The sequence below is a fragment of the Podarcis filfolensis genome (genome assembly GCF_964270895.1).
Source record: "Podarcis filfolensis genome assembly, chromosome: 7".
Classification (NCBI taxonomy): domain Eukaryota; kingdom Metazoa; phylum Chordata; class Lepidosauria; order Squamata; family Lacertidae; genus Podarcis; species Podarcis filfolensis.
This window is the reverse complement of record NC_139603.1, coordinates 55,337,618-55,625,975: the sequence shown is the minus strand read 5'-3', so window position 1 is coordinate 55,625,975 and position 288,358 is coordinate 55,337,618. Positions and strand designations below refer to the sequence as shown.

The 288,358-nt window shown below is 41.9% G+C and overlaps 2 protein-coding genes and 3 long non-coding RNA genes across 8 annotated transcripts; 2 read left to right on the top strand and 3 right to left on the bottom strand.

Moving 5' to 3' along the window:
- The first annotated feature begins 80,143 nt into the window (after positions 1–80,143).
- On the top strand, positions 80,144–96,792 carry LOC310766687. Its single transcript, XR_014550359.1, has 3 exons — positions 80,144–80,165; positions 86,225–86,294; positions 94,772–96,792. It is a non-coding gene; the product is annotated as an uncharacterized lncRNA (long non-coding RNA).
- Positions 96,454–238,257, bottom strand: CHD7 (chromodomain helicase DNA binding protein 7). Of its 3 annotated transcripts, none has more exons than XM_083622814.1 (39): positions 237,899–238,257; positions 235,511–235,613; positions 202,910–204,749; positions 172,955–173,385; positions 159,580–159,718; positions 153,202–153,339; positions 151,045–151,110; positions 144,516–144,571; positions 141,385–141,499; positions 136,925–137,008; positions 135,585–135,722; positions 135,368–135,489; positions 134,690–134,933; positions 133,638–133,814; positions 132,813–132,956; positions 130,317–130,572; positions 124,440–124,650; positions 123,363–123,558; positions 122,996–123,163; positions 122,349–122,528; positions 120,683–120,793; positions 120,386–120,591; positions 119,683–119,882; positions 118,510–118,669; positions 114,046–114,135; positions 113,499–113,602; positions 112,045–112,174; positions 111,676–111,748; positions 111,398–111,449; positions 110,399–110,627; positions 110,038–110,246; positions 108,535–109,209; positions 107,471–107,631; positions 104,519–104,750; positions 103,736–104,175; positions 100,622–100,843; positions 100,077–100,217; positions 99,560–99,664; positions 96,454–98,332 (listed from the first exon to the last, which is right to left on the bottom strand). In XM_083622814.1, the coding sequence occupies exons 3-39, from the start codon at positions 204,572–204,574 to the stop codon at positions 97,364–97,366; spliced, it is 9,039 nt and encodes a 3,012-aa protein (XP_083478940.1). In that variant the 5' UTR covers positions 204,575–204,749; positions 235,511–235,613; positions 237,899–238,257; the 3' UTR covers positions 96,454–97,363. The 3 variants fall into 3 exon arrangements, with proteins under 3 accessions (XP_083478940.1, XP_083478942.1, XP_083478941.1); XM_083622816.1 differs by having other exon boundaries at positions 107,471–107,628; XM_083622815.1 differs by having other exon boundaries at positions 103,736–104,179; positions 104,523–104,750; positions 237,746–238,217.
- A 94-nt stretch (positions 238,258–238,351) lies between these two features.
- On the top strand, positions 238,352–241,440 carry LOC310766694. The gene is made up of 2 exons (XR_014550366.1): positions 238,352–241,129; positions 241,358–241,440. It is a non-coding gene; the product is annotated as an uncharacterized lncRNA (long non-coding RNA).
- A 1,319-nt stretch (positions 241,441–242,759) lies between these two features.
- Positions 242,760–247,331, bottom strand: LOC310766660. Of its 2 annotated transcripts, none has more exons than XR_014550315.1 (2): positions 246,654–247,331; positions 242,760–245,413 (listed from the first exon to the last, which is right to left on the bottom strand). It is a non-coding gene; the product is annotated as an uncharacterized lncRNA (long non-coding RNA). The 2 variants fall into 2 exon arrangements; XR_014550316.1 differs by lacking the exon at positions 246,654–247,331 and adding an exon at positions 245,857–246,082.
- Positions 247,332–254,339: 7,008 nt separating this feature from the next.
- RAB2A (RAB2A, member RAS oncogene family) lies at positions 254,340–286,940 on the bottom strand. The gene is made up of 8 exons (XM_083623139.1): positions 286,272–286,940; positions 276,433–276,504; positions 275,119–275,186; positions 270,495–270,577; positions 270,113–270,205; positions 267,292–267,403; positions 258,792–258,860; positions 254,340–255,477 (listed from the first exon to the last, which is right to left on the bottom strand). The coding sequence occupies exons 1-8, from the start codon at positions 286,315–286,317 to the stop codon at positions 255,382–255,384; spliced, it is 639 nt and encodes a 212-aa protein (XP_083479265.1). The 5' UTR covers positions 286,318–286,940; the 3' UTR covers positions 254,340–255,381.
- Positions 286,941–288,358: the final 1,418 nt, after the last annotated feature.

Below are 288,358 nucleotides of genomic sequence, written 5' to 3'. Positions count from 1 at the left end.
CCATTCAGTGTGATGGGGAATCTAGAGATGGCTATAACTTTCCCTACCTTTTGGTCAAAGTGAATGAAATTTGCAAGTGAGATATCTGCTCAGAATGGATTAAGTCTGCCAAATTGCAAACAATTAAGTCTAGGGACTTGGGGGGGGGGGTTAAAGGGATTCACTTTCCTTCATAATCTCTTATGGAGGAGCAGGGGTTTCTCTCTTTCTTATCTTGAAATAATTAAGAGGTGGCTGTCTAGAACCCTGCCTTAAAAGTTCTGAAGCAGCAGCAGTTGATGGGTCAGTGTTGCTCACCTGCCTTTCAGACCATGAGCATCACTGCTGGTTTCTGAGAGGACAGCAGAGGCATGAGGAGCAAGGCATGGAGCAGGGACATTGCAAGAATATCAGACTGGCTCCACTGCTACACCTGTGATGCACCTTGCTGCTCCTGCTCTCGGGAATTGGCAGAGAAACTTGTGGTTTGGAAGGCAGATGAGCAACGCCACCCTGCTTATATCACCCCACTGACCACTACTGTTTTTGAAAACTTCCATTTTTAAAATAGTTGTTAAAGCAGCTGAAAGTAGGGGATTTTTATCCTCCACTGTTCTACTTTAAGAGAAACATAATCCAGAGCTCTTCTTGAAAAGCCCGTGAAAGTGTGTGTGTGTGTGTGTGTGTGTGTGATACAGCATAGAAAAGTACAGAAACAGAGCAAAAGAGCGACATGAGGTTTTGCAGGGGCCCCGATCTTACTTGGTTTGTGTGTCATTGACATCACACTTTAACTCAGGAGGAGCGAGACCCTCAAATCACCCCAGTTCACCTCATTATTTAGCCCTCACACAGAGCCAGTGCACACCACTTTGTTTAGCTGCTACAGCTCATAGCTGTTGAAAGACAGACCTATCCTGCACGAATTTGCCTTCCTAACGGTCCTTTTAAAATGCCATCTAAAGTAGTAGTCACATCTTCCCGTAATGAATTCCTTAAGTTAATAATGAATTCCATAAGTTTGCTCACTCCACTTGCCTCTCTGCATACACTCCCCTCCCTCGCGGTGATCTGCCAGCACAAAGCAAGCTGCATCAGCAGAAGGCAGGAAGAAACAGGTTGCTATGAGGAGCTTGAGGATGTGGCACAATCTACTGGCTGCATTCTTGCCTCCCCTTTCTGCAGAAGCACCCTGAGCTGTGCTACTCCGGTGCATTGGTGCTTCCCCAGAGGGCTGCTGTAGCAGAGTGGATGGCAGCTGCTGCTGTCTCAGCAATGGAGCTGGGTCTGAGAGCTGGACCAAGAGAATGAGCTGTCCATTTGCCGTTGCGCAGCAGAGCACAGAGCAGGGCAGAGAAGCATTTATTTACTCAGCATAAATAAATGGATATGGATTACACGGGCAATTCGACAACAATCCCATTGTTCTGAGCCACAAAAGGTCGATTGTTTTAAATGCTGCATTTGTTTTAGCTATCAAAAGACAGACAATTACTTCTGAGATTTAATTCTCCCCCCCCCCCTTCACCCTAGAAACACATGAATGGTAACATAAATGGCATTGTCATGGAGAGACCTTTTCAAACTTGCAGCCTCTGCCTCTGAAATAAATGGCCTTTCACCAACTCACGGGAAAGATTGGCACCTGGTAATGAAAGTATTGCTTCCTGGATATGTTGGGTAAACATCATTTTGATTAAATCATTTGGGGTTTAATAAAGAAGAATTGAGGCTGCCGCTACACAACAAAATTGGCTGGCTCCATGTCAGCAGCAGGGTAGATCTTCCGTTTGTGAATTTTCGCCAACACCATCTCAGTGTTTTCCGAGTTCTAGGATAATTTTTAAAATCTACCTCAGGAAAGCTCTTACTATAAACTTGATCAAAAAGAGCTTTAACCGACCAATCACTTCCTTATAAAAATTGTTGTCCAGGATTGTACAAGCCACTTTCTGTGCCATGTGACTCATCCATTGGATGGAAGAAAGTGAGTTCACATGCAGTGCTATATAGTTGCTGTGAGTCCTAGAGGACCTGTTCCAGGGGTATCAACTTGAATAAAATATTGGGTGGGGGAGGTAAGCCCCACCCTGCATAATTGATCACAATATGCAGTGCAGAATCACCATTTGAATGGCAATACCCATCAACTTTGGAGGGGCCCGGCCCCCTCAAATATTTTATGGGACGCTGAAGGGACCTCAGCCCCTAGGAGTTGGCTCCTATGACCTGCTCCTTACCTTGCCTTTTCCATTTGGCCTGGGATGGCTGGGCCCAGACTTGACTCCAGCTACAAAAGCTAAAGTGGCTGAACAGATTCTTGAGTTGACATATTGTTTAGGGGGTTTTGTTGAGGAGCTCTGGTGCTGTTTTAATTGTCCTGTTTTAACTGTTTTGAATCATTTTTAAATGCTTTTAACTTGCGTGTTTTAAAATTCACACAGGGTGCTTGGGAAGAGAGGTCAGCTTCGAGACCCTAGTCACAGTGGTTCTGGGCAAGGGGAGGTAGGATGTAGGGGTTTTGGCAGGCCAGGTAAGGGGCACAGGGCACAAGCAGTTAGTGACTGTGCCATGTGCCAGCCCCTCCTCCAACCTGGGAAATTACGGTTGTCCCTCAGGTCTGTGGTTGCTGTTCCAGGTCAGCACTGAGTAATATGTCCCTCATCCACGAGATTCCAGGTTCTCATCCATGAGACTCTCTCCATGTTTTCTGTCCAGTTGTGGGGGTATCTAGAGTGTGTGTTCCTTACATTTTGTTGCAAAACATATTTTCCCTAATACAATTCATTTTTGTACTTATTTCTTGGCTGGAGAATTATGTTGAAAAAGTCAAAGTAGAGTGATCTTTGAAGGATTATTGTGCTTCAGTTTCCATAATGTTTCAGGAGGTGTGAATGAAGTGAAAAGGGGCCTGAAACAGAGCTGTGATCCACCCTAGATGGAATTAAATCTCGCCCTAATCATTGTCCACGTGAACTTTTCCCCCTTCTGACTGGTTTTTTAAGATTAAAAACGGTCACACGAACTGAGATGGAGAGTAAATGATCAGTTCCTTCCCCCTGTGGGTATGAAATTAGCTAAGGAGGAAGGTGATTTTGAGTAGACAAGTGGCAGGAAGGGAAAGGGTTAAGAGGCCTCTCCCCTGTTGCTGCCCTTCTGCTCTTGATCTTACATCTGTGTTTCATTTTTTTAAAAACACCAGGAAGATGAATCACAATACTGCACCACCATGCATTGTTTTAGCTCTTTTAATTTCACAAAAGAGGTGGGGTTGATCAGGGCAAGCTCCACACATTTTGTGGCAAAGTAGATGGCCAAAAACCCATTCCATGTATGGAAGCCAGCCAAACTAGCAATCAACTCTTGCTTCAAATGTGGAAATGGGGCAGCCTCCTCCACAACACCTGAGGGAAGCAGGGTAGGATATTACCACAGTGCCACTCCCTGCCCTCCAGCATCTGCTGTCTGAGGCAGCCGCCTCACTCCGCCTATTGTTAAGGCCAACCCTGGATTTGATTTTTGAGATGCTTTCAAAAGCAATCACACAAACAGGAGCAGGTAAGATCTCAAAAGCTTTGTAATTACTGTGTGGGGTTTTGTACAAATTCAAGAACTTATGCTATGTGTTGTGGATCTATTCCTAAATGAGATGGGCTGAGGTTCATCTTCACTTGAAAATTGTACTAATGCCCTTTCACATGGGTGTGTGGCATACAACTGCTGTTTCTCAGTAGGAAGATGCTGGCATTCTGCACATTTAAGGGCATTCTTTCATTTATGACAGCTGTAGGTGTCTGGTGTGGGGAAAAGAGAGGGTTTAACATTGCAGCTCCACCAGCTCCAAAAGCCACCAGTCACACCAATCACTGCCCCAGAAGCATACTCATTCATTCTGTCAATGAATCCTCCACTGTGTTAAATGTCACCGGTAGATGGTGCTGAAGGCTATAATTCAACTAGCTTGCTGAGCGAGTATCAGGCAGCACAATAACATGGTATTTTGATTCATAAAAAAAGCCTACAGGATGAATAATAACAGGAAAATGAAGTGAATGCTCCCTTTCCCACACACGTATACACACACACACACACACTCAGAAGAATGAATTCTGCAAAGGAGGGAGATGTTGCAGCAAGTCGTCTGATTTACTTAACCGAAATGCACACAGTTCCACCCCCCCCCCCATTATTTTCATGAAGGTTGCTTATTTAGATATTATAGCTTCCAACGGGCTTCTGTATATTGTGACTTCTGTTCAAAAAATGATCACTTAGCCAGCATATATAGATAGATGTTAAAAACAAAAGGCAAACTGTAGAAAACATGTACCACAGGAAATGTTATCCTACGTGTCGTATACAAAGGAGAGAAAACTATAGAGAACTGAGATGGGCTGCTTATTCAGGAAGCAGATTTTCATTTTAAAAAAACTTTAAAAGGTAGATGAGAGAAAACGTGAACACTTGTGATCAAAATCATATCGAAGATGGAGCATCACACTTTTCAAATCTGTAAAATTATCTTAGCTTTTCTTTTTTTAAAAAAAGGTGAACTTCATCCAAATCATTTTATTGGTTAAAAATTGTGTGTGTTGCACAACAAGAGTGTAGCGTCAAACCAGCACGTATCAGTAAAAGACCGTGTCCAAAAGAGGGATAGAAATAAATTCAACACAGTTATTTTTGTAATAACATTACTGGATGTGTGGCCAGATCCAACACCTGTTTCCTCAGAAGTAAGTGTGGCTGTGCTCTGCAGGGCTTACTCCCAACTCCCAAGGTAAGGATGGCTACCTGAGCCTTCTTTATCCTGTATAAAAGCTGGGGTGCATATGCTTCCATTAGCTTCATTTTCCATATATTTCAGTGCAGAGAAACATGGAGTTGAGCCTTTTTTGTTCCGTTTCCTCCTGCACCTCAAGGCAAAGGGACAACAATCCCATTTGCAAGGGCTCTTTCCCTGCACACAGGGGCACACACTTGCTAGCTCTCTCTCACACACGCTTGCACGCACACACACACTGCATCTGCTGTCTGTGCACCACTCCCCTATTGTTTTCACTATAACCGATTTTGGCAACAGCTCTTTAGCACTTTGGAAGGGCCTTCATTAGCACTGGGACACTGTCCAAAAGGAATCCAGAAAAAAAAATCAACACATGGCTGCTCTTGTTCTCATGATAAATGACAGCTTTGGCTGAAAAACAACAACACTAAAGGAAGCAAAATGCAAACCCCAAAAAGCAACAAGGATAGCCAAAATGTGAATAGAGGAAGTCAGACATAACTAACTCTGCTGAGATGGGCAATGAGCTCGAGGAGTGGTGGGGGAGGGGCCAGAAAGGTGTCAAATTGGCACTGTGTGTGTGTGTGTGTGTGTGTGTGTGTGTGTGCCTTTTTAAGAAAGGTGGCTTGTATTTTTATTCTGTAGAGATTAGCTGGGGTGATGGGTGAACAGTCACCAAACCGGACAGACGATATGCAATGCAGTGTTTCCCTTTAAAAGAAATTGGGTCACCTTATAAAGAGAGAAAAATGAAAATAATAAGGGTTAGGCTACCACATTGACACATCCAACATACAGGGAAGGGGGGGGAGGTGGAGTCATTGTGCTCCTAATGAGCCCAATCCCAGAATTCATTGCGTCACTCATTGCAAAGGAAACATGCTTGCATCATGCCATGGAACAAGGTGCTAAAGGTGTGATTGTGGGGACATAACATTTGCAACATAAGCAGCTGTGCTTATATTTTAGATTTTTGCTTGGTAGTGTGACAAGATTCTCGCCATCCTAGTTCTAGAGGCTTTCTAATTCTTTGCATACAGATGTGGAAGAGCTGCTTTAAAACTAAAAACTGGGGGTGATTGAAATAGTTTCCACCACAGGTTCCTATACCTGTGTGTGTGGGTGTGTATTCAACTATTTGTGCACTTGAACATGTGTTTGTTTTAGATATAGATATAGATAGAGATTGCTGTAAGGTCCAGAATGTATAGAAAACATTGTCTTGTATTTCTCGTGTCAATGTGGATTTGTTATTTTTGTAGAAGTCTTTTAGACAGTGTAGGCCTTTGGCTTGCCAGGTTTTTACCTGGAGGTTTCGTGCTGCGTGGTGGAATAGTGGGTAGTGAGCCAGGGGGATTAGTGGGGATGGGGTTGGGGATAGTTGAACTGCTTCTTCCTTCCATGCTTTAAGCATGGTCTATGTGAACCTGTTTGGGACGCGGGTGGCGCTGTGGGTTAAACCACAGAGCCTAGGACTTGCCGATCAGAAGGTCGCAGTTCAAATCACCACGAGGGGATGAGCTCCCATTGCTCAGTCCCTGCTCCTGCCAACCTAGCAGTTCGAAAGCACGTCAAAGTGCAAGCAGATAAATAGGTACTGCTCCAGCGGGAAGGTAAACTGCATTTCCATGTGCCGCTCTGGTTCTCCAGAAGCAGCTTAGTCATGCTGGCCACATGACCCGGAAGCTGTACGCCGGCTCCCTCAGCCAGTAAAGCGAGATGAGTGCCGCAACCCCAGAGTTGGCCACGACTGGACCTAATGGTCAGGGGTCCCTTTACCTTTACCTTTATGTGAACCTGTTTAGTGTTGTGGGGATTTTCTGTAGTTTGTCTGGGAGGAATGGGTATGCTGTGATGGAGGTATTTTTGAATATGTCTCTCTCCCAGTGTACCCGTTTTGTCTCGTCTTTTAGAACGTATGGGATTATGTGGCACACTTGGTTGGCGATGTAGTATAGTTCTATGTTGGGAATTCCCCACCCACCTACTGAGGAGGAGAGGTGTAGGTATTTGGGATTTATTCTTGGGTTTTCGTGTGAAAAGATAAGCGAGTGTAATTCTTTCTGCCACTTCTGGAGTTGGGTTGAGGGAATCCAGATTGGGAGAGATTGAAATAGGCAGGTTAATTTTGGGAAGGTGATCATTCTGATCATGGCTATTTTGTCTGAGAGTGTGAAGTTGGTATTGTTCCATCTCCCCAAGTCTTTGTTGATTTGTCACCACAAAGGGTTGTAATTGTGGAGGTATAGTTTGTTGAGGTTTCCGGTTATTTGTACCCCATAGGTATCTGAACTTGGTGCAGCAAAGTTTTATCTTGGTGATGTGGGTGAAATCTTTTTGGATATGGGGGGGTGTTGAAACACATAGTCTCAGATTTTGCAAAATTTAAACCATTGCAAATGTGTTGAGTTCTTTGGTTAGGGTGGTTGCTGTGTTTATGGGGTCTGGTGTTGTGACCCTCAGGTCATCTGCAAAGACCCCTGATTTATAGGTTCTGCCTTTTATTTCCACTCTCCTGATGTTTGTGGCTGCTCGGATTCGGATTGCTAGAGGTTCCAGAGCCAGGATGAATAGGAAGGGAGACAGTGAGCATCCTTGTTTTGTGCCTCTTTGGATTGCTATGGTATTAGAGTCCTGCATTTTGCTGAGGCTTGGGAGTAGATTTGTTTGAAGATTTGTAAGAAGTTGGGACCAATTTTCATGTTAGTTATTACTACTAATAGGTATATCCATTCTAAGCAATCAAAAGCTTTGAGAATGTCTAGGGACATAATCATCAGTGGGAATTTAGTTGCTTTGCTGAGTTCAATTAGATTCAGTAGTTTCCTGATGGGGTCTCTTATATTGTGACCAAGGATGAAGCTAGTCTGGTCTGGGGCTATTAATTTGTGTAGGAAATTTTTTTAGGTAGTTAGCCAAGATTTATGTGAATATCTTGTAGTCTTGGTTTATTAATGAGATCGGGTGGTATGATTCTACTTTGAAGCTGTCTTTGAATGGTTTGGGGATAGAGACTATCTTGGAGAAGGTCCAGGTTTTAGGAATGGGGCCCCATTTTATGATGTTGTTGAATAGGCGGGTCATGTAGGGCATCAGAGGTTCTTTTATGCATTTTCTTTTGATAGGGTTTCCCAACCCCCACACATTTAGTGTAATTGCTTTTAAGCTAGCCATTCTGCTTATCTACTTTATAGGATGGTTCCCTGCCAACCCTGTGTCTGTGGTTTGTCCTGTGTCTCTCACCTTATATTGTCTATCAAACCTATTAAGTTGCACTGACATAAAGTGTGATGGGTGGGGGAAGAGGGGGGGTTAGATTTATATTTTGGTTAAAGAGTGGGGGGTAGATTACAGAAAGTAGCATATATATATATAGGTGTTTATTTGGGGTAATTTGGACCATCTGGCTTCCAGCCGGTTGGTCCTGCATCTCAGCTGGCATGGAGGGCCTTGTTTAAGAACAGGCTGTCCTCCTGTCGTTTGCGATATGGAATGGTCAGTGAGGTGGTGTTAAGCTCCTTTATGATGCCTGTGTTGGGTAAAAGGTTTATAAGCAATGTTGTCAGTGTTATTAATAGCATTATTGGTTTGCTGGGGTGGGGATACGAGTATTGGCATGCTCTGGCACCACCATTGTGTTGGTTGTGTGTCTGATTTTAGCCTGTTTGTTGATTGTTTTATTGAGGTTTGGGGTATTGTTTTAGTTGGTATGGGTTTCTTTCTTTGTTTTCCTTTTATTTTTCCTGCTCATTTTGTTCGTTGCGTTTGTGAGGCCCACATTTCCTTGAACAATTGCATAGCCTTTAGGTGTGTGCCCTATTAAATGTTTGTGTGGGTAGTCACAGCGATATGAGACAAACTCATGAATCATCATTGTAGTCACCATTAAAGCAAGCAGCTAGCAAAACTGATGCATGAGGGAAAGCTATTGTTCCACCAAGTCAGTGATGGTAGCTACAAACCCACTGAAGAGGAAGTACCTGTCTGCTACCATTACCATATGCTAATTAGAGTGACATCTGGAGGCACCCTAGCTGGCTGCCCAACAATGAAATGTGCAACAAACTCTCAAACACCCACTGCAATACAGTTCTGTACATTCAGTTCCCTTAAGTATTTTGAAACAGACAACTAGAATAACACCACTATTATTTCTTCTTGAGAGATGTATTTGTCCCAAAATCACAGACGTGCCACGTTGATTATGGCTGCAAGCCAATTTCCACGTATCTGGGGATAAGTCCCATTGAACCCAGTAGACTTACTTCTAAGTAGTTCTGCACAGAATTGCACTGAAATGTTATTACAACTCAGAAGGACTATAATTGCAAACCATGATCAATGGAAACAGGGAACCAATAAACAGCCTGTATCCACCATTGTTTCCAGCTCAGTTCTACATAAGAGTCCAAGGCAATGGTTAGGATGACATGACAGGCAAATCTGAATTGAGTCTAACTCCTTGGAGGGGTTAAGACATGGAAATGAGAGTGCGCACAAGCAGGCTAGCTCTCTGCCTCATCACACCCTCTGTAGTTTGAAGGGTGACAAGTCTGCAGTGGGAAAGGTCTTCTCTACTCTACTCTACTTTGGACCCCGGATTTCCCAGGGATCCAAAACACATGGGAGCCTCCAAAAGCACAATAGGCTTCCCTGAAGCAGGCTGCCACCCTTCAATATGTGGAAAGCGATGGGTGTGGGTGGGTGTGAAGACTTTAGCACATTCACACACACTCTCGCCTCTCTGTGTGTTAAATTAACACCCCATAGGGTTTCTCTTTTCCATTAAACCACAAAATCAGGAAGTTATTGTTGAGTTGGTATACGTTACATTTATATATCCGGATTTTCCAAGTTAAAAATCAAAGGTGACTGCATTGGCTAGGACAGCTCCCTTCTGTAATGCTGAATTGCTAAGAACAATCAGCCAATATATATATACTCCTAGATCCCCCTTCACATCCAACCAATTAAATTTTCATCAAATTGGTACATCCAGTGATATGAAACAGGAGTCTTCCCTAATGCAATCTGAAGTTGTGGGCTGCCTCCTGGGAGAAGGACAGATGCCTGATGGGCCTTAACACAAAAGGAGTGGTTGCTGTTTTCCCTGCGTTATGCCATTAGTACACTTGTTCGCTGACTTCCCCCACCACTGAGCCATCAGGAAGGCTTATGCTTGGCAGCAGGCTGGGATCCCTGCCTCTAAGCATGAAAGAGGGTCCAGCTATTTGCAGAAATAATGCCTTCCAGACGCACTAAACAGCACTCTTCTTTCCAGATGGAGATGCATCTCTGGTTTTTTCCCCCCCAGTCATTTATTCACCTTCTGTTCTGACTTGTCTGCCTCTCTCCCCTCATTCACCCCCTTATGGCCCGCCTGTCTCGTGTTTTGCAGACTGGAATTCTTCACTCTGGAATTCACAGAGTTTGGTATGAAACAAACCCATAAGAAGATGATGCCACAGACAGTTGGAAGAGGACCCCCTACACACACAGAGAGAGAGAGAGAACACACAGCAGACTGCAAGCCAAAGGAAACAGGAATTGTGAACTGGGAAAGCCCTTCCTGTATCAACATCTGATGTTCTTCTCTCTGACAAACTTAAGAATGGAAAGGGTTTTGGCACATGCACAGCCTGCTGAAAGGAAAGTCGGCTTCCAGAGAGGAAAAAGAGACAGAGAAAAAGGGAAAGGAGCCAGGCGTTGTGGAGTAGCAACTTTTCACCGTCCCGTGAGGTCTGTAGACTGTCTTGTCCAATGAGTTCAGGGCTAAGAGCCAAGCCTTGAACTTGATATTCTCCTGTAGATAAGCACACCATGTTAGATTGACCCTGACTGGGTCACCTGAGTCACATGAATGCTTCAAGTCAACCTGCCAATTCTTATTACTTTCATGGCGTAGGGGAAATGGACTAAACGTGGACTTTGATTTGGCCATAAGAGCATAAACAGTGACTGTGATCCAGAGGTAATCTGACAAGTGTAAATTTAGAGGTTCCCTTTTCAGTTAATTAAATATTTAGGAACATTTCCCTTTCCCAAGCTCTCAGTGGACAGCCTGGGAGAGAGAGGTATGTGGATAGGGTTGTGTGTATTGGTAGACCCACCGAGGGGGGCAGTGCACAGGAATCCCACACATGGAGCAGCTGTTTAATGTGACTATGTGGCCAAGCACAGACCCAGACTTATTTTCCTCCCTTTCACAAAGGTGACTTTTCTTTACAGGACATTCCCTTCACACACACACAACTGCAAGTTGCTGCTCAGTCCAGAAACCATTCTTGTGGTTCACAAATATCAAGAAAAGGACTGGAATTTATTTGTTATGGTATGACATGAAGTGGATTATTTAACAACTGAAGGGATAGAAAGAAACATGATATTCAGTTGAAGCAAGGTTATATTTATCTGGAAAAAAACCAATAATTTCTGCAGTATCAACAGAGGCTTATCAGCTAAACCCGAAAGATACTTCAGGATCTTCTAATGGGGTTACTGTATTAGTCTCTTAAGAGAAGAGAAGAGAAGAGAAGAGAAGAGAAGAGAAGAGAAGAGAAGAGAAGAGAAGAGAAGACACAGTCTTGTGGCACCTCAGAGACTAACAAATTAGGGCACAAACTTTTGTGGATTGCTGTTCATTTCATCAGGTGCATGAAATACTGTCCTGAGTTACAGGTACATATATAAATGGCTGGGAAGGGTAGGAACATTTTGTGGGACATTATTATGTATATACCATCAATGGGATTGGGTTGTAGTCAACTAACATTTACTCACATCTAAATTAATGACCATGTCTAACTTAAGTCCTTTAATTTCATTGGGTTTCTTCCGAATAAAAGTTAGTTGAATACAACCATTATGCTTTACAGACTGGATAAGTCCCCCCCCCCCCGAAAAGCAGGGGTCCTCTCTCATCAATGTTACAATCTATATTTCAGACAATGAGAGAAAGAAAAGTAAATGAGTAAAGAGACAAGGAAACAGGTGAGCTTTATGTGATGTGATCTCACGTGGTGAAATGAAATGAAATTTCTGGATCAAAAACATAGTGTGCCTACAACTCCACCCACAATATCTCCTTGCTCACCTGTTTCTCTACAGACTGCCACACATTCTGTGCATTTGGTGTTCATGCCACTAGAATCTTAGATCGGGACAACCTGGCCCCTGAGGTTCAGAGGCTGGTGACCTCGAGCCTGGACTACTACGACATGCTGTATGTAGGACTGCCCTTGGGTCTGATCCAGAAGTGCTGGCTCGTGCATAATGCAGTGGCTAGACTGCTGATGGGGACAGATGGCCAACTGCATGTGACACCTCTGCTAAAACATCTGCACTGGCTGTCCATATGCTACAGAGCCAGGTTCAAGGTCTTTGTGTTAATATACAAAGCCCTGAACAACTTGCTCCCTGGATACTTTAAGGTATAAATATGGTGCCACCTTTGCCAAGAATCGGGCTGCACTCACAGCACAACCTCCGATTCCCTATACCAAGTTGGTATAAATTCATTAGAATTCCTTAGAAACAGTTTCCTCTAAAATTAATCCTTTTGAAATGTCACTCCATAGCCTAAGCCCTAATTACCTTTTGTGAACCAGGATCAGGTCATTTCAGTGGGCACTTAAGGGCTGATTCCCATGTGCATATGGACCACTTGTCTCATGGCTCAGCACTCTAGCCCTCTTCACCTGTAAGAAGGGTGTGCATATAGATAATGATCCTTGCCCTCACTCATTCCCCCTATACAATTTTAGCATTCACCAGTTATGCTAAAGCATAACTATGCTAAAGCATTCACCAAAGTCTAAAAAAGGCAGGGTTTCCTACTGCATGCACTAAGTCTATACATGTGCATAACGTTTTTATGACTTAGTCTCTTTCACAACTGATTCTGAATGTATCGATCTTGCAGTGATATGTCAGGTGCGGGGCAGGTGGGTGTGGTTTGTCAGGAATGTCCTGGCAGGCCAAACTGGGGCTTCTGCCAGACCACATTTGACCCATTGGCCAGAGGTTTCACATCCTTGTTGTAACTCATTATTTGGTGTTGCAGTCATTGAGCCATGAATATGTTTGAAGAACTAAGTGTGAGATGGACAAACATCTCTGCTGCAAATCATGGTCAGGAGAGAAGTGAGACCCAAGGACCCATAGTTGCATCGGCAGTTACCCTATAACAGCTCATACTACGGTATTTCCTGCTTGGCAGGGGGTTGGACTTGATGGCCCTTGTGGTCTCTTCCAATTCTATGATTCTATGATTTGTTCATCGAGCCAAGCACTGTCTGCTCTGACTGGCTGGAGTTCTTCAACATCTCAGACAGAGGTCTCCTCTAGCATCTGCAACCTGGGCTGTTGTAACTGGATGGAGTTGCCAGGGATTGAAGCTGTATTCAGCCATTGAGCTTACAGGCCCTCGCTGGTTCAGACCTTTTCCTTTTGGTGTGAGTGAAAGCACACTGATCCAAGCTCTGTTTTGCTGTACTGAATCAAGGGTCTTGCAGAGTCTCGCTGAATGTGATCCAGCCTTCCCCCTACCTTCCTGAATTCCAGCACTACTATTCCAGACATTCGAGGTATTTGAGGAAAATAGAATACTTTGCTTCAGGCAAGCCACACGCACAGCCCGCCTTTCCTAACCCACTGCAATGCTTGATGGGTCTTTTGCACTCCTGCTGGAAATGTACAGTCAAGATCTGAAATGACACGTTATGCTTGGAGGGTTTGAAGATTTCTCCTAATAGGCCTTTTTACTAGTAAACAAAAAGTTATCCATACTGTGATGCCTGCTCTGACCTGCAGGTTTGCACACAATAAATCTTAATTACGGTTAAATGTCCAAATCTGCAAAGACGGAGGAAACATTAGTCAACTGTGAATTGGTCCTGACTCCTGCTTCGACTTTGCCTGGAGATGCAGCTGCAGGAATACATAAATTAGTTTTTTTTATTTGTTTGTGTCACTATACCATCAGCTGTAGCTGTTTCCTTAAGAGCATTTCCAGTATTAGTGGGCTTACTGGCATTCATCCTATTAGCATCTCAGATGCAGGTGGCATCTGGAAAGTTTTATTTTAAAGGACTTTTAGCATTGTGCTTAGGTTAATGAGAAAGCGCTACTTTAAAATATCTCGGCACTTTTCCAAAGAGCGGCTCGGTCTCACGACATCTGCTCAGTGGATACTTGTTACCTTTGGGTTTATTCAAGCAACCTTCTGAATAACCTTTTTGTTAGCAGCTTTCTTTATAGGCTCTGCAGCAGCAGAGCACAGGAGAGCAAACACAGTTGCTGGTAGAGGACGTTTTCTGTGCTGTGCTGAATTCACAAACTCCCTGGTTGTTTTGGAATCAACATACTGCAAATGTTCAGCGAGGCCACTTTTGCCTTCTCTTTTTCCGGTCCACCATCTTTTTTTGGCTGTGGGGGGGGGGAGGCACATGGAAATGGAAGCAGGGCTGCTGTACCTTTAATAGCTGTGTGGAAGGGAGAATTATGGCCCTGAATGGCAGGTCAACATTCCCTCCTCTACACAGCTACTGACCCCTGTCTTTTAATCTGACCCGTAATCAAACAGCAGAATTTTACCATAAAGGCTCTGGCCAACGGATTTGTTCTTTCAAGGCCACATCCTCACTGTACATTTAAAGTACCATTTTAACTGTCATGGCTTCCCCCAAAGAATCCTGGGAATGGAAGCAGGGATGGGAAGTACTAGATGAAATGAACCTCATATTCATGATAATGCAATGAATACAATTCTCTGCCTAAAAACAGAGCCCTTTATGCAATTCTCCTTTATTCATAATCACAAATAACCTTGCATCTGATAAATAAGAACAGGTATTGCAGGATCATTCAGAAATTAAACTAACAGTGTACCCTGTCTTTTCTAGAGGATCAGACAGAGATTGGATTATTATTTGCTGCTGTTTCTCCCAAAACACTAATCCATACAGTGTAGCTTAATCTGCCATAGAACCATAAACATAAACCAAATCAAGGCAGCTGAAAAGGTCATTTCTCTACACGGCGCTGCAGAAACTGGGTTATGAAACCTCATGTTGCGCCAGAGAAATAGCACTGGAGCAGCTAAAATGGCATATATATTGCTAATACATTGCACTAGGGATTCCCACCCTAAAGCAGGGGATATCCGTGAGGATACCTGGGTAGTTACTAGCTTCCTAGACAAATTTTAGGGGAGGGGTGGGTGTATATGAATATAGCATGTGGAGCATTAGATTGTTGATCCACCTCAACTATCAATGAGAACTAAATGCTGTGTGAAGCCATGCCAGCATTAATATCAGGCAGGCCCCTTCACTGACTTGTTTTTGAGGCCTGCTAAAAACTTCTTTGTTTAGGCAAGTCTACCATATGATGCATATTTGTTCTTAAACAGTGCTTTTTTTCTTAAAAAAATGTTTAGGGGTACTCTCATTTTCCTACTCGTATTGAAATACTGCCCCTCAATGAGGCCAAACTTAGCGATTCACAAAATGTTTAGGGGTATGCGTACCCCTGTGTCCCCCCCAGGGGGAAAAGCACTGTTCTTAAAACTATTTATCTTTGTTTTGATGATTTTATTGTCTACTTGTTTTGAGAATCTGTTGATTTTATCATTTTTTCTCTCTTATATTTTACATTATTGGTATGTAAGTATTGATAAATAACTAAATAAAATTCTATTTGTAGCTTCATAACAGAGCAGAAAGGTGTGATTGGTTCCCTGTTACGTCAGAGCAGGTGAGAAGGGTATAAGATACACCGATACAGATCGGCATGCACTAAGCTGCCAGTGTGAAAAAGAATAAAATATGGAAGTATTAAAGCTACAATCTTATCCACATTTATTGTAGCTCTGCTGAGCTCAAAGGGACTCACTTCCTAGTCGGCATGCAAAGGGTCAGGTTGCACATCTCACCTCCATCCCAAGTGCTATTAAGCAGGTAGCCAGGTAAGTTGGCATCAGGACTAAATTTAGAATGGGAATCATTCACTGTGCATTTGCTGCAACTCAGGACAAAGAGATGTTGGGGAGCGGAAAGGAAGGAGGTGTGGCATATGCTGCATTCTTCCTTTCACACACTCTCCCCACATAGACTTCTTGCTCCCTGGGTATTTTGCAGTGAAGGAAAGATGCCCTACCAAAGGAATAACAAGCATGGTGTCCAAACACTTCTGGCCCTTGAAAGGCCCAGCTGGGGACTTTGATGGACTTGATTCCTTCTCTTTCCTCCGAGATGTTGCCAAGTCAAAGTTCAAAAGTAAAGGGTGCTGCAGTTCTGTTAGGTAGGGCATTTGAAAATAAGGAACGCCAATTGTCTCAGAGAGAATGAACAGCCATTATTTTCTATGAATAGCCAAGGAGCAAGCATTTAAATTAAAAGATATCCCTGGAAAAAAGGGGTAATGTGTAGGCAACCCTTCTCCCACCCCTATTTACAGAGGATTAAAGGAATCAATTTTCTTCTGCTGTAAACCTGATTGTTTTCAACATCAAAGTGTTTCCTTCTTCTTCTTCTTTTTTTAAAAAAGTGCCACTTTTGGTTTCTTCTTTCTTACCTAGTTCCCCCTGTGTAATTTTGAGGATTCCATTGCAAGATTATTATGTCCCTGAATGCTAAATCACATTGACCTTGGCGTAGCATAAACAGAAAACTTTCCCATTCCCTACACCAAACAAAAGAACCAAACTGTGCTTGCTTTCCGCATTTCTTCTGGGTAAAGATACCCAATTAACCTCTACAGAGCCTAGTTCTGGCAAGTTCTTGCTCTTCAGGAAATCGAGCCAGCCATCTGTGTATGGGGGGAGGATATTTATTGCTCCAGCCTATCTGGAAGCAGGCATGTGTTCTATAATTAGAACTAAAGGCCACACCAAAAACTCTGGGTGCCTCCAGACTGTCAGTATTTTGCAGAGGGATTCAAGTGCATACCAAAAATAAATACCCCCCAAAAAACCTGGACATTTCCTTTGAAATGTAACCCGCCCCCAGATAGGCAAGTTGGGCCCCCAAAAAGAGAACATGTCCTGGGATTTCCTGACATATGGCAACCCTACACATGACCTGCTCAGTGTGGGGCTGCTAGCAGAAAGGCAGTGTGCAATGAGTTGCAGACCAGAGTGTCATGTGACTGCTGTAGCACCAGCATGTCTTAAGCTCTGAGTGTGAACCGGTTTTCAGCAATCCATTCCAGAGGTCCAGTTATATTAAACTGCAGTGCCATTCAGTCAATCCACACAGGGTCGAGCATAACCCAGGGAGATTCACACACAACCCCATTATAACAGGGTGATGTGGATAGAAGTCACCATATACTGAGCAATTTCTTCAAGATATTGGCAACCCTAAACGGGAATGGGTACAGAACATGGTTGTTGCTCTTCCTTTCCCATGTTTAGAACACAGGTTTAATGGAGGTAGGAGCAAGTGAGATTTATATGAAGCCAAATGATTCTAAAAAACAGAATGTCCCTCACATTAGTTGATATATATTACATGTAGCCAGAAACATGAGATCTTTTGTACTTGTGAAAGGATAACAGCACTATCGACTTTTTTCTCACAAGGCTTCTGGGCCTGTACCAACTTCAAAAAGGGTAGAAATTCAGCAGCTGAAATTCATATAGGAAAGGCTTCATGTGATGACGTTCTGCTTCTTTCTTCAAAGTCCTGCAATAAAAGAAAAAGTTGGCAATCCTAATTCACAGAAAGAGCAGGTGGTTCACAATGTCCTTTGCTCAAATACTTTTCCAATAGCAGATAGCTTGGTTTGGCTGGGATTTTCAGCAATACTGCACGCAGCAATAATCCAGTCTGATCTTATGTTACGTACTATCTTGTAAATATGCAAAAAGTCAGAACAAGTTTGCAAAACTGGTGCCTAATGTTCTGGTCAATCAAGTCAAAGTTGAGTCCGACATTTTTGGCACACGCACCAATCCAGCAGGGTACCATTTTACAAGGGAGGGATCCATCTTATTTTCATTCTTTGAATGCCATCCTCTAGTCAGCAAGCGCTACTTTATTGTTTGGAATACAGGTCTGCTCCGAACAGATGGAGCACATGAAACACCGTGGCCTGCATCCTCCTTTGATTTGACTTTAATCAGCACAGATTTAACAAGCGCACTTTGGGAACAGAAACGGTTGTTTTAATTCGGTTTCGAGCTCGCACTGCTCCGGTCTGTTCACCTGTTCGGGTAGCATTCTGCAGAATTGAGCATTGCATGCAAGAATGTCCTACAATTGCCTCATAGATGCTAATTACTAAACTTCCCAGGATGCCTAGCTCGCCTGTATCCCAAGACTCTTTCAGAGCTTCTAATCATTAGAATTCCCTCGGTCTCTTACTCCACTCCTTGCAAGCCATCTGGTCTCTCTGAACTGCAGCTGGAGCCAGTCCTCTTCCCACCAGTCACACCTGATCTTTTGACACACACACCTGAAACAACCGTAGCTCTATCTATGATGCATCGTAACCTTCAATAATGAGCTGGGCTTTTCCAAGCGCCTCTGCTGCTGATGGAGGAAGAATGAAGGCAGTGAGGGAGCTGCTTGTTTTAGGCCCCCTTAAGTCTGGCATGGAAGTGGGGGGAATGAGGAAGAACAAGGAGGAGGGACTCCGTTCCCAATAATAACCTTTAAGGAAGCAGCTGGGGAGGGGGGAACCTCTGCATGCTTAGAACTGCTTGTGGGAAGAAGCCATTCACATATTTTCGTGTCAGTCTTTCAGAGGCTGCTCCCTTTTATGCTGGCTGATGGGATACTTTGACTGACATCCGCCTTCTCCTCCCACACAGCACAAACTGATAGAGGCATCAAAAGGTTACCAGGAGCAGGAGAAGAGGGAGGGCTGAGTGGTTTTCCAATAGCAGCAGATGATGGTATTCAGAGGGAGGGTGGCTTAATGAAAGTAGGAGGGCAAATGGATGGGAGAGAGGAGACAGAGACAGCAGATCCCCCTTCCTTTAGTTTTCCACTGAGCTTTTGATTGATGATCCTCACAACGCAGCTGCTTTTGTCTCTATTTTTGTTTCTTTAGGCTCATCCACACTTTTGCCTGACCCATATTTTTGATCGTGGTGCGTACAGATCAATTCTCCCGGGTCCAAGAGCTTTTCTTGTTGTTCCACAGCTGTACCCTCCCACTGAATTGAGTTTATGACATCATCACGTAGCCAAATCTCTCTCTGTGGCATCACCATCCTGCTGTTCCACAGACCGGAAGTCATAGACTGGCTGGGAAACAAATAACCTCCTCTTTTTAATAAATGATGCTGAGGAAGCTTCTTATCAGGCAGCAAGCAGTGCTTGATGTAGAACAAAATAGGTAAGCTAGCTGTGGTTATTTTACTTTAAAGCAACGGTAAGTTCAAGTATTTGCAGCCTGTTACACAACTGTTCTCATATATCAACTGCTTTTGCTGCCCTTTAGGGGATGCTGAGAGTGTCTTTTGTCTCACAATGATTCTGAAAAATATAGATTTTGAATACAACGTGCCCTCCTTGCTATCTGCGTATCTTTGACCATTATCATATACCAAATAGTTTGGGGCTTTTATTACACTCAGTCATGATGGTAAAATCCCAGAGGGTCCCCTGGTAGTTTTTTCCACCATGTCCAGACAGTGCCCCTTTTGCACAGCTGTTAAAGACAAATGCAGCAGCAGTTACCTGCTACATCTGACAATGCTCTGCTACCACTAGAGGACTGCGGCCGTAACTTTTTCTCATGTCAGTTGTCCAGTGATGCCAAAATCAATGAAACAGCAAAAACCTGTCAGCTGCCTCACACAAAAAGGTGTATTTGCAACCTGCAGTGTATCCAGATAAAAAACATAAGACCATTGCAGCAGTATATATATATATATATATACACTCACACAAACACATGTGCAAGTACATTTTAACGCACAGAAACATTATGCGTGTGTATGAATTCTTCTTTTCCAACAATGGGCAAAATCCTGTACGGCAAAGGTTTCATGCAAGTACATCTGTTGACATTCCCTACAATAAAAGAATATGGAGGAGATGAGAGATAGCAGTCAAAGTGATTCTATGCAGGATGGTTGTTTTAAAACTGAAGTGCTATCTCCACACTCAAGTTCTCTCGCAAAGCTATAGATGGGGGGAAAATACTTTGTTCCCGTGGCACTCAGTCAAGCATGGGAGATCAGGAATTACAAACACTTTATTCCAGTCCTGGGTATTTGTTCTGGTCGCTGCATTGAACCTCTAAAAATATTTCTTTCAGCGATGAAAGCTCTTTTCCTGATACTAATGCACAGCGTGTAGCTAATTTATACTTCATAGAAAACAGTCTATCAGCTAATCGTGGCTACACTTAACCCTAACATGCTTCTTTAGATGCTGCTAACCTGATACAGATTAATCGTGCAGCCTATACATGCCTTGCTCAGAAGTAAGCCCCATGGAGTTCAGTTGGGCTTACTTCCAGGTAAGGGATAGGGTGCATGCACACCACACATTTAAAGCACATGGTTTCCCCAAAGAACCCTGGGAACTGTAGATAGTTAAGGGTTCTGGGTGCTGTAGCTCTGAGGTGGCGTAAGCTCCAAATCCCAGGGTTCTTTGGAGGAAGCAATATGCTTTAGAATTACAGTGTATACACAGCCAATAAACAGGACCCCCAGCACCACGGATTAGCTTCATCCTTCCAGAAAGGAACAGAGCCACCATAAAATCAAATCCCCCCAGACCTAAGGGGATAGCATGTGACCCAGAAGGAAAGCATGATTCATGGTATATAAAGCCACAAGTGCTGTTTAAAGCCATGAGTTGGGCTTGATCCAAAGCAAGTTAGTCATGCTTAGGAGTCCCACTGAAATCAACATGAAAAATATATTAGTCACTTTCATGCTTCACCTCAGGTGGAATAACGGGAGGGGCCATCCCCAGTAGTACAGTGGTACCTCAAGTTAAGTACTTAATTCGTTCCGGAGTTCCGTTCTTAACCTGAAACTGTTCTTAACCTGAAGCACCAGTTTAGCTAATGGGGCCTCCCGCTGCCGCTGCATCACCGGAGCACGATTTCTGTTCTCATCCTGAAGCAAAGTTCTTAACCTGAGGTACTATTTCTGGGTTAGCAGAGTCTGTACCCTGAAGCGTCTGTAACCTGAAGCGTATGTAACCTGAAGTACCACTGTAGTAGTAATCGTCATAGTAATGATGATGATGATGATGTTTGGGTCTCACTCACTACCGGTAATTGGTGGCATTATAAAATTGTTAATGTACTTCCACAACATACAGAAAGCTGACACTTGACACACAGGCAGTTAAAAAAATATCCTGGTTACTTGTAAAATAGAATCTGAAAACAGAACACTTCTACATCTGCTTCTCAGATTTCAGGAGATTCCTCTAGCACATATTAATTCAAGGCACAGACAGAAGGGAATCTGGAGACTATGGGACTTTATAACAACAACAATAATAATAATTTATTATTTACACCCTGCCCATCTGCCTGGGTTTCCCCAGCCACTCTGGACGGCTCCCAACAAAATATTAATGATAAAAATAAAAAAGCAATAAAACATCAAACATTAAAAACAGGGCTGCCTTCAGATGTCTTTTGAAAGTCATATAGTTGTTTATTTCTTTGACATCTGATGGGAGGGTGTTCCACAGGGCGGGCGCCACCACTGAGAAGGCCCCCTGCTTGGTTCCCCTTTGTACATGAAGAAGTCAGGGACGGGCATGGTGGCAGGGGGGAGAGTGTGTGTTTTTCTTTCACTTTTCAGATTGAAAAATATTTCCATAACTTACTTCTTTCAGAAGACTTTCATTCGTGTTTCATTAATTCAGATTTAGTCCTGTGTGTGTGAAGTCAGTTATGAAAAAGCTGGGGGGAAGCACCTCTCACTCCCACCCCCACCCCGGAAGGATAGGCTGAACCCTGCTGGTGGTGTAAAAGAGCCCACATCTCAGCAAGGGCCCCTGCAGCAAAAGGGCTCTTGCTGGGGAGGGCTTTTTCCATGTACATCCGTGGTGACAGTGAATACAGAATGCAATGCAAACCATTAAGCTTCAAGGAAAATAAATCTGAAGGAAAATACAGTGGTACCTCTGGTTGCGAATGGGATCCATTCCGGAGGTCCAACCGGATCCTGAGGTTTCTGCAACCCGAGGATCACTGTTCTGTGCATGCGCACAGCAGTAGACCGCTTGTGCGCATGCATGCGCAGTGAAACCCAGTCCGATACTTCTGGGTTTGCCGCTTTCGTAACGTGAAGTTTACGTAACCAGAGGGCTACGTAAGCCGAGGTGCTACTGTAAACCCAAAAGACAAATCTGAAATACTTCTTTAAAAATTCAGAATCAGTTCAACAGGATTAATTTTCATTCATGTTTCTTAAATACAAACTGAATGCAGAAAATAGCCACCCCCCCAAAAAAAAGTCATTTGTTTCCACATGAGCAGGGCCTCTCGCTCTATCATAGATTCAATGCTCTTAATTCCTTTGGCAGTGGTGGGGGAACACATTATCTTAGCTCATGTGTGAACTCCAACCCAAAGGCATCCAAAGACCCGAGTCTAACAGCACTCTTTGCAGCTTCATCCATGAGGAAAGCAGCAGTAGGACAAAGAAAGAAAAACATGGGAACGTATATTCCACCTGTGCTGTCCTCCTCCTAACGACCTGGGTGTGCCTTACACTGCCCCAGGCTTATAATCTGCAAATGTGTCAATTGGCTTGCATGGTCCAGAACACAAGGATTCCATTCTGACAGGCAAATAATCACATGACGGGGGATCTCATTGATGATGGGCCCTCATATTTATTTAAAGTGACACCCTCAAAATCAGGATTTTGAAACATCCATGATGAATGAGCATCCAGAGGCACATATTTTAACATTAAAAGGAGACGTTGGAAATGGCCTACAGTTTAACTTTGGGATTTCTGAAATCTTCAGTATTTCTCCCAATTATTTTTTTAAAATATATATTGAAAAATGCTTTTAACCCCCCCCCCCGAAAGAAACACCTTAAAAGAGGTAATGATCATTACCATGCTTCTATGTTGATATAAAGCTATTAAAATCAACGTCAAAACAGCAAAGCATCAAAACAGAGCAATAATATAGGTGAATCAAATCCAATGCATTTTAATAAGTGACAGTAATGTTACAGCACTGATAGTGGCACTCTGTGTGGGGTCAGGATAGTCATTCCAGTGCCAGAGGCCAATGGTAATATGCGGTGCTAGTGTGAAAATTCCCTAAGTAATTGGGGCACCCATGTGTCAGATTATAGTGAGTCAAACCATTGGTTCATCTAGTTCAGTACTGCTTACAGTATCTGAAGATCTGACAACCAGCTTTTCATTACCAGCTGTAGGGTAGGTGGGTGTGGCTTGACAAAAATGTCCTCATGAGCCAAGAGGCCTAGTGTGCCTAATTCAAAATCTGCTGACACGGATGTGGGGCCCCTCAATTTTGAGAGGCCAGAGGAGACCAATGGCCAAGCTGAGTGTGATGTGGTTCAGTGGCTGGTTCCTCCTGAGCACGAGAGAGGAAGCAGTGCTTCGCCAGGCTCTGTGCTTGGCCTCCTCCCAACGATGCAACGTCACATGTGCAACACGCACCACCGCACAACGTCATATGAGTGTAAAATGTACAGGGCACATGACATGTGTGCCATGCACCAGACCCCCCTAATCTTGAGCACAAGACAGCACCTCTGTAGTCAACCAATGAGCCAAGGCCCTTCCCCAGTAATTACCAACATCTTGGGACCTACTGCGATGTACCACCACAAGATGCTTCTTTCTGCAGACAGCACATGAGGCCCAGCACATTTCAATCAGAGCACAAGATATGTTAGGTAAATCTTTGACACCAGTTATTTTCCTGGACAGCCCTATCACACCAGAGGAAACAGAGATGGTACTCAAAAACCTGAAACCACACAAAGCCCCAGCCCCAGATGGCTATACAGCAGAATTCTGCAAAAAATCCGAAGAACCCCTGATGTAAGGACATGACCCATCTATTTAACAACTTCATAACAGGGGCCCCATCCCCCAAACCTCTTCCAAAATAGTCTCTATCCCAAAACCACTCAAAGATAGCCTCAAAATAGAATCATACCACTCAATTTCATCGATAAACCAAGACTACAAGATATTCACATCAATCCTGGCTAACCACCTAAAAATCTTCCTACACAAACTAATTGCCCCAGACCAGGCAGGCTTTGTCCCTGGTCACAACGTAGAATCATAGAATCATAGAATCATAGAGTTGGAAGAGACCACAAGGGCCATCGAGTCCAACCCCCTGCCAAGCAGGAAACACCATCAGAGCACTCCTGACATATGGTTGTCAAGCCTCTGCTTAAAGACCTCCAAAGAAGGAGACTCCACCACACTCCTTGGCAGCAAATTCCACTGTCAAACAGCTCTTACTGTCAGGAAGTTCTTCCTAATGTTTAGGTGGAATCTTCTTTCTTGTAGTTAACAGACTTAACAGACCCCAGCAGGAAACTACTGAATCTGATAGAGCACAGCACAACGACCAAACTCCCACAAGTGATCATGTCCCTAGACATTCTTAAAGCCTTTGATTGCTTAGAATGGAAATATCTATTGGCAGTATGAACTAACATGAAATTTGGCCCCAACTTCCTACAAACCCTCAAACAAATTTACACCCAAGCCTCAGCAAAATGCAGAATTAAAAATATGGAATCCAAAGAGGCACAAAACAAGGTTGTCCACTGTCTCCCTTTCTATTCATCTTGGCCCTTGAACCCTAGCAATCTGACTCCGAGTAGCCCCAGATATCAAGGGTGTGGAAATAAAAGGTAAAACCCACAAACTAGATGAAACAATGGGTCCACTTGGAGAGAGACACCATTAAAAACATCCCCACAACAGCATACCCATTTCTCCAAAACAAACTAAAGAAAATCCTCACAACACAAGAGATATGCAAAATAACTAAATAGGTATTAGAACTCACCCCAGAACTGGCCCTACTGAACATGTTCCAACATCATAATGACCACTCACATTATACAGAGCTTATAACCCACCTACTCTCAGCAGCCAGAAGCCTCAAAGCCAGACACTGGAGAGACCTGTCAGGGGTAAGCATGGACCAATGGCATCAAATTGTATGGGAAAGAGCCTTATTAGAAAAGCTAACTAATAAACTGAAACTGACACGGGGACAAATAGAAGAATCCTTCACCCCAGTATGGCTCCCCTTTATCACATACACAGCCCAACAAGACAACAACAGGAATCCACTGACAGCATACGAATCAATCTGGCTTACCTGACCCAACAAGTCCTCCCCCTTCACAAATGCAAACAAACCCCACAGCACCCAACCAAAGACAACCAATCACACCCTGCCCCCCAATATCTCTCACTACCAAGGAAATGTGATAAATAAAGAGAAAGAGAACCTACCCAGTTGATGCTGACACAAAACCCCATACATACACTATAAAAAGACTATGAGCCTCACCACCCCAACCATCCTCTCCCCCCTCTTCTTCCCCAACCTTATACTGGACTCAACACTAATGTCTCACAACAAATGTAACTGATTTGTAAGAAAGACTGTACAACCTAAAAAAGAGAGACAAGGCATGCACTTTTGTAAACCAAGAAAATATTTAATAAAAATAATTTTTTAAAAAAGGAAAGAATGGAGTTTAGCATATGTGCTATATGTTCTCTTATAGCTGCCGTAATTTCTTTAAAATTCTCCTTGTCATTTCTTGCAGAGCAGATGACCCTGTCAACTGTGTGGGCTCTGCCCTTTTATGGCCAAGGGAATTTTAGAAGATTGGTTGTCCAGGAAAGGGGGGGGGACACCTCTGATAAATGAAAAAGGGCTGATTCTTCTTGTCACATATGATTTGGCCTCTTTTTATGCAACTTGCATTCTTGGGCACTGGCAGAGTTGGAGTCTCCAACTGTGTGTACGATTCACTTCAGCAAACAGCCATGGATATATTCAATGTGCAGCATTATGGTTTGTAAAGTCATCCACACAAAGGAACCTGAATAATATTAATTTCCATAAAGCTACAGTGTGTCTCTGCTGGAGACATTCTTCTGTCACAAAACCGGCACTGCAAAATGCCCCCCTTTCCTGGTGTGGTAAGCAAGAAACGTGTGGGGTGCACATCTCACAGCATCCAATGTGTTGCTTTGTTTACATGTAAAGCTTTAGAAAAATAGTTTCCCCTTTTCCTTTCACTTGTTATAGGATTCATTGCTTGGTTGGCACAAACGTGTTTCTTCCGCACCCCAAAAATTACAAAACATGCAGCAGAGAAATCAGATAAGGAAGAGCTTAACAGTTCTGTGGCATACCGAAGTGACAGGCACTTCATACGTGATTTCCCCGTCCATGTTATTTCCATATACTGCAGATGTCATACATGAAGCTACCCTTCTGACATGTCATTTGCCTGCTTACTTGCAAACATACAGTTTGAGCATAGGTCGGTGCACAGCATTAACCCTTCAGCAGACAGCCAAATCTACTGAGCTGCATCAGATCTTCAGACAGAGGTCCCCTAGATGCCGTTGACTTACAGAGCTCCCAAAAGTCAGCTTTCTCTGTCTCTCTTCTGTTTGTGTTGCTCCCGGTTCAAAGTGTAGTTTCTCTTGTCTCTGCTCACAAAGAGATGCTTCGGGGGAAATCCATTGACGTTATACTCAGAGTAGACACATTGAAATCAGTTGGGCCTAGCTCATGAATAGGGACGGGTCAATTTGTCAATTTCAGTTTTCCAGCATTAAGCTCAGTTAATGCATACTTTACCCTAGCATATAGGCTTTTGTACACATTACTTAGCTACAGATGCATTGCAAAATTCAGATGTGTGTGAATTTTGAAGGCGTGGCTGTGTTTCGTTTTGTGTACAATACCATTCTGGGAAGTGCGAATTGGGGCTCGTTCAAACACCTGCTTGTCCCACCGCTATCTCCTGGGGAAACCAGCTGTTTGTCAATGAATCAGAGCAAACGTCAATCAGTTTTTCTGCAGATTGACATTTGTTCTGATTCAGTGGTAAACAGTGGGTTTTCCCGGGGAAAGAGGCAGGAGGACAAATAAAAAACTGCTCGGGATAAGCAGAAAACCTCTCAGTCCCATGCTTTCTAGGTCCGAGACAAGCGGAAGTGTGGAGGAACTCTCAGGTCAGGCTTACTGTTAATTTCACTGGATCTACTCTGAATATGACTTAGTCAAATACCACCCTTGGTACATATTTTGGTGTTTTTATATTGTAAACTGTCCTGTGATCCTCAGATGAGGGGTGGTATAGAAATGTAATTAATCAATCAACTAATAATGCCAGTACCCTTATCAAATTTTGATAGACACCCTTGCCTCACAGCTACTGTTTTTTTTAAACACACACACACACGTCACGAGGCCCATTATAAAATACATTGCAGTATTTCTAAAATCACAGCTACTATTGCTGACAATATTATGGAACTTGTGGTGTTTTCTTTTAATGGCTCTCATTCATTTACTGAGGGATTTTATGCTATATTTTTACTGTTAGAACTCATCCTGAGATTGACAATGAAGGGAAGGGTATAAACACTGTAACCAAATAAGATAAATCCAGTCACGGATCTACCACTTCACATTTCTTTCTGCCACCCTGACAACCTCAGTCTGCCTAATGATAGGGCCAACCCTGTACTTATGGCCGGGGAGGAATCCCTTCATCTCAGGAAGTGTATTAGGACTGTAATATTTCATCAATTAGATTGATAAGACATTTTGGTTTGCTAAGAAGATGTCCCTTATGAATCAGGCAATTAAAACAAAGGTTAGGTCCTTTGAATAAACAAAAGTGCAGTTGCCAATTGCCATTATAAAAGAAGCATTCTTTCTTGTAGAATCCCTCTTCTCAAATGAAGGCTGTTGCATCCACATGTGTACATTGTCTCTAAGAAGAACAGTCCCCTGCCCCCCGCTTTTTCTGCCATGCGTTTTTTATGCACATTTAATTAATAAGAATTAATAAGCCAATTAATGAATCAATTAGGTTTTCTTTAATTGAGTGAGAGCCCTAAAATGCATGAAGACCCATAGAGAACAACCTAGTGGGAGTCAAGTCCACTGAACTCAATAGGATTGTGCTTCTCTAGGAAAGGGATGTAGAGCTTGGCCCAGGGGTGGGTCTACTATGAAACCAACAAAGCTTGAGCTTCAGGGCCCCTAATTTCGGAGAGGCTCCAGAAGTGACTTTAGTCCATATTGGTGTTTTTGTGTTTTTTTTAAGGGTATAGTAGACCCATTTCAAGTCTCACGACTCGAAAACTATAAGGCACGGAGCATTTTTATTCACATCTGTGACATTGACATAATACAGTACAGCAATTTTAACTCAAACTTGAGCTATCTGGTGTTTTTTTTAAATGTGATCTGTCATGGAACAACCCCACTGAAGATAACAGTGGTTAGCCAGACCTCCTTACTGGTTGCAAAGGGGCCCCCATGATGGTTCAAGCTTCAGTGCTCCCAAAATGTAGGTACACCATTGGCTTGACCTTTGCATGTATAAGGTCCCAGGTTGAGTCCCTGGCATATCTCAGAAGGATGGAGACAGAATCCTGCCCAGAACACCCTGGAGAGCCACTCCCAGTCAGTGTACGAGACAATACAGAACTAAATGGTCCAATGATTTGACTTGCTATAAAGCAGCATCTTATGGTCCTGCTAGCAGTCCTTGCTTGCTAAGTGTACAAAACAAACATACCAGCCCACACCCTGTTTCTCTCTACCTCTGGGAACTTCACAACTACCATGAAATCAATAGAGTAGCTGGAAAAGGCTCCTCTATTTGTAAGTGAGCATCTCGAATTTTGCAGAAACATTTGCTGTAACTGGTGCTTCTTGCCTCGTGCAATCTGTTGTGCTGCATTTTCCACTTCTTAGGGGAGGGAGAGCTGGCATTATTTCCTGGAGACAGCAATTCTTTGGGGACCATAGAGCAGAAAGTAGCAAGCTCTCAGCAGCTGGCTGCTGCGCCTTGGGATGCAGGCAAGGGTGGATCAGAATAATCTAATGCTGGGATGCATGTGAGGGCTTTAGTTCTCCCTTTCACTGCAAAGTGCCATTGCATTGCTGGAAGGTTGGAAGGCAGAAAACTCCCAGAGCTATTAGCCAGCTGGATCTGAAGGGAAATTCCTTGCACCCAGCACCAGTGTAACCATCCAGACTGTGAACCTTTGTGCTGTGACAGAAATATAGGGTGTGAAGATTGTACAACCACATTAAAAAGTACTGAAAGGGTTACATCAAATTATTTATCTTGCTATTATGTCGTGCAGCTCAGGACAAAATAGACTCCCCTCCCAATTTTTATATTATCAACAACCCTCCAAGTAAATTAGAGTAAGAGCATCCAGGCTGAGTAGCGATTAAGGTCTCCTCATGGCTGATGGGAGTTGTGCAGGGGCAGCTGTGTATTCCACAACATGTCATTGACACAATAATAGTGCACTGCTGGTGGATTTATACTAGATAGTCCATACATCATTCTGCTTTCTTAGCTTTTCTATGATGCTTCCCCAATGTTACTGCATTACTGCTGACTAGAGAGGCACTCTTGCACTACAGAACAACCAAAATGAGACAGCAATCCCCCCCAAAAAATATATTTGTGTGTAAAATTTGCAGGAATTCAGTAGGAAGCCATGGGGCATGCACCAGCTGGAAATGAAGAAACAATGTTTTGCAGGTGCAAATTGTATTGGAAGCAGGGTTACATATACAGTAACTGCTCCAATAGCATCATGAAAAGGACATCTGGGCAGCTTTAAACCGTGGTCTCCCTGGTCTAAGGAGAACAGTCTAACCACTACAGCACATTGGTCATCAAACAGAATCAAGGTAGCCTACACAGCAGACATGGCCCAGCTCTAACATTATGGCTGATTAAGGCTAGAAACCTATGCATATGTGCAAACAAATTCCATTGAATTCAGCAGGATTTACTTCCAAGCAAATGTGTTTAGGATCTGGCTGCCAGAGGAAACCCCCTGTCATTATAACCATTTATAATCCAGCCAAAATACTATACAGACAGCTTGCTGATAATATAATGCTCCACTAGTACTTCAAAAATTAAATAATTGTTAATTGTAATTCAATTAGTTTGATTTAATTGCTTTCCTCGGTAATGGAGCATTTTATTGTTATTGTGACATCTTCACTGTGGTTTGTGGGATGAAGTTGACTCCATGCTTTCTGATTAGTATTTCAACCCTTTCTAGGCTCCCAGTCATGGTTGGGAATTTGAATAGTTGGGAGGTTTATCTAATTCTTACAGTTTATCATAAATTAGTTCAATCACAAACTAAATATATACGGCAAATTAAGTGTCTGGAAGTATGGTGCTAGTGAACCTGACTGCTAATTTGCCATATTTCATAGCTGATATGCTTGTGAGCTCTCTCCCTTCTCTAAAAATATACCAACCTTTGAAAGCTACCTTTTCTGCAAAATAGGGGGAACATTTCAGAAGTCGATGTCCACATGATCTTAATTGTTTAATTAATAAAAATGTCCATAAGCAATGAAACTATTATACTATTGATTTGTAATGCTGCCATGAAATCTGTTGTTTTACATTCACTCCTGACCATGAAGCAAAGTCGGGAAAAATCTCTGAGTTTCTTCAAACAAGATGGGCAAAGGGGATACTTCTGAGTTGATTTCCACCAGCAAGGACCACCACTGGCAAATGTACACTGCATGTCATGTCAGAAGTTCCACTGAGTTCAATGGAGATTTCTCCCAGGTAAGCATATAAAGGACTGCAGTTTTAAGACAGGTTTCCTTTACTGACTTTGGAAAAGGACAAGAAACTTTGGCAGTAGAGTCCTCACAGAGTCCTACCATGCTGCAGATCTTCAGAGATAAGGACCACAGGGCACAGGAAGGCTATCTACCAAACAAAACTGGCTGCTAAGTCATGGGAAATTTCTTAAGTTCTACAGGATGCTCTCAAGAAAATGTGCATTCCTCTCTGTGGCAGCTGTCTCCACCTGGCAAGTCATTCATGTGCACCCATTCAGTATGTGGATCAGATTATTTTCTCCACACTGCTGAAGAATACTCCAGAACATCTGTTCCACATAGTGATCTCTTCCCACTTAGTGCAGACAAAGGGGTGGCTTTCCTTCTGCGAGACCAAGATCACAAGGTATCCCAGTTGGGAGCCTGGTTTTCAAGGGACGGCATTCACTGGCTAATAGGGATATAGGTTTAGCACTTGTGGGATTGTGTTAATTTGGCTAGAGCTACTATTAAAAAATCTGTATACATTCCTGAGTCACCCCATGGCTCTCTGTATGCATCTGTGTGGGAGGCACATCATGATGATGATGATGACCTATGGCAGTCTCTGAAGTTACAGAACAACAATCCTGAGTGGGATGCTTTCCTTTTTGATGTGTTAAAAAAAGTAATCCATGGAATGTCAGACTCACTCCTGGTGCAAGAGCAATCCATTGTTGTTGTTTGAAAATACAGTCGTACCTTGGTTCTGGAACGCCTTACAACTCAAACATTTTGGCTCCTGGGACTTCCGGGTTGGTGCCATTGTTTAATGGCGGATTCCCTCCGAGCTCCGGAGGGAATCGGCTCCGTAGCGTCTGGGTCTGGCCGCTGCGGCGAAGCGGGGACCCTTAAAATCACAGGCGCGGATGCCTGTGAACACAGAGACTCGGCGGGCACCATTTGCGCCCCCCCAATCCGCGACGGAGCCTTTTTAAAGGCTTCGGAATGGAGGCAGGGTAAGGCGTGGTGCTGAGAGTACTCCCTCGTCTACGGAGTGAAGCCGCAAGCCATTGACAGAGAGCGCCAACTTCTTCTAAGATTGATTGGATTCTAAAACATCAACCCGTGAGTAATACGGAGATTGGAACTTTAAAAAATTTCTTATCTTGGATTTGGAACGAGCGGGAAGGGGCTAAAAAGGAAGTCCACCCCCCCTCTTTGTAAACAACTTAAAGCAAAGGACTGGGCAGCTAAGGTCGAGAGAATCTGTTTCTTGCTTTTTTTTTAACAAAAGATCCTGACCTCACGGTCTGGACATTATAAGAAGATATTCTGGAGGATAAAAAGAATTTTGGGAGCTGAAACTACACCCCCCCCCTAGACCCGGGAACGTCCGATGAGAAAGCCTGTTGCATGGAAGATTTTGACAGCTGTCAAGTGAGCTGCTAGTCAGCTAGTTGTCAGCTGGAAAAAGAGAACATTGTTTCTGCTGTTTTTGCTGGTTTATTCGGGATAACTTGTTGAAAATAAGGTTGATACAAAATAACTGGACTTTTGGTTTTTGAGCTGAAAGGAAGATCAAGGAATTAAATCCCCCTAGAGGGGTAACAAGGATACTACATTACAAAAATGGCTGGAGTGTCTAAATTCCAAGCAGAATTGGACAGAGCACTTGTTCTCTTGGGAAACTTACAAGATGAGTACGATGCTTTGTCTACAGAGGTATCGCTATTACACTGGACAGTAAACAACAGCTTGGAGTCTGATAAGGATTTGAAACAGGAAGCCTATTCAACTGAACAAATAAATGAAACCGAAAGCGTAGACACGATGGAGCAATATGTTCTTTTTGAAGAAAACGAAGGAGGAGATGGAGGTTTGCAGGAGTCAAAGGAGAGCTACAATATGAGGCCTGACATGATGATAAAAAAGGACAATAAAAACTGGATGCGGAAAGCCTGGTTTGATTGGGAGTTTGGAAAATGGAGAGATCCTCTTTTGAGGAGATCTGAAGACCTGAGGATTATAAATTTGTTGAAGGTGGAAGCTGGAGCTGTGGGGACATTTGGATTTGAAAGAAATTTGAAACAAGAGTTGGAATACCCCATAGGCTTTGCTTTTGCTTTTAAGTATGGAGGACTGGCTAGAAGCAACACCGATTCTGTTGGGCCGGAGCCCCTCCGAGACCTGGGGCTTAACATCAAGGTCTATCAAAGAGACCGGCAGAAAGGAACTGAGAGAGACATAAGGGCCTCGGACTTGAGATCCCCAGGCTAAATAAATAATATAAAGACTGATGGATATTGGTTGGGGACTGGAACCGGGAGAAGGGTGGGTGGAGGTTGGGAATCCAAAGGGTACATAAGGATAATTTGCATTGCTTTGTTTGTTTTATATTTTGTTAGTGGTAAGGAAATTGGGTAAACCGTGGAAGGGAAATTTTGGTCGACCTTAGGAAAAAGGTTTAAGAATAAATTAATGAGGTATAAGTATTGATGTGTAATTTTAATAAGGTGAAATTGGTTTTGTTGGTTTTTTTTAAATTAAGTGAAAATAAGGCTGTTAAAAATAAATGGAGGAAATGGAAAAAAGAAGTAAAGTAAAATAACAGTATGTTAGAATAAATGTTTAAGTTAAGGTGAAGAAATAAGTTAAGGACTTGCTGAATTGACAATTTAAATTGGAATACAAGAAGGGGAGGTGTGAGGAGGTCTGAGAAACAAGGTTGAGGAAAATAAGTATCAGAAACTGTATGTGTTTTTTCTATTTTTCTGTTTAGTTTCGAATATGCTTTTTTGTGTTGTTTTTATTTTGTTTATTTTCTGTTTTTGTTTGTTGTGTCTTTTTCGAAAATACCAATAAATATTTAATAAAAAAAAAAAAAAACATTTTGGCTCCTGAACGTCACAAACCCAGAGGTTAGTGTTCCAGTTTGCGAATGTTATTTGGAAGCCGAACGTCCAACGTGGCTTCTGCGGCTTCTGCCTGAGTGCAGGAAGCTCCTGCAGCCAATTGGAAGCCACGCCTTGGTTTTCAAACATTTTCAGAAGTCGAATGGACTTCCGGAACGGATTCCATTTGAGAACCAAGGTACGACTGTATACCTTATGCAGTGCTGAAGTCTTCCTTGCTTCCTTAGTCCCACCAAAGTCATAGATAAGATTCTACTTCTTTACAACAGAAGCCACGTGGCATTCCTTTAAAACAATCCTGTTTCCCTTCATACTGGCAAATTCTGGACCATTATCTTCAGTATGCAGAGTATGTAATTGCAATTGGGGTCTACTACTCAGAGCTAGCATGAGCCACTGCTTGCTTTTTTGCTGCACCAAGCCAGCTGTATGGACATTTGAGGAGACCTTGGGCACTCACTAATAACTGCTAGAGTTAGTGAATGCTAGAAATTAATAAATGGTAGAATTTAGATAATATTTGGAGAATTGAAAGGAAAATGCTAGGGCCTCACCTGAGATAGACACAACTGAGAATGACAAAAGCTGCTGGAAGCACATCATTAACCCATCAATGGAAACCATAAACCAGGCAGAAGGCTCTGCCATGAGGGGAGGAGGTTACCAAGGTGACTGGGGAGGGTGGGCAGGCTATGACTATGGGGGGGGGAGGGAGTGTTGTTTTACATGAGGCTTGGTTTTTTTCTGGCAAGGGTCTTTCAGAAGGAAAATGGTGGAGCCAGAGCTCCAGGTGGAGGTCATGCGGGACAGAATGATCTTGGCAGGCTGGGACAGAGGTCCTGAGAAGTTGTGCAGGATGTCTTGAACTCCAGTGCTGGACTGCTGTGGAGAACAAGCCCTTCTTGAGATGCAGTGCTCTGAACTCTCTCCCAGGTATAGGCCCAGGTGTAAATATGTGTACGGCAAGCCATATATTTAGAAGACACTTGTCTCAGCAGAAACGCAACCCTGGGTGAGTGCCTGTAACCTTTGGAATCTCATGCAGCTGCTCAGCAGAGGTTGGGGTGGCATGTAACCATCTAAACCATACCTCCATCTTCATTCCATCTAGCATATGAAAGTCCTGAACAGGAAAAAGATTACCACCCACCAATACTGAGTCATAGAATCGTAGAATTATAGAGTTAGAAGGGACCCCGAGGGTAATTTAGGCCAACCCTCTGCAATGAAGGAATCTCAACTAAAGCATCCATGACAGATGGCCATCCAACCTCTGCTTTAAAATCTCCAAGGGACGAGAGGCTACAACCTCTCAAGGGAGACCATTCCATTGTAGAACAGCTCTTACTATCAGAAAGTTCTTCCTGGTGTTTAGTCGGAATTTCCTTTCTTGTGACTTGAAGTCATTGGTTTGGGCCTTACCCTCCAGAACAGGAGAAAATAAGCATGCTCCCTCTTCCATGTGACAGCCCTTGAGCTATTTGAAAATGGCTATCATATCTCCTCTCAGTTTCTTCTTCTCCAGGCTAAACATACCCAGCTCCTTCAACCGTTCCTCATAAGGCTTGGTTTCCAGACCTTTTATCATCTTGGTCACCCCCTTCTGCACACGTTCCAGCTTGCCAATATCCTTCTTAAATTGTGGCATCCAGAAGTGGACACAGTACTCCAGGTATGGTCTGACCAAGGCAGAATAGAGCAGTTCTATTACTTCTCTTGATCTGGACACTATACTTCTGTTGATGCATCTGAGAATCTATTTATGTGTTTATCACCAGCAACAACCACCAATTTTTGTTGTGAGCTTAATTATCTACTGTTTTCTGACTGTCATTACACATTGTTGGAAACAGTTCTAGCAATATCAAAGAGGCATCCAACCAAACTTCCTCACAAATGAAATACCAGGCTTCAACAGGGCATAAGCCCTACCCATTTTATGGTCGTATCACATACAGTATTATAGAAACTGGGGGTGGAGGGGGAGAGAGAATGTGTGCGCAGAAGCTGCCAGGAAAGGGTTTGTTTTATTAATTAGTCTCCAGTTAGCAGCCCAGGGAAGGTATCTCTTTCAGTCACTCTATGCCACATTGAGACGGCAAAGAAATAATCAGAAACACTTCCCCTCGGCACAAATCTCTATCGATCTGAATATGGATCTTATTTCAAGACAGCGAACAACCTGCACTGATGCGCTCCAACACAGACATGTTAGCATTTCCAGGTTTCTTTAAAACATGTAGCTATCCACCCTTGTATTTCTTCCTCTCAACTCCCCTGGAGAAAGAGACAAAAACGCTGCTGCCTTCCATAAGGTGGAAATCTCTGCACACATCATCCGCTCCCTGCACTGTCCTTCCCGGGAGCTGGCTCGGTTGTGCAAGGTAGCTCCTAATTACCTCTCTCCTGGATTCTTTTTTCTCCCCCTCCGGAGGACAGCCTTTCCAAGAAAAAGCACACCTGGTGCTGTGAGATAGGGAGCCTCACCATGGATACCAGGTTCCCATTCCCAGTCTGGCTGGTGCTCCTGGGACCCTAATAACTATCTCTAGAATGCTGCAAAACTCCAGATGTGCATTAGTTACTGCCATGAGACCCTGTCCTCCTTGCCATTCAGAAGCAGCTCCACATTCATAGGCCTGAGAAAGCAAGCGGAGGGGGAGAGGGAAAGAGTGCTCATAATCTCCCTTTTATTATGCTGCCCCATGCCAGATAAGGACAGCTGTTCACGCACGATGTGTGCAAACCAGAAATGATAAATAGCCTGAAACAAATATATGATACATAAATGGCTTTTTTTTTTTTACCAGGGTGTTCGTTGGCAAAGAAAGCAGACTGTGGCCGATGATTCCTTTCTTGCCTCCCTCCCTTCCTCCTTCTCCCCTCCACACACACACACACACACACACACACACACACGCTTTCCAGCCAACCGTGTGCTTTTAAAAAGCTTGTCAAAAAATAAACAAGAGTTCTTCCGAGGCAAGGCTTGCAAAGGAAACGCCACAGCAAATATCTGCCCAGCAAACCCAAGGGTTAATACGAAGGATGCACAAATACAGGAGATTCTGTAAGTTGTAAGCGCTGATTGGAAGGGAGAGACCACTGTAGGTCAACATGTCCTTTACATTGTGAATAACTTGACAGCGTCTAATAAACCCAGCCACCTATGGCCAAGATAATTGACTTTATATTCCTAGACATCACATGCCATATTTTTTAAAGGGAGAAATGGTAAGCCAGGGCACATGAGATTTCAGAGCCTGGCCTGTGCTGCACAGCATCCCATCCCGCTTGAACCTTATCTGCTGCTCTTTATTTCCTTAAAGAGGGGTAAATTAACCTCCCATCCGAGTGCTCATCATCCTAGGACTCTCAGCAGCCTTCCAGAGGGTAAATGTAAATCCACGGAGACAAGAGGCTCCCAGGCACACAGGGACACACCCCTCTCCCTGTCATGAAATAAGCCCCGTTGATTTATGAAGGGGCCCATGAGTAGGGATAATTATAAGACTAACAGATCTCAAGTTTATTTCCTGAGTGGTCCAACGGAGGACAGCTCCTCTGCCGTCTCCTAATGAGGGAGCCATACCCTGGAGAGCGCCGTGCTTTGCTCCCTGTCTTGCACTTGCTACATTTCACATGGATGAGGTAATTTGACTGCAGATGAGGTAACCGTGCGACTTGCCCATGAGCTGGAAGAGGTTACCATATGATCATTCATGTAAACATACAGACTGCTCCCCGAGGAGCCTGACTGACAGCTGCGTTCTGATGTTGTGCTGCACTCAGAGAGGCAGGGAGAGGAGGGGAACCGGTGGGAGTAACACGGCAGCCTTGGAGCCTGTCTGCTCTCTTAAAGGAGACAGATCACCGACTGAGTGGTTGTCAAGTCCGGCAGGCACCAGGCTTGCCTGCAGTCTCAAATCCAATAACGGCACACTAGCCAGAGAGGCCTCTGTGCCTGCTGTGTTGGGGACTGCAGCACGTGGTCCAGGCGGTGAGCAATCAGAGATGCTCTGTGGGACAGCATTACGAAGAGCTGGCCTGCCTTGGCTCGGCATGCAAGGTGAATCAGGAAGCACTTCTGTGCAAGTGCGAGTTGATTTTCGCCTGCGTTTGCTGCCATCGTGTCCAGCGTGGTTTAAAATTCTTTCCAAGTCCTCTGTTTCAAAGGGCCAATATGCACTGGAGTTTCTCAGCAAATCAAAGGGACTCTCAATACTTACTAAGTGTGACAATATATTCATCTGTGAAGGGTTCGTTTCTGTCGTTCTTTCTTTTGCCCGCTCCACACAGTGTCTCATGAGTAACTCTCTACTCACCTTCCCCTTTTCACCGATGCCTTTAGTTTCTGCCTGCCTCAAGACTCCTCCATTGTTTTCCCATTCAAGACAGTTTCAGAAGCACATTGAAAGTGTTCCCATCTTGTTGCAAGGTGGCCTGGGAAAGGGCAAGTCAAAGGGCATGCGTTACAGAAGGCTAAGTGAGAAAAACAGAGACCTGACAGGCCACTTACATGTGGCCCTTCTGTCTTAAAGGAGGCAGTTGTTTGACCCCTTTTAAAGGAATCTACATTGAATCTGGCAAATTTGAACAGCTACCCAAATTTGTCATTTTGAGGTAAAGCATTGGTGAGGGAGGTAGCATCTTGACTCTACATAGATCTGGACGGTGCCAATTATTCAGAGCCATTCCTGTGTGGTTTCTGGCCTGGTCTCAGGATTGAAATTGTATTGGTTATCTTGGTGGATGATTATCCTGGAAGGTATACAAAATGATTCTGCTGACTTGCCTTGTTGCTTGGTATCATTGACAAACTAGGTTGCCCTCCTGGAGCACTGCTTAAAGGCATGGCTAAAGGTATGGTGGCTCTGGTCCTTTTTGGAAGGCAATTCACAGAAGGTTCACTTGCTGTGATCTTACCTGGAGAATGCTTACCCATGCACTGATTATATCCAGAATTAAACGAGTATCTACTCGGACCCTGAGATCATCTTCTGAGGCCCTTCTTTGTGTGCCTCCTCCTCAAGCAGTTTGGAGGGTGGCAACATGAGAACGAGCCTTCTTTGCAGTGGCTCCCCGTCTGTGGAACACTCTCCCCAGTGAAGTTCACCTGGCACCTTCATTACACACCTTTAGGCACCAGGCAAAAAGTTCCATTTTAACCAGGCCTTTGGTTGATTTTATTGACATCCTATGCCCTTTTAAAATGTGGGGTGGGGCGGTTATTGGGTTGTTGTTTCTATTTTGATTATGTATTTTGTGGTTTTATATTTTGATTTTATTCTGTGAACTGCCCTGAGACCTCCAGGTATAGGGCGGTATAAAAATTCAGTTAGTAACAATACTAAGAATAAGGATGTATGTATGCATGTATTTTACTTGGGGCTGCCTTTAAAGACAGTTCTGAAACTGGAAATGGTTCAAAATGCAGCTGCCAGATTGCTAGTAGAAGCAAGACAGGAAGCACAGATCACACCTATTTTAGGTCAATGATTACCAGTCCTTCATGGGTTCAACTAAAAATAATTGTTTACATATTTAAAGCCCTAAATAGCCTTGCACCTAGTACTTGCATCCACATGAATCAACTTTAGCTCTGTTTGGCTTCTGAAGCCTTGGTCTCTGGCCTGCCAATAGCAAAGAGGAGATTAATAGATAACTTATCATGAACAAGGCCTTTTCAGTGGTGGCTCCACAGTTGTGGAATTACCTTCCCAGGGAGCTAGCTTTTCCATGCTCTCCCCACTTTATTTTGGAGAAACCATGTACAATGCTCTAAACTTAGACAAAAGCCAAGATACAAAGATAATAAGCAAATGAAATATATATTCTACCATGCTTAATGCATTAGCATGGTGTCCTGTCCGTCTACCATATTTCTTTAAACTTTTAAATTTCTTTTCCTTTCCTTTCTGTCTCTTCAAAACGTTCCCTCCCCCAATTGTCTTCTGAGAAGCATATCAGGGATGCCATGAAGGAGTAGACTGATAATGGCTGAGGAGGCGCATGAAAGGCTGCTCACACCACATTACTGTACTGATCTCCTACTGTACTTCATGGAAGCCTTGGCTGGATGCATTTTAGCAAACATTTTGGGTTCACTGCAGGTGATGAGGACTCAATCGCTAGGCTCAATTGGCCTGACCTGCTCCCTGTGAAAAAGGAGAGGGAGCCCACTTGAATGAGCCCTACGATTCCTTGCACCAAGCAAAATTTCCACAGCAGAGGATGAGGAAAGAGTGTCCAGCTGGTAGGAATTCTTATTCTGGAGATCATTCTAAAGCATCAATGTATATACATTTATTTCTATGCAAGTTTAGAACTGATGAATCCAACATGGCGGACCATTCCTTAGTAGCCTGTGCCTATTTGCTCTGAAGCAAGTTCCACTAATTTAAATGGTGTTCAGCTCCTTGGATTTCACCCTAAAGAACTTGCCTGTTTGAAGCTATCCCTGGCTTGGCTGCTGAACTACAAGCCTTTGTCTGCACGGAAATAGCAAACGCAGCTGCTGCCTCACAACGTCCTGCTCACTTGCTACTGAATAGGTGAAATGCTTTTGGTACAACACAAGCAGGTGAAGGCTATTGCGCTCATGTTCTGTTCATGCACTTCTGGTTGGCCATCATGGAAAACAGGATGCTGAACTAGATGGGTATTTTGTCTGATCCAGTAAGGCTCTCCTATTCCACTTAAACTTCTTGAATGTGTCACTGTCCTGCGTTATCTGCTTAAGTGCTTTCCTGTGTATATAAAGCCTGTAGCAAGAAGAGCGAAGAAAACTGGCAGCTAAGGAGTTAATCAGAGTTGGGTACTCATTAAGCTCAGGTGCTCAGGTGCCTTCTCCCTTTGGAGGATAAAATGCCACAAACTCCATTCTGGGCTGTTTTCAGCGCACAGAATTGTCAGAAAACCACCTGTTATTTGCAATGCGTTTTGTTGTTGTTGTTGTTATTGTTGGGGAAATAATTGAAGGCATAATTAAGCAATAATGGGGTTAAAAACATATTGTTATGCAGCTACCAAACCCCCTGACAGATGTGGCATTTAAGGCTTGTCATGACTGGCGCTGTTAATTTTACACAACGTACGATCAAAGATCACGTCTGGCTCTGTGCGCCGTTTCCCTTCGGGTTCTGGCTTGCATGCCCATGCCAGACAGTTGTGGTTTGTATCATATGTTAGAAAGAGGTTACGCCACACTCTGTTTGAAATGCTACTTCCACATCACATAGAAATAGCTCGGAAGGCCCATCAGAATGAACACATCTCCCCATCTAAAAAAGCAAAGCAAGCTGTAAGCAGAAGGGGGGAAGGGCAACATCAGAGGTGAAGGTTGGGTGCTATGGGCAGCTTTTTCCACAATTAATAGACCACCAGAGCTGAATCACTTCCACTTGAAACCCCACCAAAGCAGACATGAACAGATCCCCTCACTGCACAACCCTATGTGTGTCAACTCAGAAGTTAGTCTCACTGAGTTCAATGTAGACACTAGGATTGCCATATTTCAAAAATTCACAAAAATCTACACTTCCGGATATCCCCGGACATTTAAGCAATTTCTGCCCAGACGCTGTTTCCAATGGTCAAATCCCAGCTATGTCCAGGAAATTCCGGATGTATGGCGGCAACAACAGTAGACACCCTGTGTACCTTTGACTAAAAAAACCCCAAGGATTGTAAAAGCACCAGATCCATAGCATTGTGTGCTATGAAATGGAAGCGAGAATAATGGGATACTTTTGCCTAACCTCTACAAAGGTGTGTCAAAGTGCCTATTCATCTAGATGCAAAGAAGCACCACCACACTATAGATGTTTGCCCTAAAAGAATGGGGAGCTAGAATGAGCCATGTGGTGATGTAGCCCCACAGCCCCTTTGAATCTGTGGCACCCCTTCACACAAGTAAAAACTAAATGGCTCTTATCTAAAACAAAAACCCAGCTTGCAAGTGTCTGTGCTCAGTGCGGACAGCTTCACACATTTCTTTCACCTTTCCCCCAAACTACAAAGGCGTAGGGGGCAAAAGCAGCTGGAAAACAAAGCAAACACCAGAACAGGTGTAGCCAACATGGTAGCCTCCAGGCTCCTCCAATCCCTGGTCATTGGACCTGCTGACTAGGATTGATGGGAGTTGTACTCCAAGAACATCCATAAGGCAAGTTACCCCTGCATTAGAGCTGGTGATTCTTGCCATGGCTTCAACCTTGCCATTTTAAAAAAATAAATAAATGATTATCACATTGTTTTCAAAAGCTTTTGCAATTGCTAAACACACTACTAGGCACACATGGAGTTACTTGTCTGGTTCACAGAACCAGTAGTGACCCCAGGGGAAAATATTGGCCAGCAGAGAAGGGGCAAAGTAAATTCCAGCGAATCAAGCTACATTAGACTCCTGATAGGGAAATAATATTTCTCATTAATGTCCCTATCCTAATCATATCTTCTTTTAAGTAAGTCTTGACGGAGCGTGCTCAGGATTGTATCCTTCTGCTGATTTTTAGCAGAATTGTATTTTTATATGGAATAAATACATTTCTTTCTAGTAACCGGAGAGGTTCAGCAATTGAGGGGGCGAACTGCTTGTTGTGGGGGTGCCTGCTCCCCTTTCCAATGCTGTCTAGGCTTAGAATTTAGTTGTTTATGTAAACATCCATGCGCAAGTAAAATGCAACTGAAGCAAGTGAAAAGCAATGACAAGCCTGTAGGTAAGATCCCGAGATTACCTGTCTATCTCACCAGGTCAAAGGCAAGGCACTGATTTGTGGATGACAACCCCAAATTTGGCACACTTAAAAGCTTGTGTAAAAGTGCCCTAAAGGTGTGCATATGTGAGCTCATGGAAGATTTCAACAATAAATCAAATGTGAGCATCATGCAAAAGGAAGTATTCCAGTAAAATAAAAAATGGTTATATACACACACACGTATATGTATATGTATATGTATATGTATATGTATATGTATATGTATATGTATATGTATATCAGCCCCAACATTAAGCCACCCTAAAAGGTTTTCCCCCAACTGGGCTGCAGGTATAGTAATGCTTTATATCTGTAATATTTCAATCATGGTGAATGCTGCCCTTTGTGAGGGGAAGGAAATCAATTAATTTCAAAGGGAAGCTTCTAAGTCAGAAACCATTAGATCTCAGAGAGGTAGCACCAGGTTGCCAAGAACTGGATGCTAGCTGAAAATCCAGCAGGTGCAGCCCGAAGCTAAGATAAAAGTGGTCTCCCATGGCTCCATTTGTGCACAGTGCCTCCCGTGGCTGGGTTGCCATATTAGCAATCTGTTTGTAGAAGGAATAAATCCGGGCCTGGATACACAGAGACACATTACCCAAGCAAGTCCTGGCAAGACAGAGGCACTGTGGGGGAGGAGTTCCCATGCCAAAGAAATTGGTCCACTTGCCTGTCCTGCACAGGGTCACACTCCCCTGAAGAAGCAGGAACACAGTTTAGGGCTGCTATTGGATCCAGCTCTGTCCCTGGAGGCCCAGGTAGCTTCAGGAGCTAGAAGCACCTTTTACCAGCCGCCTCTGGTGTGACAACTATGGTCGTTACTGGACTGGGAGAGCTTGACTGCCGTCATTCAAGCACTGGTGACTTCAGGACTTGAGAAGTGCAATGCACCCTGTGTGGAGCTTTCATTGCACTTGATCTGGAAGATGCAAAATGCCCAATGCAGTTCTTTTTTTTCTGGGGGTACTCAAGAGTACGCAATACCAGCACCTTTTTTTTTTCCAAATGTTAAAAGTATGGCACTTGTATACCATTAAATTAATCGGGGGTTAAGATGTTGTATTTATGAATACCTGTTGATTGAGGAAAGTGGATTCAAAACTTGGAATTTCTGTAACTTCTAAAGCAAGTTGATGGCAATATGGTTGGTGTAAAAAGGTGACATACTGTTTTTAAACTTCCTACAAGTGTATTCATTGGCTTGTTCTGTAAAAGTCTAAATAAAGGTAGCTTTATATACTTTAAAAAAAGTTTTTAAAAAAGTACGGCACTTACTGTAACAACTTTATGGTGAGTACCAGCACCCTTCTTTCCTAAAGCAAAACAAAACAAAACAAAAACACCTAAAAAGCACTGGAAAGGAGTAAGACCATATCACACTGACAGCAGAATGAAGGCCTAGCCCGACCTTTGGTGTGATCCAGTATAATCCAATATGACTCATTTTATGTTGATGTAAAGAAGAACATTCACAAAGAAGCTCATGTAGATTACGTAACCCCTATTTATTTTAGGGGCAGAATAACCAATGGTACAAAATAAATTGTAAGCAGCAGCAGAATCTAGTTAGAGCAGGGGTGAGTAACCACTTTTGGCCAGAGGACTGGATCTGAAAGTAGTCTCTGCGAGCCACATTGGCAGGTGGATGGGGCTGTCCAGCTGCCAATCATTTGATGTCCTGTGACATCAGACACGGGAAAGGCAAAGCCATGGCTATAAAGCAACAATTGCAGGTGTGCTCTGATTGTTGCTTTAGCACTGGTTGAACTGGGTGCCTTTCCCTACTGCGCTGCTTTTGGAAGGAATAAGATGCACTTGGGAATGACAGGGAGCTCCAGAGTGCACCTGGTCCCTGCCGGAAGTGTGACAGGATAAGTACTGAATTCAAGCCGTGCCAATGTCATGTGATGCCAGGTGGACATGGCTTGGCCAAAATGGCCTCATGGGTCAAACAGAGAGGCCTGGGAGGCCAAAATAGAAGGCCCACTGGTGAGTGAGAGGGAACTTCCAAGACCAAAGTCCCAGCAGTGCCTGAGAACTTCCCCTTCTAAACAGCATACAGTGGTACCTCAGGTTAAGACGCTTCAGGTTACAGACACTTCAGGTTACAGACTCCGCTAACCCAGAAATAGTACCTCGGGCTAAGAACTTTGCTTCAGGATGAGAACAGAAATCGCACAGCGGTGGGAGGCCCCATTAGCTAAAGTGGTGCTTCAGGTTAAGAACAGTTCAGGTTAAGAACGGACCTCCAGAACGAATTAAGTTCTTAAGCAGAGATACCACTGCATTGGAAAAGCCTCCGCAATACTCTGCTGTACATTTTGGCTGCCTTTATGGAGCTGCCGTATCCTCCATACCTTTACTGTATTGACATACAATGGAACCTTGGTTCTCGAACTTAATCCATTCTGGAAGTCCGTTTGACTTCCGAAACGTTAGAAAACCAAGGTGCAGCTTCCGATTGGTGCAGGCGCCCCGGATACAATAGCCAACAGCCGCATCGGTTGTTTGGCTTACGGAAAACATTCACAAACTGGAACACTTACTACTGACAGACAGATAGATTGCTATATCAGTTAGTAACTGTGCCATATAGACGCTTGGGTGCAGGGAAAGAAAGATAATTTCCTGTGTGTTGAGGTACTGCTCATCCAAAAGACAAGTGGTCCTCTTGGGGAATTCAACCACCATCAGCTTTCAGGTTAGCCGAATGCTGAGTGGCTGCATAAGTGAATGCACTACTAACCCTACACTTGACCTAGTTTCACACAGATCACACCATGGTGTGTGTGGTATGTGTGTGTGTGTGTGTGTGTGTTTTGTAGGGGTGGGGGTTGCCTCAAGGTAAAGCAAAAAAGCAGTTGCTTGAATCCTTCCTACAAGCGACAAGTATGCTTCCCTGCTGAAGATCTCAGCAGCGTCTATCAGGCAGGTGTGACTTGCATTTCGCTCTGTCCCTTCTCCTTCCCATCCGAAACAGACCTCAGATCTTGCACAGCAACCACATCCTGTCTCTTCAGCTGCTCGTCTTTTCCTGCCAACTAATTACTATTCAGATAAAGTCACACACAGAGCCAGCACAGGACACAGTCAGCTAGAGGGAACAGATTCCATTGACCTCAACCCTCTTCTCTTTCTTCCAATAAGATCTTCTCTATCTGCATCCACCCACTTTGTCTAAGGAGTGGGAGGTGGGGGGAGGGAAAGGGAGAGAAATAAAACCCCGTAGGTCCTCAGACTTCCCCAGTGGGGAGGCTGCAAGCAGGAAACGGTCTCCCGGGATCAGAGCTCAAGCAGATCATTTTCCATCACACTGACATGTCTAACAATGTAGTGAGTCACAAGCCATCCAGCAAGTGCAGAATGAGTCACCTGAAGTAAACTGGGGAGGGGTGGCTGCGAGTGATATTTGCCTCCCAGAATCTGTGTTGTTTGAGTTGGAAGCATGTTTCCTCTTTCTGCAAAGGAGAGCAGCTGTACGATTCTCAGCTTCTAACCACAAAGGGCCCATTGACCTGTTTCAAAGAAAGAAAGAGGAAAAAAAAGAGCATGAGAGATAGTGGGGGAGGGGAAGGATGCTTATTATTTTTAGCAGCAAACGTCTAAAAACCAGCAAAAAGGAGTGGGGAGCCAGCAGCACCTCCAACCCTGAAGAAACATGACAGCCATTTTGCCACCATAGCCAACCAGAATTTTTTGTCTGTGCGGCGGGACACTGAGTTCAAGCTCCACACCTGCCACTGTGCGTGCGAAACGCACTGCGGGCCTCAGTGTACGCGCACAAATTGCATGGTCCTTCCCCTTGACAAAAGTGTGCCTGAGGGCGAACGTGCTTCTCTGTTGGGTCATGCGTTACAGCACTGGGGAACCTTCTGCAGCCTGAGATCTTTTATGAGCAGCCTTCTGGGGCCCACATGCCAGCGGAAGATGGGGCCAGAGGCAGAAGTGGGCAGAACAATGAATGTTGCCTTTGTACTGTAGGCTGCTTTCAGCACAGTTCTTCCTTATCCTCCATCCAGGCAAGGAAGAACCATAATCAGAATTCAAGGACGGATTTCAGCCAGGCAAAAGCAGCAGCAACAACAACAACAACCCCCTCCCACACAGAGAGAGAGTTTAAAAGGCCATAGATTGTTTAATTAGCCAAATGCCTGGGAGAAGAGGAATGTTTCTGCCTAGCACCAAAAGATATGTAACGAAGGCGCCCTGGGGAGAGCATTTCAACAATTGGGGAGCCACCGCAGAAAAGGCCCATTTTTGTGTTGCCACTCGCTGGCCCCGCGGAGGAAGCACACAATGATGATCACCTCAGATGGTGATCACAGGGTTTGGGGTTGTTTGTATGCAAAGAGGCAGTCCTTGAGATATTGTGGCTTATAGGTTTAAAGGTTTTATAAGGTTTTATAGATCAAAGGTTTAAGGTTTTATAGATCAAAACCAACACTTTGAATTGGGCCCAGAAACAAAGTGGCAGCCAGTGCAGTCAGACCAGGACTGGCATTACATGCTTACACTATCTTGCCCCATATGCAACCTGACCGCCGAATTCTGCACCAGCTGAAGTTTCCAAACCATCTTCAGAAGCAGCCCCATGCCTAAAATGTATAATTTATTGTTGGAGTGACATACAAAGGATGAACAAGTTAAATCTGTGATGATATATTGGGCAAGAGATGTTGGGCATAACGTAATGTTTGAAGACTGGGAAAGGTTGTGGAGGAAAGGGGTTAAGTTCACTGCATGCTCGCTGTTAAAGGAAAATATTGTGAAAATGATGTATAGATGGTACTTAACTCCTGTAAAATTAGCAAAGATTTATCACAACAGCAGTGGCGTAGCGTGGGTTGTCAGCACCCGGGGCAAGGCAAGTAATTTGCACCCCCTAACCCTAACCCCCAGATGTTGCGCCTGGTGCGGCCGGCCCCTCCTGCACCCCCCACGCTACGCCACTGCACAACAGTGATAATCTATGTTGGAGATGTAAAGAAAAAGGAGGTACCTTTTATCATATGTGGTGGACCTGCCCCAAGGTGAAAGACCTCTGGGAGAAGATGTATAATGAATTGAAAAAAATGTTGAAATATACATTTATTAAGAAACCAGAGGCCCTCCTTCTTGGAATAATGGTCTGGAATTGCCCAAGAAAGATGCTAGATTGTTTTTGTATGCCACAACAGCTGCTAGGATTTTGTTAGCTAAGAAATGGAAAACACAAGAAGTGCCAACAGTGGAGGAATGGCAGATGAAGATGATGGACTTTTGGGAGCTAGCCAACCTGACCGGAAGAGTCCGCGACGAGAAGGAGGAGTACCAGGAGGAATGGATGAAATTCAAAGACTATTTAGCTAAATATGCTAAGATAACTTAAATAGAAATACTTGCAAGTACCAGATTGGCTTAGGATTTAAATATGTGATTTTATAGAATAATACGTTTAAAGTTAATATGAAAAGAAAGAAAGATGTTATTCGACTAAGTAAATTTTATGAGGAATTAGTTTTGGAAATCCGTTACAATGATATACATTGAAACTCAACCAGGGGGATTTGAGGAAGTCACTAAACAATGTTAATAATAGTGGAATAATTACAATTAGGATTTATGTGTGTGTGTATGTTTATAAATTTGGAAAATCAATAAAAAATTGGGGGGGGACACAGAAGCAGCCCCGCGCTTAATGCATTGTAGCCATCCATTGGCGTAGCGTGGGGGTGCAGGGGGGGCCGGCCGCACCGGGCGCAACATCTGGGGGTTAGGGTTAGGGGGCGCAAATCCACGGGTTAGGGGGCGCAAATTACTTCCCTTGCCCTGGGTGCTGACAACCCACGCTACGCCACTGTAGCCATCTAGCCTAGAGGTTACCAGAGCACAGATGACAAAAGTTAGGCTTTCCCTGTCCCAATAGGGGCACAAGTGGGCCACCAGACAAAGCTGATGGAAGGCACTCCGTGCCACTGAGGCCACCTGAGTCTCAAGTGATAGAAATGGATTCAGAAGTACCCCCAAGCTGCATACCTGCTCCTTCAGAGGGAGTGTAACCCCATCAAGAGCAGGCAGCCTCCCATCATTCCGGTTTAGGGAACCACCCAGTAACAGTCTTATCTGGATTGACCTTCAGCTTATTGGCTCTCATCCAGTCCATTACCAAGGCAAAACAACAGTCCAGCACTTCCACTGCCTCACCTGCAGATGTAAAGGAGAAGTAGAGCTGTTTGTCATCACCATGTTGCTGACAATGTGCTCCAAAACTCCAGATAACCCCTTTCAGTGGTTTCATGCAGATGTTAAACAGCATGTGGCATAAAATCGAATCCTGTGGAACCCCCCATTGAAGGCTCCACAGGGCCGAACAGCTCTCCTCAAGCATCACTCTCTGGAAACAACCATCCAAGCCAAGCACAGATGGAGAAGTGTGCAGTCAGACAAGCAACAGGACGTGCTCTATTGCTCTTAGAAGGCTGCAAGCACAAAACAGATTTTTAGCTGATGGGAGAGTGATAACAGCAGCCTGTCCTGTGGTTTTCCTACCACAGTGAGTGCACGGAAAGGGTTAAAGAGACAGGAAGGGCTGCCTAGGAAGCTTGGAAGGCCTCCAGAATGAAACCCTGTTTATTCAAAGCAGGAGGAGAATTAGTCAGGCTCCAGGGCAATAAAATAAAAATGTGGAAGCAGGAAAGGGCCAATTCATTAAATTGCCATCCCTTGAGTGATGCCCTTAAATGCCTTCCTAGGGGACTGACAAACCCGAGGAGATCCAAGGAGGAGATCCAGTCCCAGTCCACCAGGGGAGCCTGGCCAGCAGAGTTACAGCCCTTTCCGGAATCTGAGGTCAGGAGGGCTCCCACTTGATGAGATAAGGCGACCAGATTGCAAGTGTGGAGCTGATTGCTTGTGCTTGTGCCTCCCCGCCAGCCCCATACAGAGAGCTGGAGCTGTTGTGCTGGTGTGCGTGTTTGTGTGGAATTCAGGAGGGGAACCGGATGCTTCCCCATCTGTGACAAATGGCAGGCACTCTGCCCCTCCTGTTGAAACAGGAAACCTCCGTCTCCTATCCCAAACACTCCACTCCTCTCAAGCACACACATTGTTTTAGGATGCATTTTGTCCAATTATGCTACCTCCCTCTGTGCAATAAGTGCACTCAGGGCGGGTTCAAGATTGCAGAGGAAGGGCAAGGAAAGGAAAGCCAGAGGACGGCTCCTGTGTCTAACAAGCGGGGCCCAACGGAACAGATTTCGCCTCCTTTTTTTTTTTGCAAGCAAAGGGGTGGTTTAATAGCAGGGCGAGATTTGCAAGACTTATTGCTGCCAGCTGCAGCTGAGTCAAGGACAGATGAAGAGGCCGTGGAATAACAGCCTTTGGGGGGTCCCTGGTGAGAGGCAAAAGACATACAGGATGGTGTGCGGAGATATATCAGCTTAAACCTTGGACACGTTTCCTTTGAGCCGCAGAGGAATTCCATCAGCCCATCTCGTGTGACTGTGTTAGAGGAGCGAGAAAGTGTGGGGGGGGTGTATAAGGGACAGCTGACACTTTAAAAGGTTGTGGAGGGTAGCAAGAGGAAGGGGAAAAGAGCGCTGGGGGGAAGGGCGGCTCTCTGCACCACACAGGCACCTTCTGCAGCAGCAGATGGAGAGGGAAGTTGCTGCCGATTCCTGCCGAGTCAGGAAAGGAAAGGGATGACATAATAATGAGGTGATCACAGGCGTAGGGAAGCAGGGGAGAGAACAAAGTCAAAATGCCAGGGAGACAGCGACCCAGAACTCTGCACCGGGGGTGGGGGGGGGGTGGGCAGATGTCGACAGAAGATATGGTGGCCAGATGAAGGTTTCAAGGCAGAAGCCCTGGCAACAAATAATGGGGTGGGAAAGTGGATCTTTTTCAGGGGAAACAGATGGGAGAGTGGCAAGGCCACGTCATGTTTCATTGGAGGCTGCGGAAGAGGAAGCAGGCTTGATATATGGCAGCTCCTACTGGTGGCAGAGTCGATCTTCAGACCCAGATTACCAAATAGAATATGAGCTGCTGTGGTTTTAATAGTTGCTGCAAATAAGGGAAGTGGCTGTTTTGGAAGATCCTCCCTCTGGAACAACTGTTGGAAACACTGTCAGCACACTGTCCTGTTTGGGATCTGCTGGTCCTATTGGCAGCATTTTCTTCCAAGTGCTTGGAGGGGAAGACTGGGCTTGGGCTTGTTGGCCTGAGCCCCACCAGCTCCTACCCCCCACTCCATGCAGTCTGATGAGGGGAGACTGCTCCCCACCTGCCTCGGTATTTAGAATCCTGATCATGCAGGAGTCTCAATCATGGGCAGCAGGGGGCGGAGCTTATGCAGGAAAAGCAAGCTCTCCTCTTTAAACCAGGTATAGGCAAACTTGGCCCTCCAGTTGTTTTGGGACTACAATTCCCATCATCCTTGACCACTGGTCCTGTTAGCTAGGGGTGATGGGAGTTGTAGTCCCAAAACATCTGGAGGGCCGAGTTTGCCTATGCCTGGTTTAAACCTTTCACCCAATTCATACAAGGTGGGAGGAGCATAGCTGACCAAAGAGGTGTGACTAGTAGGTGTGGGCCCATTCTCCATACACGGACTGTTATCTATCACTTACATGATGCCTGGTCATGCAGATTATTTCAGATCGTATTATGCATATTCAATTGATAAACAGGAAAACAGATGCATAATCTCTGCTGGATGGGGATCTGGATACCTTCTTCATAGTATGAAACCATGGGCACGACCAAGCACACCAATAAGAATTTTTAACTGTGTTCTGGATTTTGCTTTGTGTACACGTTTGTACATCTTGCACAAGCAGGCTTTTGGACATAAAATATAAACAAAACAGCTGTCAAAAACACAGCCCACTTTCACACAGACCAGCCCACTTCCCAGTTTGGGCAGCTTGCAGACATAATGATCTTAAATATTTTATGGGTTATTGAGTGCTTTTTGGTCAAATTGGCTTGAAATAAGCAAGACATGGATAATGCAGTTAACGTTCGATTCCTTTGCCATCCATCTCATCCCTAGAATCCAGACCAGGTTTTTAACATCTCTCTTGCTGTGACTCTGGGCACCACACTGTGAGAATCAGTGTGGAAACAAGACAGCTAGGAAAAACTACCTCTTTGGTCTGTGTCCAGTGGCCTAACTGAGAAGCTTTCTTTGTACTCTGTTCAGCAGAGCTGCATCTCAGCTCCATTATGGCTATTCACACTGAACATACACACACACACACAAATCTCGGCGCAACATTAAAGTTGCACTTTGAAAAATTCAGAGCCAAGAAATACAGACCGCCAGTGTCCTTTGGCAGTGTTAGCTCAACAGATATTCCTAATATCATGGCACATTTTACAACATAACTTACATATTGCATATTAATCTCAACAGCTCAGACAGAAACTGCAGCACATGTGCAGTTTTAACTGGGTTAGTGAGGCTGTTGGACAGGAACATATGACTTTCCTGACCTTCCATGATATTAACTGTTTATCAACAGTTATTAGGCATTTGACAGCCCGGTCCTATGCCACGTATACATGGAAGCCAAGTCCTACGTCCTACTCTGTTCAGTGGGTCTTACCCTCAGGCAAGCCTCTGTGAGTTCCTTTCCTCCCCTCCTCTTTAAAAAAGAAAAACATTTTATAGCTCGATATTAGTATTTAAATAGTTGCAAAGGGGAGGAATAAAGTTCACACTCCACTGAAGTGCATTCCCACAGCTGCAACTGCTCCTATCACTTGGATGAAGGCACTTTCCTGGAGGCGATGGTGCCTAAACATGACAGCAGTGTGTGTTGCCTTACATTAGAAGAGATGGGGAAATGTTTTCCTCTGTGTGTGTTTTTTAAAGACAGAAGACAAAAGGGGGGGGAGAGGAAGATAGGATGGGAAGAGAAGAAAGTGGGAGGGCGGCGACTCTAATGATGGGGGGGACTAACAAATGTCCCCATGTTTTCTGTGTTTTCAGTCCCCTGCTGCCTGTTTCAGCCCATTGGGTAGCACAATCAATGTGAATTTTACCTTTGGAAAAGGGGCTAATTCCTTCTCACTCACAGATTCCTCTCTGACCTGCATCCAGGCAAGCAAGAAGCACTGCCAGAATTCAAAAACACATTCCAGTCCTGCAAAGACACTCAAGGAGGGTGTAAAGCAGGGCTGCTGAGGGGTGCGGCTCAGGTGGATATGTAGCCTGGGGAGAGTCAACAACATCTGCAGGGCCTCATTTGGTCTCCCGAGGTTCACCATCCCTGCTCAATACGATGCCATCGGGAGGCAAAAATATGTCCTTTCCGCAGCCTCACCAACACGCGAAGGAACAGCAATGCCATGGTCTTCTGCTGATGCCTCTGTCGCTTTTGGTGTTGACTCATTCACAAATGCATTAGGTGCAGGGCATGTATTTATTTCAGTTTTTACCTTGCCCTTCCTCCCATAGGAGCTATGGGCGACAAACATGGAAGTGATAAAACAAATCAATTAAAAATAAAACAAAAGCATTTTGAAACACTTGGAAACAGTGTTCAAACAGTGTTTAAACAGTGTTTAAAACAGTCATATACCTGCACAGTTAATTATGGGAAGGCGTTTAGGAACGGCATATTGCATCCTTCAAATGCCTGGGAAAACAGAAATGTTTCTACATTCTTCCTGAAAGTTAATAAGGAGGGAAACACACACACACACCCCTCACAGGGGGTGGGGGTGGGGAGGGGGAGCGGCATTCCACAAATGGGGAACAGCCACCTTAAAGACCTTATCACATGTCAGTCCCCACTGGGCAGCACATAGCAGCAGTCGGCACTGACTGTGTCATAAGGACAGATGCCTTTGGTCCCAGAGAAGGTAAAGGTGTTTGGAGGCTTCTGCCCTACTTTTGCCTACCACAGGGAAAGAAAGCAGGCCTCCTGAAGAGAGATTAGTGCATGTGTGAAATAGAGAGAGAAAGAACATGCCAATAACAAGCATGCACCCAGTTCTGGGAATGGGGTGGGGGAAGCACCATATAGGCATTTTGAAACTAGAAATGAAGAAGCAACTCCTAATTTTCATTTGCTGCATTCTCCACCCCCCACCTCACTCCAAATTCACCACTTTGTCTCTGCAAGGCCTATATAACTGGAAACTTCTGAGGCAGGCCTCTTTGTAATCTAATTAGCATAGTCTGTTAAACCTTCTGTTTTCATTGTTCCCAGGACCTGCAGATTCATCCAGCGTGGACATGCAGTATCTAGCATTTTAAAACTTGCTTGCTTTTACTTCTGTTTTTTCAGGTTCCCCAAAAGAACATCAAAATCTGATCTATGTAGTATGTTTAGCTAATTTGCCCAATTATCATTGCTTTTGCTAGGTTTCATGCAGCCCATCAAGCAATTAGAATCAGCACAGTTACACCCAGAACCGAGATAACCAGTCCTTTGGGATGGTCCTCTATTTGGAAAGGAAAAAGAACCGGGATCATATTGTTTTGTTTCTACATTCATACAGTATCCCGCTTTTCCTCAAAGGAGAAAAAGGTGGCATACATGGTTCTTCCTTTCCCAGTTGCGTTCTCACAACAACCCTGGGAGGTAGGCTAGATTGAGAGACTGTGACTCACTGGCCCAAGGTCACCCTGTGAGCTTCATAGGTGAGTGGGAATTTGAACCGTGATCTCCCAGATCCTAGTCCAACATGATCAAGAAGTATTTATACCACTAGCCCCCAATTAGGGAAATTAAGGTTGAGGGCAGCACCCAGTAGGTATTGATACTTTGCAAAGTTGCACAAAAGGGGACATCCCTCCAGGTATTGCCTCTCTCACTACAGCACTATGACAGACAAGCTTCATCTGGTGGCTGTCAGCCTTCCACGAAACTTTTAAAGAAACAGAAGCCCTCTCAGGGTCTGGTTCTGTCAGCCCTAAATGAAATAGTGCACTGGGTAGGTTACTGGAGCTGATCTAATACGGTCATTGATGTTTATGCTTTCTAAAGGGCTAGAACTTCCTTTTTCAAAAATTTGCAATTCAGTGTGAACAGCTGTCACTGACATTTCAATCTTGCATTAATCAAAAACAGATGGAAAGCACAGCCCAAGGAGGCCGAAATCCAGCCCCTCATTTTAAAGCCTTCCATTTAAGGGAGGTGGGGAAGCCAAGAGGGAGGCAGTTGAAAAGCAGCCGCAAGATACTTTCCCCCTTGCCCTGCAGTTGCAGAGCTCCCTTTGCCTCTCTCGGCTCCCTCTTCCTCTGCTCTCTTGTCACACCTGCCCTTCCCACCTCTGGAAAGCTGACAGCCGAGACAAAGGATGTGCTGCACAGATGAAGCCATTCGGAGGAGCCTGGCTCTCGCAGCAACACGGGATAGTAATTTCACACGCAGTCTCTCATGTCCTGGCCAAACAGGCCTGCTTTAAAGAGAAGGGCCTTTTAAAATAAAACAACCACCACCATTCCTTGAATATGCCGGTGTTTAATATATTCAGATTGGCACCTTAAAAAAGAAAGCAACAACTCAGAGAACTGAATTATTTTATAGGGTACATTTTAAACCAGAAAAAAGCAAGCAAGCAAAGGATTACAAGCCTGAAAGACCCTGAAGAGGCAGGAGTGGCTATGCCAACAGGGCCCATCTGTTGGGGGGAAGTGGTAGGAAAAGCCCCAGAGGCACAGCCAATGGCCCAGCCTCTCTCCCCCCCCCCAAAAAAAAACGGCAAAGAAGGTGTTAAAAGGTTTAACAGCAGAGGCCACACAGCAAAGCAGAAGTTAGACCCAGCTGCACCCCTCCCCACCCCCCTCCCCGTCTTCCCTAACCCCTCTCTGCACAGGCCTGCATTACTCAAGTGCCTCTTTCACCCACTGTGTCCCTTGCCCCACTTGTGTGATGTAAAACAATTCTTTTGTTTCCTCTTTAAGACATTAGCCTCAGGGGCCATTATAGGAAAAGAAAGGTATCCGGGGCTCTTTTATCTGAAAGAATCCATTTAAGAGTTTCTGGCTGCCCAGAGATCAGCCTACACCCCCACCCCCACTCCCCAGCCCTCCTGTTCCTCAGTTATTTGCTTTACTCTGATGCTTCCAGCAGCCCCTCCGCCCCCAGCCAGCCCCTCCCCAACAAGCCCACCACCAGCTGAGAGCACACAGAAGAAGGCCAGCCTCCGACTGTAAAAAAACAACAACACATCAAGGGGCAATCTTCCTTTTTTAAAAAAACCAAACCACCACCAAAAAAAATTGGGGCTACCATCCTACACTCACTAGCATTGGAGTGAGCCCTGCTGAACTCAACAGGGGAGACCCAAGAAGAGCCCAGTTGCTGGATCCGGCCAATGGGCTATCTAGCTCAGCATCCTGTTCTCACAGCTGCCAACCGGATGCCCCTATGGGACGCCCGCAAGGAGGGCTCGAGGGCTTATGATAGTGTGATAAGCATGTTTTACGGTAACCCACCTTTATGGCCTTTTCTGCCCTTCCGCCCCCCCCCCCCAAAAAAAAACTTGCTAGTTGTTTTTGAGAATTAAATTTCACACCTAAAAGGTTTTTCTCGAGAGCTGTGAAGGCAAGGTGCTTGAACTTAAAAGTAGGTTGTGTGTACGTTCTTTTTCCTCAGTTCTGATTGAGGTTGATCTTTTCCTCAAAGCTGGGTTTTTTGGGGGAAATGCATCAAAATGCAGCATTTGATTAAAAACAATAGGATAGGCGCAGGGACCGATTTAGGTTTGATGAGGCCCTAAGCTACTGAAGGTAATGGGGCTCTTTATATGTCCAGCTGTCCTTTGTCAACAACAAATTGTTGCTGTTTTTTGTGTTGAATATATGCTATATGGTAATTTATGGACCTAATAGGTATCTAAAGCCATTTGTACATGCAGAATGTAGGCACCCTATATACAGAAATGAGCAAACCAGTGATATTTTAGGGAGCAGACTAGCAGGCGGGGCCCATTACTTACATCATAGGAGCCTACACAACACAACACAACACAACACACTGTTACTGTATGTAGGTTTTATTTTATTTGTTTTTTATCTTATATTTTGGAAATGTACATCCAGGGTTTTTTTCCTTTAATTTTTTGGGGGGCCCCCGAAAGAGTGGGGCCCTAGGCTTGTTTTGCTTAGATGTAAATCTGGCACTGGATAGCAGGGATTGTGGCTAATGGCATGCGCACACCCTCTCCCAAACCAGTTGTGGGATTGCACTCGATGCAGAGTAAATAGGAACCAAATCCATGTTGACTGCTTGCCCTGCATGAGCTGTGTATGGTGTGTGTGTGTTTTGGAATGGAGAAGTTTCTGCTACCTACAAAAGATCACACCCATCAAGGCTCTCCAAATTGATTAGAATGTCCACTTCATCCATAGCACCCTCGGTGCGCCTATCAGGGCTTCCTGTCAATTCCAATTATTATTATTTTCTTCTTATAAAACTGGTTTTGCTTTTGGTGGGATTGTTTGTTTGGGGTGGGGTATCTGCTTTTTGGTCTATGTTTTATTTGTATTTGTAGCAAGGTATAGGTGTTTTGTTTGCCCTGAGCAGATTTTCTTCTGTGAAATGGGTATTGCATGGTGCCCGGAACCATTTCTCAAATTTCCAAATGTGCCTCTGGGCCGAAAAAGGTTAGGGGCCACTGATCTAGAAGCAAGAATTTAAAAGTGGAGGACTCTTCCAAGTGGTATTTATGCAGTGTTTTCAGTTTCAAAACATTACTACACTACTACAACATCTATATTTCCTCTGGAGAGTCAAAGGCAATTTAGCTGATTCTTGACCTGAACTGGGGCATGCTGATTTAACTATCATAAAGACTCCACATCTCCATTGTGCCTCATTTACAAAAGGAAACATGGACCCTGGCTAAGCTTCTGGAACCCCTGGAGTCTCACACTGATCAGAGGTTGGAGTGGCGTGCAACACTCTTCTTATTAAGACCCTCTGGGTTGCAGCAGGGCCAGCTTGTGCCAAAAACGAGGGGTTTCCAAAGAGTGGATGACTGCCCAAGGATGGTAGAACAGTCAGATGGAAGGGCGTCATGAGAAACGGAGACGTATCACAACACTGCCTAACCCTTCTACTGGAAATATATTGGGAAGGGACAGCAACAGATACAGGGTACCTTGGTTTACGAGCTTAATCCGTTCCGGAAGTCCGTTCTTAAACCAAAGCGTTCTTAAACCAAGGCGTGCTTTCCCATAGCAGCGGGGGTCTCAATTTACAAATGAAACACACTCAACAGGAAGCAGAATATGTTCTGCTTCCAAGGCAAAGTTCACAAAACACCTACTTCCGGGTTTGCAGCGTTCTTAATCCAAGTTGTTCATAAACTAAGATGTTCTTAAACCAAGGTACCACTGTACAAGAGAGAGGAAGAGGAGGCTACTCAATAACTGAAACCACAATTTAAATATTAATGTATAAAGTTGCTCATCATGCAAATTGTCTAGAACAAGTGGAACCTGCAACAAACAGTTTGCCGCATGGAGGGTTCCTGGTCAGGGTTCCTGCCAATCAGCCATGCCCTTTTCCAACACACACTCTGCCTGCCCCGCCCCCTGCCCCTTGCCCATCAGCTTTCTTCTTTTTCCACCAACAGCATTCCTCAGCCACTAAGCATACTCATAAGGCTGGTGGTTTCTCAGCATTGTTTCCCCATCGCCACCGCCGAAATATTTTTGTATTTCTGTAAACCTTGGGTTTCCTCCAAGCTTGTTCACACCTTCTTTTCCTTTCTCAGTGGTCCTGTTTTGGCTGCATAGTGGTTGGCACTCAGCAGCACTTAAGCATACAAGCAACTCCCCATTGACGTTCTGAGGCACCACACATTTAAGTAAAATTGTGTTTTTTTTGGGAAGAACACCAAACTCCACCATGATCGCTCTCTCCAAACCTCCTTGCTCAAACTCCAACTCGCCTCAAAGTTTGGTGCAAAGGCTCCTGGGACTGCACTTGCAAAGGCTCGTAGGATTGCTAGACACTATTGTCGCACAATTTTTGTCATTTTTGCACTCTCTTAGAGCTTAGGTGTGGCCACACGTGCCTCGAACACACGTAAATGGGGAGTTGCCTATACTATTAGATGTAGTGATATACATAAAAAAGGTAAAGGACCCCTGACAGTTAAGTCCAGTCACGAAAGACTCTGGGGTTGCGGTGCTCATCTTGCTTTACTGGCCGAGGGAGCTGACGTTTGTCCGCAGACAGTTTTTCCAGGTCATGTGTCCAGCATGACTAAGCCGCTTCTGGCGAAACCAGAGCAGTGCACGAAAACGCCGTTTACCTTCCCACTGGAGCGGTACCTATTTATCTACTTGCACTTTGACGTGCTTTTGAACTGCTAGGTTGGCAGGAGCAGGGAGCGAACAACGGGAGCTCACCCCGTTGCGGGGATTCAAACCGCCGACCTTCTGATCAGCAAGCCCTAGGCTCTGTGGTTTAGACCACAGCACCACCCACTAATTATAATCCAACCTTTTTTTTATATAGACAAAACAATTCCCCACCCCATCCCCCACAGTGGCATTTATCTTTGGCGGTGGAAAGGGGGAAGATCTGGTCATGGATCTCCCAAAGTCACATCGAGTTAACGCTGAGTTTCTCAATCAACTATATTCAGCGCGATTCTCTGTGCTAGATTGTTGCTGCTCTCTCACCCTAATAGGACAACAAAAGTCTTTTGTTAAATTCATTCGAAAACTCTCAGGGAAGCAAATTTTGGGACAAACCATGCGAATAATCGGAGCGAGGATCGTTTTTTTTTCTGGAGCCTTAACAAGTAGCCCCAAAATGCGCTGAGTGCCTGCGCTCCCTGCATTGTCATTCCTCCTTGTCAAAGAGCAAGGGATCACCTCCTACTACAGCTTTGACTTGTGGGCCTGAAGGGAAAGGGAAGGGAGGGGCGGAGAAACGATTTTGAGCCATCAGAGTTTGCATTGGTCTCAGGGGAAGCCCGGAGCGCTGTAGTCTGCACACTCCTTTTTGATGTGGTTGCTCAAAGAAAAGGATGCTGGAGGGGGAGGGGCCCCTGCCTCTTCTGTACAAAATTCTGCTGTGCTGCTCCTCAGAGAAATGGGGCTCCATCCTGCTAAAATAAAGAAAGGTGTGAGAAAGCAGCAGGACACGGAATTTTGAGGGCTGTTTCCCCACTGATGGTGTTCTAAGGTGCAACATTCTCTCTCTGCACATGAGACCAGCCTCCTTGTCGCTGTGAGCTGCTTAGGTCAAGTTCATTTTGCGCTCTCTCTCTCTCTCTCTCTCTCTCTCTCTCTCTCTCTCCAGCAATATGAATGCTTTCCTCACCCAGCATATTCTGGGCTACACGTGTACCCCGCCAAATCCACTGACACAGATACGCTAGGCCGCAGGCAAAGGGAAAAGAATGGATTGGCCTTCTTTGGCCCTGGGACAGAGAGTGGGGGGAGGACACCGTGTGCATTTAAGGGACAATGTCACTTTCCTCTTAGTCAAGACTCTTTGTCAATTGCTGGGGAAATAATTGACCTCAAGCTACTTCAGTCACAACCAATAGAAAAATGGAACAGTGATGAGTCCAGCTGTTCGGCAGAAATCAGACAAGAGGAGTGAAAACAAAAGGTAGCAGGAACAGAGCTGACATAGAAAATATTTAAAGCTTCATGTTGAAATTCTTCGCCAGCTCAGGAAGTTTGCTCCAAAGGGCAGAGATATTTGAGGTGACACATCCTAAAATATTGACCTCCCTTAGAAATACAGACAGGCTCCCCCCCCCCCCTTTTGCCTGTACACTTGAAACACAATATTAAAGATTGCTAAAGATACCAGGAAAGAATGTAAAAAGGGCCATCTATATCATGGGCGGTTTGTATACATTCATTTGTGCAGATAAGTTCCATATAAACCCATCTGATTATCTGTGATTCATGTTTGTTCTTGAGAGTCAAAGGGATTTGATATATTAAAACTTCCACTGTGTGGTGCTAAATACAGAGAATTGCGAATATTAAAAGAATTATTCCTGATCTGCAGAATATGGCTGTCTGTATCCCCTTTAAATTTGCTAAAGAATGGATGGATGAATAGACAGGGCAGGAAATCCCAAGGCACCATTATGATTTTAAAGTGGTTTGTTAAAATATAAACATAAATCATATTCAAACTAAAAGATTCCCCATTTACAAAAGATGATTTCATGATCTTTTTGTAAAATGCAGAGCTATGGCAACTCAACCTGGAAAGCAGGCCAATTTGTATGCGTAGGAGGATTCATGTATCAATCATTCCCCAGCACAACATTCCACATGTATTAAGAGTAGCCTTCCTCAACTTTCGGTCCCAGATGTTGTTGACTACGACCCCCATTAAACCCAACCAGCATAGTCAATGGTCAGGATGCTGTGGGTTGTAGTCCAACAACATTTGAAGGCCCAAGGGTTCGGAAAAGCTGATACAAAGGTTGAAGCTGTCCCAGGTTAGCATGATGAGAACTTGGTAAGGTTCTTTTGGCTGTGTAGCTAAAATGTCACACCATGTCTGGATGGATGGATGCATGGATGCATGGATGGATGGAAGTGGTGAGAGGCACCAGCGCTGGGGAACCCCCAAAGAAACTCCTGGGGGAAGAAGGCTCAGAGCCTGAAGAGTGGTGGTGGGACAATGCTGAGGGAGAAAAGGGAGAAGACTGAGAGCAGGAGCTGTCGGAAGCTGAAGAGGTAACAGGATTTAGTGAGCAGGAAAGGCTGTGACAGAGAGCAGTCCAGAATCACAGGCAGAAGTGGAGGGTGGAGAGGAGGGGAAGAGCCAAGAGGCAGAGATCAGACAGGCTGTTGAAGAAGCCAGGGGGTCTCCCCTTCTGCTGCAACCAACTCCCTTCCCCCACACTCTGGAACACCTCCCTCTTGCCAAAAATTGGCAAGAGGGAGTTGTTCCAGCAGCAGCAGCAGCAGCAGCAGTGTGGTGGTTGGGAAGCCACCGCCTGCGCTTTCTGAGTCAGCTGCTTCACATCACCTCATGGTTGCGTCGGTTCTGGGTACAATTCCTACTGTAAACGTAGCAAGCAGTGCAGGAAGGAATACTGTATCTCTTTCCTTTCCAGCCCAGATCAGAATGGAAATCACGTCTACTGTCCAGTATAAAGGTAAAGGTAATGGACCCCTGACCATTAGGTCAAGTCGTGACCGGCACTCATCTCGCTTTATTGGACAAGGGAGCCGGTGTACAGCTTCCAGGGCATGTGGCCAGCATGACTAAGCCGCTTCTGGTGAACCAGAGCAGCACACGGAAACGCCGTTTACCTTCCCGCCAGAGCGGTACCTATTTATCTACTTGCACTTTGACGTGCTTTCAAACTGCTAGGTTGGTAGGAGCAGGGACTGAACAATGGGAGCTCACCCCTTCGCGGGGATTCGAACCGCTGACCTTCTGATCGGCAAGTCCTAGGTTCTGTGGTTTAACCCACAGTGCCACCCACGTCCCCACTGTATAGTTAGTTGCTTTAGGTGGGGAGATCTATTGATGTCAATGGGATTCTCCCCCTGCTAAGTCCCGAGCTGCCAGACTAGCATAATGTAATAAGTATTTGCCAAAGAAATGCACTGGGCACTTACTATTGAGGCTTGCAGGCATCTTTGGGTGCTGCCTGTATATTTGTAAATAAGTGCAAATATGAAAAAGCATTCTCCTTCATGTGCCCAAGGACCCCTTTCCAAAGGGAACCCGCCTCGCTTGCAGGACTTGGACTGTTCCCTTCCAATGCTATAATTGTATGATTCAAAGTGTAGAGAGTGGGACAATAAATTAACAACCAAACTGCAATGGAATAGAGGCTCAAGGCTAGAGGAGGGCGGGCGGGAGACCAGGGACTCATGCATTAGCAGATATGCTCTTAATGATACAAGTAGAAAACAATGTCACTGTCCCCAGTTCCTCTTTCCTGCCATATGCCCTGTTTTGCCAGGAAGTGTGGAAAACATCATTGGAGGGGAAAGTGAGAGCGGGAGAGGCTTTTTCAGTGGCTAGGCCAAACACAGAAATGCTTCCAAAGATCCCCAAGAAACAGTATCTGTCTCAGCCAGCTGCTCAGTGACACATGACACATGCAAAGTACGGTGTTCTGGTCAGCTTGTCCCCCCTGCGTCGCACTCTCCCCTGCTCTCACGGCACCTGATTAGATTGGGAACAATGCACAGCACTCCCCGTCACCAGCAGCAATGCTTGCAATACAGGGCTCTTCTATATGAAAAATGCCCATATAGGCCAGGGAGCTAAACTAGAAATCTGTGGTGGCACTACAGGTATGAACATCTGCAGAGGGCATCAAAACGACTGGTGCAATTCTATCCATTCTTCTTGGCCCATCTCCTCCCTTCTTTCGAATCAGCAGCAAGAAATGTGTCATTGAGTCGTGGAGAGGGGAGCAATGGGAAACTTTAAAAAGCTGTGAGAGCTTGGGATAGGATGCTTCCCCCCCCCCCATATACACCCTTGTTCCTGTGAAAATAATAGCTGCTGATAGACAGCAAGATCAACTTTACTGATGTGTACGGGGGTGCTTTTCCCCCAGGATGATCACTGAAAATATCAACACCTGATCTTTTCTTGATAGCACCAAAATTGCACTCCATAATTATTTTCCAGGGCTTCAGGGCATTATCCTCTCCAGCAGGGATGATTTAGCAATATCTGCAGAGCAGACAACCCCTTGCTACCAAGGAAATCACCCTGGCTCTGTCCTCAGCCTGGCAATGGAACTTTAACACATGGTTCTGTTCCTCTCTGAGCTCCCAGCGCAGGCTCCCTTTCAGAGCTGCTCTCTTGCTGTCCTCAGCTGAATCCCTGCAAGGCAGAACCAACTGCTTTTATAGGAGTTTTATCAAGCCTGAGTGAATAAAAATCCAACTGCACATGAAAAGGAAGGTGGGGGAGGGAAAGGTTGGAGCCAAAGCGTATGTGTCTGCTAGGAAACAAAAGACTGGAGATAGAACTGCTCACTGTACAATGCAGAGGGATGCATTTGTCAGGGTTTCCAGTGGAAAGTTTCCCAAGGATTTACAGCTCAACCATAAACCTGATCACTGGTGTGGAACTCGACCTATCGCGGCATGGGGACAAAGTTGTGACTTTATTGTTTGGCCTCAAATTTAATTTAGCTATTTTAACCCTTCAGACTGTCAGGAAGAGTGTCTTTGCGCATGGCATTATGTGCCGAAGTAATTAAGCTTGCTAGTGAATAGCAAAACTCCTCAAAGGAAACAGAAGAAAGGCCCAAATTGCTTTGATACTATTGCACCTTGCCCTCAAGCACATACATTTATTGGGGCTTTAAAATCAAACTCCTGTGACAAACTTTACATACACGTGACATTAAAAATATTAAGAGTGAATGTAGGCTTACCATTTGTCAGGAAAATTAATGACAGGTCCTGGTTTTTGGGTGTAAATATGGCGTCAGGGGGGAATTTTGATGAATTGGCAAATGTCAGGGACAACCCAGATATATGGCAACGCGATGGGGGAGGCTCAACAATTTGAGTTTGTTCCCGAAAATAGCTCAGCAAGGTGGGTTTCTTTTTTTAAAAAGCCCAACAATTTTTGTGGTTGGGCAACCCTAGTTAATGACAGCCGGTGGACAGGATATATAGTTGTGTCTGAATGGTTCTCCCAAAGAACAAGTGTTGGCTTCCTGTTCCTCTGTGCCTCATGTTAGACAGAAAAGCTGCTGTTTTCATTGGATGGAATCAGCAGCCATTATATTTCCCAGAATGCCTCACGTGTCAATCATTATCATAAGTATTATTATTATTATTATTATTATTATTATTATTATTATTATATTTTATTAGTATTATTATTCATGTATGTGTCACTTGTCAAAAAGTTCCTAAGCAACAATAAAACACAACATGGGGAAAATATAAATATTAAAATATACTAAAATGTCACAGAACTCAGTCACAAGGGAAGCAGATGCCGGATGCCTGAAAAATAGTGGTATAAAGTGGGAACATCCCAGCCCCCTTTCATTAAAATTGTTCCAGAAACTAAAACAAGCAAATGCAATCGTCACAAATAGCAAAGCCCACAATGGGGCATGATACCAGGAAAAAGCAGAACTAAAGACTATGACCTCACAAGCTATTTTAAACCCTTTGAGAAGCGAGCAAGCTCACGGCCTGGACACAATGAAGGGTAAATAAAAATGGTGGTCACAGCCTATACCATCAGCAAGGAGCAGTCAGGCGAAGCACCATTAGCACCTACGACTTTAACTAATGCAATGAAGGAAGAAATGACTCAACAATATATTAAACCAAGTAAAAATGGACTGCTGGGCAACATTGCTAGAAATTAAGCTGAAAAACGTGCACATAGACATAATGCACTGAACCTGCTGCCTCTGAAACACTGGAGAGAGTTGCACTTCATGATTATATATAAGGAAGCTAAATTTACATTTGAAGAAGTCAGTCACAGATAGGGTCACCGCTCAACCACCAGCCAGAGCTGATACCTTAATGGCAAAATAGAAACCATAACTGCTATCAACAGGTATTGCAAAATTAAGTGGTTATGAAACATCATAAAATATGTTTAGGCATACATATATCACCAAACTTTAATATTCTACATACTGATAACAGCTATAAAGAGTATTGAAGGTTTTATAGAAAAAGAAATATCAATGAAATGATCAAGAAAGGGTAATAAACATGAAAATTTTACAAGGATTACTTTTTTGTAAGAACTCAAATAGTTTTGAAACAGTGGAATAACATGTTCTTCCATGTTCAGCCATGGGCATTATAACCCTGGAGTCCAATTCCTCATTTTCAGGGGTTGAGGGTGAGAACTCTGAAGGCCAGTCCTGGAACTGCTCCCAGATGCACCTGCTGGGCCAGTGACCTATGTGCCACTGCAGTCCTCTGACTTGGAGGGCTCTGCTGAAGAAGACACAAGAAGACACTCTGTTTCAGGAGAAGGCTACTGGAGAAGTCTGGGCCCTTGACATAGAGCAGCAACTTTCAGCACAAGTGGTGCTAACAATTACACCGCACCACCTGCTGCTGCTTCTGCTGCTATTATTATATAAGGGCTCAGTTTCAGCTTTTATTATATAAGGGCTCAGTTTCAGCTTATTGCTTCCTGGAGCAACTTCAGAGCTTTCTGTTCTCCAGAGCGCAAACTGAGCCTTGCACTGAACCCAGCAAGGGAACCTGCTTGCCTTGTCTATCCTTTACCCTGGTTGGCCCTTGCCACACTGCAGAGCACAACAGCAGCAAATAGCCTAGGGTTGTCATGGTTTCATTAAAAGTGAGACCTTGCATTCACATCTGTTGCTGTGAGGGCAAAACTTGACATGGTATGGCAGCAACAAGTACTGGTCCTCATGTCTTCCCTCCCCCTGCCATTTACACATAAAGCAAATATAAATTTCTATTATTATGCTACATAACATCATGGGTGAACTGTGATCTGACAAAATATAAAAACTATAAAATACACAAGAACCCTTGTCCCCCAAATATCAACCCAGTTCTCCTCAAATTCTCTTTTTAGTTATCAGACCTTTTCGTCTAAGTTTGGTAAGCTCTCAGTTTTATATCATAACCTCTGGAAGTTGGGGAAGAATTTCAGGATGTTTTAACCACACATATTCACTCTTTATGGCATAGTTCTTAGATCCTCTTGTGTACTTGCTATGAATTATGAACTCCATCAAACTCAGCCTACCCAGAATAATGACTGTAATAAAATTTACAAAGTCAATTATTATGAAGTTTAAAATGTAAGGAAACCACCCTGATTATCCTAGGCATCTTTACTCTTGCTTCTGATTTCCTCCAGCCTTGGATTTTCCACATGGTAATGTAAAAGATAATATGAGATTGGACCAAGTTAAAGGGATCAAAACAACAGACTGAAACCCTTTTCAAGCATTCTCTCCTCCACACCTTGCCTTGTGTTGCCCAATGGAAAGAGCAAGAAGCCCTCCCAGGCCCTCCCACTCTATGACATCACTGCTGCCATTCCCACAACCCTCCAGGTATTTGGGAGGGGGGGCTGGACACCTGTAGCAGGGAGCTTGATTGAGAAATGTCTCCCAAAGGTTCTGATTGTGGTGGGGAGTCTACACATGTCAAAAAGGCTCCCTACTGCAGAAGTTCAGTCCCCAATACTTGTAGGGTTGTGGGAATGGCAATTGTGGAAGAGGCCAGGGAATAACATCCCCTCCCTCTTCTACTTATTTACATCAATAAGTAATGGTGAGCGGGGGCATCTGAAGGTGCCTCGTTCATCAGGGTTGAAGATAAAAGAACAGTGGCTTTTAAAAACTCTAATTACCAGCCATTTTTTCCAGCTGAAAGTACCATCTTTGAATATTTTAAAATTGCAGGATAGGTAATAATAATAATAATAATTTATTTATACCCCGCCCATCTGGCTGGGTTTTCCCAGCCACTCTGGGCGGCTTCCAACAAAATATTTAAATACAGTTGTCCATCAAACATTAAAAGCTTCCCTAAACAGGGCTGCCTTATGAGGAGGTAAACTGAAGCCAAAAAGATAACCGACTTCTTGGAAAGGAGAAAGCAACTATTTTGTTATGGCCAAATAGAGATTCACACACATACCTGCTTATCCTGAAAGCAAGTGTTGTTTTGTGTCAACAGAAAGTCTGCTGTTTCGTTTAGGCACCTGTACATTATCTGGACTTTATTGCATGATAAGGGTTCACATTTTCCATCCCAAAAGGCCTTTCTGTGTGTGGAGACAGGCCTTTCCCGGCTCCTACCAGACTCCTTCCACTTCTGTGGATTTGTTCCTAGTGAAGAAAATCACAGCACACAGCCCTTCGCTTCTCAGGGATTGTGGCAGCAAGCACAGTGCCTTTGCATTCACACCGGTTGAGTGGCCTGACAGTTACCAAGTGTGAACCCTCAGAGACATGCTCCGTTTCTGAAGCCAGGAAATAAAACCTTAAAGACACGCAGGTCTCAGAAAGAAAACCTCATGGAGACTTTGATGTCCCCTCTGCCTCCCCACCTTTCTCCCTGCCCTTCCTCCTTTCACATTTCTGTCTTCTTGAAAATCAAATTAAGAAAGGCCTGTGATGCACTTCTTAAACAGATGAAATGGAAGTGGGGGAGGGAACTTCTATAATTGGATCACTTACTGTGTGAATAATCACAGTCATCTGTAACCACAGTGACTGTGGTTTTAACCTTACTTGGGCATTTCTAAACCACAGAGATGACCCAGCCATCTGCAGCGACACAGGCCCATCCCCACTGTGTCCAAGGGAGCCCAGCTTTCGTGTTCTGTTCTTTCCGTTAACCATGAAATGGAACTGAAAGTGTCTCATTCACAGAGCAGCCGCCAGCAGGGGACAGTGATATGATAGGAACTGATGGCACTTTGCAAACCTTCTCCATGCAGACCTTTTGCCTGCTGACTTGCAGATGCTTTGAGGAGAGAGGTTTGCTGGCTGAAAGGACTACCAAGCTCTGAGAAGTTTGATTATTATTTGTAGTTCTAGTCCACCCTCCATCAAGTGGTCCCAGGGCAGGTTACACAAACATCACAGTTAAAATAGGTACAATGTAGATTTAAATCACCATATAAAATCACACAAAACAGCCAAAAGCAGAATAAATGGGGGGTGTCAAAGATTTATCATATACATTTAAAGCACATTATAGCACTTTAACAAGTCTTCCAGAGCAGATTTGGAGAAGGGGAAGGTGTGCAAGGAGGGGGAATTTCCATTGCACCAGTGGGAAGCCTTGCACTGGCTTCCTTTACAGGGATTCCCAAACAGCTAAGCTGTTTTTGGACTACAACTCCCATAATCCCTATCTAGCAGGACCACTGGTCAGGGATGATGGGAACTGTAAGCCAAACACAGCTGGAGAGCCAAGTTTGGGAAACCCTGCTAGTGCAATGGATTAGTTGAATACAGCCCCTGTGGCAACACCACCCTCCTGATACATATCAAGACAGGCACCAATCTATACTGTCTTTTTGGACTTTCCTATTTCAATAAGCCTTCTAAGTGGAAAATTTATATCCTGAACAGTATCTGTTTTGGATGAAATTGTTTACATAGATATATATGTAACTGTTTTTATATATGCAATTTTATGTTTTTATTGTGCAGTGGTACCTCGGGTTAAGTACTTAATTCGTTCCGGAGGTCCGTTCTTAACCTGAAACTGTTCTTAACCTGAAGCACCACTTTAGCTAATGGGGAATCCTGCTGCCACCGCACCGCCAGAGCACGATTTCTGTTCTCATCCTGAAGCAAAGTTTTTAACCTGAAGCACTATTTCTGGGTTAGCGGATTCTGTAACCTGAAGCATCTGTAACCTGAGGTACCACTGTACTGCAAAATCACTTTGAGATGTTTCATAGGAAACAATTCATACATGAAATAAAATCACCAGCAGACTTTGCAACAACAACAAAATGTGCTAGCCTGCTGGGAACTGAAGAAGTTAATCCTCACCCCACCCCACCCCGCAGCAACACACTGCATTCTGGGCTGGGTGCAGAGAAGGGGGTCTTCTTCCCTCCTTGCACAGCTATTTTAGCTTCTGTGCTAAGCATGGACTTGGAATGGAGTCCTCAGTCCCTCTCTGCCAGCCTGTGGATTCACCTGCTTGCAATGCAGTCTAGAGCTAGCCAGCAAGTCCTTAAATACAAATCTGCCCTCAATAGTCATATAGCTAGCTAGGGATGCCCTTGCAGGAGCAAACAGATATTTCACAAATTGGAAGGCACTTGCTATGTAAAGGGATAATTTATGACAGTAAAAACAATAAGATTGTTGCATCTGATCTGTGGCAACTTTCTGTCTGGCAAGGATGTGACCCTTCAATTGCAAATGATGGGGAAGATTAGGTTTTGGTTCTTATCTGTGCAGGAACAATCCATAAAAGCTCCGATTAACCTCTTTAATCAGCCAATTGCTGAAAGGCCCAGTATCCCTGCTTTTACCAGATGACCTGATGAACTCAGCTGCAGTTCAAGGCAACGGTACATAGCCAGTTACTGTTGCCGCTACTGCTGCTGCTGCTGCTACCCATTTATAAAGAAGCTAACAAACTAATGAGCAGGGCTCGGATTATTCCATGTAATAAGCACACTGAGAAGATCGGCTTTTTGGAATCTCTCCCGTGTCTTACAAAGCTGCACCCTTCGCCATCATTTTTGTCCCTGCCTATTCCTAGGGCTGAGTTTGGGTTACAGAGTTAAATCTCTTGAAAGAGGGGCAAAAGGAAGCAACAAATGGGAAGGAAACTGGCCAGCTTGTGAAATCCAAAACCGGATTGGTAAGAAAAACATCATGAATTATGGATCCCCTGGAGCCGCCGGCAGCCTGTCATTGTGCATGATCTGTCTCCATTGTACTTTTCTGTGCAGGCGAAATTGTTGTCAGCTAGCACAGGGCAAGCCTTTGCTGCCTAGGATCACTGCCTGCTGTTCAAATGGACCTGTGCCTTCCAGCACAAACAGTCCATTGGAAACCAAATGTTTCATGTAACTGATAGTGGCCCCAGTGGATAGGGAAGCCCTTGAAGGGGGGAGGATGAAGGGGAGAGAGGCTTTCAGCTGACCTTGTTCGCTGGAGCTTAGTACTGGTAGAAGCACCAGCTGCAAGGACAGGGACACAGAGTCTCCAAGAAAGCACAAGGCTGGCTATTGTTCCGGACTAGTTTCAAAGGCGAACAGATTTGGGTTGTTTTAGTGGCACTGGCGGCTCTGTGCGCTATGCGAAAGAGGCGCTCCCGGCGCAGGCACAGCCATAGTTCTGACACGCCTGGAGCTGAGGGAAGCAAGGAACGTGGAGAGATGTGCTGTTCCTTTCCTCCTGCTCAGCAGGGGCAAAGAGGGAAGACTACTTTCAAATGCTGAATTTGAGCAAGGCTTCCTCAAGAGTTTTGCTCACAGAACTTCTTTTCAGAGCCAGGGCTCAGCCGTGGATTAAACCTGAAGTCAATAATAAAGAAGAGGGGACACTTGAGCATGTGCAGAGTGATTTCTCCATTATCACACTCCTCCTACGCAGCTCCAGAGGGCGAAGGGGAAAGGGCATGACCTTCAGGCAGGCTCAGGGGTGTATTTTGAGACTAAAGCATTGCATTGTTCCTGCACCCAGCAGCTCTTTAAAAGAGTTAAAGACATCAAAGTGAGAAACTGAGAATGTTTGTAAGGAAAAGATTGGGGGGGCCTGCCCAGCTGCACTGTCCTTTTTTGATTCCAGATGCAGGAGTGGGGGGTGGGAGTCTTCAAAGAGGGAACAAAAACAAACTCAAGGTCAAACACTGATGCAGAAGTGGTGCACTGAAGTGTTGTTTGTGGGGGGTGGAGGAAGAAGCCAAGGAATGACACACTCTGTTTCACTCACAGGCACAATACTCTCCTGGGGGCCTTCCTTCAGGATATGAGCAAACACACCCATAGAAGCAAGGAGGGAAGGACTTCATGCATCCTGCTTCTTCTTCCAAAGCACAGCCTCCAACCAGTGGAGAGGACAGCAATCCCTTTGCCAAAATGCAGCACTAAAAACTAGGCATATGTGTGAATGAGGGGGGGGGGAAGGTTTCCAATTAAAGGAAAGTAATATTGTGATCATCTATAAAATCACAGCTCACATATTTCAAAGACCATAAGTGAATTGCGAGGCTCCGAAGTCAGGCATTTTAAAACAGATTGTGCTTTTTCTTTTTCCTCCCCCAGAAGGACACATGTCCCTTTTAAGTAAGCTAAGGTCTGTTATTGACATGAATAAACCATACATTTCCTATTCAGAATACGGTCCCATCTTGGCTATGCTACTTTCTAAAGGCACACATTTCCCTTCCCTGTTTGGCAACATTTCAACTGCTTGTCATAAGGTGAGCAAGGCCCTCATTTCAGATTCAAATGTGAATCGCTGCCAAATTGACCTGCTGTTCTCTCCCTTTCAGCTACTGTAACCAACACCACACAAACAATGAATTATGAGATTAGAGTTACAGAAAAATGGACTCATTCTGCAGATGTTGTGTCTGGAACAAGCTGCTTTGTCTCATGTTTGTTGTGCCATGTTGCTGCCCCTCAGCACCCTCCACATTTGCTGGGTGGTGATTTGTGCAATAAAACCTTGTTGTGTGAAGGGTTAATTATCAGCTTGCTATTTAAAAAAACCTCCCCAAGAAAAAGAAAAACCCCACAGAGAGAGAATAACAGAAACCTTATCTTGATTTTTAATTTTTTTTTAAGAAGCCCATTATAAGGAATGAAAGAGCAGAATGTTGACCTGCAAACAGAGAAACAGAGGCCCGGATTGTTTTAAATCAGAGAATGACCAGAGCTTTCCAGGCAAAATGGAGAGTTTCAAAGTAAAGAGATAGTGCTATTTTGTTTTGCTTCCCGCCTCCCCACCCGCGGAAAACCAGTCCTGAAATCCCAATTGTGGGGGGTGGGAGGAGAGAGGGAACCCTCAGAGAGGTCTGGGAGATTTCTTTGTTTTGTGTGTGTGCTTAGAGAAGGGGGAAGGGGGGGAGAGAGAGAAGAGGAGGGAGGTAGAGGAAGAGAGAAAAAGAGGGGGGAGGGAGAGAGACGGAGAGAGGTCCTGTCAGCTGTTCAACGCTTAACAGCTGGTACCTGTAGACCAAAATAATACAGCCTGCCTGAGCTGCGTCATGCTAAGCGCAGCGTTGGGGCCATAACAAACTTTGCTAAGTTACGCCATCAAGCGCCTTGGTGAGGCAGCCGCTGGGGGGGGGGAGATATGTGCCCCCCAATACACCTCCTGCTTCAGGGAGAGAGGGCGGGGGGCTCTGGGCCTTGCCCAGCCACGACCCTGTTGCAGAGACTGGGCTCGCCTCCCCCTTCTCCCCCCCCTCCAAATGCATCGCCTCCCCACACCCACGGTCGTTTTGTTGTTGCGTGCCAGCAGCATGAAGAGGATGAGAATAGAGGCTCCCTTCATTCCCAGAGAGGGCTCTCCCTGCATATTGATTCCTTCCCCTCCTCCTCTCTCCCTCGTCCCCCCTTCTCGCCCCGCAAGAGGGAAGGGCAGCTGCTTCCTCAACAAGGTCCCCTTCTCTTCTCCAGAGCCTTCCGAATCTGCCAGGCGCAAGGAGGACACAGAGGGGAGAGCGCAGCAAGGGACTGGACTTTGGGCTTTTTGTTTGCTGCTGCTGCTGCTTCCCTCCTTTTCACAAAGTCGCAACGACATTAGTAAATGGGGACATTTTAAATGGTGGCCTCTTTCAGGAGCAGAGCCAATGCACCACCGACCCTAGAGAGTCTCCTGTGGGGCAGGTGGACCCATTTGACTCTCCATTATAAGCCTGCCTCCTCTTCTGTTTGTTTGGTGAGAATAATCTATTGTCTCCCAATGGACCCGGGGCCTGCTGTTCTGGATGTTTACTTAGCACTCCTTAGTCGTCATCGCCATCTCACAGCCGTGCTTTCTGTATACCGGCCTCTCGCCCGGGAGACCAAAGGTAAAATTGCTGTCAGCTGCAGTGCACCATCACTACCTCAGGCCCAAGAATGGAAGGAGGGAGACAGGTACATTTTATCAGGGCCCAGGGTTTGTTGGGGTTGGGGGGGCATGAGGACATATTGCAACTCCTGCTTCTTATTATTGATGGCCACTGTTATCTATGTGCCAGTTTTCTGGATGTTGTGAGACTTGTTAGAGCAGAACATGCAGCGTTCTGAACAGTGCATTGCTTGGCCCAAACCCTTCTCTAGAGCAGAGTAAAGTGACATGGGTTTGTTCTTCCCTAGGACTTGTGTTTTCTCAAGTATAACGGCTTCCTTGTGCTTAGGCACGAAGAGAGGAATAGTTTCTGGAAGGACAAAGCACCATAATAATCAGGGACATTAATCCCAGGGACAGTGGGAGCCAGTACTGCTGGCCCAAAATATATGTGAGTAAATGGCAGAGTTCACATGTAGTGCTAAGTCAAACAATGGCTTCGCAAAAATCAGCAAGTGTGTAGAGATCCCACAAGTGAATATCATGTCCTGCTTCTGCTGCTGCCAGAGTTAAGCTATATCCGAACTCAGTGCTCCAAACATTAGTGCTACATCTGAACTCTGTCTCCTTGTTTGTCTTGCCAATACAAAATGCAAGAACAAACCTTAGTTACAACACATGGTTTGTCTGAGCTTGGGCTCATATGTAAGCTAAGCCAAATCATGCTTTAGCCCCAGGTAGTGCAGCAGGACCCAGGGAGGTGTGCAACAGACACAAACTTCTCTTTGGGAATCTATACGTTATGTGCACTCTGGGCCACAGTCAAGTTCACACACACCATATCTGGATGCAGAAGGAGATAAATGGCTTCCACACAACTCTTCTCAACTGCTTCTGGTTATAGAGATTGTGTGGAGAAGTATGCTATGGCTGGTGTTCAGCTATGTCTTACTCTGAGTAGACCTACTGAAATTAATGAACATGACCAAGTTAGATCAATTAATTTCAGTGGGTCTACTCTGAGTAAAACTTAGTTGGATACCACCCTATAAGTCAAAGTTTCTCATAGCTGCACACTGTTAAAGTGCTTCCCACTTTACATCCCTGACCAGTGAGGTGTTCCAGGGACAAGTGCTGCCTGGAATTAGCTTCCTTTGAAGGAGAGAGCACCAGAAGCCAGGAACATAGGGAAGTGACTCAGACCATTGGGCTCCTCTAGCTCAGTATTGGCACCACTGACTGGAGCAGTTCTCCAGGATTTCGGACACAATCCTCTCCCACTCCTACCTAGACCTGCCAGGGATTGAATCTGCAACTTTCTGTGTGCAAATCAGATGCTCTGTGACTGAACCATGGTCCTTCCCCAAAGGGGAGACTTACTAGGCTTCTGTAATATACGACATAAATGGAAGCAAACAGTATGTGCAGTCCTACCAGGTGCAGATGTGATCTGTTGCAACTGATCCCCAGGGGATACACATAATCCACTAGGTGCCTTCAGCTCCCTGCTGACTATCTTCCCAAATTGCCCTTTCTTCACACTACCCAGACACCCCTCTTCAAAGTCTGAAGCTTTCCCATTCCAAACATTCCAGAGAGATCTCTGTCCCAAGAAACCATCTTCTAACAATTAGCTCCCACAAAGGGGCATCTACTGGCCATCCTGGACCATTAAGAAGTATTAGCATTCTTTTGTCACATTTCAGCGTGTGATCAGGACACTCTTTAAAGAAGAGACAAGGAGCCTGTGGTCACTCAAGTTTTTGTTTTTTGGGTTTTTTTAGTCCCAACTCCCAGCAGCCCCAACCAGCACACCCAGCAGCCAAGAATGGTGTACCACAAAATCTGCTTTTAAAAGTTCCCCAGACCTACAGGTTTCTCCCTCATGATAAATCCACCCACAGTAATATCATATTTTTCTTTAGATTCTGATTATTAGGATTGTGAGAATAGTAACAAACACTTGGCATTTATATAGCATTTTGCCATAATTTTTAAAAGAATTCTACATACGTTATCTCAGTAGAGATGCAAAAATGCTTGTAAGGTAAACCCCACCCCTGCCTGAGTGGATACGTACAGGAGGAAACTTTTAAGTCTGCATGTGTGAATTGACCAGCCCTGATTCCCACGTGGGTTGCTCTTGATGTTTCATAGGAAGCAATTCCTAAAAGAAAACAAGCAAATAAAGTTGTATGTTTTGAGCCTTCTAGAGAACGTTTATCTAGTAAATAAATAAATGGGTTCCCAATCCCTGCAAAAATTAGGAGTTATTGAAAAACTGCTCCAGTTCATGACAAAGGAACTACATATTGTCCTCCTCGGAACTCAAATCACCACCACCCCACTGAGAATTTAAGAAACCAAACACCCAAGTCCAGATAATATGGATTCATCTATAAAGGGAGGTATTCTTTGCAGGCAAAAATGGGCTAACGCAGGGCAGAACCTGCCTTAGAGCTCCAAACAGCCTCTGTTCAACTCCCTGTGATGGCTTCAGATACAGTACAAGGTTCCCGTAGAGAAGAATATTGTGTGGCCCAGTTGTCCACCCTCTCACAAGATGGTTTCTGGAGCTACCCTGTCACAGCATGCATTATCTGCGGAGGGCTGCTTTCATGTGCCTTCATGTCATCGACCAGCCCTTTAAGTGATACTTAATAACCTCGCACAGAGGCACAAATGAAAACCAGAGTAACTATCCATTATCATCTTGTTGAAGAGCAAGCCACACCAACTTGAAATTTGAGCTGTTCTTTTTAGGAACATCAGAGCTGGAAGAACTACTGTTAGAGAAAACCATTCGGACAAGAAAGAAATGGGTGGGAGGTGGGGAAACAGTGGTCTATGTTGCTTTTTATATGTTTGCAGATTTGCGTGTTCCACGAGCACATCAGAAAGTCAGGTCCCACCCTCACAACATGCTCTGCTGCGTGGGTGTCCTGGAGACATTCTGGCTGTGCAGGTCTCCTCAATTCGTGCAAATCCATACAGAAAGCCACAGCTTTTTTTCTTTGATTCATCCCCTGGGAAGCAAGGATCTCATTTAGAGTGCAATACAGCACCACTCAAGCTTTGGGACTCCCCAGCTTTGGCACTTCAGTTTCCTCCAGGGAAGATGTGAGCACTCCTCTGTCACTAGCCGTGACAGTGTCATTGTCGCTGGTTACCATAAAACCAAATAACAGCATTGTTGGGAATAAGAGTTCAGGAGCCTGGTGCTGCAAGCTTTGTGCTCCTTTCCCAGTTTATATTCTCAGAAGCCCCTGCCTCCTGCTCTTCCCCAGAGATCCTGCTGTCTTTAGGGCTTCCTAAAGTGTTTGCCTGCAGCTACTGAACTCTCAAAGCCTTCAAAATGTTATTGTTAAACTGAAGCACTTCAAAGCATTCTAAGCATAAGATAAAAATTATCTGGAGTCACACTAATAAAACACCATTCTCCAAACACAAACAGCAACTTTGGCAAAAATAATGCACTGTTTTTCTGGCTTTGTCGTATCCCCACAATGACAGAATAATTTCTAGGAGTTAAGAGATGACTTGTCTATATGCAAGTGGAATGTGGTCAGTTCAGGATAATGGGAGGCTCACAAGGAAGGTATGGTAGGACTTAGAGATATACTGAGGGGCAAACAGTCATGAAACTGAAGGCCAGAGGTGAAGTGACATTGCACACAGCTGCCAGCCACATCTCATGCAGATTTCCCCCAAGGCTTTTAAAATAAATGATTATTACAAAATGCAGCTATGGAGATTACAAGTTAACTGAGAAGACCTACGTGGGAAGGGTGAAAATTCCCAACTCCAGTGGATCTCTTGCCAACCTGGTCTCCACATGTTTGGACTACAACTGTTGCCCAAACATCTGGAGAGCATCAGGTTGGTAAGGACTGCTCTAGTGGTTGATCCTCTGGAAAACCACCCAAGTCAGTTCTTCTTATAGGGGGAGGGTGGTTTCAGCATTTTTTGTAGTGCTATATTGTCCCATACAAACCTGCCTGTCAATTAAGCAAAGCTTCCAAGTCTCTTATCCAGATTCTCTTGCCTTCAGAAATGAGGCAGGTACCTACACCCTTGTGCAAATTAATTGAAACAAACAATGTAATTTATTGTACAAAACTCACATATACATGTACAAAACTCATATGTACATTAGTAACGGATATGACCTCCACTATTTTTAAGCAGCATTTGAACACAGTTTGGCATGGAGTCTACTAGTTTTGAACAGTCACTGTTCATTTTCAGATCCCTGTACCACACTTGAATCAGCGCCTGAATGAGCTTTTCCATAGTCGTACAGTCTACAGCATGAAGGCGACTTTTGCATATAGCCCACAAATTCTCAATGGGATTTACGTCTGGGAATTCCCTGGCTAATCAAGCGCCTATATTTGCTGCTCTGTCATGAATTTCTTCACCACTTTCAATGTGTGACAGGGGGCTAGGTCCTGCTGCAATATCCCAGTACTGCCAGGATACCTCTTTTCCAGCTCTGGGATAACTTTCTTTTGTAGAACCTCAACATATTGTGTCGAGCGCATCATTCCTTCTATTGGCTGCAGGCTTCCAACACCATAACGATCAACTGACTTTTCGTGTTTGATTACAGGATTACGAGTAAGATAGAAAACATGCTTTGTTTCAATTAATTTGCACGAGGGTGTACTGGAAAGGGGGCCTTCTGTATGATGGCACTGTATCTTTGGAATTCCCTTCCCAAGGATGATGATGATTTATTATTTCTACCCCGCCCATCTGGCTGGGTTTCCCCAGAACTGGGTGAAGTCTATCCTATTTGTATGAGTGGTTGTATCTTGCTGTTTATTATCTATTTTGCTTCAGTGTGGAACAGATTCCCATAAGAGGTAGTGAATTTTCCTTCCTTACAGGTTTTTAAGCAGAGGCTGGATGGCCATCTGTCATGTATGATTTAGCTGAGATTCCTGCATTGCAGGGGGTTGGACTAGATGACCCTCGGCGTGCCTTCCAACTCTACAATTCTATGATTCCTGATATTTCTTTTTATTGTAAAAAAACCTTGACTGTAAGTCAAATTGAGGGTTTCTGAAGAGCTGTAATTTATCTCCGTCCCTCTCCTGCAAAGCACTAAGGAATGCCTTCTAAGCTCTTGCATTCTATCAGCACACTGACAGAGAAATCTAGCCAGAGAAGCTTCAGGCACTACAGGGCATTCTCAGTCCTACATCTGCTCAAAGGATAAAATGAGATAAGAATGTAAGTTAGGCAGACTTGTGTGAACTCTTAACGCTCTGCACATTGCGGCAAAAATCCGTGGCAGCCCAATGCCCCCAGCAAACCTCTTCCTCTGTTTCAATGCATTTCTTAGCTACTCTTGATGTTCTGCTTTATTCATGGCAACATTCCTAAAAAGTCATGTTCAGGCTCATAGTCAGGCCTACCACCTGGTGGTGAGGGCAGCGAAGAGATCCTCCTTCACTGCCTCCACTGCATCCTTGGAGAGCCCTCTGGCAGAGCTGCTCCATGTGGTCCAGAGTTTGGTTGCTCCTGACCAAGGGGGTGGACCTCTGGAGCACATGGCAACTAGCTGCCACTGGATGGCTAAACAATTGGAGGATATTGAGACAGTACCAACGAAGTTGTTTTCAACGTACGATTTTGTTCGATTTTATGTTTTATATTGTTGTTAACCACTGCGATATATCTTTATGATACAGCAATATATAAATATTTATATAAATAAATAAATAAGCCAAGACTAATTCAATAGTTAATTTCTGATCAACTCTTTCTCCAGCTGTTTAGGTCTACCCTCCACACTGAACCTCAAACTACCATGTGACTTTTTTATTCTTTTGCTTAAAAAAAGAATATAAATATACCCCCATCTTAAACGCCCCCTGAAAATAATGATATTTCCATTAGTGCAGATTCCTTTAGGTCTGCTGTATTTACGAGTCATGCCTCATGCCTCACCGTCTGAGGACTTAGGCAGCTCCTTCCCCTTAAGAAGGGAGACACTTCTCCTCTGTTCTTGCCTCCTAAGCACAACATTGGGCCAATTCTGGTTTATTTCAAGGCTGGGTGTTTTATTTCAAGGGTAGAGCTAATAACCTATCCTGTGGTAGGTTCCTTGAAAGAAGAAATAAAATCAGAAACCAAAGGTCCCTTATAAAGGTAAGATTTGCTTTTGACATTTGAGGTGACTGACGATTACTTAGATATGCTGAAGACATTAATATTGTCATCTTCAACAACGCTTTCAGCCAAAAAGAGATTACTACTGAGTGGTGTTTCTCCTTCATAAGGAGCACTTCAAATGTTAACAATTGCAGTTGTGAGAGTTCTCACCTGACAAACATTGCAATATACCAAACTTCTTAGGTTCATGACTGACACAAGTAGGCATCTTTCCCATATTACAGCCTTCACCAACATAGTGTCCTTCATATGCTGCTGGATTAAGCTTCCACCATCCCTGACCATTGGCCATGCTGACTGAGGCTGATGGGATGGGAGGTATGGGAGTCTCAAAACATCTGGAGGGCAGCAGGTTGGGGAAGGGTGCCATGTTACAATTTTGTTTCCTGTTTCCTGTTTGCAAGTTTCCCCCATTTTACTGCTTCCTGTTTTCCTGGCTTGGGATTTAGTAAGGAACGGCCTCAATTGTCCCTTAAATAACCTCCCTTTATTGCCACAATTTCAGTTCCTGTTACACAAGATAGCTGAAAGCTTTAATTTCTGATTTCTTAAAATTTGTATCAAAATAGTACTTTTTGGTATTAAAAATAATGTGCAAGGAAGCCAGCAATTAACTCCACCCACCCCAGTAACACACATGGAAACAGAAACTGACATTTGGGCAATTAAGAGACTATTTATCACTAATCTCTCAGAAGTAAACAACAGAAAACAAAGCAAATAGCAGGGCCTGCAAGCAGGAAACACTTAATTAATATTTTAGAGGACTAGTAATGTGCTGAAAAATTCTCCTGCATTTTTCTACCATTCACTATCAATTAAAGAAAAAATAAATGGCATCAGAAAATTATCAAAGGGGATGTTTTTATTTTGCTAGGATGGTGTGCACTTGTGTTGTGGTTTTGAAGTAGCTAAAGGCTGTTTGTGAGAGTTTTTTCTTTTATTCTACAAATCATCTCACCAGTGGTCTTCACACTACATCCTTCTAAGATGCCCTCACTCCAAGTAAAGCCCAGGGGAAGACATTGTGAGCTAACTTCCCCCATTAGACTTCTTTAGATTAAGAAGCATGGGCAGCCAGAGAGACTGCAAAATTTTGGAGAAATGTTTACTGAACATGCACACTATCTCACAGCAATAAGGTAAGATCAAAGCCCCACACCCACAGAAATTCTCAAGCACCTCTCAAGTGTCCCGAGAATGAGACAGAAAATTTGAATCCTTTTTTCACAGAGGCAAGAAACCCTTCAAGAAACTGGAAGACAAGGCCTTTGCTGGCTGGGAGTTACTTGTGAGTAAACATTACAGAAGGATCTTGACCATGCAGAAGGGCATTGCTGGATAATACAGCACTTTACTAACCTTTGTGTGGAATCTCTGTTTTAATTCCAACCCTGGAAAATTTCAGAAGTGCAGTGCTAAATAGCTCAAAATGTGTTAGTGTTATGGCAGCGAGGTCAGCGGTTTAAAGAAAATAGTTAGCAATTGTTCTAAGCTACTACAAGCTCCATGTATGAGCCTAAGGCTGAAGTCCTTTGCACATGTACTAGGGAATGTGTCCCTTTGAGTTTGGAGAACCTTACTTCTGAGTAAATCTGTTTAGGATTAAGCTGTAAGTAGCTCTTTAGAACCTCTTTTCTATACAGGTTCAGAAGATATTTTGGTGTGATCTTCTGCAATGGCACATTTCATTGAAAAGGATCGTCCAATTCCCCTGCATAATTTGGCTTATTCCCTAACAATCTTTACAGCTTAAAGTGTAAATTTCCCCTGACATCCCACCTTAAATCTGTCTTAATACAATATGGACTCATTGCTTTTTGTCCTTCCCACTGAATCTCATAGTGGCCCTGGTAAATTTTTGAAGATGCTGTGCCTTAGAAGACGATAGCCTGCCCTTTCTTGCTAGGCTATCCTAGTGATAAACAGAACATGCTGTTGCTCTTTTCCTAAAATTATGGGGCATAAAAGTAGCAATTTCAGAAGTAGTAAATTAGCACTAGTGTATTGTGGGGTGTCAATTTTGTGGATTCACACACACATGTCTGGACAGCATAATTCTAACAGCTACAGGCAAGGGGAGATATGGTCCTGGTGGTGGGCTTGGTCGGGTAAGGAGAGTGGGCAGGAATTGCCTACAACAGTGGTTTTCAACCAGTGTGCCGTGGCACCCTGGGATGCGATGGTCAGGGGCAACACTGGCCTCTGTCCCTCTTTCCTTCTCTCTGTCCTCTGATGCCCTCTTGCATCTCTGCCTCCCAAAGGCTTGCACAGCTGTTTGTTGCAGAAGCTCTGGCTACAAGCTCCCCAGGCAAATGGTGCCCTTGGGGGTGCTGGTTGCCAGGAGCTGAGGTGGCCTTGGAGTAAGCAAGCTAATGGGTGGGGTATCCCTGTCAGCCAGTCCACCAGCCCTTGCTGTTGGGAATGGACAGACAAGTGGGAGACCAAGCAGGCAGGTGGGTTCTGTGCTGGCCTTTCTTGTACTTGCTGTGTGCAAGGCCTTCCTAGGAGCTGAGGGCCTGGTACTGAAGGGGAGCTTTTCCGCCATGCAGGCCCAGAAGCACCTGCTGCCACCACTGCTGCCTCCCAAGGTGAATAAGGTGCTAACCTCACATTCACCTTTGGCCAGTCTCCATCGGGCCACTAAGGCTGGGGCATCCTCTTCCCAGACCCCTAGGGTGTGGCATGTGGAGGCACCTCTCTTTGGGGCAGGGGGCAGGTCAGTGACCAGGGGTGGCGGCAGTAGTTGCCCAGAGGACTCCCAAAGAAAGAAGAGAGGAGAGGGGGCTGCGGGAACACTCCACAAGAGAGGATGTTTGGAAAAGGGTGGGAGGCTGCCAGCTCTGGAGGCAAGGGGTGGCATAATGGGGCTCCTGAGCCCCACAGGGGTGCCGCAGGAAGAATGTAGTTGGTCTAGGGAGCCGTGGACTTAAAAAGGTTGAAAACCTCTGGCTTGGAAGCTGTCTCCTTGACCAATATGCTCTCCTTCCACCAAAATTTATGTTGTCCTGTCACCCAGTACCTGGTGGTACTAGTTAATGCCAGGTCAGTCTAGAACAAAGCATTTATCTGTAATAATGGACAAGATACTTAATCTCTCCTGTGTCACTGAGACCTGGGTGCACCAACTGGGCAGGATTGGCCTGGCTCAGCTTTGTCCACTGAGTTATGGAATGCAGCATTCACACAGACGACAGGATGGGGGCAGGTGGAGTGAGAGTTGCTGTGGTCCAACAGCATACTTAACAGGGAGGTGCAACCAATCCACAGTCTCCCATGAATATTCTTCATACCGAAGTTTCAGTATTTACCTATTGCATTTATACTTTACGTGTTCTTTGTATGCACTTAAAATGCTTACATGCATGTCTAAGCTTATACATGAAGCTAGCTACCTTGACTGGCATCATGAATATGCTACTTAGAATTGTCCTTTGAGGAGACGAGGAGGGAGCCAGTTGTGTCTTCTCCCCAGGTTCTGTTAGTCCTTTATTATTTGGGTGGGGTTGGAGATGGGGTTTCTTTGGCCCCACCTTGAACCTGGCTTAACCTTGGTAAGTGACCACTCCTCCCTTTGAATGTAAGCTTTTTCTTTTTTCCTTTTAATGTTTTAATGTTTATGAATGCTTTCCCCTGTCTTGTCAAAACTATTACCGGGATTGCCAAAGCAGGATATGGGACTTTTCATTATTGGTGTGAATTTCCCCTTCCATCCTTCTCAACCATAATTAATTTTGCAGCACAGGTTCATGTTGAGATTTAAAGCCCTGCTTATAAAATGAATTAGGCCCTCTCCTCATCTTATTTGAACATTCTCAATGTGAATATACTCAAAGTGTAATAGAGAGGCAATTTATGGGAATGAAATCTCTTCGGTGTCCTAGGCTCTGGCTTTATTATGTCGGGTCTCCTCTTCCCATTTGTTTAGAGGACAGATACCATTCATTACTTGGGGAAAGCTCAACAGGTTGCTCAGCAGGCATTTATATAGACTTGGAAACGCATGTGGGGCTATTAGAGGGCTTGGATATAAAGTTTTGTCTGTGATGAAGATTCTCCCTCCCCCCTCCCAATAATTACTAAGGCTGAAATTCTAACCCAATTTACATAGCAGTAGGCCCCAGTTAATTCAATAGGACTTACTTCTGAGTAGACATGGTTAGAATAGTTTGCAACTATGCAATGAATTTCAGTGTGTCCACTCTGAGTATGACTTAGCTAGAGATGCCACCCTACAGTTTCAAATTATAATACCTATAGAATTAAATTAATACAGATGTAAATAAAAACAGTATGAAGATCCAAGGGTCAGATTTTTAAATTTTGCATAGCTTTCTACAGAACTGTTGAAAGGAGTGCTCTGCTGGAGGAGGGGACAGGTGGGAATTGTACTCAGGTTTGCCTGACTCATTTATATTGCCCACACTGAGCTAATTAATTTCCAACACATGATAAAGCAAACGGAATCTATTATTCCCTCAATCCCCTGGAGCAGATTTTGAAGGTGCTGAAGAGGAGGGGAGGGGAGAAAGTTCCATTGCATGATCCAATGTTGGTTCTGCAAATGGATGTCCACTCCACACTGCAGCTATTCTATCAGGGCAGAATAAGCAACCATGCGTCATACTGTATGTGCATCGCTAAATACACAGGCACTTCCCCATTAAGCCCATAACACTAAGAGGTGGATGGAGTTCTGGACATTGTACACCCTTGTGCAAATTAATTGAAACAAACAATGTAATTTATTGTACAAAACTCACATATACATGTACAAAACTCACATATACGTACATTAGTAACGGATATGATCTCCACTATTTTTAAGCAGCATTTGAACACAGTTTGGCATGGAGTCTACTAGTTTTGAACAGTCACTGTTGATTTTCACATCCCTGTACCACACTTGAATCAGCGCCTGAATGAGCTTCTCCATAGTCGTACAGTCTACAGCACGGAGGCGACTTTTGCATGTAGCCCACAAATTCTCAATGGGATTTACGTCCGGGGAATTCCCTGGCCAATCAAGTACCTGTATTTGCTGCTCTGTCACAAATTTATTCACCACTTTCGAAGTGTGGAAGGGGGCTAGGTCCTGCTGCAATATCCCAGTACCATCAGGATACCTCTTTTCCAGCTCTGGGATAACTCTCTTTCGTAGAACTTCAATATATTGTGGCGAGCGCATCATTCCTTCCATTGGCTGCAGGCTTCTGATACCATAATGATGTCTTTTCGTGTTTGTTTTGAGTACAGGATTGCGAGTAAGATAGAAAACATGTTTTGTTTCAATTAATTTGCACAAGGGTGTATATTATTTGTAATCAAATGTGTCATGAAACAATAATTCCAAAATGGTTACAGCTTTCTACTGCAATAGGCAAATCCCAGTGTCTTTGGTTGAAGTCACTCCATGTTATATTTTTTCATACAGAAGGATTTTCACAAAGCTGTGCCAGCATCTTATGAAAGCATGTGGAGTATTCATTTTGCGCCATCACTTTGCATAACATTTTACCTCTTAAGGTACTTGCACATTGTATCGCTTGCATCTTTTAATGCAGAAATAAAGAACTCTCCTTTTAAAAGAGAAATACTGTATTTCTACTCTGTAGCATGGTTTGACAACAGGAAATAGGTACACTCTACTATGTAATACAAACAAGGGGCTCATAGGAGGCAAGCCAAGTGAATGTGTGATTTTCATGAAATCTGCAAGCATTTTTTTTAAAAAAAATACCTACTTCAAAATACTTAGTTCAGTAAAAATAGGAGATCCCATTTCCACCAATAGATGCTAGAAATCAGGATGCTTGTATTATAACAAAATATTTCTCTTCCCTTCTATAATAGTAAAGTTTTCATTTTTCTATGTTCAGTTCAAATCAGCAAAGATGTAAGATCCCTGCAAAGACTGAAAGCCAAATAACCAACAGGTCAATTCTAGGCATGGAATTGTACAAACAGATGAAGAACTGAATCATGGAATCATAACACTGTAGAGTTGGAAGGGAACCAAAGGGAAACCTAGTTCAACACCCTGCAACACAGGGATATGTAGGACAATCCCCCTCCTATGTACACATTTTTTTTAAAAAATTACCTTAGCCCTGGTTACTGGAACACATGGTTTGTACTAGTTACCCTCCCTATTTTACTAAATCAATCATTACCATCCCCACCCACCTAAATCACTCCAAAGATGGAACAGAGCCACACAGCAGGCATTAAAGATTGAGGAGCAGCTATCCTGGCTCCTTCAGCCACTATTGCCATCTTTTTTGGAGCTATTAATGAGGCATATTAGTGAAAGGACTATTTCCTTGCTCTTCAATAGCAGAGCTAGATTTTTTAAAAAGAACTACACTTTTTTATATGTGTTTATATTCTTTATATGTATTATTTTACCAGTAGAGGGTAAAAAATACACTCAAACTGTGGTAAGCAAAATGGAAACATGCAGGAACTTCTCTAATTCACCTAGCAGGAACTGCTAGCGAGCTAGAGGTGGTGTCCTTATAGGCCTGGGGTAGGAAACCTGATGCTGTCATATTATAGCTCCCATCAGCCCCAGACCAGGGTGAACAATAGACAGGCATTATATGGGAGGAGTTGTGGTCCACAACCTCTGGAGGGACACAGGCTCCTCACCCCTGCTGTGGACAATCCCAAAATTAAATTGAACTTTTTGCTGCTTTAAATGCCAATACATGGTACAGTATATATCAAACTTTCAAGAAATACAGCAATGCCATCATCATCGGCGCACACTGGCTAATGACTGCTTTCAGCTTAGAAATCTAAATTTATGCTGCTATGTGCCACTCTTTAGGTCTTACCTTATGAATTGTTGTTCAGCGCATCTTCCTGGTTTGTAGTCATATAACGTATGTGTGTTTCTCAGTCCTTGGCCAGTCATAGTTCAGACAACCAAGGCTAGGAAGCAGCCCTTCCTGCCGTTTCCAGTGGATCACTTCCTGAACTGGATTGCAAGTTAGTTTGGCTATGGCCCAGCCATTGGCCCAGTCCTCTTCCCCACACTTGATTTAAAACTAAGTCAATGTAGGTCATTCTGCACCCACCCACCCCAATTCTCTGAATCTCCACTTATCTTACACACACACCTACCCCAACCCTGGAGGTATCGCTCTTCAGTAATTAGTAAGGAATAAGATTGCTGCTTATACTGACCACTCTTCATGCTGTGCAAAATTAATATAAAGGTGTACCATATTATAATTATTTTCATCAACAATTTATGGTAATTTCCTTCCTGTAACCAAGGAGATGACTACACTAAAAGGTGGGAAGGTGTTGATTTTGTACTCTCTTTTTTTGGTTCCCCTAAAGGGAAGTTCTTTCCTTAAATGACTACTTCAGAACATGAAAATCTGGCCAGCTTATATAATGTCATGGAAGTGTAAGCATAGAGTGTTCAACTAGTGTTTCTCTGTTGCACTTTAAAAGCAAGTTGGGTGTTTTACTTCTACCTTCGTGTTACCTTTGTGAAATATGTTAACAGATTTTATTGGCCACAAAGTACAGGTCTGATTAACTAAATCAGCACACATCTTTTTAATATTGTCCCCTCCCACTCCTGAACTTCTAACCTGACATAAATACATTGCATACTCTAACCTGTTTCTCCTGATTATTAACCTTGAGCATGGCAACCTATAAATCATCTATGAAACAGCTGGTGCTCAGCATTGCCCTAAAGGTGTATGATTACCATCGTTTTATATATATATATATCTAGGTATGCAGACATGAAAAATTCATTGAAGAGCTTGGTATTGTAAGACTTATTATAATGAATTTTCACAAAAACATAGATCATGCTGGAAATAGGTGTCTGATTATTATAATGCAGCCATTTATATCTCCCTGAACTGCCGAGTCCATGCTTCAGCTGTTGTGTTAAAAGTCAAATACGATGATTCCTGAATAGATTTACACTGGTCAGTTTGCATGTACTTCAAGGATGGGAATTTGAATTTAGTCATTTTACAGATCTTAGTGCCGTGAAGTTGAGTAATATAAAGTTGAAAAGTTCTAAAAGCAAAGGGAATGGGATCCTTGAACATTCCCTTTGGAGGATATTCATGATGGTCACACATTCTGCCTCCCTGCTCTAAACTACTGAATTTGCCCATACCATTTCAACAATGGCTAATGTCATATGTGTTGGCATTCCATAGAAACAGAAGTTGTGGCAAAAAATGGACATATGCACAAAGGCATTTCCGGACCCTCTCTCTCTGCAACCCCCTGTAAACCCAACCACCACCACTCCTGGTGTGCAGGGAACTATATGTAATCTAGTACAAATGCAATTCTGGTCACCTCATAGCAAAATTTAAGAGTTGAAAGAAACATAAAAGGCAACTAAAATAAATTGAGACACCTTCCCTCTGAGGAAAAGCATTTGGGGATTTTTAATTGCTAAATCAGGGATGCGGGTGGCGCTGTGGTGTAAACCACTGAGTCTTTGGCTTGCCGATTTAAAGGTCTGTGGTTCGAATCCCTGTGATGGGGTGAGTTCCCATTGTTCGGTCCCAGCTCCTGCTAACCTAGCAGTTCGAAAGCACGCAGTCCAAGTAGATAAATAGGTACCACTCCGGCTGGAAGGTAAACAGCGTTTCCCTGCGCTGCTCTGGTTTCGCCAGAAGTGGCTTAGTAATGCTGGCCATATGACCTGGAAGCTGTCTGCGGACAAATGCCGGCTCCCTCGGCCTGTAAAGCGAGATGAGCGCCGCAACCCCAGAGTCATTCACGACTGGACTTAACTGTCAGGGGTCCTTTACCTTTAATTGCTAAATCAACTCGTCTCCTAATGCAAGGGTTTATGAAATCGTACACAACAAAGAGAAATTATGCTTTTTCTCCTACTGGACATGTTGTTGTTGTTTAGTCGTGTCCGACTCTTCGTTGCCCCATGGACCAGAGCACGCCAGGCACTCCTGTCTTCCACTGCCTCCCGCAGTTTGGTCAGACTCATGTTTGTAGCTTCGAGAACACTGTCCAACCATCTCGTCCTCTGTTGTCCCTTTCTTCTTGTGCCCTCCATCTTTCTGGACATAGGGAGTCACAAAAGCCCCCTTCAGGCATTCAGAATGAACACCTGAAAGACTCGCTAGAAACTTAAGACTCCCCATTTGTACCCTAGAGACCGACATGTCATGTTCGCTGTGGCCAGTCCACCATCAGCACCAGTCTGAAATGAGCTCCACACCCTGGATGCATGTGTACAAAGCTTCCTTAACAGCACCCTTCCAAATAGATATTTCGGTAACATAACTTCCATCTGCCCCAGTCAGCATGGATGACAGGACCCATAGTCTAACAGCATATGGAGGGCACTCAGTTGGGGGAAGTGCTGTAGGGCAGCAGTGGGGAACCTTCAGCCCACAGGCTTAATTAGTCCTGTCAGGTAATCCAATTAGGTATCTGAGGTGGTTTCCCCCGAACCATGCCCACCCCTGTCATATGTGGGGCAGGTATACATGGTTGGGATCAGCTGCACTATGGGGACACAAACTTGGTTCAACCAGTGTTCTCATCCCCACAGAAAGAGATGCAAGCATGAAACCACCTTCAGAATGATGCAGAGAGTGTATCTGCTGTGGTGTGTGCAGTCTTAGAAGCTGAGGTATGAAAGCTAGGAGCTAAATGGCACCTTAAACCTAGGTTATGGGAGCAACAACGGAATGTCTAAGCATGCTTTATGTATAACAAGAATACAAAGCTGAAAATGAATGAACTGCAGCTAAAATATTATGTTCACTTTTCACATAGTCTAGTCCTTCCCTTGTCCACCCCCCTAATATTCTTAAGATGGTCTCTTCTCCAGTCTTCAGAGAGTAGCTGGAAGTGGGGAGGCAGAAAAGGTCCTCCTTTCCTTCCACTCTGCTCTTTTGATCTGAAATTTCAGGTGCAGTACTGTGCCCAGAGCTCAGAAACTACTCGCCCTAATGAAATTCCTTGTCGCAAAATGCGCTTAAGACAATGGGAGTTTTGAACACCGAGTGTGTGCTTAGCTGGTATGGTCTGGAGAGCATTTTCATATCTTCTGCACACATCAAGTACTGAACACGCAAATGGAGCTCCATTGAAGATTAGCAGTAGGTTCAGCACTGATAAAGAGAAGCTGTTATTCACACAACACATTGATTTGCAGGGTTTTCAGCCACAAGAGTTGGAGGTGCTCATTCATTTATAAGTTTTTTGTTTGTAAGTTTCACGGAGGGTGGCTCTGTTAGCCATTAATGGAACATCTATGTTCAGAGACAGCAGTTCTTTGAATACCTGATGCTGGAAACAGACATCATGTGTGTGTTGCAGGCTTCTATTGGGATGTGATGGAAATAGACTCATGGATTCGATGGATCTTGGGCCTGATGCAGTAAAGTGGTCCTTAGCGCAATGCCCTTTTTATGGTTGTTATGTTTCCCTCAAGTCTCTGCCAGAATCTCAAAACACACTATGGACCAAATGGTACCGATCTTCTTCTCTTTCTTTGATCTGTTGTCTCTAGGCTCTGCAGAAGAAGCTGAGCTGGCTTACGCTTAAAAAACCCCCAGCCGCACATACTTGTGGAGGTTCATGCCAACACAATTTGCAAAATCCTATTCTAGCCAAACACCAATTCGCAACCATCCCTACCAAGAGATGCAGCTGGCCTCCATTCTGATCCCAGTAGTCACAGCGAAAGAAAAATGGTGCCCAGGGTTGTCAAAACGACATGAAAAGCTGTAACAACATTGGCATCAAGATGAAGCAATGAAGGCAGATCAAAAAGAAACTAAGGAACCATTTGATTGACAATTGCTTGAGGAAAATAAACCCTGTAATCCACACAGTTGCAGGAGAAGAGATAGGTGTCAACTAATGGAATTGAAAAAAAGCTCAATAGGAGAAGGGTAAAAAATGCAATCTGTGAAATGTACTCTTCAAATAGAGATGAATAGTATTCCACCCTCAGCCCCCACAAAAATAACAATAAGGTGTATTGACTAGTCTTCAATAGATCATCCTGGTAATCAGTGCTGCCTAAAAAGAGAAAAAAAACAAATATATGGTCTCAGCAGCACGCAAAATCTGGTGCAGTACTTATATTTAATGGCATTTCAAGTCTCCATTCTGTTGTAATGAAGTTTTAATTCCCCAGTGACGCTAATATTGTATACATGGTAACTGGCACATAACCCCCCGGTTTAAAAAAAGAAAATGTGGGAGTTGTTGCAGGGATGATCAAGAAATCAATAATGATTTTCACAACCAAGGCTCCAGTTGTGGGATTCAGCCATTGAACACTTTGAAGGTGGCAGCATGGTTTCCTCCTTGTCGGAGAGGGGGGTGAATGTAACTGGAAATGAATTAGGCTGATGTAATCTGTCATGGCTCTCCAGGCAGCATTTAAGAATAATGCCATTTTGTTGAAGGTCACACTGTAAATTGGTGTACAGCTCAAGCAGCCACTAACACAAATGCATCACTGAGTCAACAAAGCTGAGTGTGCTGTTTGTGCTTAAAACCAGACAAGATTCAATCGAGAGCAGGGATCCTTAATTATTATTATTTTACTCAGTGCTGTTCTCTCTGGAGATTAAGTATTCAGTCAGTTGGTGATGGCCACTCTTTAGCCAGATCCCTGGAACTTCTCTTCCTAGGCCAAATCAAAATAAAATAAAAATGGAGGAATCAGGGAAAGGATGCAAGAAAAACTCCACAGCAGGGGTCAGCAAACTTTTTCAGCAGGGGCAGGTCCACTGTCCCTCAGACCTTGTGGAGGGCTGGACTATATTTTCTTTTTTGGGGGGGATGAACTAATTCCTGTGCCCCACAAATAACCCAGAGATGCATTTTAAATAAAAGCACACATTCTACTCATGTAAAAACACCAGGCAGTCCCCACAAATAGCCCAGAGATGCATTTTAAATAAAAGGACACATTCTACTCATGTAAAAAACACGGATTCCCGGAGCGTCCACGGGCCAGATCTAGAAGGCAATTGGGCCGGATCTGGCCCCTGGGCCTTAGTTTGCCTACCCATGCTCTACAGCAAAACCAGGATGCAAACAATCATCTCAGCAAAATAAACCAGAAGTAGGAGGGAACAGTTTCACAGTACTCAGTAGAACTTCCTTCTAAATATGGTAGGGTTGTAACTTATGACTGAAAACAAACTGGGTGCACTGGGACAGCAATCTGCTTCCTCATTCAGTCAAAATACAGAAGATGTAAGGCAAATGACACAAAGAAGTTAGCCAGCCTGCGGAAGTGCTTTTATACTTTCTAATGGGCCATGTCTCAAACATTCAGAAGAACTACCACCAAACTGAAAGGGGAGAAAGTACAGCATGAAGGACCTGCTTCCCAAATGCAGTATCACTCTAGTTTTATCAACATGGTCAGTGATCAGGGATTAGAGGCTTGCAGTCTGTTAACATCTAGGGAACGCAAGTTTCCCATCCCTTACAAATGGGTGGGAGGGATGTGCCATTTGTATTTTAAAATCTGCAATGGGCAGCAACAGTGTTGTTATGGAGAGTGGGAACTTAGTCTTGCCCTTCTTGTTATTTTCCCAGTTACAACCACGTAACACTGAAGTTGCTTTTAGACTTGTTTTGCTGACAGCATAGAAGATAGGGACCTGTACAATGCATCTCTTGTGTTTTGATTTTTAAACAGAGCTAATAGCAGTTTGGGAGAAAAGCAATGACAAACCTAGACAGCATCTTAAAAAGCAGAGACATTACCTTGCCAACAAAGGTCCGTATAGTTAAAGCTATGGTTTTCCCAGTAGTGATGTATGGAAGTGAGAGCTGGACCATAAAGAAGGCTGATTGCCGAAGAATTGATGCTTTTGAATTATGGTGCTGGAGGAGACTCTTGAGAGTCCCATGGACTGCAAGAAGACCAAACCTATCCATTCTTAAGGAAATCAGCCCTGAGTGCTCACTGGAAGGACAGATCCTGAAGCTGAGACTCCAATACTTTGGCCACCTCATGAGTAGAGAAGACTCCCTGGAAAAGACCCTGATGTTGGGAAAGATGGAGGGCACAAGGAGAAGGGGACGACAGAGGACGAGGTGGTTGGATAGTGTTCTCGAAGCTACCAGCATGAGTTTGACTAAACCGTGGGAGGCAGTGGAAGACAGAAGTGCCTGGCGTGCTCTGGTCCATGGGGTCACAAAGAGTCGGACACGACTAAACGACTAAACAACAACAACAATAGCAGTTTTAGGTGGTGTGATTTCATTAGGAAAATGTTCCAAGGGGGAAAGGGTTAAAAATCCTGCGGAACTACTACCCCTATCAAAATTTCAACCCTTCATCTCCATGGCTATTTAAAATGGTGCTGGTGGAGAGAACATCTGGATACTTGTCAGAGGTCTCTCGCATCACGTCTGTTTGCATAAAAGCAAGAGAGAAAATAGAATTATGAATTTGAAAGCCACAAAAGTTCCAGTTTTGGGCCCAAAACACTTACAGAAAAAGTTTGTATAGTATAGTAAATGAATTATAATAGATATTGGGAATGTTAACAACATTATGTAACCACGTTCTCAATTTTGTACACTTATCCAGATTCTTATATGCCTCACTGGGGCAAGCTCGCGGCATTCAAGTGGTATGCGATTACCCTTGAAACCAAATCTATCCCCAAAATTCTACAAGAATGAGTTACCTTACACGACCACCAGAATCACATATTGGACTTTGGCCAACTTAACTAGATCAATCTGTCCTGGAGTGGGGAGTAAGTTGGGATTTTGTTTTTGTATCTTTTCCTTTTTTGTAGTTGTTGTTATATATTAGAAATCAGTGTAACTGTATTTATTTTTAAAACATTAAAAAAAATGAAATAAAGCAGGAGTTGTGCAAATTATGCACATTTGCACCACTGTACTTTCTCTAATCCATCTCTTTTACAAATAGGGCCTTCATATAGATTTTGGATTTTTCTTTATGGCAGAAATTAGAGTGGAAATTGCTAAATGGGTTATTGGAGTCCACAAATTTGCAAATAATTGAGTACATTGAAGTATTATATAAATACTGCAATTTCTTGAAGTAACTAATGAAAACCTACTGTCAGTGCAGATCATTATTTCCTGTTCTAACAACCCATGTCAATATACCAAATATTTCCAGAATCAGCCATTTTTCAAGACACACATTCACTAGATTTGCTTTTCTAAAGAGGAACAAGTAGCATTTTCACGCTGGAAATACTTTACTTTAATGCCAAGATTCAGGCCCGATCACTAGGTTCAATCCCAGTCACCAACACTTTCATATCAAGATTCAGTCCCTCAGTCCCCTGGGTTGGTTTAAACTTCATCCTAAGCCAACCGCCCCACCCCTCAAAGTAGCTATGCTCCCATTAGGAATCCCATTCTTTTAAAATGAAAGCACATGTGTCTGGTTTTAATTAGAAACCAGCTGGTAGGAGAAAAGGCATCACCAAATACCTCCAGGTTAGAATCCTTAACCTATCATTCCATGGGTGATGGCAGTATGTCCACAAGGAAAGCTGTGTCCCCCCGCCACTTCACCGTAACATGTCCCACAACTCTGCCTCAATTCCACACTCTCTTTCTGTTTACCTCCCCCAATTTTAATATGATAATTTTATTATTTGTACCCTGCCCATCTGGCTGGGTTTTTCCAACAGAAAACTAAAAACAACAGAACACTAAAACACAGAACACTGAACAGAACACTGTGGCTTCCAACAGAACACTAAAAACAGAATAAAACTTCAAACATTAAAAACTTCCCTAAACAGGCCTGTTTATTTCTGCTGCTTCAATTTCTTAGTGTGGCTATGTTTACATGAGAAGAGGGGTACATTTCCCCATTTCATCCCCCCACAGCCTACATAGATGGCAACACACCGGGCATAGCATGGGGGTAATGAGAGGTGGTTGTGTGCCTTCTTTAGTTACATCCAGCCCTGTGCTATGCAAGCCACTCAAGATCCAGTACTCAAAGACTATATAGCAGGGGTAGGCAATCTAAGGCCCATGGGCCACAAGCGGCCCATGGGGGTCATTTAACTGGCCCCCGAACCGAGCCACCTGCTAAACTGGCCCAGGGACTCACTTCCGTGGGGCCAGAAATCGCATCTGTGCAGACGCAGATGCCGGAAATTGCGGGTGCAATCAGGCCCACAGGGGGATCTCCGCTGGAGTGAACCAGCCCAGGCAAGGTAAACCTTGCTGATCCCTGCTATATAGTATGAATAAGAGGAATATACATTGTCTCTCTATACTGCCCTGGTATGTAGCTTGTGCACACATATGACAGCTTAGTGGGGAATGAAGAGTTTTACCTGTAGATACTGCACCCTTCTCCATGGAACGTTCAGTCACTCATGCCATTAAAGGTAAAGGTACCCCCGCCCGTACGGGCCAGTCTTGACAGACTCTAGGGTTGTGCGCTCATCTCACTCTAGAGGCCGGGAGCCAGCGCTGTCCGCAGACACTTCCGGGTCACGTGGCCAGCGTAACGAAGCTGCTCTAGCGAACCGGCACCAGAGCAGCACACGGAAACGCCGTTTACCTTCCCGCTATAAAGCGGTACCTATTTATCTACTTGCACTTAAGGGTGCTTTCGAACTGCTAGGTGGGCTGGAGCTGGGACCGAACGACGGGAGCTCATCCCGCCACGGGGATTCGAACCGCCAACCATGCGATCGGCAAGTCCTAGGCTCTGAGGTTTTACCCACAGCGCCACCCGCGTCCCTCCACTCATGCCATTACCAAAAGAAAAAAGCACAATCATATTAAATGTGTCTGCATCAAGGAGGATAAGGCTTCAGTATTGCTTTCTTTAATTCATATAGACTTTATGGTCACAATTTATCAGGACCTCCTCCTTTTCAGATAGAGAAGCAGGGCTTGTGCTGAACCTTCTCATAGATTCTGCACTGTTTCTATTGGCTGCGCAAGGGAATGAGTTGTTTCACACCAGACATCTTCTCCAAGGACATTAAATATGTGAGGGCTCACACCATCGTAAAATGGACACACAGCCGCCAGAAATAAAGGATGCTATAGGTTGGTGGTTTGTGTGTGTTATTTGTTTTTTAATTGCCTTTGCTCTTGACAATTAAAACTCCTTCCCCTGGGATATCATTAACCTTCATTAAGTTCCTTGCTGGGAGTATAAAAATTAATGCATTACTAGGAATAGAGACAAAGAATCTTTCACGGTGGTACTTTTTACAATAAATTCCAGAGTTTGTTGAAAATGAGTCATTAAAAAAAGTGAAAAATTTAACAAGCTGATAATATGAATGCACACACAGGATATGCCACTCTTGATCAGATTGATGGCCCCTCCAAGTTGGTTTCTAGATTTTTATGATCGGCTCCATATGTGAGGCTTGACAGGAAAGAATAATGCATTCAGTCAACTGTGCAATAATGTGTACAGGAAAAAAAAATCTTTCCTGACCTCTATTAGCTCTCTATGATCTATTAAAGTGGAGGTAACAAGACATTTTGATCTTCACTAATTCAAACGGTGCACATCTTTCATTCACACAATATTCACTTTGCAGCTGTTCATTACTAACTTTGTTTTCATTGTTCGCAGAGACTCCTCTTTCCCACATTCTGCCCTCTCCTGTCATCATACGCATGTGCTTTTAACTGAACTGGTCCTTAGAATAAAGGTCACTTTAAGTTTGCATTATTGGGCGCTGCACAGCAGCTAGACAAATGTGCAAACGAGCTTCATAAATTATTTGAGATTTCTCCTCTATCAACTGTTAGTGGATTCTGGAGTACACCATCAGCATTGTGCTTGAAGTATTTCTCTAAAGAGAGCTCTGCACCCAGCAGATCCAGCTTTTCACCCTCCACAGTGAAGTGCCTCACCCTTTAACTTTATGTCAGGGTTGCTGTGTGCTCATCCTGGCGACACAGTACAATGAAAACAATAACTCTCAATTGATACATTATCAAAGGTCATATGAAGTTACAAATCAGAAGCTTGCCAGAAGCAGCTTAAGTTTTCTTTAAAGTGGGTCAGTTGTAGTTTCCTGTAGGTTGTTTGACAGTGGTTTCTGGCATCACAGGCTCTGGTCTACAGGAAACCACAGAGCCTTTATGTCCTCTGCTCAAACTACAGCATTGTGTTTTTCTACCCATTAACCAAGGATAAATGACCTAGATATTGTGCCTATCAAAGCCTCATTTCTCTTTTACCCTTTTGTTCTTTAATGTACCACATTATCACACGCTGAACACATTTGAAAGTATTCCTAGTCTCACAAGCCCTTTTGAGAGAGTAATGCAGGGTTTTGTGTGTCTTTCTGAAGCTTTAGCTAGAGTGGAATAATATGAACATAATTCAGGATTTTTCTTCTTGTCTATTTCTCACAACCTACCAATTCAGTATATTTAGGGATAGAAAAAGTTGGCAAAGGAAGATAGAGTTTTTTAAAAAGGTACCAAAAAAGAAACACAATTATATATTTGCTTCTATTGAGAATACAAAAAATAGTAAACACCAGTTGTGATTTCCCTAATCACTACATTCTATAAATTACATCTCTGCATATCATGAGTCACTTTTATTAAAAGCATCATTACTACAGTTGGCAGCAATTTACATCTTATCTTACATGATAGCAGTTTCCAAGGGAAAAAAAAGACATCACAACGAAGAAAAACAAATACATTTACAAAGTCATGTCTGTAAACTTCAAGGCTAGTTTAGAGTTGAGGTAATCTGTTTAGCTTTGTGGCTAAAGTAACAAAGTCCTTTAATTCAAAAAGGTACCTGATTTTAATTTTTTTTTTTTGTTTTACCAGTGCATTACAAGATCACGAGACGATTTAACTGTAGTTTTATCCTGCAAGAACCTTTTCAGTGGGTAATTTCCAAAAGGTACTCTTCACATTCAACAGCTGCCTTATTATTGCTGTGTCTCAAGACAGAGAGACATTCACACTATCATGGAGATTGTCAGAGAATGTGTGTATGTGTACATGCACAAGCGACCCCCCATACAGTCAAAATGATGCCCGAGTATGATATGTGTGGTAAATTTCATCTTGACTTTCACAGCAAAGAATAAAAATAAAAAATTAAATATATAACTTCATACTTCCTTTTAAGCAGCACTTCCTTCTATTTAGTGCCACTCTATTACAAATTGCTGCTTTTATAATACCAATGGTACCAAAAGGGAAAAAAAAAGCAGAGCATTATGTCAATTTCCTTAAAAAGACATGATCACCTCTCAATTTCATCTCTCCTAGGGATAATAAATAATGCACTGCACAATACTTAATGACCAAGATACCTTTTGACACATCTGTATAACATGACTTGAACTTTTTTGTTTGCTACACTATGTTACAGAACAGCTTATAAAAACTAATTATGGACATTAACTGTGAGTGTAAACAGTAGGACTACCACTTGTCAAAAGTTTAAAACACTTTAACAGTAACTGGTACTGCTTACTCATCATTTTCATTGTTTTCTAATTCATCCCCCCCATCAAGCGAGTCTAATTCTTCACCCTGTGCTATTTCATCTTCTAAAGCAGAGGAATCTGCAGTTTTATCAAGGCTCTCCTCTGCATCACTGCCCTCTAGATTTTCTTCATCTTTAAAGGCAGCTCCTTCAGTTTTATCAGTAACCTTCACTTCACTGGAGCCCACTGCATTCTGAAGTCCTGCTAATGCTGGGAAACCAGGTAGTGTCAATCCTCCCAGTCCTGGAGGTAGAAACATAGAAGGATAGAACAGGCCAGGAGCCATGGTGGACAGAAGGAAAGGATTGAAGGTCAGAGGGTTGGCAGGCAATCCAGTGGTGGTGGTGGTGGTGGTGGTTGCTGCTGCTGCAGCAGCGGCAGCAGTTACACTGACAGATCCATTTGCGGAGTCAGTAGCAGAAACAGTGTCTGTGCTTTTCTCAGAGTCTTTGTTCTCCTCTTCATTCTCAGTCTTCTTTTCTTCTACTTTTGAAGTGCCATCTTCAGAAGTTTCTCCTTGACTGGAAGCCATAGTGGTGTTTCCAGAAGCAGCTGTAATTGGGTTATTCAACAATCCACTGAGTCCAAACATGTTGGGCAACCCTGCCATACCTGGCAACATCAGAGGCAGCATGGTAGCTGGATTTTTAGAATCACCCCCAGCAGCAGCAGCGGCGGCAGCAGCTGTCGCTAGTCCTGGAGGGAAGCCCATGAGACCTGCAAGCTGGAGAGACTGTAGGTTCTGCAAATTCTGAAGGCTCGTGAGATCCATTCCAGCGAACAGACTGTTCATCAGCAGTGGGTTAATTCCCGAAGTTGAAGCTACAGCAGCAGCTGCTGCAGCTGCTTTGGCAATTTCGCTTTTTGGCCTTCTCCCTCTTCTGCTTGCTCCCTCTTCTCGCACAACAGGTCCTGTGAGAAGACGGTCAAACATGGACTCTGGAACAAAACCCTGCATATGGGGAAGAAAGAACATTCCATGCTGTTACGCTTCTAGCTACAGGGATGCCTACCAATTTAGAATTTCATGTAGGGCGGCTCTGACAAAGCAGAGCATACAATCCCAAGGGCAAGGAAAAGAACAGGTATGCTGCCAGTTAGATCTTGTTCACAAAGCAGCCCTTTTCCTCCTCCCATTAAAGGCCAGATCATACATTTGAGCATTGTCCAGTAAATAAGCTCTCCCTTCAACATCATCAATATGATATAGCAAACAAAACAATGGTAAAAACAAAGAAACCAGAAACAGTAGGTAATGCTCAGAAGACGAGACTTCCAAAGAAATCTGATACAATAAACACACCAGATTTATCCAGCCTTGCAAAATCCGAAGCAAATTAAACATGTTGTGGTCCTTTGTCTGACAAGTACTAGGCTTCTAGGTTTTAAGAAACAGAATGCCTCTGTACACACCATGTCCAATGCCTGAGGTTGAGAACAGGGAAATTCCTCACAGAACTCAAACAAGGCAGTCTACATACTTAATCAAAGAACGAGTTTTATTACAAGCATGGAAGGTTTTATTCCATAATCAATTGTGTATTAATCTTGTATTTAATAGGTATTCCTAAGACAGTCGTGCACTAATAATGAAGCTGTTACAAATGTCCACCAAAGCGGGTAGCTACCGTTTCACAGCAGTGGTTGGGAACTTCTGGCCTGTCAGCCTAAATGGACCCAGCAGGCCTCCCCATTTGACCTGCAAGGCTGTTTCAGACAAGCCACACCTGCCCACCCGCCCTACATATGATGCTGTATCTGATGTAAGATGTTGGGCAGGTAAAGAAGTGGCTCCCTGTCAAAAGCTGTGTTTGCAGGCACTGCCGATCAGCTGGTTGTTCGTGCTTAAAAAGCCCTGTGCCTTTCCAAGTGCCACCAGGTTCACTAATGCTGGCAAAGGCAAAGAGCTCTGCAAGTGCAGACAATTTGGACAGGCAAAGAAAACACTTTACGGGCCATCACTGTGATGTTAGGTGATTGACAGGTAGGTGACAGTCAAAATGACTGTTGGGGAACCTAAGCATCTGGCCCACTGGCTGGAAACATTTCTCCACCCTGCTCGAGCGAGGAAGACAGGATCAAGCCACGTAACATGTTCTTAAAGTATATAGATCATAAGACTCTAAAAACAGTTAAAAATGAAAAGCAAAATCTATCCAGAAATATAGTTTTTCCTTACAGATTGTTTAACGATGTCAGTCCAATCTGGAGCAACAGCAAATTCAGGGTTTTCTTCTAGCCATCTTGGCAGGTCCTTCATTGGAGGGGCCATAGCTCCACCCATCTAATGAAACATTTTTATGTTTTATTAACAAAAACTTACTAGTACATACTTTATATGCCACTTATCAAAAGTATAATTTTTGTTAGAGAACAATTACAGAGCTGGTAATCAAAACATGACAAAAGTTCAACTCAACCATGCATTAAGTGTGGAAAAAGTCTTTGCCAAATATCCTAAGATTTCTGCAACTCAAAATTCAGAATGCTACTTTGAAAAAAGTGATGAAATCTATAGAACTTGCATCAACCTATTAAGTCAACTAATTAAAGGTATTATTATTGTTGTTGTTGTTGTTATTTAATTTTTATCATATAATTAAAGGTTATAATCTTTAATCTAAGCATCCTACTAAAAACGCAAGTGCTAGTCTAAAACAGAATTTGGAGTTAGAGCAAACTAGGAAAAGCACTACCTTCTTGCCATTTCTCTTATTTACAACAGGGACCCTCTCTTCTCCAGTTAAGGTGTTTATATCCAGTTTATTAGGGTTTCGACATCTGTGCCGTTTCTGCTTCGGTTTCTGAAATGGGGAAAACAGCACATCTGCACTCTTCTAAGAGAGGAGGAAAAGTACAGTGCATTACTTGGGGAGTTTTATTATCTCATCTATAGAAGTAACTTTTCAACCCACTAGGCATGTATGTATATAGTGTTTTCTAGGTTCAGCACTGGAACAAAATATTATTAGAATTTGTACATCTTTCATTTTTAGTCATTACAAAACAAAAAAAGTAATGAAATGAACAATTAATTATGTTCTATCATGTTAATTGTTATTTATTGTTTATAAGCCACTTTGGGATTCATTTGAATGAAAAGCAACTAGAAATGTAATAAATCCAAATCGAATTATGACAAAGGATTAAGAATTATTGCTTTTGGAAATCTTCCCAAGTGATTGAAAGACAGTTAAAGCTTTGGACTAATCCTCCCCACCCTTGATTAACATCCACTTACTGGTACATAACTTGGCATATCCACAGTGTATGATGGATGCAATTTAAGCCATTCAACTAAATCCTTGTTTTTAGGAGCATCCTCTCCCACCAGCCTGGTCCCATCCTCCATATTAATGACAGGGATGCGAGTATCAGGATCCAGTTGCCCAGGAGATGGAATGTTTCTCAATGGGGGGGTTTCCATTTCTTCATCAAACGCTTTGGTCACTTCTGCATCCTCCTGGAGAAAGGTGACAATTATATCAACTTTCAGGAGAACATTACAAGAGTTGCTTCAAAAAGCATACAACTTAAAATGGGAATACAGTTGTACCTTGGATCCCGAATGCCCTGGAACTCGGATGTTTTGGCTCCCAAATGCTGCAAACCTGGAAGTGATTGTTCCGGTTTACGAACATTCTTTTGGAAGCCAAACGTCTGACGGGGCTTCTGCGGCTTTGAATTGGCTGCAGGAGCTTCCTGCAGCCAATCAGAAGACACAATTTGGTTTTTGAACATTTTGGCAGACGAACAGACTTCCGTAAGGGATTCTGTTCGACTTCCAAGGTACAACTGTACTTCCATCAAACAATTAAACTTAGTGGGGCCATACACTTTGTACACAGACAATAGTATGGCAAATGGAAACCCGAATGGGCAGGGTTTTCCCCCATGGGTGCATGTGCTGGAAAGGTCCTGCTGAGTAGGTATGTACTTGCCAGGACATATGTGAATATGAATCCCTACAGGTTCATAAGCATTCAACAGTTATACATAGAATACTGATTACTCAAGCTAATCGGTAGTTTACCCACAATATTTTCTACTTTGAATACAGTTTGCAGAGTCGATAGATACTTTTTTTAAAGGGACAAATTTCAGGAAACTGTACAGACTATTCAAAACAATTCATGTGCATCATCTTATAATCCTTATAACAGGAGTGAGGCAATACCAGCCCACAAGCTTGCTCCAGCACAGACAGCTTCTCTGTCCAGGTCTCCAGATTCTTTTCTGAAACCCTGCCCTCTCCTTGGTTTTGCTCCACCAATCTGCTAGTGTCATTCAGCCGTGACTAGGATGGTCATACACTGTCTCGGGCAATCAGCCCTACTGTGCATGTCCTCCTGTGCCCTGCTACTCCTTCAGTGTTCTCAAGCCCTCAGAAAAAATATATCTTTGGAAACACTGAAGAAGAGATTTCCACAAGCGTTTGGCTGCGTTTGGGCATTTCAAATCTGTTTCCTTCAGAACCATCTTCAGAGCCACCTGAGAAGCACTCTATGCAAATAGCGCCATTGATTATTCACATTAGCATTTTGGGGGTTTTTTGTATTGTACATTGTTTTAAAATGTTCTAGCTCTTCAAACGTTTTAGCTGTTTGTATTTTATATTAAGTTGCTTGAAGACTTTTCCATGTAAAGATACTAACAAATGCATTAAATTATATTTAAAAAGGTAAGATTGAAGAAGGCTCATTTTGTGTGTCCATAGCCTTGCCCACTTTTTGGCCCTGGCCCCACCCTTTGTGACATGCAGCCTTCAGTTGCTGTTATTAAATTGCCTTCCAAATGTCTCAAAGCGATGTACAAAATGCAATACAAACAGCTAAAACACAGTTAGAACAACGCAGAAGATAACATCAGACAAACATTAAAACAACACAAAGTAGACCCTCACAGCAGAGGCCCAATTTGTCCAACTGGGAAAGCTGGTTGGAGCAGAAATACCTTCAATTGGTTCTGGAAAGCGCAAAGAGTGGGCACATGTTGTATAAGTGATAGGAATGTTGCTTCACAGAACATGGGCAGCCACACTAAAAGCCCTACTCTGAGTGACTGTAGAGCAGGCTTCTAATATCTTTGGATCTTGAAGGAGAAGCTCTCCCTTATACTCCAGAGACCTTCTGGGTATTAAAGCATTAAGGTGGTCTCTCAAGTAACCAGGTCCTGAACTGATTAGGGCCTTATATGTCAGAATCAACACAATGAACTTGGTCTGGTAGCAAATTAGCAACCAGTACAAATCCTGCTTGCAAGGGGCTAGCTGAAGTTCACCCCCACAAGCCAGCCAGCTACTATGTTGTGCATCCACTACAGCCTCCAGACCAACCTCAAGGGTAGCTCCACAAAGAGCACATGATAGTAATCCAATCTTCAATTTACCAGTGCTTGGACAACTGTGGTGACGCCTTCGTGATCATAGCTGTCTTACCAACTAAAGTGGGCAACAGGCACTCCTAGCCACTGAGGATATATATGCTGGACAGAACTGGATCCAGAAGCACCCCAAAATCAGGGCAGCCCACCCCCAGCTCTCACCTGGGATTAAAACCACTCCACACTGTCTCCCACCCAGGCCAGGATGGGCAAGGTTCATGCTATAACTGACTTGCTCTCCAGGGGCAAGGAACAACTTTTGTCTCTCACTTCTACAGGCCATCTCCAGCCTCTTGTCTGTGTAATGGTCCAGAGAGAGGAGCTTTGTTTCCCCAGAGGGGGAAAAAAACCCCAATCACACAACCATGCCAAATAAGATGAATTAGAAGGTGTGTGAGCTCAAGCCTGTGTTGCACTCCAAAGCAGAGAACTAAACAAAAAACTCTTTGGGGTTCCCCTTGCCAATGGCTCAACCTACCATGCCTAGACGACTTGGCTTATATCATTCCCTTTCCCCAGCACCACCAATGCAAGATGAGCTGATCTGGGGAGTGTCTTAAACACAGCTTCAGTGGGGCATCGTTTTGATGTTAAAGCATCTCCCAGAAACAGCATCTTGGCAGACCTAGGGAGCTGGTGGTAAACTCTGTGCCTCTCCTCACACCCCCTGACTCGGCTGCCATCCACTCAGCTCCTCCTTTGGCTGCTGCTATTATTCTACATCAGCTCAAAGCAAATCTGGTGAATTAAAATGAAATTCTTCTTTTGCAGTGAGTTTAGTTCTTAAGAGGTATTTTGTGAATTTATTATTACTGACCAGTGTTTTGTATATTAGAACAGGAGCATGCCCAAATGTTAATATGGAACTGAAAATACAAAATAGAATATTTATATCTGGGAATAAAATGCCAATTTTGGTGTTCTGCCTCACATAATGCAGAATTAACGTCAAAGAAAAAGTCTTCTCTCTTACTGCTGTCAACGATGCTCGCTTGTTGCTCATAAATAACAGATCAAGCCCTTCTACATTTTTCCTTCTTCCTCTCCTCCTTTTCATGGGTGGTTCTACATCAATTAGAGAACCATTTAGTAGATGCCTTGTGGGTGTGCGTGAAAGACCTGCTTGTAGCAACTCCATCTGAGTTTTAAAGGCATCAGACACTGGTGTGGAAACATTAGGTAATAGAAACTTTGAAGGAACAGCTGAAAAAGTTGAGGTAGAACTTGTTGCCTCTCGTGAGGCCTTTGATAAGTCTACAATTTTTTCTTGTCCATTTTCTGAGACAACCTGTGACTCTCGCAACTGGGCAACCATTTCCATGAGATTTCTCCTTTTGGCTGCCCTTTCAGCCTCAATTTCAATCTTTCTTCTCCTCCTCCGCCGCTGGCGTGGAACTGACAAATTGAGTGCATCTTCCTAAAGAAAAAATAACACATTATCATTATGAGCAATGAAATACCCCTTGCTTTTTGGTGTGATTTCAATTTTCTAAATATTTAAAAATGATGGAAAAAGTTAGATAGGATTGCACAAGCCCAACTAGTTACATCTTGTCAGATCAACTAGTTCTAAGAAGAGACCATTACAGATTTCATCTTAATGAAAAATGTAACATCAGACCTATTTTGTACCTTAATATATTTATTACTATCTTTCTCAGAGTAGGTTTATAGCTATGGGTGTTTTTCTGCTACTGTTTTTGACCCCTTCTGGTTTTATATCTTTAAAAGCAACTTTATGACTCTCATACAAAACATGCCTTGGACAACTGAGGAGAGACTGTGATATCTTCATTGCCACTGATGTTGGCTTGACCAACCATGGAGAGCTCTGCAAAACTCCGTTTCTGTAGAGGGCTGTCCACAGCTGTTGGCGTATACCCAGGTATAAGGCCCTGGAAATCAAACATCTGGCGTCTATTTACTGGCCACTTCCCTTTCAACACTGCTTCACAGATGTTGTCTAATCGGTTGATCATTACTCGATCCTGCAGAAAGGGAAATACATAATGAATGTCATGTGAAAGTAGCCATTTGAGCTCAGTCGGGCCATGCACACACAGCTTAACAGGCTGCATTGCTTGACAAAACTGCAACTGAAACTCCAGATCAGAAGAAATATTACAGGCACTTGTCATTTAAATTATTGGGAATGTTGAGGCGCATGAGCCTTTTACAAGCCATCTGACACACATTTTCTCAGTTCTCAGTACTGCTATCATATACTAAAACAAAACATCAGTTAAACCACTAGTAGTATAATTCTTGTAACTCAACATCTTTGCCTTGGGTATGTCAGAGCCAACAGGCTGCATCTGCAATTTTGTCCCAGGAAGTGGTTCCTCATTAGTGTCACTATTAATAAAGTTCAATGTTATGAAACGGGCACCAACCTAGGGACATCTAATAAATGTCAATTTTCATTCCACGCCCATTATCACTTCAGGTTCCACTGAAGCGTGTACATTAAAAAATTCTAATTACAGCTAAGCCCTCTTAGAATATAGGCAAATACAATATGAATGCTACTGCATAGAGAAAAGGGCTTTGAAACCTAGTTGGATAATTTTCAAAATGTGTTTAATGGTCTTTTAGTTCACTAGTTAATAATGATGCATCACTTCCCTTTCTGGGGAGTCAAAACACCATCCCTGGAAACATTTGCTTTCCATCCATTCTTTTGTCATTCGGTGCCATGTGAAGACTATTTTATTCTCCTGAGTTGTTGGTTAATGGCATCATAAACATGTTATCTTTGCTGCTGCTTTGACTGCCTGTTGTTTTACTAATTGTTTTATATTGCTGCATTATATTGATTTATTTAAATTGTTCTACATAATTGTAAATCACCTTGAACAAATTTGGTGCAAACACAATATAAACATATTAGATATACACACACACAAACATGTACCCACATACATACATGCATACACAATCAACTTCTGAAAATTGGCTATTGATTACTAAATAGAATCAACCTTCAGTTACCTGAACAGTGTAAAAGCCACTAGCAGATCTCAGCAGCTGCAACCAGCTGCTTGCTTTGCCCAGGAATAAGCCTATTACAGCAGGGGTTATTTCAACCCCCCCAAACCAGATGGCCCTGTTATGGTGATTAGGAAGCTTAAGACTATTACTACTTTATTTCTCTCCAGCACCCTCTGAAACCAGAACCTGAGTGGTATATAGAACTAGTACAATTATCACCGCTGCATTTTGTCCAGTAAAGTGTTTTTTTTTAATTGCTGCAAAAATAAAAGTGATAGCTCTACTAGACAAATGTTCTCCTATTTTATATTACAAGCTATTTAGGATTACAGTATTCAGTATTTCCTTATTTTACTTCCTTCAATTCATAAAGGAAGAGCTCGCCAAATTTTAGTTTATATTCTTATATGTTCTATTAAGTATGATCATGCATATTTACATAATATCATAATTCCAATCCCATCTCTTTCTGCATGCTAATTTGAATTGCTTTTAGGGGGCAACTATCTAAACCTACAGGGCTCTATCCAACATTCTCTGTCTACTAGTGCAAGGGCATTTGTGCAAACAGGCAAGATTTAATAATGTGGCATGTAAGTGAAATATAAATCGAATGGTGATGATGATGATGCACAATATCCAATGCAACAGTTGTGCTAGTGGAAACTCAAGCGACAGAGTGTGCAATCTGTTGTGCAAAGAAAGCTATGAGCAACCCACTTATGCATTCTCTTGTGCAGCAACATTCCACTGCCAGAAAAAAAGATTTGCCGGCAAAACAAGTACACTGCAAATGACTTTAACTTAGCACTACATTGGATGTAATCCCTAGGCTGTATTGTCAGTGTTTTCCAGTACTTTTGAACTTGGCTCCACTCTTCTGAATGTACTCTTTCCCCCCCCTTGCCAACCCCCGCCCCCTCTTCAAAAATACACAAGATCCAAGGAGCAGCATGCAGAACTCTACACAGAAACTTAAAAGGATATCCCTTCCTTCAACATCCTTCTCCAAAACCTGTTCTGGAAATTTAGGAAAGTTCCCAATTCTGAATGGGTTGCCTCTGAATGAGTCACCACAAGGGAAATGGGTTTGGCACTGAATAGTGATGGTAAGTGAGACCAACAGTGGGCAGGAGATTCCTTGCACAGCCATCTATACAACCCCTGTTCACATACAGTCATTTAAACGTCCCATCATCTCTTTCCATCCTTCATGGTAATAAAGTTTACCCAAAAGCCCTCTTGCTATGCCAGGGAGGGATTCTTAAGGGGTGGCAGCACATATTGAGATAATCCTTCCACCTGTAGCTACCACCTGCCCAAATATCCCCACCATGCTATCTACCATTAGACTTCAGAGTCCCAAGGATCCATGGACTACATCTGGCCTACAGGTTGCCCCACAGGGGCAACGGAAAATTTATCCATGCGACAATGGAGCCAGTAGGAAAGGGAAGGAAGACTTGGCAAAATGCAAAGGCAGTTTGGCTTTCCTCTACTGCTATTATACTAGAAAGGGTGTATGCCCCCAGCAGGCCACTCAGTTGCAGTTGAGCCACTGGTGACCAGGCTGGCAAACCTTTGCCATGCCTTGAGTGTCTCTCATGTCCCCTGAAAGGCACCCCTGCTTCATAGTTTGAGAAAAACTACATTATGTAATAAGTAATGCATCAAGCACATCACTCCTCAGAAGTGATCAGTTCTCTATTGAACCAACCTTCGGCCAGAATGAAAAAGCAAATGTTCTTTCGTGAAGGAGCTGAGCTACTGATGGGTCTCCATCTTCCATATAAAATCCATCACGTGTTTCATCCCTTGCGGTGCTCAGGGATGCATTGCTTTCTTCATCAAAATTCTTACCCTGAGAAATTGTTCCTGCTGAGAAATATTAATCACTAAGAATTAGTTACAGAAGTAAGCCACTATTATTTACAGTATCATTGTAGTGTTGATCTGACAAAGTCTTTACGGGCAGTTTTCTATACATTAAAGATGTTGAACATTCACTCATGTTGATAATGTACTCTTTGATATGTTAATGAGATGAAGATCCCAAAAGCAGCAATTGGATGGCAATTTAAGCAAGCCAACTTTAGTATGCTATTTTGCCATGTCACTGTACATTACTCTTCTTATGCTCCATGACTTTGGTGTTTGGAACAGAGTATGATATATATCTGCTTTTTTGTGCTCCATATTTATTACAATGATAATATTCCAGTTTTGCAGTCAGCTCAGGATTATCTATCAACTGAGGCAATTATGTGTTGTTTTTTAAAAAACAAAAACATTTATACTGCACTGTAGAGGAACCTGCTTTGTTAGAACCAAATAAAACACTGGTTTTCAAACTGCATCCTATGCAACTCTTCCCCACTACAACTACAGATCTCCCCTATGCAGTATCCAACTGTAGGCCAGCACTAGTTGTTCAAGGATGCAACAGTCTTACAGAGGAATAACGAGGCCAAAACAGATCCAGGCAGGGTTCTTATAACATACTCCAAAATCTTCTGGATTGTACAAGGTTTTCTAGTCAGATGTAGAGATTGCCTTGGCAGATAAGTCAATATGGACAGGCTCTCTGAAGTCAGAATGCTTAAAAAAACCCTACTGAATTCATGCAATCCTAAAACTGCATACTCAAAGATATGAGTAAGATCATAAAATTAAAGGTAGATCTCCTTTCAGCTCAAAAATGTCTGATGGGAGACTGCATATATGGTGTACCAAATATGGACAATATTATTCTGAATCAACCCTTATTTTCTTCACGATTACCTTCAGGTTGGGATGACTCTTCTGATTTGTCATCATCATCGAGTTTTTCTTCTTCATCATCTTCTGAACCTTTCTCAGAAATAGATTTTGGCTCTACCTCTGTGCTCAATTCCATGTCCTTTATTTCACATTTAACAGGACCAGCCTCAGCCTCAGATTCCTCCTTATCACTTTTTCCTGCAGTATCTGTTGCATCTTCCTCCTCTTTACTATCAGACTCCTCTTTGGCTGATGTTTTCTCAGGTCCTTCCAGTTTAACTTCAGCTTGTTCTGCAGACTTTTCATCTTGTGCTGGTGTGGATGGGATAACAGAGGCTGTCTGGCTACAGCAGACACCCAATGGGTTTAACAAAGTACTCAGATTACCTCCACCCCTGTTTTGAGCAAAGTTTTTATGAGAATCAAGAAAAGAAAGTTCAGGGTCATTCAGGATATGATAATCTGTCCTGCTGACTCCATGTTTAGCAGCACCAATCAGTAAATCTTTGTCATGTTTGCCACATTCCCACCACTCTGGCAGATCCAAGCTTGGCTGACACAGTTTTAACTTTTCCACCAATTGTGGATGATGGAGAACCTGCTCTCGGACTTTCCGCAAGAGCTCTATGCGATACAAAGTTCGAGAAGCACGTTCCTCAGTGATTGGTTCAATCACAGTAGAAAGATCAGGGGGTTCTATAGGAAAAGAGATAAATAAGTAGATATTAGGAAGATTTTAAAATTACTACATTTTACTCAACAAAAAGGGGGGGGGAGAACCCTAAAAATAACTGACCTGCGTTTTCTTAAATATCTTGCTAAGATCTCTAATTTAAGGTACTTGAACTCAAATACCCCGATCACTGGGTCAGCTGCTAAGAAATTATGGAATAATTGTGAACATTCCAAGTGCTCAATAGTTTTTAAGAAGTGTCAACACTAGGTCCAAATGGCCTGGTGGGGGAGGTGAAGCAGAGAAGAGTGGACTGTAGCATTAGTCATCTATGAGTGAGTAAGATACTTCTTTCGCTTTTTTTGTTACCTCAGTGGCGGACAAAAAAAGGACACAAACGGCAACAAAGACAGGAAAATTGATCCAACAAACAAGTAAGCAAGAGAAAGATTACTAAGTAACTTAGAACAACAAAGACAGGAGTTAAAGAGGATTCAGCTGACTAACAGAGAACAAAACAGGGAGAGTTGGGAGGGTCAAGCTGCTCCGTCCAGGCAGGAGGGAAAAAATGAGGAGCTATCTACTTCCCACAATTCTTTGCTCCTGCCTGAGTCTCGGGCAAGAGGAACAGACCAATCCAAATACTTCATCTTCCACACATTAGGATTTTTATATACTTTCTACATTTGAATAAATACCTGCGTGTGTGCGTGAATTGAAAAGAGTGAGTATATGTGAAGGGGAAACAAACATAGAAGATGTATTTAAAATATCTGCTTGCATCTTTGCTTGGAACTTGTCTCAGTTTATAACTTTCCATTTATTAGAGTTATAGCTATCAGCAAACCTACCTTCATCTGGCTTGGATGGCATTCGGCACACTCGCCTGCACATAGCTACAAAGCAATTGAAGTACTTCTCTAAACTTTCATCAGACTTCTTATCAAGTCTGGCAAAGGCTCTGAACTGGTTCCAATCAAACTGCTGCTTTATAGGGTCAAAAATAACCCCAAAAGTAGACACAACACGATAAAAATCTGCTTCCTCTCTTCTTGTCCATCTGGAAAAAGGAAGAGATTAGCATGTCAGGACACATCTAAGAGCTTTTCACACCCCAATTTGATACCAGATACCAGGATCTATTTCAAAGAAAATGAGCGATGTTGCAAGCAGATGCTCATTTCTATGAGAACGAAGCCTAAAGAAACTTACTTTTGACGTTTTTCTGTTATTATAGCTTCTCTTTCAGCTTCTAATGCTCTCACTTCTTCACGAGGTCGTCGACGGCGTCGGTCAGTCTTCATTAGCGCCTCTTGCCTCATTTGTTGCCTTTTATAGCTACGCTGATAGGCAGTAATGAGGCGGCGCAAGCGGGTAGTCAGGGTTGAAGTGTTAGGCCAGTAGAGTTGGCCAAAATCAGCATTGCTTTCACTGTGCTTGCCTACAGAATATTAGCAAAGCTAATATTAGACATTTGTAATTATAGTCAAATGCTAATTTGCTATATATGAAAAGCATATTGAGTTTAAAACCCCACAAATCAAATATCTAACACTGAAGTCCTCTTAAGATGAATTCTGAAACATTTATGTCTTGAACTTCACTATTGTGAACAACACACTCAGTGAAGTTCTGGTGACAACACACAGCTAAAATGGTTATCCCTCTCCAAAATGGTTATAATAATAATAAAAATTTATTATTTATACCCCACCCATCTGGCTGGGTTTCCCCAGCCACTCTGGGCGGCTTCCAACTGAATATTAAAAACAGTACAGCATCAGACATTAAAAACTTCCCTAAAGAGGGCTGCCTTCAGTTGTCTTTTAAAAGTAAAATAGTTGTTTATTGCTTTGACATCTGCTGGGAGGGCGTTCCACAGGGCAGGCGCCACTACCGAGAAGGCCCTCTGCCTGGTTCCCTGTAACCTTACTTCTCGCAATGAGGGAACCGCCAGAAGGCCCTCGGCGCTGGATCTCAGTGTTATAGCTTTGGCTCTGCCACTACACATATCCCATTATGTAACCAAACTGAATAAAGCATATACAAAGCAACAGTATATGTAGGTGGCAAATTATTACAAAAAAGATATAAAGCCATTAATTTTTCTGAAAATTAAAGCACAAAAAGTTGGTCCCTTGTGTACCACAATCAACATTAGATAATATGTGCATTATTAACACTTCTCCCTCACCCCATTCCCAGGCTTACTTGTGTGGAGCTCTATGGATTCTTCCTTGTCAGAAGGAGAGTTTGCAAATTCCTTTAGAAAAAAAGAGTGTTACTTCAGCATTTGTTTTTCAAAAATTTAGCTCTGAGGAAGCAGAGGAAATGATCTTTCAAAAAGCTGAAAATAAATTTTTGTTACACACAAGAACATTACATGAGACAATACATTAATATTTCAAATAACCTTTCTTCAAATATTACACATTAATAAAAATTACACATTAATAAAAAAACATGTATTAGAATGTCAAGATCCTTACATCAATTTCATCTTTGAATGGAGTCCTGGTTGGTTTATATTCTGGATCTTCATCTTCTCTATCAAAATCACCCCTACAGGAAATATGATGGGGGGGGGGGAGAAACACAACTATCAGAGCTAGAGAACAAATCCTTTCCAAACCTTATTATGCAGTATCATGAGGGACAATGTTAAATGACCAAAAAAGCTTCTTAATGTCTAATTATATATCCATTAAAATGAATCCCAAACTTGCTTTTTAACTACTTCATATATATGGAAACACTGTTATAAGAAAGAGAACCCTCAAATGTGATGCAATAGGTGAAGCCAGGCCAGTATTTATGATAGTGTTGTAAAGTTTATTAAATTTTTATAATGTCCTTACCCATCACCACCATCTGTTAATATATCTGTTCCTCTCTGCTCAGCAGCTATGGCCTTGGCATCAGGCATACCAACACGTTCCAGGAAACAGAGAGTGGAGTCGGCTCTCATTGAATTGTACTTCTCATAGCCTGCACCCAGACAGAAAAACACACCAAGCACCCACAAGTATAAACAAAATAGCTCCATGTGAATGACACTTTTATACTGATGAAGAACAAGAAAACTGCATTTCTACTTTTCCGTTCCCATTACATACAAGAATGTGTGAAGACAAGTTCTACTTCCACATTTCTACTTCCTTTCATTACAAACAAGAATGTGCCATACACCTGTGGAAAGTATGGAGACATTAAAGATTTCCAGGCAGTGTTTGGATGGGTGAGTGGGCAAGAAAGGCAGAAAAATGGGAGCAGTAGCCATGCACAAAGCTTTTTATTAGTTACCCTTTCACCTCTAGATTTAACATCCCCCAACTCACCTTCCTTTCAATGGTACTAGCCCTATTTAAACTGGCACTTACAGTTGGAAATGCATACATGGGAAAATACGTAAGGCCAGCAAACCTGTCTTATTTGGTTTAGGATGATGCATGTCAGTAAGATGACACCGTTCCCTCCATGGTTTTCAAACTGCTGTTTACTTTTCTGTACCATCCAAGTTGACTAGATGGAAAATGGCAGATCCCAACAGTGCACAGCAAGAAAATGATTTTTAGACTAGACTTGCCTCAGCTGAGCCCACAAAACAGAGCTGCTGTACATAGGCAGAACAGCACAATTCAATTAGGATTTGTACTACAACACACTGTCCTTAACTGCTGTAGAGCCTCAAGCCAAGCTGTAATCATGAAAGGTTTTATAAGCCATCATTCTCCCCTTTAGTCAGGCTGGGCTGCTGAGAATACCTCTGCAACCTCCAGAGAATTGGGATTATAATCAGGAATTGCTCACTGTATATATCATGCCAGCTCTGCATCCCCAGCCTTTCAAAGTTAACAAGGCTGCATCCCACTCAAGGGAGCCGGGAGTTCTCAGCACTGACATTTGTGAAATATTGCTTGGAACAAAGCCCAGGAGGCACTTGTACAGATTAATAGCAGAGGTTAAGCCCACCGTCCACTTTGACACTGGCTGGCAGAGTTAGCAAGTGAAACAGTGCTGGAAGCAGAGTTTATGGAGATCTATAATACTACTTGGCTATTATTTAAACAAATATGGTTTTGTGTTATTTACAGCCAAGGAAGTAATGTTTTCTCCAGAAATGTTCTGCAAACATTTAAAAACAGCATCTGATATTTACAACTCAAATAGATTTTTTTTTCAATGCAGAAGGAAAAAAGGAGCGAGAAGCCAACAATTCTTTGGAACTACACTTGTTAATATTGTGACTGAATATTGGTATACACAGAAAGCTTTTACCAAGGAGTTCTGTTCGAAGTGAGACATCACTTACCATGCTTGAACACTCCAATTAAAAGGGATTTATCTGCCTCCTTATCCCACCAGTCTGTAGGAACTTCAGCATGAAATGGCTCAGGAATCCAAATATCAGCCTCACTATAAAAAGAATTACACATTTGGAAATACCTCTGAAGGTTAGGTATCACATTTAAATGTGTTCACACTAAGTGTTGGGAAGAGCAAACTTGATTACACAAGGCATCGAGATACTTGAAAAAACCCAAAGTGGTTATAAACAATAGAAGTGTTAATATTATTTATTTAGTAATACTTTCCCCTCTCTAAAATATTTATATTAAATATTAGAATCTGACCCACCCTATCAAAGCAGGTATTAGTGAATTTTTCCTCACTATGAAATGAAAAATCCCCATTACCCATCTTATATTCACCCTCACCAGCCACATTCAAAGCATGAAATGATAAAATGCCCTGAACAGATATGCAACTGCTAAATCTTTAAATTCCTCTGATCTAAAATAAATATGCACAGGTTACAGCTCGCATAAAGCAACATATCAACCTAAATTTGCACTAACCTTGAGTCAGCACCCTCCAAGATCTTGTCAGCTTGGTCCCCTATAACTTCTTGCCTCAGATAGTACAGCATGCGGACACGCAGCAGGACCCTGGAGAGGAAAACAGAGAGGGGAAAAAGTTCTTAACTTCAGGACTGTTTGCCAACAGTGGCTTTTGGCAGCTGCTGCTGTTCATCCATCATCCTGCCAAGGCTGATTAGCCATGCTGTATGGTAGGCTTGAAGCGTGACAGATGGTGGCACATAATCACCTCTGTGTGGTGCTTTCTGCTGGCTTCCAACAGGCCTGCCTGGCAACCGCTTAGACTGCACAGAGAGGGATCGAGCTCAGCCCAACCCAGGCGCATTTCATTTAGTTCTACCTAGTGCAGCTTGTGAAGTTTAGACACGTACTCTACCACTGCCTCTGAAGTATTGAAGCAAGTTTGTAAACAACTGAGCAGATGGCTTTCAGTAACTGTTCTGCTTCATTATCTCATAAAATTTCCTCAGCTGCTGCCTTAATACCATTTTTGGAAGCACATCAGAAGTTGCAGGAATAAACGAGATATAAAATCTGGTTTTACTACCTTACAATAAACCCCCAATATGGAATGTCAGGCTTGTTACGATTGTACAATTTTTTGCTTCTGAGAACGGAAAAGTCAGTGTTTCCTAAAGACAGGATTTAAAAAAAAAAAAAAAAGTTCTGCCAAATTTACTACTATTTCACCTGCCTAGATTGGATGACAACGGAACGTAACCTAGTTCAAATTTACAATGTAACACCTCTGACATGCTGTAAAACTGTTTTGGAGCTATAATCGTATGTTCCTAGTCAAAGATTAAATTGATATAACCAAACACACAATTATATTCACTCCCAATGATGCTAGAAAACTATCTGAAAATGGGAAAAACTATTACGTATTAATCTAAAATACTTCTGTCCTGCATTTATTAAACATTGCAAGGCAGTGTACAACAATAATATAAAACAAATCAATAAAATAAACATTAAAACTACATGAATACATCAACAACCAGAACAATTTGAAAAATGGGTATCAATGGCCGGAAGATGATTGGGCAAATAACTATGTTTCTACCAAGAGCTGAAAACATTTCACAGTTAGCGCCTGCCTTCTTTAAGAAGAGAGACTATTCCACAAACTGAGTGCTACCACAGAAAAAGCACTCATCTGGGTTGCCACAGGATGGATTTCAGCAGGTAGCAGGAGGGTATCAGCTAAAGAGCTTTATGAATGGGCAGGTCTATATGGAAGAAGGTGTAATCTCAGGTAATATGGCTCCCAGGTTTTTTAGGTTTAAACCTGGGTCAGCAACAGATTGATAGTTAAAGCAATTCCTTTTAATGGTGTATCACATGTTCATTGTAGGTAACTTCACCTAATAACTGTAGGCAACTTTGTTTAGACTGTCCTAGGGTTACCAGTGCATGGATCCAGTGCTATTTTTCAAGAAAAAGAGGTGCCGGAGCCCACTGTGAACCTTGTTCTTTTATAATGGCAACGGCGCCCACCTGAGAGGTTCCGGAACTGAGTTCCTGTGAATTCCAGCTGAGAAAAAGCCCTGAATGGATCACTGTGTCCAAGTTACCCTAGCCAGGAACAGCTGTAACCTATGTTTCAGCTGCAGGTGGTAAAAGGCTTCTTTTGGGCCTTCTGTGACAATGATGGCTCAAGAAGCACCCATCAGACTACATACCTATTCCTTCAAGGGGAGAGGAACCCTGTTCAGAACAGGCAATACACCTAATTCCCAGAGCTGGAGATCACTCACCCAAAGGACCTCCACCTTATCACAATTCAACTTCAGCTCACTGGACCTCACTCAGCCCACCAATATATCCAGACACTAGCCCAGGACATGCATGTCCACCCACACCTTATTTAGACATAACACAGAAATAGAGCTGGGTGTTTTCAGCATTCTGAAACTTCAGCAGCTTCATATAGATGTTAAACAGCACTGGGGACAATACATTACCTGTAGCACCCCACAGCACCGCTGCCAGGGGTCAGGGGTGCAGTCACCTAAAGTTCACTCTCTGGAACTCTCCCTACAGATAGAAACCGGTCTATACAGTGCCTTAAACTTGCAACCTACCAAGCCAGTCCAGTATGACACCAAGGTCAATAGTATCAAAAGGCCACTGAGAGATCTAGCAGAAGCAACAGGACCACATTTCCTCTGTCCTTTTCCTGATTAAGGGTGACCAAGTCCAATTCAGTCCCAAAACCAGATGCTTGGATTATCCAAGCCAATGTACCAATGTGGATGGATTACAGGAGTGGGTGTGGTCCCTCAGCAGATTGGCTAGGGAAAGCCTGTACCCCAGGTGGCTATTCCTGATTTAGCACAGATAAAAATACAACTACTCACAGAATGGGCCTGCTCAAGATACAGTGGAATCTTGAGAAGCTCTAAAAATATATAATAATTTATAACGATATTGTGCTCATGATACAGAAAAATGAGTACCATCACACTTTTATTTTCTTGGGTTTGTAAAAATTGCAGAATATCCATGACCCTGAGGGGCTTCTGGATCTGAATACAGCAAGCTGCGTAAGTTCTGCTTCATACATTATACTATCTGGATGCAAAGCATTGGCACAACTTCTTATAGTTTCTTTACTTCTACAGAAACTTCTTAATTAGTTACTTCTGTGCTCAAAACATGCAGTTCACCTAGGGTCATGTCACCAGGTGGAATGTACATCTATCCAAAGACAAGTTTGCAATGTCTATGGATGTGACATAGAAAAAGCACCACATCTGTTATTCAGTAGGGCACCCAATAAATAATACGCATACAAGCACAATGACTGGGATACAAAGAGCAACATTAGACATGCCCGAGGGCTTCTGCTCACCCGGTGGAATTTTTGACTTGTTTTTCTTTAATGCCAAACCTTCATGCCATATCACAAACTGCTTTTATAACTCTGCTCAATTTCAGAAATCTTTTGCCATATAGATTTTTTTTTGGGGGGGGGGGGGAGTGATGGAGAGAAGGGAAGAAGGGAGGAAGGAGATGTTCAAGGAACACAAGCAAGTCCAAGGCATGCATCTATCAGCTGTACCTCTTGGGAAAGTGCCCTAAATAATCTATATACAGCACCTAGGCACTTTAAGGAGCAGCAGCAGCATTTTTAAGCAGCTGGATGTACGATACTACAGGTTAATACTGTGGAAATATAGCATGCAGATAAAAGCACAAACTTTTTCCATTAAGGTTTGTAAATGCTTTATTCACCAATTTAAGCAACTCTAGAAAAGAGATGGCTATTTCCCCTTCTCCCCCCCCACCCCCATTTCACTCTTCCAGGATTTAATTTGCTTCTGTACGGCAATTAACCCTTCTTGGTGTAAGAAGCAAATAGTAAATAGGCAAAGAAGATGCTCTGACAGAGTTTTCTGCATAACTCTAAACTACATTGTTTTACACTTACAGAAATAATATTTACAAAAGGTGAGATTGGAATGATTTTAATCTGTAGTTTAGATCTTCATATACTGTAATGCAACAAGAGGACAGAACACCAAGTCTATACTGCAAGACACACATTTGAACAGGCACTGAATGCTACAAGTGGATTTTATGGAAGTTGCTTAAATTGTATACAGTGGGAGTGGGTTTGTTATGAACTCATCATCAGGTTGTTAAGTGAAATGTTTTCTTTGCTCAAGACAACAAATCCTTATAAAAGTTTCAGCTTGATCCCACTCATATTTACTTTAAAGTTCTATTGATTTCAATAACGCTCATTTCCAAGTAAGATTACAACCTATATCTGTTCTCTCCCCAAAACACCCACAGGACACTTTGCATCGCTTGATACTTTCTTTGAGTAGCATGATAGGATTAATGTCATACACATGGTACACGAGTAGCAGTAAGCTCCAATGAATTTACAAACCCCCCCCCCCCCCGTTTTTACATATCAGTATCATTCATAAGAATACCATAAATCAATCTGGTATACTTGTGAAAGCATCTTACCAAGTATTTAAATAAACAGAGAAAGCAAGAGGAAAGGTATCAATTTATACAGATAAATTTGTAGAGAAATCATTTTGGCTCTTTACCCTGGTTTTCGACACCTGGGGTGTGTTTTTTTCTAGGACCAATCTTATTCACAATAGGGTGAAGTGCAAGCAATAAATGATTATCATGATGGTGATAACAGATGCAAGGAACATTTTTGCCATGACAGTTACCAACACTTCCTTGTGATAAAATAAAAACTGCATCCTTAGAAGGCTTGATTAAAACTAATCACTCAGAGAAAGCTTGTTAACAGCCAAGTCAACTTTGGAGCTGATTAGTGATATACCACAGATTAAATGCAATAGCCACAGCAATCTATAGGGTCTTTGCATGGTACTAAGATATGGATACTGAGAAAACATCAAAGTCTAGGTCATTGGGTAAAAGCAAGGAAATTAAAAAACTTACTTATTACAGTGATGTTTGAGGTGTTTCTTATAGCTGTCCTCCTGAAATAAGGCATCTGGGTTACAACTTGCAAGCCAGTCAGCGTTCTGCAGCACAGGTTGTGCACTCTGGGCTTTCACTTTTTTACCTTTTCTTCCCCTGGGCACTGGAGCAGACAAGCCTAAGAAACACACACATGCATGATTTTTCAACAGAAAGCATTAGCACTGATTCTATGTCAAAGGGGGACACCCATCTGTGAAATCACTTTCATATAGCTCTTCTTTCAGCGTTCACTCCTGACAAACTGCAAAGTGCGCACAGAGTGACATGTGGAAAGCTAATTCTCATCCACTATTGCATTACTGTCCGTGAGACTACAATCAGGGTTGCAGGTGCAGGAAGATATGGCAGAAACAAAGAAAAGTACAGAATGTAGTACTTGTGGCACAATTCAACATCCTAATAGTCTCAGCTTTTATTTTCAATCCTGTTGTGCTATAAAGGCAACCCCAGTAGCTCTTTTAAATATTTGTTAAACCCTTTTTAAAAGAAAAAAAGGGGGGGACTGGAACCAATTTAGTTGCCTTGTGATGTTAGCCATCACTCCTGCCCTTTCAGGGTTCGCTCTCTTCAAAAAAATATGCTTAACTTTCCAAGTTGTTAGCAGTCCAATTTACCCTTATTGAAATGAGTCAGAAATGAAACTGCTAAACACCTAAGTCAGCTAACTAGGGTCCACTTCTTCCACAACAACTTCTCAAAATGGGGGGGGGGGTTTAAAAAATGCCACCATCATAAATTTGGTTTTAATTTGTACCAATTCAAGAGCACTGTGAATTTTTTTGGGGGGGGGGGGAAACAACTTCTGTACATTCATGCACACCCCCCCCCAAAGTATTATAAGAAAGGACTGCATGGATCTGTTGGTTACCTGGAACAAATGTTACAACAGGGAGTTTATTCTGGTTTTCCCATCTCAAAGTCAACACCAAGCCACCGCACCAAATATGGTGATTAAGTTGTTATGGCACCACAAATTCCAGCATGCCTGACCACTGGCCATGCTGGCCGAGGCTGATGGGAGCTAGAATCCAACATCTAGGGAGCCACAAGTTCCCCATCCCAGCCTTAGAACGCTGTGCTAGGCATGCTACAGAGTTTGATACAAAAGAAAAATGTGCTTAAGCATACCAGAATGGTTAACCAAGGCTCGTGTTTGTCCATCTGCAGTGGGAGTGATTAGATCCCAGACAAAACTTTTGATGTTTTCATCCCCTTTGTAATGATTGAGACAATACACAAGGATTGTTCGGCAGATGGTTTCCACATCTTGTTCTGTTAGTTGGCGTTTATAGCGCCCATGTGAGAGGATATCAGTCCATCGTCCCCAACTACAAGAAAAATAGAAAGCGTACATACCTAGAACTGGATTTCACATTTTGACATTAGCTCCCAAATGACAGCTAGAATGGGGCTTCTGGTGTTAGCATTAAATACATTTTGAATTTGCAGGTCACATCAGGGAATCCAGTTTCTAGCACCAAGGACTTAAGAATATTTATTTTACTGAGCAGGCAGCAAGTTCACTGCTCATAAAAGCCACAATTTAACTATACTGGAAATAATAAAATACACATGTTTAATGCCAATAGCCCTTATAGGCTCAGAGCAGGAAAATCTATTCAGGAAATTCTATTCCAGAGCTGTTTCTGCAGTCTTGAGATTTGGGGATCAATTTGAGCTTGATCCTGTAATCCTTTATTTGTAATAACTGTATACAACTTTATAGGAGCAAAGTTTAGACAGAGGCTCTTAATCTCACCTTAATGGTAGTTCATTAAGGCAGTCTGGCTAAATTTACGGCAGTAAGTCATTTGAGGCTCGTTTTACTTACCCATAAACCAACAGATTCTTTTCCACCCTAAAGCATTCACTTCGTGCATAACCCTGAGATTTGTCCTGTGGTCTACGGGGTTTTATACTGGGTTTTTCTTCAGAATCACTTTCCAGATCAGAAAATTCCATCAGTTCATCTTCTTTGACTGCACTGTATAGTCTAGTTTGCTTTCTTACCCTTGGTGTATCAATAACTAGGTTGTTCTATAATTAAAAAAGAGATGTTTTGTTTGTTTGTTTTTGTAAAAATCACATTATAGTGATCTAAAAGTATTTAATGGTTTCATTCTCTCACCCTTCCATTTAAGGCATCAATGTCAAGCTCAGCTTTTTTTGCCCACTTCTGCCAGAAGTTAGGATCATCCAGTGAAATGTCTGTTCTGTTACCAGATGCAACAAAACTAGCCTAAAATACAACAATTATCTCCAATCAATATTCAAAGATATATATTAACATAAATAAATAAATAAATATGCATTTATTCACCTTGGTTGTTTTTTTATGGTATAACAATGTAAGTACAGTGGACCCTCGAGTTACGTGCCGCTCTGGATATGTAACTTGCGGTTGCGAACGCGGCAAACCCAGAAGTGTATATTTCTGGGTTTTGCCACCCGCGCACGTGCAGAAGTGCTCTGCATGCCACACGCATGCGCAGAAGCGGCACCTTCAGTTACAGACTTTTCAGGTTAAGTACGAACCTCCGGAACGAATTTAATTCGTATCCAGAGGGTCCACTGTAAAAGACCTATAAAAATAAAGGCAGTCAAGTTGTGTTTATAAGGAAAAACTCCCCCTAAAATCCATACTTGAGCAATACCTGTGTTAGAACCAACCAAAACGTCACAAAACAATGAGCAACCTTTTGACTTCTCTACAGCTCTGTGAAGCTCGATATGTGTGGGGGGTGGGAATAAAATCAACTGCTTGGATGTTGCAGCCATGAGGCCTGCATTTTGAATAAAAGTCTGCTAGGTGCTGCAGGTATCAAGTTATAAATTAAGCAATGGTTGGGCCCCTTTTTTGACAACAAAGTCAGGTACTCCGATGGGCTACCTGCAGCACCTGCAGGTGCTTGAGACCGTAAATAACTAAGTGTCTGAATGTTGGGTAGATATGCTTTCTCTTAAAATGTAAAATTCCCTTTGGGAAAAAAGACCTGTTCTATTCTCAGTGACAGGGCAAAGATCTTTTGCAGAGCAGCAAAAACTGAAGAGGGGGTTGGATGACTGCTTTGATATGTGCATGTGCATGCTTATCTGTGCGCACACATGTGCATTTTACTCCATATATTCCCAAAGGGTTGTAGCCTTCTCTATAAACCATTGATGGAGACACATTTTAAGCCTCTATGAATTGCTACTGCTTATCTGTACAAAGAACTTTGCAATAAGGGTGTGCAAGCTCTAGGCCCATCTCCACTTTCCATCTAGTTTTAAGATGCAACAGACTACACTCCTGTCTGCAACTGCCATCAATACTCACTGCTGATATGCCAGGAAGACTGGGGTTAAGTGCTCCAATAACCAAAACACATATTCTCTACGGCCATTTGTGTCAGCTTTAGATCTGAAATCTAAACTGCTTTGAAATCTGTAAACTGCTTTGAAATTTATCTATTTTTACATTTAGGTGGTATATAATTTTTTTTTAAAGAAAGTAAGAGAAGAATTAGTCTGTCAAGACCTTTTTATGTTCTTTTGAAATTTTCAAACTGTCTTCTGTGGGGCTCACAGACATACAAAGAGCATGATTTTGAGGCTGCATTTGTGTCAACACACACTTGTGCAGGACTAAGGAAAATTTTGGAATATATTTTGGCATAGTGACTCCTTAGGTCCTGCTTGCCTTGTGGGATATAAGGGTCTTAAGCTATAAAGAGGCACACCAAGAGACAAAAGATCACTCAATGTACGTTTCCATTTATACAAAAAACAACCCCATAAATGTTAATGCTCACCTTTGCAAATGTAGAGCCTTTGCCCTCAGACTCAATAGTGATTGTGTGTGTTCGCCTCAAAAGAATCTGATCTATATCCTCCTCGCAGAATTTGGAACCTTCATCCTCTTCATCCATTAGAGCACCATACGCGCCTTTCCTCAAAAGATCTTCTATCTCTTTTTTAGATAGTTGCTGTACCTGTAATATGTGTGCAAAAGAAATAGCTCTTGTTAAAATTATGTTAAACAGTTTACAATCAGCTTTCTCCACCAAAAAAAAAAAAAAAGAAGAAGAAGAAATGTTTACTAAATTCAAAGAAAAGACTTCTAACAGTCTTCTTTTGGGATGGGGAGACAAAACTAGAACACAGTTTAGGAGGAATATTGAAGCTCTGCGTGCCACGATCCCAGTAATAATCAGCCCTCCCAACGGATGCTTTTCACATTTTTTTTAAAAAGTACATTAAATGTAAAAATACATCATGTCTCGTTTTTTTATTTCATAAAATTTATATTCTGCTTGATTGTAAGAAAAAACCTCAAAGCGGTTTACAAAAATAATAAAAGTATGTGCACAACTCAAGCTCTTCGATGAAACTAGAATATATGGAAAGTACACTGCAAATTTAAGTGGCTTTTGAATGAATATATGAATACTGTTCTTACCCCATTTGTAGCGTTCTCTCTTCCACTCATGGACTGAAGAACAGCCTTATCAAGACCAAGTTTCAAACTTGCTTTGTCAAACATTTCTCTTTCATAAGAATTTCTTGTTATCAACCTGTAGATTTTCACTGACTTGCTCTGTCCTATCCTGTGACATCGAGCTTGAGCCTGGAAAAATATGGAATGGTTACCATGTTTCAGTTTGTAGAAAAGCAGCATGTATAAGCCTTAGAACAATTCTTAATTCAAATAAAATCTTAAAAGAAACTATTTGTGTATATTGCAAATTTATAATATTTCTCAAGAGACTACTCCTTTCTAGACAGCAGTAAGATAAAAGGTTGTCAGTTGACACTTTCAATAATACCTGAAGATCATTTTGAGGGTTCCAGTCTGAATCAAAGATGATGCAGGTATCAGCGGCAGTAAGATTAATGCCCAACCCCCCAGCTCTTGTACACAATAGAAAAACAAATCTGTCAGAATCAGGTCTGGAAAACCTGTCAATGGCTGCTTGACGTAGGTTGCCTCTTACTCTTCCATCAATTCGCTCATATGGATACCTGGGAAAAAGAGCAGTACTGTATTACAAGCAGAACCTAAAAACAAGGCGAGTATCTATGCAAAAAATTTAGGGGGGGGAATCAACATTATGTACTTAAACAAGTACAATATTTATAGTTGTGCTCCTCACCCCATAACTTTTAAATCTTGCTGCCCCAGTTGCAACAAAACATGTCTCTCTCATATCAGTCTCTACAGTCACAGCAGGCTCTGTAACTCTCCAATAGTTTGACTTCACCCCTGAAGGCACCCTCTTTTCCTGTCTGCTGAGACAGATGAGTGCCAACCAGCCCAGGCTCAAATGGTAGAGTGTAAAGGAAAGCAAATATAAAGAGGAGATAGAATTCACTCCCATTTTCTGCCTTTAGCAAATGTTTCCCTTGTTTTCAAACTTGATTTCAAAATCACATTGACAACAATCTTGCATTTTCCTGAAAGCAGGGGGAATGCAAGTTAACAAAATAACTTGGTTATGAAAATAATCAAGCTATTGATTTCTTGCTCTGTTTTAATATTTCAGCCTGCATTAAGAGGCAGCAGAAGAATAAAGGTACAGAATATTTTTGTATTAGCTTGGTTAGCTTGTGAGTAATATTTACTACAGAATATGTATTTAGTAGAAAACACATTTTTATCCTATTCATAATGTGAACCAGTTATTCTAAAAGTGTTGTCAAGCCTAACCATGAATATAATGGTGGTCTGTTATGATTGTGAAAGGTTACAACCAACAGAACAATTATTGCTATACTTATCCACTTTCCCATTTCATGATGTTAAGCGCCTGTTTCATTGTTTCCACATTTTGCAATACAGGTTAAATACTTGATAGCATGTTGAATAACTGCTATTTCCTAGAATTGGATTATATTTTTCTCACCGTCTTTGAATGAGGTAGTCTTCCAGTATGTCCAAGCAGCGCACCATCTGGGAAAAGATAAGCACCCTGTGGCCACCAGCCTTCAGTTTTGGCAGCAACTTGTCAATCAGTACTAGCTTGCCAGCAGCCTGGATCATTGCCTGGAGCTGAAAATCTGGAGAGTCAGGATTGTGTGTTTCTTTAAACTCTTCCAAAATTTTCTCTTCAGCACCTGCAGAGATTGGACAGCAATATGTGAATACTCTAAAGGTTTTATTAATAAAACTACGAGCCTGTTTCCAGCTCCCTATACAATGTCTATGGATTTTATAAGTGAAGAAATATTTACATAGCTGCATTTGCTTAGCTAAAAATAACATGGAAAATATGGAAGCACAAATGAACAATGAACCCAAAAGCTTCCAGCAAACAAGTTTCACAACAACAAAGAGGTGCCAAGCCAGAAGTCATAACAAATTAGGGGGCAAGGAGTGATTGAATAATTAATTAATTAGTAAATTAAGGATATAAAGACAATATCTAACAGCTAGGTTGAAAGACGTAATGGCAAAGCCAATCCTTTTTCAAAAAGGGTCTTAGAAACCTATCAGTATTAACAGTCAAAGTGCTATAGTAATAATTCATTCCGGTAGCAGTATTCTGATGATAAACACATTCTAATTTAAATGTCCCAAATTTTTACAAGACAAAGATTGGTGTGAGGCAAAATGGACACTTGTTAGCTTACAAAGTGAGGAACAAGCCGTGTACATAAATTTGGTGTGCTTGGTTATTAGGGGGTCCTAACAGAAACACTTATGACCCCTTCCAAAGGGACATTTATTAAAAAATTTCAGGGGAGACCCCCCGAAATACTATGCATTCTAATGTTAATGCCAAGTCTTTAGTGGCAGCATTGTCCAATAGCCATGGGTCCACTTTTGGTCCAAACAGGCACTATCACCTTTCCAGCAGGGATTGCCTGACAGTTGGATCAAACATGAAGTAACAAAGTAACAACCCATTTTCTGACTATTTCCTGCCCGTGTTTCATGTTCATTAGCACTGTAGACAGTTGTGCTGATGTTGCTCAGTTTGTATCCTATTTCAATGAAAACACACATGTGGTGTTAACGAAGTTTCTGATCAGTACATAAAACATAGAAATCAGTCTTATATGAAGTCAGACTATCTGGCTCAACACTGACTGGCAGTGACTCTTCAGGTTTTTAAAGAAAAATCTTTCCCAGTCTTACCTGGAGATGCCAAAGACTGAATTTGGTGCTTTGCATGAATGACAGGTACTCTATCACTAAGCTACCTTTCCTTAAGAGTTACAAAGCAACACCTTTTTAAAGCCAGAGTAATACCACCACATTCTACCAACAAAGTACACTGAAGTTTATGACGCACGGTGGCAGCTAGGCCATATTGTGCCTCTAAGGGGAAAGAACTAGTCTCCATAATTCCTAAAATATTGTTATGGAGGATGCTTTGCCAAACAGTCTTGCCAACTTCAGTAGAGAGGATATAAGTAAAAGAAGTGATTACTTTCAGGTACTCCTACTTAAGACATGCCAGAGACTCTTGCAGTAAAAATGCAGGAAATTATTTATGTCCCAAACTGTACTGCCGGTTTTAGTATTTACATGTTTCCTTTCCTCAGAGGCATTTAGAATGACAACTGAGTGAGAGATAATGTCTTGCGTTGAGCAAGGATTTGAATCTGGGTTTCCAACATACTAGCCACTCACCACTCTGGCTCTGCAGAAGCATATACACACCAGAGGGTTGCTATGACTATCCTGTGCTCTAGCCTGTCTGACTGGTTCAAATCATACACAAATTATAGTAACTTGCTAAGAGTCTAAGATGAAATAAGGTGAACCAACCAAGTATCTTCAGCTATAATTGTCTATATCATGTAAAAAAGACACAGCAAAATCTTCCTCTGATTGTTCAGGTGTCCTCATATGTCTAGAAAGTACTGCCTTGTAAAAAGTCAGCTTCACATTGAGCATCTCACACTACTGACTCAATATTTAATTCTGACAATTTTCCAGCCATTAACTTTTATAGCAGGGGTGGCTAACACAGTTGATCAGATAAGCTTTGCTATGATAGTAACATGCTTCTTTAAGAAACAAAGCAACTGCATATAAATATGTTAATTATCAATCAACAAGATAAACATGAACACACAAACTTATGGAAAGCAAGAATGTGTTACAAGTATGAAACTCCCTCTTCTCTAGTGGAACTGGAGGACTCGCATCTTATTTACATCTGATAAGTAGTAATTAAGACTAAAACATTAGCACAAAGCATGTACAAACATGCATTTCATTTGCAAACATAGCAAGTTATGTGGTGGAAACATAAATATAAAGAACATTTATGCTATGATCTTTTATTTTGCCACATTTAAGTGTATGTGCGCATCTTCTGACATGGAACACTGACAGCAGGACTTTTATCAGCTTAGTTAAATTAACTTTGTCAAAATAAGTTTTAGAAGATCAGCTGCCAACATGTTCCTATTTTCTATTTGGATCTCTCACATACAGTCCTAGTACCACTTGCGCTATTACAACCAATTTTTGAGGTTTTAATGTAACTGGGCGGAAGGTTTAGATACAGAAAACACATCCAAAAAATTGTCCTTCAACAACAAGGTTTTTAAAGCAGGGATAATCCATTTAAATAAGCAACAAACCAAACTCCTTAATATTGAGTTTTTGAGCATTTTAAATGTACAATAACTATAAAGCTATTATACCTCAGGTATCCGCAGCCTATGGAGGGATAAAAATATTTTATAACTCAGACAAGGTGTTACTAGCCAGCTGAGCAGCAAGGCAATTTTATTTATTTATTTAATTGCAGAACATTCATATACTGTTTAATGGTAATAAAACTTCAAAGCAGTTTATGAAAAGAATAAAAACAATAAAATGACCAGTTAAAAACAGTAAAAGCAAGTATTTACAACTTTCAAAAACAACTGAAATGAACAATAAGCTAAAAACAGATTAAAACCCACGACAGCTTCTACATATCTGGATAGGGCTGCATTAAAAAAAAAAAAAAGCTTTTTAGCAGGCACCAAAAAGAGTACAGTAAAGGTGTCTGCCTGACACCAATAGACAGGGAGTTTCAAAGCATAGGTGCTGCCACACTAAAGATCAATTTCTTGTAAGTGCAGAACAAGTATTATGTGGCACCTGCAACAGTGCCAGTTCTGCAGATAGAAGCGGTTGGGTGGGCATTTGTAGGGTAAAATGATCTCATAAGGGACCTGCTCCCAAGTTGTTAAGGGCTTTATATATTTATAGTAACATCTTGAACTTGGCCTGGTTGAAGATCAGCAACTAGTACGGGTCTCTGAGCAGAGGTGTTATATGCTGACAGGGTCTCACTCTTGTCAGCAATCATGTTGCATCGTTCTGCACTAACTATACCTTTCTGCACAAGCACAAGGGAAGCCCCACACAGAGCACACTGCAGTAATCCAAACTTGAAGTAAGCAATGTCGGAAGTACTGTAGCCAAGATCCTGCACCCCATAAACGGCCCTAGCTGTCATACCAGTGACAGCTGGTAAAGGTGCTTTTAGCTTCCAGTGACAAGCTGCCTCCAGAAGTACCTCCAGACTGTGAATGTGCAACCCCATTCCGGGTCCAAGGGGTCCAGAGCTGGTTTCTTTAGAAGCGGCCATGCCACCACCTCTTTCAAGGCAGAAGGGATTATTCACTCACGCAGTGAAACATTAGCCACTCTCTGTACCCAACCAGTCAGACCAGATTTAATAAGACAGGAGGGACAGGGGTCAAGAGGGCACATGGTTGAAAACATATTGCTGCCAGCACCTTGTCCACATCAGCTGACTGTATAAACTGAAACCAATCCCACAACACATTATCAATTCTGGCACTGAGTACTTCAACTGGGGCTGCAGGAAGTGCAGAGTCAAGATCACTCTGAAGTTGAGCTACCTCAAAGTGTGTTGCCGGTTGGTCACAGTGGGTCCTCGAATGCTCCAGAGGTTTCTTTCCCACAGTGGGAGTCAGTAAGCTCCAGACTGTCCCCAAAAACTCCACTGGCCAGCTACTAGAGGCTGCAATGCATGCTGAAAAATGAGACTTCTTCGTAGCCTGCACTGCCACATAGTAGGTACGATTATGTGCTCTAACCGGGTTCAGTCAAGCTTCAGAGCGAGACTTATGCCACTTGCAACAGGCTATAAAACTCATACCTCAGGAACCCTCAGCCTACAGAGGGATAAAAAACATTTCATAGCTCAGAGAAAGTGTTTCCTTCCCTCCCCTACAACTCTGATGGAATTAGTAACAGCTGAGCAGCAAGGGTAGCTTGCATATACAGCTCACTTAGGGAGGAATGTGATTAAATGGTATACAGGTTTTTGAAATATTGTTTCTATTATTGTACCATATCAAACTCTTTAAATGGCCAGTGAGCAAGGCAGGAACAAGGATTTAAATCTTTGCTCAAACATATAATTTACTGGGTAGCACTAGGCAGGCAAATACTAAAATATTGGCTAAAAAAATTAAATAAGGGGTAAAACCAAATCCAAGAGTACGAACAGCATGAAGGCTGAGCATAAGCACAAAACTTCAGTATGCTGGCTAGCCTACCATGTGCCTCCCTTCATTCTAGGTCTGAATGGAGAAAAGGAAATTGGAATCAGGGATGTGACACCCCACCCCTGAATCTTTTCTTTAAAACAAAAAAAAATCATAGTGGGTAGTTAATTGGGACTAGACAATAAAAGCACTTCCCACCCCCAGCAAGGGCTGTTTAAGCTGCTAAGAGAGTAGTCCCATTTGGAGGTTGTGTGCCTGATGAATGGTTCATACGTTAAAAGACCTTCAAATCCTCTATTCATGGGAAGATTTAAGGATGGCTGCTACATCCTAAACCTGAATGGTCTGTGGGGATTTCCCCATTGTTTATTCTATCACCATAACCCTACAATTCTTTGCACAATGTATTTTACACTGCAAAACTGCAGTAAAGAGGAATTGTATTTCCAGTCCATACACAGAATGTATACTGACCAGGCATGATCTCTGCAGCCTCCCAGCCTCAATAGTAATGTCAGTATTTTCCACGCTCTCTGCTAAAGTATGTCTGCTTTTTTTCCTATCTATCCTGGGCACAATCCCAGTCTGCTGTCACCCTGACTCAGTTCCCAGTGTAGAATGCAGCTCACTTCTGCAGTAGAAACAGAGAAATTCCACTCAATGACTGCAGCCTCTAAGAGGGAGCGCAGCAAGGCAAATATTGAGTTAAGTGTTGCACTTGCTGTGGGAAGCTAGCTGGACATCGAAGTGAAATGGGATCCTGACACCTGCAACCACAATACCAATAGGATCAGGATGGTAGCCACCGATGGCTAGCTGTGGTAGATTGTTAGCTATGGTGGTGAAGGCTGAATTTTTCCCAGTACTGGAAGAGGAAAGGTGAGTCTCTCAACTGCTATGCTGTTTCTGTCATAACTGAACAGACGGGGTTGTCCTTTTCTCCATCACTGAACATCATGTCACAAAGAAGCCACACAGCATTTCCTAGGACACCACAGAGTCCTGCCTCAGTGCAGTCATAGTTTCCAATGCATGAGGACGTGCATGTAAATTGCAGTAGATCTAATCAATCTCACATAGCTAGAAATTATTGCTGCTGCCTAGAGCTCTGAGAATTCATTCCTGTCCTATTACCCTTTTATTGTTTTGAGAGTTAGAGGAGCCTAGGTCCTGATACTCTGGTCTAAAATGCAAAAGGAAAATTTAGCAAAATATATTCAGCTCAACTGAAAAACGCTTTCACACATGCCAAACTCCCCTCATTTTCTTTTTTTAAAAAAAGTCAGTCCTACCATTGATAAGGTATGGATGATTGCAGCATTTTCTTAATTCCATCATAGTGTTTAAGAGATTAGGTACATTCGCTTGACCACCACCTTTTGACAAAAAAGTAAAATTCTTTTCAAGAATGGCTCTGTAGTATTTCTTCTGAATATTTGTCAATTCAACTTCAATTATGGTTTCCTCCTTGGGTGCAAGGTTCTTTTCAACATCTTCTTTGAGTCGTCTCAACATCATTGGTTTCAAGATAGCTTGGAGTTTTTGCACCTAGTTAAATAAATGAATGAAGTTTAAAATAATAATCTTGCATACTCTTTTATATTTTGGTTCTATCCCCACAGTGTAAATATTCTTTGTGGTATCAGAAAGTTGAGACAGTGGGAGCCAGATGGACCACAACATTTATAACTTTTTGTCATATAGCAAGGGAGATGTACTGCTAAAGACAGTGTCCTGTGCTGACACCAATGGCTTCACTATAGGCAGAGGGCAGTGTCAGAATATAAGCAACAACTTTCAAGTATGCTCATGGCCCACCACTTGTTTATAGATTTCCTGCCTGTCTTCCATGATGGAACTCTAGGAACTGTACTGATGTGACCTTGGATAATACACCAATAAATTAAAACGTTATTAGCAACTCCAATACCTTGCACTATTCATAATTTTGGTAAACTTCACTTGTTAATGCCTTCCTCAACTTTTCATATGATACTTAAACTTTGCACTACTTGTTATTAGTTTGATTAATGATTCATCTCCTAACTAAGATTAGAAGACTGGGAGTGTACAGTTGCCTCAAATTATCATCTTCCTTCCTTTCTTTCCTTGTCTATGCAAATTCAGTCACACTTGTTACATATAATTAATAACACTTTTTCTGTGGTACCCTTTCTTTACATTCTATAATCAATCAGAAACCTATTTGTATGATTTAACATTTAGGTAATTAAGAAAGGAATTTATGGCTCTACAAGTAATTGCAACAGGAACAGCTGAAATTCTGAAAGGAACACATAAAAACATTCTAGTCAAATGACATTCCTGTATAAATGATTGTGAATCTATGGAAGGTACACTTTATGTATTGTTTAGTCCCCTGTATACAGCCACAAGAAAGATTCCTGGCAGGAATTTTAGCCCCTGGTACGCACTAATTATGGCGAGTGTCACATTTACATGGGTGCTAACTCTGACTAGCTTAAAGGAGGGTTTGCATAACAGTTTCTAGCCTTGCTTTTAAAGGTAACCATTGTGCAGATATAATGCTGTGCTATTAAACATGATTGCACAGGAAAGATTTTCTAACTTCTAGATCTTAATTTTGTTCTCTCTCTTATGTAAGCATGTTATGTGGAAGCAAGTTCTATGAATTACAAATAGGTCACAATGTTAGTTATTATGTGCAAATAAACAAGTAAATATGTAATATTATTCTGCATAGGTCTGCATAATTGTTTACTATATTGGAATGTAAGATACTGAAATTGTTAGCATTTATTACAATTTATTAGTCAATTTATCTTGCCCAAGGCAACCCAAAGTGACTTACTAACAAACAAACAAACAAACAAACAAACAAACAAACAAACAAACCAACCATATAGATACATTAAAACAAAGGGTTGGGGACACACAGCTAAGAATGTCTCATTGCAGGTGGAAGGTCTTTTTTTCCTCTTTTCATTATGGTTTAATTTGTTAGCAAGGTCAGCAGTGAAGCGTGCTTCCCCCTAGTCTTGCAGAGGTCAAGGGCAAATATAGAGAACAGAAAAGCTTCTACTGGCTACCTGCTATAACTGCTGGCACCTCCAGAAAGCAACAGGAAAAGCACTAATCAATGGCAAAGGTCACCTGAATTCAATCTTATTTGATACACGACCCACAGAGTATATCCTCCAGTTGAAGCTGCAACTTGACTACTTGGTCTCCTGTTCTTAGTTCTTAATAAAAACTGGTTCTTGGTTTTTAATTTGCTTTATTTCTATTTAGATTTCAGTTTTTTTACAACAAGAACAACAACCACAGGCGGATCTTAGTATTCCAAAATAAAAGCCAAAGAGAAATGTTATGCAGATTGTTCACTTTTATCGAGAATTTCCTTGACATTTTTAAAAGTTGTATTTCTTTTTTCACAAGTTAATTGATTTGTTTTTCGTCTCAGTATCATACTCTGCATAGATAAGTCATGTTCAAATACTACTTCCTTTCCTCTGGAATGAGTCTCAGGCTCAAGTACTTGAGATTAGCTAAGCATGCTGAGGCATCCTCAGCCTACAAACTGAACACCAGAAATTTAGTCAGCCTTCAGAGGATATTTACCCTCTGGCATGCTTCACTCAGTCCACCACCACTCTGGACCAGTGACTGTTTCAGGGGTTGCCAGGAGGGCTTTGTCCCCCACTGTGTAAGTGATCATGTGGGAGAAGAAGCTTAAAGTCACACAAGTTTTGCAGCAATCAGCAATTGTTCCATATAGTAAAGTAAATTAATACTGGGTGATTTACCTGTTCTTCAGTTTTCAGATCACCAAACTCTTGCATGAAAGTGGTTTCTGAAGGAAAACGAGTTGGTTCCAAGAAATGAAGCAAGCTGAAGAGCTCCTCAACAGTGTTTTGTAATGGAGTACCTGTAAGAAGCACTTTGTGTTCCTGCAAGAAACAAAGACTCTGGAATAGTCTACAATCCTGAACTCTGAAGCTGCATATTCTTCCAAGATAAGTTTTCTAGTTTCTATCCTAAAATTATTAGGCTGTATTTATAATCTATGCATATATTTCATATTTTCCAATTCCAGAAGCTTTAATAAAATGCTTTATTTGTGGTAGGCTGTTGGACCAGATGACCTTCAATTTCTCTTCTAGATTTTATCATTCTGTGTGAATGGTTTAGGTTGTCAGCTGGGTGCTTGTAGCATGGAATGGTAGCTTCAGTTGCGTAGACTCCATATTTCTATTCCAGTGAACACACAAATCTGTGACAGGTCTACTCATCTGTCACTGACAGTCATCCACCTCTAAGGTAGTGGTGAAGCTTGAACTAATCACAATATAGGATACCATAGCATATCCATATTGCCTAAATAATGCATTTTTGACCCTTACAAGCTGCAATTTCACAGCATTTTGGAGCTTGAGTGAGCACGGAAAGCTCTTAACACAACATGTTAAATGAAAAGGGATTTTTGTTAATTGATCTCTGCATTTTCATAATTTTATATTGAAAAAGAGAAGAGAAGTAAAGCCATCTGAAACATAAACCCGCTTTTCCATTGGATTAATGGGATGGTCTGTACGGACATCTCTTGGAGCTTTGAGAGTATCAGTACTCACCAGGTCCATCATCTTGAGCCCTTCCAACAGTTTGCAGTTTCTGTTTTTCAGCCTGTGAGCTTCATCGATTACTACACAGCGCCATGGAATGTTACGGAGCTCAGGACAATCAGTCAAAATCATTTCAAATGTAGTGATGATGGCATGAAATTTGTATGACCCCTTAACTGCACGACCCTAAAAGTACAGAAAGTATTCTATCAGGTTACACAACACTGAAAATGAATCAACCTATTACCTATTATCATCTACCAAAATTACCTATTATCATCTACCAAAATATATTCATGTGTTACTGATTGATGCTTTTCGGTCTTTTGACTAAGCTCAAGTGCAGACGCAAGAGTATGTTATTTGGAATGAACAGAATATGCTGAATGCTGGACCTCACTGAGAAACAGGACACTGTACTGCAACGGAACTATGCAATGCTGGAGCACCTCAGGCAAATGAGCTGAGAAGGGTGGACACTTTCAAAGAATCCGTAAGAACATGGCATAGATAGAATAGGTTTGGAACTAGAGAAGAGACAAGAGACATGAGCTAAAATCTGCAGAAGCAGAAGAGGTATGAGCTTGTTCTAACCACTCCCCTGCTCATGCCTGCCTTCTTCTGGGCTCTCTGTCCTCCTGGCTCACTGTGCCATGTCTGCCTTCTTTGCCAAGTGGCAATTTGTGCTGTTATGTGCAGCACCCAGAGGTGTGGTTCAGAGAGGCTATGGAAAGCGGAGAGGTAGGCACACACATGAGCCTGAATATGGGAGGCCTGAATATGGGATGTATGGTTAGAGCACCTTTCTGAAGAATGCTACGCTGCTCTTGCTGCCATGCTCCATGGCTGAGCTCATACATGCAACTCTCTGTCCGCCCCCCCATCACAAAGTGGGGCAGAGAGAATGGATAATAGAAAGGATGAAATAGGGGGCACAACCAAGGCCTCATACAATAAGGTAGAGGGCTGCCCATGTCTACCTTAAATAATAGAGGATAATGATCCAGAATAAAGTATACAAGAAAGAAGTCATATGTTATTATTAGAGTAGAAACATTTACCTGTGGGTCTTTGAAATACATTTCATACAACTGAATGGTCTTTCGACTGGCTTGACTCCCATGATATACAACAACATTCAACTCTGTCCAGGTACGGAATTCCCTTTCCCAGTTGGGGATTGTGGACAATGGGGCAATAACCAAAAAAGGACCATGGATTCCTTTTAAATATATCTCATAGAGAAATGTAATAGATTGGATCGTCTTTCCCAATCCCATTTCATCTGCTAAAATGCAGTTTCGCCTGGAATAAATAATAATAATAATAATAATTTATTATTTATACCCCGCCCATCTGGCTGAGTTTCCCCAGCCACTCTGGGCAGCTTCTAATCAAGTGTTAAAAACACACACATATATTCCATCATAAAATAAAAAAATAATGTTAAGTTCTCAAAAAAATGGAACTCCCACAATGCAAGCGCTTTGCTTATTTGAATGTGGAAAGAATACTATTCTTTCAAAATAAGGAAGTTGTTACTATAAGTATGTTTTTAAAATAATCTCAAGATTTTATATGAGCATGCAAAAGACACACACACATATTCCATCATAAAATTTGCTATTTTATATAGCTGGGACATTTAAAATAATCACATTTTAAAATAGTGGTATATGTTAAACTTCAACAATTAAGCTATTCATTCTCTTCTTTTACAAAGAAGTTGTAACACGTACGTGTTGTACCAATTGAAAAGAAGCCAGTTTACTCCTTCCAACTGGTATTCCCTGAGTTTGTTGTTGTTTTTATATTCCCTGGAACTTTCTGACTTCTTCCAGTCATCAGCAGGAGGTCGCTCCTGTTTCAAATACAGCAAAACACATTAGTGATTTACAAAAACCACATTATTATGTTATTTTTAAGTAACATCATCTATTCAGAGCCAAATCTTACCACACGTTCTGTTTCTGGCTGCCTGGACATAAGCTTCTCGAATTCTTCTATTTTAGCTTGGTCTATGTCTTGCTTTAATTCCCATGTGCTGTCTTCATATGGAAGTGAACACCATTTCACCAAATAATGAGTCACAGGCTTTGTTTTTAATTAGGAAACAAAAATGAGATTAAGTGAGAAACAAAGCATAACTATACTGGAACTTTGCAGACCGAACAAGATTTACAATAAGACTTATTTCAATGCATTTTATTAACATTTTACCAGTGACAAAAACAGTTCAACAACAAAGTGGCTGATATGTTGACACATTATTAGTATTTCATCATGAAACTGCAACATTTTTATTATATTATAATTTTTTCACTGCAAAACAAAAATATTTTTGAAGAAAATCCATACAAATAGTTACAAGATTTCCCCACAAATTTATAAGCAAAAATTTCCCAGCAGGCAACTTAAAATAATTAAGATGACAGCTGTTGATTTATGACAGTTTTAAATAAACAGTGATAAAGAAAGGTTAACAGTTCCTTTATAAAACCACTTGCTCTTCTATTTAAAATAACCCACTAGAGTTTCTTTGAAGAGATGCAGCTCAAGGAAAGTGGTTATAAAGGAATAACAAAATATTTAGTTCATTGCCAAAAGACTGCTTAACTGGCATCTACATACCATGATGATGAAATTGACATTTATTTTAACAATTACTTGGCTACCATATAATGCAGGACTTGAAGAAATGCTTGCATTGATTAACAAACGAGAACAACACTAAATAGGAAAATTAGGGCTATTTCTAAATTTGATAATATTTGGTACTTTAATATATTGCCACATGTAGTTCATTAGCAAAATGAGATTCACCTTGTCAAACTTAATTTTTATAAGCTAAAGAGCAAAAATATTCAAGTAAGACATGCAATACTATTATTGCAAAAAAATGTAATTATGAAATCCTATAACTAGAAAGATCAGTGCCACAAGACAGAAAAAACAGTGCTCAGATTGAAACAGTCTTCCTCTGTTTCTAGTCCCCATAAAAACATATATTCTGCTTTCTCTCTTGGCATATTCTTATCACCACTATTAAATGTAATATAAATAAGTAGGTAAGGCAATGTTTTGACTAGCAAAGAAACGGATGTTTTCAAGCTGAATGCTTCTCTATAATTTAGACTTCTATACCCATACACTAACAAAGCCCATTAAGTATATCAATCTCTGTGACCAACATGGCAACATCTATCAACAACAAGCTAAACTAAAGCATGTCATCTTGCTAATATTAGTTCGACAGAGATACTTCATAAATACACACTTCTGTCAGGTTCTCTTACCTCTCCATTATCATCTTTGCTATGTGAAATATCCATTATTCGATCAACTTCAACATAATCGGGATTAAAAAGTTCATCGTCTATCTGTTTAAGAGGGAAAAGCATAAATAGAATATCAGAAATTTCTATTAGCAAATATTCTCAGGAAAAAAAAATGGGGGCCACAGTAATACGTAATGTATATTTGACAAATGTCAACATGTTAATTGAAATGCAACAATTCAGTAAGATTGCTCCCCGTGAGGGAATCAGACTTCTCAGACTTTGTTAACTGGGCCTCTTAATTACTGTGTGAAACCTTTTACTGTGAGAGAATGTTTAAGAATATTTTAAATGAAGTGTGAAATTACAATTCACTAATGAGCAATCGAAAAGGCTTATAGCATGCAATGCATTTAGAATTCTTGAAGATTGCAGCTTGCAGTAAAAAAAAACTAGAGCCATGTATGCTAAGTGACATAAAAACGCAAGTACAGAAGTTGCATAATTGCTGTATAAAATAGATTATTATTCCTGAACAAGTAAATAAAAAGACCACTGCAAAATTCTCACTCTTTTCTCCTTCTCTATCTTATCAGTAAGTTTCCTATTTATGATGTGTGCTCAAGTAATCCCTGAGAGCTGGTATACTGTGGTTTCTAAGAGTGTGGGCCACGAAGCCCCTGGTCCAATTCTCACTTCACCTCAAAATACACTATTTAACCTAAGATATTCTCATCTGCAACATGGGAATATAATATTGACCTAAGCTACGTGGCTAAGGATTACTGAAATACATGCACAGTTCTTCGGGATAAGCATGTCATGGCTCCACAGTAACACTGGTATTGAACAAATAACTGGCCTGGAACCAGTAGTTGTAGTTGTTGGTAGTATTTATATGACACTAGTATCACTGTGAGAATTCCTGTCTCCCCCCAAAAGAGATTCTACCCATTCCTTGCCCATCAGAACTAGTTGGGAGGCTCTGTCTCCAGATGAAAAGAACCAGGTGTCTTTGAGGTCTTTGCCCACTAGCTTTGGGCAGCTACCCTGTCAGCTAGCCTGGCTCATCTGTGATTTTGTCTCTCAACACATCCTCTCCTCCCTCCACTTCGTCACTATGCTGCTTTACAGGGGACCCAAGGTGCATGAAACAGAGAGGCCTAGAGTACAGATGCTCTTGATTCATGCCAAATCTGAAAAATTATGGCCTAGATCCCTTTTAAAGGATTATATCACTACAGTTGAGAAGAAATCCCTTTTTTCTCAGCTGCCAGTGCCTCTGCAAAGTTCTATCCAGCTGAGCTATTTTGGATGGTGAATGGCCTTTTAAATCTGGACTGTCTCCACCAAAAATTTAATCAGTCCACTGTGGTGAATTTGCTAGCTACTTGTGGAGAAAATTGCATGATTTCAGCATGGCTCAAGGGTCACAACTAAATACAAAATCAGGCACTATCTGAACCTGTTTATTTCAATCAATTTCATCTTTCTTGCCCAGTCGTGAAAAGGGTGCACTTTTCTGGGCTATCAATAAGTAGGACATAAGTCTGTTTTGATGTGTCAAAGCTAGTTAGGAGAATATGCACCTCTTTCAGGCAGGGAAAGATGTCATATCAAACTTGTATTGTACTGGTTGCACTGGTTGCCACTGCATATCAAGTCCCAATTTAAAGCGACAGTGACGCTCCCCCCTTTTAGAAAACGAATGAAAGGTGGTGACCTTTAAAGCCCTGAGTGCAGAAATGATACGGGGGGAAAATATTCACCAGTAGGAGCATCTGACATGGAACTTTGGATCCAACTCTATATAAAAAATACTATGCATTATTATTATAGTAATTTGTTTATATGATGGTTTTTAACTGTTTTGATTCTAAAATGTATCCACTCTGCTTGTTTATTAACGTTTCTCACACAGTTTAAAAGCATGAAATGTAGATGACAGATTTCCAAACACCACACTCGCATGTCATATCTGAATAATTACCCACAATTTACAATACATAATGTGAGAAAGAAAAGAATAAAAAATAAAACCTCTTTGTTTAAATGGGTAAAATTAAGGGGATTGCCAATTTGGGGCCTACCAAAGCCCTACCTGGTATCACTGAGACGACCTGTTACACCTTGCCCCCCTTTTGAGTGCAATTTGGCTTGAAAAATGTTATCTGAGAAAAGCCTTTTTTTCAAAACTAACTGTGGTGCAGAGACCAATTTCAGGAGTGGCCACAGCTGGAGAAGGGCTCACTCTGCTCCTCAGCCTTGATCCACTGCATTGCAATTAGGCTTGAAAGAAGCCCTGTATTGGCTACCATATTAGGTTTAATTTCAACAGGGAGGGTTAATTTCAAGGTACGTCAGAAGGAAAGGGAAGCTTTAACCCTCCCCAGCTGTGACTGTACCGTCTCCCAACCAAAAATTCCTTGCACTGGATTAAGCCTCTAAGAAGTGTCCTATTGGTTTCAGTAGAAGGCTTTATATCTTCTTTCAAGCCTAACTGCAATAAGGGGAGAACTGTTTTCAAGCCTAATGGGTGGCAGTGGAGATCTTCATGGAGAGTGCAGCTGGGAAGAAAGCATTAACTCCTTATCATTTGCTTTCATACCACTCTACTCTCATTACAGGCCAAAGCACTTTCTTCAAACCTAATGTGGGGCAGGGTGGAGCAGATAAGTGTGTGTTTGGTTGCAGTGTGGGATGAGTGATGCCTACAACAAATTTGCATGGGTCCAGAAAGTTGGCAATGCCTGGGGTAAATGATTCCATGGTGCAGATGTAACAATGGTTAAGAAATTCAGAGCAGACTGGGGTTATATATACCCTTAGCCCCTCTTCCTCTAACTATGGTTATTAGCAACCAGTGTCTCATTTAATGAGGGTCTGAAGCGAGGGTTGCAAACCCTCATGCTTAGTGCAGATGTAACTTTAAGCCATCAGAAGGGTAGGCAAAATTAATACACAAGAGAGAAAGGCCAGAAGATAACCCAGATGAAGCTAATTTACACAACGCAAAATGTGAATCTGGCAAAAGCCGTAGCTATAATACCGAAAGTTTGTAATTATCTGTATGAGAACCTTAACATTCCAACATTTCCATCTCTAAGTTGATGCTGTTCTCTTAATTTGTACAGAGATTAATAACTAAAAGCAAATATAAACCCTAGGTCAAAACATCGCTGTAACCATTAAAACATTATAACCACAATAGCACAAACATTTCTGGAAATGAACAAGCAGCATCCTGTTTACTGAAGTATGCCGTGTGTAATTTATTAGAGGGGGAAACAAAACAAAAAGGCAAACATACAGTGCCTAAGTCTCTGCAATCAGAATATTTCATAAAGGAAGAAAGGAACATATGGATTGCATAGAATTAATTCAACGTTACAGCTTGCCCAATTCTGAAGGTCCAGACCAGTATCCAAAGCAACTCCAACCCCACTTGCAAACCAGTAAAATTTCACTGGTAGCAAAGTATCAGAAAACTTCCCCACTTTGCATACAGACTTAACTGCAAACCTTGATTGCCAGCCTGACTAGGCCCCAAAGTATCCAAAAAGCGTACAGGCATGGGTTAGTGAACATGTAATGGGGACAGTTCCATTACTGAAAGTCACCCATCAAGAATGTCAGTGCTCTAAAATCAGTGTATATGTGGCATCATTAAAGTAACGATGGGAGTTTACCATCTCTGTGGTACATTGGGCCTAAACTGTTGAAGGTTCTAGGTTAAAACCAATTCTTTGTATTTTTGCAGCAAAAAAATGAACAAGGAGGCAAGAAGACATCTGACAACTAGTATACAGTGGTACCTCAGGTTAAGTACTTAATTCGTTCTGGAGGTCCGTACTTAACCTGAAACTGTTCTTAACCTGAAGCACCACTTTAGCTAATGGGGCCTCCTGCTGCTGCTGCACTGCCGGAGCACAATTTCTGTTCTCATCCTGAAGCAAAGTTCTTAACCTGAAGCACTATTTCTGGGTTAGCGGAGTCTGTAACCTGAAGCGTATGTAACCTGAGGTACCACTGTAATATGTTCCTAAAAGCTTCCCCTAATATCTAGTGGGCCTTCACATTCTGAACCAGCTGAAGCTTTCAAACAGTCTTCAAGAGCAACTGAGCATTCAGTACATAGCACCGAGACGACAGAGACGCAAATAACTGTCACCAGGTTTGAAGAATTATGCAAATGTAAAGTACATCACTAAAACAGCCTTGTATTTAAGCGCTCAGCTAGTAGCCATCGATGCCAAGGAACTGAATGCAGGTACATGAAGGAACAAAGTACTCCATCCCTCCTCTTCACCCGGCGTACTACCCAAGGAGGGAAGCTCTCTCCTTTGCATGTTGCAGCTCCCTGTCCTTACACTGCCAGATCCTACCAGGCTGGGTTTTTCTTTTTTTTTTAAAATGCTAGTCAGTAACCTTTGGGGCTTAGTTGCAAGACTGAATTTAAAACAATAAAACCAACATACCTCTGAAAGGAACTTATTCTGCCCCTGCTTTGCCTTAAATCTCTTAATCTTTTGCTGAATTCTCCTGTCTTTGTCCAATACTTCCACAGATGCCCATTGACAGTGAAGGTAAGAGCTAAAAGATAAATGGAAGAAAACACAAATTCAAACATGCAATATCCTAGTTTTCCAGCTATTAAGCACTTAGTCACAGCTTGATATTTATGAAAAATAATTGTGTACAAATTAGGACACAATAACTCCATTTTAAAGCATCCTTATTTAATTTCTGAGAAAAAACACAACACACACATTTGAATATAGATGAACTGGGTCAAGGAGTCTTCCTCTTTTACTCATTCTGAATGATGATGATGATCATCGGCCCTAGACTCACTGATCTGATGTTTGGAAGCTGTGGCTGGATGGCTACGTGGGAGCCGGTTGAAGTTAAATCCTTCAAAGACAAGGTCCTTTGGCTGGGTCAGGACTATATGGGGTTGGGGGGGCAAATCCCATCCCTTGCGGGGGCGCAATTATGCCAGCGCCTTCCGCCAAGAGACGGCTCCCTTTCCATGGAGGCGCAGGTTACAGCTACAACAAAGGCGGCATTTTTTCATCTCCGCCAAGCTAAGCAGTTGGTCCCTTATCTCTCTCACCCTGACCTCGCCACTGTGATCTATGCAACAGTCACCTCCAGGCTTGATTATTGTAACTCACTCTACGTGGGGCTGCCCTTGAAACTGACCCAGAAACTCCAGCAGGTGCAGAATGCCACGGCGAGACTCCTCACGGGGGTCCTCGCCATGGGAGCACATTAATCTGGTGCTATACCAGCTGCGCTGGCTCCGGTGGAGTACAGGATCAGGTATAAGGTGCTATATGGCTTAGGACCCTCATACGTACGGGACCGCCTCTCCTGTTATGCCCCATGGAGGACCTTAAGGTCTGCAAATAATAACACCCTGAAGATCCCAGGCCCCAGGGAGATTAGACTGGCCTCAACCAGAGCCAGGGCCTTTTCAGCCATGGCCCTAGCCTGGTGGAACGCAAGAGACCAGGGCCCTGTGGGATTTGACATCTTTCTGCAGGGCCTGCAAGACGGAGCTGTTCCGCCAGGCCTTTGGTCAGGGTTCAGCCTGATTCTTTTCTTTCTGTATAAGAACAAGCATTAAAGAGGCCTCCTAGCCTACTCACAGGTCCTTTAAAGACCAGTGGTAACAGTTGGCCCTGGAGAATATTAACCACTCTCAATTTTACCCGTGGACTGCCATCTGTCCAGATTTTAATTTGCTCTGAACTAATTTAAAGATGTATTTTAATTATTTGATTGCCTGTTTTTATGTTCTTATGTTCTTTGTATACTGTGTTAGTTTTGTGATGTTAGCTGCCCTGAGCCCAGCTCTGGCGGGGTACAAATAAATCATCATCATCACCATCTTCATGATTGAATTAGCTCACAGTATACATTTTTGTTCATGAAACAGCACTGATCTTCCACAGGCATAAGTCTGTGCAGAGAAAAGTACTGTAAAGCCTGCACAACAACAGACAATTCCTGTGACTGTTGTGACAAAAAGTATAATCCAACAAAAGTTAATTTGCCTTGTCCCACGGAAATCAAAGAGACTAAGTATTTCAACAGAATTAAAGTTCTTTTCAATATTTGTAAACAAATTTATTTTAATCTGATTTTACAACTTTTGCTGTAGTATATCTAGTATGTGTTGTGTGAACTGCCTGAGTTGTGACTGACTGTAAGCCCAATTTTGGAACATGCTGCTCTATTATAATTTTAATTTGCAAGTTGCTTTAAATAAATTCAAATAATAAAAGATGAGTATGGAGTCATAACAACCCATGTTTTAATGTCATTTAACAGCCTTTTAATCTTATTATGAGCTGCCACGTTTCATTCTTACTTTAATGACTTGTATTGATATTTTATTTTTATTGTATTTTAATTACATCTGTTTGTAAACTATCCTGCCTTAACAGTGGGGTATAACTTTCAAAAACAAAGAAAACCAATGCCATGTTGCCTTTTTGTGATTTTTTTTCTTTAGGTGAAAAGTAGGCTTTCGAAAAGTGCAACTTTAGTAGTCAACCTAGCTAATGAGGATCATGTAATGAACATTGCAACATCAAGGCACTGAACAGTCAATCACATTTGGCTATGAGTCGTAACCACTAAATGTAAACAAAGCCTTCTGATGACCCACACCCTTAATAGGAGGGGGAAATAGAGGTGGACTACATCCCAGGCAACCAGACAGTGATCCTTGTATTGCATCATTAAACTGGTGAGATCATTGTCCACTGCACTAGTGCTGCAGAGCAAGATCTCTAAGTCAATCCTGCTCCAGCTGCATTCAGTTACATGACTAGCTGAAACAGAATGTGGATGGAGGTATATCCCTACCTTATTCTGCCACAACTAGTTAACTACACAACTAGCTTAGCAAATGTACTATTGGTCTGGTCTCCTCTGCCATTAGAATGTGCATCTCTTGATGCTTACACCCACTTCCTTGTGAACCTTTGTAAAGTGGTGATGAGCCCTACCCAAATTTTGTCTCTGCAAGTCATAGCAGAAGCACTAGCCTTGAACAAAAACACTTTTAAAAAATGGAAATAAAAAATTAATTTCTTACCTAAAAATGCTACAAAGAAAAATGATGACAAAAAAATTAAGATCAGTAATTCTAAACTGAATGGGTGAAAAAATGTGTTTACTCTTTCGTGATTAAGGTTTGCACAGTAGCAACAGTTATGTTAGATGGCAATGATAGATTAAATTAAAATACAAGGTCGACTCTCAACTTACGTTGGGGTTACGTTCCAGGAATAGCGTGTAAAGCCAAACTCACATACAGAAAAAACACACTCCACTTGTGACTCTTAATACTCTCCCAAGGCTGCATGTACTCTTCCAAGGCTACTGAACATTCTCCCTGAACCTATGAATGCTCTCCAAGGTGAGTGCAATGGCAATTAGCTTGCTGACATTCTGTTCCTGGATGCCTGTCCCTTTTTATTTATTTTTGGGTTTTTTCTGGCCAAGCACATAAAGCTGAATTTGCACAAGTTAAATGTGTGTAAGGTGGGAGTTGACTGTACTTCAAGTAATTTTGAAGTTATTGCTTACTTACAAGTTTTTGTATTTTACATAGAATTCTTCAGTTTCTACTTCCTCTCCATTCTCCATCTGTAAAAAGATACTCACGATGTTAATTATGAACTCTGCTATAAGATATCACCTCCAACTTATATATAATGCAACACAGATTGGAATTTAACAATAGGAAGGTTTATTGTATGGCATTTTTTTTAAAGAAAAGGGGAAGAATGATATAGGTAAAGGGTTTTCTACATCTGTCTGCCCATGAACATTCTGCACTACTTATTACAACACCCAAGACATGAATCATTTTAACTCCTCCCTAACCGCATGCAGCTTCATTCACAACAAGCTGACCCCAACTCTGGCTTCCAGCCAAACCAACAGTGTTAAGGAGAAGCCAAGTGTACCATTTTCTCAGGCAGCAGCCAATTAGCAACTGCACTCGTGAATGCCATATGTATTATTTTTGGCTGGTGCCTGGCAACTTTATATTGTGGTTTTTGTAACATGTTCAAGTAGTGTTTTAACAGCGTTTATACTTCCATATTGTTAGCACTGATAATAAGAAACTGTATGAAACTGAACCTTTCACTTCTAATAGAGGTTTTAACATGTTATTGTTCATGATGTTAGTTTTACTCAACGGTGCAATTAAATTCATCCTGACAAGTAACCTTGCATGCAGAGCAGCCAAATTAAATTAATGCCCAAAATATAACATTTAATAAGGCTAAAACTGTGACAAAAAATCTTAAAGCAATACTAAGTGTCAATAAAATAAATTTATGCAGGCTGTGTGGCATGTTCTGCAACTTCAACATTTTTTTTAAAAAACCCAGAAAGAAAACCTCAGATTTTGATACAGTTTAAGGTATAATTTCATCCTGAAGTCTGGCCTGCTTTCCACATAATGCTAAGGTATGGTTTGTTTAGATCAACCATTATTTGTTCCATTGTGTAAACCCAACCCAGTACAGTCGTACCTTGGATCTGAAACACCTTGGTTCCTGAGCAAATCAGCTCCCAAACGATCAAAACCCAGAAGTGAGTGTTCCAGTTTACAAGTGTTCTTTTGGCAGCCAAACGTCCAATGGGGCTTCCGCGGCTTCCGATTGGCTGCAGGAGCTTCCTGCAGCCAATCAGAAGCCACACTTTGGTTTCCAAATGTTTTGGAAGTTGAACAGACTTCCAGAACAGATTCTGTTCAACTTCTGAGGTATGACTGTAGTTTATCCATAGCTTGTTTCTTCCCAACAAACCACAATCATAAGCCATGGTTTGTGGATGACTTATGAAGCTTGGCTTATTATGTGCATACCTGATATAATTTATTGCCCCGCCCCAGATGCTCACTGAAACCATGTGGCAAGAGAGGTAGAAAAACCAATCAGTTCCCATGGCTCAGTGGCTCTCATTGGTGCTTTGTCTCATAAACTCACTCCTAACTCTGCCTACCAACAGACTTCTTTCCCTGCCTCTCTCTACGTCCTCCCTCACAAGGCAGGTAGCTTTGCAGCTGCTGCCAAGGAGGAGGAAATTTAAAGTGACCACAGGCCAGTTCACCCTACTAACATCTAAAATAGGATGAATAAGGAAGCAACAAAGTTAAACCAACCATACACCGCACACCAATTTACTTTCTTAAATTGTAGCACCATTCATATATGATTTGTTTAAAAACAGGGATACCCAGCAATTGTTGGGAAAAATACTATTATTGGACCAAAAAAAACTTTCACGTGAGCTTGCAATCAACACCCAATACTGCCCATAAGAAAGGACTATAGCTTGCAACTTGCAACTCATGGCTTCAGGGTAATTAGCACTTTCTGTGCAAACATCTGATTAACAACCCACATGGTGCCCTGAAGTCTCCATTCTGTTTTCACAAACCTAGAAACAGTAATCCCTGACCTTGGTGTTTTTGTGTTTCTGTGTGTATTCTGCACCTTCTTTAAGAGGTGGGCTTTCCAGATCCACAGTAGGAATTCTGAAATCTGCCTCCATCTGCTCCATTTTCTAGTGCAATGAACTAGCAAAATGATGTGTTGGTCAGCTGTAGCAACCCTCCAGAATGGCCTCCCCAAACCTTTAAAAACTATTGCCTTTGCTGGCTGAAGAGGACAGATAGGATAGCCAATTTATAGCATCCCTTGACTCTCAGAGGGCATGGGATGAGGAGGTCACAATGTTCATCATTCTTTTTTACCCAGTGCTTTTCAAGCTGCACTGGCTCCCGGTGGAGTACAGGGTCAGATTTAAGGTGCTGCTTTTGACCTTTAAAGCCCTTCGCGGCCTAGGACCCTCGTACCTACGGGACCGCCTCTCCTGGTATGCCCCACGGAGAGCCTCAAGGTCCATAAATAACAACACCCTAGTGGTCCCAGGCCCTAAGGAAGTTAGATTGGCCTCAACCAGAGCCAGGGCCTTTTCAACTCTGGCTCCGGCCTGGTGGAACGCTCTGCCTCATGAGACCAGGGCCCTGCAGGATCTGATTTCTTTCCGCAGGGCCTGTAAGACAGAGTTGTTCCGCCTGGCCTTTGGCTTGAAGCCAATTTGATTCCCTCCCTTGCTCTCTTTCTTTTTTCTTTTCCTTCTCCTCCTGCGATGAGGCTACATTTTAATATTTTAATGTTCCATTATTTTAATGTTGTATTTTATTTTTGTTTTTAAGTTGTAATCATACATCTTGTTTTTATTATTGCTTGTAAGCCGCTCTGAGCCCGGCCTTGGCTGGGGAGGGTGGGGTATAAATAAAAAATTATTATTATTATTATTATTATTATTATTATTATTATTATTTACCACATGTACAGGAAGGCCTTGCAGATCAGTTTCTGAATGATGCCATTTCCCCCGGCTCTTTGAGGAAATGTGCCACTGCAATGCCACCCTCTTCAGGGGAAAGACCCAGACCAGCCAAATGTCCCAGCCAGATGGGTAGGTTATAAATAAATTATCATTATCAACATCATCCAGGAAACCAAGTCACTTGCACTAGGCACAACATTAGTTTTAAGTTTCTGACCTGGTGTGCACGAAACACTAAGGCATAGTTTGAATAGTTTAACCATAGTTTGACAGTTTGAACAAGGTCGACTAGCTTAACCAAGACTTGTTTGTTCCCAAGAAACCACAACTACAAGCCACCTGGTCAGTCCAGAAAGACTCCTTTCTACAATAGAATGGGAGATTGTGGAGACTCTCCTTCCTTAGAGGTTTTGAAGCAGAAGTTGGATGGCCATCTGTCATGAATACTTTCAACTGAGATTCCTGCATTGCAGGGGGTTGGATTAGATGACCCTTGGGGTCCATGATTCCTTCAACTTCAGGACAGGGTTGGGGCCAGCACTGCTACTACTTTCAAGCACATGCCTTTCTAGTGCTGCACCCACTGCCCTCTCCAATGATTCCCCCTCTAAAGGCGCCACAACATCTTCAGGAACATTTTACACACACTCAGATTGGTGGTGGAATGCCAGCATCCTCACTTTTGAGTGGGCCAATCTACAACAGTGTAAAGTCATCAGAAATAGGCTGGAGTGACTGCATGTATGCATCAACATGTACAGTAGCCCAAGTTCATTGCCAGATCCATCACTGACTTAGACACGACTCAAGATACCCACAATAGGTGGCAATCTCTATTTCCACCTTTAGTATACACTTAATTCCCTTGATGTCCAAAGATCCAACCTTTTCCCTAGCCAGTTTCCTCCTTCTAAGGCTTTTAAAGAATTTGGGACACTATTGGTCTCACACCCAACTCTTAGCTGGAAATAAAGTTAATAATTGATTTCAATATGACTCTAGTTTGACAAACTAATTATATTTTATTGGTGTCATATTCAATATTCATAAAAATAGTGTAACACAAATTACAAACAACTGGGGAACACTGTATTCCTCAGTGACAACTTAAAACTCCTTATTGGGCTATCAGGAAGCTCTGGAAGAGAAAATAGAAGAGAAAGCAAAACAGAAACCTAAAATGCACTAAAAATACTGGATTCATAGTAAATAATTGAAGGGACCTATTATCCCTCAATAGTCTTAACAGGATTTCCACCCCAAAGTGTATTAAAAATATGAATACAATATTGAAAGTTGGTTCTATGAGAGTGCTAAAGCCAACACTTTACTAAAGAGCAGAATTAATCCCCATAGTAAAATTTACCCTTGCGTCAGGCTGCAACTGAACGAGGGATTCCAAGGACAATTCCTTGAACAGTACATTTAACCCAGTAGCAAGGCTGTGGAGGGAAACCAGCATTGCCATCCTGGTTTCCCAACAGCACAGAGAGGGAAGGAAAGAAGGGGAAGGGATTCCCAATACAGTTGCCCAAGTACTGCATTTAATCCCCATTGTGGAGGCTCAATGGAAATCACACATTTTTCTTCATGGAATCCCTTGGGACTGCTTCGCAGAACCCCAGAGTTCCATAGATCAGTTTGGGAAACACTGGTTTGTGGTAATTCAGGCCATATATTGTAAAAAAAGTGTTAACTTACAAAATCAGAGGGATTATAAAGGTATATATTATTCTGTTCACTTGGGCATTTCCTCAGCTTCAAGAATCTTAACATCTATTTTTCTGCAAATCATGCAACCTTAAGAACAACCCTGTGTATCTATCAGAACACAGCATTCTCCCCCATTGTTAACCATCACAACTGGTGTTCAGTGACATACCCAACAGTGCCCCCAACCTGTCAGAATTCAGGCTGTTTATGGGCCTTTGTCCACCTGCACTGCCTCGTCCAATATGGTTGACACAGAGCTGGATATCATCAGCATTCTGACAACACCATGCCCCTAAATCCCCAGATGACCTCAACCAAGTGGCTTCATATTAATATTAAAGAGCCTAGTGGAGAGAAAGGAACCCTTTCATACCTTGCAGCATTACAATGGGGCCAAGCAGAAGCCCTCCAATGCTGCTTTCTGGAAGCTGTCCTGAGGGAGGTGGGCAACCACCATAACACCATGCCCTCAACTCCCACTTCATAGTGCCACGCAAGGAGGACACCAGAGCCAATGGTATCAAAAGCTGCCAAGAGTCTGAAGAACCAAGAAGGTTGCACTCCCCTTTTCTCTCTCCCTGCACTGGTAACCAACCACGGTGACCAAGGCAATTTTGGTGTCAAAGCCAGGCCTAAAACTGGGTTGCAACCAGGATGCTTCCAGATCTCAGCTTATTACCAGAAATGGGTTATTTAGATATGGGTCTATGTGCGTAATTGGCATGTGAGTGCACACATTTTCAAAGGCATTTGGTTGTTTCCAACACACAGCAGTGGGTGGTGCTTGACATAATGTTTCCATGCAATGGAATGCTCTCCCCAGGGACATGTGCATGAGAAGTCTTGTGCGTGTTCTTTGCATTAATACCTGAGGTAATCCCAGACATGTACCACGTGGAGTTACTGAGACAATAGGCCCAATGACAATGATGGCACTAGGCATTCTTAGGCATTCACTGGGGAGAGCATTCCACATACAGGTGGTCACCACTGAAAAGGCCCATTCTGATTTATGGCAAATGACAAATTCAGTAGTCATAGCTGGGAGAAGAATTAGCAACAACTTTACAATAAAGTATGACAAGCCTTCAGATTCCCATTTTTTAAAAGTAGAGTATATGGTCCTAGAGGAATCAAGGGACTACAATTTTTAATAATATTTGAAAAAGTTGAGCATCAGATAGTCAAAATCTAGCAGAAGCAATAGAAAAAGGCCACAATATAAGATACCTCAGAGGTAAACAATTCCAGACTGTCAACAGAGGAGCTTATTGGACGAAGGAGATTATTCACCAAAATAATGACAGTAATATGTATATTTTTCAAAAAATGAAAAGAACTCATAATTAAGAAACAATGTTTGCAATCAGAAACTAGTAATTATACTAAAAATATTCTAAAAACTGGAGCAAAACTTACACTACTTAGTGTTAACCACAGTTTAATGCTTCAAAGCAAAAATGAAAGTTTCTGAATGCCTCTATCTTTTGCCTCCTTGCACCAATGCAGAAAAAGTATTTGATGTTGTGAGTTAAACATTAATCCAGGCTAAATGTTCTTGGAATAGTGAGTTATATCACAGGAACAAAAGGCAGTGAACAAGCAGCATGCAGAACTTGTTGAGTCTCAAATATTCACATGACACGATGATAACACTTGCAAAAATACAAATCTAATAATACCTCCCTATAAAGATCCCACTATTACAATAATGGAGTGTCCCAATCAGTATTTTCCCCCAGTATTTTGTTGCTATTTGTCTAAGGAAGCTGTTTTGTGGTGTTTCATGATCTTCCACTGTGAGCTTCCCATTTTCCAATTTCCTTGCACAGTATCTTGCTCATTATTAAGTAGTGATTTAAATCACTGATTTAAAAATCACCTTAATTTAATCTAGTGGGATAGGCAGATTAAACGTGCATTTTCAGTTGCATATACTGGTTTTGAAAACCACTTGTGAAATCCATTTTTTTGTTTAGCAAATATGAAATAAACAAGCACTGAGATATGAAGTTTTGTTTTGTTTAAATTACCTGCTTCTTGACTGTACGGCTACTCATGATTTTCTCTACGACAGGACCTTCAGCATCAGCAGATTCCTACAATTGAACATTTCACAGTAGTTACATAGGTGAAAAAAAGTGCAAAGGAGCAACTAATCTGATTATAGAGATCCTGATGAACTTATAATACTTTCTTTCAATACGAGGGTGAACATTATGGAGTTTAGTTCAGTGGCACAAATTTTAAGAAAATAGCTTATCACTCCTTTTCTGGTGTTGCCGAGTTAATGGTAGCTGGGGCAGAATTGATATTTATGGTATTACCCCCCCTCCCATTTTCTCCGACTCCTCCCCTGTGTCTGAAAAACCACCAAGAAGCAAAATAATAAATAAATAAATCCTAGACTCTCTCTTGTTTTCCACATTTCCAAGGATTCCCTGTGTATATATATTTAGCAGTGTTTCACATGCTAAAAAGGAGCAAGAGAAACTGAAAGAGAAGGATAAAGAACTGGAAGAAAAGAAAAAAAGGAGGAAGAGCTTATGCTTCTGGAGCTACGAACATTAAGAAGAGCTATACTGGAGAAGCCCAAAGGCCTACTGAGTCCAGTACTATGTTCTCATAGTGGGCAACCAAATGTCTATGAGAAGCTTACAAGACGTACATGAGTTAATAGCACTCTCCTATTCATGATCCCCAGCAACCAGCATTCATATGTAAAATGCCTGATACAGGAGGTAATATATAGCCATTGTGAGTTGTAAGAGCCACTGTGGTACAGCAGTTAGAGCCAGACTATGACTAAGATCAGGTTCAAATCCCCACTTGGCCATGAGGCTCACTGGGTGGCTCCAAGTTAGCCACCAATTCACAGCCAATAGGTTTGGCTTTTCTCTACCAGGAGAAAAATGTCTAAAGGCACATAATGCAGGTTCATAAAATTATTTATGGTGTGGAGACCGTTTAAGGATGAGTGAGACGTTTTTCTTCTTCACTCCAAATACTAGAATTCACAGTCACCACTTTACAAAGAGGAGCATTAATAGGCAAGAAAATAAGCACAACACAATTAACCCACACTGCTTTCTACAAATTTGATTAGTAATTGATTTGGAATAGACACAAGGAAGTACTTCTTCACACAATTTATAGAACTCACTAAAACAAGATGTTGTAACAGTCACTCAGGTATCTTTTAAATGGAGATCAGATAGATCCATGAGGATATGAATGGCTACTAGTCACATGGCTGTATGGTATCTTCATGTTCAGAAGCATTTTGCTTCCAGTTTCATATCCAGCTTTCATGCTTGGAAGGATCTTGCTGACTGCTGTTGGAAAGCAAGTTCTGGAGTAGCCGGACCAAAGATCTGACCCAGAAAGCATCTTAAGGAATTTTGTTGTCGCCGTCATTTTGTTGTTACATAGCTTTGCAGTAATAATGACACCCTCAGTTTTGCAGAGAATAAGAATAAATTCTTCTGTAGTTGATCAAAAACATCAAATTTCAAAACAATATTGATGCCCCTTATCCACACACCTCCTCTTGGAGATATTCAGCTCAAGATATCAGAAATAAAATTTAAGAAAACTTAACATATTAATTACCAATTTAATATTTAAGTGTGTGTGCACTTTCAGCAATGGTTTCCCAAGTTAGTTAAGTGAAGTAGCGACATCAAAAAACTACTACTACAAAAAAAAAATTGTTAAAGGAGTCATTTCACATTATCGCCCTTCATTTTATTCAGCCTATTTTATCCATCATTTACATTGCATAGAAAATAAAGCATATCCTGCTGGTTACTACAAGACAGTAATTTCATAAAGGGGTTCTTATAGTGCCTGACAGCAGGAGACAAGCTTAAGTGGTTTATTAAGTCATAGAAGCCAGACCACTGAATTCACAGAGGTAAATTCAGTCTCCTTGGAGCCTAGTTTTAGGCTTTACAACAGAGACCATTAATTTCACTAAATTGTGTTGAATTACATATTGTAGGCTTGTAAAGAAAACTTGAATGAGCACAGCCTTTAAGAACCTAAACAACTAATTTCCTTTGGCATGTTGAGCCAAGCTGAGATGGAAGTCCCTTGGAAGCAAAGTCAACACTTAAATGTTTTACAGCCTAAATGGTTATAAAGAATTTTCAGTCTAACCCATTTGAAGAGCATAAATATGAACAGACCTGTTGCTCAGACTGAGAAGTATTTGAAGGGGAGTTTCTTCCAGCACCATCTGCATCATCAACTTCTTCATCAGAAATCTTGAACTCAAGGTCTTCTGTGTAACGCTTTCTCTTAACCTGCCTGCTAGAGCGCCTCTTCTGAAAAAGAAAAAAACCACCCTGCATTGTAAAATTTCATCCTATTGATTAGCAGGACTATAGTCCTCGAGAGAGAAATCTATTCCCCTTTGAAAGCAGAGGGAAAGAAGGAATTCAAGGGCCTTATCACAAAAGCAGGTGCCCAACCCATTCTACAGAATGGGAAATGATTCTGCTTTCCATTATGAAGCACAATTAAAACTTTGCAGTAAATCAAATAAAAATAGAAGAAATATATACTAGATGCCACAGGTGAAAGAGCACAACAGGAAAGAGGCCAGAGTGTGCCTCCTGGAGAAATTTCGCTTTAGAAGATTCCATATAGAGATTTTCATGCTACCAATTAACAAGAAATATACCAAATAAGTTAAAGTATTATTTGCTCAGTGGTAGGATATTAGAGTGGAATGCTGCATCCAATCTCTGGAGAGATTAGAGAAATTATTTTGATGGTCTGCAGAAGAAGATTTAGGGACCCAGAATGTTTACTGGTATCCCTGGGGAACAGGGGTGCCAACTTGAATACAATATTATGGGGGACCAGGTAAGTCCTGCCCTGCATAATTGATCACATGACACAGTTCATGCCCACCTCCCTAAAATATTTTATTGTGGGGGCCGAAGCCCCCACGGCCCCTAGAAGTTGGCTCCTATGCTGGGGAATTTCCCAGAAGTTTAGGCCAGGGATCTTATTGAAATCCTAGCTGGCTCTTGAATCAGGAGATGAGTAGAGCTATCAGTATGATCGCTCCTGAATGTCTTCAGCAAAGTCATAGTGTTAATTCAGCTCCTTTGTATTAGGATCTGAGGGTTGTTAGATGACAAAGTCAACAAATGGAGCACAGGTGGCAGAAAAAAATCATGATGAATGTGGCCAAACACAGACTGGATTTGATCATACATACTACTATTTGGCACTGATGATGGCAATGAAAGCCTGCTTTTCTGCCACCACTGCATCCTCACAGTGTTGTAGCTGTTTTAAGTGACCAGATGCCTGCTTAACACAAGAGCAACAAATTTAATATCTAAGACCCTTAAATCAATGTGCCTACTTGCTGCATTTTGCAAAAGAAAACTAGTAGTATGGTCAGAACCCAATAGGGATACAGCCAGACCACTACGTGGTCCTGCTATTATTATTATTATTATTATTATTATTATTATTATTATTATTATTATTATTTTCAGCTTGTGCATCCTGAGGATGTTGACAAGCTACTTGGAGCATTGAAATCAATGACCTGGCACACTGGATTCTTGCTCATCTTTGCTAATAAAATCTGCCAAGACTGGGTATCTATACAGACCCTGTTAAGTAACTTATGTAGTTCGTTTACTTATTTATTTAAATGTTTAGATATTTATTAAATATTTCCAATCTAGCCCATTAGTTCATCTCAGGATGGCACACAGCAACAATTCTTGCACACCAAAAATACAAATATAATAATTTGTAATAGCCTAATTCGTAATAGCCATATTCAGCATAAAAATATTTAACACCAATGAATAACATAAGCCGGTCAAACACTAAACCACCCCCACATGATCCAAATGCCTGAGTAAAAAGCCAGGTTTTAACTTAGTGGTGAAATACAGCCAACAACAGGCACAGCTGGGCCTCCAAGGCAAGAACATTCCATAACAGGGTCACTACAGCAAAAAGAACTCTCTGTACAGCTCCTAGAGGTGGGATGTGAGTAGGGCCTTACACTTATACCAAAGACAGAGACTGAAAAGACCCAACTTAAAAACTACCGACCCATCTCGTTATTGAATGTGGATTACAAAATCTTTGCTGATATTTTGGCAAAAAGACTGAAGAGAGTTTTGATGGAGGAGATTCACGGGGACCAAGCGGGCTTTCTCCCAAAAAGGCACTTGTCGAACAATGTAAGGAATATAATTGACATTTTGGAAAAGTTGGAAGTGAACATAAACACTAAAGCTGTTTTGATATTTGTGGATGCCGAGAAAGCCTTTGACAACATTTCTTGGAGTTTTATGTTGAAGAACCTCCGGGGGATGGGGGTAGGCCAAGGGTTTGAAAATGGTATAGGTGCAATATACTCTGAACAGAAAGCCAAACTAATTGTAAATAATGTGGTTACAGAAGAGTTCAAGATTGAAAAAGGGACACGTCAGGGGTGCCCTATCTCCCCATTACTTTTTATATCGGTCCTGGAGGTTTTGCTTAATATGATTAGGAGGGACCAGTTGGTTAAAGGGATTCAGGTCGGAGCTAAACAATATAAACTGAGAGCATTTGCAGATGACTTAGTACTTACATTACAAGAGCCAGAAGCTAGCACGAAAAGAGTTTTGGAAATAATTCAAGAGTTTGGTCAAATGGCAGGATTTAAATTGAATAAGTCTAAGACAAAGGTTTTGGAGAAAAATTTGACACAGATAGAAAAGGAAAGGTTTCAGAACGAGACAGGGTTAACTGTGGTTAAAAAAGTGAAATATTTGGGTATAAATATGACAGCTAAAAATGTGAATTTGTTTAAAGATAATTATGAAAAAACTTGGAGAGAAGTGAAAAAAGATTTGGAGATTTGGTCCAACTTAAAGCTTTCCTTGTTAGGCCGTATTGCAGCTATAAAAATGAATGTATTGCCAAGAATGTTGTTTTTGTTCCAAGCATTGCAAATAATTGATAAAATGGATTGTTTCAAGAGGTGGCAAAAAGACATATCTAAATTTGTCTGGCAGGGCAAAAAGCCCAGAATTAAATTTAAGATACTAACGGATTCAAAGGAAAGAGGGGGGTTTGCCCTGCCAGACTTCAAACTTTACTATGAAGCGGCAGCTTTCTGCTGGCTGAAAGAATGGCTACTTCTTGAAAACACAGACATTTTGGATTTGGAAGGTTTTAATAACATTTTTGGGTGGCATGCATATTTGTGGTACGACAAGGTTAAAGCACATAAAAGTTTTAAAAATCATATTGTCAGAAAAGCACTACTAAATGTCTGGGACAGATATAAAGACTTGCTGGAAAATAAAACTCCAAGGTGGCTGTCGCCAATGGAAGCTAAGGCAGTTAAAAAGTTAAATATGGAGTCCAAGTGGCCAAGATACTGGGAAATTTTGGAAAAGGAAGGGGACAAATTGAGATTGCAGAGTTTTGAGAAATTAAAAGGGAAGGTGAGAGATTGGTTCCACTACCATCAAATTAATGAAGCGTTTAAACTGGACAGTAAAATTGGCTTCCAGGTGGAAAAATCAAAATTGGAGACAGAACTGTTAGAACCCAGTACTAAGAATTTGTCCAAAATGTACAATTTGCTGCTGAAATGGAATACACAAGATGAAACGGTTAAATCGGTCATGATTAAATGGGCTCAGGACATTGGTCATAATATTTTGTTTGCTGATTGGGAAAAGTTGTGGACCACCGGGATAAAATTTACGGCATGTAATGCCTTAAGAGAAAACATTATGAAAATGATATATAGGTGGTACATAACCCCAGTCAAGCTTGCAAAGATTTACCATGTGCCTGACAACAAATGTTGGAAATGTAAAGAAACTGAAGGTACATTTTTTCATCTTTGGTGGACCTGCCCGAAGATTAAGGCATTCTGGGAAATGATCTATAATGAACTTAAAAAGGTATTTAAATATACTTTCCCCAAGAAACCAGAGGCCTTTCTCTTGGGTATTGTCGGCCAAGGGGTGTTAAAGACGGATATAACTTTCTTTATGTATGCTACAACAGCAGCTAGAATACTCATTGCAAAGTACTGGAAGACGCAAGAACTACCCACACTGGAAGAATGGCAGATGAAGGTGATAGACTATATGGGCTTGGCAGAAATGACGAGCAGAATCCGAAACCAGGGAAGAGAAGCAGCGCAAGAAGAATGGAAAAAATTCAAGGACTATTTAAAGAAATATCATAAAGTTAATGAAAGTTAGAATGATGTTGGACTGGAAAGTAAATGGTTACTATTAGCAATGGTTAAGACAAGGAAAATAAGGAAGAATAGTCTAAATTTAAATTAAAATAAGGGAAGATTTGCTGAACAATCGATAAGAATTTGGAATACAGAAAGGGGAAGCATGAGGAAGTCGGGGAAGATAGGATATGAAATTAGGATATGAAATGATACATGTTTTTTGTTTTGTTTTTGTTTTTGTATGTTTATGTTTGTTGTATTGTGTTTATATGGAAAAATAAAAATATTTAAAAAAAAAAAAAAGGATGTGAGTAGGGCCGCCACCCACCAGCAGGCCATAATTCTTGGGCAGGAATATATGTGGAGAGGTGTTCCCCCTAGGTACTGAGGTCCCAAGCTATTTAGTCTCAGCATTTTCATTATTGCCTTGAATGCAAACTGGAAGCATATTGGCAGCCAATGCAGCTTCTTTAGGGCCGGTGGTCCTATGATATGCCTGAAAGGTTGAATCAAGGAACAGATTACATACTTGTTCCTTCAGGAGAAATGCAACCAGGTCTAATTCCAGCTACCTTGAAGGTGGAAGTGGTAAAATCATTATAAGGAAGACAAATTTAGATCCATTGGCTCTGGAAAATTAATCACCCAATCTCAAATTTACCATTTTTAATGACGTTCCAAGAACAAGAGGAATGTTCCCAGCTACAGACTTATCTTATTTTTGGTTTTGGGACAGAAACCACCGTGGTGGATGATTTACACCAGGGAATCAATGTGGAAAGTGACCCTGTCGGTTTTGCCGCACCTCACAGCAGTTTTGTATACCACTGACCATGGTATCCTGTCTGGGATGACACATGGTATTATGCTCCCTTCTGGGGAATGGATCTAGATGGCGGTGCTGGGAGATTTCTGTTCCGTTCCTATACCAGAGGCTTTCAGGGTGCCTCGAGGTTCTACCTTGTTCCCCATGGTTTGTCAACATCTATACCAGAGTTGGAAAACCTGTAGCCCTGCAGATATTGTTGTAATACAGCAACTCCCTATGAAGAGGCAGGTGTGCAACTTGGGGCCGCTCCTGGATTAGCCACCTTCCATGGAGGCACCAGTGGCAGGAGGGGACAGGACCATTCTGCACTTCATTAACTGCTGTGCTTCAGATTCACTGGTCATTTTACAGGATGCATGCATTTTAAAATTGCTATTTTTATATATTATCACTTTTGATTTTAGTACTGTAAGCTGTCGTGTGAGAGCATTTATATCCTGAAAGTTAGTTTAGAAATCTTTTTATAAACCGCCTGGTCACTGATCACTACTATGTTCCCATTTTTCCAAGCGTTGCCCTGTTTCAAATATAAATTTCTATATACTGCTGCATTTTTAGAATAAAAATGGAGAATGTTGGATTCTGCATTCAACACAACTTTCTGAACAGCCCCAATAGCCAATTTTGAAGCCATCTAACTTAGAAGCCTATTGTCCCCTGAAACCTGGTGACTGGAGATGGAGAGCCCTTCTGTTGTAAGTGTTTCACTTCAAAACTGCTGCTGCTTGTACTTAGGGCAGAGAAGAGAAAACAAGAGATATACAGTGGTACCTCAGTTGTTGAACATAATCTGTTCTAGAAGACCGCTTGACTTCTGAAACGTTTTGACAACTGAGGTGCAAAGGGCAGCCGGCAAAGTCAATGGGGGGGGAAACGCTGTTCGACTTCCGAGGCGTGTTTGAAAACGGAAGCATTTACTTCTGGGTTTTCAGCATTCGGCTTCCGAGACGCTCAAAAACCAAGGTACCACTGTACAATCTTTGGATCTATTAAAAAGCTTGAGGTCCCATGTCTAACTTGCATCTTTATAGATGATGCAGAGCAACTGAAAAGACTCTGAAGTTGAGGACCGTTCTTAAACAAGACTTGGAAAGAGAGCATTGGTTTCTGACTCACCAAATTTTTAGGAATATTTGAGAGTGTCAACCAAAATATATATGAAGTGACTCAGTAGGCATTATATACTTGGATTTTGAAAAAGCTTTTGGCAGAGCCTCTCATCAAAGGCCAGTAAGATAATTTAGTTAAATAAATAGAAAACAAGTCCTCTTATTGATTAGAAATTCCTTAACAATGTGATGCAGAAGGTAGGAATAATAGGAGAGGAGGAAGCACAGCGGCTCCCTTCCAGAATGCTAGCAGTGCTAGAGAAGGAAGGGGAGCACATAAGCTCAAGGCTCACTGTTGCTTTTTCTCCTAACACTAAACCATATTTCAGTGTTATTTCTAAATGAGGCTGTTGCATTCTGTAATTATGCATGAAAATATAACCAGTGGTATTACCTGAACTCCTGCATCATCTTCTTCTTCAGGATGTGGTGATCCTGGTGGTGTTTTTTCTAAATCTGAGTTTTCAGAACCTTCTTTTCCCTTGTTGACCTTTTTCTTCACAGCACTGGATTCCAATTCTGGTTTCTTGTTACTAAAACATGAGTGGTTGAATAAACAAAGCTTTTTACACCACATGGAATGGAACACACTTGAAACCATTTAATCATAGCTACTTCAAGAACTCCAACCTAATTTAAAATTTTAAAAATGTATTAAATGCATCCTATTACTACTACCTGTTAAATCTCTGCAATACACTTTTCTACTAGATTCATCCAGTAGAGCACAAAACTTAAAAGAAAAAAAGCATGCTAGCTCAACAGCCAGTGCCTATTAGACACACAGGAGCTTAGAGTGGGATGATTTATAACAGTACAGTGGTACCTCGGGTTAAGAACTTAATTTGTTCTGGAAGTCTGTTCTTAACCTGAAAGTGTTCTTAACATGAGGTACTACTTTAGCTAATGGGGCCTCCCACTGCCACCGCACCTCTGCCGCGTGATTTCTGTTCTCATCCTGAAGCAAAGTTCTTAACCCGAGGTGCCACTGTATTAAAAAAACCCAGTGTATGTTAAGGGATTGTGTTCTTGTTTTTTTCTCTTTTATAAGTCTTCATATTTCTAAAAGTGGAAATCATACCACAGGATGTGCCTTGCCATTAAAATGGGGGAAAGGACAGAGTTGGATGACATGCAAGAAAATCCTGCCCTAGTAGAGAAAGTCCTGATTCTCCTAAAACCAGTAAGGTTTGAAGGCTATACACTCACTCTGACCTCAGAATACTGACAGCAAGCAGGTAGAAGTTTTTACTTGCCAGAACAGGGTTAGGTGCTTCCCCTTCAACATATCAAAGCCATGCTAGAATTCAAAGCTACCATTATCTTCAACTTGAGGTTTTTGAATACCATATGCACAATGTAGAAAGCAATAAAGAAATAAAATTCTGAGTCAGCTCAATGTGAATGTTAGGAGTATTTTCTACGGAAGCAGCTTTCCTATCAAAATTCTTACAAATACTCAGGTATCATTCCTCTGATACATTTTGCAATTCTAATTCTTTCTCTCTCTTTCCATCCCTCCCTCTCTTTCCCTCTCTCTCTCACACACATACAGGTTCTTGTGTGTAAAAGTGCAACTGTATCAGGAAGATGAAATAACATATATATCCAATATTCACTTCTGTCCCCCTTCCCAATTTTAAGTTCCTAAAACACCTATATTCATTGCTTCTGCCAAACATATTTGTGGCTTTTAACCTAAATACTCAAAATTAACGTCAGAAGAAAAAAAAGACAGGAGATATCTGAACATTTATAAACTGAAAACACTGTGTTTCATATAATAGTCTATAACATGAGGTACCTTAATTAAGTGCTCCATTTCTTTTTTAATATAGCAGTTGAAGAATACAAATTTTAAATATTTGTTATTTAAACTCAGATTATGAAGAACAATATACGCACACACACAATGTCTATGAGAACCTGACATTACTAAGAATGTTTGATATCTTTAGAAGGGATACAAGACAATTTTTTTAATCAATCTGTACAACAGTTCCTTTTGCAACTGCCCTAGTGTGTATACTACACATGGACAGAAGTCTCCCCTACTATGAGGCTCCATTTCCAGCATTTATTTCCGCTCTAACTGCCACAAATTATACAATACTACAGCTGAACACTGGGCCCCTTTCCTTTCATCTGCACGCCAAGAGCAATCAGATTACCCTGGTAACCAGTGGTCACATGACCAGCACCTGCTCTTTTGGCTGGATGCCACTGACTAAAGCCATCTGCTTCCCTCAATCAGCTTTCAAACATTCTCAACACCTGCGCTGCAGCATTTTGTGGTTTCTTTTATCAAATCAGTGCAAAACTGCTTCCCAAACTTTACATATTTCTCAAATTTGTTTAAATCAAAGGTAAGCCTGTCGTAGTTGAGCTGCTGCCAGGTAAAGCAAGTTGACAGGCTAGTGCTTTTTGCTGGTGACCTCTATAAATCAGAGCTAAGCATACCATTTAATTTAATAACAGTTAGTGTACCCTGGGTGCACTACTGCATTTGAGTAACTGGCGTAACATATTGAAGAACAGCACAGGGCAGGTTTGATAAAATGTCAATTTGCTGAAAGGCTAGAAAGTGCTAATGATTCCGTCTTTTCTATTGTTCAGGACATAAAGAATCTCCAAGTGCTTGCAACATAGGAGGTTTCATGCAAGCCACATAGTGAAATTTAAGCAGAAAATCTGTATATTCAGAAAGCTTCCTCCCTTCTAGCTAGCTAGTAATAGGTAAGAGTATGAACTAAAACATTTTCATCACTGGCGACCTACCTCAAGTGTAGATAGATTTCAGTTCTGCAGAATCTACTTTTGTTTTTTTACTAGAACCTCAATGTCCACCATCCATAGCAAAGTGCATAATATTGGCTCAGGGAGACAGGCATACAATTAAAAAGCAGGGTGCCTTCAAACACATGCTCAGCCCAGGAATTTGTTTTCGTTCACAGGACTGAGCTCTATCCTTTCACACAAAAATTCAATCCTAATTTCTGCCCAAGCTTTATTTATTTCAGCAGCCTATTTTTTTGTTTCTGCTTTATTGTTGCTATTGTTGACTGATGGAAAGTTGGGAATCTTTATAAATCTACTGCAAGTCATCCAGTAGATGCTGATTTACCTTCTGCTCGTCCATGACCTATATAATTCAACTTCCCTCCCTATGCAGTATTCTGACATGGGACTTCCAATAGTTGTTATATTCCTTCTAAACAGAAGCACAGACGCACACTATTCATACAAGAGGGATGACAACACACCTAGAATCCAATTTATTTCAACTCCAAATTTCAGACAAATAGCCGAGCCCAGGAAACCTATCTGTTTAATAAAATATTTGACAAATTAAAGGAAACAATTTGATAAGGATTGTCTGCATTCTGTAGCAGGCAGTTTAGAAAGAAAAGTTGAAGATATGCTCTGTCTCAGCTTCAGAGCATTTACATCCCTGGTCTTCAGCTTGGTGATAAACTAATATAGATTTCACCTGCTGATTTGGAACATTAACTGTCTACAATGGGCAACAATTACTTATAGTCCAATTTCAAAGCCATCCTAAAGGTATTCATAGCCACATTTACCTGCAGGTACTGCACATACACCCTCCCCCCCCCCCAAAAAATAGCCATTATCTGCATGCACACAATAACATTCATACACCTAATCACTGTATTCATAATTAGTACATTTGGGACAACTGGAGACTGCACTGCTCTTACAAGTATTATTTATTGTAAAAAAATTATAGAGGGGAAATTACAAGTATTTTGAGAGCTGCTGTAGCAAGATATTTTGACGTTTCACACATGCACAGAATCAAGCCTAAGTTAAGACATCCTATACAACATGGATAAGCTATGTCAAGTATGGTATAATGATGCGGAATGGACAAAATAGCACACTAGTAAAATAAGGTTAGAAATAAAGAAATACAGGGAACACTAAAAAGAATAGTTAGCAACACAACAGCAGAAAAGGCTTCAATGGCAGGAACTACAAAAGCAACTACTGCCAAACATGCAGCTGAGACAGAAGCAACCAACAGGGCCAAATCAACCAATCCTGAAGCAGTAAATTTAGCATTTGATGTAATTGGAAATATATTTGTTTACATGCTTATCCTACAAATTTCCCAAAGCTCGAGGACAGGCTATGCTGCCATCATCATTTATACATAAAAACAAAGAATTCACATATTAAACAAGTTTGTAATTACTAAATTAAATAAACAGGTGCTAAAACACAACACTCTTTACTACTCAAGCCCTGCCTTCAAAAGGCTAGCCAAACAAGTATGAGAGTCTAGTTTGAGAGTCTCTCTCTCTCTCTCTCTCTCTCTCTCTCTCTCTCTCTCTCTCTCTCTGTGTGTGTGTGTGTGTGTGTGAATTCTACAATCTTCAGGCACTTACCAAGAGCCGCTCTCTATGAAACCTTGAGAACATCATCATCATCATCATCATCATCATCATCATCATCATTTCAGCTTATTAGTTGCTTAATACAAAATGTCTTTATACCTATATACAGGAAACACTAATAGGTCAATAAACCTTGTACTTTGGCCATTGCTGCGGCGGGGGACGGGGACGGGGACTAATCAATTGTGGGTCTCTAATTGTGGGTCTTCCGCATCATCTAGTGGGGTTTTATTTCTTATGCTTATATGGTCAACATTCACCATCCATGCCAGCTTGAGGGGTGCCAACTTGAATAAAATATTGGGGGGGGGGGGAGGGAGAGATAAGCCCCACCCCACTTAATTGATCACAAGATGTGGTGTTCTCACACCATTTGAATGGCAATGCAAACCAACTTTGTGGGGGCCTGGCCCCCTCAACTAGTTTATGGGGGAGTGAGGGGACATCTACCCCTAGGAGTTAGCTCCTATGCTTGGGAAATATGGATGCCTTGATTTATATAGGTGTGTTACCGCTTGGGGGGTATATTGTATGCTGCATGCGGCATGCTGTAATACCCTGCTACTGTAATGGTCAGTGATGGTGAGATCGTCAGTAATGATAACTATACTTCCATAAACCATTTTTTAAAAAATACTTTGGGAAACTAGGCATAATCTCAGGTACAATGGGCTCAATATATACAGTCATACCTTGGAAGTCGAACAGAATCCGTCCTGGAAGTCCGTTTGACTTCTGAAACATTCAACTTCCAAAGCGCGGCTTCTGATTGGCTGCAGGAAGCTCCTGCAGCCAATCGGAAGCCACAGAAGCCTTGTCGGATGTTTGGAACACTCACTTCTGGGTTTGCGGCGTTGGGGAGCCGGAACGTTCGACTCGCAAGGCATTTGGGACCCGAGGTATGACTGTACATTAAGACCAGCACATTAAATTTTGCTGAGAACACTGTTAGTAGTCAGAGGAGACAAAAAAAATGTACAAAAATATCAGCAAACATTCTGTGCTAGGAGACTGTGTGTGATCAGGCTTTCACCTAAGCCAAACCATGACTTAGCACAGGGGTCGGCAAGGCTTACCAGGCATGGGGCGGATCACTCCCACAGAGATCCTCCGTGGGCTGGGCTGGCGCAGCACGATGCAGAAAGTTGTGTCTGCACATGTCCATGGCGCCAGAAATCGTGCCTGCGCAGAAGAGATTTCCGGAGCCACGGAAGAGAGTCCCCGGGCTATGCTGTGCCAGTATAGGGCAGTGTGCGGGGACTCACCGAGTGGGCAGCTTGGTTTGGGGCCGGCTCGGGGGCCGGTTAAACAGCCTCCGTGGGCCACTTTCGGCCCATGGGCCTTAGGTTGCCAACCCCTGACTTAGCAGGAGTGAGAAAGTATGTGGGCTCCTGGTGAGGAGACTACAGCCAGTTCTCCCCAGTTTTTCTGTTGCTGTACCATGGTTTGACTTAGCGTGTCACCCAGACCCAGGCTCATAGTTTAGTTCTTTCCAGAGAAATAACGAGTTGTAACCAAGGTTTGTCCTATGGTTTGAAGCTCATGGTTTGTCTGCAAGATCTAAACCATGAGACTGGATTAGGATGACACACTAAGCAATGCAATGATATAACTCAGCACAACAGCAGAATGACTAGAAAGGAACAAAGCAGTGACAATCTCTCTGGAAGTCTGTACATTTTCTTGTTTGTGCCAAGCAGCTAAGCCATGGTTTGGTTCAGTATAGTGTATGAATGAGGACAGAATGATCTGCATCAGTTAGAGCTGTTCAGTAGTGGAACAGTCTCCCACAAGAGGTGGTAGACTCTCCTTCCTTGGAGGTTTTTAAACAAAGGTTGGATGGCCATCTGTCATGGATGCTTTAGCTGAAATTCCTGCATTGCAATGGGTTGGACTAGATGACCCTTGGGTCCCATTCCAACTTTATGAACCTCTGGAAAATCAAGGAAAGAAACACGTAAAGCATATTACAAGGACCAAACTCACAGGGGCTATCTATGACAGAGGGTTAAAGAATGCTCATAAAATGGAATTGATGAGAAGTTTTCCTATTCACAAAGTGGCAATGTCAAGGGCAGATCCAGAACGAACCCACAAGATATAAGGTCAAGTTACAGAGAAAATAAATTTCATCAGTGTCAGGTATTCCCAATTTCCCCTTCCCAACATATTAAAAAGCCTGACAACTATGATTACTTTGGAATGAGATTATCTAGAATTAGAAATCAGTTTATTTGCATCCAGACCCCAGTCAGATACACTGAATAAGCACCGATGAATCAGAAGCTGGATCAAATGAAAAATGGAACTATGGCTTCTAACAACCAGTCTTAGAAACTGAGATATGAAAGCTAGGAGCTAAATGGCCCCTTAAACTTAGGTTATGAGCACAACGGAATGTCTAGGCGCTTTTTGAATAATAGGAATACAAAACAGAAAATGAATGAACAGCAGCTAAAATATTATGTTGATTTTTCACATGGCCTAGTCCTTCCCCAGCCCACCCCACTAATACTCAGAGCTCAGAAATAGCTCACACTAATGAAATTCCCTGTCGCAAAATGTGCCTAGAACAACAGGAATTTCGAACACTATGATGGTACTGAACTTCATGTCTCTTAAGCATCATTTCACACTTAAACATGATGATAATAAAAATAAGGATTTTATATACAGGATAGATTTTACAAAAGACAACAACCAGAGTGCTGGCACTCTTTGGTTCCCTTTGCACTTCACCAAGATGTATTCTATCCCATAGAATAACATATATTAAAGGACACTGCAATGATATAGGTATACTAAGTGCATAGATCTTTCAGACATCTTTTCAGTAGATTGCATAGCAGGTAGAGAGATGTACTTGAGATATTTTCACACACTCACTTATTCACACCCACACCCACACCCCAGCTATGTTAAACTTGTAGAGAAGCATAAGACTGTAAGCAGGATCCTGCTGGATTGGACCAAAGGCCTATCTTTTCCAGTGTCCTGTTACCCAGAGTGTTTAATTAGATACCTATGAGAAGACCACAAGGAGGACTTTTTTTAGTATGTATAACCTACCGTGGGGTGTTAAAGGAGGGATAGAATATCTGTTGGGGGACATGTTGTGCTCCTTGTGGGGTAGTTTGTTGGTCTTAGGTCTCTACCCTGCACTCAGGCCTCACCTGTGGCTCCTAGAAGCTGTCAGCATGTGACTGTGGCCACACCTCAGGAAATGGCTTTGACTGGCTGGCTAAACCAGGTGAGAGTAGCCAATGAGTTTCAAACCCTTGATGAGTTAGGGACTTCCCTAGCATGCAAAGACAGCTATTGTGATTAGTGACCCTTGGCAGCCTCATTTTCAATGAATTTGTCAAATCCCATTTTAAGGGGTCACTACTGACCAAGCATCTTCCATGAATGTGTGAAGGGCCCTGTTTGTACCAATGCAAAGAGAATTCTGTGTTTTAAACAGTTTTATAGCACCCATTCAGAGCTCAGAATTATGTAAGTTAACTTAATTTTCACAGCAGTTTTATATTCACAGTCGCATGCACACATTAAATTATATTTCTACCTATAAGGGTGCATTGTATTGGAATACTAACTTTTTATAGGAATAGACTATGAGTAGGAAAGTGTTTGAAGAGTGTGGAAAAGTGACAATCACTCTCTCTCCTCAGAATTCCCAAGTGCTCTGCTTCCTCCTCCCACTCTATCTTATTTCTTTCCTCTCTCATCTTGCAAAATCTATCCTAGGTCTCTTATACTCCCCAACTTTCCACAGGTAAAAGGCTACAGAGTTTGGGTGTGCAAATCTCAGACTATTCAGAGGCTAGATCACTATGCTGTTCAGATGCATTCTTTCCCATGAATAATCAATGAATAATCTAGGGAGAAAGATAGAAGAAAAGGAGACACTGGAACAGAATCATAGAGTTGGAAGGGACCCTGAGGATGATCTAGTCCAATCCCCTGCAGTGCAGGACTCTTTCACCCAATGTGGAGCTTGAACCCATGACCCTGGCATTAAGAGTCTCATGCTCTACCAACTGAGCTCTCCCACACTGAGTTATCCCAGAAAATGAATTCAACAAAATTACCTGGTCCACCTTTCACTACACAAATCTATAGATACACGTTACTTCACTTTCCATCCTTCCATCCTACAGGTCAGAAGGGAAAGAGACCCTTCAAGTGCAAAAACAGAAGCAAGCCTACTAGCTATCCCCAAGCAAAAAGGAAAATGCTCTTCTTTCTCCCTTCCTCTAAAGTTGTCTAGGGTTGGATGTCATTAACCTTCATGGACCACTGGACCAGCTATATAAGCTTTCTATTGAAACTTCTGCAGCCCTTCTGGGGCAGTAACTATAAGCTTATTGGCACATACAAAACCACACACTTCTCAACCCAGAAGACCACTCAACCAACTCAGTTCTTGGCTGCAATGGAATGCACAGTTGGAAGACTTACTGAACTGAACATTTGGGATACACAACAGGCAGCAGAATTATACAATTTGCAATCCCTGTTTACATAAATAAATGTTGGATATTTAGTTTCACATGTCTCATTGAGTTGCAAAACACCATTGAGAAAGGATGCTTCAGTCTGATCACGAATTGTCCTAAAATTGTGAACAAACTTTCTCTTAGTTTTGAGTTTCACAGTAATTATTTCCTATATTACCTCTGCAATTAAATACTATAAGAAAAATGTGGCGTGACAAACACCAAGGAAAACCACAAGAGTTTACTTTCCCAGCATGCTCTGCCTTTGATAGGTTTCATCACAATTTCTCAAGGTTAAGTCTATTCAAATTCAGTGCTATCAACAAGAGTCAATTCATAGTCATCTGTACTCTCTCAGAACACTGCAGGTTTTCATAGCCTACAAATTTAAATGCAGAAAACATTTTAAAAACAGCCAAATAAGATTGTCGAAACACTGGAAAATACTGAAAAATCTATACCAGTTTTGAGAAGAAGAAGGAGAAGGAGAAGGAGAAGGAGAAGGAGAAGGAGAAGGAGAAGGAGAAGAAGAAGAAGAAGAAGAAGAAGAAGAAGAAGAAGAAGAAGAAGAAGAAGAAAAAGAAACTGTTCCAGCAGTGTTGACCCATCCTTCTTAGAAGTAGTTCTTTAGCCCGTAGACTTTAGAAAACAGAAATTTGTTCTTAACATGATTTTTTGTTGGGTTCCAGCATGGGTCCCAATTTAGTCTGTGTGGCTGTTTTCCTCAAACCATGTCCAACTGACCTCATATGTGAAATAGGGTTGCCAAGGAATGATCAGAAGCCTTAAAGTACTGGTCGGCAGTGAAAGAAAACTAGCATTGATCAACTGTAATATCATTGGGAACTCCATAGCAAGGGTGATTCCAGTAGGCTTCTTGGGAGCCATGAGGAGCTGATTGGCACTTGCAGCAAGAACATTAAGAAAAGACTGCTGGATCAGACCAACGGCACATCTAGTCCAACATCCTGTTCTCACAATGGCCAAACAGGTGCAATCAGGACCTGAGCCAAAGAGCATTCTCCCCTCCTGTGGTTTCAAGCACTGGTATTCAGAATGATATTGCCCTGAACTGTGGAGGTAGAGTATAATCATCATGTCTAGTAGTCACATACAGTCGTAACCTCCATGTATTTTCTAATCCTCATTTAAAGCCATCCAAGTTGGTGGGCATTATTTCTTCCCATGGGATTGAGTACCATAGACGGATTTGCACTTACTGGGGCTTGCTGTAAGCACAAGTATCCTTTTGCATTGCTGGCTTAAATTGCAGGTGATGATGCAAAGGCTCTTCCTCTGTAGGAGGAGCTCAAGCTGCAGCCACAAAGTAACTTTTCACTTTTAAGTCATCTGATGACATTGTGACTAACAGATGGGGACCTCACCCACCTGTCAAAATGGCAAAGTGTGCCTCTCTGTGTTCAGGACAGTTATGTTCCCTGCCCCTAGTCTGCATGGACTTTCAGTGCATACTCTCCATGCACTGGTCTTTTCCAGACCACCTTGGAGATGCCAGAGCCTGAATCTAGAACATATGCTCTACCACTGAGTTATGTTATTTTCCCCTGAAGCCTCTTTCGGTTGGAAACTGCTGTAATTCATTACGAATGGACATTACTAGCATGTATGCTCACTTAACTCTTCCACTGAATATTGGAATAAGATAATAAGCATAAAGCAGGGCTTACATGTTTTTATATACCAATAATAATTATAACCGAAGTATTTCTCATTCAAATATCAATATATTATAAACGATTCCCTCCTGTCATACAGAAGACACAATGAGGTGGCTTCATATGCACAAAGTAGCATTCAGAACTGTCCAAAAGATCCTGCTGCCATATATATCACACTTCTTCCTGCCCCCTTCCACAGCCATGCTAGGCAGACCCCCTGACCAACCCTTACATACAGGTTGCTCCCATAGGGGGAGAAGGGCCATTTTCAGTTCAGGGTAGTCACTGTCAAGGTGTACGATACAACCCTTACTTGGGTGGGAGGATCAATAATTCAACAGGATGTGTCCTAGGGGCTGAGCAGAAGCAAAGTAAGTCAACTGCCACCTTCAAGGACACATCCTTACAAGCTGGTGACGGGCTTCAGATACAGCTGTACACCTGCACTTCACTACCCATGCAAAGAACTGCCTCACACCCTTAGTTATGCTACGGTGCTCAGAATTTATCCTTAGTTGAATAGATTTTAGTATTCTTATTATTTTCTTTCTCTGTAGCATTGCAGCTTATCAAGAAAATAAATGATTGGTCTGATCAGTTCAGTACGTAACTGGTTCTTGGCAGATTAATGATTTAGCCTATTGATTAACCTAAAACCTTGATTCAATTATGAGTTTCTTAGCCTTTGGCACTACCTGGCATATAAAAACAAGTTTTCCTCACAGATGTTGCACCGCTTTCAACACAGTTTCCATTAATTCAGTAAGCTAGCATTAGTACAGGCTTTAAAATGTGCACTTATTAATAGGTTTAAAACCCATGATTAACACTACACTTTTAATTTGTTCATGCTACCTGTATAATGGTTCAGGGTGTTTTCCAATAGGCCTAAGCTTTCATTAGCCATTTCCCTTCTCTATCAGACAATACACAGTGTTAACAATAGAACAGTTAATTACAGAGTAAGTACAGCAACACACTCATGCAGCTAAGAGGTAGGCCCTGGAAGTAACAGATATAAAGCTTCTTCCATAGATGCAGCCAATAGAAAGTTCTGAAATTCCACACAAACTTTGACAGGGTGACACAAATCAACCTCATTTTAGGATATCTTTTGTATTCATAAAGACAAATAAACAGTCAAGTTTGCATGTTATTATTTCTGTTTGTATTTTTAAAATATAAAGTATATAAATATTTTAAATAAAAGAATGAATGAATAAATAAATAAATTCAAGGGCATCATTCAGTGGGATGAAATATCATATCCCTTCCCCACAATAGAAGATTAGCCCCCTACATTGACAGTTTTTCTCATGGTGTCAATGCAGGTACAAAAGAACTAACATTTCCGTAGAACAAAACCTGTAATAGTTCTTGTCCCCAAATAATGTAGGCTCTCTTCAAGTTGTGCTCATGCAAAGTCAGTCATGTTTTCAAAGCCCAAATTACTTCCTCCAAGTGTATTACATATATGAGAAAACTGTGATCCACTTAATTTTCATTAAACTTGTTTCTTTTCCAAGGCAACTATAAAGTCTTATTGATGTTTTCCCGTTCTACTGGGCAGCTATATAGGTTCTTCCATTCAAATGGCGGACAGTTAATCAACCCAGCTATTAAGATCTTTGTCTCTAAAATCATCGCCCAGCTGAGATATGGGGAATTGCTGTCAAATCTGAAATAGAGGTTCTGCAAAATAACTTTAGATTTGGGGGTTTCCCTGCAGTACACCGGAAGCCCACCTCAGAGCCGACTTGGGCCTTCCCTCGCTAGCAGCCAGAATTGATCTAGCCCATCTGAGATACTGGCACAGGCTAAATGCCTTCGAGGATCATACTCGTACTAAGCTCTGTTGGTTAGAGCAACTAAGGACAGGGGGCTGGGCACAAAAGTTCCAAGATAAGATTAGGGCTTATAATCTCCAAATAGAGAACTACTTAACCCTTAGCCCAAGTGACCTTAGAAATTGGATTTTTGATCAGGATGCCAACCAAGACAGAGCATCCATCATTGCTGCCCACTACTCTACTTGGTACCCCCACATTCAAGACCAATCATTCAAGGCCCTGTTACCTTCAGACTCTGACTTTCCCACAATCACACAGAGCCTTAGTAAAACGAAGATTTCAACAGATGCCCTTGGCATATTTAGAGGGGATCACAAATGTATTCATGGATGTAATCAGGCAGAGGACATCACACACCACCTGCTGACTTGCCCCTTGTATACAATGGCCATTTATATTGCCAATTCTTAATCGGCTTCCAGGTCAATCTGCAAAGGAAGTGACAGTTGAACTCCTAGCAGATAAACATCTATATATTACACACCAGATAGCCAAATTTGCAGTGGCAGTCAAGAAGCTCCATTCCAGCTATGTGAATGCACTCCAATCTTAAGTCTTAATGTTGTATATTTATTTTTATATTGTAAACTGTGATTACGTGTAATATTTTAGATGAAAATTTCATTTTATTCTCTGTTGTCCATTGTAAAGGCCTTTGGCTATATACAATAAAAATGATTGATATTAATGTTTTGTGACATGGAAGATGCAATGTCATCTACTGCATTCCAATTCTCCAAGAGTTGACATCACCTAAGACTTATAATCATGTTTCTAAGGTAAGGAGTTGGGTAGATATTGCTAGTTTCTTTAGTTGTCTTTTGTATTAACTATGCACACCACAGAATAGAGCAAGTACATCTTTGTTCACATAACTGAGCAGAATCTGAAACCGTCCTTTAAAGTGTTATAGTACTATGTGTGACAAGCAATTCTTGTTCTAATTAGGGATGGGGAGGGGCTTTGTGACAACAGCATTTCTCCTTTTTAATTCATTCAAAAATTTGCATTATTGATTAAAATCAAAGCCTATGATTCTTTGCCTAGAACTGTGCCTCTAATACATATCCCTAAAGTATCTGCCATTTCATACATAAAACAAGGAAACCAAAAATGAGTGCCACTACTAACAACAAAGGGGTAAATGTCACTTTAGTTCATGTCAGTTAATCCTAATAAGTATTCTGGAAATCTAAAAAGAAAAAAAAAAGATCTTCCATTTGTTATACGCACTATATGTTTTCAAAGCACATAAATCTATTTTAAAAATAGAACATATAAGAGATTTTTTTAAAAATAAATTGGAATACTAGTACATACCTTGCCTTTTTGTTGGCCTTGGGTTTTGGTGTGGTGTTTTTTGCTTTTTTCTCCTTTGGCTCTTTAGGGATCTTAGGGGTTTTGGGAGTCTTGGGTTCCTTAGGCTCCTTCTTCTCCTTAGGTTCTTTCGGATCCTTCGGCTCTTTTTTCACCTTGGGTTTTTTCTTTTTCTTTTTCTCTTCCTGGGAACAGTCTAGAGATTTCCTGGTAGGATCCTGGCTATCAAGCCCACTAGGAAAGCCATCCTTGCCAAATCCTTTGCTGGGACCTTCTGCAACAATGTGATTGTTTTTCTTTTTCTTTTTCTTCTGCTGTGGTTGCTGCTCAATTGATGGAAGGTAATCATCACTTTTCAGTAGCTGGGCATTCGGTCCACTAACCTGAGTCATGTCTGGCACTGGTTTCTCAAGGAAGGGTTCTGACGGAGAATGCTAGGAGAAACAAATGAGGCATTAAATTAATACAACTTTAAAATTCAGCCTTGGAAATCTTACTGATTAAAGAAAATGTTGCATTTTTTTTTCCAGGAGACCAGGCAGTCATTCGGAAAACAAAATTAATCCAACATTTAGAACAGCCATGTTAAATTATTAATATGTAAGGTCTACACCTATAAAGAGAATTATTATATCATAATTACTTAATGATAAAAGTCACATTAGAAACGGCTTTACTTCTATTACAACAGAGTACAGCAGAGCACATGGGGCCACTAATACCCTGGTATGATTGGAACAAAACAGAAAGTGATCAGAGATGACAGGTGATCTGTATGATAGCAAGAGGATACATGTACTTTTCTGCCAACATTGGTGTAAAATGACCTATTTACTGCTTTATTCAAAGTAAATGAATAGCTGATAAGAATTGCCTTGACCCATTTGTTCCAATTATATTTAGTGACTGATGGAACAGTACACAGACAAGTTGCTATGAACTAAGGCATGGGCAGAAATGATTTAAAAAAATTAAGCTGTGAAAAAATAAGTATTTCATCCACCAAAAAGTCCATTTATTTTTAAAATGTATGTGATTCTGAATAAAAATACATGTATAGCTGTAAAGTTCACTAAAGTTCTCCAAATAAGGTGCTTCTCAAAGTGACTGCTCATAGGAGTACCAAAAGCATTCAGCAGCTTTCTGGGTCCCATCTATCCTTATAAATACAATTAATGAAGCAACTGCTATCATTTCCTGCTTCCTCTACTTGTACTAGGATTAGACAGCCATTTTCTCATTTGTTTGTTGTTATCATACAACACTCCCATTTTCTCATTTGTTTGTTGTTAATATACAACACTCCTCTTATTCCTAGTCACCGCTGTCTAATTCCAATCTCATTTCAATTTCTTCTTCTAATTTTTTTGTCTGATTCTCATACCTAGGTTTGGTTTTTGTTAAGACTTACACGAGGGCTAATAAATCAGAAATTATTCATGAGGTATTTTCTTGTTCTTGAAAATATGTTCATCATAGAACTGTTGGTGAACTCCAACCACCCAGTTTGGACAAATGTGTAGATCGTTTATTGATTGCACTCATGCACCAACTTTCTGCAAAGGCATTCAGGGCACCTTATAATTTAAAATAATAATAACCCCGCTCCCCCCCCAAAAAAAAGTTGCAAAAGGTAAAACAGATACAGTGGTACCTCGGGTTAAGTACTTAATTCGTTCCGGAGGTCCGTTCTTAACCTGAAACTGTTCTTAACCTGAAGCACCACTTTAGCTAATGGGGCCTCCCGCTGCCACCGCGCCGCTGGAGCACAATTTCTATTCTCATCCTGAAGCAAAGTTCTTAACCCAAGGTAATATTTCTGGGTTAGCGGAGTCTGTAACCTGAAGTGTATGTAACCCGAGGTACCACTGTATATAGTTTCAGGGTGCTGGAAGTCTCCTCTGTGAGACAGCTTAAAGGACTGCTTCATCCCAATTTCTCTTCCCAGATAATGGAGGGCACATACCTGTACCCAGCTCTCTCCTGCTAAAGTTAAACCATGTGCTGCTCTCCACATCTGTCATTTTTCCAGGCAGGTGGTGGTGGTGGTTAAAGGGGAGGGACACAGATTTTTCTGCATATTATCTTTCCAGTAACTTGTGAGCAACCAGCCACTTCACCTACCTTTCCTACTTATTTTTTAAAAACTCTTAAAGCCACTTTACCGTAGGGATATTCTACAAATTATCATGGTATCTTCTTATTTCAACTCACTTTGCGATTTGTACTCTAAGCAATCAGTTCAACACCTTGGCTCAAAATTTAATCTTTTACAGGAAAGAAATCAGTAAAGATTAAACACAAGTAGTCAATAATCCTGTCTGATTAGCAGTAAAAAAAAATTTTTTGTACTACTTGAAATGGGAAAGGTGTTCAAAAATATTTCAGTATTTATTAGACTTCCATAACCCTAAGTCTTTTAGAGAAAAGCTGTTTTTGTAAACATTTAACAAAGAACAGATGGCCTCTTTTAATCATGTGGAAAAAACCTGGGGCTCACATTAATACTCATATAACAGACTACTGGACTGTATCACCTCCCTAACCAGCCGCATGATACCTTCCTCAGTAATGCTATTAATTTTACAGTTGTTGTTTTGTCATCCATTTCCAGGATGACACTTATTCAATACAATTAAGGGCTCTCCCAAAATCTCATTTAAAAGAAGGGTGGAAATTCCCATATCATGAAGGCCATTTTAGCATACAAATATCTACTTCCGGTATTAACTTGTAACTGCTTACAAGTTTTATTCTGTCAAATGAAGCTTATTATAAAACTTTTGTTTATTTTTATTTTATAATCATATTAATGCTGCCTCATAATTCTCCACCCATTTGAAGTAAGGTTGCAATGCAATGCAGGTAGTGAAATACAGCGGTACCTCTAGTTACAGACTCGATCCGTTCCGGGGGGGGGGGGGGCCCTTCGGCATCCCAAAAAGTCCGTAACAAGAGACCGCTTCTGCGCATGTGCAAAGCGTGCAGAACGCTTCTGCGCATGCACACACGGCAAAACCAGGAAGTATACAGTTAAAGGTTTGCCGCGTTCACAAGCCAAAAAGACACAACATGAACCTAACGAAACACGAGGTATGACTGTAAAGTTACTTTTCAAATGTATGGTAATTTCCAGATTTGTTTGCATAGTGTAAGAAATCCCAGAATGTAGGTTGTGTGTGTTAAGTTAGAGCAACTTTCTATATTGTACAAGGCCAAACGGCCTCATATGGGGGCAGCAGGGTTTGAAATAATGTGCTACCAAAATATCTTGGCTTTTAAAGGTCAACATTGACTATTTAAATAAGGTCTAGAAACCCATAAGCAATCAATGCAAATGGCATGGTATATGTGATATATGCTCTGAACAATTGGCCCAATAAGCATCCAAGCAGCTACATTTTGTGCTAATTTAAGTTTCATAAATTACAATGCAATCTGAATGTGTAACCAAGGAAGTGTGTGATTGAGGCATGGTCCACTTTCTCTGGAAAAAGTTTCTATCTAGTGAACCAGCCTAAGTTGGTAAAATGCACTCCAAGCCAACAGTGCTACATAATGTATTCACAAATACAGTTGTACCATGAGAGTCGAATGGAATCCATTCTGGAAGTCCGTTCGACTTCCAAAACGTTTGGAAACCAAAGCGCAGCTTCTGATTGGCTGCAGGAACCTCCTGCAGCCAATTGGAACCCCATTGGATGTTCGGGTTCCAAAGAACGTTCGCAAACTGGAACACTCACTTCCGGGTTTGCAGCATTTGAGACTCAAAACATTCGACTTGCAAGATGTTCGGGATCCAAGGCACAACTTTACTGTCAAGTCCAGAAGAACCCCCAAAGCTGCAAACTGGGTCTTTGGAGAAGTACAAACCAATATAAAACAGGTCAGTAGACTTCCTAATTCCAATACCTCTGTCATACCTGGATTAAGCATCATATTGTTTGCCTTTATCCACCTCAAAACAACCAAGCAATTGTTCAGCCTTTTCACAACCTCCCTGGGACTTTTAGATGCGAAAGAGGAGATAGAGTTGTGAATTATTCGCATACTGAAAAAAACATATCAGTCAAAACCTTTGGATGACTTCTCCAAGCTGTTTCATGTAGATGTTGACAGCACAGAATCCCGAGGAAACCCACCACGTGGTGGAACAGAAATTCCCCAGCACCACCTTCTAAGTCACTCCCTCCCAAATGGACAGGAACTTCCGCTAACACCACGCCTCCAAGTGCCATCCCAGCAACATGGCTCAGAAGGAAACAATGGTTAACTGATACTGAAAGGTTAGGAAAAACTATCAAGTTTCAGCATTACTTGCAAAATTGGTAGAAAACATTAAAAATGTATACAAAATGTCTTTTCTTTGCCATCAGGTTAGAATTTTGAGCAGAACATGACCTCGCTTAATTCTCATTTTATGATCCTTGGGTTATGATGCAAAATCTTCCATAATATTCTTCTCACAAACATGCTTATAATTTTCCTATCATTTGTTGCATAAGGCACTGACGTAATCTAACTGTGAAGTTAACAGAACACAAACTACTGAGGTCAAGTTATCAGTGTCCAGATTGCAATGTCCTTTGGTCCCCAGCCAAAACTGGAAAGTAAGAAAACCATAAGAGCCTGTTGGATCAGGCCAATAGCCCATTTAGTCCAGATGCCGGTGGGGAAGCCATAAGCAGATTTTGAACACATGAGTCCTCTCCCCTCTAATGGCTTTCAGCAACTGGTATTCAGAAGCATCGCTGCCTCCAACAGATCATAGCCATCATGCCTAGTAGCCATTGATAGCCCTCTCCGTCATGAATTTGTATAATCTTCTTTTAAAGCCAACTCTTGAGCTCAGCTAGAGGAGGTGGTGTTGGTCAGTAGGAAAAATAAACAGAAGAGGAAGGGCAATGCAAATTGAAACTTGGCTCCTTTTTGAGAGGATCTGTGGTATTACTGTGCCTAGCCTCTCCAAGGGATGCTCCAGAGCAGCCAGCCAACAGCAGCTCCTAACTCCCTCCAACCACTACCTGCTCCTTGTCTACAGCTCAAGCCCCAGCCCATTGACTCTGATTGGTCAGGGGTTGTTCCCCAGGCTTGAAGCACTTCCTCTGATGGAATTTGCATCTATTGACAAAGTGAATGAACACCTTCCCTACCTTAGGATTCCAATAGCAAAGCAGCAGAAGGAAATAAATTTAGGTAGGGAGCCGACTCTATCTCAAGACACACTGGGTAAGGGGAGCAAAAGCAGCATTTTATTTGTCTCTTGCAGAAGGACCACATGGTATTTCAAGCAAGGCAAACAAACTAAGTTCCATCCATTCAATGGTTGTTTGCTTACACCTTACTGTGGGACAATCTAAAATGCAGGTCCCACTGAAATCATGTTCCAAGTCAGGTTGCAAAGGTCATTTTCACACGAGTGTGCGAGTGTTCCTCCTTCTCTCCTTAGTCAATGTATTCTAAGCTACTTCAAAACAATGTATCATTTGTTCTAGGTCACTAGTCTTCACTAGTTAGTCACAGCCCGATCCAAGCTGAGTTTCAGCAGGAACATTACCACCATGAAAATATATGGTAAAATATTAAGAAATGGGTCCCCAATACATGTTTGGGTTAAAAGGGGGTCTGAGTCTGGAAAGATTGAAGATACCTGCTCTAGGTGTAAGGATCCAGAGAAAATACAAGAACCTTGACCTGGCCCAGGACTAGATAGGCAGCCAGTGAAGCATCCCACATTTTCAGTCAGACGCCCACTTCAGCATCTGGCTACTGCATTCTGTACCAGCTGGAGTTTCTCACCAGACCCAAGAGCAGTCCCACATAGAGCACATCACAGTAGTCCTGTCTCAAGGGTACCAAGTACCGTGGTCAGGTAATTCCTGTCCACAGATGGCTATTCCTGGCGAACGGGACAAAGCTGATAAAAGGCACTCCTACCCACACAGCACCCTTGGGCCTATGGTGACAAAGATGCATCCAGGAGTAGCCCCAAAGCTAGGGAGTTGTTCCTTCAGAGAGAGAGTGCAACTCCATCCAGAATAGGTAGATTGCCAACTTCCCAAACATGGGAACCAGCCACCCAAAGAACCTCTGTCTTCCCAAGATTCAAGGTGTGATGGCCTGGGACTCAGGGTCAGACTCGGAGCCAGAGGAGTTTCAGTCCACACCAGATCCTTTGCCTCAGGCGGCAGCTGAACTTAGTCTGGGGCCTGATTCTGAAGAGCCCCAGTCTGCACAGGTTCCCCTGCAATTAGCACCAGCTGGGCCGAGTCAGGGGCCTGAGCCTGCCCTGGCTCCAGATGTGGGAATTACCTCATTGCCTTCAGCTGTGCAATCACTTACAGCTGCTCTACTACCAGTTGGGTCAGGAGAGGCTGAGGCGGCCTCTGGGTCTAGTAACCCACCGACATATCCCGAGCTGCAGAGACTGAGGACTGAGAGAAGGAGAGACCTGAGTACTCGCAGGAGGAGTGCTCGCCTTCGGGCGAGACAGGGACGTGAGTCACCGGGGGATCAGGACCAGCCGTTACCCCGACAGAGATAAAAGGCTGCTGGATCCCGCCCCAGGTTGCGGGAGCAACATTGCTGTTTGTCAGAACCTGCCTGTGATCCTGTGCCTGACCTCGCCTGGTTTCCTGCCTCGGCCCTGTTGGACTAATTGTGGAACCCTGGGATTCAGGACGGACCTGGACCATGTTACTCAGGTTAGCACTGGGTCCAGCACACAAGCACAGTTAGTGACCCTTTTCCAGTCCATCACTGCATTCAGACACTAATCCAGAGGCTTTTATAGCATCTCCTGTTTCAGAAGTTATTGAGAGCTGTTATTGGAAATGAAGGGCAAATGGGCCTCATCGATGTGGGAAGGTAGCCCATCTCAGAGAATGAAAACTCTGGTCTAAACCTCTGCTGCCTTGCGACTATCCTCATTCATGAGAAAGGCTTTGGGAGTAAACCCCAAGAAAAAATCAGTACTCACTGCCTTGCGGAGAAGAAAAGGCTAAATAAGGAGTAAACCCTACACAAATCCAGAGAGGAGGTCCTAAGATGGCTGAATGGCATCTTGCTTGCCTCCTTCCTGCAACTCCTGCAGCCATGCAGGTGCCAAATATCTTGCTCTGTTTTCCTTTGGACCACACCAGCGAGGCAGCCCAAGACCTTCTCTCTCACACACATCCTTGAGTCCCAGAGAGGCCACAAAAACAACATAGGAGGCAGCAGTTACTAGTCTCTGCATCCACAACAGACACTGTGATTCTCCAGCAGTTTGCCTTCACCCCCTGAGGCACACTCTATTGTCTCTCAAGACAGACAGATGTTAACAACAAACTGCAGCAGTCTGCCTCTATGATAGGAGTAACCAGCCATCGGACCACATAGAAGAACTAAATCAGAAGGTTCCCTGTGAATGCAATGGAGGCAGTCAAGTAGGATCTCTTTGCTGCCCTCACTGCAAAGTGGCAGGCCTGATTATGAACCAGAACACATATTTGGTTGGCTTCTGAGTGAGATTTATGCCACTGACACTCCAACCCTTCAATTCATCAACTGCAGCTCCTCAGTATACCAAGGAGCAAAACAGATGCCACAGCACTAGAACATGCACCAAGGAGAGATTGCATGAGCCGTATGAGTCTCACCACTCCATAGTGAAGTCAGATCCTCAGCAGGGTCACCTGCTCTATCCACTGGAAAATCCCCCAGAGTAGCCAGAAACATACAATGCCTAGTTCTTCACCACCTCCATTTAAATTTTCATTAGTTTTATAGTCTTCATCCCAAGTGTCATGAACTGGCAGGACAACAGGGAGGAGGAAAAGGATCCTGGTGAGGACACACAGGGGCAAGCAGGGGGTGAGGAAGGAAGTAGTCACAGGAGGATGGTGAGGGGATGGGGCTCAGTGTGCACAAACCAGAGCAGCAGGACCCATCACCAGAGACAGAGGCGCCCCTGTCCCCACAAACACAGTGGGCTCTGAGGCATAGATAGCAGCAGGAGTGGCACTCTAGGAGGCTGAGTCAGGCAAGGGCCCACAGCCCAGCTTCCTAGCTGTCTGTCTGTGGCTTGCTAGCTCTGGGAGGTGTGTGATTCCTCAGCTTGGAGCAGGTGAGGGTCACATGCCTCATCAAGCCCAGGTGCTGCAATCAGCATGCAAAAGACAAAAGGGAAGCGGAACCAAGGTGCTGCCCATGTTGATGGACCTTGGCTTGGGTGCACCTAGACCTCTATGGGGCTGTGCTTTAGGTTTGACTCTGGACTGTGTCTCCTGACCTTTGGACTCTGATTGCTTGGATTGACCCCGACTTTAAACTTTGGAGCTGACATACTGACTTGCCACCAGGTAGGCCAGGGGTTCAGCACACCAAGGGGGAGATTTGCCTCCTGCGCTCCTCTCAGCTTTACCCCCTCACTTCCCCAGTGCCTAACAAATACAACCCCTCATCCTGAAACCATTATCTTAGCCACTCATTGAGACTACAAAGCTATGCCTGTCTTCCTGGCTTGCATGGGGAAACTGCAGCACTTCTGCTTGGCCCCAGAATGAAAGTAAGTGTCAGTGCTAAGCATGCTTCCAGGGGAAGGGCATTCACAAACAAAACTGATATTTTCTTAAGTTTCATAATGAGGATACAGGCATATTGGCCAACTCATTGAAAGTGAATGGGCTAGTGGAAGAGGCTGGATGGTTTTGTACCGCCTCTGCACCCAACACAGAAATGCAGACTTCTTTCCAGCCAGCCCCCAATAAGCTGTTTCTTTGTGGGGGAAGGTTGGTTACTTTTGGAGCTTTATTTCGGAGTTGAGCTCTAAACATAATCAACATCTCTACCAGATACATAGAAATGATGTCTTTAACTCAATTTAAGTACAAATCCAATCATTTTTCAAACATGGATATTTACCATGGATCTTACCAAACATAGGCATTTCATCTTCACCTGGCAAAAATAAACTGCTCTAGTCTACTCATTAACTATCAAATCTTGCTTCAACTTATTAGTCATGGGCAGTTTGTTTTCATTTGCTATTGGCTTGAGAAGATTACACTAGGTCAAAGCAGAATGAGGCTGAAAGGGAACAATACCAGAAAGTGAAAGAAAAGGCAAAAAAAAATTCATTGTGTGAGTTCCTATATTCCCATAGCTGCAATCCTATACCCACTTGTCTAGGAATAAAACCCAATGAGCTCAACTGACTTTCTTCTAAGTTGCCATTTAAGATTGTACTGCTAACCTCAGAAATTTTTATGGAAGCCTCAATATGGCAATATTTCAAAGATATCCCAGTTTTGCAAACAGCCCATGCTACTCTTGAAACCTCCAACAGTGATTTTAATGGAAATCGCTTTGTGAACCCAGATGCACCCTCGTAGCCCATCAAGTTGATGGGCAGTGGCAGTTCACCTTGCTCCAGCAGCAAAGGAACAATCAAGAGCTCATTTTTCACTTCCGATTGTTCCTCTGAAGTCCTCTCAATACCTATCCTACAGACCTGACATTACATATGTTGTCAGGTTTGGAGTGGGTGGTCAAAGCAGCCTCAGAGACCAAACTGAGACCCTCGGTGGACCACATCTGGCCCACAGGCTGGAGGTTCCCGACCCTTGCTCTATAGGCGGAAATGATTCAAAATGTATACAGGATTCAAATGCAACAAAGAAACACAAGCTTTAACTGCAAGAATGAAACAACAGTGAAAATAATATTGTATTTGGTTGTTAACACTGTTTAGTAGTCTGGTTTGCACCATTAGTTAGGAAACATATAAGTAGTGTTAATGGGAAACTTGATTTAAAACTACCATGTAAATCACCCCTTTTCTTGCTTTTTAAATCATGAGTTATAGGCTGCAAAGAGAACAAGAAAAAGTGGAGACAGAGATGGTGTTGTAGAAATGTTTGGGACAGGGAAACAAAAAACTCAGGCAACAAATGGATCAGAAAGGAGACCCGTTATGGTACAAGGAAAAGGAGGTTCACATCCTATGGAGTTCAGAAAGGGAAAATGGGGGTTAAGAGAATGGGTTAAAAACCAATTAAATAGCAACAAAAATGCTTTTTCGCCATAAAAACTGCAATATGACCCTAGTGATTTGAATTGTGGAGCCCTGGTTTTAAAAGATAAGCATCAAGAAAAAAATAATCTATTCTTTCTTTGACATAGGATTATGATTGGCCTATAAAACTGAAGCTTAGGATAAAGGAGTTGAGAATCTTTGGGAAAACAGTATCATTCACTAAAAACATTCAGGAAAGAAGCTTGTGGAAGGGACATTGATGTGGAATTACAGGAATAAGGAAGACTTCCAGTGTAATATATGGGCAGAGTTCCAATAATAAAAGTATGAGGAACTTCAGTTGAAGTTGTAATCCTGCATACTCAGAGTGGGCGAGGAGGAAGAGAGGCTGCCTCTAGGGGCAGGTACAGGATCGCCCTGCATGGGAAGAAAGAGGGAGTGGAGCAGTGAACAGTAAGTCTTATTATTATTATTATTATTTATTATTATTATTATTATGCAGCTTTGTGCATCCTCGTCTAATCTTGCTCCTTTCTAAAATTTATTTATTGATGTGTTTATTTCTTTCTGTAAATCTACGAAAGAATAAAAGAAAAGAAAAATGGGGATTAAGGAGTTTTCTCCAGATAGCAGAGAGGGTGTACACTGTGTCCCACTGGTGTAGTGGGGGTGGCTCTTGCCCTTCATCTGATAGGAATGTTCTGCTGCCCCCCCAAAAAATGGGGGGGCTGAGGAGGGTCAGTTTTGGGGGGGGGTGATGAATGTCCATATTTTCACCTGCAGAAAGTTGGATGATATTAAATCCATGCTACTCATATGGAGGAATTTACAACTTAAAAAATTCCTAAGGGTCACTTTTACTACCAAAAGCTTACTCTACAGTCAGTGGGAAATAGTAGGCTGGTATCTCGCCACATTTATGCTGTACACTGTCGGGCTAGCAATAATGTCCTTGCTAAATATAAGTCAATGGAGGGAAGACTGAAGATACTGGCTATGTGTATCATTAAGTAGGAGGGAGGAAGAGGAGGGAGAAATTGTTAAATAACTGAAAGCATGTAAAGAACAGCTGTTTTATCTATTAAGAAAATGATATAAGTTGCAACAGAATTCTAAAATTGTAAATCCTTAATTTTGAAAGGTGAGGTCTTTGCATATTTACTTAGAAGTAAGTCTTGCTGTGTTTAGGCATTGGCATAAGAAGTATTAATTTGCCTTACTCCCAGGTAAGTGCAAATAGGATTATAGTTCTATTCTTTAGAAATAAAATGCACAACATATGTGAAGGGCAGCTAGGAGTTCTTTAGATGTTCTCAATTCCACGACTATTCTGCAGACACTATACCTTGTTTATTCACTGCAACATGATTAATTAATGTGAAGCTGTAGTCTACTGGAAAGAGGCAGAAGAACAAAGCAGATTTCAACATTTGAAATTTAACCTTCACTTTGAATTTCCTCACTTCCATTTTTTCCGCTTCAAGCTATGCTTGCAATGTCCATTTCTGGTATCTCAACAATAAATACAGAATAAGATTAGTGGGGTTTTTTAAAAGGTAAGTATTACAATAGGAGAAATAAGCTGAGGTTCCTAGCACTTCAATAACATTGATAGTTATATATTGAGATGGTCAGACTCTGAAATCCAAGTAAGATCTCTTAAGAGTGTGGCCAAATACCATGTTCAATATAATTCTTCCACCAGGTTAAGAATGAAAATCTAATTCAAGAAGCGGTTTCACTGTTAAGATTTTGTTGCGTATAAGTAGATTTGATATTAAATCAAGGATACCAATTTCCAGAAGAAAAACACAGAAATTGAACGGGTGATAGCAAAGGTAATACAGTATGTTAACATGAATGAATTTAACATCAATACTAGTAAAGTTTTAATAGCAGCAATTTTTAAAGCAGCAAGATTTGAGAGGCTCAATGACTAAGTCATAGACCTTTTACCTCTAATGGGTTCCATTATAGCCCTAAACTCAAATGGAGGTTAAGGTAGACGGGGGGAAATTAGTAGTATTTCAAACACGGCTGGAAAATAGTCTCTCTCTTTATATGACCAAGGTAATGTCATTAAGTGACGTAACAAGTGCAACTAAAGAAGTATCTATTCTGAAGCTTATTAAAAGATGGGTGCTATTTTATATTTATTTTTTAAAGGACGCTTTGCAAGTGGAACCATTATTTTCAAAGGAAGGAGTAAGGCAGATAAGCATAAATTGAACATTTTGATAAAGCTTAGGTACTTCTTAGGTTAAGCATTGTTCATATATAACCGATATCACCATGCTCAAATTTGAGTGTTCACCTGGACTAATATAAGCTGAAGTCCTGTGCTAAGTCACACGTGTATTATTAACGCTTATACCTTGCTGCTCAGCGGCATCTTGAGTGGGGGTTATTTTCTGGGGACTATGTGTATATGCAGGAACACGTATAGTCCAACCATTTCCTTGAACCACCCCTGGGCGAGCAATATTACCTTCCAGAGCTAGCACACCAAACAGGTCTTGCTCCCTCCCCTTCTCCCCGCTAGGCAGAGTGGTTTAAGCTCTCTGTCTTGCTTACAAGGCCCTGGGAGGCTCTTGCGCGATATCATGAGGCCACATCCAAGTTCCTGCAAGAACCTCCAAGGGTCCGTGCAAGAGTCTCTGAGAGCCCGGTAAACAAGATGGAGAGCTTAAGAGCTTATTCTGCGCTGGGGAAACCCTGCACAATAAGAGCATTTTACTTCTTCACCTTCTGTGCATTTAATTTGTTCGATTTCAACTGGCTGGCCTTCAACCATATAAAGCTGAAATCACACTGTAGTTGCTAGTCTGGGCAGCTTCAGAACCATACTTGCTTACCTTCAGCATTAGAACTGCATCGTGTACTTTCACAGCATTCCCTGTTACCTCGGCTTAAATCAGTTGCATATGTAATTACAAGCAAGACTGCAGCCCAAGCACTTTACTTGAAAGGCAAGGTTTATCTATTTAGAACACAGTAAAAACTGGAAACAACTTCTAGATAAGTTTTTGTTTTTAAGATGCATGCAAAGAAGTTTCAGGCTAAATCATTACTATAATCTATATATGAAGACACAGGTGTTGGCATGTTTTAATCTCTATTACTGTTAATTTTAGTGATTTTAAATGCTTTATTTATTTGCCCAGTTTATTTGTTCAGCTACTAGAAATATCCCTGCTTTATAAAGTTATAGTAGTTCCAAAGATGTGAGAGGCTACCTCTTTCCCTAGGGTTCAAAATTAGCAAGGCGCCAGGCACATTTTGCGCCTGAAGATTTTCCATTTGCAAGCACCCCAAAAAATCTGGGTGCCATTTTTTTGGTTGGCGGACACTCATGGATTGCTGAAATGTATGGGCTTTGAAGCCTCGAAGTATATGCTAAGGATAGACAATATTTTAAGAAGTTTAAAAATAAAGAGTACAGTGATACCTCGGGTTACAGTCGCTTCCACTAACCCAGAAATAGTACCTCAGGTTAAGAACTTTGCTTCAGGATGAGAACAGAAATCATGTGGCAGCAACGCGGCGGCAACGGGAGGTCCCATTAGCTAAAGTGGTAGCTCAGGTTAAGAACAGTTTCAGGTTAAGAACGGACCTCCAGAACGAATTAAGTTTTTAACCCAAGGTACCAATCTAAAAGTGTTTTGAAAACTGAAGTATAATACCGATTTTTATTGTAAACACCAAATTAAATATGTATTACCAATTTCTGCTAAACATATTGTTAACAATGTGTCACTTATGTGAATTTTGTATTAGTTCATGCTTATCAAAATAATAAATAAAAAGTGCTGCTGATCCCCCCAAATGGAGACTAGACATTCTGTTTTGGTGCCCACAACCTACCGTATTTTTCGCTCTATAGGACGCACCTTTTCCCCTCCAAAAATTGAGGGGAAATGTGTGTGCGTCCTATGGAGCGAATGCAGGCTCCTTGGCTTCAGCGATAGCAACGCTAAGCCTCCGAAGCGCAGAGGGAGCGCTCCCTCCACGCTCTGGAGGCTTCGCGTTGCTTTCGCTGAAGCCTGGAGAGCGAGAGGCGTTGGTGCGCACCAACCCCTCTTGCTCTCCAGGCTTCAGGGATAGCCGCGCACAGCCCCTCCGGCAGGGAGAGGCTGCACGTGGCTATGGCTTCAGCCTCTCCCGGCAGGGAGAGGTTGCGTGGGGCTAAAAAAGAAGCCAAAACAGTGATCCATCCCGCTCACTGCCTTGGCTTGTGCCATAGCCATGCGCAACCCCTCCGGAAGGGAGAGGTTGCGCAGCCTATACACTGCTCTTTGGGGCTGGGGGGAAGATTTTTTTTTTCTTGATTCCCCCCCCAAAAAAACTAGGTGCTCCCTATGGTCCAGTGCGCCCTATGGAGCGAAAAATACGGTACGTCCCAGGAGCCATTTGGCTCCTAGCTTTTCTATCCCAGTTTCTAATACTGCTACAGACCCTCTTGAGTGTTAAGATTGGGCAAAGGGGTCTGAGGTAGTTTCAATGCTCTCAGTTCAAAGAAAGGTGGTTCTGGAGGTGGCATTCTGTGCAGCAACCCCTAAGACATGGAATTCCCTCCCTCTGACACTTTTGGACTGTCGTTTTCATGGTATGCTGAAGACACACTTCTCTATCATGGCCTTTGGCACATGAGAGGCTTTTATAGGACCTGCCCTCTTCTCTTTACTGATTTGTTTTGACTGATTTTAATACTGTATTTCTAAATTGTTGTAACCCGCCCTGGAACCTCATGGTGCAGGGTAAGAAATCTAATTAATAATTATAACATCTTGAAAATATTTTAGTCAATTTATCATAAAGCAATACATTATTTAATAGATTAAAAATTCATAATAGGATATGGAATTTTAGCAAAAACTGCTGGCTCTCTCAAGTCCATATTTCTGCTTTTTATTACACTATATAGGTATGGTTTCAAGGCAACTTGAGAGATTCTAAATAGACTAGTTCTATAGATGAGCCCTAGGATTATTATTAGAGAACAGTTTTAAAGCAACAGCATTTTAAACACCCAAAAAGATTCCTAATGGCTTTCAACAGCTTCAACTGGAACCTCGTATTTTAAAAGCCAGGAAACAAACTTCCTCTAGCACAAGGAGCCTAGTAGTACTTCTAATATTAATTATACTTATACATGTAAACTGCTAGGACCATGTAATACAGACTTATTCTGAAATCTAATATGGAAGGCATCTTTGAAAATCTGGAGTAGATGATAAGAATGAAGATCAAAGCCAGAGTCAAATACCACTACAACAAATGAGAGCAATTAGTGGATTTGCATCAAAGAATAGAATTATAAAGTTGAAGAAATCACCGTATTGCAATAATAAAAAACCTGTCTTGTTGGGAAGGCTAAATATATTGACTGAGTAATATATATATATATATATATATATATATATATATATATATATATATATTGCTCGTGTTAGAAGCATAAATATAAATGATCACTGAAATATAATAATAAATAACAATACAATTTTATTTATATCCCGCCCTCCCCAGCCAAAGCCAGGCTCAGAGCGGCTAACAGTAAAATAATACAGCATTCTAAAATCAATTCATTATAAAATCAGTTCAAATCAAATTGATGGCAACCATTGGGCTAGAGTTCTGTGAAGATAATGACTACAAGCATCGGCTGACGAGAAATCTGAAAATTTTAAAAAGTAATCAAGACAATAGGATTGGTTACCCTGTAGGACTCAGAACAAACTTTGAAAATATAACTTGTAACAATAAGCACTGTTACACACAAAGCAAAGAAAAAAGTGGCTATCAAAATACTGCCAAAGCATGACTGAATTAAGAACCATAAAATTAACGGAAAAACCTCTTTGGGTCTTTTGCTTCTGCTATGTTTGTAGAATGCAAGGTCAAGTTTTCCTCTGTAAGCTTTTATTTATTAAGAAAAAATGTATGCAAACTGGTGTGCTTTTGGGGGGCACGTGGAGTTGAAAGAGTGGAAATAAGAACTCCCTTCAAAATTACAAGTAAAAAAAAAAAGAAATAAAGGCGGTGGGATGAGTTCATTGCAGGGAGTTGGACTAGATAACCCTTGAATCCCTTCCAACTCCACGATTCTATGATTTTCTCAGTATCCAAACCATTTTTCAGATAGACTCAGCTGACGTTAAACAAATATTTTCCTTGATACTGTGCTTGAGAATGCGGGGGGGGGGGTATAGTTTTTATGACTTAAAAAAAACTTTTTAAAATCCACCCAGAAATGATTTCAGATGCAGGGATATGCAGCAATAGGCTGATCTGTCCATGCATAGATGAGACTGAGTCCGTTCCTCTGTCCCCTCCCCAGCCAGCATTCCAATTTTCCTGCTGCTCCCCACATGCTTAGAACCCTCATTTAGCTTTAAACTTAAAGGAAGGCAGATGCCCATGCCACTGAAATCTGGATTTCTAAACATCTGAAAATTAATTTAAAACCACAGACTTTCAACTGCTTTACCACAGACTCTCCCATTTGAGCTAGAATTACAGCTGTACAGAGGTTTCAAAATAAATTTAAATCAACCACAAATTAACCAGACCTGCCTGTTTCATTTTTGTAAAACCATAAACATCCCCCATGATGTTCTTCCCTTTTGCTGGCACAAAGAAGTTAAGATGATGTCTCACAGCAAGACATTGGCTAGTGTAGAATGTGTCAATAGTACAAGCAGTGAACAGGAAGTGTCTAGCTCAATCACTCCACATACATTCTACGAACATAGCAGAAGCATGGTGCCCTCCAAATGTTTGCTAGACTACAACTCCCATCAGTCCCAGCCAACATGGTCAATGGTAAGGCATGATGGGACCTGTGATTCTGCAATTTCTAGAGGGTGCCCTGTTGGCTACCCTTGCATAGATGGTCTTAGGAAAGTTGGTCTTCTCTCAGATCCCTATCTGCAATGCAGATATAATACTCCTGACCAGCCATATGAAGTTGTTTTGAGAAATCCTATATGAAGGCACTCTAGATATCCCAAATGCTTTACGAATTCTATGTATTACAATCCCAGCTCCAAGATCACACCTCAGCTTATGCACTCTATGATTCCTCTGTAAAATGCATCTATTATTTGCCAAATAATGTATAAAAAAAATGTTTAAAGAATTTTGTTTGAAAATTTTCATCAAAGAAAGTATTTTACACTCCTACACAGCTGAGAGCTCAAAGTAAGAGGCATTTCATTTCCTGCAAAGAGAAATAACTTGAAAGAAATATGAACCTTTATTTTTTTCTATTTTTAGCAACTAGATTTTGCATTATCTCATGACCCTAAGTTATGAACAATAGCTACTGGGAATACACAGATGACAGTTTGCACAAATGAAAACAATGCCAGCTTTAATGGTAAATATTTTTATATCCAGAAGCATAAGGTCTATTTATAAACAGCCCAGAGTGTTTAGCAACAATTGGCTGGTACACACGAATATTTCTTTCAAAATTAAACAAATCACTTCAGATCAGATCTGATCTCCCATGCAAGGAGAACTACAGCATTATCACTATCTAACAGGGCCAAAAAATATGGGGTACCAGAACTGCAAGCGGATGCAAGGCCATCTGGAAGAGAGAGAAAATGGGACTAGGAGGGATAAACAGAATGTTGGAAACTGTTCACGGGTAATTTAAACAGCTAAAGTTCAAGTGATACACAGATCTAAAATACAAGCCAGAAGGAAGCACTAAATGCACTGAAAAACATTTTTGGCGTTTTATCTCAACGTTCTTTTTAATTTTATTTTATGTACCCATCAGCAACACACAAACAAACACAAAGAAAATTACTTACTATGTCACTTTCTAGATTTGCTCCCGAGTAACAATACCATCCTTTCCCTCTAAGCCTTACTTTAGCATATCAGCTCTGGTGTCTCTTTTACATTATGCAATTTTTCCCAGAACACTTACTATCATTAAAGTCATAATTCATTTCTCAGTGAGAAGTGATTTGGGAAGGATTATTACCCGAGTGACTGTATATGCTGTATATCAAGTTGGAACAAATGCCTTCTCAACAATATAGTTAAGGTATTGGGGACAATCAAGGAGTTCACGTGTGTGCCGTCCCCTTAAACCTCTCCTGGAGTGAAGCTTCTCCAAATAGGGTCGGAAGTAATCTTTTTGAATGAGCATGGTCAGAATGGTCAAAGGATCTGATCCATAAACGCTCCTTTATTTGTGCCTGAGGGCTGTTCACTACACCGGAAAGTATGTCAATTAAATTCTTGTTTATCTGCACATGTTTCTCCAAAATTATGAAGTTAAGTCAATTGTGTTGTGTGGATGGCAAAAGGGAACAAAAAGAACATTCAGATAAATAAATATGCCATCAAGCAAATTTTTGTCACAGGAAGTTCAGGCAAATAATGTGTACACACACACCACCTGTTTTTCTCTGAATATGTTAAGAACAGCTAATGCAGAGAAGTCTCTACTACGTCTGTAGAAAGGAACTAAGTTCTTTCAAAGTCTTTATCACAATCTAGGGGTGCTCCTTACTACTGTATTTTAGAAACAATTGTTTCATGATATCCCTGGCATACAATCCAATTTATAAAACTGAATAGAGAGGACACTATTATTTCATCTTGAGAGTTCACATGCATGTTTGAAAAAGCAACTTAATGTCATAGATACTGCACCATGATTTTAGATGTGCCAGATGTGCTATAGCAGGAGTGGGGGACTTTTGGCTCTCTGGATGTTGCTCTCTGGACTACATCTTCCATTACCCCAACCAGTATGACCAATGGTCAGGACTGACAGGAATTGTAGGTCAACAACATTTATAGGCCAAAAACTTCTACATGACTGTGCCAGAAAGACGACCTTGCACAAATACTTCAATGAGCAGTTTTAACTGCTGCACAACAGCAACACCATATTTTATACCAAATATTTAAACCACACCTTTTTACCTGACATATTAATCTATATGAGAGTTATCAATACAAATGCATATTCAGCAGGAATGTAAAACAACTAATTTATCTGCTGTCCATGAGAACAAATGATGAAAATGAATTCTGAATATATTCACTCAAGTTTTGGGAATCTTATATATGGTTCAAAGTTAGATACATTCCTATAGTTTGTTGTTTTTAATTAATGTAATTAATTAATGTTTTTATTAATACTGATATGGTTTTATTGTATGTATTGTTTTAGTTGCCGTATGCGACTCTGGGATCCTTTTGAAGAAGTGTGGTCATTAAACTAAATGTATCAACTGCTTGTATCAAATGTGCAGAGACCAAATGTGAAGAAAGATAAAAAATCTGTAAACATTACATAAAAGTTTGCTACTGAAATATAAATTAAGGCAGAGATTTGCTGGTATACTTTACTATTGTTTCAAAAACTCTTTTTCTGTATGCAACTGCAGAAGTTTGAATGTAGGATTCCATTTCCTGTACGTTTATTCTCTAGGAATGCATAATTGATAAAAATAGAAATTAAAACCATTTAAAGCAGGGATGGGCAACCTATGGCCCTCCAAATGGTGCTGGATTCCAACTCCCATCATTCCTGACCACATGCCATGCTAGCTGGGGCTGATGGGAGTTGGAGTCCAGCAACACCTGGAGAGCCACACATTTCCCATCCCTGATCTACAGGAAGCAATCACATGGTGCCTGACAATGGATAAAACTAACCTACAAGTTAGGATTGGTACCAGCATTGTTCAGACAAGAAACTACAGGCCTTCCAAAACCTACAATTTAAGTGCTCTTCTGACAGGTTAGCAGCAATTCAAACTCCCCATTTATCAAAGATCTACAGTAGTTACCATAGCACATGATGCAGTTGTATGTGCTTATATTTATTTTCCTATGCTATTACAACCTACAAAACAATGAAGAGGTAGCATTTCCACTTTATACAGATCTGCATGTTGCCACCAATATTTTGGGAGCTTGGGCTAATGAGAACCAAGATCTTGGCCCAGAAAAAGTAATGTTGCAGTTAATCTGCAAGTATAAGCAATCCTACATCCAAGGTCCCATATACATTACATCCACTGTGATGTTCTCATTATGCAGAAGTCAGCAGATCTCTATGAATACGCACCTCCCTCTCAGGTGGGAGGAGAGAGAAGAAATGATATAATACTACCAATGTTTCCCAAGTGCTGGTAAAGTGTTTAAAATGCAATTTTATTAACAGTTCCCCCCAAGGTCAGTACTGTCTCTGTATTGCAGAAGGGGGAGGGGGGAGGCTGAAAGAATGACTTCTCTAAGGGCAAAATGGTAAGTTCACTGATGATTTAATAGCTCATTCTCTAACCACCAGAATATGCCTCACCAGAACACAACCTCCCCTTCAGCCCACATCACTCTATAAAGTCTCTTGCTTTGTGAAAAGGGGTATTGGGGGCCTACAGGTCATTTGTTAAGGACGGAAGCTCATATGTGATATATCTTTGTGGATCAACAGTACAGGAGATGCACATCCTGTGCCAAGTAAGCACATGTTAAAAGTAAGTAACCGAAGCTGGCATGCAATTCATTATGGCCATAAACACCCTATAACTTTTAAATACCTACATAAATTTGTAATATTCATAATTACAAGGAGGCACATTTATCTGGAGCCAGGATTTTGGAATCTAACTGAGAACTGTAACTATTCCAGTGCAAGAAATCCAGGTCAGGTTTTCAAGCACATTCAAACCCAGAAACCTCCTAGGTGATGATGCTGCCGCCTACCAGATCAGCTTGCTGTTGCAGACTTATTTTTATGCTAATTGGGCAAACTAGTTTCAGCCAGCCTTGTGAATAGATAATTCAAAAGCACAGGATACTTTTTTTCAAGCTGAGACACAAGATGTGATAGAATGCTTCTAACTAGTTTAACAAAAGTCACTTACTCAACACAGCCATCTTCTTTTTAACAATTTTGATACCCAATTTGAAAACTCCAGCCCCTTATAAAGAGCAATTTATTTAGTTCTTTGTAAAATAAATTGAGGGCAAGGAAAAGGAACTGTTTATATTCATGTTAATCTAGCTAAAATATCTCCAGATTAAAGTTTTAAGCACATAAATATAAAAAAATCAGGTTGCATTTTATATAAATTTTTGTAAAATAAAAACAAAGTATTATATTTGTAGAAGGGAGGAGTTAAAAAGAATATTGAGCAAGTCCACAACTGTTTCCATTCTGTTTTTTATTAACAGTAGTCTGGAATATATATTCACTACTTATACATCTTATATTTGATTGCAGTTGCAATGGTGCAACCTCAAATAATCTATTGTTCCTGAACAAGGAAGCAAGAGACAGGTAGAAATAAGCTTGGTTACATATTTAATACACCATTTGAACTCAAAAGAACAGAGGAATCAGATGGCTCAAAAGGGGGTTATGCTTGTTCAGAAGTGCACCCCACCAGTGGAAAAATGCATTACTGAGGGGCCACCTCCACCACTGTGAACCCGCTGCACCCACAGAACACTGGGGGCTTGACTCTGCTGCCAGAAGGGTTTTCAATGGAAATTAGGCCCCAAACAAGGCATTCCATGAGCATGAAGGAGGTGAGACAGATGCAGCCCTGGATCAGCTGATCAAAAGCCCCAATATTCTCTAAAGAGTCCCAAGGATCAGAGCCTCCACCACAACAGAATGGAGCTTTCTCCACAAAAACAAAAAACAAACCAACAAAAAACATGCAGGTGAGGAAAACAAGTTTGCCACTCCCAAAGCCTTCTGGCCAGACCCAAGTCACCAGGATTTTGGAAGTGTCAGTAGATTTGCCACTTCACACACCTCCAACTCCCACTTAGGATTGCAATGGAAGGGTCACTAAGTCAAATCCTGCACTGAGTTAACTGTAACCTTCTCCCAGCTTATCCAGCCACTTCTGTGTTCCCTCCCACAATAAATCTGCCCAGTTCTCTATGATGGTGGCTATTTTTCCCAAGGAACCGGTTTGTCATTCACTCCAGCAGCAGCTGCCCTTATATCTTCTTTGTAAAGATAGATGCAACCACTGAAGCTGCAGGGAAAATACAGAAGCATTTCCCTCTGGGCAGGGTACAAGACAGGCAAAAGTAAAGAAGGAAGGCTACCATCATGCCAAATCTATTGTTAAGATTGGTTTGTAAGCCTCTCTTTCAGCAAGGGTAAGTGCCAAAAACATGTGAATGACAGAATTTGAATCTAGGTGGTGAGAAGGAACAGATTTCCCTTTCTGTTGATAAGGTGACAAGCAACATAGAATGAACACACTGAAACTTGCACTTCAAAACATACAAGATGGCCTGATGTTAGCAAACAAACATTGGTACTGTGTGCATATTAGAAACTATGAAGTATAAGCTGCTGAACCAGTAAAATAGCAAACAGGGATGGGAGGGCATTCACATACTGTCCATGTTCCAACATGGGTTGGAAACCTCCAGTTAGTGGATGGATTGACAGCCTTCCACATCTCTGGTCCCTTCCAATACCAGCTGTTCAGCAGAAGCAGATTTTATAAGTCACATTCCACAGAAAGCCAGTCTATAGTACAGCCTCTATTAACTGAAAAGGTCTAATTACCATTTTTTTCTTGCTACCATGCTGACCTCTAAATGAATTGCTGTGAAGCAGGTGAGAGCTTTCACCGCCCTAACATTCAACCATGCAGGAGTTCTGAGCCACTTCGTTCTGTATTGCTGCAACTTTAAACCATCAGATCATAACCAGACAGTGCATGAGTGACACTGGTGATTCCTCTCTAAAATAGGGAAAGGGGAGAGGAATGCAAACATAAAACACAGGATAATGCAAGTGGGGGGGGGGACCAATGTCTGCCTAGTTTTTAATATAACTAACAAACTACCGGTACATAATTTACATTTGAATAATTTGAAACATAGAAATCATATAATGATGGCTATTATAAAAAGAGTTTACAACGAAAACCTAAAAATAATTATGATATCCCACTGGTGAAATGCCAGGAAGACACTAGATTATCAGTTAGATATTCAGATCAAGCATCTTTAACACTATAAAATGCTGTGAAACTACAGTGGTACTTCAAGTTACAGACTCTGCTAACCCAGAAATAGTACCTCGGGTTAAGAACTTTGCTTCAGGATGAGAACAGAAATCGCGCAGCAGCGAAGTGGTGGCAGCAGCGGGAGGCCCCATTAGCTAAAGTGGTACCTCAGGTTAAGAACAGTTTCACGTTAAGAACGGACCTCCAAAACGAATTAAGTTCTTAACCCAAGGTACCACTGTACTGAGATTGTTGAATGGGATGATTTATCTGGAAAGAAGATATGTTGAAGGGGTGAGCTAACAGCTCTCTATACTTTATTGCAACTCAGTTCTAACCTACGGTAGTCCTTTGACCTTTTTAAAGTAGCACTTAGACTTTAATGGTTGCACAGAAAATCTGGAGTACATCAATATCAAAGCAAACAAGCTTATTTTACTCTCATCTTTTCTCAAACATTTGTGAATAGGTGACACATCTTAAAATACATCTTAAAATTAAAAGTACCAATTGCGAGCAGAAAGACTGAAACTTCTAAATTAGCTAAATACTGCTGCAGTATAGTTTTGAAAGGTGTCAAAGAGAAATCACGGGAAAGACAAGATGCCAATTATGCACTAGTTTTAAGGCAGCAGTGTTCAAGCTTTCTGCCTTTTCACATCAACTTGCCTGTCAAAGAACCCTGCACAACAGTGATGCAGATGATTTTGGGGTGTGGCTGCACTCATTTCATGCAGAGTTCTGACCTAACCTGTTGTAGCTTGCCATCACCCCACATGAACTGAGAACATTTCCTAAAACATACTTCATACTTCCCTTTGCCTGCATATTGCACAGAAAGTTAGGTAATGAATGGAAAGCTAAATTTCAAAGAAGTGTATCCTCCATTACTTATCTTCTCACTGAAGAATGTAGAGCCCAATGTTTCCCAAAATACAGTCTGAACACAACCCAGTTGGGTGCTTATAAAGTGAAATGACAGGTTTATAGATTCCATGTGTATATTCCAGTGGATAAATTAGGAATTAAGTTCACCAAACCACCACCAACAGCCATCTAGCTCCAAATGTTGAAGATGGAACTTATCACAGGATATGAGACCATATCAGTATTGCCTAAATAACATGTCTCACTTATTTACACTTTATTTATTTACATTAAACTTTACTGTTATGTAGGTGCAATTCACTCGGTTTGGAAAATTCCTTTATTTTATTTAACATATTTTTAATCTGCCTATTAGAGTTCAAGTCCTTCCAAACCTGTCACTACCCTGAATAACTTGATGTCACACTCAAATTGGCTAACTCACAGCTCACTCCTGATTTCAGGTTATTTGTGAATATTAAATATCACGAATCCAATGCAGATATTTGGAGGAAGGGCTCTTTACTAAGACCTCCCTCAAAGTAAAAGATGTCTGTTTACTCCTACCTTCAACTTCAGAAAAGCTTGTTCTTCTATTTACTTAACAATTATCACTTTAATAGTGTGCTCTTCCAGTTACGTAATCTGGGAAAGAAATTAGTCACATCCCTTTTTTAAAAAATACTGCTCATTGCCTATTTTCCAATTCTTGGATGAAGAGATTAATTTTAATTTGCATATGTTTTGACATCTGGCTAACCTATGACCCACCAGGCATTGTTAGACTAAGACACTCACTTTCCTGACCATTAGCAATGCTGCTGGGAGTCCAATAATACATGGATGGTAAAAGATTAGTTGCCCATGATTTAACAAGCCCTTGCTTGCTTCAGATCCCTCCTCAAAAATCTACCTTTTCCATGAAGCTTTTGGCACAATCCCCATAACCTGTTCACATAATGAAACACTATCTTAGAAATAACATAGACTTACACATCTAAAAAGAACCTACACCAAACTGTGACAAAAGGATGGCAGATGCTCAAGCCCTAGCAAATGAAAGGGAAGAAAAGATGGAGATCCACATGCAGTCCATATGTACCTTCATGCAGTCCAATGTTCAGAGGTTGTTTTAGAGAAGCTGACACCACCCTCTGCTCTGAAAGAGAACTTCTTGCTAGCTACAACCCATTTCTTTGGGGTTTCTGATTACAACGTGCACTGGAGGTTGGAAGGGTGATTGTTGCGATCGCTACCATCTCAGCTGAATGCTGAAGTTGGCAAGTCCATGCGGAAATGGATCCTCCTGAGAACGATGCACATTCAGAAGGAGTTTCCGAATGTCAAGCACAACCTAAGATAATGCGGTGTCTTGGAAGAAGACTCATGTTGATCCTGCACAAGGAGGACTTCGAGGTAGGTGTCAGGGGACGGCCATCGGAACAGGGGAGGGGGCAGGTGAATACAGAGAGCCTCCGAAGCTGCTGAGGAGCAGCGCCTCATCCAGCGGTGGGGAAAGCCACACCTCCAGTGGAGCAGAGGGGGAAGGGGGTAGCCAAGCAAGGGGAGGGCTCGAAGATGCTACTGAGAGCCCAAGCGCCTCACCTAGCCCGGCTGGCCAGGAAACAGACATGCCGTTTCCATTGCCCAGCTTGCGCAGAGGGGTGAAACGTAAGGAGGGGAGGCAGAGATCTGGGGTGTCTAAGTTCTTATGTTGGCGGAGAAACCAGAAGGGGCCACGCCCGGAATCTGCATGTGACTGAGACGGACATGAATTGTGGGGTTCTGTACTGTAAATAGTTTGCACCAATAAAACCTGTAAAAGACACGTCGTAGTCCTGCCTGGTTACTCACGAGCAACCCCCCCCCAACCTGACAGTAGGTTAACTGGCTCTCAACACCATCTTCAAAGTGGGTAAATCCACAGTTTATAAGATCTTCCACAAAACTGCCTGTGTACTGATGATAAACATGTTTCCAGTGTATGCCCTCATCCTTACAGCAAAGACATTCCCACTGTAAACTGGCTGATTACTGCCTACACGTCCCAAGGACAGGCATCATTAATAACATTAACTACAGTCGTACCTTGGTTGTCAAACTTAATCAGTTCCAGGAGTCTGTTTGACTCCCAAAATGGTTCGAAAACCAAGGTCCGGCTTCCGATTGGCTGCAGGAGCTTCCTGCACTCAATTGGAAGCCATGGAAGCCGCTTCAGATGTTCAGCTTCCAAAAAAAGTTCGCAAACCGAAACACGCACTTCCAGGTTTGCAGCGTTCGGGAGCCAAAAAGTCTGAGTACCAAGGCGTTTAACAACCAAGGCACGACTATACTACTATAGCAAGGTGAGGTTACTGTTGGAGAGCCCCTTCAGGCATCAAAAGTTGAGGTAGAAGACACTTAAACCTTGCTGGATGTTGAGGAAGCCGTTGTGGCCAATGCGATTATGGTGTACTGAATCCCACAAGGTAAACCTGCAAGACATGGTGTGTGTGTCTGTGTGCGCGCGCACACACACAGGCGCACAAGCACATATGCACTACACAAAAATAATGATGCTGGAAAAACTGTGAAGCCAGGCAATGCCTCTACATAGCTCCATCCTTATTTCAGACATTGTGATATATTAGTATATTCCTATGTTTAGCTGGTGATATATTGCGATATTGAAAACCAGTTATTGCCTAGCCCTACTATTCAGCTAAGTGTTACTTGAAGCAGACACACGGTTGACCACGCTGGCATCCTCTTGGCCCTGGTGATTATCTTTCTTTATCTACAGTATAGATTCTAGCGGAACTTCTGATATTGTGGTTTTAAACAACTCCTAAGTATTTGGGAAATTTGACCATTTTGACTTTGCCTTTCACCTTCCTTTTTAACACTACACCTCACACTACATCCTGGGCACCACTTAAGATTAAATTCAGGGTCACCAGCCCTCTGACTAGTTCCATGGCTAACTGTTTCAGAGCATAATCCCTTACGAGAATCCAGAAATGTTTACATTTTTGTTGTGATTGGAACACATGTGTAGCCAGTCCATGTGAGGGTAACTAAAGTCACCTATCATTAATGAACAAATACCAATTTCAAATACAATACTGGGCAAGCTTGGCAGCTTCAAAGTTTTTAATTTTGTTTACTAGATACAAGTAAAAATAAGCATGCAAAATTAGATCACTCTATAGTAAAAGTCTATATAGTAAAGGTAAGTGGACGCGGGTGGCGCTGTGGGTAAAACCTCAGTGCCTAGGACTTGCCGATCGTATGGTCGGCGGTTCGAATCCCTGCGGCGGGGTGAGCTCCCGCCGTTTGGTCCCAGCTCCTGCCCACCTAGCAGTTCAAAAGCACCCCTAAGTGCAAGTAGATAAATAGGTACCGCTTTATAGCGGGAAGGTAAACGGTGTTTCTGTGCACTGGTGCTGGCTCGCCAGAGCAGCTTTGTCACGCTGGCCACGTGACCCGGAAGTGTCTTCGGACAGCGCTGGCTCCCGGCCTCTTAAGCGAGATGAGCACGCAACCCCAGAGTCGGTCACGACTGGCCCGTACGGGCAGGGGTACCTTTACCTTTATAGTAAAGGTAAAGGGACCCGACCATTAGGTCCAGTCGTGACCGACTCTGGGGTTGCGGCGCTCATCTCACTTTACTGGCCGAGGGAGCCGGCGTACAGCTTCCGGGTCATGTGGCCAGCAGGACTAAGCCGCTTCTGGCGAACCAGAGCAGCGCACGGAAACGCTGTTTACCTTCCCACCAGAGCGGTATCTATTTTTCTCTATAGTGGTCCTCTAAAAGTCATCTAACTAAAACTCCCACCATCCCTGACCCCGGCCATGCTGGTTGAAACTGGTAGAAGTTAAGAGTCCCATAGCATCCAAAGAGCCAGAGGTTCCCCATCCTGTGCAAACTGGATTTTTTCCAATGAAAATTTGAATAATCTGTGCAAAGGGAAATTTTTCAATTCACATTTTTATGAATGTCTTCATTACAGAAATTAAATTCTATAATTTCAATTTACAACAGTTAACATTATATTTATTTTATCAATGAATCCACACAATCCTATGTGCCTGCTTAGAAATTTTGCAACATGGTGGAATGAAACCTGGCTTTTATTTCTCTTTCACAGCAAAAGAACTCAAAGCAATGGAAATGTGCCTGGCAGTTTTGTATGACGATATGTGATTTATCACCGTTATAGGCCTTTCACTGATGAATGCATTGCTGACCTCAGTTGGAAACGGGATAAAATGATAGCAAGATGTCTGGCATGCTGACCACCACCACCAAAAGACCACAGTGAATTAAAGGGTGTGGTGTGAGCAGTTTTATGTAGTCCCTAGCCCACGCTGATACAGAATTTATCTGCCAAGGCCATCAAATGGGTGGGGGGCATGTTTCAAATCCACCAACCACTACACATTTCACAATGTCTGGTGGCATATTTGAGCAAAGTATACTAGGCAGTCAACTGGTGGATGAAATTGCTATATTTAACTTGTAAAATGAGTGGTTTGTAAACCCAAAGTATAGAATTAATCGACAATTTGGTCTCTTAAGTCTGAAAACTATAATTGAAATAAAATAAATTGGTGGTCCTTCAGTAGAAGCTTACTAAAAATATTTTCATTCCATTTATACAAAACATACACCGTATCTTTCATGTCCACAGGTCATTCATTTCAATTCATACAAAGGTCAATGACCTATCTTGATTTCAAAAGACAAGTTTCTGCAGCTACATAAAAGTTTCCATCTCTAGTAGAAAGTGTTATTCTCATGAGACTTTGCATTTAATACATCTTTGGCCATTTTTGTGAAAATCAGTTCTGAATATAGCTGTCTTTGTTGATTAAAACTGCAATAAACTGAACTTTTCAGCACATCAGTCCTCAGCAATACAGTAAAAAAACAAAAAAAACTATTCTACCAAGAAAAAGTTCAAAGCACCTAGGAGGACATTTTACAGCCTGGGTGGTGACAGCACAAACTGTTCGGAACTTTTTCAATTATTAGTCTCAAAAGCAGGAAAGGTTTGCTACTCTTGAAAATCCCAAAAGATGGCATACATGTCTGTAAGAGAAACTTTTTTATTCCTTATTGTATCACAAACAAAGCAAAAGTCAGACAAGTAATAATGACTACAGTGCAGCTTTTAGAATATGAAGGGGGTAAAACTGGTTTATCATATTGCCCCTTCTTTTGTGTGTTTTCTATATATAAGATTAAACAAAAACTCCACTGACAGCCCAGATTCTGACCACAGCAATTTTATTTTAAGCAAGCACTAATGTCCTTTCATATCCATTCCAGACAGAAGGGTAAAATGACATTTTGCTCAGTTTTGTTTCTACTTCATTATTAACAGTGAGAAAAATATGGTCAGAGTGTTAAACCTTTGCTATTACTGGAAGAAAGAGGGAGCAAACAAATAAACCATTTCTCTAATCCAAGACAAACCTTTTTCCCAAACCTGAGACCTGGTCTTGCCATCTCTCTTACACTAAAATTAACATGCAGTCAACAGGAAATACCAGATCTATTGTTCTCCAATTGTATTGTAAACTTATTTCCAGGGGAACATCTAATTATTCCTTCACCTTGACTTTTCCTTGGTTTCCAGAAAAATATAATTATATTTAATTACAGGACCCCAATTTAAGATACATTTTGAAATATTAAGCAATTAGCCCCAAAGATGGTTCCAAAGATTCTATAGAACCAAAGCATTTCAGTGAATACATTAATTTTATTTATTTAAAATTATATATATATCCCATCCTCCATCATTACTGACACCAGGATAGAGTGCAGCATAAAATAATCTTTAAGGAAAATTTTTAAAAAGAACTGATTCTTAAAAACACTGACAAACAAATCAACTAACAGAGAGAGTGAAGTCATCTGGAGATGATAGCTATCTAATTTAGTTACCACAAGCAAAACAGGATAGCCATATATCCATAAATATAGAAAAGGATCAATATAAAACTGCTTAAAATAAAAATACCTGAAGATAATTACACTTTCAATAGCATGTTACCTACCTGAAGGACAGGCACTTTTTGTGGTGTGTTCTGCGGTGACTGGTGAAGCTGCGCCCAAGGCTGATGGTGAGGATGTGGTGGTGGTGAAGACTGGTGGTGAATGCCTGGGTGAGGTGGCATGGGAGGACAGGTTGGCATCTGCTGCTGAAAAGATGACTGACTGGGATGCTGCTGGCCAGATATTAATCGTTCTTGTATTGCTTGTGGATCAGCAAGGCCAACACCTGGACAGCCATTTGGTCTCATGTGGCCCCCCATTTCCCGTGGGGCTGAAGACATGCCCATGAACGGCCGATTCTGTTGTATATTCCGAGGGCCCATACTCCTCTGTCCAATTCCCATGGCACCAGGCGGCTGGTGAGGTGGCTGAGGATGGGGCATATTTGGATAACTGCCAACTTCCATTGGTATTCCTGCACTACCAGGCCTAACCTGTGGAGGAGGTGTACCTGCTGGATTACTCATTGCTTTCATGGGTGACATGGGAGGTGGAGAAGCATAGGTTCCCTGAGGCTGTGAAGGGTGCATAGTTTGTGTGTTCATTTGGTTAAGTGAGCCACTAGGGTGAAGGGGCTGCTGGTGCATTAGTCCTTGACCACTGTTAGATGGAAACCCTACGGCATTTGGGTACCTAGGTACAGACTGATTCATTGGAGTGTTATTTGTAAGGCCTAAATTCTGATTCATCCCTGTATTGTTTACTAATCCCTGATTAAGGTTACTGTAAGGATAACGAGAATACTGCCCTGAGTTGTTTATAGTAGGTGAAGGTACTGTCTGGCCCCGAGAACTAAAATTAAGTGTTTGTGGCCTAACAGCACCCTGCTGAGGAGGGTTAGGGGAGAATCTGGGACCATGGGCTACTGATTCTCCATGGAGAGCAGTGGGAGGGTGGTGATGAAATTGCTGCACTGAATGTCGTAAAGAAGGGCCCATGCTTGGATTCTGTTGGGGCACATGAGACATGTGGCCAGGTCCTGAGGTGGCAATGAAAGGATTTCCCTGATTAAGACCTTCCTGGCTTTGAGAAAACTGGTTTATCCTCTGCTGTTGTGGCTGACCATGCTGTTGCATTGAAAAGTCACCACGAGCCATATAATTTCCCATTGGCTGCATGTGCTGAGGATGTCCCTGTCCAGGTGGTCCTGATGGTGCTGGTGGTGGCGGCTGAGTGGGTGGTGGTTGCTGCTGCTGGTATGGTGCTCTTATCTGGTCTGGCACTTGAACTGCCCTTGGCCCCCACATAGAACTACCATCTACAAAGGGTTGTGCATGCCTTTCATTCTGCATACCAGGATAGACACCCATTTGGCTACCGGTACTCCCACCGTGAGGAACTGGAGGATTATGATACTGTGAGTGAGGAGATGCTATACCATTCCCTGGGGCATTACTCATCATTCTGTTGGGCTGATCCATCAGATGCATTTTCTGCTGTTCATACTGATTATAATGATCAAAGTGGGTCAACTTTGCTTGATTTTGACTGTTAGGAGGATGGTGAAGGGGTGATTGCAATGAGGCAAATCCTTGATCAATAGGCATTTGTTGCCCCATAGCGTTTACTGCATTTTCGGGGTATCCACATTCACCCAAGCCCTCCAGTCCTTCACTGAAAATATTCCCATCTTCTCCAAACAGGCTCATCATTCCTGGATCTGCCATCTTTGTTCCAGCACGCAGCGTCTCAGAGCCACAACTAGAATACTAGTTCGTGCTTCACCTCACTGAGGTGTTTGTCTTCAAAGCCTTTAATCCTCAACTAATCGCCTTCATGTCATTCCATATTTCCTTAATTCTTTTGGACCACAGAGTGTCAGGCAAATTCGTGTTACGAGTCCTAAAAAAAAGAAGAGAAAGAATTTTTAAAAATCAGGTTGAAAGTAAAAACACAAGTTGTATTTAAACACGCTACAGCTTTCTGCAATTCTAAATGAAGCCTTTACAAATCCTGAGCTTTTAATATTTCATTAAAAAAAACTCATATGAAGCTTGATTATGATAAGAAACTAGAAAGCCAGGAAACAGTAACCTTAAATTAATCCATTCACTACACTTCCTTGTGTTCCATTCCTGGATAGAACAGAACAAAAGAACACAACAGGCAGCTGAGGCAGCTGCCACAGCAGGCAGTCAAATGTATGAATATAGCCAAACAGCCCATCTGCTGAACTAAAACCCTGAAAATGCTCTACTTACCAACAGCATGTCCTTAACCTTATTCCCCCGAGCAGAGTAATCAGATGAGTGAGCAAGCAGCAGCAAGAACTACAATAAGCTAAGTCAGTTATATGCCTAGCTCTTAAGGTTAATTTCTTCTAGTAGTCACAAAATCCTGTTGCTCAGTTAACTAACTACACATTTAAATAAATTATAAGGCACACTCGATACGCAATGAAGTTGCAAACAGGATATTGAGTTCTGTATTAATGCAACATTCGGGCTTAATTCTTAACATTTGTATCCAATGCAGCACTAAGTTAAAGTTCCTAAACAATATTCAAGTTACAAGAAAGGAGATTGCGACTAAACGTGTGGAAAAACTTTCTGACAGTAAGAGCTGTTTGACAGTGGAACAGACTCCCACAAGAGGCGGTGGACTCTCCTTCCTCCTCGGTGGTTTTTAAGCAGAGGTTGGGTAGCCAGCTGTCATGGATGCTTTAGCCGAGATTCCTGCATTGCAGGAGTTTGGAGTAGATGACCCTTGGGTCCCTTCCAACTCAAAGATTCTATGAATACATTGGCTCTGCTGGTGAAAAGGTTTGCACCAGCAGAACACTGATGCACCCCAGAATGCATAAAGAAGTTGTTGGTAACTCTGTGGCACAATGGACTGTGCAATCTGTTGCACGACGAGTTTCCACTAGTGCAAGTGCTGCACTGGATTCCTCTGTTAAAACTCAACCACCCACTAACGCAATAGATCTTGTGCTAGCAGACAGAGAACACTGGATACCAGCTACTGCTTTCAGGTGTTTACTTGTATTACCACAGACATAATCCTTACAACAACCCTGTAAAGCTAAGTCAGTATTATCTGCCATATTGCAGACAAGGTAACCAAGACTGAGAACATATGGCTTGCCCAAAGCTGCCTAGCAAGTTCATGGCAGTAGTGAAATTCGAACTGGAAACTTCCTGATTAGTAACAAATTATTTGATTGTTTATTTATTTATTCTGATGGTGTTTCCTGCTTGGCAGGGGGTTGGACTCGATGGCCCTTGTGGTCTCTTCCAACTCTATGATTCTATGATTATTTAATAAAGAATTGTTAAGGTCATAGAAGACATATACAGCCAATATGCTTATGGGGACAGGGAAGACAGCACCCAGGAATCAGACTAGTTTATTCTGCAAACAATTTTTTAAATGAAGAACGTAATTTCTGAACTCCCTGGCATAAATGGGGGTAATTATGAGTAACCAATGTAGAAATGTTTAAAACAAGTAATCAAGTTTCACTGAACGCCTAGATGTCATCAAGATTTCCAACTTGATTTGTACTACATCTTACAAGTTTTTTTTTAAAAAACCCAACCAAGCAAATAAAAAGCAAATTGCATATTTTTAAAAAAACCTTCTGACTTAGTCTGACATGAAATTAATGGTACAATACTGACTAAGGTGAAAAATTCAGTGCTGTGGACTTTACCTTGAGGAAACTTTTCTGTATCATAAGCTCATTAGTAACAATGAATGGATAACAACTGCAAGTGCAATATTGGGCAAGCTTTGCAGCTTCAAAAATTTAACTTTATTTACTTAATGCAACCTCTTACATCAGAGCTAGTGTATTATGTGGTGATATAAGAACAGTCTCTCTCAGAGGTGGTGCCCCTAAAGGGGATTGTTTTTCTCTCACAAACATGGTTGCTGGAAACAGTGTTATACTTAGGGCTTCAGTTGAAAGCTGATCCATGGCATTTGCTAGTTTTATGATTTTTAACTGATTTGAGTACTGGCTTTATGTGCGCCTCTTGTGTGTTATGATATATTATGTTTATACACTTGCAACCTGACTTGGAGTCCAAAGTTGAATGACAGAATAACTAGAACGAGAGACTAACTTTCCTAACTAAATAAATTCCCGCCCACAACCTGAAGAGGTACAATTTAGTTGCCGGTTTTCTCACCTCAACACCACCTAGGCCTAAGGAAGCCATTAACAACATGGCATAAAACAGATAAACCCACAGATAAGGAAAACCCTCCATTTGAAGAAATACCCACTAAAAAGAACCAACGAACTGGAAATTAAAGCCGAGGGATATAAATATTGCCTGAAACCAGTTTAAAGTTGAAATTGTGAGAGATTTCCGAATTCTGAAGAAGGCAATCACGAATTCCTGCTCGCTCCTGACACTTCAATCAGGTCGCCTGTTGCTCACCCACTCCCTTCCTCCGCAGCCCAGCCGCCAACCTTGGTAGGCTGAGATACGAATGGTGCTTGCCTGCCTTACAGCCAGTGCCTTCACTTATTTCTTTGGCCGCATGAGAGCTGGTGGGCTGCCTCCTCCCTTCCTTCTTGCACTAATCGCTGAGCAGAACAGAGCCTGAGCAGAACATGTTTTGTTAGTGCCCCCACTGCTGAGCGGAATGGTGGCTCCCAGTAGCCACAGCTTGCGCAGCAAGAGGCTATTGACAGGGTGAGCTGTAACTGGCAGCTCTGGGGAAGCTGGCAGTGCTCCGGGGCTCCACGTTTGCATGAGGTGCCATGCCATGCCATGTGGTGCCCCAGCTGATGCACTCCGCCTAGGGTAGCACCGCCCACCTGGCCTCACCAGGAAGTGGCAGAAGCTGTGCACGGTGACGCTGATTATCTGTATGGCCAGCAACTGCTTTCTTCCTCCCCACCTTCTTTCTGACATCATACTATATCAGCGAGGTTTAGCTGGCGATATATTACGATGTTGGAAAGCAAACATTGCCCAGCCCAACTGGAAATAAATGTCATTCCAGATGCTCGTTTGGACACTGATGTGAAAGAGGAAGACTGAGCAGACTGCTTGGCGGTTCTCCTGGGATTTCAGATAAAGGAGGGAAGTGGACCTCTAGCCTCTAGGAAAATGGAGGGAGGGAGGGAGAGGGTGAATGCTCAGTTTTGGGACTGGCAGTTAGCCCCAAACATGAGCTATCAAGCATTACAAAGGACAGCTGGGGAAGGCCTAGAAGTGTGGGTCCTTTTCCCTTTCCCCACCTCCGCACCCCAAAAGCCCTGAACAGCACCAAAGGGCTCCAGCCTGACTAGAACAAGAATTTTCCTAGGGTGGGAATACAAAGCAACATTTTATTACATGTCTCACTTGTATAGTTATAGTGACCTCTCTTACAGAGATACTGCAAGGATTACTGAATAATGTTTATGAAGCACTTTATAAAAATCAAAGTGCTATATAAATGCTGAGTTTTATGGAATTCAGAAGCACAGCTTAGATGGCTTTAAAAAGACAGATTTGTGGATAACAGAAAGTGATAGACCTATAAGCCATGCAAGCAAAGTGGAACCTCTAGAGGAGAGTGATTAAGAACAGGAGATGACTGTTGTCTTCAAAACCCACTTGAGAGCTTTCAGAGGTTGTTGACTTGTATCTGCTGGAAATACTAACCTAAAATTGATATTTCTTACCTACATCTCTTTAAAACACGGGTCAAAAATAGGTAACAAATTATGAAAACCAAACAAATACAATCCAGCACAATCTATAATAAAATATTACAAAACCATCACCAGTTTAAAAGCTAACAGATGACAACAAATGATTTTGGAACGAGGTAAGCATACATAGTTTTCTATAAGACAAGCAAATGCAGGATCTAGTGGTGCTCCTGGGGTGGGATTTCCAGTGCAATCAGCATTATCAAGTTGGGCATTGTTTGTATATTTACGTACAATACTCTTCAAACCTATGAATAACATTCTCTATAGGCTGTGTGGTGATACTCAGCAAAGCCATTCAGCAACTATTCAGGAAGAGGAGGAGGAGGAGAAGAAGAAGAGTTTGGATTGGATATCCCACTTTATCACTACCCTAAGGAGTCTCAAAGCGGCTAACATTCTCCTTTCCCTTCCTCCCCCACAACAAACACTCTGTGAGGTGAGTGGGGCTGAGAGACTTCAAAGAAGTGTGACTAGCCCAAGGTCACCCAGCAGCTGCATGTGGAGGAGTGGAGATGCGAATCCAGTTCACCAGATTACGAGACTACCGCTCTTAATTACTACACCACACTGGCAAGACCCAACCTTATGCTTCATCTCCGGTTCTCAGTCCAGCCAGACAGTTCAATATATAGAATCACAAAGAATCAACATGCAGTGTTTGAATCCAATAGTGAATATTTTTTCCTTTATCTTTGTCCTCTTTAAGTTTCTACATCATGGCTTGTAGATTTTCTTTAAAGTCTTGCAAATCAGAGCCAAGTATTGCCTCCTGACTTTCATCTCTCTCTGAAAGCTAACCTCTGGAACTGCATACTGAACAGAGTCTAAACAAATGCGGACCTCAACTGATAAGTATGAGAACATGGATCAGTACAAGAAACTAAAGAATTTATTTACTACACCCCCTAGCATAGCATTCTCTAGACAGCTTACAAAATACATGTTTTTAAAAATATTAAAAGTGGTAGAAGACTGCATAAATACAAGAACCCATATCTTGCCGAACCCCCAAAATTAAAATCAAATTTAAAATATGGAGTCCAAGATTACCTAAACTGGGGTAAGCAATGTGGTGCTCTCCAGATGCAATTCCTACCATCCCTGACCATTGTCCACACTGGTTGGGTCTAATTAGGGTTGTAGTTGAACAACATCTGCAGGGCACCATGTTGGCTACCCTGACCTAAACTATTTAACAGGCCTGGGTGAACAGAAAGATCACAAAGCTGGTATGAGGCAAGCCTCTCTGGGAAGGTTCTCCCTGGTAGTTAGTTACCTGTCTCATTTTATTCAGCAGCAGCACCCACAGCAGGCCTCCAAAGAGGTTTGGGTAATCTTTGGGAGAGTAATCCCAAAGATTCCCTGGGTCCCAAGCTGTTTAGGGCTTTAACTTGCACTTTAAATTGGGCTCAGAAACAGAATCAGGTCATAGTACATACACAAATAAGAAAAACGATCAGTAACAGGAGAAGTGGAAGTTTGAAAATGTGAAGAGACAATAATTTATGTATGTGATAATCTAATTATTTAATAAATTTAAGAAGTAACTTCAGTAAAATTTCAGTAAAATTCTTCTGGGAATTGTTACTGGCCCCAGCTACCCAGCAGTGTGCATTTTCACATGTATATATTTGCACATTTGCATTTTCACATGTATATATGCCACTGCCCCCCAATACCTTTAAGGCAAGAAAAAAGCATAATGGGGGCTGTCTATACAGGTCTATGTACAATGCTGAAGCATGTGTGGTAATAAGTGTTTGTAACATCTGGAGGAAACTTGTCAACACCTTTGCTTTCAGTGTCTCTTGCATCTGGAGCCAGAAACCACAAGACATAGCAGAAGTAGTAGCTTGGGTGAAGATGTCCCACTCTGTTACAGACTAGTATCTTGCTGATCCACCAGATCCCTTTTCCCCCAACCTACCCCTGACACTGTGGCTGCAATTCTCTACTTAGCTTCCTGGGAGAAAGCCCTACTGGACCCAGTGGGACACTTGAGTAGACATTCACACATCTTTCTACCACCAACTGTCCTGTGGGAAAGAAGCTGATTATGTGCTATTACAGTATTGTTTATTGTGGATTTTTTCAATGCAATTTAATGTTACATGTAAAGGGGATTGGAAGGATTTGTACCCTGAAAGGACGGATATAGAAAAATTGTAATAAACAGTCATGGGAAGCAGAGTATCAGCTGGAGCATCTGAGAGCCAACCTACACATGATGTTAATCATGTTGCTTGCACTTCTAAATAGAATCTTTACTGCAGAAACACCAAGAGCCAAGAGTGGAGGGGAGATGATCTAGATAGGGTTCACAACAAGGTACGAAGGACTAAAGCCATCCAATTCTCATACCCGGGTTCAAATCCAGACAGGGGTCTCTGAGCTGGCCACTTCTGCAAGAAAAACCCTGCACTTGAGGGAAACCACCATGATCAATGTCATATGTAGTTTGACCTTGAGGACTGGGAGAAACATCTGTAAATCTCTGCCCATCCCTAATAACTCACTTGTTTTACTGTACTCAGATATCTTGTAAGCCACTGCAATAATTTCAATTAGTATGTGAAGTGTAAATGTTCCAAACAAAATATTTAAGTGGCCACCTGAAGTAAACACTACACACAGAGGAAAAATAGTGAGTACGAAATTGCATGGATTATCTATACCAAATTCAAACATCACAAAGGAGGCGTAAAGTTTAGATAAGAAAATGTAAGTTTTGCACTTCGAAGTATCTGAGAGCTCATCCTTACCATTTAAGCATGATTGAAGTGTGTATTCTATTTACAACTATTTTTTTCCTTAAAAGATGGCTGCAAAAAAGTAATACTGTACTGTGTAAGTATGTATGTTCAGGCTGCCTGAAATAAAAGTGAAAAAGATTTCTATCATTGTCTTCCCATTTAAAGACAACTGCATATTTTTAAAGACAAAAGTAACCCCCAGTCTTGTGTTACTCCGGTTTTAAACAGTGAACACAAAATTGAACGAGATAATGGGTTTACACAGATGCTTAAACATCTGGGAGCACTGACTGGTCCAAGACTCTCGGATACATAATAGTTAAAGGCCTATCTTCTACACTATTTGCTGAAGGGGGGGGGAGAGATAAAACACAAGTGTTTTAATTTAGCTAAAGTTGATTTAAGTAGATCCAAAATTGTGGCCCTTATACAAGAGAACCAGACACATTCTTAAACAGCATGCAGCTTGAGCTCCATGGAATTGTCTGCAATAGCCTGTTTGTTTGTTTGTTTTTTAACCTAAGTGCACTGAAGAGATACATACTATTTTTAAAATATTGTTGTTACTTGTACAATGTGTAGACTGTTAACAGCAACGCATCTTAAGCAGCAAACTTCTAACCCTTTTTAACTTTCAAAAAAAATGTGCTACAAATCAACTTATCCTTTAGCTAACTAAAACAGAGGCTTATCCATTTATTTTTCTGGAAAAAAAAACAGAAAAGAGGTTGTTGTTTTTTAAAAAGCCACTAGTCCATCTTGTCTATATAACAGCTGGTGAAATTTCCGTACTGACATTTTCAAAATTCATCATTTCCTTATAACTATGAAAATCAGTTAAAATGATATATGTCTGTAAAAACTTGCACTTAACATACCTAGCATGTTAGCAAATAGCTTCTCTCAAATACCTGAATACATAAAAATGCAGAAACTATTTATTTTGTAACTTTATTTGAGTTTCAGAGTTAAATCTCACCAATTATTGATTTCTTGAACCTGGCTCAGTGGTTAACAGGCAGCCGGTGCAGATCTTTGAATACTAGTGTAATAAGCACCCTAGCAACTACATCAGGGGTTGGCAAACTACGGTCTGCGGGCCGGATACGGCCTGAGGGGGTCGTTAAACTGACCCCTGGCCCTTGCCGCCCACTTGATCAGTCGCAGAGCACCAGTTTAGCTCCTGCAGTCAACAGGAAGCCGTGGTTGCGTCCCGGAAGTCAGTCCCTGTGCAGAGCAACCAGCACGGTGCGCCGGTTTAGCTCCGCGCGGGACTGACCGAGCAGGCAGCAATGGCTTCCTATTGGCTGCAGGAAGCTCCTGCAGCCTATAGGAAGCCGCAGACACCCCACCACCACCACCACCATGGCTCCAAAAGCCGGTGGGGAAAGTGTGGTGGGCAGGGGCGCATGCGCACGGGGGTGCACACTCCCGTGAGCGTGCTTGCTCGTGGGCGATCCGGCATTTTGCACAAGCCAGGCAAAAAGGTAGCTCCACATACAGCACATTACAGTAGCCTAGCCCACTTGCAGTATAAGTGGTATACAAGTATCACAAAACTTTTTCCAATTGCGGGGGGGGGGGAATAAAACAACTTTTAATTTAGTTTGAATGTTCTATTCCAACAAATGCAAAGTATTTACAGTATTAGAAATCCTTTTCAATGCTTGTAAACAATGACAACTCAATAGCACACTTTCCTTAAATAGCTTAAATTTTAATGGCAAGAAATGAAGGCACTGAAAACTGTAACCTTAATCTTGGTGTGCCAAAAGAGGTGAGCAAGTGAAATAACAATTTTATTTATTTTAGAAATTGCCACCCACTCTTCAGTGTGAAATTCTTCTCTCTCACCCACCTCCCACCTCCCTAACTTAAGAACTGTCGCTGGGAAAAGGTTGAGCACAACTTTGGAACTGCACAGTTTAACTTGTAACGTATGTATAATGTTATTAATTTATGAAAAAGCATGCATGGAAATGGATTATTTCCCCCACACAGAAGAGAACATGGTGGAAAATATTCTTGCCCTCAGCACTGATCCCTATTCCACAAGGCGCCTACAGTTTTCAAGATCTAAAACAAGGTACCTAACTTTTTGATAATATCCCTTTGTGAGCAAGCATTGCATCAGCCTTGTAAATAAGATTGTAAGGGATATCCATTCCTCTTTCCACCTTAGCTTCCCCTGCCTCTTTCACATGCCCTCCATACGTGTTTCACAACTGTAGACAGTTGCTGCAGAATTCACATCAGCCTGGTCTTGATATCTTTGTGATCTGCTTTGCGTGATGGCCTCAACAGTATGAGGCCTGTGACCCAAGGTAACAATTCAGCTTTTGGCAGAGTGAAGTGAGGAAAGACAAGGTAGAGTAGGTTGAGCCAAGGTCTCCAGGAAGTGTTTGAAAATAGCCAGGTGCCAAATGCATTTGGTGCCTGGCTATCAGCCACTTGCGACCAAGTGAAGATGCCTGTATAGCACCTGATATCTTAACCATCTGAAGGTGTATGCCTGGGGATCGTTGGATCTTGACTCTTTTCACACACTAATGCCACATCCTGTAGAATTCTATCAGATATATTTTATCTGCACAATCGGAATGAATTTCAGGAACTAAAATGCGTTTTCTGTGCAACCTGAGCAGGAGCGGTGAACAATGTTATAGTTACCGTAACTGTTGTAGCTTGTCTTCACATACCCCATGGCACTGCCCTGTTCACAGTTGTGAAAAATATTCTCACACTATGCATGATCTGTGTCACCATTAAGAAAAAGAGGTAGGAATAGGCCAATATATATGTGGACTGTCCCTGGGTCAAATGACTTTTCTTCTTTAAGTTCTCAAAGTTCTTAACCTAGCTTAAGGTTGTCATCTGAAGTAGCCAGGTGTTTAACTGATAATCTATCATCATTTGAAAACTAAAACTTTAGAGCTGTCTTGCCAAAAAATGGCAATTAGTCATTCTGTTTTGGCAACTGTAACTTGGCTTTAAGGCTCCATTTGGTGCCTTGCTTATATATCTAAGTTTCTAACGCTGCCCCCAAGCAGCATGATGGAAGCTGTAGCTCAAAGCAGCTGGAGGTCACTAGGTTGGGGAAGACTGCACTAGGGTTACTGAGCTGAAGTCACAAGACAAAACAATCTTCTCAGGCTGGAGAAGCATTGGCACAGCAGGATCCTCTGGTGCAAATGCTTCTGGGCCTCTAAATCACTGGCTTCATCCCCAAAAGATGGGGAGTCTGACCCTAAAGTATGATATTCTGCCACACAGTTGTTGGCTGGGGTTGCTGTAGTTACTATTATGTTATTTTGGTGTTAAGAGGAGCGGTAGTACCTCTGGTGGGGGCACATCATGCTCCTTCTGAGGTAGTATGTCCACCTTTGGTCCCCCACCCAGCCCTCAGCTCTCACCTGTGGCTGTCAGTATGCAACAGCAGCCACACCCCAGGAAAGAGCTTTGACTGGCCAGCTAAACCAAGTGAGGGTAATCGATGGGTCTTAAACCCTTGGTGAGTTAGGGACTTCCCTTGCATGAGAAGACAGGCTCCAGCAGATTGAGTGGACAAGGCCAATAGTTGTTCCAACTGTCAAAAAAGGCAGTTTGTGCACATGCTATAGAAGGAAGTTAGGGACAGATGGGGCTCATCAACCTGGAAGGTAACCCATCTAGGAGGAGAAAACATCCACTACATTGCAGGATACCTTCGGGAGAATAAAAGGCTAAGGAGCAAACCCTATACAAATTTGGAGTGGGGTCCCTATGATGTTTGCATGGTGCCTTCTGGCAACTTCTGCAGCCAAGCTGGTGCCAAATGTATTGCTCCGTTTTCCTTTGGAAAAGCTGAGAGGGGTTTTGTTGTTGTCTGAGCAGCCCAGGAACTCCATGCACACTGTACAGGCTTGCACTAGAAGTAGGTCACTTCGGTGCTGCTAAAGCAGTGGTGTGACTTCACCCCCAGAGGTACACTATTGTCTCTCAAGACAGGTGTCAACAATACCTCTCACAAGAGCACTGGGTACAAAACAAAATAAATGTACAAAATCATGTAACAATCAGCATTAATTTAAACAAATGATGTTACTCCCATTATGCTCCAAAGGCCTGCCAGAACAAATAGGTCTTAAGCAGCTGCCTGAATAAAGATAATGGGAGTGACAGTCAAATCCCAACAGGGAGGGAATTCCCTGGCTGGGTTATCACCACTGAGTAGGCCTTGCCTCTTGAAGTAACACACACACACACACACACACACACACACACAAACACACCCTTCCAGGTCACATAAGGTTAGGCATTAGTCACACATTACTCCCACTGTTTTCTTTTTGCACTGGTCCCCACTTTGTTTCTGGGCTCAATTTAAGGTACCATGAGGCACTGTTTTGCTGGAGCTAAGGAGGTCTACGTCTGGTCAGGTGACCTGGGTGGGAGTCAGTCTGGAAACCACATTTACACCACCTTGGGTTCCACGATGGCATAAAGGTAGAATAATAATGTAAGAAAATAAGTATATACATGTGCCCTAGATTTCCCAAGTATCTTCCCCTTTCTGCTTCCCCTTTAGAATGGCATTCTGGCAGCTTGTAGGCAATATATTCTATTTCTCTCAATGGGATAGAGCATTGCCAAATGCACAGATTGCTTGAGAACACAATAGGATGCTTGATGGGCTACTAAGCCAAGTAAACCCCAGCGTGAAAACCCCAGAATGTGTCCCTTTGCAGGACGACAGAAAGCCTGATATGCAGGAGAATGGGAACTTGTTAAGTCACCTGAAGGCAACTCTTACTAGACAAAGCTTGCCAGACAAGTGGCTATTTATGAGACTGTATTACACATACACCATATTCTTGTAAGGCAGGCATAGGCAAACTCCAGCCCTCCAGATGTTTGGGACTACAATTCCCATCATCCCTAGCTAACAGGATCTGTGGTCAGGGATGATGGGAATTGTAGTCCCAAACATCTGGTGACTGGAGTTTGCCTATGCCTGTTGTAAGGGGTTGCCAATGTCGCACCTACAGCTGCTCATGTGCCCAAAGAAGCCGCCCCTGGTATTCATGGCAGGCCCTCCACTCACTGAAAGAAGCATTCCACTGCAGCCAATGGAAGATTGTGTGTACAAATGTACCCACAGGCCCCAAAAACCTGGTACCCCAATGCCAATTAACCTTAACCCACAGCTCTAAACAGGAAATACTATTAATCATTATCTTTTGACTGCAGGAAAAAACTAGGGATCGTATTAAATGTAGTGCTAAGTAAGCAATTCTGTCAACACAAGTATTTCTGCTTGCACTATGGAACTTTGCTCTCTCTTCTCCCTCTGTACACACTTAATTTTTTTTTCTAGAGTTTTCCCCAACCCTTCAGAGCAGATCTGAGGGACGGCATGGAACAGAGACAAAGAAGACTCGTGTTGTGCAAGTGGTAATACTTTTGCTGCTGGGATGTGGTAGCTGAATACCACCCAAAGTTTAACAATCCCCCAAAATCAAAACAGTTAAATTAAATTTAAAAAATAATTTAAAATAATGCCGAATTAGAAATATCAACATTTTAAGTAAGTTAGAAGCCCTTACACTTCAGTGCACTGAGAAATGTAGAAAAGTGTGGTGAGCTTTTAAAACTAGGCTATAGAGCCAGAAAGCTCATCAGTAAAGAACAATGCTAAATTGATTATAATATTAAAATGCTTTGGTAACACAAACTACCAGGAGGTCAAGGGAGACATTAAAACTGTGTCAGGGATTGTTTTCAAAACCTTCACAGAAATGTTAAACATTCAGAATACATATGTTTAAACTCCAAAGTATTTTACATTTGCAGCATTTCTCAAGAAGAAAGTGAGCAGTGAAATAAACCTCATTTCTATCTATTTCAAGCTACTGATCCAATGAATATGCAACAGTTATGTCAAAATGACCAGTACAAAATTGAGTGTGGGGACAGGAAAAGCTATATTGCTGCCAACCAACATCAAAATCTCACAGCAATTACAATGTCGTATAAAGTTGACACTAAGCTAGGGGACAATTCAAGAGGCAAGGCTAATAGCTACATCCCAAGGTCCTGAAAAAGCATCAAGCACAACTTATTACTTTCATTATTGGACAAAGTTTTTGTACATTTCCTGCATTTGTCACTCATTAACTAAATCATCTGGCAATTTCCTACCTCTCCTGCATTTAAAAAGGATCTGAAAGCCTATGTTTTTCACATTGTAGAAGACTACTGAGATTTCTCTCTGTCCTTGCCATGCTATAGAGGGCCCTGCTCAAACAAGCTCCTCTTGTGCACACGACGAACATTCATTTTTCAAGCTTGGCAGGGCTGCAGCTGAAAATAATTTATCTGTTCTCTCTACAAGAGCACCACATATGTGATTGGGAGGGAAACATATCCATCAGGAATAAACTTGAGCACAAAGACAAGCTGAGTGTCACAGGATACAAAGGGGCAGAGGTCACAACAGTAAGCTGGAGGCTTTGCACTGGGCTGTGGTTGTTAATGCATGGCTGCTTCATTCGTTTTCTGACATGCAAAACAGAAGCATTAAGCATAATTTCGCATTTCATATTACTCATTATGAAAGAAACACTACGTATGATGAAACCCTAAACATCAAAACATTAACAGCTCAGCTAAGTTGCCCAGGAACACTGTTTTCCAATATGGATTATACAACAAATATTCTTTTGTACATACCAAGTACTAAATAATATTTCTGTATGAAATATGGCTATAGAAAGTATCAATTATCTTTTGACATTCATGCTAAACACATCTGAAATATCTGCTGCCAACTAAATTGCTGCTAAGAAACAAGAACTTATACTTTACCTCTGCCTTTAAAAAGTAAAGAAAACTGTGACGTAAGCCGAAGCCTTGGGAAATTACCATGTGAAAGCACAGTCTTATGGATTGGATCCAAATGCTTAGAGTAGACCCAATGAAATAGATCATTTTAATCATTCCCTGGTCTCATTTTGGAGCAGCTACATTTCTGATTTTAAACAAAATGCTTATGCTCAGGCTTTTAAAAAAACTTTTCCAAACGATGCAACTGCAGCAACTTGAAAAGCCACAGGTGGTCAAGAAACATTTCCCGTGTCTCTCTCCTGAAAGATGTAATCATACAGGGCAACCAAAGCAGTTTCCATACAGAAGAATCACTATGCTAAATACAGCACCAAGTTATTAGAGAAGTTTGGGGGGAGGGGGGTGATTGTCTTTACATAGAAAAAAGTGGAGCCGTCTATGATGAAGCACATACATTGAAACCCAGTTTAAGTAGTAGTGCAGCCTCAACACTGCTGCCTGATGAAACAAATGGATCTGGACAATGTACAAGCTTGTTTGTGTCACTGACTACAATTCTAGCTAAGTTCACAACTTTCACCCATACATTAATATTACAACACTTGATACAGTCTGTAATATGAGACTTGAAATGCAAAAGCAGTTAGTTGCTGGTTCTGCCTAGATTCTGGCTGCAGGCTCAACACCAGCATCTTTTTGGCACCAGGTAAATACATTTCTTTTCTCCCAGACACCTGAGTGTTAATTCCCCCCCCCCCCCCCGCAACAGCTGGTGGTGTATAAATTTCCTTTGGAGGCTAACCATTGTAGTCAGATCTAGGCTAGGGGATGGTGGAATTGTTCCTATGGTTTGGTTACCACATATGGTGCTTCACTTTTACTTTTCTTGTTTTTCATATGTTGCATTGTGTATTTTAAGTCACTTTGTGATGCCTGTGCAAAGTGACTAGTAAGTTTAATAAACAATAATACGGTACCTGGAACACCTTACTTACTCTTATTAATGACCAGTTCAGATACTAAAGTTTGATAGGTCCAAAACCTTTCAAAAAGGAACCAGCTGAGCTATGCTGTAGACCAAACAGCTGCTAGTGAACAGGCAGCTGTGGTATGAACGATAACTATGTTGTCTATAGCTTATAAGGCTGGGAAATGTGGACAAAACCATAGAACTGAATCACAATCAAATATCACCATGCAGCTACCACTCAACTCAAACAAACAAGAACCTAAATTGAAAGATCTCTCTAAATCAGCAAGCTTATTACAGGTGAACACTCCCATTGGCAGTCCAATGGAAATTTTGGAATCTAGTACTAGAAAATCTTTACATTTGTCGCCACACCATAGTACTACAATAAGCTTCTCTTCACAAGACTTGTGTGAAAGTCTTCGTTTTGACTGTCCTGAACTAACTGCCAATAAACTTCATAGTGAGGTTCCAAGCTGAGAGGGAAAGAAGAGTTTTTCTCCCTTATCTAATCACATCCTTCCTTAATTATCAATTTCCAAAAAATCAAAGATGCAAGTTCTTTAGCCTTTCCTCACATGAAAGGTATCCCAAAATCCAGGAACAAACAAATGCAGGGAGAAGTTTGCTTTATAGAGCATTAACAAGAAATATAAGATTCAGTTCCCTGTTCATGGCATCTATAGCAGTTATACTCTTAACACTCAGCATTCATCCAGAAAGGTAGCATTTATTTTGTATCATTAATATGCACCACCTTCCTCAACATGATAAGAGTCAGATTATTATGATTCTATATAATCAATTCCTGGGTAAATAATGCCCATTCACTCCATAATTGCCCTAACTGCTTACTCAAAAGATTGATACACATTATCATGGCTGGAAACCAGTGCTGAAGCCAGCCGATCACTGAAAAGAATGCACAGCAATGTATAAAATTTACAACAGACTCAAATGCAAAAAGCAAGCAACAACAATCTGGAAAATGAAAATAGAAAAGCCCAAGCCAAGACTTGAAAGTAGTTACTATGCAGGGAAAGGTAACAGAGAAAAGATCTGAGATCAAGTGCTGTGAAATCACTTACCACATTTGCTAGCCAGTGCTTGAATCAATCCTTCAAAAAGCAGCCCAAATGTCCAAGTTATAACCATACACAAAAATCCACAGGAATAATGAAATTTGCACCAAGACTTAAAAGAATAAAGCAAACCTAAAGCAAAAGTGTGTTCAACCAAGTGTGGCAAGGGGGTGTGAATGTTGTTATGATATAAATTTATGACAAACTTTCTCCCTGTGTGTATAACTCCCAACTCTGCAAAGAAAATCTTCAGAATTCTACAAAACCAGAAATGGAATATAACTCCAAGGGGTCATAGTACATTTGGTTAACAGGGTATTAAGATGTGATATTTTGTATTAGGAATCTCTCACCAAAATAGGTCAGTCTTGTATTTAAGCACTTGCCTGGTAATCACAGGCAACAACAAACTGCATGGTGTGTGAGCTGCTGGCATCCCTTTTCTGTGCCCAACAAACAAACCAAGCAGGCTGGCTGCCACCGAATGGAACCCCTCTTCTTCATGCCCTTTATCAAAATGCAGTGGGCTCCTGGAAGAGCACCAGGGCGTTATCCCTCCACTCCCAGCTAGTTAAAAGAGTCTCTATGGAGCTATTTACAAAGTTGTGGCGGATGAAATGGTGATGTTATTAACCAGCTAATAGAAATTTCAAATGTTTTATACACAACCTCATAAGGAGGAAATACTGATGCTTCTAACAATCTATATATATTTGTCCAAGCAATTATAGTATTTTAATCAGGGTTTATTTCTGTTTCAAAAACCATTATATGCTGGTGTACACACAAGCTTTTCAAGTCACAAGACATTGAAAATACAATTTTATATCAAGGTCACTAAATTCAGCCCATTATGACTACATGGTAAGACATGTATATTTGTATATATATTTGTATATATATTTGGCAGTTAGCTCCCAAATCCCACTGACACCTATCTAGATGGTTTTCCTTTTTAATTATCCTATTTGTGGTAAAGTGATTCACAGATGTTCCTATACTGAGCTTGTTTTATGACACTGCAAAGGATTAGTTCAATGATGGGCTGAATCTATATTGGGGTGAAGATGAAACAAGAGTGGTTATTATTGCTGGACTGGTAGGTAGAGTAGAGATTTACAACGGCAGCATAAAAAGGAAGCTAGGTCACATAGTACAGACAAGACGACTGAGTTTACAGCAGTTTGGTGAGCATTAAAAGCATGGCCACCTAAGCAACATATTTAACAGTGAGAAGGGACCTGCAAAGCACACATGCCCCGCCCCCACAGCATATACTGGTGAATATAGATCTGTATCGACTCTTAGCTAAATCAAGAAAACCTCCTACCTGTATGTCAAGAGAGACGCTTGACCACAGCTAGCATATTGATTTGAGCTCAAAGAGTATGTTGCTCTTTGGGCTTTGCCACAGCTCTTGCCACTGTTAACTTTAGCTTAGACTGAAGAAAAGCTAAATGTGATGTTGTGTGCCTAATGACAAACTGAGTTGCCATCCTGAAAGCTAACGCAATGCCTTTAGCCCCAAAGTGTCCAGGAACCAAATTTTAAAAATGCACATGACAGTCAACAAAATGAAGGGTCTCAATATGTATCAAAACATCACCCAGGACCGGTATGAGGGCCAGACCGTGAGGCTGTTTCACCTGGCTGTACATTCAGGTGAAACAGCAGCCACTCAAGTCCTTCTGCCAAGGGGGCTTTTCAGCTGATCAAGCCGCCGCTCCCCCCGCCAGGTGGGGGCTTTGTTAAACTGCTCTGTTGGGGGGTGCAGGCAGCCATACGCCCCTCAGCGGAGAAGTATAAAGAAATCACCCACCCATGCCAAGGCGGCACCACCGCCTGAGGCTGCTGCCACCTTAGCATGGGCAGGTGCCAATGCTTATCTCTCCCTTATTGGTCTCTACAGTCACAGCAAACACTAACTCTCAAATGGTTTGACTTTAAACGCACGCCCCCCCCCCCATGTTGCACTCTTCCATTGTCCCTCCAGGCAGATGGATGACAACAACAACAAAATTATAGCATTAACTTCCCTAAAACAAAGCTCAGAAGAGTATTTATGTTAATTACAAAAAAACAAGTTAGCTCATTATTGTAAAACAATTTTAAAAACATTTTAAAAAGTGTAATGAATTGTAACTTAACAAGCAAGCAAGGTAAACAAACAATTCACTGAAGAAGCTTCCTTTAATTTTTGTCTCTGGAACTGCAGGTCAGCCAACATTTGAAATCATCAAAGGAAAAACAGATATGTCTGATGTTATATTTAACTAAAAGACTTGGTGTGACAGCTAGAGATGAGGACTGTGTGTCTGATGAAGTGTGCCCATCTCATACACTTTGCAATGACTGGCGTAGCGCAGTAGATAGAGCAGCAGTGGGGAACCTCTGGCCTGTGGGCCTAATTAGGCCAGGCGTGGGATGCAGGTTAGCCAGCAAGGCCTTTCCCACAAACCTCGGCCACTTGGCTCACATCTGACCTCACAGGTGACATCACATGTGAAGAGGTACAGACGTGGCTACAAAGAAACAACGGGAGTTTAAAATGAGATCCAGATTATTCCTTTGCAGGCAAGGCTCCCTGTCAGCCCTAATCAGCTAATACTTGCTGACAGAGAGCCCCACTGGGATTGGCTGCACTATAGAATTCGTCATCGGGAACTCCCTAGAGCAGCCAAGAGGGCTGGAGGAAGTGCTCTGGATCCAAACTACTTCCTTTGCAGAGTTGGGTGAAACAACAGGGAAACCAATAGGGACTGGAATCAGGGAGAGGAAATTGGGTGAAATGATATTGGGAATACTATAGAAAAAGTACAAAATAGTTTGAAGGTGAAACAAGGGTAGCAGGCTGTAAGGACTACAACCAGATAATCATGTAAACAATACTGAACACTTAAAAAGTGCTATACATATATTATACACAAGACTACTTGATACATCTCTTGGTCTTTGTTGGTTTTTTCTGCAATAGACTAGATTTACACAGCTACCTCTTGGAAGGATGTGGAGGGGGGAAGAGAGAGAGAGCGTGCAGCTGCAAGGATGGCAAAGTTCGATAAATCCACTTGCAAATACCTCTCCCTCATCTGGCAAACACCTGTGCTTCCACCCAAAGCCCTGCTTGGCGGGCTGGCGGGGGAATACCTCTCCTTTTATCCTTGGTTCTCCCGGGAGGAAAGTAAAAAGGTACTTTTCCTCCTGAAACTTGGACTTCTATGTCTTTGCTTTTCCTAAAGCACAGCAGCACCTCACAGTTGCTTTCTGCGAAATCTGATAGGAATGGAGAGAGACCACACTCCCTTTTTTCTCTGTGAAGAAAACAAGGGACAGTGTCCCTTCTTCAATTTTTACAGGAAACAGCAAGGAGATACTGCTGCTAGTGCAGCAGGGTGAAAAGCCCAACTCTTAGGAAAAGAAAATGTGGCTTTGCTCTGAGTTGAGGCTTTCACAAAAAGCAAAATCTGGACCTCACTGCTCTGTTACCTCTGGTGGGGATGACTGAGGAAAGGAAATAAAAGCCACCTTCTTTATTTGATGCACCCATGAGGAAAAGTGGTGGTTTGTCTCCCTCCCATTCAGCTGTCTCTTTTGCCAAACCTCAACTCATGGTGAGAGGAAAAAATACCATCTTCTTTCTTCAATGGAGAATAGGAAAGAAAGGCTATATAGCTTCCTTTCTGCAAGTTGTGCTAAAGGAAATGAAATAATAATAAAAGAAGCACCCTTCTTTTCTCCACTGAGAGAAGTTTCCTTCCCTAGCAGGCTTTTGGAGGAAGCACCAGCTGAATATTGCTGTGGCTTTTTGCAACTTGTGGGATGGAAATCTCCTCTCCTCTGTCCATCACACCATTTACAGGAAAATAGTGGCAGTTTCCTGGCTGGGAAGACAAGTCCCATCTCAGCCCAATGCTGCAATGGGAATGAATGTGGTAAGTTCCTGCATTTGTGTCTGTGTGTGTGCTCTGTACATGCAGTAGATCAAACACATGTGTGGCTATTTTGGCCAAGAGCACTGCTGACAAAAGGCTCATATCTTTCAAGCCTTGGCTATTCCCTGCAGTCCCTATTACTCATCCACTCATTCACCTCTCCCTCCCCCACATGCCCATTCCTGCCTCCATTGGTACTATCCTCTTGGTGCAGACAGAAGTAGCACTGAGATTGTATCCCAGCTCCATCTGTTGGTAATTAAAACAAGGAAATTCATATGACGCTCCTCCTAGCTCAGGTAAAAAGAGCTGCAACAATATGCCTGCGCATGGTGTTTCATCAGGAAGGAAGGGCTGTGAGAGCTGTACCATTCTCACAGAAGAAAGATTTGTTCATCTTTTTTCCTCTTAAGGTAACCCAGAATGGAAATATCAACTCTTATCCCTCAAAGATTCCATAACTCAGCACAAACTTTCTATAAAGCAAAAGCATTGGTGCCCAACATGTTGCATCACTTTACTAATTATGGAAATGTAACTTTTGCATGTATTAGTGATTCAAGGACATGCTCATAAAACATGCAGAAGTTGCTAACTATAAGTCAGACAAATTCCTACACATACTAATCCTGTCGGGCACTGATACAGTCCTGTACTTTGCCTTCCATGCAGGGAATACTCCACACCATACTTGGATGGAAGCAACTTTGTCACAGTTCCCTACAACCTTTAAAGCTACAAATTGCAGTCCTCTATAGCAACTTCTTTATACAATACAAAAAAGGTCTACCAGTTGATTTATTATTATTATTTTTGGCTTTGAACTTAGAATTGCATTATTGCTCAGCTAATCAGAAGCAGGTAATTCAGGATCATTATCCATTACACAATAAAATAAAGAGTTATGTTTATTGTTACCAACATATGTTTCATTTCTACCAACCACTAGTTCACATATGTAGCACTTTCAATATTATCAGCTTTGTGAAACCTACTGAAACAGTTCAAATAAGGTAGACTTTATAGCTAATGAGTGATAGTCACAGAGTAGTTCACACATTCAAATAACTATTTCAGGTTACTTCTTAATTCAACTACATTTATACAAAAATAGGAATTTTAGAGTATAGTGCACTTTCCACATATCAAGCCACCTTGATTCCTTGGGGGCACAATTCAGAACTGCACTCTTTTTTTGCCTAGTGATGGTTCACGCATGTGTATATAATTCAGACTAAAAAGATGAACTAACTCTAAGTTGTATTTAAGGTACTTGATCTTTGATGGATCATTCACAAAGGGAAGTGGATCATGATGTTTCAGTCATCAAGTAAAAATATGCATGTGTAAACAATCCCCTTTTAGCTTTCAGCTTAGTCTCACAGTAGTCACATAGTCATTCCAGTATGACCAGTGCTCACTCTAAGGCAACCTTTATCACTTCTAGACCACAAAGCAAGATATCCAGATTTCTAACCATTTCCTAGACTAGTCAGAGGACGATTTCAATTTTCAAAATTTATCAGGCTGACTGCATCCTGCTTAAATGTTGAATCTGTACATCCTTCCCAAGTTTTACCCCACTAAGAAGTATCGCCTTTTAGCACTAGCAGTTTAGCCATTTATACAACTACTTGCTACATTGAATGCCTATTTTCAAGACTGTGAAGCCTTTAGCAGTCAGGTCTTAATACAGCATTAAAATGCTTAGAATAAATTTATGTAAGATGTTCATCCCGAACTTGACTGATATATTAATGTTATTTAAGTACCTACTGTCAATTTCTATTACTCTAGAGAACTATGACTACATAACACTGCAAGTGCTCAGTCTATATTGAAATATGTTACAGTTGCACTGATTGGAAACCTTCCATTTCAACCACGTTCAGGAAAATCCAAGAGTGGCCTCGTGGATTTTTCAGCAGAAGATTTTCCAATTCATACAATCACATTTTACCTCTTACTCGTGCACTATGTGACATTTAGCATATATGGCAAGCCAAAATGGCATATTAGTACAGTGGTACCTCGGAAGTCGAACGGAATCCATTCCGGAAGTCCGTTCGACTTCCAAAACGTTCGGAAACCAAGATACGGCTTCCGATTGGCTGCAAGAAGCTCCTGCAGCCAATTGGAAGCCACAGAAGCCCCATTGGATATTCTGCTTCCAAAGAACGTTTGCAAACCAGAACACTCACTTCCGGGTTTGAGGTGTTTGGGAGCCAAAACGGAAGAGTACCAAGGCGTTCAACAACCAAGGTACGACTGTACAGTCATACCTCGGGTTTAACGTGCTTTGGGTTGAGCGCGTTTGAGTTGCACTCCACGGCAACCTGGAAGTAACAGAGCACGTTACTTCCGATTTTCACCGCTCGCGCAAGCGCAGACGCTCAAAATGACATCACGCACATGTGCGGAAGCGGCAAACGCGACATGCGACATCGCGTCTTACGTTGCGTTCAGGATGCGAACGGGGCTCCAGAATGGATCCCGTTCGCATCCCGAGGTACCACTGTATATTCATTGGTATATGCCAATGAATCTAAATTAAAGCAACAATGTAACATATTACTCCAGTAGAAAAACCTATTAATAAGCATTGCTCGGCAATAAAACACCTGTTTGGCAAAAAAGAGGCTACAATATAGGCTACAATATATGCTACATACAGCTTTATTCCCCACCCCTACCCCCCAAAACCCCAACCCCAACTCTACCAGAAATCTCCCTGTCCAGATTAAGGCTGTGTTCCAAATAAAACAGTAGATAAAATCTTAGGATCACAGGATGCAGCTTCATACAGCGTCAGACCACAGGGTCCATATAGCAAAGTATTGGCTACAGTGACTGGCAGTGACCTAGGTCTGATCTGGACGTGCCTAGGACTTTGAAGTCTCTGACTCCCCTTAAAGGTTTCCAAATACTACGGAAATCCTACATGCCATTGTCATGTGTGAACCAGCTCCAAGGTAATTCACATCACAAGAAAATTAACACAACCTACTTCCAACTTGGTAAATACGTTACAGCAAGGCATTTAAGTACCAATGTCCTCTAGAGATGCAAAGTATTTGGACATTTTGAACCCATGAGGGAAAGTGTTTCCCTTTTGATGTGCTGTGGGGGGGATGAATGTTTTGGAGAAAATTGAAATACATGCAATACTTCCTTCCTTGTCAAACCTAAACTAATTTTACTCATTTAGCAACATAAAAAGCATTTTTTACAACTTAGTACATAAAATTGTACTATTTGGTATATTTATTAACTTTATAGCACAACCCTTTATATATTAACTTCACTGTGGAGCAAGTTCCGCTTTGTTTAGTAGTGCTTATTCCAGTTAAGCATGCATAGGACTGAGGCCTCAAAAGTATAAACGTGTTAATATTGTATAAGCAAATTATGAATATTTCTTGTAGACTGCAACACACCATACATTACCTACATAAATGTAGAATCTTTGGCATCAAGTAAAATATTTCATGTGAGTTTTTAATCAGTGTTCCCCAAAATATCAGTCCTCAGGGGGCAAAACATATTTCCCCGCATTTTCATGTAGTTTCTCCTGAGATAGCTTTTCTTAAAAAAGAAAAAAAGATGGGGTTGTGAACTTGCTTTATTTATTTAAGTTGCTCATCACCTCAAGCCAAAACCTCTAGGTGACATACAATAAAAAACAATCCATAGAACTATTAATGAATAGAGAAACATTTAATCTCAGCAACAGCAGTTTCAACGCCAGCACAATTCTATTAAAAATCTGAGTTTTGTAGGAACTCTTCCCTATAAGAAAACAATTATCATCAGATTAAGCAAGGCAAAAGTAAATTCTGATAAAATACTGAACTGTTTAAAAAATGATTAAAATGTCTGGGAGAAGGGAAAGTCTTCTCCTAGTGCCAAATCAACATTAAAACAGGTGCTACATGAGCCTCCTTAGGAAGAACGTTCTTCAAATTTGGGGGGAGGGTCAAAACGGTCCTCTCTCGTTACCCCCCTCTATATTCAGATGAAACCAGTTCTGCCATTCCAACCACCTTCTTCTTGCAAAACAAGATATCATTTCCAATGAGCGTTTAAAATGAACCTCCTAACATTATAAGTGTCCTATGTTTCCATGTTGGTTGTGGGCAAGGGGGTTTTCTTTTTCCAACTCTAGCATGGATATTTGGACTATTAGTGTATGAGCAGATTAGTGTAAAAAAAAAAAAAAAAGCCCAAACAAAACTTGCAGCTAGCAACTTTTGTGAGTTTATTTACGATATGCACAAATGAAAGCTGTTACCCAATAAATGTCATATCGGCTGACTGGTTGATCACACAAGTTTTGTTCAATTAATAAAACCAGAAGAATTTAACATATAAAGAAAAGCTATTCTAAAGAAAAGCACACATTGCCTTTAGAATATACACAAAGCAGTGGGTGTCATAGTAGGTACTATCTTAAAATAGGCATTCTTCTGTACCAAGGCACACGTTTTCGTTAACCCAACAATGGAGCAATACAGCAGCATAAACAGCCACATAAGGAAGCTACTGCTCACCAACTCAGCCCTGGCCCAGAGGTCCGTCATCTCTTTGCTACCAGAAAGACCAGCAGATCATGCAAACACAACATAAACAAACAGTCCTTCAGGAAACAACTGGAAATAAACCACCAGCTTAAATTATGATAGCAATGATATCTTTCCATGCTCCATTAACAAAACATCCAAAGATACTCGTTTAAACAACTCCAGTGGCAGAGCTGTAAAAGATATCCGCCAAAACTGGAACTATAGCCTGATAGTCCATTTTATATCATTTTCGCACCTAAAAGTTTCCCAGCCCTTATAAAAGTTTTAACAGCAAGATTAGGGAGTAAAAGCTCCCTGCTGCCATGAGAATTCTCCAATTGCCCTGGAAAGGCACAACAAAAAAGCACCGTTTACTCTTCGTGTAATATCCATTTCTCTTTTTAGGACAGAAGTTTGTGGAACATATACATGACTCAATAATATTCATTCAGGCAAGTTTCTTTTGCTTTTGTTCTCAGGTAAGACACAAAATAGGGACGCGGGTGGCACTGTGGGTAAAACCTCAGCGCCTAGGACTTGCCGATCGCATGGTCAGCGGTTCGAATCCCCGCAGCGGGGTGCGCTCCCGTCGTTTGGTCCCAGCGCCTGCCAACCTAGCAGTTCGAAAGCACCTCTGGGTGCAAGTAGATAAATAGGGACCGCTTACCAGAGGGAAGGTAAACGGCGTTCCGTGTGCTGTGCTGGCTCGCCAGATGCAGCATGTCACGCTGGCCACGTGACCCGGAAGTGTCTGCGGACAGCGCTGGCTCCCGGCCTATAGAGTGAGATGAGCGCACAACCCTAGAGTCTGGCAAGACTGGCCCGAACGGGCAGGGGTACCTTTACCTTTACCTAAGAAACAAAATATTTTCCCCAAGTTACTTCTCTGTCTAGAATTATATTCCAGTTAATTTTCTGCTGCAGCTGTTGCTTCTTCCTTTAATTCTGTCTTCTTCAATTTAGGGACAAATACTGATAACCTCAAATACCTATCCAGGTAAATCTGGTTGATCCAATGCAATACTATTTATATTCTATTTATATTCTTACAGTTAGCTCTATGAAGCAACTAACCAAGTCTAGTTTCCATATAATTCATTATCTAGATATAATTCATATCTAGCATGTAAATTTTAAGTAAAAGAAAATCCTGGCACAAAAATTTAGAATGTTTTTTCCACTAGTGCTAAAGCATTTCTGCCTACGTCAAGAAATATAAAGTTGGGCAACCTCTTTGCACAATCTAATGGCATAAAACAAGGGCTGATGTCAGACAAACATCTACAATAGGCTTTTATTCTGTAGTCACTGTCAAGTTGTACAGGTAGGTGACCATTTTGCGCAGGGGTTCCATTCCTGCTCCCCACCACATTGGAAGAGCGCACATAAGACCAGACAAACCCATTTTGGGGCCACTTACAGGTCAGCAGCAACAAGGATGTGTGTGATTGTGCGTCAATCAGACATGTGTAAAATGGTTCCTGTCTGTATGTATACATGTATTATGTCTTTAGATTCTGAAGCTCAACACCTGTTCTGATAGTTTTTTAAAAAATGATATTTGCATCTCAATCCCATGTGAAGTGCTACCATCTTTCCTTACACACAGCAACCTGATGCATGCAGATTGCAGCTGATGCAGCTGCAACTTTTAGAAATCAAAACAACATAATAATCTCTGTACACTTTCACAGAAATAGGTTTTGCAAAAAATAAATGTTTTTTGGGGTAAAAACATTCATTTCTTACTTCAACAAGAATTTGCTTTTTTAAAAACAGAAAAGTCTTTCGAATCTGCTTGTTGAAAAATATCCAGCACCTGCAAACTGTGTCATGCAAACATCATAAACTGTAAGCAAAGGTTTAAAAGTAAAAATCTAATAAAGCATACTGACCAAAAAGCAGAAATGTTGTAAGTACCAAGTATCTTCTTAAAAACAACCCCCCCACTATGATTAGCTCTGAATTCTACCTTCAATAGCATCATTCATTGCAATGCAGAAACTATTTTAAACAGTGCTGAATATCACATAATCTATAATAATTTGGGTATCCATTAAAAACTTAATTTCTCAAGACCTGAACTGTCACAAAATTCTGAATTTATATAAACAGCCAAGAAAGAGACTTAGCCTGTAAATCTGGAGGGCATTCATTGCTGGATTCTCTACCAGCAGCAAGCCAAATTCCAGGAAAGTAGCTTCTAACCACAGGAAACCCACCCACACCAAGTTTATGAAAAAGAATCTGTTATTAAAATTTTAGACACTGAAACTGAATTCAGCGGATTAGGCTGCTAAAAAAAGATGTTTGTAATCAGTGCACTTCCTACTGCAACAGAACCATAGTTCCGTGGAAGAACATGTTTTTTATGCAGACGGTCCCATGTTTCAGTCCCAAGCATCTCCAGCTACAGAGTCAGGTAGCAGGTAGTGAGAAGGATGTCGGTCTGAGAAGCTGGAGAGCCACTGCCAATCAGAGGAAACGCTGAGCTATAAGAACAAACAGTCTGACCTGGTGTAAAGCACCTTACTACAAAGAAGTTCTTGAAGAACTGCTCAAAGATTCTTATAACAGATAATTGCATCTCACAGCAAATAGCCAAGCCACTTCCACCCTTCAGTTGTACTCCTTATGCTCCGTTCCATATAAGCTTAGAACCATGGAGCTCCAACAAAATTATGTTGTATGCAGAATATGTTCTGATGTCTATATTGTAATCTAGACTTTTATAGAGTGTCAGAAGATTTAAAACATTTAACTACTACATATTTCCCTAGTTTTATGTTTACTGAATCAAAAAGTGCTAGAAGCTAGGAGCTAATCAGCTTGTGTATACTTAGGAACATATTTAAGAGGTTTATTATATTTAAGGCTTTGGAATGTATTCTAAGTTACAGAATACTTAATTTAGAAAATTGATGTGTAGAAATCAGTAATTGATTAAAGCATAAGTACCACTCCCCTACACCAACCACTAATTCTCAGAAAAGACATGTGTTGTATTTTGGTTCTGCGCTGCAGTATATCATGAAACAGATGTGCCTTGGTCTGCATGCAAGCAAAAAAAAAAAAAATCTGCAAAATATGGAATTAGGGTAAATGGCCACAACAAACTGGACCAAATATGATCTCTACATAAAAAGCTACTGTATGGGTGGTGTCCAAAGCCATCTTTCAGGGGATGAAGAAAGTAATCTTTCTGCAGGCTGGGGGAAACTCTCTAGCAAATTTAATGTGACATGAGGGACGCAGGACAGGAATACCTGAAATCTGCCACCTGTCCCCATTCCATTGGGATGCCCTTCATCACCAGATGGACAATATTGGATACCACAAGGCTGCAATCCTAATGTACCTGTTAGAAATCTTCACTGATGTGCTAGTGGTAATGATTTGTGAGTAGACTTGGATAGTATCAGGATGCAGGCCTATGTAACCTAGGCAGTTACTGAAGTTTCCATAGTGCATTTCACTAGTAGATACAGTCGTACCTTGGAAGCCAAACGGAATCTGTTCTGAAGTCCGTTCAACTTCCAAAACGTTCGACTTCCAAGGTATGGCTTCCGATTGGCTGCAGGAAGCTCCTACAGCCAATCAGAAGCCGCGGAAGTCCCGCTGGACGTTTGACTTCCAAAAGAACGTTCGCAAACCGGAGCACTCACTTCCGGGTTTGTGGCCTTCGGGAGCCAAAACGTTCAACTGCTGAAGTATTCATCAACCAAGGTACGACGGTATTTATTTTTGAAACAAAAACTGTTATGAAATATCAGAGCAGTATGGTACAACTATTTTGAAATCAACATAGTAAATGGTGTCTTATCTGCTTATGACTTTGGCCTTCTCTACACATGGAAAGAAAGCTGGGCTCATTCATACAGACCCAACAATAGCCTACTAATTCTGTGCAGCACTGTTACATATAGGAGACATGCATAGACCTGAGTTCTGAAATAAAGACTAGTGCAATTCATACATTTTCTAGTCACATTAGCCACTCTTTGATTTATTGGAACAGCAGCCCAAAAACTGGACCAAGCTAACAAAATAGCTAACAAAAATTTTCACTCATCAACAATGAGTTGATGGGAGAAGTCTTGACTGTGACCTAACCTGAGATTCATAAGGTTTCAAAGGCGATCCCAAATCCAACTCCCATCTCCAAGCTGGGTAGAAGGGAAGGGGCGTGTCCCTGTCATACTGTATCTCAGACAGATTAAGGAGTGCAAAATGTCCCACTGCTTTCCAAGTCTTGGAGGCTGAGCATGATATCAGAGAGAGCTCCTGGCCTTTTCCGGACTCCAGAAAAAGGAGATGGGGCAATCACCAAACTATAAAAAAGTGGTACCTCATCTATGCCTGAGCACAGGTGATCTGCAACAGAATCCATTACTATTAGGCAGGGCCTATGTGAAGCCCTTACTGCTATAGTACAGCATTACTATCTAAGAGGTCAGCCTGTGCAATAAAATATTGCTCTGGCTCATGCATCTTTGTCTGAAAATTAGAGTATCTTCCAAGGATTCAGAAGTACAATACCTCTCAAATAAACAACATGCCTCCGAAAGCAGTTTGTGCGATCAGACAGCTAGGACACATGCACAAGCATGCGCATAATTTACTTGCTTGCTATGGACAACCTTTGTGTGTCAGTAACAAATGTGGTTTCCACATAAAGTGTAGATTGACCAAGCGCAAGACCTGATCCTGTGTTTCCACATTCAAAAAGACCTGATCCTACTACAGCATATTGTCAAGTGGAGCTGAAAGTGCAACCTTCATAAAAGACAAAAACTACTTAGGAGCCACACTTTTACAACCTCTATTTTTCCTTCAGAAACTTCAAACTCTGCACTGGCTTATTGCAAAAATATATCCATATACAGCTACTTCCAGAGGCCCACAAATTATGGATAGCCTTAGCAGCTGACCAAAATCTATGCTTGCCACCTTACCCCGAAGAATAAGAGGCGGGTGGTTGCAGAACATCTAAGGCTCAGCATAAGGATGGAGGCAAGTCACCCATTTCTCTTCAGTGCCAAGCCAAAGAGAAGGGTGATGATTGTCCTGACTTTCAGAGCATTCAAAAAGCAGCAAACTCTCAGTGGTTTTCAAGTTTTTTCAAGGCTCAGCTTATCATAAGAGGAAGGACCAACTATTTCCAGAGCCGAGTTCAGACCATGCCACATTCAACTTTTTAACTGTTGATCATTGGAAATCTTGATTGGATGTTGCTTCCCAGTAATCATACATGCCATTAAAAAAATATAACCACCACACTTGATTTTCATGCTCTTTCTTATACAAACGTATGAAAAAGGCGATGTTCCAGAAGTTCCAAATCTTGTAACTTAGCAAACATTTTAAGGCAAAATAAAACAAATAAATCAGCAGATTATCCCCTTCAAATAGTAAGAATAGATTGGGACTTTCTTTTATTACCTTGCTTCTGTATTTAGAAAAGTGTAATATATTAAATTTTCCATGCACCAGCACCATACTTAGAAGCTGCAAAAAAAATTCTGTCAACATGCTTCAATAAAAAAGTAATCAGCAACCAATATAAGCTCCCTGGATGCTTACAAAATAATATGTATTATGAAATTGAAAATATTCTTGTAACTGACTAGATTTGGTGGATTGGCTCAAATGAACCCTTCCTTATAGAACAGAACCTTTGAATCCAACGGAATCTGAAAAATATTTCTAACGTATATCTAAAATAAGCTATAGTAGTGGACCTTAAAATAAGCTATTGGAATTGACTGAAAAACCACAGGTATTCTAGCCTTGTGTTATACAAGTACAATGCATTACCATAACATTTTATCATATATGATATTCTTCAAGACCACGGTGAAGTTGGAAAAAAATCCTCACACCAAAGTAATTCAGTATGTATTAGTTTTTAAAGGTAATAAAAACCCTTCCTAGACTTACTATTTAAAGAAATCTTGCAGGATTTTTAAGAAGCTAGCAAGAATCCCAAATTCTTTTTTGTTGTTATCTCAAATTTCAAGGATTAAAATAAGCAATAGAATACCCTTTGCAAATTAAATGGTTCAAAAATAAGGTAGATATCTGTATCTTCCAGAAATAGTTGGTAATTTGTAGAATCTTTTGATAACTAGCACAATTTACAATACATGATTTGAAATAGGACATGTCCTATAAAAACTTGGCAATGTACAAGATGTTTCATATGCTTAAGTAACAATTTGTCAGGAAATAAATTATACCCCAAATTAGTATTAAACTACTGTGATGAGAAAAAGTAAATGCCCCGTTTAAAAATATGGACACGAATGACAGTCACCTGTTTCATACTTCAGAAATGGAGCCCACTACTTCAAACAATAGTGAATATTGTAGAGCAGTTCAATTCTATTTTGGACAGGGTCTGGAGGGAGGGAAATGCTAAACCTTCCAAGCTCCTTCATGATTATTCAACTTTCTGTCCACTGTTTATTAACAAATACTTCAAAATAAGATGTTTTGTTGTAAACGTTTGTACTCTGGATGGAAACTGCTCTTTCTGTGCCATCCTATAATGCAAGGTAGAATTCTCAAATGTACTCCAAGCATCCAGCTACATTTAGCTTTCAGCCTTTTTATTATCACTGTCAATGAATGGGGCCCTAGTCAAATTAAGCTGCCATTTTAGGTTAAAGACAAGAGCCTCTGTTGTGCAACAGCAATACAAAAATACTCTAAGCAACAGACACAGCACTCTAATTGGAAAAAATATCAACATCAATTCCTACAAAAAATAGTTAGCAACTGTGCTTTTTAACAACAAAAACAAAATAATACTCACACATTACTGCAAACTAACTGAATTTGTAATTGGGATAAATCGGCTACCCATGCTGCTAGGGTCACAGTCACTAAGATTTTTTGCCTCTGTTAGAATGGATGATCTGCAAGAAAACAAAAAATTGTTCAACTTTTATCTTCAGATTTGTAGTTATTGTAATATGAGATATAAAAGTGTATTTCCACCAGGAGAAAAGCTGATGAGCTTCTATTAAATATATATATATATTCTAAGGAACACATCTCCTAAGTGGGAGGGGGAGAGAAGGGCCATATCGGTTTGAAATTTCAAGTTTGCAAACCGAAATCTATGAGTAGCAAGTGGTCAAAAAGCTCACTGCAAATGAAAAAAAACTCACCAAGATCTGCTTGGAAAGCACATTCAGTACTACACCAAACAAAAGCAAAAGCAAAGTAGAATGAGTTGGCTGTTGTATCTAAAAAATTCCTAGTAATTCAAAGGAAACTCCCAGCGCGTTGCTACTTTTCTTTTGTCCATTGTCCGTTTTAAAAGTACTTTAAAAGGAAGGCGTGAGCACTATCCCAAAGTGATCTGGAGAAACTCATCCGATTTATTGCCTATGTGGTAAATCCCACGAGCTTAATGTCCCCCCCCCCCGCCTGCCCCACCGCTAGATTAAGGGGGTGCCTCCTAATACAGAAGGGTGTCCCCTTATATAATGCTATCAGGAAAAATGAATGCAATATAATGATGGCTGCTCCTTCTCCCTGTGACCCACTAACAACCTTCCCTACCCACCTCCAGTGTGTCCCCCCCCCCCCGGCACATCCCCAGCGTCCGCTTCCCACTTCCACCAGCCCCACATTCAGCACCCACCCACCAGAGCCAAAGGAGAAACAAAATTCCCGGCCAACCCCATTTCCCTTTATGAATCAAACCTAAACACATACACTCCCTGACCGCCTGGCCTCAAACCACCTTTTCCGCTCACCCTCAAAATGGCCTTGGTTTCGGGAAGGGAGGGGGGAAAACTACGGCCACCAGGGAGACCTTCTCAGCGACCCGCTCTCGATCAGGGGAAAAGACAGAGAGGGGGAAGCGCGCAGGCGAAAGGAAGAGATCGCCCGGCGGGGGGGGGGGGGGGGGAGAAGAGAGGGAGAGAGAGAGACACACACAGAAAGGGAAGCAGACTTGGTCCGCGGGGTTAAGTCTCCTATTATGTTGTTGTTGCTGCTACTGCGATCGCCTCCGCCACCAGCCCCAATCCAAGCTGCCTGGGGAGCGTCTCTCTCCCCCCCCCCACCACCACATAAAACCACACACACACACGCTTTCTTCTTGGGTTGTTAGAAAACAGTCGTGATCTCCTCCCCCCCCCCCGTGTGATTCCCGTTTCACTCCCACCGCCAGCCTCCCCGCTCCTCTCCAGCGAAGACAAATAACCCCGGCACAACCTCGTGCCTCTTCTCTTCTCTCGCCGCCCCCCCCCCCCGCCACCACCACTCCTCCTCCTCTATCATCACCTCCATTTCCTTGGGCTCTCTTCTCTTTCTCTCTCCTCCTCCTCCTCCCATGGCTCCATGTGTCCGCGAGGAGCCCCCGGGTCAAGCTAGCAGGAGGCGGGGAGAGTGGAGGGGGGCGAGACGGGCGGCCCCCGCACTTTGTTAGCGCTTGTTGTGCTGCCAGGGCCGGGAGCGCTCAGCGTGGCCAGCAGGGCGGGCGGAGGGGGGGGAGCCTTCCCGGGGAGCCGCCGCGCTCAGCCCGTCGCCTCATCCCGCTCGCCGCGATCCGGCCCCCGCCGCCCCTCCTCCTCCTCCTCCCGCGGAGACTTTCGCCCAACTTTTCCTCTCCTTTTAATCGCCCTCCAAAACTTGCGCTCGAGGAAAGGGAGGTGGGGGAGGGGAGGGAGAGGAGAGAGGTCAGGCGGAGAAGAGCCGCCAGGCTCGCTCGGGCTCCCGCTCTCACCGGCGTGTGGGTTCGTCGCTTCTTCTCCTTCTCCTTCTTCCTCCTCTTTCTTTTCTTTCTTTCCTTCCTGCCTCTCTCCCACCCCCACCCCCCGCTTTACATCCTGGGAAGCTCCTCGGCCGAGGGATGCACATGGACCAGAGAACCAGGCGAGGCTCGCCGACACACCGCGCGCCCCTCCGCTCCCCCCGCCCTCCGCCGGACCGGCTGTGGGCCGCGGCCAGCCGGACAGCCGCGCTCTCTCGCCCGGCGCGCCGGCGCTGCCCTCTAGGCTGCCTCCGAGGCGGCTCTGAGGCGCGGGTCACTCACCGGGGTCAGGGCTGGCGCGGCGGAGGCGTCCTCGGGAGCGGACCGGGGGGGGGAGCGAGAGAGCCGGAGAGCGAGCGCCTCTCCCTCACAAACAAACAAACACGGAGAGAGAGAGAGAGAGAGAGAGAGAGACCCACACACGCGCACACGCACCGGGAGTTGGTTTCGGCCGGGCGGTCAAAGCGAGGCGGGCGGAGATCCCTGACCAGGGCCGGCGAGAAGGGCGGGCAGGGGGGTCAGCGAGGGTCTCCGGGTCTCCACCGGGTCCCGGGTCCGCTTCGCTCCTTTGTGTAATTTCACTCGATTCAAGTTTAATCCGATAGTTCCCGAGCGCGTCCGCAAAAGCCGAGCGACACACCAGCCAGCCGAGCGGCTGCCGTTGCTGCTACCGCCCCCTGCCTGTCCGCTCGCCCGCCCCCGTCGCTCGCTCGCTCCCTCCGCCCGCCACGAGGCGCGTCCCCGACGCCACTTGCCCTCTCTCCCTCCCTCCTTGCCTGCCTCCCGCGGACGAGCGAGCGGGGGGAGGGAAGGAGGGAGAGTGCGCGCGCCCGCAAACCCCGCCCCGCAAGGTTACACGTCATCAGCCACCGGCATAATTTATGCAAGAATCCAGCCTTCCTAAAAGGGCAGCGGGGGGAGGGGGTCAGGTCACTAACTCCCTCCTCCGCTTTCTTTCCTTCCTTCCTCCTCTCCTCCCCCCCCCCGCGGCCTCCGCTCTCCACGAGGACACTCTCCTCCTCCCCCCCGCCCTCAGGAAAGAAGGAAGGAAAGGGAGATGGACGGTTGGGGGAGGGGGGCGTCAAGCGCTGACAGGGCGCCGGGTACACAAGGGCTCAGACAAGTCGACACCCACTTCTTCGCCCGCCGCCCTCAAGCGACGGGAGGGAAAGGGAGGCGGGGCGGAGAGGAGGACGGCGTCCAAGACCCAGATATCGACATGGAGATAGCGAGGTGGCGCCCTGCCTCGCCCGCGGGCGAATGGCCGGCCAGAGAGGGGCGGCGTTCCCAGGACGGAGCCGCCGCTCGCTCGGGGCCTCACGCAGCTTAACCTGGCCGCACAGAACACGCCGCCGCCGCTTCAGGCGGAGCGGAGCAACTCCCGCCGGTGTTGTGGAAAAGTTCGGCGGCGCCCGGGAGGAAAAGAAGGGACCCTCCTTCCGCAGAGTTATTATGGGAGAAGAAGGGGGCGCGGAGGGTGGGAGAAGCACCTGCGACGGAAAGACTCTACAAAAGACTTCGCCGCCGCCTCGTTTCTAGGGGAGAATCCTGCCCGCCCCGGTGTGTTCAGTCGTGCTTCCAACATGCCGCTGCCAATCTCGCTTTAAACGTGTGATCCGTGTGATCGTCTAAAACCGCGTCCGCCTGAAGGGCACAGTGTTAGTTGTGCACGCGATGAAACAACCGCCATGTGTCCTGTGCTGGAATTGTCCGAGAACCACGACCCGCCTCCTGCCTGCATCATGGGATGTCCCGTGTCTCCCCCCCCCCAAATTTAGCAATTTATGGCGATATATAAAGACAGGATCTTCCGTGTGTAGTGGGGGTGGGCGGCAATTATTCGTCCTTACTGCAAAATGATAAAGCGTGGAATAATTTCTAAATTCAAGGAGCCCATGAACGACCAATTTTTTTTTAAATAAATAGAGCCAGTCTCCACAGAAAATACCACTGCTTTTCGATAAACTTGTGAAGGTGGGGACGAACTCAGCTTGCTTCTCTGAATCCAAGTCTCTGTTCCGGGGAACAGAGAAAGAGTTAATGCCATTTAAGAGTCCAATCAGGAGATCAGGCCTGTACCTTTGAAAGGTCCAAAACAGGGCTTTTAAGTGTAGGGATAACACATCCAGGTTAATATTTGACAAAACTATCTGCTAATGTAGTGTAAGTGTTCATGTGAATAGGCCATAAGTGTGCTGGCCATTTGCTTATCCTCAGGTTTCATGTTTCTGAAGTCCCATCACACATCAATGCCATTGCATCTCCCAGCAGCTCTCCAATGCAGTTTTAATTTCTGACTCAAGACTGTGTTCTTGTACTTTATATATACACATATGGTAGACATATCTAGCAGGTGCAAGTCTGTAACATCTGCATGCCACACAATTATTAAAGGCAGCAGAGCACTCACTGGATAAGTAGATACCCAACTTAGTTTAGTGGCTCAAGCACTGCTATAATTTGATGCATGGTTAGACTAGATTTCATTGTAAGTCTTTGGAGGTTAAAGTTCACCATTTTAGGTGTTACATGGACTGCATATACGCACAAGATCATAAGTGTACATTACATGTCAATTAGCTCAGAATACTATTCCCTTGTTCCATATGTGCACTATTTAGAATTCTTTCATAATCCTGCTCTGGAAGGGGGTTGGGTGAGTCCACCCATTAATTACATATATTGTGAGTTCAACACCTGTTGTGAGTAAAGAGTTTTAAACAACTCATTTATGTGTTAAGCAATTCTGAATATACATCTTGAAACATCTCTAGTCTGCATCAAGAAAGCTCACCATTATACTTGCTGCTACTTTCAGTGTGAGTTTTAAATCTGTTGAAACAGTTAATTTTCTTTGAATTTCAAAATCCAGACCACAAATTTTGTATCTTGAAACAGTTAGCTGAAATTGAAGAAGCCAAGAGGTGGGAAAAGTACAGTGTAGCACTTTACATTTTTACGCTGCTTAGTTTTAGATTCTGCCATGTTATCTTCACACAGAGGCATTTTTCTAAACTGGAAAGCAGCATATATGTAGAAACAAACACTTGATTAAGTAGTTAAGAATGTGCTCAATGCTCATTGAAGGAGAGAGGGGAGGTGTATAACAAGCCCCCATCAATTCATGCCTTGGGTACTCTGGAAGCCTCTAGTATTAAAATCCATCACATCAAAATGGAGAAGAATTTGGAACTGTAGTGGGCAGAAGATTCTGTTCTAGGATTGCCAAATATTAACCCATAAATCATTGCTGAGCTTACAAAAGATCCCAGGCAGAGACAGGATGCTACAGCCCCCAACCCCTCAATCCATTCCTCCATTCATCACTTCGCCTACTCTCTTCTAGTATTGACTGTAGCAATCAGAACTTTGGTTTTGCCCCACAGTGTGCAAAGGAGGAAGTGAGCAAAGGATGACAGAGCAGTAGGAGGGGAGGCAAAGCAGATGCATGTAACTTTCTATGGGTAATCTGCAGATTATGTTAGGCAACTATTTCCTGTTAATATTGAGTCCAGGGTGGATGCTAGTAGCTGAAACGATTAGCAGTACGGACAGCTAGAGAAACAGACCGTTTTGGCGGTTGTTCTCAGGTTCATATAATAGAATCTAGAAGAGAAATTGGTTTTGTTTTTTCTCTTAAAAGTATTCTAGGTATACTTGATTAGTGTGTTCATATACTGTGGTACCTCAGGTTACATACGCTTCAGGTTACAGACTCCGCTAACCCAGAAATAGTGCTTCAGGTTAAGAACTTTGCTTCAGGATGAGAACAGAAATTGTGCTCCGGCAGCGTGGCGGCAGCAGGAGGCCCCATTAGCTAAAGTGGTGCTTCAGGTTAAGAACAGTTTCAGGTTAAGAACAGACCTCCGGAACGAATTAAGTACTTAACCCGAGGTACCACTGTAATTTAACATGACTTCCCAAAATATTCTATGCCTGTTTGTAAGAGGTGCATAATAAATTCAACTAGTCTCTCATTCTACTGAATAGCTCAGTCCATAGAGCACGAGACTCTTCACCTTGGGGTTGTGGGTTTGAGCCCTATGTTGGGCAAAATAATCCTGCACTGCATGAGGTTGGACTAGATGACCCTCATGGTTCCTTCCCACTCTACAATTCTGAGATTCTATTATTCTCTGCTCACTCCAGAGTCACAAGGATAGAGAGGATGGGAGAACCTATGTTGCTCTGGGTTTGAGGAAAGGAAGACGTTATTATGTATTTAATGACTAAGGTCTCAAAGCTTTGAGAAAACTACTGTGGGTATACTTCACTAACACTAAGATTCCATACTAGGCCTCACAATATATGCTACCCTATATAATGGGAACGTGGAACAAATTTGTGTCCCATATAATTCCCATCACCCTTTTGATCCCAAGGGGAATACCGAAAGATCACTTAACATAGATTAGCTACAATTTTCCATTAAAAACAACATTAATATAAGTTATTTTTAAAAATTAGTTAACGCTGTTGTTAAATAAAAAGGTAACTACTGTTTTTAATTCATTTTTTATTACTAATATTACAAACATGGAGAAAGGGAACTAATCTATATTTATAGATAATTCAGTATTTTAACGTCACAGCTGCAGATTGTGTTGGTTCATAATATAGTCTTACAATGCAATCCTATACGTGCCTACTCAGAAGCCCCACAATGTGACTCACTCCCAGGTAAAAGTGTATAGGACTGCATTTGCAGCAAGCAGTGTCAATACAATGTTTGAATTACTAGTTTTAACGAAGTATACACAAAAAGTATTTTTTTCAGGATAAGCTACATACCAACACAGAGTTAAGCACACCTAAGCCTATTGATTTCAGTGGTCATTAGAAACTTAATGCCGGATGCATATATAAGTGACATGTTACGTGCAGTACGGGCCATGAATGCATACTCACCTTTATTGCTACTGATGGCCTTTTCACAGTAGCAGTATGAACTGGTTCCTCAAGTTATTTCTCCTGAAAGTGAGTTGACTGTGGTTTCACCAAGCATGGGTGTTCCCCATCCACTGACAGTACACTTTCAAGCTACAAAGCCTGCCACCCACTGCCCAGACAGGTACTGCTTCCAAGGCGCATGCCCCAGCTCTACCTCTGCTGCATTCCATTCTTCTTTCTTTCAAATGCACCATTTTCAAATGTTTCTCCCCAGACTACATCTTCATCACCCAGTCCTACTCATAGATCTATGGCAACAATTTATGGTCCCTGTCACTGCATATGAAGCATGCATGTAAGTGCACACACACATTCATAAAAGGTCATGCACAGAAAAAAACAGCACTTACATTTCAGTGTATAATTGTATATTGCTTAGAATAAGTATCATAAATACACTTTGATCACCACTTCTCTTTTAGTGGATCCTTTATTGTGGCCAAAGTTTTGCTTGTAAGGCCTTCTTGGTGTTTAGGTTGATTGTTTTCATGCTGGCAAAAAGGAATAATGGAGAAGTGATAATGGGAAGATAAAACATACCAGGAAAGCATACATACCAGTCCAGAAAAAAGACATTCCCCACCTGAAGACTGAATGGGGAAGCAAGAACATGTCTTATTTCAGCGACATTCAAAGATTTCATATTAGCCAGATCCTTAGTGAAACCTTCTCCAAGTATAAAGAAGCGTCTTTGGAGTAGATGCAGCAAGCTGTTCCAGTATTTGACCTGCTGATGTGGACATCAGACAGCTGATGGAACACAACTTCACGATGAGGGAGCAGACACATGTGCTGCTAAGCTGGATTCATGCCAGGTGTGAAAACAGTGTCAGCTTTTCAAAAAATTGTACATGTGATCACTGCCTGTGTCTGTACACATCAGGAAACTACAATTCGAATTTAAACGAGGAAACAAAGTTTGTCAATCATACTGCACTTAATTGGTTCATGGCAGATTCAAGAACATAGATAATGTCTACAGGATCCTACTCTTGGAAGAAAGATTCCTCCTAATACATAGAAGCTGATCCGTCTATTCACTAAGTGACAAGTAATTCAACATGGCATCTATGTACTGTCATGGTTTTCACATATTACATGACATGTCAATGATGTATTTGTAGCTTCCTAGGAAGACAACAGAATGCAAAGAGTTGTTCAAGCAAATAACAGGTTGAACCCAGTCAAATACAAAGCAAATATATTCCACAGTGCTGTCAAATCAATCCTTCAGCGAAACAAGCCAAGAAATCCATGTGCAAAATCAAGTCTTCAAAATGTTCACAGCTTTAAATAGTTTGAAATTTAATGCATAAAAATTTACACAATAAAACATGTTAGTATTCAAGATATCACAAGACTCTGTTGGTTTTGCTGCAGCAGACACGGCTATCCCTCTGGAAACTCTTATATATTTACTATTTTACTGAGCAGGGGCTCCCTTTTATTAACATACATACATCTATATATGTGTATATCTGAAGATACATGGTACACAGATTGAAATGCTAAGCCCAGTTTTATTCCATTGCCCTTAGATTGGACTTCCGTTAGAAGGAAGTTCTTCTAAGTGTTTATAACAAATATATTTACCATATTTTTCCATGTATAAGACTAGGTTTTTTAACCAAAAAATTAGGTTTAAAATTGGGCTCATCTTATACACGGGTAGTGCTGAGGGGTGTTTTCTTAATTTGGAGTCCCCCAAAATAGGGGTTGTCTTATACATGGAAAAATACGGTAGCTACATAACTCAGAGCCTTTGCCATGGCAAGAAACAAGTACAAAAGTACATAGCTTTTGCTATCATTCATCATAAAAATCACAATTATTATTTTAATATAAAATTATAAAAGACTTGTCCACACTAGTTTGAAACAATCATCATGCATTAATAATGGCAGCAAAGAAGTAACTGAATGCAAAACAAAATAGGAGGCTAATTGTTATTAGGATACTTTATTTTTGCTAACAATCTCTGCTTCTATAGAGAATTAATTCTGTGACATGCAGAATGGTTACACTGACTAGAAACTATTCCTGAGGTGATTCAGCAAGAAAAAAAATCCAGTAAGAAGTTAAGATTCTGTTCCCAGGATTGTCCCAGAGAACATGGAGAAAAATTATTCTCACATGATTTCCAATGGTATACGCTTGCACTACCACTTCAAAAAGCTACTAAATGAACAGAAAGTTATGTCAGAAAAAGCCCAGGGAACCTACAATTTGATCTTTATAGAATAATTGCTTTAAATTGAATCGTTAGCTACCTCTCCTGCATATTTGTTGTCAGATTTTCAACAATTTTTTTTAAAAAAATCTTATACCAGCAAAACTGACTATGAGGTACTAACCTAGAGGGATAAGGGACTATGGCACTGTGGCAGGGATGGGGGAGGACCAAGTGAAAGGGGGAGGACCTGAAAAGGCATCATGCTCCAGTGCAGGATGTTTCCAGGTGGATTAGTTAACTTGTGCTGTGTGCGTGTGTGATATATATATAGTGTGTGTGTGTCTCAGGAAGTGTAAGCTTGAGTAAAAGAAGAAGTTAGCTGGAACTGGATTGAGGTCTAGGGTAGTGTTGTGACAAGCAAACTTCCTGAAATGAGAAGATGTGACCAAGTTCAAAAGATCCAAAGTGAATCACTCAAACACATTGCAAAATCTGCTGCAAGAAATGCTTTTACAACTGCTCAAAATAATCTTGTGCATGAGATTTGCAAAGTCTGCCTGCATATATACAATACAAATATGAAACTATGCCAAAAAACAATTCCTTAAAAAGTACAGTAGTTATCATTTACAATATATGAAGTAGGTCAAAGCACAGAGAAAGAGGACAAAGTTATAAAAAGTTAGCTTAATAAAATTGCCTATTCTTGAAAAACAGGTTCTCATCGGGAAGAGTTTCGGGAAAACATTAGTAAGGACTGTTGATGACAGATAATAAAATATGTGCTTAATGGCATACTGGTAAGAAGAGGGAAAGAGTTTCATAACCTGCAAGAGAGAAGAAAAGAAAAATGTGTAAGAACAAGCTGGATCCTGCTCCATTATGTCTGAAACACATCCTCGTCAGCCTAAACCCTTTGGTCCAGACTGTGAGAACACCATCCTCCCCACTTCCACATTAGGGTGCCAAGCCCATTTTCCTCTGGTAAGTAACCTCTTCCTCTCCTTACTTCGCAAACACCTCTTAACTTCCGCTCACCAAGGTGCCCCTCCCCAACCCACAATTATCTTCCCACTAAGCTGCACTCATCTTTCCCCCCCCCCCCAGTTTGGGGTGCGCTCCTAGATCCCCACACCCCCTTTCCGGAATTTTGCTTCCTTCCCAACTTTTCTTTAGAAGCCACCGATCATATCCAAGGCTCGAGACAGCACAGCCTTGTTTTGAGGGGGGGCATTTTGCGCGCCCCGTTTCCACCCCTCCTCGCACACACCTATCGCCGAGTCCTCCTTCCTCCTCCCGGGATTCCATTTCCTCCGCCCCTTGTTCCACTCCGTTTCTTACGTCACAGTCTCAGGGTTTTCCTTTTCCCTGACGGCACTTTCGCCCGCCGCGCCGATTGGCTGTGAACCGGAGCCAATGGGAAAAGACACCCCCCGCTCAGAGAAATATATTCTCTGAGCTGGGTTGGCGAGGCGCGGGCAGGTTCCCCGGTCCCAAGGGAGGGCGGGGGGGGGGTCAGTTCGAGAAGTGGGCGGGGAAAAGAGAGAGAGACACACACAGAGAGAGTGGGGGAGGGGAAATCTCAAGCACCAGGTGGCTCCGGGCTAATCCCGTAAATTCGCGAAGAGGTCCTCCTGCCGATTTAAAAGGGCAGGCGCAAGAGCGGCTTGCAGGGGAGGAGAGGCGGCGAGTGTGAGCCGGGCGACCACGAGCCCGAGCTCTCGCGGCTGAATTTCGGCATCGAACCCTGAGGCGGGAAAAGGGCGAAGTCGCCTTATTTCAGAGCATCCCTCCGCCACACACACACTTCCCAGCCACCCCACAGAGCAACCCTCCTCCTCTTCTCCACGCGCGAACGAGACCGTCGTGCGCCCCGCCCCCCATGCCTCACAGCAGTAGAGTTTCCCCGCGCAACAGTATCCCACGCAGGAAGCAGAAAATGCCGCCTCAGCCAGGGAGTCGTCGCCCCCCCCCCGCCCTCCACACACAACAAAAGCCGCCGTCCTCCACAACCCTTCCGGGCGACCCGGGCAGGAAACCTCACGAGGAAACGGAGACCCCACCCACGCGCTGCAAGTCCGCCCCCCGCCTGCTTCCTCCTCCTCCTCCCCGGAGCGGGACGGCGGAGAGTCCCTCGCGCCTCGCCGGCGGTTCCCTCAGCAGGGCGCCCACAGGAAATGGGAGAAGCCGCCGCCGCCGCCGCCGCTCTGGCTGGCAGCCCTTCAGCGCTTCCCGCAGGAAACGCCGCCGAGCTGATCACAAAAGAGCGCCCGCTTCGGCACCTCGCGCGCCTGCGGGCCATTTTCGGCCGCGATCCTGAAGCACGTTTGTATTCAGAAAGCAACCCCACCGGGCTCAGGACAGCGGCAGAGTCGCGACTCTACAAAGGCTTCGCTTTCTCTGCCGCTTTGAGAAATGGCTCGTGTTTCCCCCCCTCTTCCCGCTTTGCAAAGGAGGAAAAAGGGTGCCCAGGCAGAAACGTTTGTCTAAACTAGCAACGTGGCCTGAAGTGTGATTTAGAAAAACAAAAAAACCTGGCATTGGTCAGATCTATGCAGAGTTTAATCTGGCACAATCTTTTCTCCTTCTCTCGAGTAAGTTGCTCTGGAAGCACCAGGCCCCAAAAGCAGGCGGGGACGGGACTAAACAGAAGATGTTGCTGGACTCCCAAGTCCCATCACCCAGAGTCGCAAGGCCGAGAGGCACGAATGATGGGAGTTGGAGGCCATCACCGTCTGGAGTACCACAAAGTATTTTCCAGGGGTGTTCCTGATTTAGAGAAGCTGTCCCGGTTTCTGATTTGATCTCAGAAATGTCCTACTTTTCCTTAGGATGTCACTATTTTCATTGGAGAAATGTTGGAGGGTATGGCATTATCCGACTGTCAAGCCGTCTGAAGGCAATCCTGTATAGGGAAGGTTTTTAAAAAACGTTTTATTATGTTTTTATATGTGTTGAAAGCTGCCCAGAGTGGCTGGGGCAACCCAGTATGGGGTATAAATTTATCATTATGGAATGGGACATCCCTTTTCTCATTGGAGAAATGTTTGAGGGTATGGTAATGTTTCTTGACCCCTTTGCATTGACTAAAAGTAGGGGGGAAATGAGAAGTCACTGTGAAATTAAATTACAGTATTCTGCATTAAATTAAAAGACTGCAAAGATTAGGGATACTGTACATGTGGAATATTAAAGGTAAAGGTACCCCTGCCCGTTCGGGCCAGTCTTGCCAGACTCTAGGGTTGTGCGCTCATCTCACTCTATAGGCCAGGAGCCAGCGCTGTCCGCAGACACTTCCGGGTCACGTGGCCAGTGTGACAAGCTGCATCTGGCGAGCCAGCGCAGCACACGGAACGCCGTTTACCTTCCTGCTGGTAAGCGGTCCCTATTTATCTACTTGCACCTGGAGGTGCTTTCGAACTGCTAGGTTGGCAGGCGCTGGGACCAAACGACGGGAGCGCACCCTGCCGCGGGGATTCAAACCGCCGACCATGCGATCGGCAAGTCCTAGGCGCTGAGGTTTAACCCACAGCGCCACCCGCGTCCCTTCATGTGGAATATTATTGATGGGCAATTGTCTGGTTTATGCTGCACATTAAATATGACTTAATGAAAAATTAACTCAGATCTAGACTGAGTCTTTTGTACTTAAAAATGGAAGAACAGGTGGGAGGGTGCAAAATGCAATGTCAGCAGCACCCATGGCAGCTGTTGCTGTTAACTGCAGGTTGTGTGTGAGTGGTACTGTCTACAGGAAAGAAATACAGTGGTGCCTCGCAAGACGAAATTAATTCGTTCCGCAAGTTTTTTCTTCTTGCGAGTTTTTCATCTTGCGAAGCACGGTTTCCCATAGGAATGCATTGAAAATCAATCAATGTGTTCCTATGGAGACCGCTTGCCAGGCTGGCGGTGCGGAGAAGGGCTTTTCTCCCCACCGCAAGCCTTCAGGACAGGTACGGGAACAGAGGGGAAGGCGCGCAGCGCTTCTCCTCTGTTCCCGGGGCTTGCGGTGGGAGGAAGGTTTTTCCTCCCCACCGCCAACATTCAGAACAGCATTCTGAATGTTGGCAGTGGGGAGGAAAGCCCTCCTCCCACCGCAAGCCTTCAGGACAGGTCCGGGAACAGAGGGGAAGGTGCGCAGCGCTTCTCCTCTGTTCCCGGGGCTTGCGGTGGGAGGAGGGTTTTTCCTCCCCACCGCCAACATTCAGAACAGCATTCTGAATGTTGGCGGTGGGAAGGAAAACCCTCCTCCCACTGCAAGTCTTCAGGACAGCCATCCGAAGGCTGGCGCGGGGAGAAGGTCTCTCCGCCCCACCGCCAGCCTTCGGAGCAGCCTTCCGAAGGCTGGCGGCGGGAGGAGGTCTCTCCACCCCACCGCCAGCCTTCGGAGGAGCCTTCCGAAGGCTGGTGGCGAGAGGAGGTCTCTCCGCCCCACCGCCAGCCTTCGGAGGAGGTCCAAGGACAGTGGGGAAGACGCGCTGCGCTTCCCCGCTGTCCTGGAGATTTCCCTATGGGCTTTCGTCTTGCGAAGGAAGCCCATAGGGAAATTCGTCTTGCGAAGCGCATCGAAAAATGGAAAACCCTTTCGTCTAGCGGGTTTTTTGTCTTGCGAGGCGTTCGTCTTGCGGGGCACCACTGTATTCAGATAGCTTAGCTAGTTAGACCATGGTGATGATAATGTCAAGGTTTCAGGTTCAATCCCTGTATGGGACAGCTGCATATTCCTGCATATATGATCCTCGGGGTCCCTTCCAACTCTACAGTTCTATGATTCTATGAACAAAAGAGCCCACTGGATCAGGCCAATGGCCCATCTAGTCCAGCATCCTACCAGATGTCTGTGGAAAATATGCAAGTATTCGAAACTAAATACTATCACAGCATCGATTTGTACAACAGCATTATTATACTGGCAGTTTTATTTTCAGTTTCTTTCCTAATTACCCTTATCATGGAATTTGCCGTTGTCATGAGTGCCGTGCCCTGGGTTACCTAGCACTTCACACTAGTGTTCTGTGGCCTGTTCTAATTCATGGCCTTTAAATGACTTGGGCCTAACACATCTTTTCTCACAACTGAAGCCCAAACAGAGGCATTTGCACTGTTAGTTCAATAGTTATAAAATCCATGTGCATTGAAGGTCACCAAAGCCTGAGCTTAAGGTTCTCTCCGCAGTTCTCCTAAAACAAAAGTATTGGTTGGGAGGTATCTTCTTTTGAAACTAAATTGTACCAAATAGCTCCTACTATTGATGTCCCTCCACAGTTCTCACATGTGATGGTGTCAGGCACACAAGTAATTATCACTGGCTGCATAAAGAATCCTTTATTTCAGAGGCACAATGCAAATGAAGAGCCCACTAAGTGTGAGCAAGGAGCAGAATTTCAAAAACAAGGGACGTAGACATGTAAGTAGTAATGGGCAATCGTCCTTTGACTCAGTTTAGAACTGCACTGGGTAAACCAGGCTATTACAAAAATCAAGAAAGAACTTCCTTTTATTCACCGCACCCAGTTCAGAAATTATAACCTGCAAATGCCTGGATTCTGCTCACTTAGCTGGCTGGCAGCTGCCTCAACATAAGGCCTTCCTTACTTCCTGGTTTGCTAGCAGCAGTTGTCCATCCGTTGATAATATTACAAGACCCAAACTTGGTGGGATCTGGACTCAACTTGTAGTGTGGCAAGAAACTTTGAATAGAGGTGTATGTATTCTGTACTCTCCTCACCCCATGTTATTCTTCATCACTACAGTGGTACCTCTGGATACGAACGGGATCCATTCCAGATCCCCGTTCGCATCCTGAAGCGAACGCAACCCACGTCATTTTGATCATCTGCGTGAGCAGCGAAACCTGGAAGTAATGTGTTACTTCTGGGTCGCCACGGTGCACAACCCGAAAGCGCTCAACCTGAAGCATATTTAACCCGAGGTATGACTATAGTTCTAAACATATTTCAGGAATGTTAAAGCATTTGCTTTATGTGGCTGTGGATAAGTTGAGAAAAAGGTATGTGAGTAGCTTCCTAATATTGCAGTTGTCTACCAAAGTTTACAAGGCCAGTCATGCCAAACAGAACATTTGAAATGTTTTAGTGCTTAAAAAAAAATCAAGACGCATTTATTATTAAAAAAAAATTCTAATGTAAAACTTCATTAGTCTTTTCACCTATGTAAGGAAAGGCTGAGGTCCTTGAATGTTGTATACAAGGGCACATTTAGTTTCTAAAGTGAGCGTTCTTATCTATAAGAAAAGGTGATTTATTTAATTACACACCCCTTGACAGAACTACAGCCCTACTTAGTGGGTCAATTTCACCCTCTCTAGTCAGCACTGTCTACAGTGAGGTTTTCGTAGCAACAGTCTTTTAACTCAAGCCAATTCTACAGTAGGAAAAACTTTTCAGCTGCTAAAGCAAGCAGGGAATAAGCCTCTGGCTCAGATCCTCCTTTACTGTAGCCTGAGTAGGGTAATATACTGTAATTGGTTTTCCACATTTGCCAAGAGTCTGTTTCCTCTTATCATCCACAATATTTAACACAGGGCTTGTAATAGGTCCAAAAATAATAAAATCAGTCCCAAGAATAGAAGTGATAGATCCATAACATGCTGCTTTTTGTCATGGTCTTGGCTTTGTTAAAGTCTGTTAGTAGTTTTTATTACCAAATGATGTGGTTTCTTTCATGCGCAGCAAACCTAGTAAAGACATTTCATCAGCTACTTACATAGTACCGGCATGGATTATTTACAGACTGAGACTTCAGTGGCACAATAAAACAAAATTAGTATGGTATACTATTAACAAAGTTACGATGTAGTTAGAAAAGAAACTCTGCACCTCGACCAGTGAAAAAGGAGCAGTACAAGAACATATGTATATAAGCCTCCTCTTGGGAGAAATCACCAATATGTGGAGTTAATTATATTTTTGTGTATGTAAGAATAGTTATACAATTCTTTTTGCTGCAAAAAAAAAATACTTGCCCTATATTTGTAGTACGGTTTTAATATTTTGTAGTTTTAAAACTGCATAGCTTGTCTCATATTGAGGCAGATAGGAGATAAAGGTATTTTAACAAGTACAGATGACAAAATATGTAACTACAAATGCTTATACTGCAACTCTAAACCTGCTTACGTGGGAGTAAGCATGACTGAAATTAGTGGAAATTATTGAGTAGACATGCACTAGATTCTGCTGTTATTTAGAAAGAGTACATTACATTAGTCTAAAGGCAGGGACTGGGAACTTATGGCCCTCCATGTTGTTGGATTATAATTCCATCAGCCAGCCAGCATGACAAACGGTCAAGGATGATGGGAGTTGTAGTCAAACAACAGTGGAAGGCCACAGATTTTCCAACCCTGTCATAAAATGCATACAAACTGTATGTAAATGGAAACTCTGGAATACACTTACACCTAAGAAAAATGTATCTCACTGCTGGGGTCTCTTCCTACAAAGCTTCAGCCATGGAGTTTTCTAGTGGCCATCTGATCTGCTGTACCCACTTCTATGCAAATATAAACTGCTTTTTAAAGTTCCATTCAGTAATATGGAGCAGATTGACTTGGGGCTTGTAATCACTATCCTACTGTGGCAATGGCCAACTATGTGTATGACAGATCTCATATGTCGTGTCATATCAAAGTTCTTTCATTCAACCATATTTTCAGCACCTACGAAGTTTCATAAGGCTAAAGCAACACCTCTAATATATCTGATGTATTGATTTGACAGGAGAATTAACAATACCTGTTGAGAAACAATAGTTTGAAGTACAAAAGTCTATTAGGTGCTTAGTACCAAATCTGCAACAGGTAGGCCATGAACCAGCTCAAGCAAGGTAGAATATGTACCGTATTTTTCTGTGTATAAGAAAATGTTTCTTCCGAAGTTTTTTTCATCAAAAATTTGGAGTCATCTTATACACTGGAGCATTTTCTCTGAATTTGGCATGTTCATTATCCCACACACTTCATTCAATTCAGTCAAAGGGTGGTGGCGAGTTATAGCCATTTTTTAAATTTCCTCATGAGCAAATGGAGGATGCAGAAACGTGTTTTTTTGGTAGCCTCTGAAGTGCTCTGGAGTGCATGAAGCTGCTTTCTAAAGCAACAAATCAGGGTCTAAACAATCTCTTGTGGTTGATGTAAGCGTAAGAGAAGGTTGTGGCTATCCAACACCAGACACTTTTCAATGAAACCAATTATCTGGTGTAGTTCATTAAAGGCCTGGTTTTGGCACTGAAACAGACCTGGTCATCCCAGTGAATAACCTGTCAGGAGAGGTCCAGGCTTTTAAGTTAGGTTTGCTTACATCAAACTAGCCTTTAATGAGCTGCACCAGCTGCTTTTCTCTTCTAGCCACAATTTGAAGTGGTAGAACTAAACTTAAAAAATACCAGAGAGGCCTCTTCCATAGAAGCCTACCCATGTTTTGAAAATTTCTAATGAAGGTCTTCCAAGTACCACCTTTTCTTTAAGTGTGTTATGTAACAAAGAGGGTTTTTTCAACACTGGTGCCTGTTATGGAATATGCTAGTTTAAAAGGTAACCTAGTACCTATTTTTCTTGGCACCAAGTAAAAACATTTCTATTTTTCCAGGCATTTTAATTTGTGCAGTACCGCAACCTTAGCTTCTGCTTCATATTATTGTCCATGCTGTCATTTTATTTATCCTCTTCTCCCAGGCCTTTGATTAAACAATCTATGGCTTTTAAAACTGTGTGGGACTGTTATTGTTTGTCACTATGGTATGCATCTTTATATTGTAAAACATCCTGTGATCTTCTGATGATGGGCAGTACAGAAATTTAATAAATAATGATAATATTGCTTATTTTAGTATTAATGATAGAAACAATTCATTATTTACTCTTGTTCACCAGCCCCAAATCTGTTGGATGATGGGTGGTATGCAAATATTTTGAATAAACAGATCATATTTAAGCCACCCTGGGTCCCTTTTCAGCTGAAGAGAAGAAAATGCTTAAAATAGCTAGATGCTAAATTGATTGTGTGCACTGTCTTTGAGACTATACACATGCTTGCAATTAATCTAGAAATGCATTTGTGAGTTCTTGTGCAGGTGTATTATTATGTAAGGAAAAATCACTTGTACAAGATTAGCTTAGAAATGGACCTTAATTACACTTTAAATGTGTAGATTCAAAATTGAAAAAAATTACAAACCTTCACTTTGTTAAATAACGTTTTTTGGGGTGGGGGTGATTTTTAAATGTATGAAGTAGTTCTCAGCAACAGGCACCAAATGGATAAGTTTTGTTTTACCTGTCAACAAATAGTTATTGGCTCCTTGCTAAGTATGGACTGGTCACCATCTCTCTTATTAATCCACCTCATGATTTCTTTGAAGCTCAAGTGCTGCTCTGAACTCAGAGGAATGAATGAGATACAGCTGTAACGAATAACTGGACTCCAAAATGTGTTCTTCAGCTAAAGTATGCCCACCAAGACAACCTAAATATGGAAGAGCAAGAATTGTGTAATTCCATTTGAACATATCTATAAATAGTTTACCCTGGAAAACCCAGCAATACAGATTAGGGTCAAGAAAAGATGCTCTCATGTAGTTAAAGAGTGTCATTAATATTCTCTACTTGAAATATATAATTAAACAGGAGTTTATTTTGCAGTGATGTATACTAATTCATTAGAAGTATGGGGGAAATTGGAAAAAATCATCATGTGGAGTACAGCACTAAAGCATTTCCAAGTTTGGCCTTAATCAGGATTTTCAATCTGGCAGTTTTATTGTCACACCCCCTTCACAATAGACAAGATGCTTACCATATTAAGATTACAAGTTGTCACCAAAAAAGAAAAAGAACCAAATCAACTTTACACAGCCACTGTACATCTAAGTTGAAAAACTATCCTTGATGGAAATATACCTAGAAATGAAGAGGCAAATAACGTTTTAAGAAATATGAAGTCTTCATAATGTGCCATTTTATGAGTTTCAATGCTTCCTGTATTTTTCATTCATTATAATATGTTTAACCTACATAATTAAGGCAAACAGCTAATCCATTTCTGAAGAGGTGCTGTGGAAGTTGTGAGCAAATAGCAAACATTTGGCATTAAAATAGGCATATGTAGCTTCTAATACTATACATAAAGCATTTTTTGGACTCTAGGATAATGACAAAAGGACAAACATGCTAACAATGTCAATAAGGTTTAAAATTCAGCATCTAAGCAAATTCCTAATAATGCTTCTGTAGTTCCAAGCTCTAAATGTATAGAATTTATGCAAATGCATTAAAGAATTATAGCTTGGCAAATACACCCAAGCAAGTTATTAAACTATATATACAGAAAGTAAATGATAAATACAGAAAAGAGTCCTTCTGTTTTTCTTTAGAGCCTTGAAAATGGACAAGAGTTGAAGACAGTTCTACAATATTAAACATTAGGAAACCACTGTAGTTGGGCAACCTAACTACACAAACTGATTAAAATACTCAGATGACTTTGTAGTGTTTAATACAGTTCGTAGTCAAGGGCACAAGACAACATTTAACAAAAAATAATCACATCAATTGACTTAGAAATCAAATGGAAATATAGATATGAATACAATCTCCAAAACCTGTCTTTTAAGTGAACATTAACCATTTATTCAAAGTTGTACAAGAATTTGAAGAATAAAGTCTTCTGCAACATGATGCCATCTTACAATAATTTCATGTCGTAGTTGAAATTGAGCGGGGGAGGGTGAAACAAGTTAGTAGGCCCCTTCAGGCAGCTAGGAAGTAAAAATAGGTTCAACAGCAGCCTCCACCAGCCTGTTGTCCTCCCTGATTGCCTGCAAGTGTTGCATTAGTAGCAGCATGCTGAGGGCCGATCTTAATGCCATTTGCCTGAAATAATAAAAGTTGAATGCACATTAATGTTTTTGGAACACTGCCACAGGCTACAGCATTTTAAAGTAGTTAATCTACTTCTGATTTATGAACATCTAAACTTATTGTCTCCTTTTCATGATAATCAAGCTGTAGGGGGAAAATCCTATTAAAAACAATGTCTGGTAGCAATTAAGGAAACAAAAATCAAGAATAGGATCTATTATTTCATTTTTTCACCATTTCTGTACAACAGAATCGAATAATCTATCCTTGCCAGTACTAATGTATATAGCATGGGCCAAACCTATACACAGAAGGTTTTCAAACTGTTTCATAACAGTAGAAATTCTTAATATGCCTAATAAACCTTTGGTCCCACCAAAAGAAGTAAGTTCAGGTTTCTTCTGGTCTCACACAGCAAACCCTTTTCTTCTCTTGACTGCATTTCCTTCTATGTTGAGTCAGCTGTACAGACTAAGGGCATACAAGTGTTCTGTGTCATCAATAATTTCTATGATCCCCAAAGACATGGCAAGTTGCCAAGAACCACACACAGAGTAGTTCTTTCATTCATCAAACTTACACTTATATCCTAACCCACACTCCCTCAAGTGGATTTTACCTAAAAATACAGCACTTTAAGAAAAGTAATACAGTAGCTTCAGAAATTAAGCTCTTAAGGAAACTTTGCGTCACAGTAAATCTCAGATTTATAGTGCTTGGCAGTTGTTCTGCAACAGTAGTAGCCTTGGGGTTTCTGGCACTAGCTCAGTATTGACAGCAGCTGATGTGGTTTCTTTTCGCTCTTTGACTCCTCTTTAATAAAAAGCATGCCCTATGGCTCATTGGTTTTGCCCCCTCTGGGCTGGTAGCAACTTCTTGAGGAATCAAGGAGCCAGACTTGGCACTGAGCCAAGTAAATAGCATGCACTGTTGGCTCTTGACAGCATACGGCAATCAAATCTCCATAAGGCACAGTAAAGCAGTCAGATTCTATATGAAACTCGACAGATACAACAAGCATTCTTTTTCAGAGCCAATGATTACTGTCCAATATATATGCTATCCACTGCTAACTTTAAACCATATGTTCTTTAGTTATCAGATGAGAATGAGATAGTTCAAATGGTACTAGGGAAAATAAGGAGAGACACATAGTATATAGTGTAACCCTGCCTTCTCATGCTGGTATTGTGCTAGTCATACCACTATTCCTGATAATCCTAGATCCTGCCACACTTAATTTACACACATTCAGGGGCCTGCAGCTCTTCAGGCTCTTCAAGGCACAGCAGAAACATGCCCAGCATGAACAGGGGAAGGTTTTAATATGTGCTGTTATGGATAAACCCCTCTCATGCAGAGGAGGCTGGACAGAACTAATACAAAATGAGTAATACAACTTGTGAAGATGCAATGTTTGCTCTAAGAAAGCTTCATTTTCAGAAAGTATTGCATGTGCCAAATTTTAAAAACACTGAATAGTTAGATTTATTTGGTTTCTTTATATAAAGATAGCTGTTAGACCCGTAAGAAAATAGTTGTCATTGAAGACATGGAGCCTGCACCTGCTGTCCAGCCAAAAAAGCTCCTCCCCACCCCATCACCATGTTTACCATCTAGCCTGATGAAGAGTTCTGGAGAACTTGAAAACTTGCACGCTATTTTGTGATATTTTGGTTGGTCTCAAGAGGTAATTGCCCTAATACGGATTTGGTGACATTGTAACAAAGTGAATTCACTCCATCACTTTTATGAGCTGACTATCCTGTTCAAGTAAGTTTTCCTTTGACTTGTGGGCACTTGTTAGTTTTCAGACAGTTTCTATTAGATAATAAAAATAATTTCTCAACACAAAAGACCACATTGAAATTAAATATTCACTACCGGAGACTGATAATCTTCATCAGAGAAAACCAGTAAGGTGATGTCACTTTGTGAAAAATAAGCACAACTTAAGAAAAGTAAAACTAACTCATATTAGTTTCCCAGTATTTAGTCTTCAGAAGAACTGAGAATAAAGAAGAATGACAACTCTGAAGACAACCCTGCCCCTTTTCTACAGTCTCATAAATGAAGGGAGGAACTGTTGCATGGTCATACTGGAACCTCCAAGATGCTGAGCAGATGAGACCTCTCTAAAAGTAAGTGCATATGACAAGTTTGCCAGAGATGTTTGTAACACGAAGCATTTTACTGAGCAATGTGTTTCAACAGGAAGTAAAAATGGAGGAAGGTCTCATCTGACAGTTAATATCCTCTAGGTCTGAAATATTAGAATTCTATTTCATCACAGCCATTTGCCAAATAAAAGGCAAACAGGAAATAACATAATAAAATGTACTACACCTAATAAGGGCTGTATCCCAATATAGTTTTTAGATATTTCCAAAGATTGGATGTGCCTAATGGGGTTTTACTTTTATTCTTTTAGCAACAGATCCCATGAAAAACCACTAACTACTTTTGAAATCCCTCTCAGTTTCAAAAGTAGTTTGCAATGCAGCACACAGTCTGATTTTCAAGAAACATATGCTCAAAGCTCCCTAGGATGTATGAAATGATGTGTGTGGTTGTTTGGATTCCAGCCACTAGCTTCCCAATTAATGAATCAGTGACCTAGAGATGAAAGACTAGCCCTGACCATCCAGTCTATGACAATCTGTCATTTTCCATTAAGGAAGTATATTATGAGACTTTGAAGAACATACCACAGCGATCTCAGCATGCATCAATATGACACCCATGAACTAAAGAATGTGCAGACATGGATGGTATATACACCTATTTGAAATATGGTTTTCAAATCTCTCAAAATGAGCAAAACTAGAGATGACAAATTCCACGTATATAGAACCTAGCCATTTAACACCTCAGTCCTATGGCTACTGACTTGGAAACAAATCCCAAGTTCAAGAGGCCTTACTCTGATGTAATTACACATAAGATGGCATGCTAAATCTTGAATATAGTAAAAATTTCATGCAAGTCTCATTTATTCTGTCTCTGACAGTACCCAACTCACATGTGGCAGACAAATTATCCTTTTGACTACTCATTTGTACTGGGAAAATGGTATCTGAAAGTTGCTGATATCATGTGGAGAAACAGATACAAATGATGGATACTTTTTCTTTGGAATATTTAAAGTTGAGTCTTGGTTGGAGAGAGGAACTTTATATTTTATACTCCACAATTCTAACTGTATCTACCCAAAAACAGAGTATACAAGGAGCTCAGCATATGTTTGGTGTGTGTAACGAGCTTGGTGCAAGATGTGAGTATTGTTATTTTGTCTCTTATAGCATTCTAACATTTGAAGAACTTACCTCATTATTAATGTCAAAAACGCCTTCCTGTATTTTCTCATAGATTTCCTTTGCTGTATTAATAAACGCCTGAAAAATAAATAATAAAATTTGAGGCTTTAAACCCAAAGTATGGATATGTGCACTTCATAAATATAGCACAATAAAAGCACAGAATTTTTGTCCCAGTAAAGGTAGGGTGTGTGTGAATCTCCCAGTGAAGATGACATGAAGGGCTCTCCAGTGCCTGTTGGAAAGTCTTGCAGGAAGGGGGGGGATTAGGATTGTGTGTATGTATGCAACGAGATTAAGCAGAGCCCCCTCTTTGCACTAAATGGGGATGTTTCATAAAGAGGGGAATTTTTTTTTCCTTTTCCCATTCTCTAGAAAGTGCCCACTCCTTACTATATAGCAACTTAGCAACTTTTTAAGCAAACTACTTGTGAATCTAGCCCATAATGGTATATTCTAAGTGGCTATGCAGAGTCTCACACGGACAATTTTTTGTACCATTGGCTATCTGATCCTTTGCAGCATTTATTTCTACTCTCAGCTTCCTGTTACTTAACCAGGTCCTGAGTCACAAAACGATCTCACATTATTCCCTGACTGCTAAGTTTACTCAGGGGTCTTTAGTGAAGTTGCTTATATAGCTATAGTAAAAAAAAAAAAAGAAGTATATGAACAATATCTACAAGATACATAAGTGCAAGAGTGTTGATCACAACATCTCTTGAGTAACTTCTGTGTCTTCACAGCACAATGTCTGCCTATGTCCACAGAACTAAGTTCCTGTTGATCCTTATCACCCTGAACTTTTATCTCATCCCCCTGCTCTCCCTTCCTTGCATTTTATCATTAGGCTTCTGAAACTGAATTAGCTTTAATATTGTTTACACAGAAAGCAGTGTTACTATAGATGCATTTTAGCTCAAGGAAGCCAAACTTCCCTCCCACTGTTTTCAAAATTTCTCACAAAAATGACAACCTTACATATGATGGAAAGGTATCAATTTAAAGTAGAAAACGTTTCCCGCTCCCAAAAGTCTACAGGAAACATTGACTTTAAATTATTACCATGCCTAACATATTAGCCAATTATTATTTAATGCACAAAATGGCTTTGTTTCCCCATTTAATACTATGAGAAGAATTTGAAAGACAATATACTATGTAAGATTTTAATGGCAGTAGCAAAGTTAGCCAATATCGCACATCAAGTTCTTTTGACTCCTTACAACCCTACAATGCAGCTATCATCTACTCAAGCTTGCCACGCCTGGCCACAAATCTAATTCAAATATTAAAAAGTAAACAGAGTTCATGGAGGGGAACAAATCATACCTTTCCTCATTTCTACACTGGAAGCATTTGACTGCTGAACTTGCCACCAGAGCTTTGTTTCCTAATTAACAGGACTGATATGTTTTCACCTTTAAAGGCCTTACAGCTCCCTAGAGTAATCAATCTACTGCAGCTCAATTACTGCACCAAGTGCATACCACAGCCAGTGAAGGAGACTTGAACAACTGCAGCCATGAGTGGAAAGATATGAATATGCATAAACTCTAAGTGGGTGATCGAATCATCACAGAGGGTCATGAGAATTTGCAGCAAAATAATGAGAAGAATTAATCATTGCAGATTCACAAGGCACTTAGGAAGTGAGTAGGTTTTTCAAACGTGCACTGGAGCTCAGAAATTGGCTTTCAGCCAACTCTGAATTGATTTGCATTCTTCAGAAATGGAAGTTTTCAATATAAAAAAAGAAATACATTGTATTTTGGCTTCTGATAAAACACCAATTACTGCAAGGGCATAATATGCCATAGTAATTGAAAACTACTTATAACTTTGGAACTTCATACAACTGTAATCTCTTATGCAATCTGCTTTGTTTTCATAAAACAATTTAAAAAAAAATCAATTCTCAAATATTAGTTCATCTTGACGGCTCACCCTTAAAATACTTTTTTAAAAATTCAGGCATTAAATCCAAAACATGTGCACACGCAAAGAGGAGTATGGCATTTTTTAGACATCTATTAAGAAGTGTACCGATGGCAAATAAAGGTCATGATACAGCAACTAAAATGTCATGATTGAAGTCCCATATATGTGGGAGGCTCCCATGCTCTTTTATGACTGTCTACACAGTTAGTAGCTAAACTACATGTCATGATAAGCCAATAGGAAACAAATGCCAACAAGAGGTAGTGGTTTGTAGTTTGCACTTCCCAAACAAGTCACAAATAAAAACCAAAGTTTGTTCTTAGTTTTATAACCTAGATAAAACGCTTGCAATTTCTCCATTTCATGTTATGTAAACGTATAACTGTTAAAATATGCTTTCTCTTTCACTCCAGCAAAACTCATGGCTTCTAACAATTATCCATTATAATGGCGAAATAATGCCAATATCCTATGAAGGTGATCATAGGTCAGTGGTAGACTATGAATGTGCCATGCATTTATTAACTCCAACATCTGAATGCACAACAAGAAAGAAAAGCGTGAGGCATCTAAAGAAACCGGTGTGGCTGTATAAGGAGCTTACAGAGGAACTGAGATGAGGAAAAGGGAATGTATAAGAAATGGAAGGGAAATCCCAAAGGAAGAGTATAAATGAGTAGCCAACAGTTGCAGGGAGAAGGTCAGGTGGGCCAAAGCTCAGAATGAGTTCCAGCTTGCAAGAGGTTAAAAATAATACAAAAAGGATTCTTTGGCTAGTGTGTCCAGTTCTGGGTGCCACAATTTAAGGATATTGACCAGCTGGAACATGTGCAGAGGAGGGCAGCCAAGATTACCAAGGGTCTGGAAACCAAGCCTTATGAGGAACGGTTGAGTGAGTTGGGTTTGTTTAACCTGGGAAAGAGGAGACTGAGAGGAGATATGATAGCCATCTTAATATCTAAAGAGCTCTCATATGGAAGAGAGAACCAGCTTGTTTTCTCCTGCTCTGGAAGGTAGGACCCAGTAAGAGCTGTTTTGACAGTGGAATGGATTCCTTCGGAAGGTTGTGGGCTCTCCTTCCTCATCAGAGGTTTTTAAGCAGAGGTTGAATGGCCATCTGTCATGGATGCTTTACTTAAGATTCCAGCAATGCCAGGGGTTGGACTAGGTAATCCTCGGGATCCCTTCCAAATCTACAATTCTATGATTCTATCTCTGGTTGAAAAGATATCAGTTGGTAGGACTGAGAAAGCCTAATGACATTGTGTGATTTCAGGCCAAAGTCTCACATGTTTCTATCCTCTTTTTTGGTGTCAAGATTCAGCGGTATGCCAATCTGTCTTAGTTTAAATAAATCCATAACCGCATAATCTGACTGAAGATCCAAATTATGGAAATGTTACAGGTTTAACACGGGGACAAGACAAGACACATTTTTAAAGATAGACAATATGTTGGTTGCAGCTTGTCAACAACTTGCAAAATTTATTGGCATATTAGTATGCACAACAAGAACACCTATAAATAAATGGTTGATTTAATAAAACTCAAAATTTATGAACATGACTTGCTACAAAAAGAAAAATACTTTCTCTTTACAGAACATTAAAATAATCAGATTCTGACTTTTCTCTTCATGTAACATGCTGCCACCTGGTGGTTTTCAATATTAATTTATATTTACAATAGTCAATGATTTTCAATATTAAACTAGAAAATTTCTAATAGTATAGTTTTATTTTTTTTCTAATTCACTAAATATTATTATGCATCAGAGCTTAGGCTTCTCAGAAATTGAGGATGTGGGTGGAATCCAATGTTATGAAAACAAACTTTTGTTTGTGCAATGGGACTTCCCTTTCTTCTGTTTCCCCTTCATTGCTCCCCAAATCTGCTCTGGTGGATTGGGGGCCTGTCAGAGCACATTTTGGAGGGGCTGCAGGTAAGAGAGGAAGAATATGCTCTGCTGTGTGAGCAGAAATCCATTCTGTTTATGCACAGTGTTTGACTAAACCCTATGAATTGCCACATGCCATCAAAACCACAAACCCTTGGCATGTTCAAGCACTGTTATTAAAATATTTTAGAAATCTTCCCTGACACTAAAATTTAGTGGTTCTCATACTGTGGGCCAGATTTTCTGGTGTGTGCATTCATGCAGCAGCCATTTTTTGTTGCAGCCAAAGCTACTATTACTAAGCATAATATTGAGGCAGCAAATACAGAAGCTCCTTTCCCTCTTTTTCTAGTTGACAGCTTTTTAGGAGGGAGCCCAAAAACAATCTGTTATAGTCCTTTCAACAATGCCAACGTTTAATCTGTGACTTGATGTACAGACGTTGAGCACACAGCAGTACGCTACATATAAGATTCTGTATGCTTATTTTGGTTTCTGGTAGATGCATGTCTTGTGTCTGCAAATTTTAAAAAACTGAGAAGCACTTCTTAATTTTTGTATATTACCTACTAGTTTAAAAGTGCCCTGAATTTGTGACAATTGTACTAGGGTTTCTTTGGACCAATTTGCACTAAACAATAAACCATACTACTTCACTAGTACATGGAAGGAACAAACCATGATAGTTCAAATTTGTTCTTCTCATAAATCAGTTTTCTTGAGCAAAACATAATGCCAAGCCAGAGAGTCTGGTTTGTTTCTCCCCAGTGGAAGAACTATTAACTATAATTTACCATGAAGTATGAAGAGTGCCTTTAAGGAAGAACTAATGAATTAACTTTCTGAGGACTATGGCTCTGAAATTCATGGCAATTGAGAGGAAACCAGATTTACGAACAAGGGAGAAATTACAACAGCAGCATATTTTAGCAAGGCACTCTGAAGTGACAGACGATAAGTGGTACAGTGGAACCTCGGTTTTCAAACATTTCGGCTGCCAAACTTTTCGAAAGCCAATTCCCAAAAAGCCAGAAGTCAATGCTTCCATTTTCGAACGTGCCTCAGAATTCAAGCGGCTTCCAAGACACGTTTTTCCATTTTCCCCCATTGAATTTGCTGACAGCCCTTTGATCCTCAGTTTTTGAACGTTTCGGAAAACTGAGGTTCCACTGTAGTAGGAAAAACCAATAGAGAATGTTGAGGTAATCTAGACAAGATGAACAAGGTAGATAAACACTTTAGTAAATAATAATGACGACAACAACAACAACAACAACAACAATTTTATTATTGGGCTAATCTCTACCAATAATTTTAGCTGCAGATGGGCTAAGTACTTCTAGTACAGCTAATTCTATGGAAAAGGAAAAGACAGGAAAAACTAGAGAGGATTCTGTGAAAACAGAAAGGAGGATGGCAGAAGGAAAGAAAAATGATGACAAACTGTGAGAGTACGTGATCTGTGGTGGAAAGTACAGTGGACCCTCTGGATACGAATGTAATTCGTTCCAGGGGTCTGTACGTACCCCGAAAAATCCGCAAGCAGAGGTGCCGCTTCTGCGCAATACAGCGCTTCTGCGCATGGTGAAACCCAGAAGAATACACTTCGGGTTTGCAGTGTTCGCAACCCAAGTTACATTACCCGAAGGTATTGTAACCCGAGGGTCCACTGCAATACAATAGTTTCAGAAAACAGAAAGGAAAGGAGCAAGAGACCCTAAAACATGCAGGCCATAGAGTGAGAACTGAAAGGAGAGGTGTGGGATGAAGGCAAATGGAGGGGGGGAGAGTCATGAGTGCAGAATATAAAGTAAAAAATAGTGAAAACTGGAGTAGAAAGGAAGAAATCACACATGTGGCAGCAGGATCAGGCCAAAGATCCATCTAATTCAGCATCCAACCAAGCACTTACGGGAAGCCCATGAGTAGGACTTGAGCGCAAGAGTGCTAACACAGTGATATGTAGAGGAGAAAGCAAGATAAAATTGCAAAAAACAAACACACACCTAAGTAAAATGAACAAAATGCACCAGGAAAAAACCCTCACCTATCACATGATCCAAGCACATTACTAAGGGATGATATAAACCTCATGTTCCTTGGCTAACATGAAAGACTTAATACACTGAAGCTGGAGAAAATGTGGAACTATAGAAGAAATATTCATCAAGAAGTTTATGCCTTCCCAAAAAAGTTTTGCACCAAAGCAGGACCAATCTCAGGAGCATAAACCATTTCCACCATTAAGGTCAGATTCAACTTTGTGTCCCAGAGAATTTCCCATTACAGTCGTACCTTGGTTCATGAACACCTTGCAAGTTGAACGTTTTGGCTCCTGAATGCTGCAAACCCAGAAGTGAGTGTTCCGGTTTGCAAATGTTTTTTTGGAACCCGAACGACTGATGCAGCTTCTGATTGGCTGCAGGAGCTTCCTGCAGCCATTCAGAAGCTGCGCCTTGGTTTCTGAATGTTTTAGAAGTCGAACAAACTTCGGAACAGATTCCGTTCAACTTCCGAGGTACCACTGTATCTGTTATCCTCCTAACATCACAGGATAATGAATAAAATTGAAGTCTACCACTTGTTAGCAATATGAATTCTGGATGGGCACCCTGGTGGACAATCATATGACATTGTCAATTTTATTCATTCAGAAGGTGTTAAACTGTATAACAAGACTAGAAAATGGGGTTGGATGCAGAATCTGGTGTGAATGTTTAGCAAGCATTTGGGGAAGGCAAAATGGGGCCATGGCTGAGTACAGGCATACATCGGGTTACAGACGCTTCAGGTTGCGTTTTTTGGGTTATGGACCCGCCAAAACCAGGAAGTACTGGAACAGGCTACTTCCGGGTTTCGGTAGTCGCGCATGCGCAGAAGCGATAAATCGCGCTTTGCGCATGTGCAGAAGTACTGAATCACAACCCGCATGTGCGCAGACGCACCGCTGCCGGTTGCAAACGTGCATAGCGCATGGATCATGTTCGCAACCCAAGCGTCCACTGTACACAAAAACTACAGCTAGGTCATTTCTTTCCCAGCTTTACCTGAGCATTTTCACATGAGATTTGTTGATGCACTGTAGTTCATTTATTTGTAGATTATTGCTGTTTACTGATAAAAGCAGAAGCATCTGCCTCCTGCCTTCATCAGATTAGTTTATACACAAAAAACTTGTTCAATGAAAGAAAAGGTGAAGATAAGAAAACCACATATTCTTTTTATCTAGCGGACCCCTACTTTTACTCAGAAGTAAACTCCACCAAGTAAACTCCACCCACTCTGTGGGTTAAACCACAGAGCCTAGGGCTTGCCGATCAGAAGGTCGGTGGTTCGAATCCCCACGTCGAGGTGAGCTCCCATTGCTCGGTCCCTGCTCCTGCCAGACTAGCAGTTCGAAAGCACGTCAAAGTGCAAGTAGATAAATAGGTACCACTCTGGCGGGAAGGTAAATGGCATTTCCGTGTGCTGCTCTGGTTTGCCAGAAAGCAGCTTAGTCATGGTGGCCACATGACCCGGAAGCTGTACGCCGGCTCCCTTGGCCAGTAAAGCGAGATGAGCGCCGCAACCCCAGAGTCATCCGCGACTGGACCTAACTGTCAGGGGTCCTTTTACCTTTTACTCCTAGAGAGGAAGGTGCACTGGACTGCAATTATTAAAGCTATGTGGAACTGAGGAATAAGGTGGAGCGACAGGGGTCAATTAACTCAGCTTTCAAGTAACTGAGTTAAACTTTATATGTCCCAATTGAGGGACAAGAAGTTCAAGTCTGCCCCTCTGAAAGCCACTGGGCTAATCTTCTTGCCCAACATGCCTCAAGGTTTCTGTAAGAAACTTACAGTCTGCCCTGGACTTGCAACAATTACATGGGTACATTACTCAGTTTTAAGGGGGGTGAGAAAATAAGCTTCAGAAAAATCTAATGTTTAAATACAATTATATTTGGGCATCTAAGTAAGGTAAATTTATGAAAATTGTGAATGTGACCATTAGCTGTTCACTGGCTAGAGTCTGGTTCTGCACATCCATTTGTAACTGACACTCCTGATTTAGTATCTTTCTTCTGAAAGCAACTTCCGGTGTGAGACATGACTGCCATCATTATCTCCAGCAGATTCCCTGTTCCCAACCCCCCAGCCTCATTTATTATTCAAACACCAGCATTTCTTCCATGACCTCTGGGAAAGTGATCTAAAGGACCATCTCAAGTATATTTTAAAACATGTGTACCGAAAATGGAAAATAATTCTTTCCAATTTTCCAAATCACTTTTATTTTTCTTGATTAATTTGTCAATTATTTTTCTCCCCTGTCCAAACACCCTTTGATAATTATATTATTGCATTCTAGCTGTGTGTCGATCACACATAAGTGGGAGGACACCTGTATTTTATATTCAGTTAACAAAATATTATGAATTGGTGATGCACATTCTTTATCCAAAATCTCAAACATTTACCTAGAATGATGAAAATAACTAGCAGAAGAGAAGATGGAGAGTGACAAAACTTACTCCTTGGCATTTGTTAATGACTCATACCAGATCAGGATCCTGGAGATTTGATTGGATCCAGAGACATTATTTTGATCTCAAAGCTGTGTCTCTAACTTCCCACCTAAATCATACTCGGAGAGTAATCATGTAATATAAAATAAATTACACCAAATTACCTCTTCTACGTTGGAAGCAGTTTTGGCAGACGTCTCCATAAAGATAAGCCCATGCTCTCGTGCAAATGCTTCACCTTCTTCCTTTTTCACTTCTCTTCTAGACTCTAGATCACTAAGAAAACAAGACATCAGTTGTTCCCTGTACAAGCACAAGCTAACTCACCTAGGCACATATCTTTACTTAAAATTAAGTCCATTTGTCTAGGTATACCACAGACAACACTACATTTGATGAAGTCCAATATAGAACCTTAATCACCTTCTAAGTGACTAAAAAGAAATTTATTCACTATTACTGATTAAAAACCAATGCTGAGGAGAGAAAAATGGGAAGGAGAATGGCAGAGAAGACATGCGGTCACTCCAAAAGCATCACGACAAAGAACTATCAATGTTGATTTCTAACAAGAGAGGCATCTCCTCAAAAATACACTGACAGCATAATATGGAAAAATGACTCCCGGCAGCTTTTCAGACAGGATCCCAGCTGCCATTTTCATGAACCTCATTAGCCAGATTGTGGGAAACAGGACATTCCTGTCTACATTTCTCAGCTTATGCATCCTTATGCTACTTTGTGATATAGCTTTCTAACAGCAGCTTCTATCTAAGTTCATAACCAGAAAATATAAATTTTGAATGGATATTAATACAGTAACATTTCATTTACATACAATGCCTGCTGGTCACTCTTACCCAGTCCTTCCTCCAAAATCTCTTTTCATAAGTTATATGGGACATGTATTATTAGCAGCCCAAGATCAGTTCTGAATAACTGCAAGTTCCTATGTGGCTACATTGATGTTTGTCAAAACCTCACCCAGGACAGTTGCATCTTGCGGACCACTCTTTGTAGGTGGTGTTTAGAGCAAGCAGCCCCTCTCTTGCAGGCCTTGACACTGTTGGAACCTAACACAAGATGCAATGTTTCTTCACTCAACACTTATTTAAGTTATGGAATTAGCCAATGTAAGATGTAGTGCTGGCCACTAGCCTTAATGGTTTTCCTCGGTTTAGAATCAAGGAGCAACCTCCCCTATGAGGAATGGTTACAACAGACACGTTAATGATTATCCGTATTTTAAAGCTATGACACACACTTAGCTAGGAATAAGTTCCTTTGAATTCAGTGAGTAGGATTGTGGGGGGGGGGTTGTTGGTTTTTATTCTTTTTCTTGTTTTTATTATGTATTTTGGGTTCTCATTTTGTATTTTTATGTTGTGAACTGCCCTGTGATCTTTGGATGAAGGGTGGTAGACTACTACTACTACTACTACTACTAATAATAATAATAATAATAATGGCAGCCCAATAACAATTCTGAACAACAGAAAGTTCCTATGTAACTACAGTGATGCATGTAAAAACTTCACCACACAGATTGGTCTATTGTGTAGAAGTGGAGTGAGTCTGTACATCGGATGTGGACTTCCAGGCCCCTCTATCAAGCTACACCTCTCACTGGTGCTACACCTGCACTACTGTGTGGAACAGAATAAGCAATCCCTAGAGCCATTTTGGTACATAAATTGCATATCAATTAATAAATAATAGTACCTTTTAAAAAGTGGCCCTTCAGGCCTCTCTATCAGGCCTTGGTACTTGCCCCAGGCCACACTTCTCTCTGGCTGTTTGCCTCGGGTGCTTGTGCCTTGTCACTGAACTGCGTGCAGAAACTCTGGCTTTTGCATGACTATGGTGTAGTCTACTGTACAAATATAAAAGTCAAACCAGTTGCTCTGCCTACATTTGCCCCACCCACTACTGGCATCTGGCTTATGCAAGGCCTACCATAAGGGAGTACAGCCCTTGGGCTTAAAAAGATTCCTCAGTCTTGGTATAGAAAGCCACCTAGCAGCACCTAGTAAGCTATTTTTATCTTGGGGGGAGGGGGACTACACTGCTTGCAAAATGCAAGAAATACAACTATGATCACCACCAATGAAATTTTATGTTCGTTTTAGATAAAGTTTTGTTCTCCTTGAACTTGGGAAATCTGGTTTCTCCAATACAATGTTGCCAACATAAGAGTTATTGGTAGCATAGTGACAATCTTTAAGTCATTGGGTCCAAACTATGTGTGAACTACTTGTGCTAGACAGAATATGAAAAAGCTCAGCATGTTAATAATACAGCATTAATTGAACAACTGAATGTTGTACTTCTGTGAGTACAACACATTTTTTCCAGACAACAAAGGTATCTGTTCATCGATGATAATACTATGAAGTAGGACATTTAAAAAACATCCAGAGGATTATATTAAGAATTGCAGTAAGCTGACCAAAGATATTCAACAAGCCTCCAACTGGAATTAAGAGTTCCACCGTGGTAACCTTGAGATCAACTGCAAAGGAGTCTAGATTGAAAAAGAACTAGCACATTGTAGGACAGCTCAGACATGAAGCTAGCTAAATGTTAAAGGGAATATAAACATTTCAGTCTTTTAATCCAAGAATAGCTAATGTGATGCCCTACAGATGTTGTGGATTACAACTTCCACCATCCTGAGCATAGTCCATGCTGGCTGAGGCTGATGTATGCCAAAACATCTAGAAACACTGTGTTGGGTACCCCTGTTTTAATTGGCATTCAAATCTAGAATTGGATATATTACTAAAAAAAAAAATTCAAAAGTGTCAGGGGTTGTTGTTGTTTTTTGGCAACTCAGCTGACTCAAACCAGGATCATCAAATGTTAAAATTATTTTTTAAAAAAAATAAAGGTCATGTACTCAATATGCCACTTGTTATGGAGCAGGTTTTTAATTAACTGTTAATCCACACCATTCAAAAGGCTTTTAAATATATATATATATACCTTTTATTTCCAATGAGCATAATGACCATGTTAGAATTGGAATGCTGACGGGCATCTTCTAACCATGTTGTCAAATGGTTGAAAGTGTCCCTCCTAAAATGAGACCAAAACGCAAGTGAGGAACAATGCACAAACAAAAAATGAACAAAGCAAAAGTTTAAAAATATATATAAACAGAAAATTTAATGACTTTACCAGTTGTTAACCTAGGACTTATACACTGGACAACTGATGTGCAGTGGAAGTCACTTTAGTTCCCTTCTGCTTCCACCACTAGTTGAAAACCAGTTTTAGACATTGAAATCTGTTAATGATTTAAAAAAAAAAAACATACAGAAAAAAGCTAGTTACAAAAGTCTAAAAGATTCTGAAAGATTCTCACCTTGTAATGTCATACACTAGTAAGGCCCCTGCTGCCCCTCTGTAGTATGACCTTGTGATAGAACGGAAGGACTCCTGCCCAGCCTGTAGAAATACAATATTCACAGTTCATTTTGTCTCCTGTGTTTCCTTGTGAAGAAAGTAAGAGTCTTGCATACTTACACTAAGAAGTTTATTGTGTAAGGGATTGGGGGAAAGGACAAAACCTCACTAATTCTGGAAAAGAGGAGCCACGAATTAAAAAGTCTACAGCACAGAACCATTGGGGAGGGGACTCAAGAACAAGACCTCTAAACCTTTTTTGGCAATCCCTGACAACCCAATTTACTGAATGGCTTCACAATACATGAATCATTATTAGAGTACAGAATGGACTCCTAGCAACTAAGCTCTGAAGACAAATTTGAAAGGAAGCAAATAACCCAGTGCTTCACATTTGAATTCAATAACTCCCTCCCTGGGGCAGCTGTTGACACTAGAATAAATAAAGCCCATTGTAAATAAATGATGAATGACATCTTTACGCCCACCATCTGCTGGTGTAAAGGTTGTAGGAAGGCCAAGGATGCAGATTTTATCCGTTATATCATAAACTGCAGCCAGCTTTCAACAGTCTTCAGATGGAATTCTTTCCACTAGCATTTTATTATAAAAAACAGATAATGGTTTTGAATTTGATTTTATATAATTCTATTGTACATTTAATCAATTTCCTGTGCTTCTGACAGAGTGCTTGTCAAAAGCATGCAAGAAGGTGCCTTGATTGCCACAAATGAAAAACATGAGATATCATATAAAAATGATTTTTTAAAAGAATTTTAACAGAACATCCTAAGTTTAAAATTTTATGTTAGATTTTCAAAAGGGATTGGTCATAGAGCTACACTGATATCATCCTATAGCCCTCCTTTCTGCTTCAAAACATATGTATGGGTCATATATTTAACCTTTTTTAAAAAGCCTTGGTCACTATGAACTGGACACAGTAATCGCAAACACTGAATAGCTATATTCTATCACTAAATTATTTAGTTATTAACAGCCATAGAAAAGAAAAGTTCACCCTGCCACAGATGTTAGGCAAAAGCTAATGCTTGCAATACTTGTAAGATTTCACCTCCCACTTTTTCTCCAGGAACTACAATGTTTACCCATTAACACTAAGGTGATTAGTACATATAGTACATATATTCAACAAACTTGTTGAACTAGTGGAAGTCAGCGCAATGAGACCACAAGCACCATGAGACCTTCTCCTTCTTTTACCTCCTCCCCAAACCAGGAGAACTCCAAGAACAGCACATGGGAAGGAGGGGGAAGATTTTACGACCAGTGCAAGCATTTTTGCTAGCCAGACAGAACAATCGCCTTCTTATGGTGGTGCATTCCACCCATAGTCTTTTGTGATGGCAAAAAAGGAAATGAAATCTCACATAAAGATAACCATGTCTTTAAATGTGTTAGCATAAATGAAAAATATTTACAAACTGTTAACAGCATCTATGAAGAATTTGTGTTTAAAAAATTAAAGACAAAGTATTAAAAACTATTCACTATGTAGCAGGTGTAGCATAATTCCATACAATGTTTAGGGAGTTTATTTCTAGAGTAAGCAAGACTTTGAAAACACCAAGAGTTTCACCAGATCTTCACCAAGTGTGACCTAGCACCTACCACATCCAGGCAGTCAGCAAAAATCTGAGATTTATGGAGCCCCTGTATTAAGCCTATATGCATACCGAATATACACAGAGGTAAAACTGCCAACATATATAACTTTTGAATTATCATCTCATTCAGGATCAATGGATGAAAGCAAAACACACACACACACACACACACACACACACACACACACACACACCAGGCTTAGATACTTCTAAGGCTTGCTCTGGATGACCTGTGTGGGATTCTTTAAGATCATGTTTGCCTTAGATGTACATACCTGGGACAGGCACAAACACAAAAGAAGCAGGTGTATACACATACACACTATTTTTCTCTCTTAAGCATCAGTTCCATGTTGGGGGCAGGAAGGCAAGCCCAAGGGCTTAGTTACAAAACTATTTCATTCTCTTGACATAGATAAAATGACATGACAGGAAGATGGCTATGTTTCTCTCAAACATTTATTTATCTATTTTAAGAGGATTCTTGTTTCATATGGAGAAAACTTTCAACCATGTAAGCTCCATCTTGAGTTGTAGTGATAAAGTCAAGAATCAGGTTCATTGTGCCCTACCCTACTTGCAAGAACTATGCCCTAGTATAGCATTGTAAGAGTGACTGCATGTTCAGAACCCAGAAGTCCCTTTTACGCAGCAAAGGTAATTCCCAGAAGCCAGTGGCTGGACCTGTTAAGAACACACATTACTGAAGGCACATGAAGGCTATGAGTAGCTTCAGACCATCCCAAATATGTAAGAAGACTGTTTTACTTATGCTTTTGGTGTAAAGTCCAAAGCACTGAGTTTCCCACCTTCCCTGCTGAGGTGGATGGGGGAACGAAGGGATGCACACGTTTCAGAAACAGCAGGTATGCAGCTTAGAGGTAGTTCTGGATACATCTTTGCCATTAGAGCCCCAAGAGACCTTTGCGGATAGCAGTGCTTCTTACCAGTTTCATCTGGTATGCCTGGTACAGAGGTGTTTGAAACAGGAAAGCCTGGCCACTGCAATCCATGAAAATGGGTAACCTCGGGACTGGACTACGGCACTGTGCTTTACGTTTGGCTGCCCACTACCCTGGTCTAAAAGTTCCAGCTTGTGCAGAATTGTGTTGCCAGATTGCTGGTGGGGGCAGATGACTGATAGCACATGGCACCTCTGCTATAACATCAGCACTGGCTGCCCATATACTACTGGGCTGAGAGATGTGCAGGCTTGGCAAAAATGGGGAGGAGTAACCCAGAAAAGCTGGGAGGAAAGCCCTAAATGACTTGGATCCAGAATACCTCAAGGATCGCTTGAGTCCTTATATCCCACTTCAACCATCCTGAGGAGCACTGTTAGTTGCCTTGCATACCTTCACTACTGGCTTCTAACAGAAGTTGGGCATTTGGTGTTGCCAGTTCCATGCTGTGGAATACCCTTCCAACACAGATTCTGCAGGCAACCTCACTACTAATTTTTAGGAATCTCTTGAAGATCTTTTTATGCCAACTAACTAACTAACTAACTAACTAACTTATTTATTTATTTATTTATTTATTTATAAGAAGTCAGCCATTTTTATGACATTTTGTATTTTATGTTCTATAGTATGTGTATACACTGTTGTACACTTCTGTGATATTTTATGTACGTGGGTGGTATAACTGTTTTTATAAATAAATTTAGACTACAGCTGAGAGCAGGTTAGGATGTCTGCTAACTGGATCCCTGCACAAGAACACTCCTGCAGGGTGGCGATGTACCTAAACATTTTGGTACATGTTCCACTTGTATAGTTCCTATGAAACCAATACACACTAAACTTTTGCCTTAATATTTCTTTATTATAAAGACACAATACTCTCAATAAATGAGCACGTTCCAGCTTAAGAAACATCTCATAATATTACTAAGATACCACAGTGTAGCAAGAATTCAAAATTTGGTACTTCAAAAAACTGGTGAGTGAATGACAAGCCTGTTTTACAGTTGAATAAATGAGGCAATAAAATTAAATGACATTTAGGGCTGCATTCCACACCATAGCTACTAACTTGCACCCTCTCCCCTACACAAGCCAGTGACCTAATGAATAACTACCCCTGAAATTAGGGACGCGGGTGGCGCTGTGGTCTAAACCACTGAGCCTAGGGCTTGCCGATCGGAAGGTCAGCAGTTTGAATCCCTGTAATGGGGTGAGCTACCATTGTTTGGTCCCAGCTCCTGCTAACTTAGCAGTTCGAAAGGATGCGGTGCAAGTAGATAAATAGGTACCACTCCGGCGGGAAGGTAAACAGCGTTTCCCTGTGCTGCTCTGGTTTCGCCAGAAGCGGCTTAGTCATGCTGGCCACATGACCTGGAAAAACTGTCTGTGGACAAACGTCAGCTCCCTCGGCCAGTAAAGCAAGATGAGCGCCGTAACCCCAGTCATTCGCGAGTGGACTTAACTGTCAGGGGTCCTTTACCTTTGCCTTCACCCCTCAAATTATATCAAGCTGATTCATACATATGCTTACTGGGTTTAGAGCTTGAAGTGTATTGAAAGAGAAGAAAAATTGAAGCTCTCCTCACTGGTCCTTTATCCCAGAATACGTAAACAATAGTTAAGATTGCTTTTTCACAGACAGGTTAGCAGAAATCTTCTAAATAGCTCAAGGGAGTTAGAACAAACCCTATATCCATATACAGAGAGATTGTTGATCCAGGATAAACAGGAATCAATAATGCTTGCAGCAGCTACTATTATTTTGGATCATGGAACACGAACACACACACTCACACACGGTCTAGAGTTTGCCTTTTTGGGAGATAGTTCACACCATTTTTTCAGTTTATACCATTTTTGAGTGTTTCTTTTTGTTTTCATTTTACAACAGTTGACTGGTGCTTTTTTCAGAGTTTCAGTTCCTCGCTCCTGTTCTTTGAACCACAGTTTTAAAGAAAATTTGCACAGAAAATTTTCCTACACTTACCGTATCCCATATCTGAAGTTTTATCTGTTTCCCATCAATGGTTATCATTCGAGCACCAAATTCTACACCTGAATAATAAAATAAAATGTTGTAACAGAGCTCCAACACAGCAATGAAATACTATCCAGTATCCTAAACGAAATCAGGATTTACTTCAACCCTTTTCATAGCAGGAAGCAACATTGTTCTTCATGCTTTCAGTTGGCTTTCCCCCTATAGCACATACTGAAGAGTTAACAGACTTTATACAATTTTGTATTGTGTCATAGTTTTATACACTCATTTCTAGATTAACAGATGCAAAAAAAAAACCAAAAACAAAATGTCTTTCAACAGAGGTAGAAAAAATAAGAACAATCTAAAAACCTACAAAGGAAGCATTTAGCATAGCCAGTGTGGTGCAATAGTTAGAATTTTGGACTAGAACCTGAAAGACCAGGGTTCAAATCCCCACTCAGCCATGAAGATTACTGGGTGACCTCAGGCCAGTTACAGTCTCACAGCCTAACCTGACTTACAAGGATTCTGTGAAGATATAAGGGGGAGGGGCAGAGAACCATGTATGCCACCTTGAGTTCTCCAGAGAAAAGGTGGGATATAAACTGCAATAACAATAAAGGAAGAAAATGCTTTTTAAAATTATGACACTGCAATGTAGTTTGAAAATATTCAGAGGCAGTCACAAGCAGCTGCAGAATGTGAGAAAGTTTCAAATCTCACTGAGTCAGACTCAAATTAAACTACTTAAATCCCTTCAAAGAAACCATCATTTAGGCTTAGAAGAGAGTTACAACTTAGACTTAACAAAATCTTAAAATGATATTTCATATTCAGATAAGAATATTTTAGAAATTGACAATTCTGACATTGTTAAGCTGAAACCATTTTGTATGGAAAACACACTCTTTACACAGTAACTTCTAACAGTGGATAATTGGATGTCATTTTGTCCAATAAGAACCTGATTTATTTATTATCAGACTAAGCACAACTGACCCATGCCACTATAACCCTGTAAATATATGACTATTAGTTGAAAGTCTAGAACGGGGGTAGTCAACCTTTTTATACCTACCACACACTAATGCATCTTTCTTGATGGTAAAATTTCCTTACCGCCCACCAGTGCTCGATGGAAGGAGGATTCAGCCTGTGCCATAGAACCCCCCCTACCGCCCACCTGGAATCCTGAAAAGCCCACTAGAGGGTGGAAGGGACCAGGTTGACGACCCCTGCTCTAGACATTCCATTTCAGAACTTGATGCATGCAGTTCCCAAGGAGCTTTACTCATTTACCTGCTTAAAAGAACTTACCTATAGTAAGGTCGTGCACTGGCTGAAACCTTTTGTCTGTGAACTGCAACAATAAACATGATTTTCCAACACCTGGAAGGAAAAAAAATCAATTTCAAGAATTTCCAAATATAAAGTACTACAAAAAGTGAGAATATTTCAAAATTTCAGACTTCTTTACACACATTTACAAATTACTGATAAAACTACTCCTTGGTGTTAGCATAACATTTCAGAGGCCACCAAAAGAAACACAAAGGATAACAGTGAGGTCCCTTGGAACTTGTCATGCTCCTCCGTAAAAACCAAATTACTAAATCCCACTCCTCCTCCAAAATCATATTCATTATGTACATTTACTATTCAGAAACTTAAGACTCTCACTTAGTAGCTAGTTTCAGATAGCCTCTATAGTTACTCTGTTGCTCTTTTAAAATATACATACTTTGTTAATGTGACTATGCAATTACTATATATATATGTAATGTGTACAGTGGTGCCTCGGGTTACATACGCTTCAGGTTACAGACTCCGCTAACCCAGAAATAGTGCTTCAGGTTAAGAAATTTGCTTCATGATGAGAACAGAAATTGTGCAGCGGCGGCACAGCGGCAGCAGGAGGCCCCATTAGCTAAAGTGGTGCTTCAGGTTAAGAACAGTTTCAGGTTAAGAATGACCTCCAGAATGAATTAAGTACTTAACCTGAGGTACCACTGTATAAACATTTTAAACCTCTTAGAAAACTAACTCTATTTTCATAAAACACTTTTCTATTCTGTTAAATCAAGCACTGTATACTTGAAAAGGAACTAACCATTATTTAAAAGTACTTCAATATTGCTTAAAAGTTACATTTGTTTTTTATTGTTTTTGCTCCACTTCCCTCTATCCCGAGTCCTCTTTTTTTATTCCACGACTATACTTCCAACTCAGGGACGCGGGTGGCGCTGTGGGTTAAACCACAGAGCCTAAGGCTTGCCGATCAGAAGTCGGCGGTTCGAATCCTCATGACGGTGAACTCCCATTGCTTGGTCCCTGCTCCTGCCAACCTAGCAGTTCGAAAGCACATCAAAGTGCAAGTAGATAAATTATACTGTACATATGAACTTTAACTGGCTTATTCCTACAATTTGAATGATATTATTATTCTATTATATATTTTTTTACTATTAGCCTACATGTTGTGTTTGTATTGTTGTGATTGGTTCTTATTGCAACACAGGGGTTTGTTTTTGGTTCCCCAAATATTTCTGACAGATTCTTTCTTTCCTGGTTTTGGACTATCCTTCTACACTTGTGAATACATAACCCTGGTTACTATTAAAATGCACAACATTTGGATACACTCACTCTTTGGTGTTCTTGAATCATTGATGTAATTCAAGGAACATAATAGTGGACTATTTGCAAAGCCTAATGACAAATTATGTCATTTTATAACCAATATCATTTCCATCATATGTATGAAATCATTCTGCTTTTCCAAGGGATCCATAGCCATTGCACCACGCTTTTCATGCAATTTTCTCTATAATTCATGGCTGACATGAATTTGGTTCCTACTCCAAATAGGCATTTCCATACTTTCTCCTAAATTTCCATTTGCAATTCTCTTTCCCATTTCATCATATGATTAAGTTTTGTCTCTGAATGTTTGTGCATTAACACTTGACATAAAGCTGAAAACCATTTAACTGTGCCATTCCTTGTTAACCTTTCAAACTGTTTTATGGTTCTCGCTTCCTGTTTTTGTCTCAGTCCACTTAGAATACTTTTTATTTGTATGTATTTAAAGGTGGTGCTATCATTTGTTCCCTCATCTGTTCCCAAGTTCTTATTTTCTCTAATTTTTTTAGTTACATAGGTGACCTTAAAATTTGGCATGAGAGAAGCATAAGTGGACCACTCATCTTCTATTATGTGTAATATTAGTGAAGTACAAGGTACACTCTTTCATCATTCACTGCACTACCCGTGTCAAAATACCTGCTTCATGTTACTATTCTAAATAAGAAATTACAAATCCTCTCTTCTTACAGGCTTTTCTTCCTTATATTTTATTTATTCTCAATTCCTTTCTAGCCAGAAAAACTTAAGATATAATTTCTTGCCACTCTTGATAGTTTTAAATGTAAGTAAAACAGGTATTTTACATCAGAATATGATGCAAGGTAGGACACTTGTTTTCACAAGACTTTTGTGGTTTTACCTCTTGCAACGTTTTATTATTATTATATATGGCCTTCATCCAAAGATCTCAGGGTGGTTCACAAGATAAATGACACATAGCTCAGGTGTTGCTGAGAGAACCTCAAACCAGGACTGTGATTCAAATAGCCCTCAGTAGAAGTGAAAGAAGTGCTTTCTCAGTCAAAGACAGATAAACCTAAGCAATGACAAATCTAAGAAACTATGATATGTAGGAATCATGAATGCCCAAGCTCTAGCATAGAAACTATGCTAGCAATGGACCAAACAGCTATAACTTTTTGTCAGGAACAGGCAGTTTGTGCATAACAATCAAATTTCCAGCTAAAATGTATTTAATTCCTGCAAGGACCTACCACATGCCACTTTCACAAGGAAACTTTTGGACTTCATATATTTGTACATGAAAGGGTTGGTTTGCATGTGCATGTGAATCATCTGTCAACAATAACATAAAATGGCAACTTGCATGAGTTAAACCTCAAAGATAAAAAAAACCCCAGATGTAGAACTTTCCTATCAAGAATTCAGACATTCTCAGTTTTAAGATCAAGTGGTATGAAGCCAATATGCATGCACAGCCCAATCCTATGTTATACAGTAATAGATAATAAATATGGTTTTATACATAAGCCTTAATTAAGAATTCCATGACCTGCATATAACCAGCTTCTTTACACAATTCATCCAAAAGCCACTGAAACATGTTACCTGCTTCAATGGATCTCCTGCAATGTAGGCTAGTAAACACTCCAGGTTATTAAAGGAGGGGGAAAAGTTGACTTTGGTGCAGTTTGGAATTGTACTTGGGGCATGGTTAAATATGGAATTTTCCAGCTTGATGGAAGAGGAGGGTACCAGAGACATGACAGACCCTCTTAAAATTCCTCTAAGGAGCACTGCTGTGAGAAAATTGACTTGAGCAGCAGTCAATCTATTCCCAGAACTGAGGCAGGGTGTGACTTCTCAAAGGGAGATGCATGTGGTAATTATCACAGCTCTTTGCTCTTGGAAGACTGGGAGGATATCTCCATTGATAGGATGATTATGTTGATCTTCTGAATCTGAGTAAAATTGTAGGCTGGTTAAGGATTGAATAACAATTCGATTTACACACAATTTCTGAAGTCATTTCTATATTCTATTCTGCAGCTCCACTTTGCACCCATTTTGACAGTCACCCCCCCATGTCCATGGTAACTTCCTGTATGTTCTGCTTCCCACACAATACTAACCACCCTTTTCACCTTTTGTTCAGTTACAGTTATCACACTCTCCTATTATTCAGACTCTTTCATGCCCTTGCTTTCATCTTCAACCCTATTCCCATGCCTCCTACTCCCTCCTTTGTTGTAACTCCCCTTGCACTCCCATTTTCACCTTCACTACTTTTTCTTCCACCCTTCTTACTGTTCTCAACTCTCCCTTGCATACAGATCACCACCCCCATTTCCATGCCTAGTCCTCTCTACTCTGGAGTCCCCTCTGCAAACATACTCCATAGCATGGGTAGGCAAACTAAGGACCAGGGGCCGGATCCAGCCCAATAGCCTTCTAAATCCGGCCCGCGGACGGTCGGTCCGGGAATCAGAGTGTTTTTACATGAGTAGAATGTGTCCTTTTATTTAAAATGCCTCTCTGGGTTATTTGTGGGGCATAGGAATTCATTCATATATTTTTTCCAAAATATAGTCCGGCCCATCATAAGGTCTGAGGGACAGTGGAGTGGACCCCTGATGAAAATGTTTACTGACCCCTGCCCCATACTAATATATGTTGCTGTATCTTTAAGATAAATAGAGTCTTAAGAGCAAGGTTGTCAGTTAGCTTATTCAGCTAGAGAATGTTAAGTTCAGTCGATGGCTGTTGTACATATTGGGATGTTTGCTTGTTAATAAAATATCTGATCTAAATTACTACAGTGAATCTAGAATTTCATGCTGAAGACAACACATGGTACTAGGAGTAAAATATACTATAGGAAGGTACTATGGAATATTTAAAGACTCTACATTCTTTCTCTCTCTTCCATGAGGCAGCTGAGGAATGGAAGAAGTTTAAAACAACACTCCCCCCCCTTTCAGTATTTCTCCTTTCTTGCAGTACTCAAGGAGAGGCAGAAGTCTGAGTAAAGTGAGGGTGGACAGACAATGAGAGGAAAACCATGGTTTTAAACAACAGTAGAGGTTTGAGTATATAAAAGATGGAGGGACTGACGTCCATTTTTCTTTAGGTGGAAAGAAATTTGGCAAATAAATCGGCTTGGCATTTCAACATTTGCCTGGCAACTACTGGCAGCAATATATATATGCACGCATGTAAGTAAGCAGGCTGCTAGGGGAGAGGCAGAATACATCACTTCTGTGCATTCAGCAAAGAAACCCTCCACACCAAGCACTGAAATGTACTTGTTGCTCTAGCCTTTACCTCCCAGCCACCAGTCAGCTTGTAAAAAATTTCTGCAGACTAGTAATTCTTGTGGTTTTTGGTGTGGGAAAACCTCTTTTGACCAGTGGCTAAGCTTCATGCTCTGGCACCGGGGGGGGGGGGGGGATGGAGAGCAGGCAGGGGTGGGGCTGGTGCACGTCCAGGGGGAGTGGCGCACTGGGGAGTGGCACTCCCTGAGGGAGTGGGGGGAAAGCCACTATGGCACCCCACCGGGATCGTGCTGCTGGAGGCGGTGCACTCCCCCTGCACTCCTCTTCCTCTGCCACTGCTTCTGAGTACTTTTTTTATTTTACCTTGATCTAATTTCAAAAAGGAATACAAGGGAATAAACAGGAAAGCCACAATCACAATTGCTTAAGAGCATTTCATTGTTGACCAATACATTGATTATGACTAAGCACCTACTTAAAAACAAAACAAAATAAAATTGCAGGACTTTGCAGCACAGTATCCGTATCTCCTCAACACTCACCAATCTGAACTGGTGCCATATTTTGTTTTTACTGCAAAGGCTCAAGAACAAGTAAATGTGAACAAATTATGCCTGAGCATTAAACAGCACTTCTGCAATCTTGCATAAATGTCCAAAAATCTCTATTCAAAGGCAGCTTTCAGTCTACTTTCACTCAAAGCATCTACAGCTTCTGTCAAATACAAACAGCTAAGTTTACTTCACTCCTTTCCCTAGGGTTCAGACTGACCAAGAGAAAGATAAATGCAAGGAGATAAGAACTCCTTCCAAAAAGCAACACAAAGAACAGGGGTAGCTAACTTTTGTTGATGGACTATTATTTCCATAAGTCCTGACCATTGGTCATGCTGGCTGGAACTGATGGGAGTTTGGAGTCCAACAACATGTGGAGAGCAACAGGTTGTCACTATTATCATAGAGCAAAGATAAAGCAATGAAAAGTTAAAACACTGTGAATCTTGAAAAAAGCACGAAATTTGTTAAGAGGAAATTTAATCAGCATTGAATCAAATATGGCTAAAAGTTTTTTGCTTTAAATGGCAAAGCAATGCAAATCAACACTGGCCTGCAAATTAAGAGATGTGGGCCACTATCTGGACCTGGGGTGATTCTAGTTGCTAGTTACTAGAAAGCTCCAATGTAGGAGAATCCACAACCTCTCTTGGGAGTTTGTTACACTGTCAAATAGTTTTATTATCAGACAGTTCTTCCTGATGCTTAGTTAGAATCTCCTTTCTTGTAACTTGAATCCATTGATACAGGTCCTACCCTCCGGAGCAGAACAAACTTGCTTCATCTTCCATGTGACAGCCCTTAAGATATTTGAGGAGGCTATCATATCTCCTTTCAGTCTCTTTCCCAGGCTAAACATACCCAACTCCCGCAACCGTTTCGCATAAAGCTTGGTTTCCAGATCCTTGATCACCTTGGGCATCCTCCTCTGCACACATTCCAGCTTGTCAATATCCTTCTTAAATTGTGACACCCAGAACTCGACACAGTATTCCAGGTGTGGTCTGATGAAGGCATAATAGAGTGGTACTATTACTTCCCTTGACCTGGACACTATAATTCTGCGGCTTTTTTTGCTGCTGCATCACACTGTTGACTCATGTTAAGCTTGTGGTCCCCCCCAAGACCCCCAAATCCTTTTCATATGTACTGCTAATAAGCCAGGTGTCCCTCATCTTATATTTGTGCATCTGGTTCTTCCTGCCTAAGCACAGAACCTTATATTTGTCCCTAGTTAAATTCATTTTGCTAGTTTGGGCCCAGTTCTCCAATCTGTTAAGGTCATTTTGAATCCCAGTTCTTTCTTCTGAAGCATTAGCTACCCCTCCAAGTTTAGTGTCATCTGCAAATTTGATGAGCATCTCCTCAATTCTTTCATCCAAGTTGTTTACAGAGACATTGAACAACAGTGGGCACAGGACAGAGTGCTGCAGCACCCTTAGTGAGCACACTTTGGGTTCAGTCAACCAGCTATAAATCCACCTAACAGATACCTCATCCAGCCCACATTTTACCAGGTTTTCTGCAAGAATATCATGGGGGACTTTGTCAAAAACCTTGCTGAAATCAAGACACACCATACCCACAGCATTTCCCTTATCCACAAGCTTGTAACTCTATCAAAAAAAAAAAAGAAATGAGATTTGCCTGGCATGACTTATTTTTGAGAAGGCCATACTGGGACTTAATAATCACAGCATCCTTTTTTAAGTGCTCACAGATTGACTGTTTAATTATCTTTTCTAGGACCTTTCCTGGTATCAATGTAAGCTCACCTAGGTCTTCTTTTCTCCCCTTTTTGAATATGGGGACAACATTTGCTCGTTTCCAGTCTGCAGAAACCTCACCTGTTCTCCAATAATTCTCAGATTATAGAAAGAGCTCTGAAAATACATTGACTACAGCACTCAACATGCCTAGCTAAAATAATTTTTAATTTACTTGTAGAATCTCCTGGATTCTGCTTGCAATGTTGAAATCAAATACTGAATATATGAAGAGATTGATTACATAGCTCAATCCTACACATGCTTACCTGGAAGCAAGCTAGACTGAATTTAATGCAGCCTTGTAAACAAGCCACGTTTCCTAGCCTGCCAATCAACACATCCCTATGTTGTTCATTTGTGAAATATAAACTGCCTGAAAATGAGAGGGCATATTTGAAATTTATAAAAGTTTCCCTGCCTGGTCACCAAATGACTATTTCATCTCACCATAGGCAACCAAACAAAGACTGTTTAGAAATGTGGCTTAATAGAACCTCTTTCCTAGTAACCATATATACAAGTTCTATGCTTTAAGTAATGAAAGTTGGCCAATCTTGGTTTGTTTTAAAATGAAATATCACAAGACCTAAAGAATCAATAGAAGTGCAAATGCAGTCTGATCGAGTAAGTTCCAGTATGAACAGAAGTGTGCCTAGGAGTACAACATTATATTACTTTGCTGACTGAGTACTTCCAGACTGCATAATACAGCAATTAGAAATTGAATCAGTGGTACCTACCTCAAATGAACTTTTATAGAATCAGACTGTAAATATGTTTGTGCCACAGTCTTTTAAAAAAATTTTAAAATGCATTTTAAAAGAGGAAAAAGTGATTGAAATATAACCTATTATGTATTCTAGAGCTGAGGAATCTTGAGTAAATAAGCTAAAATCTCAATGAGAATAGACAGAAGAAGTAAATGAAATACAGATACCTTTGTATTTTAGGGTTTCCCCCCTAAAGATAAGAGGAAGAGGAAAGGGAATAAGCATTCAAGAGAAAGCTACTAACTTTATAATACAGTGGTACCTCAGGTTAAGAACTTAATTCATTCCGGAGGTCCGTTCTTAACCTGAAACTGTTCTTAACCTGACGCACGACTTTAGCTAATGGGGCCTCCTGCTGCCACCGCGCCGCTGCATGATTTCTGTTCTCAGCCCGAAGCAAAGTTCTTAACCCAAGGTACTATTTCTGGGTTAGAGGAGTCTGTAACCTGAAGCATCTGTAACCTGAAGCGTCTGTAATCCGAGGTACCACTGTAAAGGAATATGTCTGTCCAATCATATACTTGTCAAGAAACTTTCAGCATCACTCCTCACATTATATGGTGGCTAACATGTACTTTCAGCTACATATACTCATGGCAGAAGCTTCAGCCAATTCTAGTTCCTTATGTACCTGTTTGATACATGCAAGGAGAAAACGTTGATATACCTCTTTGTGAATGTTTTGCACATATGTGTATTATATAACGTATTGAATTGGTCCTTCAGAGAAAGGATTTCTAGCCTTTGGATAAGTTTGACAGAAATCTCTCTCACACACATTCACACTTTTCCCAACTCAACTATTTTCATAAATAAATAGCTAAAATGAAAAAATAAACACTGCAATCTAAAAAGGTTGTTTTCAAATAGTGGCTGATAGGCATGAAAGTGTATTAGATTATTCAACACCATGTGTGACATTTAAACTTAATTCACTTGGGGAAACAAGAACCCCAAGTATTTATTCTAACATGGCTGTTGCATAGCACTTTCTAGTATTCAAACTACATCACATGCATTGTCTAGTTGTGATCCTTCAATTGCAAAGGAAATCAGTATCATTATATCCCGTGCTGCTGATGGGGGGAATGGAGCAAAGAGTAGCTTGTCTAAGGCCACCTACTGAATTTATGCAGAGATGATATGCATACAAGATCCTTTTTTATTGGTAGCTCAGTCTCTTAGGTCACTATACTGCATCTATCATGCTAAATTCCATCATGTTCAAGTCAGAGAGATGGCACTAAAGGGCCTCTCCATAAGGCTCAGCTGCAACACCACCAACTTTTGGCTCCTCCTCTCCTTGAACTCTTCCTTCCAGCTGGCCATTACAAGAATTCTGTCACTTAAGTCCCCAGTTTGATCCCTTCTTTTCTGCCGGTTTCCCCCCTTTTCTGTCTTGTCTTTTACATTCTATACCGGAGGGGTGGGGAAGGTTTATTACTGTCACTTTATAAGTTTTTTCGGCTAAGGAGTGGCAGCAAATACTTTAAACACATGTCCAGAAACAGAAGCACGACCAATGAACGGTGGAAGCCACTTTTATCTGGTAGATTTTCTTGGAACGTAAAACATATCCAGAGGTGGCGAGGGTGCTTTAGTTACAGGTCAGTGTATCTTTGGGCAGAGAGGGATTAAATGGTGTGATCCTTTAGGGCCTTGCTCCGCAGGCGTGTCTGACAGGCCTGGAGTGAGAAGTCTTGGCCGAAGGCCCAGCGCGTCTCGAGGCCTTGTCAAGTGTCCCCCCCCCCCCGGAGGGGGGTGTTATCACCACTCCCCTATTGCCTCACCGAAGCGTCCGGCGTGGCCAACGGGGCTCTTCGGACGCGTCCGAAATGAGGTCAACGACAAGCACCCGCCCGCTGTCCAGAGGCCCCGGCTGCACCCATTTCAGGGCCTCCACCGCCGCCCCGCTCCCTTCCCGGGAACTCTCTGGGTGGTGAGGCCTTGAAACCAGACGGCAGCGAGGGGGCTCTGGAGGCGCTGACACCCGAGCCCTAGGCCTCGCCAGGCCGCGGGCGGGGCCCTGGGCCGAGCACCTCCCCCTGCCGAGCCCAGTCACCACCACGTCGGCGCAGCCAACACTGCGGAAATGGGGCAGCCGAGAGGCGTTGCGCAGGAAGCGCCGAGGCCGCCAGCAGCGCAGGCCCTTTTAAACCTTCCCCGGTGGGTCGCCCTTACCTGTGTCCCCGATTATGATGTACTTGAAGAGATACGCGTAGGCCATGTCCTTCCAGTCGCCGCCGCCGCCGCCGCCTTCCTGCGCCTCCTGCTAGGGCTGCTCGCTGCTTGGTGACGCGGCGCGCACTCCCCCGCCCCTCGCTGTCAGGGCTCGCGCAACGGAAGGTTCGAAACCGTTGGCAGCGGGCCCCCCTCCTCCAGCTCCTTCCAACCGCCCTCGGGCTTCTGACAGCTTCCCTCAGCGAGCCTCCCACGCCGGCCTTCCGCGTGCGCCTGGGCGCCTCGCCTCCCCTTCTTTCCCCTGCCGGGCCTTTGGAGGTGCCTTCAGAGCGTCCCGAGGAGCGCGCGGTTCGGACGGAGGGCCGGTGGGAAGGCGGGCGGGGGTGGGGGAGAGAGCGAGGGAAGCAGGAACAATAACAGGCGCGAGGCTCCCGAACGCTCCGGCAACGTCACGCAGCGCTCTCTCCGCCGACCCGGAAGTGCTGAAGCAGCCGGTGCCTCGGCCTCGGCGTGCGGGCGAAGGGGAGGATCCCTGGGAGTGATGCGAGGGACGGGGCGGCCGAGCGCCTGGCGCCTTCGGCCTTGGGGTGGGGCCCGAGGCTCCTGGGCCGCCGCCCTGTCCGCTGCAGGCCGAGGAAGCGCCCTCGCTGCCTCTTGGAGGGAATGGTCGCTGCGAAGCGCTTCGTCGCCCCGGCTCTGGCTGGAGGATCTCAGCGGCCTCATCCTGGCACAGCAACACTCGCACTTTTAACTAGGGCGAGTTGGGGGTTTTGGGGAAGGGGAGAGGCGAAGGAAGTAAAACAAAAGGCATCATACGGGCTTGCGGATCGCCACATCACTTCTGGCAGTTTTTCAGATTTCCCTCTGGGTCCAAACGGAATGTCAAATGTGTCGCTGTATACAAAACGGAAGCCATGGCAGCGGCTGGACTTCTCCTGCCTTCTACTCAGTGCAGAAAGATGTTGTGCATTTATCAGCCTACATTATTGGGAAGCTGAGATGGAAATAGTACAAGAGCAATGGGCGGGAATGTCCCAGTGCCTTCTTTTTGCGCAAGTCTGCTCTATATCACAAATAACCAAAATGTCTCCAGAAGTTGCCACTGGTTACATGGCCGTAGACAGGGGCAAGTTCCCCCCTAAATTAAGTAAATCAATAAAAATACTTAACTAACTGAGGTTCTGCCCCACCCCCACATAAATCCTGGTTACGCCCATGAGTTGTTAGAATTACAGTTGTATGCTGCTGTCGCTTTAAAAATGGCTTGAAACGTTTGCAGACGAAAACATTTTCCTCTTCCAGGCCTTTGGCTAAATAAATCTATGGCCTTTTAAACTTGTTTAAGCAACTGGGGGTGTTTTGTTTTTTTGTTACATATTTTTGTGGTTTTACACAGTAAACTGCCCTGTGATCCTCAGATGAAGTATATAAATTTAATATAATATATATTAAAAATAATAACACAAAAATAATATCTAGCACCAAACATGACTTGCTGACTGTTGCCAGTGAGTGTTTTCTTTTGCCCTGTGCATTTTAATTGTAATTTTTACTGTTGAACTCTCTGGTTGTGTCATACATACCAATCTCCTTTGGCGTCCCTATGTATGCACACACCCCATGGATAAAGAACAGAAAGATTGTGAGTGGGAAGCTCCAGCATCAATAGGATTAAGCTGTTAATCATTCTTAAGGAGACTTCAACACTTGCCCAGTTTATACATTAACTTCATAGTGTGGTTGTCATGCCATATCATTGGGGCCTACAGAGGTCATGTGAGAAACTTGGGTCAGCAGCACCTTTAATCTCAAAAATGCAGTAAAGGGGTCATAGATTTTTTTTTTTTTTACAGAGCAAGCTAGTCCTCCCCACTCCCCCACCCCACAACAAACATTTTTTAAAAATACTCTCAGAACAAAAAGCAGGAGAAATAGTGTTGGTGGCATTGGTACAATACATAATAATCTGTCCATGACATAATAGCGTAGTTTTCATTGAGCACAGACGCCAGCTAAGGGCTCAGCAGAGCAGTTGTAAAAGTATTTAGAATTCTATTATTTATTACATTTGTATATTCTTTGTTGTC

What these genes read in the sequence shown, in the direction of transcription:
- CHD7 (XM_083622814.1), bottom strand. Translation starts at nt 204,574, where the DNA reads ATGGCAGATCCAGGAATGATGAGCCTGTTTGGAGAAGATGGGAATATT. An exon ending in GAGAGAACGCTACAAATGGG is followed by an intron (nt 122,529 to 122,995) that starts GTAAGAACAGTA and finishes CACATATTACAG; the next exon opens with GTACAGCAACTATCTAAAAA. An exon ending in ATATGCCAAGTTATGTACCA is followed by an intron (nt 100,218 to 100,621) that starts GTAAGTGGATGT and finishes CTCCTCTCTTAG; the next exon opens with AAGAGTGCAGATGTGCTGTT.
- RAB2A (XM_083623139.1), bottom strand. Translation starts at nt 286,317, where the DNA reads ATGGCCTACGCGTATCTCTTCAAGTACATCATAATCGGGGACACAG. An exon ending in CATCATAATCGGGGACACAG is followed by an intron (nt 276,505 to 286,271) that starts GTAAGGGCGACC and finishes TTTTCCTTCCAG; the next exon opens with GTGTTGGAAAATCATGTTTA. An exon ending in CTGCTTCCAACGTAGAAGAG is followed by an intron (nt 258,861 to 267,291) that starts GTAATTTGGTGT and finishes TTTATTTTTCAG; the next exon opens with GCGTTTATTAATACAGCAAA.